Here is a 280,865-nt window from a genome sequence, read left to right as displayed (position 1 = left end):
GACCGCTGTCCATCTGGCACGTGATTCCTGGCCGGACGATATCGACTCAACACCTGGCTTTACAATAAGACAAAGGGTTACAGCTAGTGCTGTCAACATGTGGCCTTGGATGAACTCTCCCTCGGCCTATACAGGAGTCCAGCTTGCGTCCCAGAGACAGTGATATTACTGTTGCTGTGGCTCAGAGCTTAACCTCCGGGTCGCCCTGTTAAATTTCAGATCTTTTTGAGGTAGGGAGGGTTTTACAAGGACCTACGCGTTTTCCATGTCCATCGGATCATGTAACGGACGGCCCCGATCGCGGAACCCCCGCCGCGTCAGTTCCGCGTCCCCGCAGGCCGCAGCCAACAACGAAAGCAAGCGGAGAAAGTGCATGCGACAGCTACCCTTCCCCAGTCACACGGCGGCGGAGGCGGCGCCCGCGCGGTTTCCGCCTCGCCTCCGCTCCGCTCCGCTCCTTTCCTTCCTCCACAGCAACAACGCGTCTTCCCTTCCCTTCCCTTCCATTCTCTTCTCTTCCCACCCAACGACCCATCCCAAGTACCCAACCATGAGCCGTCCTCCCTCGTCCGGCGCCCGACCAAGTAAACAACCAACCCCCAACCCGGCCAGGTCAAACGTACGCCACGCGACGCGACGCAGCCCAGCTCAACGATAAGCTCAACCCATCGATTCCGCTAAGTCAATCCTACCGCCTCGCCTCATCTCCGTCACTTTCCATTTCGCCGCAGCGATGGCTCTGGCTCCGTCTCCGTCTCCGACTCCTCTCCCCCTATTCCTCCTCCTCCTCCTCCTCCTCGTCGGCGTCGCCCCGCTCGCCGCGGCGCAGGGGCAGAACATCCAGACGAGGTTCCCGTCCACCCGGACGCCGGCCTTCGCCACGCCGCCGCCGATCACCTCGCCGTCTCCGTCCCCCGGCACGCCTACGGCCACCCCGTCGTCGTCGCCGCCTTCGTCGTCGGGGAAGCGGAGCGACATCGCCGTGGCCGTGGTGAGCACGGCGCTGAGCAGCTTCGCGGTGTCGGGCCTCGCCTTCTTCCTGTTCCTCCGGCACGGGAAGAAGAGGGAGCTCACCGAAGCGGGCGGGGCCGGGCAGCATTATGGTGGAGCGCAGGGCGGCGCGCTCACCGGGAAGCGGCCGGAGAGGGAGCCGAAGCGGCCGGCGCGGGGCAACATGGTGGACGAGAACGGCCTCGACGCGATATACTGGCGGGAGTTCGAGAAGGAGGGCGACGGCGGGAGGGGGAGGAAGCCCCCGGCGAGCCGGCGTCCACCGCAGCCGCCGCCGCCCCGGCCGTACCGCGCGGAGAGGAGGCAGGATGCCCACGAGTCGTCGGCTCCGTCGCCGCCGCGGTCGAGGAAGAACAGGATAGATCAGGAGCCGCTCATACCGAGGGGCTCCCTCGACTCCGCGTCCGCGGAGTTTGACGAGTCGCTGTACGCGCCCAGCGCCGGCTCCACCTCGTCCTTCTCTGTGGCCGCCGCCGAGGCGTACGCGCGGCCACCGTCGACGCCGGCGATCACCGCCGTCAGCTCGGTACCCCGTCCGTCCCCATCTCCGGCACCAGCCCCTGCCGCCCGACCAGCCTCACCATCTCCATCGCTGCCACTGCCGCCTGGAAGGGAAAGCCCATCACGACCGCAATCTATCGCCGCCGCCGCCGTCGCGTCACCCGCGCCGCCGCCACCGCCACCGCCCAAACCAGCAGCCGCGGCGCCACCCCCACCGCCGCCGCCTAAAGCCGCACCTCCGCCACCACCTCCCAAAGGCCCGCCTCCGCCGCCACCTGCCAAAGGCCCACCTCCGCCGCCACCGCCCAAAGGCCCGTCCCCGCCGCCGCCGCCTCCTCCGGGAGGAAAGAAAGGTGGGCCGCCTCCACCGCCGCCGAAGGGAGGCTCGTCGAGGCCGCCGGCGGCGCCGGGCGTCCCAACCGGTTCCGCGGATCAGCAGGCGAAGCTGAAGCCGCTGCATTGGGACAAGGTCAATGTGGCGGCCACCGATCACTCCATGGTGTGGGACAATATCACCGGCGGCTCATTCAAGTAAGCTCCTCTTCTCATTTTCATTTCTGTGTACTTTTTAGTACTCCTGAACTGAAAGAATACGGTAGTATAGTACTATCGCCGTAGGTACAGATGTTTATTATCTTTAGGTGCTTCTTGTGCATACTGCTAGTGTGAATGTTTATTACTCCTAGTTGGTAGGAGCAGAGTACTCTACTATTCAGCTGAACATACAGAGTACAAAGTTGCACTTCAGATAGGAATGTCATACAGATCAACCAAGGCATAAACCTAGGATATTTCACTTGCATTTTTAGTTGTCACTGTGCAGAATGGCGCAGTTGGCATGAAAAGGTATGATCTCAGATCGTGCAAAGCAGGTGGACATTCTTAGATGGGATCACAGACTAGTATAGCGTAGTTTCATGTCGCTTTTTCGGTGGAATCACGTCGCAGCATCATCGGAAGGGCGCCCAAATCCTGCTGCCTTTTCTGTGCGCGTATGCTCTTTCTGGAGGCGCTTTACATTTTCTGTTGATTTTCTGTTGATTAAGGGCGCTTTACATACAAAGCCACGAGCCCGCGACAGGGACGGATGGCTGCTTTTGGTTTTATCTGATGGGCGTGACTTCTTTTGGCTTACATGGGCAAGGGGAATGGGTACACGGGATTTCGTGGAACAAGTATACGAGTTGGCGTAGCAGTGTAGCATGCTTTCTCATTGAACAGGAAAAGGAACATTTCTAAGCTTGACATACTCAAATATAGTTGTTTGGTACTACAAGATTAGCTTTTTAAATCATAGTACTCCTTTCTTTTGAACTACTATGTCTTCTTAGGTAAAATTGCTCTAGTAGACACTTTCTAGTCGGAATCATGGTGCATGCTGGGAAATTATGGTTTAGTCATTCCATGAGGTGAACAAGGTCAGTCTATAATAAATCTTGATGGGGACGGGAATTCACTTTGGCCTCATTAGAAAACAATGATAGGAATTCAGTAAAAGGATGTGAACGCAGGACACATTCAACTTAGGCAAGACAGGCACCCTTTGTCTTTGTCCGCTTGCGCCACTGGACAATCACCTGCCAATTGCCATGAGAGTCCCTCCGAAAGATAAGGGATTCATAGCCAAATGAATATAGGCGTGGCCCATATTGATAATGGATACTACAGTATGTAAATTTACTTTTTTTTATATGGCTTGAATGTGATGCTATTGCTTGAAAAAACTGATTACCGGTGTTTCTCAATCTTTTTACTCATCTGAACAATTCTAACTAAGTTATTTTGTTCTGTTTCTAGCTTGGATGAAGGCATCATCGAGGCACTGTTTGGCACCGCCGCGGTAAACCGCAAGACAAAGCCTGCAGACTCCAAGGATGCCTCTGGTGGCAGCACCTCAGCTGGCCTCGGACGCTCGAACTCGCCAGAGCAAATATTCTTGCTTGAGCCACGCAAGTCGCACAACATTTCCATCATCCTCCGGTCCCTCACTGTGGGGCGAGAGGAAATCATTGACGCCCTCCTAAACGGCCATACCGAGCTCAGCACGGAGGTCCTTGAGAAGCTGTCTCGGCTCAACATCTCCAAGGAAGAGGAGAACACACTTCTGAAGTTCTCTGGGAACCCCGACAGGCTTGCTCCAGCGGAGTTCTTCCTACTCCGGCTCCTCCTTGATGTGCCCAGCCCATTTGCACGCGTCAATGCACTGCTTTTCAAGGCAAACTATGCTGCTGAGGTTGCACAGCTCAAGCAGTCACTCCGGACTCTTGAGATGGCAAGCCAGGAGCTGAGGACAAAGGGGCTGTTCTTCAAACTGCTCGAGGCTGTGCTCAAGGCAGGCAATCGGATGAATGCTGGGACAGCACGCGGTAATGCACAGGCCTTCAACCTTACTGCACTCCGCAAGCTTTCTGATGTGAAGAGCACAGACGGGAGCACCACCTTGCTCCACTTTGTCATTGAGGAGGTTGTGCGTTCAGAGGGGAAGCGTCTAGCCATCAACCGCAACTACAGTCTTCGACGCTCTGGCAGCCTTGCCAAGAGCACCGATGGTGGCAACCCAGCAGCAAGCTCCACAAGTCAGGGTCCATCACGGGAGGAGAGGCAAAATGAATACCTGAACCTCGGGCTACCGATTGTTGGAGGTCTCAGCACTGAGTTTGCCAATGTGAAGAAGGCGGCACTGGTGGACTATGACACTGTTGTCAACGAGTGCGCAATTCTGGGCAACCGGCTGGCAGGTACCAAGAAGCTCTTGGAGACCTATGGGGACGATGGATTCGCAAGAGGGTTGCGAGGATTTGTGAAGGCTGCAGAACAAGAACTGAATGAACTAAAAGGAAACCAGGAGAAAGTGCTTGAACTGGTGCAGCGGACAACGGAGTACTACCATACTGGTGCCACCAAGGACAAGAATTCACATCCCCTCCAGCTGTTCATCATAGTTAGGGACTTCCTGGGGATGGTTGATCAGGCATGTGTAGACATCAAGAGGAAATTGCAGCAGCAAAAGAAGCCAACACCACCACCGTCATCATCACAACCGGCGGCCCCAGCGGCCACAACCAAGGGGGCAGCTGATGACGCACCAGCACCGGCTCAGAAACCACCGGAAGAGGTAGATAGCAAAAGGAAGAGGGTCATGCCAAGATTCCCCAACTTGCCGGCACATTTTATGAAGGACAATGCAGACTCTGATTCAAGTAGTGACGAGGAATAGAATGAATGGAGACGTGTAACTGTAAATGATGATTGTTTACATTGGTTGTTTTTTGGAGGTATAGGTTAGAAGCAGACTGTACATAATACATTATTTGTGTTGATTATTTTCTCCATTGCTTCATATAAGTAGTATAAGAACGTGGATAGATTTTTGTTTAGAAACTTGTACAAAATTTGATACAAGGATATCAAGAATCGCTTGGAAAATGATCTCTGTCAATTTGATAACTGCATGTGCATGATACAACAAAGAATTGCCTACCTAAAACAAATGGTCAATGTGGTACTTACAGATTTCACATTCAATGTGGTACTTACAGACTTCACATACTTTCAGCCAGCAAGCTCACTTATCGGTACCCGGTCCATGATGTTGCAAGCAATTTGTGCGTTCTTTTGGAGAACCGGATCTATATCTGGCAATTTTGGAATCTGGAACAATACTAACGAGTGTTATGTATTGTCATGCTAATCATAATAGTGCCATCAAGCTGATAGTACACTGGAAATATCAGGTCAAGATAATATACCTGGGCTAGTAAATCAATCGTGCGTCTGAGCAGACGGGCTAAATCTCCATCATCCATTGCCGAGTCCATCATTATCTCCCTCCAGGTCAACCCTGATGCCCAGGCTTCAACCATCCCAGCAAACTGGGCATCTATTTCGCAGGGTATCTGTATGTGGAGGGACCGGTGATAACTAAGAAGGGGATTGAATTTATTGATTAGAGAACACAGAACAGGAACATCGTCTTCCAAACCTTTACACTGTGCTTCTCTTGGAGATCGACGAGTGAGTTTCTCTGCTCTTCTAAGTAGTTTATAACACCAGTAACAACAGAAGATGGTTCATATACATAACTTCAAGGCAACAAATAGTTAGCATGGAGTCTATGACATGTAGGGAAAGGTGCTAAGAAAGTGTGGCAAGCCATAACTATGACAATAAACCAAACACAAGACTAAGAAGGTGTGGGCGTGTGGCAACCTAAAGTGCGGTGTGGCAAGTTGAAGCATTGAACAAAACAACCCCTAAGAAAACGACACCATGGAGTTCATATTCATTATTCCAAATCTTAGTGTTTCCCCATGGAAATATATTCATAAATCGAGAATTCAGTAAATATTATTCATTGGCACTATAGGCATGTTTGATTTGGTAACAAAATCAACCTTACCAAATTTTTGTGATGCTAAGTTTTGACACAATAATTTTTTATTAGGGAGAAGTATGTTGAAGCATGTTTGGTTTGCCGTCTTAAATTTTTAGAGTGGTGAAAGTCTGAATGTTTCCGGAGCTAACAAATTTATGTGGTTGGAATGTTTATAGTCTATTGATTTGTTGTCTCACCAAAATTCAGACACGCCAAAATTTGGTAAGGCTATGGCACGGAACCAAAGTACCAAACATACCCTATGTATACATGCTCAATATGCCACAGTGCATGTCACCAAATGATTGGATATAGATTTTTATTGGTGAAGCAGATTGATTATTATTCAGAGTTCAATTTACAAACTAATCATGATTGACGTTAATATAAAGTATATCTGAGACAGCCAATGCACTGGTCTGTCCAGCACAGCACATGGGATATATGGTCCAAATGATTTATAGTTACTATATGTGAGTGCATTTCACCAATTTGGGCTGCACTAAGGGTAAGTATAAAGATCTAAACACAATGAAAGTAATTTGAAAGCAGATAAACATAGCAAGCTATAAAAAATGAAGAAACGGGTGGTGCTGTGGAGTAGCATACCTGCTGTTTTTCCAGGGACGAAGTTTGATCCCTTCTGACACTAAACTTCCACATATTGCTGCAAGTTGAGAAGGCTTCAGATCCAAAAGGACCTTGTTCCTAAGAACCATGGCAAGCCAGAGCTCGTTTTCCCCTCGTATGGCTGCTGCCGTCTCACCCAACGGATAGATTACCTGAGTATTGATATCTAATGCTCTAGCCTCTTGTATGACTTTGCTAATCTGCATGCCCATTTAGAGAACCACAACTCAATGTTGGAAAATGTTCAATAATGGCAGGCATAATTAATAGCATAACAATCTGGAATTGTACCCATAACCCATCTATTCAAAAGACTGCGAACACCCGTCTAACCACGATATGTTTTCTGAAGAAATATCGAAATATTATATCAAAACTTACACATGGTAAACCCAGCAAAAAAATTACACATAGTAGGTGCCACTTGTGTTGTAAGATAGATTACTTAGGTTGTGTGCACTGGGCTGGTGAGAGGATTTTAGGAAACCAAGGCACCATAAGTCAGACCAAAGGGACATGGTTGAGAGAAAAGGGAAAGGAGGAGCACCAACAGAGGAGACATCACATTATAAAATGCCTAAATTTGTTGTTTATTCATATGGCTTAGCTAGAGGAAAAATCAACAAAACTACATTTAGGTAAGGAACATGATGTCTGGAACAAATAAAGGCAAATTAACTCATTTTCATTCAAGAGCAATGAATACCACGCTGTTTCATCAACGATGTAACTACAAAAGTTCATCGAACATATAAAGAAGTTGCATGCTCACCTGCAAAAATTCCTTCCAACCAGTTGGTTCAATTTGTCTTATCCGCCGAGTCAAACGACGAGATCTAGCTTCCAAACGCTCGATCTTTTCTTTTGTAAAGTTTCTCATGTCGATGATATTTTGAAATTCTTTGAAACCCTTAGTACTCCTGATTGTTTTCTTCAATTGTGAAACTTTCTTTCTCTGTTGCTTATGACATTCTACAGCATCTTGATGTTCCTGGGAGAATCGTTCTACCTGTGAAATGTAATTAAAAGAAGTTACAAGCACTAATCCCTAACTTCAGATTTGGAGACAATTTCAATTGTATTAAACAATATACACAGTGGGGAACAAATGGCGCCACATGAAATTCTTACAGGAAATCGTCATTCTTCTGCAGATAACCATATAGAATCTAGAGATAATTCTCAGGAGAACAAGAACGACAGAAAGAAAAGTTCACCTTGTGTTTTTCCTTTTCGGGAGAGAGAAATGGGAACCCAACGTTGGGTATTAGTTAAAAAGATTGATTCTTTGGAATAACGCAAGCAGATAAAACTCCATTGAAGTATCAAATCTAGTTTACATTAACCCTACCAAGTATCAACTATAATTTACATCACCCCTAGCAAAAGACAAATTCACAGGGAAAACAAGGAACAAGTTCAAACCTCATCATCTTCTGAAAGGCTATTAAGCACGGGAACATTGAGACTCCACGACCATGTGTCCAGAGATCCATCCATGCATAACAAAGAACCATATTCTGATTTTGCAATTTTATCCCACATCATATCTTCACGCAAAAGGAGCTGCTTCAGGGTTTCTCTAGGGAGAGGGCCTCCCTCTGCTGAAGGAACAGCAGGTAGACCTGTCTTGTAAACAGCTTTAATCCATTTTTCAGTGAATAGATACCATGAGTTGTCTGAACTCAAGGCTACATAATAAGATGGGTAATATTGCTGTCCTTCATTGTCAACTTTCTGCTTGCCAGCAACAGGAGAATCATTTTCCACCTGCAATAGTATCTAAAATAAGAACAAGAAAAAGGAACAGTACTACAAAAAGAGAGATGAAAACTTGTGTGGTTCTGTTCTTAGGGTATATGCAGCAAAAATTTGTAGACAGAAATAGCAAAGACTCAGTACTAGTCCCTTATCATATCTAATAATCAATTAACAGTTACCACCATATTGAAGAGAATAAAAATAATAAGGAAGTAACTGTGTAGCTTTTCCCTTCTGCATTGCTCATGCAAGAGTATACAGCTGATTCACTCACCAAGCTCACAATCTTTTGATCTGCAAATGAACTGAGGCTTCCAATGAAAACAGCAGGAATAGTATGCTGAACTGAATCTTTGTCTTTGTACTGCAAGCACATGAAAGGAAGGTGACCACTTTCAAATTCTTCCAACCGAGTTTTCCATGCCACCATTCTCTCTAGTTCCATCTTTTTTTTCAGTTCATTTCTCATCTGCTTCTCTTCCTAATGAGTAGCCATAATATAAGTGTGTAAAAATACATAATAAGCAACACATTCATCAACATATTAGGAAAACCATTTCTATTATGCACATGATTTTTAGTCCAATTCCCAGAAGCTTTCACGAGCTAAAAATACAAGGGTCTTTAGTATTACCAACTCCGCATACTGGCTTTTTATTAAGTTCATAATAAGAAAAACCTTACACCAGTGTTAGCATGTTAAAAAATCGCATGTCACAATGGAGGCTATTTTTCAAAACTGAAATAAGAATTATCTTTAAAACAAGGACAATAAGTTGAGAATGTATGTCTGCTCAAAGTTACTGTTTAGAGTATGTTTGAAATGCCATGAATTCCAAGGGAAAGTTCTCTATAAAATGCTCAATGAAGCAATGAAACAGTGGGAGTTGATAGCCCATGTGGTTATACATTGATGGAATAAATAAGAAAAAAACAAAAGATGCATTCAAGGAGTGTTTCCTTGTCATAACATTCAGTGACACGTATCTTTGTGCATTATTAAGTGAGAAAGTTATAATCTAAGACCCATTATATGGGTTATTATAACCAGATAAAGCGATCAGTATTACCTTCAATTTCTTTTGAAGAAGGGAAATCTCAGCATAGTCTTCCTCAGATAATTCTTCCCTACACTTTCGGTCAATGGATTCATCTGTAATTTCTGAAGAGAGATATTGTATTTCACTCTGTATTCTTTCAAGCTCTTCTTTAGCAGCAACCATTACATTGCTCCCAACATAGTTACCAAAGCTTTGCTCAACTAACTTTCGAGCTTCCTCTAAAGTTCTTCCAGAACGCTTAACCTTAATATCATCCGATTCTTTCTGATTATGAGTAACTTTTGAGCCCTGCATAGTATATTTTAATGCATGAGATAAAGGGATAATGAACAAAACAGGAAAAATATGATGAAGCATTAAAGTAAGATACATACAGCAAGGAGATTCAAAACCATCCCATATGATGCAGTAAATTGTGAAACAAGTGGCTCAAGTCCAGCAAAGATAACATCGCAACATTCTTCAGGCCCTTCATAAGTAGTCTGAACAAGAACAGAATGCCCAACTGTATCAATCCCTCTTCGTCCAGCACGACCTGCCATCTGGAATAATTCATTTGGGGTTAAGAGCTGGCGCCCAGCGTCAATTCTTTTGCTGAGAGAAGAAATCACAGATGTTCTAGCAGGCATGTTAATCCCTGCTGCAAGGGTTTCTGTTGCAAAGACTACTTTAACAAGGCCACGCTGAAATAATTCTTCAATGAAAGATTTCCACAGTGGCAAGCAACCAGCATGATGGGCAGCAACTCCTCGTAAGAGTCCTTTCACAGCACTTTCCCGGATAGCATCAGGGTATTGCATCCTGAACCTCTTAAGTTCCAGCTCAACTTCACTAGCCTCGCAATCATGCAGAAGTCTACAATCTTCAAGATATTCAACAGCTGCATCACACCCTCTTCTACTAAAAATAAACCAAATAGCTGGAAGCATGTCATTTTCCCAAAGTTGTGATAAAGTATCACGTATTAATGGAACCTGCATTGCAAAAGGCAAACAAGAAATGACAATCATTAGTCCTAACAAAAAAATATATATGACCACGTGAAAATTTAAAGTTATTGTGCAAGGATACACATCTTAAAGAGTTTAAAAGAGATTGTGGTTCATACTTGAGACCGGCGCATATTGGTGAGCTCATGCTTTGACAACTGAACCTGTTTTGAGATGTCCAAGGGGCTTCTGTTACCTTGTTCATTTTTAGTTGTTCTAAGCTTCCTCTTTCCTTTCACATAATAGAATTCACTTTTTGGAGAAGATAGGTTCTGGAAGTGAGACATTCGCAATTTCCTGTATGGATTGAATGCAAAAGATATATATGATTTGGCCCAAGTACACCAGAACCAATGTGCATGGACACAAAAACAATTGCACCATCATGGAAAATAAGTAATGAATATTTCTATGCACATAAATTAACAAATGATCTGAAGTATATAATGCCAAGTTGCCAACAAGAACAAGGAAAAACCTATTCATTTTCTTTCCTTTCCCATCAAGAAGTGGTACAAGTGCAAACTTCTTTGAGAAGTGCCAAGTAAGTGGAACTGGTCGTTTGTGTGATGTCACCAACTCTGTTTTACCGTGGATCTGTGAAGGAACAGACTTCATAATAGTTCCGCACATACAAAATAGCACCAATACTTAAAAGAAATAAAGGGATTCCAAAATGTATGGGTACACAACTTTGAATATGGATGAGCACACAGATGGTCATAACATATGCATGAATATGGGTATGTGCATGTTTGAGCATGTTTTCTTATACCAATCGCCATAATTTATTTTAATCATTTTAATCCTATTTCATTGTATAAGAAAATCCAAACAACAATTCTAAAGTAGGAAGAGAGAAATTCTTACACCTGTCAATCTGTCATACTGCTGGAAGTCCAAAAGAAATGCAATACAGTTTATTAACATAGTTGCAGAAAGCATAACTGCAAAGAAAATTAAGATGATGCAAAAGAGACGTCAAAAGTACAATTACCTGACCAATCCAGCCAGCTAATTCGTCAGGATTTGCAACAGTGGCTGATAAGCATATAAGCTGGACTTCCTTTGGACAATATATCACCTAAAGATATAAAAAAATGTTTATTTAATTAAAATGACCAATATGACACACATGATGAATTAGAGAGTAATGAGATAGCATACAGTTTCTTCCCAAACAGTGCCACGTGAAATGTCACTTAAGTAATGGACTTCGTCCAAAACAATAACATCAACTTGAAATAATCTACCTTCTGATGCTGCCATACCGACACTGCAGTCCAAATACAAGACATCATTTTTCTTTCAATAGAAACAGGACAGGCAACATCAGTTGCGATCTGTAATTAACTACCATTATAGGCTGAATCTCAGAGAAAAAACTTCCTTGGGAAACTATATAGGTGGCTGTAATAAAAATCATAGATATTCTTAAACACGCATGCATGACTTGGGAGACATTGCCCATGGATATACATAGTGTTGAATTATAGTATACTGTGAACAGTCCCTGTCACTGAATGCATCACTAGCGACAGTGGAAGAGGCAGACTGCCAAATTCTGCAGGGTGAATTACTCGTAGCAGTACACACAAATCACACTATATATCCTTCTTCTGTGAAATACCTTTGATACAGCATGTTACGCAGAATCTCTGTTGTCATTATCAGGATCTGAGCATCTTTGTTAATAGCAGAATCTCCTGTAAGAAGACCAACATTATGATCACCAAACGTATTCCTGAAATAATTTACAGCAGCGATGTGTCAAAATAAATCTACTAATCAGAAACTGGCCACCTAGGAAAAATATCTAATAATACAACAGCACAACTGATCTGAAGTTCTCCAACTTGCCACAAGTTCAACAGAAATCAATCATGTGGATGCTAAAGTGAACCAGCATTGCATAAACTTTCAGCTTTCAACTGTGCAGCACGTAACTTTGAAAGAGAAAAGGTAAGTACATTTACCTGTTTTTTGCTTCTTATGACAGTCAAGGAATATGGTAAAATTTAAGTTGGCCATTTCAGTATTTGCCACAATGTTGCTAAGTATAAAGGAGAGCAACTTCCAAGGTTGTGTATTGATTGGGGGCATGGGCATGCTATTTAAGATAAAAACAACTAATGTGACATGAAAAGTATATCTTACAGATTTTACTCGTTAACTGAAAAGAGGGGCATACAAAAGTAGCATTTTACCGGAAATCACGGAACTTCTGATTAGATAAGGCCTTTAACGGTGTTGTGTAGAAGAGGCGTCTTCCTCTAGCGACTGTTGCAACAGCTGCAGCTTCTGCAATTAGTGTCTTCCCACTACTTGTAGGTGCAGAAACTACGACAGATGAGCCTCTCAAAAATGCTTGTATAGCCAAGCGCTGAGAGAAGACAGGAAACAGGTAAGAAAATGAAAAGTAGTGGGTTGTACAACATGAGGTGACACTCAGGACAACAAGTAGCAAGTTGCTAGAATTTGGAAAAAACTGTTCAATATCCGGTGACCTCGTGCAACATAAAAGATTAGCATCAATTTTCCAAATGTCTTCCTGTTACCAATGGTGAAGAGGTAGATTTGTTGGCAGAAAACCAAAGCTACCCTTTTATCCCTTCCTGTTTTAGTACCCAATGGATATTCTAACATTTTTAAAATCAATTTTAACACAAACATTTCAACAGCAGTAGAATACTACAAGTAGAGAGCACTAGAGCGTCGCTAATAATCAAGACATGGAAATCTTTGTTTTATCTGTTGTGCAAAACAGCTTTACAAGTAGCTCATAAATAATATCATCAAACCAGACCAATGATAAGACACAATGTATAACAGGAATCGACCACAATCCTTTTGCGTATTCCCGAAAAAAGGAATCGACCACAATCCTACCATCTAAATAAACGCACAAACAAGGACTCAGATAAACCTCAATTGCATACGACAGTGGATTACTAGCCAGTACAGAAAATTTATTTACAACGAATCATGACTTTACTTGTTAGTTCCACGATACCATATACACCAGAACTACTTATACCAATCATCACTCAAACGAGACAGCCCCCCCCCCCCCCCCCCCCCCCCCCCCCCGGGGAAATGGCCAGAATCCGATTTCACCGTTTCAGAGTCGTCAGATATCTCCAATGTAGCCTCAAACAGGAGAAACCTACACGGAACTTAACATATACAGAGCAACATATCGCTGCTAGCTCAAATCCCAACCGTTTCAGCGCCCCAAGCAATCAAACGCACCACGTAAAATCCAGAGCCATTACCCACTCTATACGCTCATAATTAGTTCATCAGGATTAGAAACTACTCCACCTGAAACTTGTCAATGGGGAAGTCGTAGATCCCCGCGAGCTCGTTGTAGTCGATGATATCCTCCCCGAACTCCCGCACCTCGGCGACCAGCTTCCCCACCCGCTGCGACTTGTACTCCTCCGACCGCCGCCTCCGCGCAGCGGTCCCCTCCCGCCCACCCTCCTCCTCCTCCAACTCCTCCACCCCATCATCCCCTTCCTCCTCCTCCTCCTCCTCACCGCCGCTCTCCTCGTCCAGCTCCTCGTCGTCGTCGTCTTCGTACTCCTCGTCCACGTCCGCGTCGTCGCGGATGTCTATCTCTTCGTCATCCTCCTCGTCCTCGTCGTCGTCGGAGACGGGGGCGGCGGCGCGGGAAGGGGAGCGCGCGGATGGGAGGCGGAGCGGGCCGGCGCGGGCTTGGGCTTGGGCTTGCGCTGGGTGGGAGGGGAGGAGGAGAGGAGCGGGTGGGGTGTGGGGGAGCGCGTGGCGGGAGGCGGAGGAGAGTGGGAGGAAGAGGAGGAAGTGGGGGGCGAGGCAGTGCATGGCGGGAGGGTGTGGTGGTTCTCGCGCGGGGGGGGAGAGGCGGGGAGGAAGACGAGATAATGGCATAAATGCTCGGATTTTTGTTTTCGTAATTCCGTATGGTGGGGCGGGAATTTGGAATACGCCAACGCAGTGGGTTTACGCCTTTACAGTCTAGCAGGACTGTAGGAGGCGGTATCCATAGTATTTTTTATTATAAAAATTAAAAGTGTTTTTGTCAGTACTTTGGTATGTCATCTATGTATAAATCGGTTTTTAAGCTCGTTCGCTTTTATAAATACATATCTATATTTGAGTCGGGTTTTAAATTCGTTCGCTCTTGGAAATACATATATGTATTTGTGTCGGGTTTTAAGTTCGCTCGTTTTTGGAAATACAAAATGAGTCGCATAAGGAATATTTTTAAAAAAATTAGCATGCTAACTTGAGCTGATCAGACTCCTAATTGCAACTCATGTTTTTCTAGAAAAATATATATCCAAGCGAATTCTCATGGTGAATTTCACATTAGCTAAACTATATAATAATAAGATTAAAATAAATTTCACCCATTGCAACGCACGGGTATTTTTTCTAGTTTTTTAAAAAATAAAACTTGCTCACAACACATGTATCATCACCCCCATGAATGGACATACTATCCCTATGAGCTCCTCCGAAATACCATGGTCATCTTATTGTCGACGGATGCATTGCTTATCACTGAAAAAATAATTAGTCGTTAATGCAATTACATTTTGAACTTGAACTCGAGTAAACATGTTCCACCATAAGTTACTCAATTAGTTGAGTTACACTTGATTTGTATCATAGGAATAAAAATATATTATATATATTTAAAAAATATTTTTAGAGATATGAAATACGTAAACAACAATCAAATAAAAACAATATCTCAGTAGTTGATGAGGTTAAGAATTCATCACCGGCCTTTGTCGCTTCGAAAGCAAATGTTAAAAGAGACATATTCGTAGGTATTTATATGTAGTTTGATGCGTCTGTTTCTTCTATATAGCTTATGCTTCGAAATTCTTCCATAAAGTTGGAGTTATATCAAACACTTCTGAAATCCTCAGGATAAGAGTGAGACTACCACTCTACTTTAAAAAACTAAACTACAAGGATAAAGTGGTGTTTAATAAAAATTAAACACCGACTCTAGTTTGAGCGCTAATCGCTTTATTTTAAATTGTGCTAGCTTAAAAAGAAGTTCTCCTGGGCCAAGTGCTCGAGTAGTAGTAAACTGGGCTCCACCAACAAATGGACAGCTTACACCTAGCCCAAGGCCCCAAGCTAAGGCCCAAGATGACTGAACATTCTCAGGCCCACCCACTCCCATACCCGCAGTCGCAGCGGCAGCACTGCAGCCTGCAGCAGAAGCCAGATCTGAATTGGAGGCAGCCAAACCCGACGTGGACGAACCGAACAAACGTTCGCACCCCCCACCGCACCGGATGACTGGTCCCGTCACTTGAAAAGCACGGAGGCAACGACCGACTCCCTCCTCCCCCCTCCCCGTCTCAAATTTGCACCACCCCCAAGGCCAACACCCACACACCCCCCCGACTCGCCTCGCGGATTCCAAAAGTCCGCCTCCAATTTCCCCGCACTCCCCGAATCCCCCCAACCACATCACATCACACCAGACGCCACCACGCCCCCCGAGATCTCTCCCACCCCCGACCAGCCTCGAGATCCCAGCGCCCATGTCGTCGTCGGCCATGGAGGCCATGGACGAGCTCGTCCAGCTCGCCGAGTCCATGCGCCAGGCCGCCTCCCTCCTGGCCGACGACGACCCCTCCGACGAGGCCAGCCCGCGCCGCCCCTCCACCTTCCTCAACGCCGTCGCGCTCGGCAACGTCGTAAGTGTTTTGCTTCCACCGGAGCCGCCGCCCGCGGCAGCTCCCCCTCTCTCCTCCGCCCGATCTGACTCGATCCGGCTTGTTGTTGTTCCGTGCAGGGCGCCGGCAAGTCGGCCGTGCTCAACAGCCTCATCGGCCACCCCGTGCTGGTGAGTGTGCTTCGGGTTTAGCTCGCTTCTCTCTCTTCTGCTTTTGTGGCATTCGGTTTTTGTGAAGCTTTGGGTGGTGGTTGCTGTGTGGTGATGCAGCCGACGGGTGAGAACGGGGCGACGCGGGCGCCGATAGTGGTCGACCTGCAGAGGGATCCGGGGCTGAGCAGCAAATCCATCGTCCTGCAGATCGACAGCAAGTCGCAGCAGGTGTCGGCAAGTGAGTGAGATCTTCCCTTGGCTAGCTGGATCTGGCAATGGGCGCCGGCTGGTTGGTGTGCTGAGTTTGGTGGCCCTTTCTGGTGGCGTTGTGGCGTGCAGGTGCTCTCCGCCATTCGCTGCAGGACAGGCTGAGCAAGGGGGCGTCCGGTGGATCAGGGAAAGGCCGAAACGATGAGATTTACCTCAAGCTGCGGACAAGTACAGGTTTGTTGCTGGGCTTCACTTTTACTCTTACATTGCACAATGTTGGTAAGCCAGATGTATAGTGAGCATGTGCCATGTGCTGAGTCGTGCTAATGTTTGCGCCACTGCCCATACTGCCCCTGTAATTGTCGGACATTGATGCCTTGTGTATTTTATGTGTTATAGAAAGCTGAAATAGTAAGACAATAAGTGGTTGTAGAAAAACGGTATCAAGAGTGTCTTCTGATACAGTTGTTAGAATGTGCTCTCAGGTTTTTGCAACACTACAACGATTGAGTACCATACTTAGAATAAGCACAATTTTGGATATTGTACTGCTACATGTACAATAATTTCTTCCGTTTGCTTCCCTTTGTTTATATTGGTAATTTTTAGATGATGGAAATGGTTTACATCTCTGGCCTTGGCCGTTAGGCTCACAAGTTTATATTGGTAATGAATTCTCACTTCAGCATCTTTTGTTTTTTTCCAGCTCCTCCAATAAAATTGGTCGATTTGCCTGGCATAGACCAACGAGTTATGGATGATTCAACTGTGAGTATTTGCAGTTTCTTGCTCAATTACACAACGATGATTGAACCGCATGTAGAATAATCCAGACTCCTCATAATTAACATATGAATGTGTTTATGAATTGGATAAACTTATTATCTAATCAATGTATTGGTGGAAAATATTCCCTTTAGAAAAGGTTGGAAGCATCATAGTAATGACATTGTGCATGCACTTTGACTGAGAAGCATTGAATGCCCTCCATGGATATATTAGTTGCTTGCACTTATTACATAAAAGAGCACGAATATCTTAAGTATCTGAACCATGTTTGTTGCATCTTCTCACAAGTGTTGGATATTGACTTTTCTCCACATTTCAGATCAGTGAATATGCTGGACATAATGATGCAATATTGATTGTTGTGATACCAGCAATGCAAGCTGCTGATGTTGCATCATCTCGAGCTCTCAGACTAGCGAAGGATATTGATCCAGATGGTCTGTTATAAAATTCTTATAATCCTGCCCAATAGGCAATGCATACCATTCTCTCCGTAGCAAGTAGAAACTGATGTTTATCCTTGTTCATCTTGTTGTAGGAACCAGAACAATAGGTGTTTTAAGTAAAATTGATCAAGCATCTGCAGATGCAAAAACTGTATCTTGTGTTCAGGCTATCTTGTCTAACAAGGGTGCACCACGAGCAGCAGCTGAAATTGAGTGGGTTGCTCTAATAGGGCAATCTGTCTCAATTGCATCGGCCCAAGCTGGATCAGTTGGTTCTGAGAACTCACTGGAAACTGCCTGGCAGGCTGAAGCGGAGACACTCAAATCCATCCTAACTGGAGCTCCTCGAAGTAAGCTAGGGAGAATTGCTCTCGTGGATACCATTGCTAAGCAGATACGTAAAAGGATGAAAATTCGGCTACCTAACCTTTTGTCCGGGTAAGTGCATTGCCCTTTTTTATTATTTTTATTTTCCTAAATAATTGAACTTTATTTTATTTTTAAAGTAAACTAAGCACAACCCCAACTTTTAAGAAAACTGAAACTTAGATGGTCTTGGAATTTGGATGTCAAAACATCTTTCACATGGAATTTGGATGTCAAAACATCTTTCACATTTCATTTCACTAAGATTTCCCTTCTACAGTATCGTTGTAGTTAAAAGTAAACAATATGCATGTAGCACAAATTGTCCAGGTTCTATGTCGCAATCATATTTCATGTATCTAGATATCCCCTCCGCAGTACCATTATTGGAGCTTGTACCTTCTCTTGTGTTTATGCACCTGTGGAATCAAGTTGTTTTTTTGTCAGCACTTCCAAGCTCCAATTTCCTATTTGACCTAGCTTGGTACATTTAGATGATGTCAAACATGGTTATCTACTCATTTCTTCTGAACTTCTGTGCATTTGGCCAATCTTTTTGCATCTGCAACTACATACTTACAACACACATGCGTCCATGACAAGAGAAATGCCAAGTATAAAAGATGTGTGAACAGTTTCTACTTGGCTACAAAATGTCAAGCTTAAACTACCTTTTAAACTCCAAATTTAAATTTATGTAGTTCATGAACTTTTCCGCGGCATAAATGACCCTTATTTGATCTATCAATGTAATGTTATCATCACACAATGGATCATGGACACTCTGGCCTTCTGTAAAATAAGTTGATTTTAATTTCTTGTTAAATTGCTGATATATGTACCTTGCTACAATTGCAGGCTTCAGGGGAAGTCTCAGATAGTGCAAAATGAACTTGCAAGGTTGGGAGAACAGATGGTATCAAGCGCTGAAGGAACCAGGGCTGTTGCTTTGGAGCTTTGCCGTGAATTCGAAGACAAGTTTCTTGCCCATGTTACTTCTGGTGAGGTTAGTGATAAGCTCAAGTATGGTCTTTATATATACCTTAATTAGTATGTGCCAAATGAAATACCTGATTACAAGGCTGTTATTCAATCAAAAGGGGTCTGGTTGGAAAATTGTTGCAAGCTTCGAGGGGAAGTTTCCAGATAGGATCAAACAGCTTCCTTTGGACAGGCATTTTGATATTAACAATGTCAAAAGGGTAAATTCAAAAGCCCTTCTAGAATTAATTTTAGAGTGGGTACACTTTGCTTATGATGATTACTGTTATCTTTATATTCTAGATTGTCCTGGAAGCCGATGGTTATCAACCATATTTGATATCTCCAGAGAAAGGTTTAAAATCCTTAATAAAAGGAGTACTTGAAATGGCAAAGGAGCCATCACGGCTGTGTGTTGAAGAGGTATGTCTTTTTTGATCCCCTATATGTATAATTTACTAACCCACTTAAAAAGGTAAAATATGAATAGTTGAGATGCAATTTCATTTTTACCCTTTGGATGAATGTCAGAAGTGGATTTTGGTGGCTATATTTATCCTGCTAATTTTAAACTTTGTAACTTCCAATGAAGTTTATGATGCATTAATTAATCATTTTGTTACTGTGCATGGGTAGGCACTTGCCAGCATAGTTATTAAGACCGGATCGATGATTGAACATCTGATGGGCTCGGTTCAGTGGTTTACTGGTCTAACCGGTTAGACCGCCGCTTTGATCTGGTTTAAATAGACATATGCTGCACTATAATCACAACAGCTGTCGTAGCCCAACGGTGGAGTATTTTTGGTGTTGTAGCTTGGTCACGGGTTCGAATCCCAGTCTTCACCCTTTTTTCCCTCAATTTTTGTGTTACTCGCATGCATGGCTGACGAGTCCACTCCACTTGACAAGCCCACGTGGGCAGTCACCGGTTTATAGCCGACCCAAAAGATAGAGAACCGTTCAGTTTGATCAGGTGTTTACCGGTCCGATTGCGCACTGGTCTTTTAATCGAACCAGGCCGCTAAGAGTGTTGGTTCCGGTTTATTCCGGGTGAACCGCCGGTCCGGTCTGCTTCTAATAACTATGCTTGCCAGTGTAGTGTCAATATGTAAACTAAATACATTTTGTCAATATACTAGGTACACCGTGTATTATTGGACATAGTAAATGCTTCTGCAAATGCTACACCAGGACTTGGAAGATATCCTCCATTCAAACGCGAGGTACCACTTTGTTCTATTTCACCAACTTACAATGCATTCTACTTCCCTTTCACCTGCTTCCTGAGCACAACATTCCATCATCTCTTTTCTGAAGGTCGTTGAAATTGCAACCAATGCATTGGATGTCTTCAAAAGTGATGCAAAAAAGATGGTAGTTGCACTTGTTGATATGGAGCGTGCCTTTGTCCCACCACAACACTTCATCCGTTTAGTACAAAGAAGGTATGTCAGGCTCTTAATTGAATAACTTTACAGTTGGTTTGGTTTCAATCTGCTCTAATGTAACTTCAGTAAATAATTTCCACCAAAAAGCTGATAGGGAAGAATAACATTGACTTGTAGTCTTATAGAAATAGCATCAACTGCCTAAATCCAAATGGAAAAAAGGCCGGCATATTTTCTGTACAGAGTGATGTGCCCACGAAGTATACCACTTCATTACAACTTCTTTGTTAGAGAAATATAGTTTCATCCCTTAGTTGAAGTGGATAATGTTTCCATACTAGTGTCTGTCTATGAGCTGAAAGACCTTTACGATGTTTTCATGATTTATAATAGCATTGTTCAATCCTTATATTTGGTTTGATATGACATTGCAGAATGGAAAGGCAACGTCGTGAGGATGAGGTGAAAAACAGGTCATCTAAGAAAGCCCAAGATGCAGAACAGTCCAACAAGGTATGATTTCTGCCTCTTGCACCTTGCACAAATGTGCTTACTGAAAGGTCATGCTAAAAGTAATGACTGCAAGATTCCTTTTTCTTGCGTTTGTTTGGCCCTGAACATTGGTTGCCTTCGTATTAGGGCTCAGGCACAGGATCTGAGCAATCTGGTGGTGCCTTGAAATCGTTGAAAGAAAAATTCAGTCAGCAAGACAAAGATAAAGATGCAAAAGAGGGACCAAATTTGCAGGTTGCTGGGCCTGGTGGTGAAATAACTGCAGGTATAATGATGCGCTGATGCACCATAGGTTATCATTCCTGTAGTTTTTTTTTATTTACTCTGGCTCTTCACAGCTAGTGTAATCTTTCATTTGTAGTTACAAGTAACTGCAGATGGTTTTGGTTAATTCTGTATCCTGGTTTGGCTTTTTTGCATATAAGATGATTTCTTCTTTTCTACTCAGGCTACCTTTTGAAGAAAAGTGCAAAAAATAATGAATGGAGCAAAAGGTGGTTTGTCCTAAATGAGAAGAGTGGAAAGGTTAATATATCTCGTACACTGATGTACTGGTGTTCCCCATATTTGATTTTTCTGAATAATAACTTATGATAATCTTGTCATTTGCTGCCGATTTTCAAATGTCCTTTATTTATTTAAGAATTTGGTGTCATTTACTGTTTTTTTTTTTCATGTCCAGCTTGGGTACACCAAGAAACAAGAGGAGAGACATTTTCGAGGTGTTATTGTCCTGGAGGTGTGCACTTCACTTTTTATACTTCTGTGTTCATGCTCAACAGTGATCTACGATACTTTAGTTTACACCTTAGTCTTGTAATTTTACAGTCCTTGTGGTTCCAGTTCACATTCGATGATTCAAACTAAAAAAGTTGTGTGCACAACTATGAGAGATGAGATATGAACTTAATAACACAATTTGCTGCGTGATTCAGGAATGTAATCTGGAAGAGATAGAAGAGGAAGAGCTTTCCAAGAGTTTGAAGGATTCAAAGAAGGCCAATGGGGCAGAGAAAGGCCCAAGTCTTGTATTTAAGATTACTAACAGAGTTGCCTACAAAACTGTGCTGAAATGTTAGTGTCTCTAAACGTTATATGCTGAGGTTTTAAATGCTAATTATGTTGCTTAAAGTGTGAATTTCATGTTGCAGCTCATAGTGCTGTTATACTGAAGGCCGAGACTATTGCTGACAAGGTTGAATGGATGAAGAAGATAAGAGGTGTCATTCAAAGCAAAGGGGGTTCTGTGAAGGGTTTAAATACTCCTGAGGGTGGTTCCATGAGGCAAAGCCATTCTGATGGTTCCCTTGTATGTTCCTTATTTGACATTTTTTATGCTATTGTCATTGTAAAGCTTTTAACATCTACAATTCTGAGTTATTGCCTAAGCTATTTTTACCCTCTCTTCAGTGGATGCTTGTGGCAAGTTTTCTACTTTACCAGTGACCGTGTTTATCATTTGAATTTCTCTAAGAAATTAAAGCCACTTGTTTTGTGCAACTATCTTAACTGAACACTCATATCAACCTGTTCCACTTTCCCACGGCCATGATTATTTTTTGAATGTGTCAAACACAAATTTTGAATTGCCTGTGACACAATTACTCTCCCTTAAGGATACGATGGCCCGGAAGCCTGCTGATCCTGAAGAAGAACTTCGGTGGATGTCTCAAGAAGTTCGTGGTTATGTAGAGGCTGTTTTGAACAGTTTGGCAGCAAATGTTCCAAAGGTTTACATTTGAACCTCACAATTGTTTCAACAGTCATACTATTTTTTAAACTCAATTTAACATGGTCATAGTTGCAATTGTTATTATTGTCTTTTTCATGATCAGGCAATCGTACTTTGCCAAGTGGAGAAAGCAAAGGAAGATATGCTAAATCAGCTCTACAGCAAAATAAGGTTTGATGCGTATTCTTTCTTTGTATTTGTGCATTGCATAATTCTTTCTTTTTCTCCACTAAATGGACATACCCCTAGATGGAACTGCATTGACCTTAAGTATAGATATTGTCTTTTTTTTTCCTTTTCAACTCAGTTTTCTCTTGTTAACACGCCACTGTTAACACTTGGATCAGTTGTTAACAAGAGAAAACTGCCAACACAAAGACTTTGGTGAGCACCTGCAGATATTTCACTAAATGGATATACCCTTAGTTTTCCTTTTTCAACTTAAAGGACTTACTGCAATGTCTGCAGGCGCTACTGAACATTGTTCGCATAACTCATATTTTATTTATTATTTTTATTTCTATTCATGACATTCCTTCACATAGCATATCACAAGTAGATACATGACATATGGTGCACTAAATGGTAGAAATTCCATTAAGTAAAGCACACCTGAAAAAATAAAACTGTTACACGCTCCACATACATGTTAAGTGTTTATTTCATAGTCATTCCGTTCCTTTTGTAACTTGCTGCTAATCTTGTTACAACTCTCATCATTAGTGCCCAAACCAATGCAAAGATTGAAGAACTTCTCCAAGAGGACCACAATGCTAAACGTAGACGGGAGAAGTACCAAAAACAATCATCTCTATTGTCAAAGCTTACTCGTCAGCTTAGTATCCATGACAATAGAGCTTCTGTTGCATCGTATACCAATGATAGTTCTGGAGCTGGTAAGTTGGCTACATTTCAAATACTTAGTTGATAGTAGCAAATGCAATAGTTTTGTGTGCTTGCAAATTTGTCCATTTCTTTTGTAGGTGTGTTTTCTTTTCTTCTGAACTTTAATTGGTTGTTTTCCCATCATAATATTGAGTTTTCCTAGTCTATTTTCTGCAAGGCAATGGAATTTACTACGATGGCCATGTTTGAAACCTTGTTGAATTACAACTCATCTGATCATGACCATAATTGTTCTGCCACATGAACAAGCACTTCAGGACAGCACGAGTACATATGATGGTTCAACTTTAGCAGAATTTGTGTGATGACAACTTAGCATGAAAATTAATATAACTAAAACTTAGCAAGTTTGCTTTGCTGCCTCTTAATCTAGGGAAGTATTAAGTAGAACAACACCAATTTAGTGCAATCACTGAAACCATCACCAAACAAATTGTGTACAAATTTGCTCAAAATCATATGCAGGGGAAGTGATACTATATTATACAACCTAAATTTCGATATCTCAATATCATAATTAATTTCGTTTGGAAGATCAAAATTTGAAATTTAGAGATAGTATGCTAAGGGTATTAGCACGCATCTTCATGTTTTGCATGATCATGACTGTCAGCTTCAAAACTTCAGATCTCATTAGTTCACAAACAAGCCTGAATACTGCAATATGATAGGTTCTCATACTAGGTGAGGGTTTTATCTAACTATTCTGTTGCCATTAAGGTTGGGTCGATGATGACATTGCATGCATCATTTTGCCAAAACATAAGAGGGTAATGCTGGCCTAGGTTCATGGGTAACAACATCATCTTGGTAATCTGGTTTATATTCATGGCCCATGTTTGCCAGCTATTCTTGTCATAGTTTGGGCATTGCAATTATTGGAAATTTTAATGGCACAAGTCTGCAACCATGATTTGTAAATTTTAACAGAAATGACGATAACTGAACAAGATAAATGACCTAGCTGATATCTAGCTAATAACAACTGAGCAAGACAGAACACTTGCTGTTCACATTTAAATTTTCCTGCATATTCTAGAAGTGTCTACTATCTGTGACTCTGTATATGGATTGAGACTGCGTAGATATAATGGTGAATGATTTTGTATTTTCGTTCATATTTCTTTGGCTACCTGGTAGGAAATATCAAGCACTTAACCCTGACTAAACAAAACAAATCATTTGCAGAGAGTAGCCCACGGACCTCTGGCCAGTCAGGTGAGGACTGGAGGTCTGCGTTCGATTCTGCATCAAATGGCTCTGTTGATCGATCCAGTTCACACAATGAAACAAGGTCAAGAAGTGCTGACAGCCGTGGCAAACGCTATGAAAATGGGGACGTGAATGGTGGTAACTCTGGCAGCCGACGCACACCAAACCGTTTGCCACCAGCACCTCCAGGGCAAAAATATTAAGCATGTTGATCATCATCCGCCAACATCATATTTTCATGCTAGGTATGAAGTACAACGGAATTGATGCATCGAGAACCATTTGATTCAGGGGGATGGCATGCATGGGCTCGAAGAATAGAGCTGACGAGAGATTTGCATGAATGGTGTGTATCCAGAGGATCTCAGTTGTTCATAGAAATATACTCCTATAGTTTATCTACAGTTGTTTCACGATCATTTTGTCATATTGATCTGTCTGAGGCTCGCTCAGCCTGTGGGTGTGGGATTTTGTTACCACAGATCGGTTGATCTTGGTCTTGTACTCTGCTGTTGTAATTCTTCCATCAACTTGGCAATGTATTATTTCTTCCATTCTTTTTAACACGAGTCATTCTTTATTTGTGGGGCACACCGGATCACTAATATGTGTTTATACTGCGCAATTCTTTGATGACTGGCTTCCTTTGAAGAACCACGGGAAAAATGTACTACATGGTAACCCTTGTGTTCGTGTGACCACATAGTGCGCCATTTCTTACCAAAATGAAGGCCCATTGTCAAGATTAATTTCCTTGAATACCTCTTGAATTCTACATGTTTTCGTCGTGTTTCCAGTGATTCGTAAATCTTATGATACTGAATGCATTTTACGAGCTCTATCCTCTAGGATGTGTGAGATTCAGTCATGAATCTTGATCAGAGCACAAATTAAAAGGAAGAGATAAATACAGTATTTGCCTTCGGCCTTAAATCTTCATCGTTGGACTTGCTTGGCATAGCTCTAGCTTCATCTCTTCTAGAGCTGGGCCTAACCAAACAGTTTGAGCTCCACCTATAATAGGAACGGAGGTGGGTGGAACGTTCTCACAGAATGAACTAGAGAGGTGAATGTGGGTTTAGACTGCTTTACAATTTTATTCAAGACTGAACTCTTGAAGCTAAAGTTAGAAGTTGGAGGTTTTGAGCTCTACCATTACCAAACAGACCCGATGAAAAGGATGAGCTGCTAACTTATCGCTGTAGTCACAGCCTCATTGTTGTGACCTACTGACCCAAGTCCACAAACAAAGACGAGAATAGACGGAGAAATATTTCCTTGCCTATCCTTATCAGAGAGTGAACTCGACGTATGCAAAATGACTCGTACGACCACTGCTGTTCTAGTAAAAAGGTCCTCTGTCCTGATACAGTATCAAGCCGGCTTTTATAGCCAAAAGTAATCCACATGAAGTTACATTGATGTTTTTGCGAGACTAAAAACTGGCATATAATTGGACGGCTTTCTATACCGCTTGTTCTTTTTTTTTAACGAGTCGCACGAGACGGTGCGAAGTTCTATTGATAGAGCAGGAAAAAAAATTACAAGATTACAACCCTGGAGGGTCGTAACCAGGAAAAAGAAAAAAATATACCACTACCCACACCCCAACAGCGCCAACACACAACCCGGGAGAAGACTAGCACCGGACCGGCCGCCGCTAAGCGTGACCGACCGCCGCTAGACCAACAAAGGTACACAGGTGAGATCGCCCCATAGGGGATACCAAAACGGCGTCTTCAAGAAGAGAAGCGACGAAAAAACCGCCGCCGCCGTTCGTCGGAGCTCAAAGGAGCCAAAGACTAGGCTTTCGCCCGGCAACCAACCTTGGGGGGTGAGACAGCACGACAACGCCCTCAGGGAATCGTTGTCGGCCCGGGCAAGGCCGGGCTGGGTTTCACCCGCCGCTCACCACCTGCGAATCCACGTCTGACGCACCGATGCTCCACCACCACTCAAGCTCTGCTGACATGTGGGACCCCTGCACCAACGTCCCCCGCCGGCCAGCCTTCAAGCGCTGAAGACTGCGCCACACCCACCGGCAGCTCCTTCTCACACTGAGGTCGCCTCCTCCACCGCCGGCCGCGCCTCTCGCGCCAAGCCGGCCTCCTCCACCGGACGCGCCTCTCGCGCCAATCCGGCCTCCCTCCATCAGCTGCGCCTCTCACGCCAAGCCGGCCTCCATCTCCGCCGCTCGCGCCTCTCGCGCCGAGCCGGCCTCTACTGCCATCGGCTGCGCCACTCTGCGCCAAGCCGGTCTCCGACCCCTCCTCCAAACGATGCCGCGCTGACCAGATGCAGCCGTCTGCCACGCCCTCGGCTAGCTGTCCGAGACCGCCATGCCTCCAGTGACCGCAGTCACCGCCATCGTAGCCGCTGCTGCCGAAACACCACCGTGCCTCCTCCCACCGTGCCACAGCAGTCGCCGGTCAGCCGCTGACGCCACCTGCGCCGAGCTCCGAGGCCTTAGGCTCCACACCGCCAGCCACCACCACTGCCACCACGGGTGTTGCCCCGGCTGCCTCGGGCCACAGCCGCAGCAGCCACCGGCACCGCCACCGTCGAGCCTCGCGCCGCCATCGCCGCCGTGCTGCCGCCGTTGCTCGCCCCGCTGCCGCCCGGCCCGGCGGCGCGAGCTCCGCCGCCCGCGCGCATCTCCTCGCCGTGGCAGCCACCGCCAGCAGCCGTGCAAGCATCGTCGCCGCCGCCTCCTCTGCCAACGTCGCACCGTTGCCACCGCCTCGTCGCGCCGGTGCTGCCGCCCTTGACGCGCCGCAGCGCCACGGCCTCGTCCGCCACCAACCACACACCTTCCGGCCGGATCCAGCCAAGGGATGGCTAGATCCGGCGAAGGCGGAGTCGGATCCGCCGCCTCCTTGCCGGGATGGGCCGCCGCCGTCGCTCCCCCAACCGCTGCTGTTCGCCGCCTCTCCGCGCCTGAGAGGGGTCGCCGCCCTGGAGGGAGCCCCGCCGCCGCCATCATGGCCCGCCCGCCGGCTTTCCGGCGGCGAGCTCCGGCGGCGGCGAGGTGGGGGAGGGGGAGAGGGAAGGCGGCGGCGGTGCTAGGGCTTTCAACCCCACCCCCCCCCCCCCCCGGGTCGCCAGCGTGGGGGCGGCGCGGGTGGTGGGGGGGAGAGAGCCTTCTAGCTTGTAAGAGTGATGGAATTATCTTCATCACCTTCTAGAAGAATATTGCCTTTTGGGTAGCGAGGCACTAAGCTTCATCTTCATCATTCTCGCGCCATCCTATCTTCTCTGTTAGCATGCACGAACATTGCCGTTCCTGCTTGAAATGTTCCATACGGGGATAGCTCGGTTTCTTTCTGATCACCTGCTTGAAAGCTCGAAATGTATGAACCTTAACTCGGGTAACGGTGGCCAAGAGTCTAAGCCGTGTCATGGTCGAATAGAAGAGTGGATTTTTGAACTCTCAAAAGAATATACTCTTATTGCTTGCATGTTACTCAAATACTTATGAAAAAAATTTAGAATATATGCTAACATGTGATATATATCACTTTACAAACATACAACTTAAAATTCAATTTCTACATATAAAAAAAATTGACTGTGAATATACATTAATTAGCTGTAGGTTAATTTTTTTCGTTGCAACGTGTCAAAGTTGAATTTTAAGTTATATGTTTGTGGAGTGATATATCACATATTAATATATCTTCTTAAATTCTTTTATAACTATTTAAGTAGGCAATATATCCTATGCACACAGTCCCTCACGTGTACACACGTGCACACCAACTAAAAAATGTCACCAAAAAATCTAGAAAAAATCATACACATACTTTAAATTGTATTACACCTAGGGTTAAAATCTTAACGTCAAATTCATTATATTTTAGCCGTAACAAAAAAAACAAAAAATCTGACAGTTTTAAGGTTGCAATTTTGTCAGAATTTTATCTTTTTTGTTATTCTCTATGTAGAATGAATTTGAAGATGCGACTTTGCACGTAGATGTAATACTATTGAAAGTATATGTATGAATTTTCCTAGAATTTTTTGTGATAATTTTTAGTTGGTGTACACGGTGTGTACACGTGAGGGCCTGTGTGCATAGGATACGCTCCCATTTAAGTAACATGTATTGTAAATAACGGAAGGATATCCCATCGAGAATTTAGAATAGTTTCCCATCCAATAGGAGGTGTGGCGTCCGGTCCGTGGCACAACACTCACGATGGCTGGCAATCTGAAAATGTAGCGATCGCTTGAAGTCCAGGAAATCTGTTAAATATATGATCCGAATTTTGGGCTCACAATATATTCAGATTAGTTTTCTAGTAGGAGTTCCTATTAGGTGTCTTTCTTTTATCCTCTATATATACTCTTATATATACTCTTGTAAGCCGTACGGGAAGGGGAGACGTTCCCATTGTAATTCCCTTACGTTTATAATCAACTCTTCTATAGTGATCATTGCCGGTCGGCGTCCGTGGTTTTTCCCGCAAGGGTTTTCCACGTAAAATTTATGTCTCCGTTGTGCATCTATTTTCATAACAAGTGGTATCAGAGCTTTGGAGATCGATCTACTATTCCTGGCCACCGGCGTGTTTTTTCGAATCGAAGAAATCGATCTCATCTATCGGCGACGGTGGCACGTCGTCGGCACACGGCGCAGAGGAGAAAAGCCGCAGCAGCCGCGCATCGTCTCATCGTCTCGTCGCGCATCAAAGCAGCAGTACAGAAGCCGCGCGGGAGGAGCAAGCCAGCAGCGCACGCGGATCAAGGAAGAAAAAGTAGGGCAGCCACAGCCGAAGCCCCCGTGTGGCTTTGTCCTTGGTGATTTTTCCAGAGAAAATTGCTAAGCGCACCAAAGCTTGTGTACCAGAAAATCTACATACTTCGCTTTGTGCACACAGGAAGTGCACCCAGGTTTCACGTCTTTGCTAGTTTACCCTAATTTCTTACTAGCAAATTCAGGATTAATTCCCATGGCGAGTTTGAAGTATGATCTACCGCTCCTGGACCGAGACACAAGATTCTCACTTTGGCAAGTGAAGATGCGAGCCGTTCTTGCACAACAAAACCTCGATGATGCGCTTTCTGGATTTGACAAGAGGACACAGGATTGGTCCGGTGATGAGAAGAAAAGGGATCGTAAGGCTATGTCATATATTCATCTTCATCTATCTAACAATATTTTGCAGGAGGTGCTTAAGGAGGAGACAGCCGCTGGGATGTGATTGAAGCTGGAACAGATATGCATGACTAACGATCTGACCAGTAAGATGCACTTGAAGTAAAAGTTATTTTTGCACAGGTTACAAGATGATGGGTCTGTGATGGACCATCTCTCCGCTTTCAAGGAAATTGTTGCTGACCTTGAGTCTATGGAGGTAAAGTATGATGAAGAGGATTTAGGCCTTATTTTATTGTATTCATTGCCTAGCTCATATGCAAACTTCAGGGATACTATACTTTATAGCCGTGATACTCTAACTTTGAAAGAAGTTTATGATGCTTTGCATGCCAAAGAAAAGATGAAGAAGATGGTACCCTCTGAAGGTTCAAATTCACAAGCAGAAGGCTTGGTTGTTCGGGGCAGGCAACATGAGAAGAACACAAACAATAAATCAAGAGACAAAAGTTCAAGTAGCTACCGTGGGAGATCAAAATCCAGAGGCAGGTATAAGTCATGCAAATACTACAAGAGAGATGGACATGATATCTCTGAGTGTTGGAAGCTACAGGACAAAGACAAGAGAACCAGAAAGTATATACCAAAAGGTAAGAAAGAAGAGGAAGGTAAAGCCGCAGTTGTTACTGATGAGAAGTCTGATGCAGAACTGCTTGTTGCTTATGCTGGCTGTGCACAAACTAGTGACCAGTGGATTCTTGATACTGCATACACCTATCACATGTGTCCGAGTAGGGATTGGTTTGCCACCTATGAAGCTATTCAAGGTGGTACTATTTTGATGGGTGATGATGCACCATGCGAGGTTGCAGGTATTGGAACAATTCAGATCAAGATGTTTGATGGCTGTATCAGAACATTTGTCAGATGTGCGGCATATTCCAAATTTAAAGAGAAGTCTCATCTCTTTATGTACTCTTGATAGTAAAGGGTACAAATATTCCGGTGGAGACGGAATTTTGAAGGTAACTAAATGCTCTCTTGTTGTGATGAAAGCTGATATTAAATCTGCCAACCTGTACCATTTGCGAGGTACAACTATATTAGGTAATGTTGCTGCAGTTTCTGATTCATTATCTAATTCCGATGCTACTAATCTTTGGCATATGCGTCTTGGGCATATGAGTGAAATTGGTTTGGCAGAATTGAGCAAGCGAGGATTGCTAGATGGACAAAGCATCGGGAAGCTCAAATTTTGTGAGCATTGCATCTTTGGCAAGCATAAGAGGGTGAAGTTCAACACATCTACACATACTACTGAAGGTATTCTTGATTATGTGCATTCTGATTTATGGGGGCCTGCTCGTAAGACATCTTTTGGAGGTGCTCGTTACATGATGGCTATCGTTGATGATTATTCGCGAAAAGTTTGGCCTTATTTCTTGAAGCGCAAATATCAAGCTTTTGATGTGTTTAAAGAGTGGAAAACTATGGTTGAAAGACAAACTGAAAGAAAGGTGAAAATCCTTCGTACTGACAGTGGGATGGAGTTCTGTTCTAAGATATTTAAATCATATTGCAAGTTTGAAGGCATTGTGCGTCACTACACTGTTCCTCACACACCTCAACAAAACGGCGTAGCTGAGCGTATGAACAGGACAATTATATCAAAGGCCCGTTGTATGTTGTCTAATGCAGGTTTGCCTAAACAGTTTTGGGCGGAAGCCGTTTCCACTGCTTGTTATCTTATCAATCGATCACCCAGTTATGCCATTGATAAGAAGACTCCAATTGAGGTATGATCTGGTTCCCTAGCAAATTATTCAGACTTAAAAGTATTTGGTTGTATTGCTTATGCTCATGTTGATAATGGTAAATTGGAGCCTAGAGCTATTAAGTGCATTTTTCTTGGTTATCCGTCTGGTGTGAAAAGCTATAAGTTATGGTGTCCTGAAACCAAAAAGGTTGTGATTAGTAGAAATGTTGTCTTCCATGAATCGGTTATGTTACATGACAAACCTTCTACTAATGTTCCTGTTGAGAGTCAGGAGAAAGCAAGTGTGTAGGTGGAGCACTTGATCAGTTCAGGGCATGCACCAGAAAAAGAAGATGTTGCTATTAATCAAGATGCACCTGTTATTGAAGATACAAATTCTTCTAATGTTCAGCAGTCTCCAAAACGTTCTATTGCAAAAGATAAGCCCAAAAGAAATACTAAACCTCCTCAAAGATATATTGAAGAAGCGAACATAGCTGCTTATGCTTTGAGTGTAGCAGAAGAAATTGAAGGTAATGTCGAACATTCTACATATTCTGAGGCTATTGTTTCTGATGATTGCAATAAATGGATAACTGCTATGCATGATGAGATGGAATCACTTGAAAAAAATCATACTTGGGAATTGGTGAAATTGCCAAAGGAGAAGAAACCTATCCGTTGCAAGTGGATCTTCAAAAGAGAGGAAGGTATGTCTCCAAGTGGTGAGGCAAGATACAAAGCAAGGTTAGTTGCAAAAGGTTATAGCCAGATTCCAGGTATTGATTTTAATGATGTCTTTTCCCCTGTTGTGAAGCATAGTTCAATTCGCACTTTACTCAGTATTGTTGCAATGCATGATTATGAACTAGAGCAAATGGATGTTAAAACTGCATTTTTACATGGGGAGTTAGAAGAGGACATTTATATGGAGCAACCTGAAGGTTTTATTGTTCCCGGAAAAGAGAACCTAGTTTGTAGGTTAAAGAAATCTCTTTATGGGTTGAAGCAATCACCTAGACAATGGTATAAGAGATTTGACTCTTTCATGCTTTCTCAGAAGTTTAGAAGATCCAATTATGATAGCTGTGTTTATCTCAAAGTTGTTGATGGTTCAGCTATATATTTGCTACTTTATGTCGATGATATGTTGATTGATGCAAAAGACAAATCAGAGATAGCAAAGTTGAAGGCACAATTGAGTAGTGAATTTGAGATGAAGGATTTGGGTACAGCGAAGAAAATTCTCGGTATGGAAATTACTAGAGAAAGACATTATGGCAAGTTATATCTTAGTCAGAAAGGTTATATTGAAAAAGTTCTTCGTCGTTTCAATATGCATGATGCAAAACTAGTGAGTACTCCTTTAGCTGCACATTTCAGATTTATGTCCACAATCATATTATGATATTGAGTACATGTCTAGAGTTCCTTATTCAAGTGCAGTTGGTTCACTTATGTATGCCATGGTATGTTTTCGTCCTGACTTATTACATGCATTGAGTGTTGTCAGTAGATACATGGCTAATCCTAGCAAAGAGCATTGGAAAGCCGTTCAATGGATTTTCAGATACCTACGTGGTACATCTAGTGCTTGTTTGCAGTTTGGGAGATCTAGAGATGAACTTGTTGGTTATGTGGATTCAGATTTTGCTGGAGATTTGGATAGGAGAAGATCGCTCGCAGGTTATGTTTTCACTATTGGAGGATGTGCTGTTATTTGGAAGGCAAGTTTGCAAGCAACTGTTGCCTTATCTACTACTGAAGCAAAGTATATGGCTATTTCTGAAGCTTGTAAAGAAGCTATTTGGCTTAGAGGTTTGTACACTGAGCTTTGTGGAGTTATGTCTTGCATTAATATATTTTGTGATAGTCAAAGTGCAATATGCCTTACAAAGGATCAGATGTTCCATGAGAGAACAAAGCACATTGATGTGAGATATCACTTTATTCGAGATGTGATTGCTGAAGGTGATGTCAAGGTATGCAAGATAAGTACTCATGATAACCCAGCTGATATGATGACAAAGCCAGTTCCTGCTACTAAGTTTGAGCTTTGCTCAAGCTTGGTAGGTGTTACAGTATAGTCCTAGAGACTATTTGGCGCGCGGTGATTTTACCTATATGAGGTATTTTTTTTGGTGATTGATGTTTTTATGCTACGAGAGGAAATTCGTCTCAAGGTGGAGATTGTTAAATATGTGATTCGAATTTTGGGCCCACAATATATTCGGATTAGTTTCCTAGTAGGAGTTCATATTATGTCACCCTATATATACTCTTGTAAGCCGTACAGAAAGGGGAGACGTTCCCATTGTGATTCCCCTACGTTTGTAATCAACTCTTCTATAGTGATCATTGCCGGTCGGCGCCCGTAGTTTTTTCCCGTAAGGGTTTTCCACGTAAAATTCGTGTCTCCGTTGTACATAACAAAATCACCGATGGAACACACGTACAGGGAAGCCAAATGATAAAATTCTTTTTCTTCGTATGTACCGGTGGCGAATTTACATTTGCATGCGAATGCGTCCACCCGTCCCTCTCTCTTTTTGTATACAAAATGAATTTTTCCAATCTGTGTGAAAAGAAGATCTCCAAAGAAGGAGAAGAAAAATGAACAAAAGAATGGGGAAAATTGTACAGCCCCCCCTCTATAACCTAATCTATTTACACATCGGCCGCCGTACTCCTCGCCGGAGCCGCCACCTCCTCCTGCTCCCTCTCCTGCCGGGCCATCCTGTTCAGCTTGGCGAACATGCCGACCATGGGCGCCGTGTTGTACGTGCACGCCTCCGTCTGCATGTAGTTCTCCCGGTTGTCCCTGAACCTGTCCCGCCGGTCCGGCCCACCGACGATGGCGCCGACGAGGACGTTCGGGTTGGAGCTCCGGCGACCGAACCAGTGGTCGAACCCCTGCGTGCACCCGATGAACTCCTTGCTGTGCTTGTACGGCACGATGGACGCGGCGCGGTGGTGCACCCTGTTCGGGTACTTGGCGCCGTACCCGACCAGGTAGCTGATCCCCCTCGGGTTGGTGCCCAGCACGTAGTCCACCTGCGCCCTCGCGAGCGCCGCCACCTCGCCCGCGCCCGCCGTCTCGCCGCCCGCGCACGACACGGCGCCGTCCGCGTCGTCGCCCAGGTAGTCCGCGTACGCCGCGAGGAGGAACGCCGCGTTGGTCACGTACTGCATGTTGTTCCACTGCCTCACGTACAGCATCCCGCCCGGGCTCCGCTCCACGTTCGCGTCCGCGCCGCCGTCCGCGTTCCGCCCCAGGCACCCGCACACGTAGTGCTCCGCCTTCGCCCTGTACTGCTCCAGCGTGCTCCTGTGCCGCTCCTCGTGCTCTCCTCTCAGCAGCAGCTGTCACCAAACACACAATACACCGTTAGAACGTGTGTCGAATATGTGTACAAAGTCTGGACAAGTTCATCAGTAATAAGGTTTTTCTGTGTTTGGGCTTACTCTTGCGGCGAGGATCTGGACGCCGGCGTACTTGACGTCCCAGCTGAACTCGGTGATGGCCCAGCCGGTGCCACCGAAGCAGTCGGCGTTGTCCACGACGTAGTCGAGGTAATGGGCCTTGCCGGTGGCCCGGTGCAGCCACAATGCGGCCCAAAGGAGCTCGTCCTTGTACCCGCTCACCGACGCGTAGTAGCTCTTCACCTCGGCGATACTGCTGTCATACTTCCCTCTGTACTTGTCGGCAAACTCGAACAGCTGCACACACGTACACAAACGTATTCAGCAAAATTCATTTAATCATGAGGAGTACGTATATTAATAAGACCTTTTTTTTGTTGTCATAGCTGACGCTGGAAAAAAGTCATGCATACGGAGCTACGGACTAGTTCAATTCGCGCATGACGACACGACATTTCTTGGTTTCTAAGGAGTAGTTTATGCGATTGAACTGGCGACCTAATCATGGACCAAAACGAGTTAGCAAATGGAAAGTTTCTCATCTACCAGATGCTAACTATCTTTTTTTTTTTCTTTTCTCCTCGTTAGGTTGCGTGCCGGCTCCTTGGCCCCGCATGCCAGCCACCAGCTTGCCAGCAGCTATCTACGAACCGACACAGACTTCTCACCTCAAAAAAAATGTTCTTTTTTTTGGAAAAAATTTAAAATTTTCTCCTGCCGTCGTCGTGTTGACAAGTTGGCATGTGCCGCACAAGGCACAAGAAAGAACACACATCCAAAACACTAACACTAATACTATAATGATGTTTCTCAGAAAATACTATAATACTGATACGCATCCAAAGAAAAAGTCCGGCACATCTTGACTAAAGTTGCAAGTACACGCAACGGTCCAAAATTCGGTACGCGTACTGGTAAACAATACCCCCCAAAATTTCAAAATTTGAATTTTCGCCATTTTAATTTCTTCGTCGCCGAAATAATAATTGATCCAGAAAGATCCAATTAATCCACGAGACTTTGTTGCACGTTGGTGAGCTGGATTATGTGTGTAGTTAGTACCTGCTGGGCGTGGTGCAGGAGGAGGCTCGCGTAGTGCGGGTTGGACTTGCGGAAGACGATGGACGCGGCGGCCATCGCCGCCGCCGTCTCGCCGGCGACGTCGGAGCCCGGCCGCTCCCGGTCCACCTTGTACGCCTGCCTCGACGTCGTCATGTCCTCCGGCCGCTGCCAGCAGTAGTGATCCGTGTCGCCGTCCCCGACCTGCAAATTAATCACGGTTTTCTTTTCTTAGAAAGAAAATTCAGCGTTTTAATTTTGGCAGAAGTGAGCAAAAATTTCGAAATCTTGGCACTACTACGCCATGTGGAAACGCATAGTTTAATGTTCGTAATCGTACGCTACATCAAACTGGCCACCTAACACGGTTGTTGCTATTCACCAGAAAGAACACCTTTTCTTCGTAACAAGAATATAATTTGGCTACGTTCAGAATGTTAGGAGGGAAAAGAAAAGAAAAAAGAAAAAAGAAAAAGAAAAGAACTAGTAAAGTACAAGTAGTAGTAGTGATAATTGAACTGGTCTCTTGATCTCTATATGTTGTAGCTTGTGTTCAACAGCTAGGACAATTTCGTCATGCATGAGAGAGAGAGATCAGAAATGGTCTCACGCATGATCGTGCCGTCATCAGATGGAAGCAGTTTAGGTGAAGGATTTGATTAAGTACGTACCTCAGCCCAGAGCTCGTTGGGCTTGGTGTGCGCCTTGATGAAGTAGTCAGTGCCCCACTTGATGGCCTCGAGCGCGTGGCCGAGCTCGCCGGCGGCCTCGACGTCGTCGCCGTACTCGATCATGCTCCACGACAGCATCGTCACCGTGAACGCCATGGGCAGCCCGAACTTGACATGGTCGCCGGCGTCGTAGTAGCCTCCCACCAAATCCACCTAATTAACCACCATCCAAGTTAGTAACAATCTAGCCATCGAATTCTCGCTGCGCAATGGAGTAGTGTTCGTCCATGTACCCCTTGCTCGAGGCCGTCGGTGAGGCCGGAGTGGTCGCGCCACGCGACGCGCTGGTTGTGCGGGAGCCGCCCCGACCGCTGCGCCTCGAAGTAGAGCAGGCTCTTCCGCAGCGCGTCCTCGTAGTTGTGCGCCTTCCTCTCCGTCGCCGCCGCGCCCGCGCCACCGGCAGCGGCGAGGAGAAGCAGCTGCAGCAGCAGCGCGGCCACGAGGACCAGCGCCCGGCCTCTCATCGCGCCCGGCGGTGTCGTCGTCGTCGTCGTCCACGCATGTGCCCGCCCCTGCACCGCCGCGCGCATGTGATTGGCGGCGCGTTGCTTGTGCGCTGTGGCTATCGATCTCTCTGCGCGAGTGATGGTGGATGAGATGAGCTCTTCTCGGTTCTTTGCGCGATCTCCCGCGCTGCGTGATCGACGCCGAGCAGTTGAACAACGAGGCAGGGAGCTTATATCCTTCACAGGAAGCTGGGCCGGCCGGTGTCCAACCCCGAGACGCTCCCGCGCGCGCGCGAGCGAGCACTGCGCGTTGAATCGGCTCGGCCCCGCGAAGAATATAATACTCCTCCTCCGCCTCCTCTGCTTGCTCGGTGTGTGGCGTGTGCAAAGAAAGGCTGGGAGCGCGAGGAAACGCACGAAAAATATAAGCCGCCGCACCCGCGTCGCGGTTGCCTCTGGAGTTGGAGGGGTTGTGTGATGATGTGTCGTGTGGTGGACTCGTTCGATCGGGGGGGTTTGGTGAGGAGCAAAGCGAGCAAAAGCTACAATAGCGGAGCAGATTTTGACCGGCGCGCGCTCGCGCACGCGCGTGCGCCGAATCGGTTTGCGTCCGTGGACGCGTGGTTGGCTGATGGTTGCTGCTGCTGCTGCGAACGCATGGGACGGACGCGATCAACCCTGCGCTGCACCGCAACGCAAACGCAAGCACACGTACCAACCCGTGTGCACATTGGACGGTGTAACTAATTTTACAGTGTCTTGAATTGAGCACTTTTGGACAGGGGAGTTAGTGAACTGGGTCAGATGTTTAATTTAGAGAACTTCGGCCTTGTTTAGTTAAAAAAAATTCACTCATCATATCGAATGTTTAGATACATGCATAAAATATTAAATATAGACAAAATAAAAAACCAATTATACAGTTTGTGTGTAAATTACGAGACGAATCTTTTACACCATGATTTGACAATGTGGTGCTATATTAAACATTTGCTAATGATGGATTAATTATGCTTAATAAATTCGTCTCGCAGTTTCTAACGGAATCTATAATTTATTTTGTTATTAGAATATGTTTAATACTTTAAATGTGTATCCGTATATTTGATGGGATAATCAAACCCAAAATAGAGGGTGTTAATTAATTTGCGCATGTTACTATGCAGTAGTAGTACGAGTGGTTACGAGCGGTTGATTTACGTTTGACTATTGGCGAGGCTTGCTGTCCCGACATATATGATTCTGGCGGATTTTGTCGGGGAACGAGCATGTTTCGCCAAGATTGCATTTGGTTGGTTACGCGCACTGTAGGATCGGAGGACATTTGGTCAAATCAAAATGGTTGGGTTCGAGATGATAGCTGCAGCGTCCGACTTTCTCCCAAATGATAATACAGATGATCGCATCTAGTACCAGACTGCTACTCATTAATTACAATTATCATGTTCGTATACAGTATCAACCAGCATAGCACGAGCTTAGCTACCTAGCGAGAGCCGAGAGCATTAACTAGAACCAGGTCAAGCATGGTTTTTTTTTCAAATTTGTTGAATTTTCCTCTTGTGCTGTGTCATCCAGCGAAGATTAATTGTCTTGAGTTAAAAATCTGATCAAGCGTTCGTTAAAAAAAAATCTGATCAGGCTACTATGTACAATCATACGTCTTTTTTCTCTAGTATATGATCTACAGGTGTATTCTCTGCGTGCGTGTATATACATGAAACTACCTATAGTGATATCCATATGATCCCTTTCCCGCCATGATAGGGACTCCCCGGCGGCAACGATTTGGACGGCTCCGATCAACCGATCCATCGATTGAGCCCGTCTTCCTCCGTCGCTCTCTCCACCGGCTGCTTGCTGCTACTCCACCCATCGTTCGACTGACAGACATTGTACACTGTACATGCAATTATGCAATTAACCTCTCTTTCTCTCTCTAAAAAGAGATGTAGAGTGAGAAGCGTACCTCCAAACATCTCTCTAGAAAATGAGATTTAGGGTGAGAAACGTCACTCCAAACATTCTTTTAAAAAAATATAAATGTGTTGGGAATTAAATACAGGATTTTAGAGTTAAAACCACACACCCTTACCACTACATCTTTATGTCTCTGATAGTGTCACGCTTGGTGCACATCAGGTACTCTCTCCATCCTATAAAAAATGAATTTAAAACCGGATATGATATATTTTAGTACTATATAAATCTGGACATATATATATATATATGTCTAGATTCGTAGTTTCAGTATGTGTTACATCCGATATTAGGTTGGTTTTTTATAGGACGGAGGGAGCATGTAGGTAGGTAGGATAGGCAAGGGACAGGGGATTCATACGTTGATAGTAGCTTCACCGAGTTATGCCAATTGAAACTTCTTGCCTGCCTCTGTCCGGCTGTCTCTGTCGCTCTCTTCTCTTTCTTAGCTTAATCACTCACTGTTCCTTGGCCAATAAAAATCCCATTTTTTGACCGTGCTAATTAAGTAGCACGCGCGCAGCGTACGTACTGGTCTTGCTAGCTGCTAATACGTTCGTCCTTTTGTATTGTACAGCTGCTTGATTACATTGATGAAACGATTGTGATCGATCTTCTTAGTGCAGTACTATATATGCATGTTGCTGTTGCATACGTGTGCTAATTTAGTGGGTCGCAGGAGAGAGATATATGCATATATGTTACTCTCCCTATCTCAAAATATAAGAACCAGTAGTACTGGATGGAACGTTTTCTAATACTCCCTCTGTTTCACGATGCAAGTCATTTTAGCATTTCTCACATTCATATTAATGCTAATGAATCTAGACATATGCATTTTCCACATTCATATTGATGCTAATGAATCTAGACATATGTATTTTTCACATTCATATTGATGCTAATGAATCTAGACATATATATATATGTCTAGATTCATTAGCATCAATATCAATGTGGGAAATGCTAAAATGACTCACATTGTAAAACGAAGGGAGTACAACATATTCGGACAGGCTCCCTATCCGAACACATTGTACTACTCGCTCCGTTTCAAATTGTAAGACTTTCTAGTATTGCTCATATTCATTTAGAAGTTAATGATTATATATGTGTCTAGATTCATTAACATCTATATGGACGTGGACAATGCTAGAAAGTCTTACATTGTGAAACGGAGGAAGTAGGAAATATCCTATCTAGTTTTAGGTTTTATATTTTGGGATGAAGGTAGTAGCAATATACTCGCTCCATACTCATAAATGAAGTCATTTTGGATAGCGACATGGTTTCCAAAACACAACTTTGACTTCTTATTTCTATAAAAATATTTATTGAAAAGTGATATATGTATACTTTTATGAAAGTATTTTTTAAGGCAAATTTATTCATATAATTTTTATATTTTTAAACTCAACAACTTAATAACAACTTAATAGTTATTCATAATTTATATTTTCAATGTTTGACTTAAATATTATCCTAAACGATTTTTTTATGAGTATGGAAGGAGTATATGCATCAATGCACGATTCATTCATATGTTAGCTTCACTTGGTTGGCTTGGTTTAACCAAACGTTTGGTTTGCTCTGGTTTTTTCTCCTGCGGTTGGGACGTCTCGATATCCCTTTCTCCGTAAACTGTTTTCTCAAGCAATGAGAGGAAATTAAAGTGAAGCTAGTTAGAGCCACCTCTTATAGCCTTCTTAAACTTTTTTTTTCATCCAGTAAGGTCACTGAATAATGGGTTTTGGTGGCTAATGACGCCGAATTCTATTTGTGACCCGATAATTTTGTGCATGCACTAATTAATTGGTTTTTAATTATTGTTTGTGGGGATTTCTCTCTGTATTAGCCGGGCCTTTTTTTTTTCCTTTTGTAGAGAGCGATAGAGTGTCGGGGGCTTGATTGGACAAACGAACTACCTCTCGTTGAAGTTGTGGTAGCCATGATAATTAATTAATGTGTGTTTTCTGCAGCTTTTAAAATACTTTTCACTAGACAACTTTTTTCCTTATCTCGTTTTTAATATGATACTACCAGGTGTACACAAGGTCCACCTCAGGTATACAGGAAACAGTATATATATATAACTTCTTTTAAGGGTTATGGTTTATGTTATCTTCATTATCATGGCCACATTTACAAGTAAGCTTATAATGCATATTGTTCACTAATTTTGTGGCACTGACTCGTGCACCAAGCCATTTTTTTACATATCCTAATTCTAGCTATATTTTTATACTAGTAGAGGTGATTTGTACGAGTAGTAGGCTTGCATACACATATGTGTACATGTATATAATCTCATATACGTGTCTTCTTTTCTAAGTAACGTAACCATTACATTAGCTCTTTTATAGAAAAAAGTTTTTATATATGAATTTCTTAATATATATATATATATATATATATATATATATATATATATATTAAATCTATTTTTAAACTATATAATAGTTCATTCATTCATTTCTATATCGAATAGTTATCCCAAAATCATTCAGCAATTTAGTGAAAAAGATAGCCTAGAAATGCATTTAATGTTTTCTTTTGTTTGTAACTACTGCCTTAATTAGTGTACATTACTCAGCAAGTCATCATTCCCTTTTTAATTAGGACGGTCCCATTTCAAATATTTTCAGATTACGCGGTTGGGCAACAAAGTCCTAAATAAACCCGTGCTCAGTTTTGATTAAACATCAGTTCAGCACCCACATATACCCCCCCAAATGTCTGTCCTGTTGCCCCATAATCCGGAAACATTTGTTTGCATATGCAATGCATCAATCAGCAAAACGACAAGGCTGATACATGATGATACACGACAAGCTACAAAGCATCACAATTTCTTTCTTGCTTGCATAATACTATATACTACTAATGTATATATATGACTACAGTTTATATATGGTTTCTAGTGGTGCCTAATTAACCACTAATTGTCTGTCTGGCCGAGGCAATGGACGCATGCATGCATTGGATAGTTGGATGTTTCCCTCCTCTCTTGGTATAACTCTACTGGTATAAGTCGGTCTGGCTTAATACGTTGTGTAACGAATATTCTTATCTTTTAATATATTGACGTGCAATCCTTTTACGCGTTCCAGAAAAAAAATTGGATAGTTAAATCATTTGGACATATACTACTATACTACTACTAATCCTCCTCCATACTGCCACATAAACGTGTGAGAAAGAAGCACTGAAAATGACCAAATGAGAAGGCTTAATTGATCGGTCAGTTCAAAGCGCGTTAACAAGTGATCCTATTCGATTTGTTGTCCCTTCTACGTTGGTTTGGTAGCATGCATCCATATGGTGCCATACACTGTACAAAAAAAAAATACTATACTACAATCTTGTGAGACGATGCTCTCACATCTTCAGTCTCATGGCCACGCAGCAACTGTGATATCTATACCTGCTTTGTGACATTGTCAATGGGTGATTAGACGGTGTGCGTTTGTCGTGTACTCGCGTGGGCCATGCAATTCGAGATGTGTATGTGCAGATGAGTCAAAATGGAAGATAGGATGACACTATGTCTAGGCATTGTCAGGACCTGAAGGTTGACCACACCCTAACAAACTTTCTGACGTTTCTTATGGGGATGTCTTCTCCTTTTGTGGCTGCTGTTCGCTGAACCTTCTGCACATCTCGTACGTTTTCTTTCTTTCAGGAAGATTCACTGGATACACCACGGCCGGGCGAATCGTCGGTGTAATGTACTAGCCACATAATTTCTTCAAAATCGCCTAACATTTGGCCATGATTCATTTCCACCGAAATTCACGGCAACCGGCTGACATTTAGTTCGTTCTAGTCTGGTTGCTTCTGAAAATCATACTCTGAGTCTGATGGTCGTTAAGATTGGAGCAAATAACTCTAGAAAACTTGGGAGTGAATAGCTCTAGAGAAGCTACACAAAGACAGTAACATCACCTTAAGTGTGCAGCTAAGTGCAGTGAGCTACACTACTGAAAATCATTTGAAATTGCTGGCCCGTCTACTTCCATAACGTCACATTTCAAGGGAAATGTACTGCACATGAAACTTTTGTTTTTGTGCAGTGTTTTGCAGAAGGTGCACATGGAACATTTGCTGCAACGTGTTTTCCTCGCCAGTCACAAAACCCTCCAATTTCGTGTCACTCACATCACCTTCATAACCATCTAATACTAGTTTATTCTAGTCAATCTAAATTAAATTATCAGCTACCTGCAACCCCAAATTTATCAGACAACATGCTGCCCTTCGTATTAGAGAGGCAGGAGGCCCCACCATGCAGTCGGTTTCAGTTCTCAACTGCCGCTGCCTCTGGGCCCCATTTCGCCATGTGCCAAGTCTCACCATCACTGAACACCAGCCTGTACATTGGGCGGACATCGGGACATGTTGATGTCTTGCTGACCTTGTGATGACGTATGCGAGCGTACGTGGACCCCACCTGCCAGTCGGATGCCACGCTGTCATGGTGACTCACATGAGGAGAGGAACAACCCCCCCCCCCCCCCCCCCTCCCAAAAAAAAAAAAAACTGCAGAAAGTTTCATTCACGTAAGGCAAAAGCTTAACAGCAACATGCTGCCAACATGCAATCGCCAGATTATCTGTGTCATAAACGACTCTATCTTTCCTTTTTGACGACTTGATAATGAGATGCGGAAATTGACGTCAAGCGGGTGGTACAGAAAGGCATTGCACGAGAGATTTGGAAACCTTTGCAAATTGCAATGGATTTGACATAGTTTTGCAGTTAAGGTGTTTCATGAAAAGATTGAGGACAGAAAGATCACCTTAGATGATTTGGCATTTTCAGCTGATCAGTTACCAATCGCAAACCAATTTTGCTTCACATCTCAGACCATGGAACTAACCTACAACTCTGCAAGTCTAATCTTTAAAAGGAAAAAATTCACAATCTGCAAGTCTGAAACTCAGTTGCGTAGTTGTGAGGGATGTGATATCATATCACTTGAGAAAAAAGTGTCCTGACGGCGATCGATCGATGCATGGTTTGTGATCGTCCTTAATAAGGAAGAAAGAAAAGTTAAGAAAGATGTGTTTGATCTAACTAAAACGTACACAATGCGTGCTTGTAAAAGCGACAGAATAGCTAGAGATGTCCATAAGGGACACGAGAGCAACAAAAATGTGTCGCTAGAATCGATCGATCTTGTGCATCAAAACAAGTTGCAAGAGGCTGCAAAATTTGCAGTTTGACTTGGAGAAATGACCTGTCAGATTCAACCATAAGTCTCGATGGAGAGGTTGTTAGTTCATTCTCTTCACCACAGATGGACAGAGTTCGAATGGACACCTTACTGCAATACTGCGTACGCCGGAATTACTAATTATTTTGGCAAAATTTTCAGTTTGCCGTACAAATTGTTCATTCGTCTGAAGAGATGTAGACAAACTTTTCTTTAGACGGACAGTTCATTAAGTTTTTTGATTGGTTTTAAGCTGAAGCTGAAGCTTAGTACCTGGACGGACTGAGCTTGATCCGTATGAACATATCTTCAGCCAACCGTATCTTTGTGGTACGATTAGTACAATAATTTTCGCCAAAATTCGTTTCTTGGGCTCACGGAGCATAAATTCCATTAAATCGCATCAGTGTAAACGAAACCTATTCGAATTCTCTCTGCTTGTCCCACTCGAATATATTTCATCTCCTCTTCCTAACCTCTCTTTCTCGATCGTGATCAAGAACTAATAAAAGAAAGCAGAGTGTGTTGGGTAATGCTAATGTTAAGCCAGGATCTTGTTCTGGTTAGCGTCGCAGTCGTCGTCGTCGTCGTCGTCGCAGTTGTTCTCGCGTTGTACTGCTACTGCTACTATCTCTCGATCTGCTCCGTATTGGCGTAGGTCTGAAGATAATTGTGTGGTGAGTTGCTGCTATCCCACCAACCATCGTCGGATGGACTGCAAGTGCAGAAGTTTGTATCTTGGATGATGGCATTCAGCTTTGGGGTTTAGGTGATGTGGCGCATTCTATGCTCTCTTTACTCTTTAAGGATCTTAATGTGGCTGAATTATAATCAGCCAGTGGTTTGTATGATCCAACGCTTTAATTTCGCAGGACAGTTTTGTCATACTGATTGAAGAGTCGTTGGACTGATCAGTACGGCTAAACCTACAATGATTTATGGGATAGTACAAGTATAAGTAGTTTAATTTAAACCTGCTGTGTGTTAGTGTGTTCTTTCTGGATGTGCTCTTGTGTTTTAGTGTTGGTGGAACAGGGTCTATGTGTTCTGAAGAGAATAAGAAGTACAGGGATAACCATGAACTGATTTGATATGGTTGGGACTTGGGAGCACTCTGTTCTCTCTACTCATCGTGATCTTAATGTAGCAATTAATTAGTTTAATTGAACCAGTTGTGTACGTTTAGTGTAACAGTGTAAGTATGTTCTGAAGAGAATAAAAGGTGCTCCTACCAGGATTGCGCATGAGCTGATTTTCATATGGTTGGGACTTGGGAGTACTTTGCCAAGCTGACATGGAGTAATAGTTTGGGCCAAAATATCTTGGACCCAGGAATGAACAATTCAGCATAATAATGAACTACCAGTATTATAACCTTCAGCCTTTGTGCCTTTGCCTGCTCTGCATACAGTGGAATGGAATTGTACTAGTATAAAACAGATGTAAAATTGTAAAAATAGTGATTGGTGTAGCCCCGAGACGACTGTTCTTGATGTATGCGTTACCGTGGACGGCGTGGAGTCGTGCGTGGACTCATGTCTATGATACAGCATCTAGAACATACGCTGCGGACTACGGAATTTTCAGGACTTGGGTGGAAACCCAGCTGAAAATTCAGCGTACCGTACCGTATGCTCCGGTTAAATTCGGCCACCGGAAGAGAGCCCAAGACTTGCCTATGCATCCGAGTTGGGTTTTCCATCTCAGGAGCAGTGTGCATATGATTGGGCTGGGAGAACGCAAGAGGATCGCGCGCTCTCCGATTCGACGGATGGTTGAATGGCCGTTTGGGCGCGCGGTAGCGGCCGCGGCGTCGCGTTCGCGTATACGTGGTCGCGTCGGCGTGATGGTGTCGCGTCCACGGAAATGCCTCGCCTCTCTCCTCGGCGCGTCGCGCGGGTCGTCAACCCGGCACGCCGCGCCACGCCGGGGGCAGCGCGATAGCCGGCCACCTCGCGCCCGCGCGTCCCACTCGCACAGCCCAAGGTCGGCGTGACGGGCGTGCGCGACTGGGCGTTGCGCTGATTGCCGTCTCGTCTCACCTCTGCTGACCAAGTGGAATAGTAGAATGGCTTCGCGATAGCGTCACTCTCAGTCTCACACCACCGCTCGCTGCCCGGCTATGCAACTGAGAGCAGCTTCGAAAGTCGAAACTCAAAATAGGCGATGATGAGTTGATGACAACCAGCTTGCCCATGTATGATCAGGTTCACAATTCCGATGAAAACTGATCGAATTCCATAAAAAACCGAGGTTTCTACATCAATTCCGATGAAAACTGATCGAATTCCGTAAAAAACTGAGGTTTCTACGTGGCTCAAAAGTAGAAGCTGTATTCCATATAGTAGGCCCTCTTTGTACAAGCCCAAGTAGAATAGAGACGGGTCGTGGTCCTGCACTTGATTTCGCTCGGAATTTGCCGAAGCCAACCGGTTTTTACAAGCATATCGGTAAACTCACAGAATTTGTATTCAAAATTTTATTTATAAAATTTGTTCAAAATCTACCGGCTTTTCACCAGATTTCTCGAAAACAGTCGTACCGTCAAAGCCCGGAACATAAGGACATCTCGCAATCATAAACCCTGTGTATGATAAGTGAAACAACGCAGTCATCTCAAAAGGCAATTTAACAGCAACGGCGGCAGCCAAAATTTCCATCCTATTGGCGGAGGAAGGGAAACATTTCATCGAATCTTCCATGGGCATATGCAAACAGGAGTCAGGAGACAGCTCAAATGGTGGTCGAGCACTTTTTTTTTTCCTCCCAGGGGTTTCTGGAACTTGACAGTATGGCACAAAGACGAGATATTTCCAAAGAATGAACATACAACACCTCTACCTATCAACAGCAAAGGAAAAACAAAACTACAGGGATCTATCTACTATCACTCACTCCACTCCCTTGAGCTGCACCAGAAACCTCAACTGTCATGCACCTGCCTTGGTTGAACGAAGTTCACTAGCTCAAAGTGCTTGCAACCTTTCATCTACTCTCGGTGAAAAATTCTCATGTCAGATGTATGTATGAGTTAGAGTCAGCTTGACAGCAGCGAGATGGCAATGCTTTCAACTGATGGCACATCAGATCTGTTCCACTAGCCAGACCATCATCATACCGCTGATTCCTTCGTTCCCACCACTAATCTGGAGACAGCTTGGTATAACTGCTCCTCGTCGAAAGGTTTGGACACATAACCATCCATTCCCGATTTTATACATTCTTCATATGTCGCCTGAATGACATCTGCGGTCATTGCCAGAACAGGCAAATGGGACTCGACGAATGTTGAACCCTCCATTAAATCCAACGCCTTCCTTTCCTCGTTTGCTTTTACCTCCATTTGCCTTATTTGTCTAGTTGCCTCAAACCTATACAATATTTCATCAACAGTCAGTGACTAGCATTCATAAAATGGAGATTATAATTAGTAATTACTTTGACACATAAAAAAAACAGTAAAATGAGAAAGCAACTTCCTCTAAAGATTTGGTATTTTAAAAGACAATCAATAAAAAAAAAGAATTGACTAATGCAGCTGTTTGTTTATTGGATCCATACCCATCCATCTCTGGCATCTGAACATCCATAAAGCATGCATCAAAGCAGTGTGGTTGTTGAAGTAAGGAGACTGCATCTTTGCCGCTTTCAACACAATGAACTTTGGCACCATATTTCTTGAGCGCAGCTGCAGCAACCCTGAGATTGACTTTATTATCATCTACAATCAATATATTCTTCCCAATCAGCAAGCTGCGGAGAAATGAGGGCCTATTTTGATTGTCTTTCCTTTCAGGCATCACTACTTTTAGCAACTGTTGAAGGCAAGAAGCAATTGTGCTTGCCCTTATAGGTTTATACATCACAATATCAAATGCGGATCCATATCTGTCCTTGTCAGCTTCTGATGTTACCAAAAGAACTAGCTTCGGCAACTCATGCACCTGACCATTATTCTTTAGCTCATGCAGACGATTCAATAATAGGATATCTGTCTCAGGCCTCCAGATGTCATTCTCTATAAAAAGCATAGACAGTTTCTCCCTGCAAAATGACAATGTAGGTAAACAAAGGAGAATTAGCATGCATTCAAAAAGAATGTGCAGTATATGAATTATTTTGTTATTATTATCACTGAGGTGTACAATCTGGTTCTTTGTGGTTTTAAGTTCTACTTTAAAAATGCACTATGGGTTTGGACCTTTCATTAACTTCATTTAGATAAGGAAGACGACTACATCCCCAGCCCCTGCATCACATAATACTGTCTCTTGTTTCTAATTTGGTCCCTCTTGCATCACACAACTGGAGCCAGTGTTTTATAGAGGCCTTGTTAGGAATTGGAAATGAGTTGTTAGAGGACTCACCTGGACTCTTTCACACCATTTTGTCCAGCTAAAGTCTGAAGCCCCATACTCAAATTATTCACAACTTTAGCAACTATTCCCAACCTGTTAAGGTGATATCGTGTGACAGCTCCACGTACAGGTCTCCCATCTACTAAAATAGCCTTCATTCCCTTAAAGGCAGTTGGTAGTGCCTCAGATAAGCTCCTCTTTGAATCACTTGAAGTATCTTTGCATGAGCGCTTGAGGACAGCTGAGAATGTAAATGTACTCCCAACAAATGGACGGCTAGTGAAACTTATTTGACCGCCCATAAGTTCAGCTAAACATTTGCTGATGCTTAAACCAATGCCAGTTCCACCATAGTTCCTTGAAGTTGAACTATCAGCCTGCATGAAAGGCGTAAAAACACGATCTTGTGCATGTAATGGGATCCCAACACCTGTATCCTCAATACTTATCATCAAGGTCACACAGTCACAATCATTTTGATAAGATCTGTCGCACTCAAGCTCATCCATATGGGGCTCTTTATCAGATAGCAGCAGCTTAAAATAATCCCAGTTATTGCGCTCATCTGCGGCTTGAAAACCACTCAAAGTATTGAAGGCGCCATTAGCTGTAGTCTCAACTTTGCCGTCTTTCCCATTCATGGTTCCATTAAGGACTTGATTAGCTTCCACTTTTGAGTTCTCAGCCAGGCAGACTCGCACAAATACATGGCCCCGTTCTGTGAACTGAGATAATACATGGTAAACTTAGTATATTTTCTATATCAGAATTTAAATATAGGAATTGTGTGCAAAGAAATTATTTCAGGAGGTGAAAGAATTAAATAATTCAAACAATCTCAGCTTCATTAAATGGCACATAAAAGTCGCTATAGCAAAAAACTTGACAGCTTAGTGCTTACTTTGACTGCGTTTCCCACCAAATTTGTCAGTATTTGTCGATATCTCCATGGATCTCCAATAACAACTTTTGGAACATCATCACATACAAACACTGCAAGCTGCAGCAATAGGGAAATGTAGGGAAAGAATAAGGTAGCGGAGCGTAAATAGATAAATAATCGGCATGTTTGGAACTGCATGATCTGCCAGTCACTCAACCACAATGGAAGGGTTACTTGGAAGTAGTCCATATCATGACTATAAGAGTGCAGTAACTATCCTCATAAATGAAGCCAAGTAAAAGAAAGATACCTCAATGCACTTCTCTCTTGATTTTGAAGAAAATAAGGAGATCACATCATCCATGAGAGACCGCAGGTCAAATGGCACTGCCTCAAGCTCCAATTTCCCTGCTTCAATCTTAGCCCGATCAAGTACATCATTTATCAGTGTTATCAATGCTCTGCCACACATCTGGGCTGTCTGAGCATAATCCTTTTGAGTCATACTCAGATCTGTCCCCAAGAGCATGTCGAGCATTCCTACATCAAAAGGTAGAATTTTAGATCGCTGGACGACTGGATTGGACAATATTCAAGTTTTACACAGAACAAATTTATACCAAGGACGCCATTCATAGGTGTTCTGATCTCATGGGATACAGTTGCCAGAAACTGCAAGTGGAAAATACAAATATAAATACATCTATACATATACTAGAAATCATAGTCAGAGAGAGCACTGAAACATGTGTCAAACCTGGGACTTAGCAACATCAGCAGCTTCTGCTTGAGTTTTGAGCTCTTCCATCTTTCTACAATCCTCTGAAACTTTATCATAGCGAGACCATGCGGCACAAATTATATACCCCACAAGCATCCATATAACAAAAGTTCCCAAAGGATTAGTGATAGCAGACCATGGCAGAGGAGGCTTTTGCCTATACCTGCTCAGGTTGCCAGAATTAGTGCAAGAGCCAAGTAAGAAGCAACCAACAAATTTATGCCATGAGAAAGAAGCTACCAACCTGCACCTCATTTCATGCGCCCTGAAAGGATCACCAAAGTCAAGCGTGCTCACATGGAAGAGGGACACTTTACCATCTGGACTTTGAGGACCATACATGGCCATAGGTTCAGAAGCATTTGTGACATCATACACATTCACTACAATATCCTGATTGCCAGCAAGTTTACTAAGCAAATTTTCCACGAGTGACTCCACATCAAAAGCTCCACCAAGATATCTGTTAGTAGGGATTTGATTTGATGAGACCACAACAACCAAACAACTGTTCAGGTAAAAAAGAAAACAACCAAACAACTGTGTGCATATGGCTAACAAATGACGAAAATTCGCTTTCACTTGGGATGTTATTTACTTTTTCAAATCACAATGGGTAATAAGTAATCCAAAACTTTGGGGAAGGCCGGCCCTGAATAATATGATGTTGCCCAATGCATTCTTGCCTACTTACCCTCTCTTTTACTGTTTTATACTGAGTTTTTAAGTTTGACACACAAAAAAGGGTTAGAAACAAGTGAAAAACAGCACGAGCTTACTACATATTCCAGATCAATTGATCAGGCAAGAGCCTTTTGCTGAAGTATGGACAATAAGGTACACAATAATCAATCACTATTCACTATGAATTCAAGTTCATGTGTTACAGAAGGTTTTGAGATTATGAGGTACTAGATGGCCTCATGGCCAAATTATCCCATGCTTTGTGTGTTTTGGTGAATTTCAGTACTATATATGCATAGGATTGCAACACAAATAATGGACATTTGATGCAACCCTACTCATCATAGAATATAAAAGATACTTCAATCTCCTCACCCAGCAGTTGCTTCCACACGCTCCTCAACTGATGCATCAGCAGCTAGACCAGGGCGATACACAGCAAAAGTGAGAACTACCCCCAAGTGGTTTGACCCAAGCAACCTGAATGGGTTTGTCAACACAGCTTTGCCGGTAGCCCTTGCACGTAAGATGTTTTCCCGGTCCTCCTGTATTGGGAATTAAACGATCAGCTTATCAAAACAGAAATTAAGAGGGTACAAGAAACCATCAATAAATGTTAAACAAAAGAAACATCAAGCAACAAGAAATCGCACCTCCCCAGACATCATGTCGATACGTGCAAGGTAGGAAACCGTATCCTGTGAAAAAATCACCGGGGCATACTCATCCTGTGGAGGTGCAGCCTGTCGCTTCATCGTCTTCATAATCCATCCCTGCTGGTTCTCAAACATTTCCCTCTCGTGATGGAAGATACGCTGCGCATATGCCACTCCATTCAGCAGTGGGCGCTCAAACGATGTCCTTGCCGTGTACTTTGCAAATGTATCCTGCAGCAAACATTGCACAAAATGCAAAATGAAACACAGTAGAAGGAAGGAAAATGCTAGATTCTGTAAGAACCAAGATGAAATAGCCTAGGCATAAAAAAGGAATGTCGTGATGAAATTAACAGTCCCCCGAATCGGTCCGGTTCTAATTATGTCAAGAGTCTTAATTCATCAACAATTTGTAAATGCAGATACACAACTACGGCTAAGGATCAGATTTGTTCGTTACTGTTTGCTGCCAGTTACTACAGGCAGAATGTGTCCAAAACAGCACAGTTCCACACCATAATACTCCTAAAATTACAGTTACAAAAGCAGAGGGCCTAACTCGAAAAGAATATAAGAATTGGGTCAAGATCCCAGAACTGAACAGCTGCAGCGGTTCTCTCCTGATAAACAAAAGGAATCAAAACGTCGTATTACCAACTATTAAACCAGTGCATAAACAAAATAACGAGCTACCAGCCTAGTTAGTTCAGAGGCGTCTGTGAGCATAAAAAAACCCCAACTGCTCAAAGAATGCCACATATTCAAACATCAAGAGCCCCACATGGGAACCAACTACAGCAATAATGTACCGCTAAACGACTAAGCCGCATGCCTGGAAGCATCAAGAACCAGCAAACCCATCTTTAAACAAACCAATCCTTAGAGGGATCCCAGGATTCCGCCATTGCCGCAGCATTACAAGCAGACAGCAGCAACAGCAACAACGATGCATCATCAAAAGGGGAAAAAAACAATCTTTACGCGTCGTCGGCTCACCTGGTCGATGGCGGACGGGAACTTCTCGAAATGGAAGGTGGAGATGAGGATGGCGAGGGCGTGGACGTGGTTGACGGTGACGCCGAACTGCTCCTGCAGCATCCTCGCCCGCTCCTCGCACATGCTGACGAGCCGCTCCTCGGCGCGGTCCATGGTCTCCCGCAGCAGGTGCCAGTGCATGTACGCCGCGCACGCCACGGCCACCAGCACCCACGCCGCCGCCGCCGCGTTCCTCCACCCACTCCTCGCCTCCGGCTTCCCCATATCCCCCCTCCCTCTCAGAAATCTACTCCTCCTCCTTCTTCCCCCTCCCACCACCCAATGCCCACCATGTGCTCGCGGAAATGCGCGACGGCCCGGCCCGTGCCACGCAGCAAAGCACCCACTACTACACGCCCCCTAGGAGCGCGAGCAGACCAGCGCACAAGCGCAGCGGAGGCGAGGCGAGGCGCGAGACACCGCGAGAGTGGCTGCCTCCTCTCTTCTTCTCAAAAGAACCGAAGCTTTCGCGAGTTCCCAACAAGAGCAAGCAAGAGAGCAAAGCCAGCAGCCGCGCCTCCCTAAAAATAATAATTAGCCCGCGCACCACACCACTAAACCCGCATTAATTAATCCCCGCCCCGTAACACGAGCCCCCTCCCTCTTTTCTTTACTCCTCGCCCCAGCGCCCGCCGCGACGGAGCGAGGCGTGGGAATTCGCGACACCACACAGCTTACGCCGCCGTCGGTACGCGGCGAGCCTCTCCCTGGCCGCGCTCTCCGGCGGCGAGGCGGTGGGGTAGTGGTAGTAGTAGTAGTAGTAGTATTGGGGGAATTTTTGTGGGGGGGTGGGTGGGTGGGGTGGGGGCGGTCCGCGGCGGCGGGCGCGGCAGCGGTGGGGGGTGGTCTCGTAGAAATACTGTGGTGATACGGCGACAGCGATGGTGGCGGGGAGCGGGGGAAGGAGGGGGAGCTAGCGGGGCGGGGGGGAGGCGTCACGTGCAGAGGGGAGACGGGTGGGGCCCACCAAGCTGCGGGAATTTACCACCTGCTCCTTCTCGTCATCTCGTGTGCAATAGGTTAATAGTATAGACAACTACTTACTCTAAATTATCTATAGCCAATGTAATAGCTAATTTATATAATAATTGTTTACTATACTATTAATATCTAGTCTCATCTATTATACACACATTACGTCTTGGAGTCTGTGCTACAGCTGGCTACAGATCTGTAGTCCGCTGCTCTTCTCTCTCTTCCTTTATCTCTTTCAAATATGTTTATAGCTGGCTTATAGCCTGCTATTATATCTATTGTATCTGCTCTAAGTTCATTCCCAACCTAAGATACTAGAGATAGTTTCTATAAACTCCACATAATAAAAAAAAATTAGTACTGGACACTACTCTTTCAATACGAACACCACTATTTCATACTTAAATTTAATGCTAATATTTTCTCGCCAACACTTCATTCCCAACCGGTCATAATCCTTCACTATTTGTTTATTTTGTTATATATCTTCACTTTTAAACCAATTACAATCTTTTTTTAATAATCATATTTAATTTTGTAACTTATAGTATTTTAGAATGGAGATAGTACTACTCCTATGGCGGTCGGGAGGTTTGTTATGCATTTTCCCTCACCGCGTGCATATGGTGGATTTTTCTTAGGCGTAAAACAACACGGGTTCGACGGTTTTGGCTGGGTTAGGCAGACCAATACCGAACTCTGAGAAAGATGGTTCTTTTCTCCGAGAAAACTCCAACGTGCATGCTTTATTGGACTGATGTAACATCTGAAACACAAATTAACGTTATAATTTTTTTTCTTCCGCAAGATAGCAAAATAGTACTTATTTCGATCCAAAATAAATTATTTTCTCCCATAGTACATATACCAATAAAAAATAGAACGCATCTACTTTATCAAATCACAGTGTAATTATTTCAATATTTATTTATTCCAAACAAATTTATCTTCTATTTTCATAAATCTTGATATAATGATTGTTTAACAATGAACTTATTTTAGGATAAACGGGAGAGGTCAAAATGATAAATAGTAATAAGCAGATGAGGAGATACTGAATTTCTCATGGTGGGAAGAACATGTTCATTTGCCTCCAATCATCCTTAACATTCAACCATTTGTGACGTAGGCATAATTTAGCGATCATCATTTCATGAATGACGGCGACATGTATCAATTGTTTAAACTGCATTTCAGCCGGTGACATCTTTTCACTGTTATGTAAAGCAAGAGCTTTCTTGAGCTCTTTCAAAAAATTCTAAAACGATGCTGCCTGAACTTTCAACTTTGTCCATGGAGGGGCATTTTGGGCAATAAAGAGGAACACAAGTACAACAGGAGAGCATCTGAAGTGTTGATGAAAAAAAACATTAGCTGTTCTGTGGACCCGGTCTTTGAGGCCAGCGCTGCCTAGAGAGACATTCCATGAACCGGTTCCACCAGGACATTCTTATAGCCCGCTGCCAAACAAGTGGAGTCTTCCATTTGTCCCTTGTAATCTTGTTGGGACAATTGTATCCATGCCCCCACTTTCAAAGTCAATTGTTGTTTTATCCCTACTTTTTAGGGTTTACATTTTTACCCTCACTTTTTGAATTTGAAGCAACCGTCTACCCTCAGTTGTAATAGCCGTTTCGTGGGTCCCACGATGTTGTGTTAAAAAATACAAAAGAAAATAAAAAAAGGTTTTAGGAAATATGATATTACGTTTAAACCCCTAAGGGAATGGATAGGATGAGTGAGTCTCCTCCCACCACCGTGCGTCGGTTTCCTGGAACCGTAGCATCGACTGAGACCGGGTGGTGGCGGCGTACGCGCGGCGCGGAGGCTGCGGATCAAGGGGGCGAAGGCGGCGGCGGCGGGCGCGAGGCTGCGGCGTCGGCCCCGGGCGGGCGCGCGCCAGCTACTATGCATGAGGCAGCGGCGGCCGTAGGCGTGGTCGAGGCGGCGGCGGCCACGGGTCGCGTCGAGGGCCAGCTGCGCGGTCGCGTCGAGGGCCAGCCAACGTGGTCGAGGCTACTACCTTTTTTATTTTGGAACAATTCACAACTGTGTTGTATTTTTTTTTTTAATAAGAACAACCTTGTTGTATTATCTATGTACTACTAAATGTGGTATCAATTGTGCATACTAACATCGTAGTCTCGGTTAACTGACAGGCATTGACCTGTAGTTTAGGGGTTCAGAGTGAATGCACGAGCTTTGCCCGATCAAAGCCTCACATTATAGCACTCACACAAGCTGAAAAAAGTGGGGGCAAAATCATACAAAACTGAAAAAAGGAGGGCAAAACTGCAATAACCACCAAGAGTATATATGTCATTTTCTCTACAACTAACACCGTTAGTTGTGACTGTTAAAAATGGGGTACATGGCTGCTTCGGATTCAAAAAGTGGGGGTAAAAGTGCAAACCCTAAAAAATAGGGGTAAAACAGTAATTGGCTTTGAAAGTGGGGGCATGGATGTAATTGCCCCAATCTTGTTCGCTTTGCCGCGCAGTTGGGGTATGCAATCAGCTAAATGCATGAATCCTCTTGTCACTTTGTACAGCAAAAAATTATATTTATTTAAGTGATTTATTAGCAATTGTAATGCTTATGTGTTCTAGCACCGTACACATGCTTATACAGCACAATAATAAGAGACAACCAGGTGAAGAGAAAATGAATTACTTCCTTCGTTTCAGGTTATAAAACGTTTTGACTTTGGTAAAAGTCAAACTGTTTTAAGTTTGACTAAGTTTATAAACAAATATAGTAATATTTATAATACTAAATTAGTTTTATCAAATCAATAATTGAATATATTTTCATAATAAATTTGTCTTGGGTTGAAAATGTTACTACTTTTTTATATAAACTTAGTAAAACTTAAAGCAGTTTGATTTTGACCAAAGTCAAAACGTCTTATAACCTGAATAGATGTAGTAATAACGATTGAAAAGTGTGTCATGGTATTTTGGAATGTCAAAAATGATACATAATAGATATAGGGGTTGTTCGGTTTGTTATCACTTTCGGTCCTATCAAAAATTGTTATTATCAAAACTTGGTAAGATAACAAACTAAATATTCTATTGCCATTGACACCCTATCAAATTTTGGTATATCTGGAAACTTCCTCTCATGAAAACACTACCAAATTTTGGTAATGTTACAAACTAAACGTATCCAACACTACCAATTTTTGTAACGTCAAAATATGCCAATGTTTAGCAATGCCAAATTTTAGTAAAGTTGATTTAGCACCATACCGAATAAGCCCATAATAAATGAGATATCACACAATATAAAATGTCAAGACTTTTAGATATAGGGATATTAATTTATAAGAGACAGACAACAATTGGTGGCGGTTATTTGCAGAAATGCGAAAATAGGCACAACCTTTTAAAAGAAAATAGAAATGAAGACTCGTGTTGTTTGAAATGCATGAATTTTATAGGAAACTGGAGTAGACCACAAGAAAATATTGCCAGCATAAACAGGATAATGGGCATACTAAAGGAATTCATATACTGTATAATATATATTCCTTTAATCCCTTCTAAAGGGTATGATAGGGGATAAATTAAACGTATGGAAAAAAAAACTGAAAATCTATCCAATCTCAATGAACCTTATAAAGGTGAAGCGGTGGGTTGAATGTTGCAGTCTTGCGGATTGATAGAAGGCAACAATCCATAGCCACCGATTTTGAAGGGATCTATGTACCAGTAGTAACATTTACTAGTTTTCAAACAGAAAATCCATGTTCAAATTATAGCAGACCCCATAGAGATCTATGTGTTGTACCCGGTGCACAGGCCAAGGAAAATAACGGGACACCTTACGAAATCAAGACAAACGCGGCAACAGACAGACAGCCAACACAATTGATCGAATAAATTCCATGGACCATTTTCATCATGTATGTACTCGCTCTACCTCCTTTGCTCCAGCAAGATGGACGCCATTTCGGAGCTTGCTGATCCTACAATAATGGCATGCCAATGTACACCAGTGCAGAAGAACCAAAGCTTCTTCTCGACGGTCTGTGCCCTGTACTCTACTCTTAGGCTGACAGCCGAGGACTCTGCCAATCTCTACCCTCCGTGGCTTCGATTCAGAGAGTCAACTGTGTTGCATTAACTACGTATGCCAGCATAATCCTCTCTTAATTGAAATCCTGTACTCCAATAAAACTTTGTTGATACTGCTGAATTTCTGATGCCAACATTGCTATATTTCTATACCTGGGAACAAGCTGATATCCCCTTTTCATGATAGTGTCGCTAACGACTGATAAGACTGTAATTGATTAGTGCATAACAACACATAAGCACATGCGATGCTTTTGGGAGATAGGAAAAGGATGGGGATATACTACTAGCAGAGAGTGCTATAGCGTAGAATAAACAAAGAACATAATGCCAGCTTCTCACTCTGACAAAGCAGTGTTTCTGAGGTCCTGACAGGCTGCTGGTGCTGGCTGCCGCTGCCACACAGTTTTAAAATTTCTCATCAAGAACCAAAGCTCACATTCAGGCTAGCCATAATTCATTCAGGCTTGTTGCTTTTCTCTCCCTCACATCAGCCTTCGTCCTGCCTTTCTTTTCCCCTCTCTCTCTCTCTCTCTTTCACCTCCCTTTTGATTTCTGTTTCTCCCACGTCTGCTCGAATATTTCTTTCGTTGTTTTGGACATGAACAGGGAAAGGTGAGCCCCATGGCCATGATGATTAAACAAGCCTTCTCCTATCTCTCTCTCTCTCTCTCTCTCTCTCTCTGCACCTGTGCATGCCATGCCATGCCAATGTGCCAAGGTGCCATTGCCAATGTGTGACCCAGAGACGGGGTTGCTTTTCTGTTGGTGCAAAAAGCTCCTTCCTGTTCAGGCTGATGCCCATCTGTACTGTACTCCTTCTACTCACCGAGAGCTCACAAGAAGCCAGCGGCTAGGGGAAGGGAGAGCTTGGTCAGGTCAGCCACTTCGTAGTACTATTCTGTAGCCACTGCCCATTGCCCAGTGGTCAGGCAGGCGCCATGAGAAAAGCTTTCATGTGATGCCATTGCCGTGCCCTGACCTCTTTTTTCTCTTCACCATCTCTCCCTTCTTTTTTTTCCTTTCTCCTGTAAAATGCAGTAGTGAGATAGTGCTAGTACAGTTTTTTTTTTTGCTTTCTGTTTCTTTTTCTCTCACTATATTATTATTGCTTTGTCATAAAATCGAATCATGCATGTATGTAATGCTGAAGAAACAGAGTTCTACACTGCACTGTTCTGCATTTACCTTAAAAGCTATAGTAGCTCCACAAAGACACGAGGGTGCCATGAACACCCTTTGCTGTAGTAAGAATTTTCTCTATGTACCATGTACTCCCCGTTGGACAGGGATCTTCTGCAGCGTATTGATGAACGCAAGATGGTAAGGTACTAGCAGTAATCAGTAAATTAATACTCTAAGTAACAGCTGCTGTAATAATGTGCAGCACAGTGTTATTTCCAGGCCAAATTCGTACGGTCCATAAGTGAGAACTTCAATCAAGCATGCTTTAGACCTTGTCTGAAAACAGGTAGCCATGCTTTGCACCTTCACTCTCCATTTAATTCCTTACTATTTATTACTACAGGATTTAGTATAAGACACGAGAGCAGTACGAGAAATTTACTCTTCTCTGCCTAGCATACATGGCAATACGTGCACGTACACTGCGTACGTATACGACTGTACTATGAGGTTGCAGCATTAAGGCCGCGTTTGATAAAGCGGCAGTCGAGGATTAAGTGTCGGCGCACGAAACGAGAAATTCATTAGTCGGTGATTAATAAAGTTTTAATTATTTAAAAATTTAAAAACTTACTTTTAAGCGGCTTTTGCATACTACGTACCGTACCATTTACTAGTTTAAAACATATGATAACAAAAATTTAGGTAAAATCTTAATCATAAAAAAAGTTTAATAGCTTGACTATATACTCCCTTCGTAAAAAAAACATTTCTAATATCCAAAGATAAATTAATGAATAGTAAAAATAACCAAAATATCCTTAGATATCGAAAAAAAGTAGTAATGGTAATAGGTACTAAAAAATATTCAAGAGATAAAAACTTCTTTGTTTTATGTGTTTTTTTCTCCTAAAGATAAAGATAAAGATAGAGATTAAGTGTTTTACGTAAAACGAGGTGGTATTAACGTATGATTAATTGAGTTTTAATTATTACAAACTTGAAAAATAGATTAATCTGATATTTTATAGCAGTTTTTTTATATAGAAAATTTTCGCACGAAACATATCGTTTAGTAGTTTGAAAATCATATCACGGGTATCCAGATTTTCATCTAATTTTTTTTAGCAGTTGAGTCTTTTGAACGGAGGGAGTATTTCTAAATATATTTACGTGGTCAGCAATCCAACGGCCGTAGGTGACATGGGATTATGTGGTCGGATGATGGGTCACACGACAGCAGCTCTGTGACGTGCCTGCTCTGCTAACTGCGCGCGCCCATTGCATATGCATTGACTAGACCCTGAAAAACTACTGCTGCTGCGTCAAATGCAGCTCCTGCTGGAGTAGCTACTGTACCTGCGCCCATTGCATATGCTCATGTCTTTTCTCTTCTCCCCATTGTTGCACATCTACTACTCCTACAGATTAAACTCTGATGGATGATGCTGCCGTGACGCCCAAACTCGCCAAAGAAGGAGATGCAATCCAAGATTGCAAAGCAATCTCTTTCACTAGTGATGCACACATGATCAAATAGCATTGGCAACAGTAAGTAGACTGGGTTGAACGTGGAGTGAATCCTGGATTGAGTGAACTGCAAGCTGGGAGGGTTGCATTCAGATGATCTGATCATATCAAACGCAATCAGGGCATTCCCCTCGTCAAGCTCTGTCAGGGGCATGCAACTTGGAAATTAAATGGCATGATTAGATCAGGTGAAAAGTTGGGCAAAGTAAACTGCAATACTAGCAAAGTATAAACTGTAATGGTCAAGCAAAGCAGCAACGTTATGGTCACCATGATAAATGAGAAGAAACATGGAGCTTTGATTGGGTATTGTAGTTACCTGCTGCAGGCCTGCAGCTGTAGACGGGGCCAAAGGAAATGGCCAGTAGATTTTTCCCATTACTATATAAAATAAGTTATCTCATTTGGAGTGCATTGACTAAGCTCAATTTTCTGTTACTTTTGTTTAGTATTTCCAATTAATTTACACGAGTGGTCCAGAAAACCTATTGACCCCATCACGGCCTAAGTAAATTCAGCAACACCAAGCATGCTTACAAGTGGAGAAACAAGGTTGGAAATTGCAACAACCAACCTCCTTTAATTTCGCTGGGCCGGCGAAGAAAAAGAACTGGTGGTCTAGAAAAAAAGCCCATAAGAAACTGAAAAACCAGTAGCATTACCAGTTTACCACTTATTCAGCGAATGGCTGAAACGTCTCCCTCAACCTCGTCTCTTGTGAATGGTTAGTGAGTCGACTACGATCAACATGCGTAGAAACCATTCAAAAACCATCGAGGCAGTCAATTTACACCTGATTTTGAAGATAGAGGAAGTGTTATACCGGATTTTACGGCTGGGGGAGACGATTTAATCCGGAGCAAGATATGAAAAACAAACTTATTCCTCTCGCCGGTGTCTCATCGCCGGCGAGGAAAGCCTGAATATGGAAGTGTCGCCGGTGGATAGGGCTCCTCCTACGAGCGGAAAGGCATTTCGGGCTTTTGAGGCTTCGGTGTTGGTCACGTAACCTGTACTTAATAGTCCCAAGTGGGCTTTACTCAACAAGCCCAATTTGAAATTCCAGCCATCCTTTTGTGATGGACCTCCTTTGAAGGAATAAGTTCACTTTGGGTCCCTTTATTTGTTACCCAGTTCGATTTTCATCCCTTAACCGCAAAACCGGGTACGACCCGTCCCCCAACTTACAAAAACCGGGCAAACGTGATCCCTCAGCGGTTTTGAAGGTGGTTTTGGATGACGTGGCGCCTATGTGGCTTGTTTGACTAGGTCTCTGTCCCACGTGACATTGACGTGGCGCTTACGTGACAATTATATCTTAAAAAACAATAAAAACTATGGCCCCACCTGTCAGCAGCACACAAAAGAATAATTTTAAAATAGGGGGCCCACATGGGCCTATATGTCAGCGACAAAAAATAAATATGGTGGGCCCACGTGGGCCCCACATATCATTCCCTTTCTCCCTCTTCTTCCTCGTTGCGTCTTCTGACTCCGCGGGCGCGCCGCGCCGCTCAACCACCAGCACGCGGCCGCCGCCGCCCAAGGCCGTGCTGCCCTTCGTCTTCGTTGACGGCGACCAAACCGTCGACCTCGGCACCGTCACCGTCCAGCCCTTCCTCGGCGTCCGCAAGCTGCGGGTCGTCGTCGCCGACCGGGTGGGCCTCGTGCGGCAGCAGATCTTGGCCTCGCTCGCGCGCCCATGCGGTGCGCGCCGCGTCCCCCTCTAGGAGGGGACCGACCTCACCGCCGCCGTCCGCACGAGGGTTCCGGCTTCTATGTCCTCGCCGTCCTCCACCGCAAGCGCCGCGGCGGCCGCTACCTCCGTCCTCGTCGTCCTCCGCTGCTCCCGCTCCCGCCGTCCTCATCGCCATCTTCCAGGGCGCCGCCGCGCTGCTCGCCTTCACGCGGACCGGCGACTTCCTCGCCGAGCTGCAGTCCTACGTCCGGGAGGAGGACGGCGTGCATGCCGTTGCCCGTGCGTTCCGGTTTGCCTCCTGGAGGGCTGAGGAACACGGCGCGCATGCCGGCCGCGGACGACGCCTGCTGGTGGGACTTCTGCAGCGGCGGCCAGCCGGACGAGTTCAGACCAAGCGGCGGGCCGACGCCGGCGCGGTGCGTGCCCCACGTCGCCGCTGTTGCCGCGGCGAGCTGCTGCTCCCGTTGTTGCTTCAACAGCTGCCTCTGCTTCAGGAGGTGGAACTGGAAACAGAAGAAGACGAACAAAACATCAGAACAGTCACAAAAATCAATCAAACAGCATGCCATGGACCAGGTGATTCATGGCGGAGAAACTTACATGAGCGACTTGAACCTGGTGTTGGGTGAGTATACTCCGCTGCTCCCGCTCCCGCCGTAGTCACCGCCATCTTCCAGGGCGCCACCGCGCTGCTCGCCTTCACGCAGGCCGGCGACTTCCTCGCCGAGCTGCGGTCCTACGTCCGGGAGGAGGACGGCGAGGTCATCCTCAAGCTCGTCGGCGGCCTCGGCGCCGCCATCTTCGTGCTCGAATGGGCCGCGCTCCGCCGTCCTCCCGCCATCCAACGCTGCTCCCGCTCCGCCGCGAGGACCACTGGTGCGTGCGCGACGCTGTAAAAAAGAGAGGAGAAACGTGGTCAGCGCACCACGTAGGATGGTTAATGTGCCACGTAGGCCGATACCGCCCTCCGTACTGCCATAGGACTACATTTGCCCGGTTTTATAAGTTAGGGGACGGTTTGTACCCGGTTTTACGGTCGAGGGACGAAAATCGAATTGGGCGACAAATAGAGGGACCCAATGTGAACTTATTCCTTCCTTTGAACGAGACACACGATTTACTTGGCGGCCCAGAACAGCACAATAATAAAGCCCTAACTAAACACGGAAAGAAAAAAAAACTTCTACTCCCTCCGTCCCAAAATAAGTGCAATTTTACACTATTTACGTTCAACGTTTGACCGTTCGTCTTATTTAAAAATTTTCGCTTGCATCCTCTGTTTTACCGTGGCTGCTGGCACATTATGATTAGTACTTTTATTGCTATTAGATGTTAAAACATAGATAATACTTTATGTGTGACTAAATATTTTTAAAATTTTTAAATAAGACGGACGATCAAACGTTGGATACGGATATTCAGGCTATATTTATTTTGGGACGGAGGTAGTAATTACCTACAACAACTAGCATCTCCACATCACGTTTTGTAGACTAGGCCGGATCAGCCGGCGTAGAGTGACCTGATGACGACCGGCGACGACGCTGATCGATTGATTGTTCAATGGCGAGCCATGCACGTTGCATGGTTACGATTCAATCTTTTTTCCATTTTTATTTTCTCTAACTAGTGGAGAGCTACAGTTCGATCTAGCCCAACCACATGCACATCGTCTGGTCGTCGGGTTCATTTAATTGTTTATTCGACCATTAATATATCGGTCGTCAGTGCCAAAGCAATGGTTCGGAAGTATACACAACATACGTAAGAGATCGGGGAGTAGCTATATAACATACGGAAGTCTTTTTGGTGAAAAAAAATTCAGATATATTGTACTATATGATATTAGTTATAATATAACTATAGGAGTATCAGTTATACTATGTAACTACATACTCCATCCGTCCCATTTTAAATGCAATCGTGGATTTCAGTGTCCAACGTTTGACCGTTCGTCTAATTTAAAATTTTTTTATGATTAGTATTTTTATTGTTATTAGGTGATAAAACATTAATAATACTTTATGTGTGGCTTATTTTTAAAATATTTTTTAAATAAGATGGACGGTCAAACGTTAGACACTGAAATCCACAACTGCACTTGATTAAAATGGACCAGAGGAAGTAGCTTGTAACCCACGACCGCAGATATACTTCACATAGCAATTCCGTTACCAATATTTGTTTTTTTTCCCCTAAGTCGTGTATTATGTAGCTGTAAATTTCTGCGCATGTTAACGTTGTGTATGTATATACGTACTCCACGTCATACCGTTGATCATAAGCCTTAATACAACATAAGGTCGCTCTCAGCTTGCTTTCAAATTTTGCGGTATGATCTCACGATTGGCCGGACTAGCTAGCAAGCTAACCAAGATCTAACCTAGATAACTCCATTAATTAGTTTACTGCGATTAATCATATTCTGGTAGCTGCTAGCTAACCCACGGGCCACGGGTCTAACAAAGACTCGCGACTAGCTCGTGAGTCCTGAGTCCTTAGTCGTGCTAATAAAGCTCAGAGTCGATGCAGCATGATGCACATCACATTACACACCAGACTTTGATGCATGGCGTGTTATCGTGGCAACGTACGAGTCCGAGAGTCCACCGAAAAACTTTAGAAAAATGGACCGAACAAATCGGAAAACGAAGAAACAAATCGCCAGATGACAAGAAAGCAGTTTGATCATTAGGCCTTCTTTTTTTTTTTCTGTCGACAAAAAGGAAAGATGAGTTTGATGATTAGGCTTCTTCATTTTTGCAATTTAAAAAGTGGCGGATAAATTAAATGGAAATTAAACGAATATATTCGTCGTGTGGTTCAAACTTCAAACTGCTTAGCTGTGACTCGTGACTTGGATCGAGGCTAGCTGGCGGGTCGGTCGAGCCGGAACAGTCTCACACACACTGACGTACCCGCGCGGCGCGTCAAAGTCGCCGCCAGTCGTCGCCTCGCGTCGGCACATGCCCATCGGTAACGAGCTTGTTAAATGACTTGACTTTTTGCACTAATGACACTAGACGGTGTTGAAAAGATTCCTTTATATAAACACGTACTCCATTGGTATCAAAATATAACAATTTAGCTCTCAAGATTTATCCTAAAATATAATAACTTCTTCAACAATATTATATCTACTTAACTAATCACAACTCTCTGCCATCCAATTTTCTCACCTAACTGCACTTTTCAACCAATCACAACATTCTCCCATTTAATTCCACCTATTTCTTAATACTTGTATCCAACCCTAAAAATCATTATATTCTGAAATGGAGGAAGTACATTATTAATAATTAAACCGATCCATATCTATACTTCTTTAAAAAATCCTTAATGATAATACTGAGAGATGAATCTACCATCACCAATGATAATGTTTGAGGCTTTAAATCTTTTTTGACCGCTACAACTAGTATAATTACATATGTTAAATTATAATTAAGATTTGACCGCTACAACTTACCTTAGAATCCTTGGTTCACCTAAAAAATTCATACTTAGGACAATGCCAATGTATAACGTATATATACATCTTAAGGTGGGATAAAAAATAGTTAGCCTTTGTTAGTTTATCATGGTATGATGTACAATATATATAGTCCCAACTAGTACCTTATAACATGGGCCCACTACAAAATAAAAATATGATTTGGCTGCCAACTTCTTTGATATGGTGGGGAGAGAGAGAGAGAGAGAGCAAAGGAGAGACAAAAAAAAAAACTTGTTTGTTCACTATGGGTGAGTTTGAGGGGAAGGATTGAGAAGATACGCAAAACGAGGTGAGCTATTAGCGCATGATTAATTGAGTATTAAATATTTCAAATTTCAAAAATGGATTAATATGATTTTTTAAAGCAACTTTCTTATAGAAATTTTTTACAAAAAATACACTGTTTAGTAGTTTGGGAAGCGTGCGCGTGAAATACGATGGGCTTTCTCACCCAATCCCCCAGGAACGAACGCAGCACCCTATGGCTAGTTGTAAGGGCATCACTAATGTATACAAGTAAAAATGATTCACCCACATAAATAAACTTTAACTATAGCAATCCCCACAATATATATAGATACAAGGTAGCATTAGGAGAAGAGGGAGAAGTAGAAATAGATAATATTATTTATTTTATATGGTAGTCCATATGCATATGGTATCTTTTGTTATTCTTTGTGTACTAATTGCACAATGTACTAGGTAGTTAAATGAAATATTATATTACTTATAGTTTACTTTTGTATCATATATTGTAAATGCCATAAGCTTGAGGTGCACCACAAAAAATTTTTTCTATTGCTAAATTGCACAATTTATAAGGCACTCCTTAAGAATATATTTATTCTTTAAGGCTACCTTTTTGGCACATTGTGGTCGCACTTAGGTTTTGAAACTATTTAGTTATAGAATTCAGAAAATTAAGTAAAAATATGGCAAAACCGGCTTTCTAAACTTTCACAAGCTAATTTTAAGAATCTCGAGCTCTTACAAACATAGCTTTAGTATACATTGTATGAGAGAAAAAATGGGGAAGTGGATTACTTGGTAGTAGTAGAGTCAATAATTTGAAGTAGTGAAGTTCTGATTTGATGATGTGGAGTCATTGCTTGAGCGAGCTAAAGGATTGAACTCTTGCCCTAATAATTTCAATCTGCTACCTTACGAGTATCTATTACTCTTGTCAGTTGTTACTGAGCGAATTTTGTTTTAATTTTTGAGTGAATTTTAGTTTGGTCCCTTATTGTTTTTAAAGTTTCACGTTGAATCTTATTTAGCACATATTTTTCACTTTGAAACCTGTTTTCTTACTTTTCATGCACTTTGGATCCCTTTTACCCTTCTTCTCAAGGACAGGCTCTGTGTGCCGTCAAGGTCACCTCCTGTCGTCCTCTACTTGTCAAAGTACACCCCCCTCCACACCCCAAAAAAAGAAAATAAAATTTAAAGTGAAATTACGGACTAAAGGGGATCTAAAGTAAATATCTGGTAAGAGGATAGACCAAGTTGAAATCCACTAATTTATTTTAACTAGCGGGGTTTTACCTCACAATTTTACATAGAAATAGTTTAAAATAGAACTGAATTTTACATGGAACTTTTATGTATTACCCCTATATACAAATCTCGTTTGTTTACACAAAAACTATACCAATCAATCTACATATACCATCATAATCTGGACCAGCCACAATCCAATGGTGCATATTTTCATCTTTTTCTCCAATTAATTAACGTGGTAATCCTCTAGGCATAAAAAACATTTATTGTATAGTTGTTATTCACAATCTCTTATAATAATAATATAAGAGGAGTAGGCTAAATGGATGAATGAAAACAAGGGATTATTCTATTGAATTTACACTTTAGAGACTATGGGTCTAATGTTTGCCAGACCATTTTAAGGACTTGTTTGCAAAAGTACTGATGTTTATAATTTGTTGGGCATCCTTTCGAAATGAGAGAAGAAAATGAAATTTTCTTTTGAAAATGGAAAATCTGGACTAACATGTTGATCTATCCAAACTAACCCGAGGGATCTCGTCAAACAAACAAATCCTAATAGCAAACTAAATTTACTTGAAAATTAAGAAATTAAATCCAAACAAAAGCGAGTCAATAGAATTCTGCCTTTTTTTTTCTCCATGTGTAGATGGATTCTTGATTTGAAATCAATATGCACATCTTCCTGGGTAAATCGCTCAATATCATATATTCTTTCTGTTCGAAAATAAAAGCATTTTTAGCACCCCAAGAGAAAAAAATATAGTAGAGAAAAAACACACAAGTACCCCTTATTAATTAGTGGGAAGATGGTATTGGTGGGTGGGTAGATAACATGTATTGAATGAATAAAGAATAAATTTCATACAACTACAATTATTTTGTCAAAGCTATCACTTTACTAGAACTTTAGATGGGTGTTTAAAAAAAACTACTGCCACAAATGATTTATTACAAAACTACAACTTTACCTCCTATAAGTGTATGACATGTGAGCCTGACTTACACCGACATAAGTATTGTATGTGTGTATGATATATGGGCTCAAAACTTGTGAACTGATGAACCTTAGGTTTTTGATAAAGTCATCATACACAATTGTTACAAATTGTTAAAATATTTATCTAAAGTTGTAGTAAACTAATATTTTTGACAAAATAATTGTAGTTTGTTCTGAGCAGCAAATTTAGACCATGCTGAAGCAAACATCACATACACCATGAACCATAAACAATAACGAAAATTTCGAACGACGACTACCCGGAAACAAAAACAAATTACTCCCTGCGGTCCCATTTTAAGTGCACGTTTGAACGTCCGTCTTATTTCAAAGTTTTTGTGATTAATACTTTTATTTTTATTAGATGATAAAACATGAATAATACTTTAAGCATGGCCTTTTTATTTTTTTATAAATTTTTTAAATAAGATATACGATCAAATGTTGAACTGTACTTAATTGGATGGAGGGAGTAAAGAAAGAGCAGCTGAGCTAGCTAGGTAGCCCAAGCCAACTAAACCCAGCCAAATACCATTCGCCGTGTACAATTCAAACGTTCAACGGTCAACATTCAAAACCAGTCCCCCAACGAACAAAATGAACAAACAATAGTACGCTCCGCCTCCGCCGCGGTCCCCTTCACCCCTCCAACCCCACGTTCCCCGTTCCACCTTGCCGGCCGCAACCTATATATCCCCGCATTTTACCCCTCGCCGACCAAACCCCAACTATCCCACTCGCCCCCGCGCGCGCACGCCGCACTTGAAAAAACAACAATAACAACACGTCAAATCGGCGCACGAAATGGTCACTCCGATGACTCGCGCCCGCGCCCGCGCCCGCGCCGTGCGGCTGGCCGTGTCGGAGATCCCTCTCGCCGTGCGGCGATCGGCGAGGCAGCAGCAGCAGCCGCCTGAGCCAGCCGCAGACGTGCCGGACCATTTCTTGTGCCCGATCTCGCTGGACATGATGAGGGACCCCGTGACGGCGCCGACGGGGATCACGTACGACCGGGACGGGGTGGAGGTGTGGCTGGAGCGCGGGCGGCCGACGTGCCCCGTCACCGGCCGCCCGCTGCGGCCGGAGGAGCTGGTGCCGAACCATGCCACGCGGAGGATGATCCAGGAGTGGTGCGTCGCGAACCGGGCCCTCGGGGTGGAGCGCGTGCCCACGCCGCGGGTGCCCGTTTCCGCCGCCGACGCGCGCGAGATCCTCGAGGGCGTCGCCGCGGCGGCGCGGCGAGGGGACGCGGCGGCGTGCGGGAGGATGGTGGCCAGGGCTAGGGCGCTCGGGAAGGAGAGCGAGCGGAATCGCCGGTGCTTGGCGTCCGCCGGCGCCGAGCGCGCGCTCGCGCTCGCGTTCTCTCGTCTCGCCGCGGCGTCCACCGACCAGCAGGCGGAGGCGCGCGCCTGCGCCCTCGAGGAGATCTTGGCCGCGCTGGTCGTCTTCTTCCCGCTCGACGAGGAGTCCAGGCGCTGCATTGCCTCCCCGCCGTCGCTGGACGCCCTCGTCTCGATCCTCTCTCACGGCGAGCAGGTCACGCGTGTCAGCGCCGTCGTTGTGCTCCGGGAGATCGCCTCGTCGTGCGACAACCAGTGCCTCGAGGCAATGTCCAAGGCGAACGCCATGTACGACGCGCTCGTCAACCTCGTCGCGAAGCCGGTCTCGCCGCAGGCCACGAAGGCCGCGCTGGTCACCGCCTACTACCTCGTCAAGAACGACATCGAGCACGCCGCCTCCCGCCTCGTCGACCTCGGCACGGTGGAGCTCCTCGTCGAGCTCCTGGCCGACGCCGACAAGGGCACGACGGAGAAGGCGCTCGCGGTGCTCGACACCGTCCTCGTCGCGGCCAAGGCCCGCGACAGGGCGTACGCGCACGCGCTGGCCGTGCCGGTGCTCGCCAAGAAGACGATGCACGTGTCCGACATGGCGACGGAGTTCGCCGTGTCGGCGCTGTGGCGGCTGTGCAAGAACTCGCCGGCGGACGGCGGGTGCAAGGCCGAGGCGCTGCAGGTCGGCGCGTTCCAGAAGCTTCTGCTGCTGCTCCAGCTCGGCTGCGACGGCGTCACCAAGGAGCGCGCCAGCGAGCTGCTCAGGCTTCTCAACGCGTCGCGAGACAGCACCGAGTGCATCGAGACGGCAGATTTCAAGGGGCTCAAGAGACCCTTCATTTGAGTGTGCAGAGAGATCGATTAATTAGCTAGGTCAAGAACACAATCAAAGATGTGGATACTAAGATGCACATACAATTAGGTTTAGATATCATCCTTCATTTGAAAATGAGTACAGACCGTATTTGGCAGTGGTACAAATACATGCCAGAATTAACTGAGAAAATTATGGCTCCATCTCCAAGATGATGAAAATCTTGCATGCGACTCCTGAATCTTCCTGGTTCATCTAGAATAGAGTAAAGATGCCATTTTTCCCTTTGGTAGTCTGCTGCACGGCCGTAAAGTTTCAAAGCTGCGTACACAAATTTTGACCCAACGATGAGTAAACGCCTACACCCTCCGTTCCACATTTTCGGTCGGTCTTACGTCGAATTATTTTTAAGTATGATCAAATTTATAGAGAACTAGTAATGATCAAATTTACATCAGATTACAGTTAAAAAGGCATGATCAAGTTTGTAGAAAAATATTGTAACAACTATAATCAAATTAGTTTAATTAAATTCATTATTAAATATATTTTAAGTATATTTTTTGTGTAAAGTAATTCTATATTTTTCTATAAATTTATATGAATTCGAAGAAGTCTGGCGTGATATAAACTCAAAACGTCTTATAATATAAACCGAGAAACCGGAGTGTTCTTTTCTCCTGAAAATAAAAATAAAAATGAAGATGAAGATTAAGTTTTTTTACGCAAAACGAGGTGGTATTAACGTATGATTGATTGAGTTTTAATTATTACAAACTTGAAAAATAGATCAAGATGATATTTTAGAGCAACTTTCATATAGAAAGTTTTCGCACGAAACACATCGTTTAGCAGTTTGAAAAGCGTGTCACGAAAATCTTAATCTTCATCTAATTTTTGTTGGAGAAAAGAACGGACTCGTCTCCACTCTCCATTATACTAGCTTGCCAGGCAAGGACAGTATTCGGTAGAGGTGGATGTGAATCAGTTGTACACTGCAATTGAAAACTTTTTTTTTTCTCGAAGGCAACATTTGCTGCAGAAAAGCAGAATGATCTTAAGCAAAGACAATGGCTTGGAGTCAGCATATCCCGTCTAAAAGTTTCGTGCCCTCTTATCACTATTCCTGCCCTCGATGCAGATCGGATCACCGCTTTCTCTTTAGATTATACTGATCGAACATGGGAAAACATGCACAATTTGATATGGACACACACGCACAGTTGATGTTGCATTTCGTTAAGGTTATTAAAATCGTAGATTCTAACTATATAGAATCGTAAACTGGGATCGTAAAATGGTAAAGTCATAGGACAAAACCGAGATATTAACAACTGCTTTGTTTCCTTACATTAATTGGCTGTGATCTCAAACGTTAACCATGTACACTATTTGATTGGTTCTCTCATTCTAATTTGTTCACATAGACTAAGGTGGTGTTTGGGAACAGGGACAAAGTTTAGCCCCTCTCTCAAAATCATAAGTCCCTAGGGAGAGGGACTAAAGTTTAGTCCCTCCTTTCCAAACACCCCCTAACATCCTCTTTTAACTTTTTGGTCTTCTTCTGAACTTTTTTGTCCCTCTGAACTCACTTTCGCTAAGCTTTAACCCTTTTATTAGGCAAGAAACACGAACTCATCATGCCAATCTAATAATCAATGTTCTGCAAGAGATGCACTGAAGAAACAAAAAGTTCAGGACTCGATCAGGAGACGCCGAAAAGAAGGTCATTCTTGTTCACTTGCATCATGTCTTCGTGATTCATGAGCTGATAGGTGGTGCCACACTAGCTAGTAAGTACATTCCAGGCTCGCGTCACTTTCACCTGAACAGCCTAATTTTCACCGTCAAAGTTACTAATTTTCACAAGCTAATTACGACTGACCAACAATATTTTCACAAGCTAATTTTCAGTTCTTTTTTTCACATTCTGCAGCTTACCAGTTCAACCTAAGAGGACACACGCACGCATTTTATTCTAGGATAACTGTACCAATCTAGACTAGACTAAGCAGAATCCTAGTCATACAAGTGACATTTGCGCACCATTCAGCACTGACTGGTCTCATTCTTTGATCAATTACTACACAATAGTAGTAAAGAACAAGGACAATGCATAAAACCGATATATCTTGACGGCTGAATCGTCACGGCACGGCACCGATCGATCTACCGTCGCCATCCTAGCGACATGACTTATAAAATTCTATTGCAAACTCAGAAGCAATTAGAACAACACACTGCACACACAGAGGACAAGCAGGTGAGGTTAGAAAAAAGGGCCGGACACTTCACTTACTCCAACCGCGAGCAGCTACTAGCATAATTCTATGGCGTTCAACACCACCCAAAACGATACTGAGGTAATCGGACAGTGACATTTTACTGGAACTACCGATCGATCGATCGATCGAGCAGAGACCAGAGACCTGGTCACATCTCATACTTTTCTGAAAACCAAAGACTGTTCTAACAGGTCGCCGTAGTGGTAATGCATAGCAGAGAGAGCCATAGATATGGCCGGTCCTGCCATTAGTCGGTGTCGCTGTTCAAAACGTCGCTTGATTTTTTGCTCGGTCTTGAGCTAAAGCTCTGATTTTGCTGATTTTGATTGATGGTAACACACTTGATCGATTCTTTGGATGACATATCAGTGGTGGACTTGTAGTAGGCCTGCATTGTTACTTGGCACTATGAATTGTCTGGTTGAATTTTGTGAATTCATTATAACCTTCATGGAACTCACTGTGGAATTGGGAGTTTCTTTTTGCTGATTGGCTGAAGGAAACGGAATTTGGCAGGACAGCATTTTAGCAGCATTTGTTCTGATGATGGGGAAGACCATGCTATGCTGAGTAGATAAGTTAAAGTGCATGATGATATTGATGTGCAACTAAGCTAGAAAACTATACATAACGGATCGACATGACAAAAAAAAAAGGGTGATGGATTGGATTCACAGGGAACAAGATAGGGGGTTTGGATAAAATCAGAACCGAATTCTTGATCAAAATTTGAACTGTCCATTCCAAGTCAAAGTCAACGTTGCCTGGATCGGGGTCTCATCGGAGGTCTTCGTCACTTGGGTCTATGCTTCTGTCGGTTTGGGCTTTCCATTTGCAGAATTCTTCTAGCCCAGCGTAAATCCCGCTACAGTTTCAGTCACTACTTGGCCAATAGATAGTTCAACTTGGCCAGTTGCCTATCGCAGAATGAGATGTTATGCTCTTGATTCCTCGCAAAATTGAATTGGTTCCTGCAAAAGTCAAGTGGAACTTCTACGTTAAATAAGAGGCCCTATGTTTGATCTCCTTTGGAGCGAATGATTTTTGACGATTTTTGGCTGTAAATTCTTACGTGACAAAAGAGACCAAAATGAAGGAATTTTGTAGAGATTTTTCAGAAGGGGAGGGAAGATTGAAGTGGAGAAGGGGAAAGATTGTGTGGCACGTGTGATTCACTGCTTTTCAATTTATTTTTTTTTAAAAAAGAAACTGAACTGCCATGCATGTAGTTAAACAAAAGTTTAATTCAGGTTGAGGGGTTTATAAACTAACTGTTTGAAAAGTCGAAGATTGAATAATGATGATTTTTGGACTTTCAAGTTTAGGGGCTGGGCAGTAGAGGTAAATTTAACAATTTACTACTAGGTCTGGTGATATGGTCTTAGGTGATGTTGATCCATGGTGGCGCAATCGATCGATTATTTGAGGCGACATGAGTATAGAGCTGGGACTTGGGCCGTGCTTTCTTGGGCCGGCCCAAGGCACGATGGCCCAGCACGAGGGAAAGCACGCCGAACACGGCACGACTATGGGCCGGGCCGGCACGGCCCGTAGTTGGGCCGTGCCTGGGCCGTAAGTTGAGGCACGCTGGGCGGCACGGCACGGCACGGCCATTGGGCCGTGCCTGGGTCAGCCCAGCACGAAAAATGCCCTAAGGCCCAAGGCTGGCCCAGCACGATAAATGGCCGAAAGTCAGGAGCGCAGGAGTCAGCCCGTAAGTCGCCGCGAGCGCGAGGAGATCAGGAGACCGCAGGAGCGCCGAGCGCGTGCGTGCGAGTGGCGACGCGGTGATTAATTTCTTACTCTTCTGTTTTGAATGGAATTTAACTCATGTAGATGCGGTGATTAATTTCTCAAGGGAATAGTGCCATGCAGATGTGCATGGTCGCCTCGCCTGTTGCTGTGCCGCATGCGGCATGCCCAGAACTAAGTGCGTGGTCAGACTGATACTCAGACTTCAGCCGTTCAGACTTCAGTAGTTCAGTGTACGTGCGTGCGTGGCCCGAGTAATTTCAGCTCTTGCACAGGTAATTCTGGGCGTGCTTGGGCCGGCACGGCCCGACATGTATTTGGGCCGTGCTTGGGCTCTCTCTTCTCCACCTCGGCCTGGCACGGCCCGGCACGATTAGCAGACCGTGCTGGGCCGGAACGGCCCGTTCTAGCACGAAGCACGACAGGCCGGGCCGTGCTAGCCCGGCACGGCCCAAGTCCCAGCTCTACATGAGTACATCAGTGGTCAGTGCATGCTTTACCTCACACTAGCTAGCCACTGTCTGGTTGAATTACGTTGCAGCCTTCATGGAAATCTACGTGGCTGATTGGCTCCCAGAAAAATGGAATTTCGGCATGATTATAGCTAATGGATGAACGAATTTGCGACGGTTATTCCGAGAACACAAATGAATAGATTTGCTCCGGTGTCCAAATTGTTTCTGATCGTTGAATTTAACAATGTGTCCATCCTTGCCAGCTAGAACCAACGATGAAAAGGATTTGGTACCGAGGTACCGGTACCTCGAGATAATTTTTCTGGACCAGGGCAAATCTCATCAATCAAATATTTAAGTTAAAACGACAATTAATTTTTTTAGTTACCGTTGAGAAAAGTTTTTGAAAAAAAATTGCCATTTAAATGTCTACAATAATTCATAATCCTTTTGCAGAAAAAAACGAGGCTTATGTGTTTTTACGCAATTATTACATTTTACTGCTGCTTATGCCTCGTTGTTAGACGATTTGGGTAAGAAGAAGGAACCAAAATCCAACTAGCGAATTTCCTTGTGTAATTTTACGCAGGGCAAATGAAAATATAATTAGATTTGATATACAAACCTTATCTTCTATTTCTATAAATACAATTGCATTTTTCATGTAAAACTGAAAATATAGTTCGACTTTACGTACAACTCTTACTTAATGTGCATAAAGTTGTAACGTATAAATCATATACATACAGTTTTACTTTACATACAACAATATCGGTCGGCCTATATTATAATTTAGAGCTAATTATGATCGTATGGTCATTTTTTTTTCTTCTATTAATATGTTGATATATTCTTGATTAAGACCTGAGCTGTAGTGTATTTTATTTTAAAAGAAGAACTCTAGTGTTATGTGGATCCTCTGCTTTGAGTGGGTGAACCACTGCACATGCAACCAGCGGTCTTCATGGACTTTTCCCGTTGTATTACGCATGCAACTGTGAACAAAGACTTGTACAGTTGTACTTTCCATTTTAGGGTCAACGCTTAGTCCTACTGCCTCATTGGAGGCCTTTATCGCTTGGGTGTTTGGGCCTTTTCAAGGCCGTGCTATATGTAGTTCACAATACGGCCGTTGTAGAAATTTAGCCCAACAAAGTTAAATAGCTCGTGCAGGAGTAAGCACTAAGCAGTAATCGCACTGTTTTTTAATATAGGATGCCATTGGCATTTTAACATATGTTAATTAATTATTCATCTTATTTTAAAAATATATGTAATTATTATTTATTTTAATGTGAATTGTTTTATTGTTAAGAGCATAATCTATATTTCTACAAATTTATTTTTTTTATTTGAAATAATATGAACGGCCAAATGTATATGTCCAATCTGGAAACCGGCAATAATAAAAGGGGTAGCGCACGAGACCTAAAAGTGGATGGATGCATAGACAATAATTTAGACAGGTTCATACCCTCTCGATGAGAGATAATACCGTACTTCTGTTTGGGGATTGTATTCGTCGGGTGTGTATCGATCTGACGATCTAGTTGTGGAGTTATGCCCTTGGAGGGCTTTTGCCCACCTTATATAGGTTGGGGACTTGGGGGACATGATTACAAAGAGAGAACCTGGCCGGATACGACATCAGTTTCCTTAATCTACTTTACAATATTACCGAATCAAAACTTTAGGTTGTTCCATAATACATAAGAAAACGCAATATCTAAGTCATGGCTCGTTACATATTCCATAAACATAATCTATCCCCTATATCTGGTCGGATAAAAAAGTTGTGTGCGCATATGGTACTCATAATCTCCATAGTATATTTAGAAGTTAATTGTGTCATATATTAGAAAAACACATGGGAACATTAAGCAGTTACAATATATACAGTTTATTCTTCTCAATTGGACACGAACCACAAGTACACTTGTTGGAGGATGACCATTTTGGGAAGACTTTAAAAACCATATGTGATGAACAAACCGTGATAGAGGGAGTATATTATAATTAAAGAACTACTTATGTTATGAATGAATATTGACAAGGAATTTTTCAAAAGTAAAATTGCTTAATTACGGGTACTGATTACTGACACAAATAGACCTTTGACACGGCAATGCTAGAACTGATGAAGTCATGAAGGTATACGATCTCACGCCATATCTGTCTATCAACAGTGGTTGTTAGGATCGTTGCTTATAGGGCACGATCGGCTATACTTTTGCTCCAACGGTGGTAGCCTGTGGCCTCCTGTCCAGTGCGGCGACGGCGGCGGTGGCAGCGCTATGTTGCCCGAGCCACCGGCGCCGGAGGCTTGATCGGCGTACGGCCTCGCCATGGCCGGCGACCATGAGGCCGACATGACCATCGGCACGAAGAACATGGCCACTGCAACCTTCCTCATCGTTGGCATGGCGATTATGTATACTGTAACTCCTGTACTAGCTAGATCGAAGATACTCGCTCACAGTTGTGTTATCTGATCTGCTCTGTTTTCTCCACAAAAATTATAATTAACTCTGCAGTGTTTTGAGCTGTGACACGAAGAATGGTCGATGTTACGATCGGTTATTTATAGGTTGGGAGAAGCTCGTGAGTCATGAGACATGGCCTGATGCCAAGGCCAAACCCTGAAAGTTCATGGCTTTTTACGTGTGTGACTGTCTGTCTGACTGATCAACTAATTAATTTGACGAGTTTGTGAATGAAATTGCAAAGCAGCTACGAGGTTTTCTTGGTCTACAGGCATGCAACTTTGCAAAGTTATATCGAGTGAGGTCTGTCGGTCGATCGGTCAGTGCATGCTTTCTTACGAACTTGCAAAACCAAGACTGTAATAACTGTCTTCTTCAGATGTAGCTTTCTGCCACTGATCTCTCTTTTTGCCGTAAGTAGTCTGACTGTCCGGATAGACCAGGCCAGCTAGCATGAATGGAAGACGAACTGAAAGTGTCCGGAATTCGTACTGGGCACATCGTTCCAACTTCGACGTGAATTGCTGAAAGGAATGGCAAGATTGCGAGGCTAGTGCTTAATTAAGAGAGATTGCCTTGTGAACACGCCATCAGCTGTATTAGGGTTCATGTAGTGTTCTTCATATTCAAAAAGAAGAAACTCCCTATAACAGAGCTTGAAGCACTACTAGTTCTACTTAACCGGTAATTTCGTGTTCTTAACTAGAGCAGTGATTTTCCATGCATCCCAAAATGCAGTTCGATATGATAAGAGATTAAGAGCTCGAAATGCTAGTGTTTCGAGCAGTTTTACCAGTTCTTAGATGTACCAAAAGATACCACTATTTCACAAAACTGTATACACCTCTACAAAACTATATATGTATCGTGAAATTAAACTATATACTAAACCATAATATTGTAAATTCGCTTAATTAGCACAATTTCTATACTCCTTTTAAAAGAGAACAATGGTGGTCACCAAATATATAGTATTTCTTTAATTTATCATCTACTCCGGCCATCATGTTTTCTATCAATTCCCCATGCATGTGCTTTAATGTTATAAAATAATCTCTCTGCATGTATGATTCTATCATATTCACCTGTACAATATGACATTTATAGGTACAAAATTATTCAAAAAACCTCACTAATAATTTGTTTTAATCCGTAACAAAGCACGGTTATTCGGCTTTTATCATATAACAACATAAGCAATCGTATCGTTCATAATAACATATAGTAAAACTACATATTTATTTAAGATGTTAATTAGTTCAATAACCAATCTTGATCAGGGTACATTACAATAGTTAATTAAGTAGTCATCACAGGTTAGTGGACTAAATTTCTTGTTATTAAACACAACAATTCTGATAGGTTGATAACCACTTAGGTTGTTTTCTTTTTCTAAGTTCCAAACTTCCTCTCCTTTATTTTTCGCATGCACAGTACGCTTTCCGAACTGCTAAACGATATGTTTTTTTTTAAAAAAATCTACAGGAATGTTACTTTTAAAAAAACATGTTAATCTATTTTTAAGTTTTTTAACTAATACATAATTAATTATGCACTAATCTGTCCTCTTGTTTTGCGCGTTGGGAGGTGTGGGTTTGGTCATACCTCCGAACACAACCTTAATACATAATGATGGCCAAACATTAGTATGATTAGTGGACAGAATTTCAGATTTTCTAGACACCCTTATGAAATACTAATATGTAATCCTTTAATAAAATTGGTACTAAATCTAGAGTTTTACAAGACATCAAAATATAATTGTTGTCATGATTATGGATACCACATACCTAATAGTAGTTGACTAAATCTCGGCAGGATCCACCACATACAATGTCTTATACGGAAATTGACTTCGGATATGGAGGGAGTTCCGATAAGGAAAGACAACCAGAGTTCTACATGGAAACGACAAGGACTACTCGGATTGTATCCATATTGGTTTCCTTAGTTCTACTTGGACAAGAGGACACCTATGGGTATAAATACAGGACCCCCTAGGAGGAGAGGAGAGAACAACCATCCACGATGAGAAGATCAACACCCACCAGAAGCCACAACATATAAGCCTACATACGCCAAGACAAGCCGCCGGATATCGACATCAGAGATACGCCTGGATCGACCCTATCCGGTACCTTCAGAGGCCGGCCGTAGGGATCTAGCACTGTCTCTGATTCCGTCGAGCGCGAGCTCGAGGAGGAAGGCTACCCTGTTGTCGACTACGAGTCAGACCTTCAGACCGCCATGTCGACAACAGTTAGATAGGCTACCCCACATATTGTACTGGTGTGATTATGGTGAATAAAAAGCAACATCGGCTCCGGCCAACAGGATGTAGGGCTATTACCTGACAGCTCAGGGGCCCGAACCTGTATAAAAATCCTCGTCTCCATCTCTTTTACCTCAGTCTCGCGTATATCCTAGCACCAACGATCCCCATACTGTCCAAATACCGTAGTCGAGACATCAAATGTCGACAGTGGCGCGCCAGGTAGGGGGATTTTGGTGCTCTAGTATTTTGACGAGATGGGTTCAAAGGATGGATTCTCCAACAACAAGCTACTCGATGACTTCGGCTGTAAGGAGATCTAACCCGACCGAAGTACATCTTCCGACCAGATCGGAACCATCAATGTCAACAATTTTGATATGTTGAGATAATCCAACCTTCAAAGATGACGCCACCGCCGCGGAGGGCATTTGTACGGTATTTTCGACCATTGACGATCTTGAGGATGATGCCGGAAGGGTACAAGACGCCGATACCTCTAGAGACCGAAACCGACTACTACACTCATCGGGTTTAAGTGCGGTTTTGGTTAGACTCGGAGTAACAGGCCGGATATACCACTGTCCGACATCGCCACGTACTGATCGCTTCTGACATGTGCACATGCATATGCACAGACTCAATACATGCCCAGGCATGCATTGGTTTGCCGTCATATACATGCACCGAAGACAATTCAACGGCTACTAAGGCTAGTTAAGGTAATTAGTAGATTAATTAATTTAATCAATCTACTAATTCCGTAGATATATCCGGCATATATCTACACAGGTACGCAATATTTTATATACAATTTATCGTACCTATCCAGATCATGCAGCATTGTCAGATCAATAATTTATTATGTTTACCTAGAGCATGTTTTTTATACAATGTCCATTGTGCGAGTACTTCCGACGATAGGCCAACTACGGTCTAACGCTGGGGGCTCGCTCTATTTTCTTCTGTATAAATCATGCTTGTTTACGGTTTACATAATGCATGATATTTAATCTGCTCGTTATATCCTGATAATACTAGAAGATCCATGCAGTTTTTTGAGTATATACTCGATATTATCTGCTATATATCTTGCCTTCTAGAAAATATTTGTCAGGAACAATTGAGCACTTAAGTAGGTTATGGTCGAGTACACTCCATTATCGAGAACATTCTCGACAAATGCGGAGTTATCGCACCCAACCTATCAACAAAGACCGACGACCTATCTCATAGCACCGGCCATGGCTGGACTACTCGAGAAAAGGTTGTTAACGGATAATTCCTCGCGAACGCCGTCGGCTTGATCACCCGACATGATTGCGAATGGACATCCGTATATGCTATAAGTTGGGTACGTGAGTCATGCTGGCCACATGAAATACACTTGCAATAAACCAACTCTAGCACTTCCATTGGTGTTCGAGAGATAATTCCGCTCGCTCACTGGTTCTCGCACCAGTACGCAGCAATCTCTCACACCGCAACTTCCCGTTGGTGTTCGAGAGATAATTCCGCTCGCTTATTGGTTCTCGCACCAGTACGCAGCAATCTCTCACACCGCAACTCCCATTGGTGTTCGAGAGATAATTCCGCTCGCTCACTGGTTCTCGCACCAGTACGCAGCAATCTCTCGCACCTTAACTTCAGATGGTCAAGGTACGACTACGGCAGCATAGCGGTCCTCGTACCACGACTCCAAATGATCGAGGGACACCTATTCACCGGTTCTCAATCAGTTGATCGTAGTGATCTCTCGTACATTTGCTTCAAGTGGTCGAGTTACGACTACTGCCTAGTCCTCGACCAGCGATGTAGCATCTCTCCCACCACTTCCACTTTCAGTGGTCGAGTTATGACTACTGCCTGGTCCTCGACCAGCGATGTAGCGTTTCTCCGGCTACTTCCACTTTCAGTGGTCGAGTTATGACTACTGCCTGGTCCTCGACCAGCGATGTAGCGTTTCTCCGGCTACTTCCACTTTCAGTGGTCGAGTTACGACTACCGCTTGGTTCTCGACTAGCAATGTAGCGTCTCTCCGGCTACTTCCACTTTAAGTGGTCGAGTTACGACTACCGCCTGGTTCTCGACCAGCGATATAGCGTCTCTCCGGCTACTTCCACTTTAAGTGGTCGAGTTACGACTACTGCCTGGTTCTCGACTAGCGGTGTAGCATTTCTCCCCCTATTTCCACTTCAAGTGGTCGAGTTACGACTACTCCCTGGTCCTCGACCAGCGATGTAGCATTTCTCCCACTATTTCCACTTCTAGTGGTCGAGTTACGACTACTGCCTGGTCCTCGACCAGCGGTGTAGTGATTTCTCCCACTACCTCTACTTCAACAAAGTTGGTAGCAGGTACACAATATCGCCAAGTGTTTTACCCAGAGATCCCTTGCCATGACGACATCTAGCGTTGAAACCTATCCTACTGTCCTTTTACGCCGTCCTGACAAGGCCTCTGAGGAACCTAAGGGATCTTCAGCTGGGGACGCCCAGAGCCGATAAGGCCTTGTTGGATCCTGTAGAGACGAAATACCATGTAAGATCTGGTCGTGTAAGAGTTCTCGCCGTGCGTATTAACCAAGCCGTGTAATCGAAAATTAACTTTCCAACTTCACGACTGGGGGCTAGGATCAGTGCTTATTCAACCAAGGCAGGTCAAGGGTCCAAGAGCCTTATCCTCTGAGAACGATTCTCCGACGACAAGACTGGGGGCTAGAGAGAGTGTATGACTCTACAAACTGACTGATCGAAGTCGGTAAGACGCTCATACACAAAACATTGGTCGGTAAATTTAATTCATTTTCAATTTACCATACATATTATAACATGTCACCCTTTAAGCATTCGCTCGGGGGCTCTTTCTATTTGATATACTTTTCTGAGTATTGATTTCAGGAAAATTCTATTCGACATTTATGAAGACTCCATGTCTCTATGGTTCTACACCAAGATCGACTAAAGGCGAGTACGACAAATGTTGACAAAGCTCCGTCGCAGACTCTATGCCTTCTCGATCACTCGAGAACGATTGCTGGATCTCGACAAGGAATACGGAATGAAAAGATGGTGTACCCTCCGAGATAGAATTTCTTGACTTCAATACAAATTCTCGATTACGGCAAGATGGGAAACTTAGTCGTACGCTATGTACTTCCTTGGTTGACATCGGAGATTGACTCAGACAAACCCTTTAGGTGCCCGCACGAGGCTAATAAAGGAAGTCTAACGTTATCTCTAAACTCACCGAGAACAGTCACATGAGCTCGATAACAGTTACTCCAAGGTCTGCGTGCGGTTGAGAATATGAATTCGTTCATTTGCATTGAAGTCGAGGACTACTGTCATGGTTATGGATACCACATACCTAATAGTAGTTGACTAAATCTCGGCAGGATCCACCACATACAATGTCTTATACGGAAACTGACTTCGGATATGGAGGGAGTTCCGATAAGGAAAGACAACCAGAGTTCTACATGGAAACGACAATGACTACTCGGATTGTATCCATATTGGTTTCCCTAGTTCTACTTGGACAAGGGGACACCTATGGGTATAAATACAGGGCCCCTAGGAGGAGAGGAGAGAACAACCACCCACGATGAGAAGATCAACACCCACCAGAAGCCACAACATACAACCCTACATACGCCAAGACAAGCCGCCAGATATCGACATCAGAGATACGCCTAGATCGACCCTATCCGGTACCTTCAGAGGCCTGCCGTAGGGGTCTAGCACTGTCTCTGATTCCGCCAGGCGTGAGCTCGAGGAGGAAGGCTACCCTGTTGTCGACTACGAGTCAGACCTTCAGACCGCCATGTCGACAACAGTTAGATAGGCTACCCCACATATTGTACTGGTGTGATTATGGTGAATAAAAAGCAACATCGGCTCCGGCCAACAGGATGTAGGGCTATTACCTGACAGCTCAGGGGCCCGAACCTGTATAAAAATCCTCGTCTCCATCTCTTTTACCTCAGTCTCGCGTATATCCTAGCACCAACGATCCCCATACTGTCCAAATACCGTAGTCGAGACATCAAACGTCGACAATTGTGTGTTAAATTCTTTGCAAATTTTTATTCTGTATGATATTGTGAATTAAATATGGACTCCCTCCATATCAAAATATACATAACTACCTCTAACTAAAAAATATCTTGAAATATGGCTACTTCGCATATGAGTGCTTGCCCAGTTGGTATATGGTAAGCTGTTAAGCAAGCTAGTACTTGTACATTGAGAATAAAAGTTACCACCAAAGACTTCCACTTTACATTATCATTTCTGAGGTGAAAAATGGTCCTTGTCGATTTGCCAATGGCCGAGTGAATACTGTAAAAACTGACGACTTTTAATAGAGGTGGCACTGGCAGTAGAAGTAAATTTACTACGTTTCATTTTTACTATGTGTTTATGTCTGATCTTGTGAAGCTATGATGTTGATCGATTGTGGCACAATTGATCCATTTTTGGGGGCGACATGAGTAATATGCAGTGGTCAGTGAACTTGTCGCACATACGCATGCTAGTTTTATCCAGTTTTGTAGTCAGAATTAGGTCTCGTTCTTTTCTCCAATAAAAATTGGATGAAGATTAAGAGTTTCGTGGCACGCTTTTCAAACTGCTAAACGGTGTGTTTCGTATGAAAACTTTCTATATGAAAGTTGCTCTAAAATATCATATTAATTTATTTTCAAGTTTATAATAATTAAAACTCAATCAATCATACGTTAATACCGCCTCGTTTTGCGTAAAAAACTTTATCTTCATCTCTATCTTTATCTTCATCTTCAATTACATTTTAGGATGGGGGAATACTCACACTAGCAATTATCTGGTTGAGTTATCTTACAACCTTCGTGGAAATCTACGTGGCTGATTGGCTACAGATTAGCACTTGTTTTGTGCAAGGGGAAATTTATAGCCCCATCGGTCAGCCTAATAAACCAAAATAAAAGTCAAAATTAGAATTTTCGAGCTTGATTTTAAAGTTTATTTTAAGATATTTTCAACTTAATTTTTTTTTAGTATTGACTTTTATATCGCTACGAACAATTATATAAAAGTTTTACCTATAAATTAATTTTTATTTTCTAATAAACTATTTTAACTTATTAGAGGATATGGGCAACCAATAAGACTCTTAAATCGTATGATGCTGAGTAAGCTAGTGTAAATAGGCTAGTAGTACTAGACTAGCTACGCGTAATGGATATTAGATGGTTTCATCAGGAATGGAAGAGTTTGGCGAGAAGATGAAATCAAAATCCAATTCTTGTTTAAGATCTGAACTCCGGTCTGCTTTGAATACCCTTTAGCTACCCCTAAATATTCACCATCAATACTGCTTTCCTATTAATGAGAGGTATTTTGTTTTTTTTCTCTACTATCTAAAGCTAAATATTAAGTTATATTGGAAAGTAGAGAGTAGATTCCCCGGCTGTACAATAGGCATGTATGATATTCCACCCATGTTTTAGGCATGCAAACAAGCAAGCCTCCGCATAAAACCCACTTGCTTGTTTATTTCTTATATGGTAGTATAGTTTTTAGAAGAAAAAAAAATTAGAAGTGCGATTCACTTTATTTGTCTCGCTTGCATCCCGACGCCTGTTCTTGTACCCCACTTATGAGGTCAGCAAGTTGATGAAACCTTTGTTTGGTGTAACAAGCTAGCTCAGTCAAAGTTTTATGTTCAAGTCAAAGTCAACCGGCCAGTTCGTTTGATACACATTCTCAGAGATAGACGCCTCAGCTCGCAAAATAGAGACGGGAAGAACAGAGTAATGATGCAATCTGCTTGACTCTCGGGTGTTCCATAGGTGAGATATTTCTGACCATCGATGCAATTTATGTAGACATTTCTGTGGACATGCATGGCTGCTTTTCCATCGCTACCTAGTCCATCAATTCCCTTTATATACATATACAGTACAGGTCCATGGAATTGGACGATACATACGTACATACAGTACTTGCAAGGTTTGTGAGAGCAAATAATCCATACATTTCTGATTCAACACGAAATAAAATAATATTATATTAAGTAAGGAAGAAAACTAGTGGAGGAGCCACGCACAAACTATGGGTTTGGCTGACCCCACAATTTTTGTACTATCACCCTTTGTGTGTCTTGATTTTTTTTTTCATCTAAATCTATTAAGTTTTGCACAAATAACCCCACTACAATACCAAACAATAAAAATTGTTTTCACGGGGTAAAATTACTGGCTTCGCCACTTACGACAACCAGACCATACAATTTGGTATCTACCATGTTAGTTGTGGCAATCTGGCGGCGGTTTATTATTTTGGTCATTGCTGCGGCACGAGGGACCTGGTTGTGCAAGCTGTTGCAGATACAGATTTTGGAGGAACTGTATGAGAGGATGATCGCCGGAGGTGACCATGCCAACCCATTTGTCGCCTCCCATCGGCCGCGCTGATCCTGACACGGCCGACAGCAGAAGCACCACCATCATCAGTGGCAAAACAAACCTCTTCGCCACGGCCATAATACGAGCTCTTCCTACTCTCTCGATCTGTGTCTAACACAAGCTTTAAACTTGCGCACTCTTCTCTCGCTCGCAGCTAGCTAGTTTGTCCTCTCCTGTACGCGTCTCTTGCAGCTCACTGTCTCAGGCAAGTCACAAGCGAGTTCAGTTAACTCGTTAGCTAGCTAGCTACCGCTGCGAGCTCTCTGCACAAGACTATGTCGAGTGTGGTTGATTTGCATGCATATATATAGACTACTGCTTCGTGTGAACCCCGTGTTGGCTCCGCTATTACGTGCGTGACTCGTTTGCTGAGTAAAACTGAAAAAACTGGGCACGCCCGGACTCCGATTCTACGGTCTCCACAAGGGAAAAATTCACGCGGCCTTACCCGTGCATGAGCCGTGTGTAACATATACACCAACACACATCGATCACGGCCACTAGCAAATTACTCCCTCCGTATTTTAATGTGTGACACCGTTGACTTTTTAACAACATTTGACCATTCGTCTTATTTAAAATTTTTGTAAAATTATAAAAATATTTGTGTTATGCTTAAAGAATATTTGATGATAAATCAAGTCACAATAAAATAAATGATAATTACATAAATTTTTTAAATAAGATGAATGGTCAAACATTGGTTAAAAAGTTAATGACGTCATATATTAAAATACGAAGGTAGTAAATCTATAGTGAAATTTGCATGAGTACAAGAGAAGCTAGCTAGCTTTGTCTACGTAAAAATTCCATGCTTGTGCTCAGCTCTATTCCCTCCATCCTATAAAAAATCCAATCATATATTTAAATCTGGAAGATTCAAACCCAGAATTGAGTTTTTTTATGGATGGAAGGAGTACGTGCGTGACTCGATAGTAGACGGTGTGCCGTGTGCTTCTCACTGCACTTATAAGAGAGGGGACAACTTTTTCGATTGGAGGAATATGCTTTCAAATTAGAGAAAATCTACACAACAGTATCCCGTCACAACGGGATAAGGTCTCATCAACCTTATCTCCTTCGATCCCTTCCCCTCCACAATCTCTCTCTCTAGCTCACTCAGGAGTCAGGAGAAGTCCAAGAGCATGGAGATGAAGCCAGCTAGGAGGAAGGGGTCGTCGTCGTCGTCTCCGGCGGCCGAGGTGGACGACGATGGCACGGCGTCGGCGAGGTCGGGGCGGCGTCGAGGGTGATCTCGTCGCGCCTCCTCGACGCCGTCCTCCGCCCGCTGCGGCGCCACTTCTTCTACTGGCGCTCCCCGTTGCTGCTGGCGCCGAGGCCTCTCCTCTCCTCCCTCGCACTCCTCGCCAAGGTCTCCGTCGCCCTCGCGATCCACCAGCGCCATCGTCCTTGCCCGCTGCTCCCGCCGCGTCCTTGCCGGTGAGTGCAAATGGCTCCTCCTCCGCCACCGCAGAAGAAGAAGAAGCCGGCGGTCTCGATGCCTCTGTCACCGCAACGCCGGCGACAACCTGCTCTAGAACCTCTACCTCCTCTCTTTCGCCATCAACTTCAAGATGAAGTTGCTGAAGCGCATGTTCTTGGAGATGGTCGTCGCCGACTTCCGGCCGGACCTCACCATCTTATGCGTCCGTGCCACGGCCTTCTCTATTAGGTATTAATCGCGATACCTCAGTATCAAGCCTGGTACCCACAAGTATCAGGTCTGGTACCCAGGTACCCACAAGTATCAGGCCATAGTTAAGATGGTTACGTTGACTTTTTAACATATATTTATTTTTTTTTTGAAAAATGTAATTAGAAGTATTATTTATATTGTTGTGACTTATTTTAATGCTAGGGTATTTAAGCATGACCTATATTTTTACATATTTAAATAAAATTTTAAATGATAGGAATGGTCATAGGTACATTGGTACATATCCCCATGCCATATATTAAAAAAACAAAAGGCCAGTATTAAACAGTTACAGTATACGCACTTTATTCATCGTAATTGGCCACGAAAATCACGAGTACATAATCTACTACTAAAATATATTAAAGAACTACTTACGTTATGAATGAACACCGAAAAATAAAATTAATTATGGGTACTGACACAAATAGACCCTGACACGGTCAATGCTAGAACTGATTAAGGTAACGATCTGTCTATCAACAATTCAACAGTGGGTATTACTTATTAGGATCGTTGGTATAATGGCACGGTGGGCGCCATTGCTTTTGCTCCAACGGCAGTAGCTTGTAACCTCCAATGCGTCGGTGGCGGCAACGCGGTGTTGGCGGAGCCACCGGCGGAGGGTTGCTCGGCATACGGCCTCGCCGTGGCCGGCGACCATGAGGCCGACATGGCCATCACCACGAAGAACATGGCCACTGCAACCTTCCTCATCGTTGGCGTACGTGGCGCTGCTTTTTTAGAAAAAAAAAAAAAAGAGAACTCTGCAGTGTTTTGAGCTGTGACACGATGATGAAATGCTCGATATTACGATCAGTTAGTTATAAGCTGGGAGAAGCTCGTAAGTCGTAACATGGCATAATGCCAAGACCAAACCCTGAAAGTTCATGGTTTTTACGTGCATGTGTGATTGTCTGACTGATCAACTAATTTGACGGGTTTGTGAATGAAATTGCAAAAGCAGGTACACGGTTTTCTTGGTTACATGCAACGACTTTGCAAAGTTATACGGAGTGAGGTCGGTCTCGGTCGGTGCATTCGTTACGAGCTTGCAAACCAAGACTGCAATAACTCTCTTCTTGAGATGTAGCTTTCTGCCACTGATCTCTCTTTTCGCCGTAAGCAGTGTGACTGTCCGGATAGACCAGCATGCATGGAAGACGAACTGAAAGTGTCCGGAATACGTTCTTGATGCAATGTTCCAAGTGAACTTGTTGAAAGGAATGGCAATATTTCAAGACTAGCTTTTTTTTTCTTTAGATAATGGATTAAAAATCCGGTTATTCACAAGGATCGATGTACACAGCCAAAGATTTGCAAAGCTAACTAGTGTTTAAGATCGATTGCCTTATGAACACGCCACGTACAGTGATGAAGGTTGATGTAACATTCTTCGTATTCAGGGAAAAATGAACTCAACAAAAGGAGAAAGTACCGAGAGTGTATATTTGTGTTTTATAAATTCAATTTTTTGGTTAACATAATGTAATAATCTAATTGCTGAATTTTTTTACCTCTACCAAAATTTAAATTTTTGAAACTTAATTTTAAGAGTAATTTTACGGTTCTTAAGGAGGTATCATGAGATACCAAAAATTTAGTGGTACCTAGGTACCAAGAGGTACCAAATATATAATAGAAAAAGTGGAACCTCAGAGTATCTTCTCAAGTACTGTAAAATTGCTCTAATTTTAAAGTTGATTATATTTTTTTCTCATCTTGGTATATTTTCTAGAATTGGGTTTTAAATCACAAATAATGCATACATAAAAATTATATCCATAAATCATTTCTGATTTTTTTTGTTTATTTTGTATGGCTTGTGAGCTGTAACTCAACCAACCAGAGCCGTGCGATCGGCCACATGTAGCTTCCTTGAAAAGAAAAAAAATGAAGAAGTTGTAGCTTCTGCCCCACTTATGAGGTCAGCAAGTTGATGAAACTTTTGTGCGTAGCTAGCTCAGTCAAAGTTTTCTGTTCAAGTCAAAGTCATTCCATTTGATACACATTAAGAGATAGAGACATCGCAAAATAGAGACAAAAAGAAAAGAGATAGAGACTTCATTAGAGGAGCCATAATGCTCGATCTTGCTCCTAGCGAGGATCCTTTGATGTTCCATATGTGGTATTTTATTTTTTAAAAAAGAGTATGTGGTATTTATTCTTACCGTCTACGCAAAACATTATATCTCGAGGGCTGCTATACAACGGAATCCCGTTTTCGAACGGGATGATACCGATTAGGTATCAGGTCCCGATACCTCTGAGGTATCATGTCCTAAAACATAACCGGTATCAAGTGATACCTATCAAGTATTAGACGATTCATATTACGTATCAGGTGATACTCATAAGGTATCATGTGGTACCTATCAGGTATCAGATGATTTCTACCACGCATCGGGTGATACTTGTGAGGTATCAGATGATACCAACCAGATATCAGGTGATTCCTACTAGGTATCAAGAGCTGAGCATCGAGGCGTCGTCGTCGGTGGCCCCACCCTCTACACCCCATGTCGAAGGTCGTCGCTGGTGGCCATGTTCTCTGTCGTCCACGCCTCACGTCGGAGGTCGTCGCCGGCGGCCGCGTTCTCCGTCATTCACGCCCCATGTCGGAGGTCGTCACCGGCAGCCTCGTCCTTCACTGCCACGCCCCACACTAGGCTTGTTGCTGGTGGTCGCGGCCTCCGCCGCCACGCCCCACACCACGTCCTTCGCTATCCATGCTCCGCACCACGCCGGAGCTTGTCCCGGAGGCTGCATCCTCCGTCGTCCATAGCCATGCCATGCCGGGAACTCGTCACCGGCGACCGCGTCCTCCACCATCCACACCCCATGCCACACCGGAGCTTGTGCAGCAATATGCATGCTTTGAGAGAGATGTGGTAGAATGGATAAGGTAGAAGGAGATAGAATCGGTGGATTGGTTGGTTGCTGCCCTATCATGTCTATCACGATTGGGACGGGATCCCGTCAGATACTCAGATAGCATTTCTGTTATATCTCTACTGGTCTACCGCGTGGGATATATATTCAGGCTAGCTTCCAGTTTCACCCATATATATCAAATCCATTATATATCTCACATAACACTGGATGGATTCATCGAATTAATTGGACAACATTTACATTAACACTTGGGCAAGGTAGTACGAAGAACAGAAGTTACAAACAAAAAACTGCCATTTTATTAATTCATATACTTGCAGTTTATCACAATCTAACAAGAAACAGAGCAATCCAAAAAGACTAAATTGCATTTTTTTTTCAAAGATCATATACAGTACATTGTCTTTTCTTGAAAGATCTTATATATATACACTACATTGTCTCCTATAGAGAAATATCACAACCAAACTTTAGAATTTGGTGTTAGCATGCAAGTGATGGCAATATATATACATGGTGGGATATTTAATTTGGCGTCTACCCTGTTTTTTAGTGGTGGTTGGCCGAGGCACATGATGGGTTATTTGGGTCATTGGTTTGGCACGAGTGACCTGGACCTGCTAGCTGTGCAGGTACAGATGTTTGAGGAACTGTATGACAGGATGATCGCCGGAGGTGGCCACTCCAACCCGTTTGTCGCCGCCCAACTGCCGCGCCGATCCTGACACGACCAACACCAGAAGCACCGCCATCATTAGTGGCAAAACAAACCTCTTCACCAAGGCCATTATATGAGCTCTTCCTCTCTCTGTGTGTGTGTCTAACACAAGTTCTACGATTGCACACTGGTGTTTCTCTCGCTCAGAGCTTGTACAAGTATCTACTTCCTTGCAGCTCACTGCTTAGTTAAGCCAAAGGCGAGTTCAGAGCTAACTCGTTAGCTAATAGCTACCTGCGAGCTCTCTGCACAAGACGAGGTGTCGAGTGTGGTCGATCTGCATGCATATATATAGCCTCCCCTGCTTCGTGGGAACTCCGTGTTGGCTCCGCTATTACGTGCGTGACTCGTTTGGTGTGGGTTAAACTGAAAAAACCCGGCACGGGCCGGACTCTGATTCTACGGTCTTTCACAAGGGAAAACTCACGCGGCCTTCGCCGTGCATGGGCCGTGTAACAGATACACCACACCAACACATCGATCACGGCTACTGCTAGCTAGCTAGCAAAGCTTGTGTATGTAGTATGTGAAAAATTCCATGCTCATGCTCAGCTCAAGTTACGTGCGTGACTCGACAGAAGACGGTGTGCATTGAATTAGCCGTGTGCTTCTCACTACGTACTACTACGCGGCGGGTTTCCCATTATTCCACGGTCGTCGCTCCGAAAGGAAAGAGAAAACGACTGGTTTGTCGCGCGCCGACGTGACCAATTAACCAAACCGGTGCCGGTGACCTGTGCCGTGGGTCGTAAATCGTAATGCGCATGTCAACCTGTGGCCGTACGTGGTGCGTGCATGGCGTGTGCGCGCGGCGTCAGCGACCCGCGCGCCAGCAGCCGCGCGCCGGCCACTGCACGCACCGGCGTACGTACGTAAGCTAGCTTTGCTCTCTTCCCACTTGCTTTCGCTTTTGAGGTAGGCATGTGCACAGCAGCACAGCGGATGTTTGGCGCAAAGCTAGCTAACCTCTCCTTGGTTGGTCGGGAACTCGCCGACACGCTTTCCCGTCTGCGCGAGAGAGAGAGAGAGGTCGATCCACCGAGTCCGAATCAACCCCACCATCTGATCGATCTCCCGTGCGAATCGTGCGTGCGCCGCGGAGACGCGGACTCAAGTAGGCTAACACCCGAGAGATCGAACCGAACGGCCGGGTCATGCGTGCCCCTGCGCGTTTCGTTCACCTTCACCACGAGTCTTGTCACGAAACAGCACGCAACGCCGCCGGCCGCGGGCGGTCAACATGCATTCTACAGTACTCCTACGTTGTTTGCGTTGCAGGTTGAGAAATTAACGGAGAAAGCAAGCTGCGCAGGTTCATGCTCTTCGGCCTTAATTTGGATCTCTCCTCCTTGATCAGTAAACAATGTGCTATTTCTTCATCAGGTCGTCTTTTATCGACGATCGATAGGTTCAGATAGAGACCAGTGTACTTGGGCAAAGTGGGGAGGGGGACAGAAAGAAGGAAAAGACAGAGATCCTGGGTGTTGGCACGAGGGTGCTTTTCGGTTTCATTTGACACGTAAATCAAATCATAGGTTTACGTGTCAACGTTTGAATGTCTGTTTTATTTGAAATTTTTTTATAATTAGTATTTTCATTGTTGTTAGATGATAAAACATGATTAATACTTTATGCGTGACTTATATTTTTAATTTTTTTTCATAATTTTTTTAAATAAGACGGATGGTCAAACGTTGGACACGGAAACCAGCGTTTGTCTTTTTTTTGGGATGGAGGGAGTACGACTTTACGGCAGCATCTCATGGTCTTAAATTTTGTAATTTCCTTTTTAAGTACAAATCAAAATGCTCATAGCGTCGGTCAGATGTGCTAGCTGCCAGCACGAGGAAGCCGAATAGTATTTACCTAGGACTGAATTTATCTTTTTTTTTAATCAGGCAATTTTCATTACCCAGCTTGAAAACCAAGCCAAACACAAACAGGAACAGAGTCAAATGAATTTATCTTTTTTCGCCGGGCCAGTAGCGAAGAAGTGCCCCTGCGGATTTTATTATATATTTGACCCTCGGTGGAAACTAGCAAAACTGAAGAGAATTTCTGTTCGATCCCATCAATAGAAGTGAAAAATATCAAAATGATACCCTCCATATTTTAATGTATGACGCCGTTGACTTTTTGTCCAACGATTGACCATTCGTCTTATTCAAAAATTTATGTAATTATCATTTATTTTAATGTGACTTGATTCATCATCAAATGTTCTTTAAGCATGACATAAATATTTTTATATTTACATAAAATTTTTTTAATAAAACGATGATCAAACGTTGTTCGAAAAGTCAACGGCGTCATACATTAAAATACGGAGGGAGTATATAGGAAGTACAGAAGTAGGCAAGGTGTATGCAAACAAAACGGTATTAATCACTGTCTTTTTCTATTTTATATAAGCTTTTCTATACACAGCTGCAGGGTTATCCACTGAAATTTCTACACCACAAAGATCGTTTCAACAAGAAAATTTCAATCCCTATCGAAACAACAACACGATATAATCTACTTAGCCGGAAAAAATCACCGGGGAAAAATAATATCTCTAGTTTACAACCGAATAAATCTACAAATTGAACTGTTGTATATATTAGCAAAAAGAAAAAAAAAGAATTGCTGTATATATGTCTGTGTCACAAATTAGCTAGCTAGCTTCCAAGCCATCTTCACCATCGATCCTATCAGCATCCGCCGTTAGGGCTGTAGGTCTTGCAGGAGTGACCTGGACCAGCAAGCTTGTGCAGATACAGCTGCCGGAGAAACCTGACGACGACGGAGTCGTCGCCGGCGGTGTCTTCTCCAGCCCATTCCTGTCCCGCCAATGGCCGCGCCGCCGCCGTGCCAGACACGACCAAGAACACCATCACCATCACGATCAGTGACAGAACAAGCTTCCTGATCAACACGGCCATGATCTTTTACTTCCCTTTCGCCGTTCTTCTCCCTGATCTCCTTCTGTCTTTTCTACTCACTTTCACTAAGAAAAAAGCTAAGAAACTTTACTGAACTTTACTATGTTCTTCTCAAAATTCTGATATGTTCATCACTGAATTGGAGCAAGACTATAGAGTGGCAGGCGGCGGTTGCTTGCTCGGTACGATGGCCACTTGAATCGGCGTTAGTATTTGGAATTAATTTAAGGGATTTTTTTTTGCGGGGAATTAATTTAAGGGATTGACGCCGTCAGTGGGAAATTTAGACTGAAATGAAGAACTAGGAACCAAGTCTAAGCTCCTGAATTTTCAACACATCAGATGCAATATTGCAATGCCTAATGTTAGGCTGCTGGTACGTACTGGGGAAATCTGAAATTCGCGCTATCGCGTTTTCCCCTGGCACGCGTAACAGAAACCTAGCAAAGATTCCTCAGTCAAGGAAACATTTTAATTTGGCCAATTTGCCGTGATCTCGCTGCCTGAACAGGAAGAAGGATGTAATGCAGAAATAAGTCCATTACGTGTTCTGAATGCGTTGCTGTAAGGGAGGGGGTGGCGGTGGTGCGGTGCCGGAGCCAGAGGAGGGAGTGGCAGCGGACCGGCGTTGGCCGAAGCTAGGGAGGAAGGGTCGCTGGGGCGGCAGTGGTCGTCGGCGTCGATGTCAGGGTATGTATAGTGTGATACTTGGCAGGTATCGCACGATACCTTTATCACCTGATACATTGCATGTATCACCTAGTAGGTATCGCGTGATACCTGATAGGTATCACCTGATACCTCGTAAGTGTCATCTTCTATGTGGCAAGAATCGCATGATACCTGATATGTATCACACCTGATACCTCGCAGGTACCACCTATCACCTGAAACGTGGTAGAATCGCTTGATACCTGATAGGTATCACCCGATACCGGACCTGATACCTAACTGGTGTCATCCCATTCGAAAACGGGATTCTGTTATATAGTAGCCCTCATATTTAAACCGGCACATTTATAGGGATAAAAGTGCTCCTTTTTCAATTTTTTTTTAGAAAGGAACTTTCGGATGAGCTAGCGGAGCCGAACACATGAGCCTGTGGTCTTTTAGTTCTCGGCCTTATCTCCTCCTCCTCCTCCTCCTCCTCCTCTCCTCTCTCTTGTGTTTTCTCAATTCGTCCTCTCCCCAAATTAATTGAGCGGCGCCCCTCTCTCCCCTCCAACAACGATGGCAGCCTCTTCGATCCGCGCCTCTCCATCCAACGGAAACGGTGACCTACTCCCCTTGGCCCGTTGTTGACGCGAAAAACATGAAGGCCTGAAAGATCTACTTAGGTTCAGTGCAGGTCATAGATCTTGATGAGGTGCGGGCATGCGAGTCAGTTTAATTCTACAACTGACAAGATGTCAATGTAGCAACAATTAGCCGATAGGTTGAACAATTGGCTGCTGGAGAATTGGATCGACTGGAAGTCTGATACAAATAGACTTAAATAGTTGGATAAACAATGAAGTGTTTTCTACATTCGGTTATAACCAACTTGTATATAATCCTTATAAGCCGATACAACACTTAAACAATATATATCCAGATAACGCATTGGTTGAAACCCCTGATGATATAATTATTGATGCCTACTTACTTAAATAAATCTAATTTACAACCACAACCCCCATAGGTCGAAACCAACCGACGCAGCATAAGGTTGATAATTGCCTGATAGATTTAAACAAGCTAATATGACAGTGATCAAAATGGTTATGTATTGAATTTAACCAAGCCAGGAAAACCATCAAAGAGAAATTTAACACATTGGATAAGGTCGGCTAACCCTCCGACGAACCTATCGACTTAACATGACTTTGATTATCAATATTAATCTAGAAGATCGAACCTAACCGAGAGTTCAAGATTGTGTTTAATATCTGATCCCAATGAGTTGATAAATCTGTCTAATGTGATGGATATATATAACAAATCGATCTAGAGTAACATTATGTTTAAAGAAACATCAACTTGATCAGAATATCGGACCTGACCGAGGAAGTCCTAACTAAGTCAATATAACTATAAACAATAATGGAACTAAAAATAGATATGATATACCTGATAGGCAACACTTGCATCAGCTCGATTGGAATATCATACTCAACTGAGGAAGTCCTAGCCACACCAGCATAAGCGAAGATGACTAAACTCACTTCTTGCCAGAGGTCAAACTCAATCGATGCAGCCCATGAGCCAAAACTAGAACTCATCAAGATAAAATCTCGTGGGAGGGTGGCGATGTGCCGAAATTTAATATATTGATATGTGGAGATAGATTATAGGGACACCGGGTGTACATATTTATACTCATAGGTCGATAAGAGTCCTAATTGGACACGACTCAAACTTTCTAATGATAAAAGAAAAAATATAAGTCTTGATCGGATAATAAACACACTTTCCTAAAACTAAAAAGGAAACCAACTGACTCTATCTAATTAATAGATAAATTGTCATATCGCATCATTCTTGAACTCGACCTCTTCTGGATAAACTTTTTTTAATTGATTAATTTCCTTAACCGAATCCATCAAGAATCTAACTGTTGGTGAATAATAGTTAGCATCGGTCTATTCTAGGACTCTGAAACCGATACTACCTCTAGGCCGATGACAACTTTGAAGTATACCAAACACCCGTCCAACAACGATGGCGGTGCACCAACACCACTTACGAGTTACGACTTGGAGAACGTCGGATCTATCAATGCCTCGGTCTCCAATGAGCAACGGCAGTGATGGTTTTTGTTAAAATTTTTATTCAGTTTTTGTATGTGTTCTTGGATCGAAGCATCGACTCGATTTGAACCGATGCGAGCAGTTTTTTTTTTATTCCTGGAGCCTCAAAGGTGCCGGTTTGTTCGTATCACCTGAGGGGTGCCGGCTAGAAAATCCGGCACCTATGAGGGTTTTTCAACCGATACCATTGACGTTTTCTTGTGGCAATGTATCTTGCACGATTGCACCGACCAATTCCGTTTTACGTATCATTCGTCCATCATCGAATGGACGATACCACATACAGTACTTGCAGGATTGTGAGAACAAAAGTTTACAAACAAAGACTGGCACTTTATTAATTCATACATTTGTGACTAATTGCAATTGAACAAGAAGTAAACTATATTGCATTCATCTCTACCCTTCTAGGAAGTACACGGCGAGAAATACCATAAACCAGACTATAGAGTTTGCCAATTTGGTGCCTAACATGTTAGTGGGGGTGGGAAGGGCAACCTGGTGGCGGTGGAATATTTGGGTCATTGCTCGTGCACGAGGGCCTTGATGGTAGCTGCTGCAGGTACAGCTGTTTGAGGAACTGTATGAGAGGATGATCGCCGGAGGTGGCCGCTCCAACCCATTTGTCGCCGCCCAGCGGCCGCGCCGATCCCGACACGACCAACAGCATAAGCACCGCCATCATCAGCGGCAAAACAAACCTCTTCATCATGGCCATACTATGAGCTCGATCGGACTTGCGCGCGTGCTGGTGTTTCTCTCGCTCAGAGCTTCTCTCCTCTCCTGTACGTGCAGTGTGTCTGCTCTCTTGCAGCTCACTGTCCCGGGCAAGTCACGACTCACAACTCACAAGCGCGAGTTCAGTGTCTGATCAGTTAACTCGTTCAGTGTCTGATCTGTGCGAGCTCTGTGCATGCACAAGATGATGTCTTTTTTTTTTAAACTAACTGCACAAGACGATGTCGAGTTGGTCGATTTGCATGCATATATATAGCCCCCCTGCTTCGTGGGAACTCCGTGTTGGCTCCGCTATTACGTGCGTGACTCGTCGGTGAGCTAAACTGAAAAAAACTCGGCACGGGCTGAACGCCGATTCTACGGTCTTCAGAAGGGAAAATTCACGCGGCCTTCGCGTGCATGGGCCGTGTACAGATACACCCACACACATCGATCACGGCCACTAGCAAAACTGTAGTGAAATCTGCATGGGCACAAGAGAAGCCTACCTTTATTTGCCTATGTAAAAATTCCATGCTCATGCTCAGCTCGAGTTACGTGCGTGACTCGACAGAAGACGCTGTGCCGTGCGCTTCTCCCTACTACATACGCCGATACGCGGGTTCCAATTCCACGGTCATCGCTTCGGAAGGAAAAAATTGCAGGGTGCGGAGCTAAAGAAAACGACCGGTTTGTCGCGCGCCGAGGTGACCAACGCGCGCGCCGGTGCCCTGTGCCGCGGGTCGTAAATCGTAATGCGCATGTCAACCTGTTACGTAGGTGACACTGGGACCCGGGGCCTGGTGTGCGTGCATGGCATGTGCGCGCGGCGTCAGCGACCCGGCCGCGCGCCGCCGGCAACTGCACGCACCGGCGTACGTATAAGCTCGGCTTACATAGCTCTTGCTTTTGCTTTGAGCTAGAGGTAGGCATGCAGAGAGATGTGTTTGGCGCAAAGCTAGCAAAGCGAGATTGACCGAGTTGCCTCTCGTTGGTCGGCAACTCCCCGACACGCGCTCCCGTCTGCCGGTCTGCGCGCGCGAGAGAGGTCGATCCACCGTGTTCGAATCAACATGTGATCGATCTTCCCGTGCGAATCGTGCGCGCGCGCCGCGGAGTTCGTAGCCTAACATCCGAGAGATCGAACGGCCGGTCACATGCGTGTCTACGCGTTTCATTCTCGCCACGAGTCGCGTCATGAAACAGGCACGCCGCAACGCCGCCGGCGCGGGCGGTCAACATGCATGCTACAGTACGCTTCTGTTTGTAGATTGAGAAATTAACGGAGAAATCAGTAAGGGTTCATGCTCTTTGGGCCACTTCTTCTTTTCGGTAAACAATGTGCTATTTTTTTCAGGAATCAGGTATTCTTTATTTTATCAGCGATCGATCGATAGGTTCAGATAGAGCAGTGTACTTGGGCAAAGTGGGACAGAAAGAAGGAAAAGAAGACAGATCCTGGATGTTGGCACGAGGGAGCTTTTCGGTTTCATTTGACTTGCAGCTCTGCTCCGTGAAATATGCAGTTTCTGGTCAGGCATTGCGGTCTACGACTTTACGGCAGCATCTCATGGTCTTAAACTTTGCATTTTCTTTTTTTCTTTAGTACAAATCAAAACGTTCATAGCGTCGGTCAGATGTGCTATATAGTTGCCAACACGAGGAAGCCGCATAGTATTTACCGAGGACTGAATTAGTCTTTTTTCGCCGGGCCAGTAGCGAAGAATTGCCTCTGCGGATTTTATTATCTATGACTGAATTTTACCCTCGGTTGTAAGCTCAAGCCAAGGAACTAGCAAAACTCAAGAGAATTTCTGTTCGATCCCATCATTAGAAGTGAAAAATATCAAAAGGATCGAACAGAAATTCTTCATTAGAAGTAGGCAAGGTGTATGCAAACAAAACGGTATTAATCAATGTCTTTTTCTATTTGATATAAGCTTTTCTATACACAGCTGCAGGGTTATCCATTGAAATTTCTACACCACAAGATCGTTTCAACAAGAAAATTTCAATCCCTATCGAAACAACAACACGTTATAATCTACTTAGCCGGAAAAAAAATCACCGGGGAAAAATAATATCTCTAGTTTACAAGCGAAATAAATCTACAAATTGAACTGTTGTATATATTAGCAAAAAGAAAAAAAGAATTGCTGTATATATGTCTGTGTTACAAATTAGCTACTAGCTAGCTTCCAAGCCATCTTCACCAAATCACCATCGATCCTATCAGCATCCACCGTTTGGGCTGTAGGTCTTGCAGGAGTGACCTGGACCAGCAAGCTTGTGCAGATACAGCTGCCGGAGAAACCTGACGACGACGGAGTCGTCGCCGGCGGTGTCTTCTCCGGCCCATTCCTGTCCCACCAATGGCCGCGCCGCCGCGGTGCCAGACACGACCAAGAACACCATCACCATCACGATCAGTGACAAAACAAGCTTCCTGATCAACACGGCCATGATCTTTTACTTCCCTTTCGCCGCTCTTCTCCCTGATCTCCTTCTGTCTTTTCTACTCGCTTTCACTAAGAAAAAAGCTAAGAAACTTTACTGAACTTTACAATGTTCTTCTCAAAATTCTGATATGTTCATCACTGAATTGGAGCAAGCCTATATATAGATATTAGAGTGGCAGGCGGCGGTTGCTTGCTCGGTACGGTGGCCACTTGAATCGGCGTTAGTAATTGGAATTAATTTAAGGGATTGACGCCGTCAGTGGGAAATTCAGACTGAAAATGAAGAACTAGGTACCAAGTCTAAGCTCCTGAATTTTCAACTCATCAGATGCAATGTCTCATGTTAGGCTGCTGGTACGTACTGGGGAAATCTGAAATTCGCGCTACCGCGTTTTCCCCTGGCACGCGTAACAGAAACCTAGCAGAGATTCCTCAGTCAAGGAAACATTTTAATTTGGCCAATTTGCAGTGATCTCGCTGCCTGAACAGGAAGAAGAATGTAATGTACTAATGCAGAAATAAGTGCATTACGTGTTCTGAATGCGTTGCTGTAAGCGAGACCTAGCTTGTTGGGTCTTCCCTGACTTAGGACCTCATGGCAACTTGGCAAGTGTTTGGTATGATAATGCAGTGTATGTATGTACTCTATTTGACAACTCGGTGTTGTATGGTCAAAACTTGATTTCTTGTGAACTACGACAGTGTACTTGCCTGAGATGTTGCTCAGTCAGACCTCCTATTGTTCAAATATATTATTCAAGTCAAAGTCCTGCAAATTTTCCAAGAAAATGCCCCCAATATTGTGTGTTTATCTGCATTCTGTGGGAAGAATGATCAGAATTACATTTTCCTAGCTCAATATGGTCCACATTCTGAAATATTGGTTATTTTGTTTTCCTATGCTATGTTGAGATAGATTACAGAAATCCCGTTCTAATCCCAAAGGCATAATTTTGGAATTAAGGCTTGGCATATAAATTTTGTAGGATTCAACTTCCTAACGAATCTTTCCTACTCCCTCTATTTCAAATTATATCATTATAATTTTGTCCTAAGTCAATTATTATTATAAATATTTCACCATTTTTTAAATTCATATAGTTTAACAACATGCAAACCGTATATTATAAAAGTATTCCCCATGGTAAAACAAGAAACATAAATCTTATGATGATAAACTTTTTCTTTTTGAAATTAATTGTCAAAGATACTAATATTTGACTTATAGAAAAACTAGAACGAGGAAAATAAGCAAGAGGTATAATATTTTGAACACTTTAATTTGCTTTCACCATGTTTGGACTGAAGCCAATTCTACCATTTTTTTGGCAACTTTAGTGCCATATGGATGTTTGTTTTGCTACCTTTTCTTCACATAGTACAAGTTAATGGCATCAGATTTGAGCGTGCCAAAACTTGTCTATATTTTTTTTTGCGGGGAAAATTTGTTTATATTTTGGCACTACCAAAATAATGGTACAGTAAAAAATGTCTCCAATTCCCACAAACCGCTAGTTTTTTAAGTGTTATTAAAGGGTTTATCTTATCTTTTCCTCTTTTTTTCTATAGAATTAAACAAACATGTCATTTCAATTTTTTTACACTTTTTTCTTCCCTACACATTCTAAAAGAATAAATTTATTATTATTGAGAAGGTATCGAGAAATACCACATCATGTATGCAAGTTCTAATGTAAAATTTGGTATCTTCATGGTACTAAATATTTAGAGCTACCAAAATTTTTAGTGTAAATTTGGAGCTACCAAAATTTTTAGTGTAAATTTATATATATACTAGTATACTTTCTTAAGAGACATAAAATTTCTCTTCTAAAAGGGTCTGGTTATGCAATTTATTCCTACAACATTTTTCCAAACAAATTCAATTTTGCTTGAGCACATTGTGCACGCAAGTGTTCCTAATTTCCTACTGTTCCACTGCACGAGACAGGACATTTCTCACTTTTCTAACAGTCTCGCGATCATGGTGTCCATTTCTAGTTTGAAAACACGACAGGATATCTGAACTTAGTTCCAGCATGAAACTTGACCTGCTAGTCACTACTCGCGACTGCAAACTAAAAGCAGGTTCATTCATTCTTCCATTGCTGACATGGTAACTCGTAAGGCGTAAGAGACACATATAGCAAGTTTCTTGATTACGAGTACCGCACGGTATAGGTAACTTGACTTGTGACTCGGTAGTTAAGGTAAGAGTATTTACTGAGTCAATACTCAAGATTATGCTCATCTGATACAGAACTCACTGTGAAGTCAGTATGAAAATCTTGCGATTGACGTCTAGCGGATCTGTCCCTGTTATACTCGACCGGGATCATTCCAAATTTCAGCGACGACGGACACTTTGGGTTATAAATTCAGTGATCTTTTCACTTTAATTAATTTCCAAGGACCGAGGTTAATCATGATGGACTAAATTAAGAATGTTGTTTGGTTTTGCTGGCTTAGCTTTAAAATTCTTGGAGTAACTCACTTCAGTGTGATTTGTGAAGTACTATCTACTATTCTCTTTGTCCCTAAAAGATCTTTATTTTTTTAACTATGTAACTGGACAAGTATTCCTACGCCACATACAATTTTGTTTTAAAGATTTGCGTTCGCGAAAAGCAGGACTAGAAAAGGGCATCACTACTGCAATAGCAACTAGCATGCAGCAACACGTCAACACCTAATGCACATCTCTCTTCTTTTATTTCCGTGTTTGATTGATTGGTTCGTCTACGAAATAACCAAATTAAGCTGCTACAGCGTGAGATTGAAGTAGTATACACTGAAACCTTCGGTACCGGGCCGTGACCAGGCGAATTTAACGGGCCGCAGGTTCGTCTGTATCCCGTTCAGAGCCCACTACTCGAATCTGCGGAGATGGCGCTCTCGTAACAGGGCCGTGAAGATCTCGGCCCATAGGAGGCCTGCTGTTTTGCACAAACTGGAGGCGATAACGTCGTCAGGCCATCCCGCACGTACTTGGGAATCCTGTTCCGAGCCCACGTTACAAATTGGCGGAATGGGCGCGCTCCAAGAAGGCCATGAAGTTTCCGGCCTATATGAAGTCCTTCCTTTCCCCTTTTGCGGAATAAGTTCACTTTGGATCCCTCTATTTGTCGCCCATTCCGATTTTGATCCCTTGACCGCAAAATCAGGTATGACCCGTCCCCCAACTTATGAAAACCGGGCAAACGTGGTCCCTCGGCGGTTTTGAAGGTGGTTTTGGCTGACGTGACGCATACGTGGCTTGTTTGACTAGGTCTCCGTCCTACGTGGCATTGACGTGGCGCTTACGTGGCAACTATATCTCGGAAAAATAATAAAAAGTGTGGCCCACATGTCAGCTGAAAAAAAAATGGTGGGGCCCATGTGGGCCCCACATGTCAGCCTTATTCCTCTCTTCTTCCCTCTCCCTTCTCTCTCTTCTTCCCTTTCTCCCCCTCTCTCTCCTTCCCGGGCAGAGGACGGCATGGGTGGGCGACGAAGCAGGCGAGCTCCGGCGGCGGCAGCGGGCGTGGTTGGCGCCGCCCCCCGACCGGAGCGCCGCCGATCCGCGTGAAGGCGAGCAACGCGGCGGCGCCCTAAAAGACGCCATCGACGTCGCCACCCGTATCACCGCCACCGACCACCCAGACGCCCTCCGCGCGCACCGGGACAGCATCACCGAGCACCTCTACACCGCGCTCATCCTCCCGCCGCCGCTCCACAAGCCGCCTACGCCGCGCTCTCCCCTCCCTCCTCTCTCGTCGTCCTCCCTCCTCTCTCGCCGCTGACGCCGCCGCGCGCCGCTCCCTCTTCTCCCGCCGGCGGCCATCGAGGAGAAGGGCGGCGGACGGCTAGGCGAGCGGCGCAAGAGAGAGATGGCCGCCGCCGCCCCACGCCGCCATGGGGCTAGCAGCCGACGCTGCAATCCTCCTTTCCCCGCTCCAAGAAACGCTCCTCCTCCTCCTCCCACAGGCTACGCTCCCTCGCGCTGGCCGTCCTTGCTACCGACGCCTCGGCGAGGTGGGGAGGAGGCGGAGGGGAGCGCGGTAAACGATGACGGACAGCCTCATCCATTGCGCCGCCCTTGTCGCCAACGCCACCGATGGCTCGCTTGCTCGCATGCGGGGAGGGAGAGGAGGCGGAGAGGCCGACGGCGAGCACGCGGAGAGAGGGAGGAGGCGGCGCGAGAGCACGCCAGGGCTCTAAGTCTGCCATGTCCACCTCCGCGGCCAGCGGGGGGGGGGGGGGGGGCCGAAGAGTAGTGGCAGCTCGCCAGCCGCCACCGCTCCACTTCCACCTGCGGCCCCTCTGCTCCGCCCGCCGACCGCCGTCCTTCCGCCCACCACCCGCCGCCCCTCTGCCCGCCGTCCTTGCGCCCACCGCCCACTGCCCGCCGCCCGCCGCCGCTCCGCCTGCCACCCCCTATGCGCCAGCAACGCCACTGCTCGCCCTTCTGCTTGCCATGTGTCACGCCCAGAAATTCCCGAATAGAATTCCAAGCAAAATGTGCATTAAAACCCCCGTCCAGGACCGGCCGGGGTACACAAACGATAAAGTTGACGTACAGATCCACGTCTTACAAACATTATAAAAGTCTTGCATAAATGCAGCGGAAAATTAAAAGATAAATGGAGCTAAGCCTTGACTTGGACTGCAGCGGGAACGCCACTCCACAGGCATCCTCGACGGCACGGACGAAGCCTACTCCTCGGAGAAGCCACCATCTGACACGTACTCAAACTCTGGGGTTTGGGGGAAAATAGAGCAAGACTGAGTACAACCACCGTACTCAGCAAGTCATACCGGAATAGGGGGTATGATGTAGGATATAACCAAAAGATAGCTAGAGCGGTTCATTTGCATAAAGCGAGCATTTAAAGGCAGTAGTTAAAAGCAGTAAAACAGTTGTAATAATTCATCAATATTAACCATCCACTGTTCAACGCTACCCCACGTTGCAACAGGCCCAACCATCCACCTGAACTAATCGATTCCATTAGACTAAGCTAGGGTGAGACTAATCACGGTGAATCTGGTTGACCGCCCGTAACCGCGGGCACGGCTATTCGAATAGTTTTACTCTGATCAGAGGTGTACAACTGTACCCACAAGACACAGCCCCACGACACGTTTCCGTGCGCCGACATGCCACCACGACATACCGGATAGAGGCCGTGACAGGACCTTTCGCATAACCCCCTCTAACCAAGCACACCACACCTCAGGTTTCACCCCCACTACTCGCAAGGCAGCGGGCAGTCCCCTCTCGTGCCTAGGTGAATCCGGAAGCCGCATAGGCCGTCGCAGGGCCCATCCAAACTCCATCACACCCACCCTTGCCTGGATGCGTCAGCTAGAGGAAAGCTACCCTACAAGCCCAGCCGTTGCGCACGCTAGCTTGTGGTAAGTACGATAAGTTCTTCCAGGGCATACCGCAAACCGGTCCTTATGTGCCATGGGCGCGACCATCAAAACCATGCACCCACAGCCCACCATTTAATATATTTTAATTAACCAACACCGGAGCGGTGGCATTAACCAACATCATTACTAGAATCTGATATTTATGCATTAATGTAATTCCCCCATTGTGTGCTAGTTGAACTAAGCATGGCTAAGCAATCCCTAGTCCAATATCTCGTCATGTTATATCCTAAGCTAACAAAGGAGCATGGTACAAAAATAGCATGGCTGTAACAGTAGGTAAATATCCCATAGTAACATTATAAAATAATGCAGTATTTAAGGGAAAACGATAGAACATTTGCAATATAAGATCAACATGTTCAAGTGAAAAGCATGACTTGCCTTGCTCTGCTGCTGGAGGAACCTCGGCGACTATTTCAAAGTACACCGGAGCGTCGGGAGAGCCGGAATCTAAGCGACATACAAAGCAAACAATACAAACAGGCCATAAGACTACTGAAACAGAGAATAAAACCATTTTTAATGGATTCTTTGCATTTTTCTTGATTTACTAAGACTTGAATGGGCTTAAACGGAGCTCGGATGAATTTTCTATGAATTTTAGAAGATTCATTGTGTTTTTACTATAAACAGAAAAACCCTTAAATGATTTATTGCGCAATAATTAAAACCCTGGGAGAGAGAGAGAGGGGGCGGCACCGACATGCGGGCCCCACATGGCAGTGACTCGGGTGGCGGTCCGCGGTGGACCGGGTCCACGGACCGGGGAAGGGGCGGCGCACCACGTGGCGCTGACGTGGTGCCGACACCGCGGCCACGCGGCACCCACGTGGGCGGCCGAACCGACGGCCCCGATCTACCCGCGGGTAGATCGGACGGCGGCGGGAGCGCGCGGCCGGCGCGCACGGGCGGCTCAAGCCGGCCCGGCAGCCATGGCGTACGGCGACGCTACCGCGGGCGGCGGTGGCAAACGGCGGCGACCGACGGCGAGCGGCGGCGCACGGCGGGCGACTGCGGCGCGATGCGACGACTAGGCGGCGGCGCTACCGGAGGAAAAGAGAGGGGGAAGAAGGAGGGGGTGTCCTCACCGAGGAGGTTCGACTGGCGTGGAGGGAGACGACGGTGAACAGCGGCGAGACTCGACGGAGAGAAGTCGACGAGCGGCGGACGGGGTCCGGGACAACGTAGGAAACAAAGTGGGAGAAGTTAGAGGGGAAGAGAAAGATCACCGAGGGCGGGAACGCCGGCCGAAGGCGGCGGCCATGGCCGAACTCACCGGTGCACGGTGCGGAGTGGGTTCCGGCGGCGGAATCCGACGGGAGAGGGGTGGACGGGGTGGCCCGCTCGACGGCGAACGCGACGGCGTCAACGGTGCGGCTCGGCACGGCGGCTAGCGGCGGCCGGAGCAACGGCGGAGGCGGCGGAGAGGTAGGCGACGGCGCTAGGGCTAAAGAGAGCACGGGAGCGGGTGATTGCAAAACGAAAAAGAGAGAGGGGAGAATGGGAGTGCTTTATATAGGCTCGCAAGGGTCGACCGTGGCCGGGATGGCCGCGATTTCGCCGGCGGAGTGGGGAGAGGTGGAGAGGAGAGAGAGGCGGGATTCAAAAATTAAATCCCGGCCGTCTCGAGCGCGGACGCGGGCGGGAGAGAGAGGGAGTGGGCGCGGGGAACGCGGGGGAAAGCGGCGACGTGGGCGACGTGGCCCGGGAGGTGCGGGAGCGAGCGGGGCGGCGGTTGCGGGATGCGGCGCGGCGACCGGAGGTTAGGGACGGGCCCGACAGGTGGGGCCCACCTGTCGGTGACCCTAGGGGAGAGGGGCGTGGGCGGCCGGCTTGGCTGGGCCGTGGCCTTCGGCCGGCCCAGCGGGCAGGGGGAGGGGAAGAGAATGTGCCGGCGGCCCATTCGAAAATAAAAAGGAGGGAAAAAGAAAAGAAAAGGAAAGAAAGGATTTTCCAGGGATTAAATAATGCTTGTGCTCATTTTTAAATGGTTAAAATTATTTCTAGAGCTCTGAAAATTCCACTAAAAATCTTGTTAGCATATTTCGACATGTAGAACTCATGAAAATCCTACATGCAATTCCGATTATTATTTACATTAATTTATTAGGGTTTCACTCCTGCTCTTACACCGGTATTTTTTTGAGACCATTTATAAATTCAATTTAGACTTGGGAGAAGAACTTCAGGGTGTGACACCATGTAGGGGAGAGAGAGGGGCATAGAGAGAAGAGGGAGCCTAACATATGGGACCACATGGGTCCCACCCTTTTTATATTTTTTTAGCTGACATGTGGGTCCCACTGTTTTTTATTATTTTCCCGGGATCCAAATGCCACGTAAGCGCTACGTAAATGCCACGTGGGTCGACGACCTAGTCAAAGGGAGCCACGTAGGCGCTACGTCATCTAAAACCAGGCACAATACTGCCGAGAGATCTCTTTTACACGGTTTTGAAAGTTGGGGGACCCGTTGTATCCGGTTTTGTGATCAAGGGACGAAAATTGGACTGGGCGACAAATAGAGGGACCCAGAGTGAACTTATTCTCCATTTTGCGCATACTCAATTGTGGGCCCTAAATGCGTAGGCCCATTCAGCACGTAGGCGGCAATCCTGTTCTGGGCCCACGACATCACGCCTGTCTAGTTACGCTGGTTTCTAACGTGGGCTCGGAACGGGATTGGCCCAAAATGGTCTACGCTGAATTCGGATTAGTCCATCCGCAGCAAGAATGCCACGCTTGGTATTTTTCAGATGGAATAAGTGTATTTACATCCCTAAACTCATCCTTGATTGAATAGCATCCCTCAACCATATAATACCTCTTCAATTTTTAAAAACCGGTTCAAATCGATCAACTCCATGGGTGGTTTGGAAAGCGGTTTACCGTAGGACCCACATGTAAGCGCCTACTCTAGTTAACACTTTTTTTTTCAAAGTACATCGTCGTTCAATCTGGTGCACTCTCGCCGCTTGACCGACTGGTGACCACGACGGTGGCAAAGATGGCTTCGTCGACCTAGGAGGCCGAGTACAAGGCTTCCTCGGCCACAACTGGTATTTATGCTCATTCATTATCATTACTTTCGCTATTGCATATTTATCTGCATCAATCGACTGTCTGTCCATCAAAACAAATTGGATACATGTTAATTGACGTACGGTAGACATGGGAGCTTCTCTGACAGCGCGATGCTCAACAACATCATCGGGCTCCTCCTGCATAGCACGAAGCCACTGGCACGCCTATCCGTCCACGCGACATCCTATGCCTCGCAATGCGCATTGACGGCTCGTGCTTACCATCGTCGTGCCTTGCTACCTCAGTGGGAACCTCCGCATGTCCTGCATCCTCCTGGCGCTCTTCCCCTCTCTCGCCGCACATGGCCGCCACGCCTGTTCGCCTCCACACCCGCGAGGCCGTGCTAGACGTGAGTTCGCTGAGTAGTGAGTACTAGTCCACCTATGCGATGAAGTTGCCCCGGGTCAGGCCAGGCATCCACCGCTACTGTCGTGATTTGCTCGCTGCAATTTCGCCCACCGACCGGGAGCGGGATGAGACAAAGAGCAAGAGGGAGGTAGGAGAGGAAGGAGTGGGCCCTACTATGTTCTTTTTAATTTTTTTACTATAATGCCACACATGCAACACGTCAGTACCAAAGTAAGTCAGCCTGCTAAGTAGGCACCACATAGAATGAAACCATTATCTAAACCGTTGAAGGATGCGATTCAATCAGGTGTAAGATAAGAGGGAGATTCTCAAATAGGCTTAAATAAATGTGTTCTCCTTATTTTGACTTTTTCTATTTAAATGTTTGGTGTGCTCTATTTTATTTGAACTACACTCTTATCTCGAGTGTTACTTTGTAATAATTGGTTGTAGCTTTTCTTGAGCAAAGGTTGGGATATTATATTCCATTATTAAAAAAGAGAGAGAGAGAGAAAAATAGACTTATTCCTTTTTAGATTCTTAAGCCGAACTATCATCCGTTCATGTTTGCATTGGACTTTTCTCTATATAAGCCGCGTAACATGAGGCCCAGTAACCGAAAGTTGGCTGATGTTGTTTCGTTGAACAGCTCAGCCCACTCCAACCTAAACGGCCGCTCCCTCCACTGCTGTTGAAAGCGCCACGACGCGCCGCGCCGCGCCCCGCCCCGCCGGCGACTGCTTCTGTCGCGCTCGCGCGCAGAGTCGCCTCCCCGGAGCAAGCGTTGATCGGCTCAAACCTCCGCCGAGGCGAGAGGGCAGCAAAGCGAAACCCCGAACATTTTCAAACGCGGCGCCAAAGCGAGGACCGTTTCGGATCCCGACCCGATGCGGTGCACGCGCCGTGGTCACCGGTACAATCGTACTGTAGTACAGCCGGTCCACCGATCCCGATGCTCTCAGCCTCACCAGTCACCACCACCAACCCTTCCACGGCTAGAAATTTTGCAGTCTACTACTGCCACCACCAGCTGTCCAGTTCACCACCACGACCCGGTCGCCTCCTCCCGCCCGTTTAAATACGCAGCAGCTCAAGCTGCCTCCCCCGCACGCTTCATCCACAGATCCCTCTCTGTCTCTCAACTCCCAAGCAGCAGAGAGAGCAGCAGCTAAAGCTAAGCCGAGTTCTGTCGCCGACGCCGTCCCGATCAAGAGGAGGATACACTCGTACAAGGAGCGGAGGAGGCATCACCAGCTTACAATGCGGAGCTCGTTCGGCGGCAAAGCTCGCGGCGCTGCAGCACCGGCACCGGCGACGCACCCGCGCTACGTGCCGCAGAGAGGAGTCGTGCTGAAGAGCGTGCTGGGCTGGTTCTTCGGCTGCTTCCGCCCCGCCAAGACCCGGCCTCTTCCGGCCGGCCGGTGAAAGCCCGTGCGTGGCTGAGGCCCGGTGTACCGACCGAACTGCCAATGTCGGTTAGCGCCTCGCTTTCCCGTCCCTTGGTTCTTGCTGGGCGAGCTTCATCACACGAGACACGGCAACCGATCACGATGGACCGCGCGTCTGTTTCATTAGGATTGTTTGTACTTAGCTTTGTGAATTGTATGTTGCCTTCTTGGCAACCCGTGATTTCATTTGTGTTCCTCAGGGCCTTATCGCATTCTGAAATCTGGATTCAGCTTCAGCCTTTTCAGGTGTTCTTTTTTTTAAACGACTTGCACGAGACGGTGCGAAGTTCTATTGATAGAGCAGGACTTTTCAGGTGTTCTGTTTCAGATGTTTAGTTATCATTCGATGCTGCGTCTCTGAATAATCGTAGACTCCTAAATTAAACAGCAGAAAGCGCAGAACCAGTCAGGTGCAAAGAATTGTTTGCCAGTTGTGATTTCTTTATAACAGAAAAAGACTACGTAGGACAAAAATAAATAATGGGGAAAAGTCAGAAGTCCAAGTCAGCTTTTAGACTTTGACTTTTTCTTGCTTTGTTTAGTTCTTGCTCTGTTGCAATGGTTGGTTGGTGGTCGGATCTGCAGCCATGTTGGGCTCTTGGCTGCATCCAGTGGCTTCAACCAGATTGATTACCTTTTTGTTTCTGGAAAGGAATCATTAGTATTTGGTAATAATTCCATTAGCCCAATTGTACAGCGTTGCATCAAATGCATCATCAATAAACTTGATTACTTCTGCTCAACGCATCTCAACATTGACCAGAGTCCACATTTCCTACACTTGTCCTACTATACATCAACATCATCTTACTTACTGTAAACAGAAGGAAAGGATTTGTTCCGAAGCAGAACGGTGACATCGTATTCCATTTCCTTTATTCAGAAGTGATTTTGATGGATATGTATGAACTATGAACTAGGGGACCTGTATTACATTTTTTTGAAGGGAAAATAGCGCATAATTGTGACTTTTCATTGAATATAGCGTGAGAGAACACAGCATCACATTAACTTATTCTGTACTTCGAGCTATTACCCATTTACTCATATGAAAGTTCATCCAAACTAGTACTAAGACTTAAGCACGTACTCCATCCGTTCCAAAATAAAGAAATTTAATATGGGATGTGATATATAATATTACTACGATGAATCTGAATAAGTCTATTTTGGAATGGAGTACTAGCTTGTGGCTAAACACATTTCTGAAATTCAAATATCCGTTCAGTACTTCAGTAGTATAGTACATTCTCCAACAATTTGGTACGATCCATGCCTTTTATAGTCAGTACATTCAGAACGAAGAAAACCTGCCACTGGGATGAACATGGGCAAGAACTAATGTTGCCTGCACAAGACAGAATTCGCCAGCTCAAATTTTGTGAGAGAAGTCAGAAGTCAAGGTCAGGTTTTCAGACTGACCTTTTACACTTCCTCTTCTCTCATTAGTTGGCTCGATCAGAGTCATTCATTAAATCCGATCACTGGACGCGACCAGTTTCTCTCCGGGACACTGACCCTGACCCGAAGTCAATCTTTCAATGTTTCTTCACTTGGTCACTGCCCTCATCTTCAGTGTACCTACTGGACATAGAATCACCGCTAAATTTTGCACACCGAAAAAAATGCTTTGGTAACTAAATTTCCAAAGAACATAGAGTAAGGATAATCTTTTTTTTTCCTCTCTCCTTCTTTTTCCAGGATTCCAGTGCTGTTCTTGCCCAGTTGCCCTCCCTTTCTCATAGTTCCAGTGTTATTTTTATTCTCTCCATCCTGCCGTCTGCACTATCGTTTCCATGTAAAATCTGCCCCCCAGTTCGCCACTTGCGGTTTGCCGATGTGAAACGAACAGAAAGCCATCACCTGGTAGAACAAAGTGACCAGCGTCCCTTTCATGCCAGCTACAAACAAGCTCGCCAATCAACTGTAGCACTCTTGAGTCTTGCCTGACCGTGTTTGCGGCGAGAGTTGAGTTGAGGCATCATTGTATTCGGTTTTCACCGACCTCCACACACGGCCACACACACTGCTCCTGCAGATGCTTCCTTCGTCCCACAGTGCACGAAGAGGAAGAAAAGATGATGAATTTGATGGCGAGTGCAGCAGAAAGGCGACGTCTTGAACGGTTTAGCCGCAAATCGGAGGGGCCCGTTGAGCTTTTCCCACGGCCATGGGCGACGGCCATGGCGCCACATGGCCGATGGCTACTCGCTAACTTCCACCTGCGGAAACCGCCCCCAAAAAAGTTCAGACGTAGTCGTGCGCTCATCATCTCGCTTACGCTCTCACGCTGTCGCCATCTCGCGCCACTTCCGCTCCAGTTCCCGCCATCTTCCCCAGCCTTTCCTTCGCTGCTCTTCTGTGGAGTGGCACCATGAGTTCATAAATACGAGGTTGGTATGGTATGGCCGTTTGCTCACTGTCACCACGAATCCGGTGTAAAGCTCACCTCACCTCTCGTTATGCTCGGCGGCGGCGGAGTAGGAGGAGGGGGGAAGAAGCCGCCTCCGCGGGGAGTCCACCCTCGCTACGTCCCGAAGAGGGGCTCGGTGCTGAAGGGGATCGTGCGCCGCATGCTCGGCCTCTTCGTCTTCCTCCTCCCGCAGCAGGGCGGGGGCGGAGCGGCGAATGGCGGCGGCCGCGTGCGCCCGGCGGCGCCTCCGGTGGATGATGGCGGCGAGCAGGGGAAGTAGGTCACCCACGGTATATATCGATCGTTAGACCGGGTTATCATGTCCCATCCTTTTATCTGGGCCGTTCGTTAATGGTTTGAATAGTAGCTGTTATGTTTTTCCTCCTATTATTGCAGGGATTCATGTCACAGATTAATACGGTCTTACATATTCGTACTACTACTATGCTTTCCCTCGTATTATTGCAGGGATTATGTAACACGTGCTTGATATTTCTACAGTTTGGAAAAGTTCAGTTTTTCTTTTTCATTCTGTTGTGTTTGTTTCTGCAGAAGTGCAGATGATTTTTACAGGAATACTCAATTCTTCATCTTCAGGTGCTGTGAACAAACAAACAATCGCACCCTTTGCCTCAACAAGGGAAAATGGGGCAACTTCTGCCACCATAATTACCATTGATATTCTTGCAGTTGCTTACAAAAATTACTGTGCCATAATTATCATTAATATTCTAGCAGTTGCTTACAAAAATTACTGTAGAACAATCATGCTGTGGTAACTGGTTACTGCCATCTGTATCTGCAACTGCTAGAGAGAAAACTGCACATGGTCAAAGAGACTCGTTCATATGGTGAGGTAAAATGAACCATTACCCATCCGACGAATGTCTACAATATCCTTCCACGGCACTATCTATCAAAGATTACATGCTATCCCTGTTTCTTTGTTTCTGCTACTGAAATATTAGTGGTCAATCCCATGATTGCATATTTGCAGTCAATGCCAATATGTCATGGCTGCACTGATACCAGTTGGAGAACTTGGCGAAGCCATCATCTATTTCTCAGGTTTCCAGGATTTGGGCACAGCGGTTCTCAGCTTAAGGGGATGCTGCAGTGGAGAAGGCAAGATCAGAAACAACTTTCCACACAGGCTGCATTATATTGGCAGTGACCAAGAATACTACAGCGATGATGAAACGAATGAAATTCCAGTTTACATCAACATCTACACGAGCCAGAGCTTCTTGATATCACTATATTACTACCCAATTGTACTCATCACTATGAGCTATTTTAACCTTACTGAATTGATATATACATCTACTTCAATATAGAGGTTCCACAATGTCAGATGAGTCATTTGCAAAGGTTACCTGTCAAAGATGTCTCCACCTAGTAAGAAGCTTCTGTCAAGCAATTGCACTGTAATCTTCTAGAATTGATTACCTTTAACTTTCTTGTACCTCTTTGCGAAAAGTTCATCGCCCTCAAGAACTACTTCTTTATGCATTTGTTCCCATATTGCTCCAAACTGGCTATGAAATTTATCTTGAATCCATGCTTTTATCTCAGGATAAAGAAAATCTGGATTAAAATTCCACACATCTCTTAATGCTGCCCGGCTATCTATTAACTTTGAACCAATCTTCATCCTGTCAAGAAGATCACCAACTCTTCTTTGGCTAACAGGCCCTAGGAGAACAGATGGTGACAGTGCCAGGAACTTCTGAATAACCTTAAGACATGGCAAGACATCTCCTTTAAGCAAAGCACATGCAAATACCTGCAACCGATTGGTGCCATCCTGTATAGGTAAACTATGCAATGGAAGCTGCCAATTATGCCGAGAAAAGATGGGGCTAACATAACAGTAGACTTGGTCCTTTTGAGGTTCGTAATAAGGTTTTGGATCTTCCAATGGTGCAGAGAATGTACAAAGAGAACTAGCATATTTCAAAATCCATCCTGGCTTTACACTGGTTACACCATGCATATATGATCTCTTTGTATGAAGTAGTTCTGAGTAAACTACAAATTCTGGTGCAATTCGTGCAACAGAAGATGATCGGTGTAGATATATTGTATCATTGAAAGCACAAGATTGATAATGAACAGCCTGAACCTTTTTATCATCTTTTGATGGTCCAGGAAAGGCACGAATCCTCTTTGCAACCCTATCAGCCCACCCAGCACATATTCCTTGTCCTAGAAGCTCCTCTTCATTTAATTGCATTGGTTTTTTATCAGACTCATGCCTCCAGGCCTCTTCTACATCTTCAGAAACCCCAAATTTCCAAGAAAATTCTTCACAAAATTTGCTATGGTGAAATATTAATCGAAGAAGTTGCTTCCTCAATTTTGACATCTCTTCCATTGTTTTGAGATGAAGTGAGTTGACTCTGCAAAATTCCACTGGGTTTTCTGACAACTCAAACAACTGCAAGGCACGAGAGATGGATAAAGCATCACTGCTAGGATTGGAAAATTTTGTGTGGGCCTCTCTAACCATTGCCTTGAGCTTCTTCTGTCTCTTCCTTTCCTGCCTATCCTTATCTTCTGAATCAGGGTTATCTTGTTTTGATTCGCCACTAAATTCATTCTGCGTGAGAAAAGGATTCGTAAAGCTCAATGCTGATGCAGCAGCTGCTGCATATCCCAATATGAAGTTAGGTCTGGAAAAGCACCGCTGACTGTTCAAAATTTTAACTATTGTCAGAAGAAGTCGAGAATGTCGGGGGCTCATGGGGTATTGTGCCATAGCCTTCCCCATCGATGTAGGTTCACCCTTGCTATCAAGCGCTTCCAATACTTTTAAGCAACGCTCAGCTTCAACCAAACTTTCCTTGTCAGGAGGTGTAGGGAAAGGAAAGTTTTCAACCTTTAATTATCATGAATTGCATGAAACAACAGAGAAAAGAAAGATAATAAGTCAAAAGAACCTATAATCTCATAAGGATGAGTAACTTGCAAGCACATTACCTTATTAATATTCATAAACTTGAGCATAAGCACAACACCATCGACTGGAATATTCTTGATCTCAGGCTCAGAGAACTCAGGGAATAATTCATCTTTACCATATGCTGCAGCCGAGTAGAGACGGTAACAGTGCCCAGGCCCCGTTCTTCCAGCTCTCCCAGAACGCTGGGATGCAGATGCCTTGCTTATCCACTGGATTTCATAACTTGCCGTCCCAGTAGCATGGTTGTAGTTCTTAACTTTTTGTTTCCCAGTATCAACTACATACTTTATGCCAGGAATTGTTAAAGAGGTTTCTGCAACATTTGTTGCAACAACAACTAATCTTTCACCGTCAGGAATATCCTGAAACACTCGAAGCTGCTGTGAAGCTGGTAACATAGCATAAAGTGGTAACACACGAAGTTTACCATGCGAAACAGACCTAGGTTCTGTGCATTTACTGGTACAAGGAACATGACTTGACTCTTCTAAAATTGTAGCATTGCTTGGTACATCAGTGCTTTCCGGTTCTCCTGACACTCTTGATATAGCCTTAAATGATGCCTTCAATCCAGATGAACCCTCAGCACCTTTCAAAAATGCTAATACTGGTCCATCCTCTTCTGTGGTTTCATAAACAACAGAATCATCATCCTCACTGTCGGTATCCATCTCAGGTTCCATTTCAATGTCTGAAGAATCTACACTTGGGCCAGCATTACTCTCATCCTCATCATATTGGGAAAACATGTCATCTTGGTGCTCAGACTCATCTCTATCAATATCATATGCTTCACTGATTTCCCTCTCGACCACTTCTTGGCTCGAGCCATTCTCATCACCCTCAACTTTTTCAGTCTTCTTGTCAGTTTGCTGCTTTGATGCTCTTTGCAGTTTCTTACATAAGTAATCGACTTCTCGTTGTCCAGTAACAAAGACAAGGATTCCACCTTGTGGAAGTTTCTTGTGGATGGACATAACCTTTTTATAAGCTTGCCCCAAATAATCGTCATGTGTACTCTTTGAGAAGTGAACTGTTACTGGGAATTGTCGTACAGGTACCTTTATAGCTGGTGGGATCACATCAAACAATCTTCTGTTTGAAATGAAGTCCTTCAATTGCAAGGTAGCACTCATTAGCACCACTTTCAACTGACTAATCTTATCTTCTGGATTAATGCTCAGACCACAACGTATTTTTTCCTGTTGCTCTATGTACAATGACTGTCATGCATAAATGTTAACAATGGTTATATATATATTTTTTCTTTCATTCTAATGAAAACGATGAAAAGTATTTAGTTTCAACCTTGCGAATCTTTATAATTCTAGATAGCATCCCGATAAGTATATCTGTGTTCAAGCTCCTTTCGTGCGCCTCATCCAAGATGATTACAGAATAGCGTTTCAGCAGAAAGTCACTCTGCGGATGATTAGTAAACCATGTGATTAGCAGGATTCTGATATACGTCTAAAAAGAACTTCAAACTAAAAGGAAAATAAATACATAGACATTTCAGGATGATCAATCACATGCTGTACCATTTTATAAAGCAATTATGGAAGCCATGATTGAGTGGTTATAGAAAAATATGGATGGCGATTAATCAAGTGTCAAACCGAATAGCTGGTAGGAAAACTAAACCTTATTAGGGCAGTTATGCTGTCCAGGGAACAAGGGAGACTTGCAGTATCGACAGTTATGACCTTGAATGTTTTCCCTTAGGTGCATTTTCTAATCATGCTTAACTGTTAACCTTTTTCTTTCACAAGTTAATCATGGTAACTAATAAGTAGAGTGAAGAAAACATGTCTCTTCAATAAATAGACAATATAGAAGTAGCCAAGACAAGTAATCAGATTGTTACCTGGACCTCTCGAAGCAAAATGCCGTCTGTCATAAACTTTATCGAGCATTTACTTCCTACCATTTTATCATGCCTAACTTGAAAACCGACCTCCTTTCCTAGCTTAAGACCTAGCTCATAGGACACCCTCCTAGCTGTGGCAAGTACGGCAACACGTCGTGGTTGAGTGATACCAATTATTCCTTTTCTGTCAGACCGGTTACTTGTGCCAAAGCCAGCTTCATACAAGAACTGCAGACAACAAGAAGCATATAATGAGCAATGAATACAAGCAGATGGTATCTGAAGGTGCACACACTTACCTGTGGAACTTGAGTAGTTTTACCACAGCCTGTTTCTCCACATAGAATTACCACAGAATTTTCATAAATAGCTTCCATTATTTCCTGCTCCATCATTATTATTGGAAGATCCCTCCTTGTTTTCTCAACCTCATGTGGCCTTGACACAGGTACAACAATTGGAGGATTGAAACACTCTTGTACAGTACGTTCTTCTTGTCCTGGCTCTTTATCCTAACAAAAACAGGATTACAATAACTCTGAAATGAATCAAACAGCTTCTGACTGCAATACCACTAAAGCAACAGGTGAATCCAACATTTTTTACAAAAAAAAAAAACATGTAGAAATTGATGAACAGGTGAAAAAATACACAGTACAGCTGTAGACTGATCACCTGTAATATCTCTTCACCAGAACAACTAGGAACACATGATTGAATTGCCTGATTTGCTGAAATGTTCGGAACACCATCACTACCTTCAGTTTTTGGTTCTTGATCGCTCAGTCCAACATCTATAACCAGTTTGCATTCCACAGGTTTCATTGCAACATTATTTATGTGATTGTTACATTTTCTTTGAGGATCCTCGTTTTTTGCTGAATCGACAATCTTGTCCAGGTAATCTTCCTCTGCAGCCTCGCTGTTTTCAGAAGCTTTCTGATCGCCGTCTTTCTTTAATAGTGAGAGTTCTTCAGGGACGTTCAAACCAGCCTTGGAGAACTGCACAGCACGCCTACGTTTTTCTTTCAAGGTCTCAGCCTGCAGTAGAATAAAAGTCTATTGAAGCTTTGTTTTGTACATTGAGAAAACAGTGAATCCAAGAATTATGGCTATATCTACTATACTTGACCGATAGTCCCAGAAGCATGGAGCAGAGAATACGCATCATCTGAAATCTTGTGCTTCCTGTCATGCAGGACAACCATCAGAATACACTATACTATCAGTCCAGACAGAGTAAGTAAAGACTAACATACCGCAAAATCTCAATACTTTGAGCTAGCAGTAACTTCTTTTGCTTTTCCTCCTGGAGATAAGAAAAAAAATGATTGGCATTAACATAAACACTATGACCAATGATCAACAAAAGGAATGTCAAGAAGGGAGGCGCACCTCCAATTTCTGCAGCTTTTTCAGCTTACTCTTGCTCATCTTCGGGTCTTCCTTGATTTTCTTACCATCCTGGCAATTCAGGTAGCATAAGTCACACATCACACCCCCAAACAGTAGGTGGAAATAAAAATGGCAGCACCTTGTCTTTCCCTTGTCCTTTGTTCTTCCTCTTGCACGGCAGAATCAGCGCGTTGCTGTCCTCCATGCTCGAACTACAAGCAGAGCAAAGCAGAAAAATCTCACAACCGATGCAGACGAGGGACATCCGAGCCAGTGAGCCCGGGAAGGAACTCACCCTGTAAGCTGGTGCTCACCGACGTCGGCAGCGTCCGCGAGGGGGCAAGCCGGCGGTGCTGGCCCGCGTGGTGAAATTGGACACCTCCCTCCCTCAAGGGACAACTCGCTGGAGCGAGCTGATGCTCCGGCAGAGAGAAGCCGGTGCGCCGCCGCCGCCGCCGCCGCCGAGCCTGCAGCCCTCGGAGGTGGAAGCGATGGGAGAGGCGGCGGCGGCGGCGATGGACCTAATCGAAGAGTAGAGGGGATCCAGTTTGGGCCGGGCTTGTTTGTGACGCCTAATGGGCCGAAGGAGAAAGGCCCATAAAAGCCCAACGACATTTCGTCATTTCCCCTGCTTGTTCATCCGGCTACCGGGTCGCGGCCGTCGACGAGACACGAGAAAGGCGACGACCACTGCCTCCTCCACTCCTCCAGATCGCCGCCGCCGCCGCCATGGGGGGCGGCTCCACGGCGCCCCTCCTCGCGGCCTTCGCCTGCGTCTTCCTCGCCGTATTCCCTCCCGTCGCCTCCGGTGAGTTGGTCCTCTACTGACCATCGCCGAGTCTATATCGCTTTGTTTGCTCTGGACTCTGGGGGTGTAACAAATTCTACCGAATCGAGATGGTCTCATGCTTCGTTGGGTATCTTCTGTTATGTGGTGCGTTTCTAGGGTGAAATTGTGTAGGGGGTAGGTCTCAGCGTAGCCTTGAGGTGAATTAGGTAGTGGACTGCTAAACCTAGTTAGTTCTGAAGCTTGGGCGAACACCTCCGTTGTTGTGCTGATAGGCCTCTAGTTGTGCTCATGGAGCTTTGACATGCGACTATAATTTTTTTTCTAGTATCTCATTCTAGGAAGTTTTGTGATTGCTAAAGTATTGTGATGTCTTAGGTGTAGGTTTGTTTAGGTTCATTTGAATTATAAAATCGTGATACTGCTTACTGTCTTAATATATTTATATATGGGACACAGGTTTGCAAAGCAACGTAAGATATCCCAACTTATGACTGCTGTAACATTGATGTACCATAACTTAAGGATCCTCTTACCTTTCTTTTTAGGAGATGCTGCAACGTTGGAGTCAGTTCCGGATCTTGTGAAGGCAATGTACATAAACGTTGAAAGCTTCCCTTGTGTGAGGCTGTTGAATCACTCTGGTCAAGTCGGTTGTTCTAGTGAGTATTCGGTTTACTCTTATTCTGTATGCTTAAATTAAGATGGCTGTCATTTTCTATCATCATTGTCAAAGGCTAGCCAACTCTGCCTTGTTAAGAGTACATGGTTATTGGGGTCTCTATTATGTAATCAGATCCTGGGCATGACAAGGTTATTGCACCGATTGTAAGATTTGGAAACAGAAATGATCAGTTGGTTCAGCCGTCAGCGGTTCTTCTTCCCTTAAATCAGATGACAGATTTCTTTCTGAGGTATAATTGCTTAGATAGTCTAAATCTCACAAATGATGTTACATATGATCGTCTTTCAAAGTTATGTTTCCTTGAGGTGCTAAGAGATGAGAATATTTGCTACATTGTTTGCTCTTGTGCAGGGTATCCAATGATCCAGAACTTTATCGTAAGATAGCTGGCGTACTAGTTGAGGCAAATGGCGTTGATAACATGCTAGGTTTGTGGATTTGTTTTTTTTATGTATTTTATTGCCTTTTAATTCCAAAAATAATGTACTGTTCTGACTTTGTAGAGTTTTCACCGGATAGAAAATTTCCACAACAGGCTTTTGCACCATACTCAAATCTCAGCCATCATTGGAATCCCACGGTAAGTTATGCGGTTGATTAAAATGGTACCACCCTGTTGAGAGACAAACGTGATCAGCTGATCACATGCATTGAATATCACTCTGTTACCCTGACATTTACTTTTGTAGGGATCAGGTATTATGTGGAACAAATATGACTTTCCTGTGTTTCTTCTCTCAGAGGAGAGCACACAGACTCTGCAAAACGTAATCTGCCTGCTCTTATATATTTATTATAGTTCTCATTTCCTCTTTACAAACTCCAGCTACACAATGCAATGACTCTAAAAAGAGATTATCAATAACAGCTTGCGGACAAGAATGAGAAGAGTGCCAATGGATATCTAGCAAATGTTGCAGAATTTGACCTCGTTATGCAGGTTTTGATTTTTCACATGAAATGTTCTCCCTATGTTTCTTGCACATCTTTATCTGTATGTTTTGATCGCATGGATAATGGATTATGTTTCTCCTAATTGACATGAACTTTTAGACAACAAAAGCTGGGACGCATGATTCAGAGTCCTGCCTCAGAGAGCAGTCATGCTTGCCTTTAGGAGGACAGAGGTGACCACTTTTTTTTTCTTGCATAGGCATTTGCACCTCTGTTTTGGAAAGTTATGGATATATTTAAGTTCCACAATGTGTTGTGGTAGTTGCTACCTTGCCAACTGAGTATTATCGTCTTCTGTTAGCTAGTTTTTGTTTCAACTTTTGGTTCTCATGTTTGAAGGGCAGTGTATGGACTTCGTTACCACCAATCAGCAATTCATCTACAAAGCATCAGAAACCAATAATAATGGTCACTGCATCCCAAGACTCTGTATCATTCTTTCGGGACCGTAGTCTTGGTGCTGATTCTCCCATCTCTGTAAGTTCCTACTAATTTGTGGGTATGATAACTGCATCTTACATTATAGTTCTATGAAATAACTATGGAGTTATGCACAGGGATTGATTGCCTTGCTCACTGCTGTTGATGCTCTCTCTCACCTTCATGATATAAGTAATCTTAAGAAACAGGTAAGATTATTACTACTAGAAATTATTCTGTAAGTTGTGTGCATGTTATTGCATTGGGTTCTTTTGCATCTGTCATCTGCTAGAGCAGTATTGCAGGTCTACTCTAGCTACTTTGTGTTTCTTTTGTGAATTATGATACTCATTTTGAACTTGCAGCCCTTGACATCTCAATCATTGTCCTTTATCTAAGCATGGCGTGGTAGATTTAATATGGCTATTCATATCTGGTTTAGTATGGATTTGTGGTGATTGATTCCTAAATTGTTGTGTTCTTATTCTCACATCATACCACATGATATGCAGCTTGTTTTTGCTGTTTTCAATGGTGAAGCCTGGGGTTATCTTGGTAGCCGGAAATTCTTACAGGAATTAGATCAAGGGGCTGACTCTGTTAATGGCATTAGCAGCTTATTGATTGACCAGGTGAGTGCTTGATAGGATAACGCTTGCAATTGCAGCACCAAATCATTTGCAAATGCTTTCAAACATATAGTTTTCCTTGGATGTCCCTTGCTTCAGGGTATTGTCCTTCTGCAGTTTTTTAGGTTGTGGACTTAATGAATTTAAACCTGTGAAATTTACCATATAGTCCTGAGTCTTCAGGCGATACATATATCTGTCTCTACACAGTTCCATAACCTAATTATATGATTATTTAGGCAAGTATCTGTCTCTACATTGTTCCATAACTTAATTATATGATTATTTAAGCAAGTGCTTTGGACACGATTCAGGTCTTGGAGATTGGTTCCGTTGGCAAGGCCATAAGTCAGGGATATCCACTATTTTATGCGCATGCTGCAGGGGTAAGCCTTTTTTGTGGTTATTTCCCCTGCCTGTTCTTGGTGAATGTAATTGCTTATTCAAAATGTTTTTTTTTTCAGTTCCTGTTAGTGTCATAGTGGTTGGTACCCCACTCTGTACAGGCTATTTTAGTTATTGGAGATGGATAAACAGAAAGAATTTAGGCACAGTAGATGGGGGCCTGTGGACATCCATATGTATAGTTTAGGTTTCAGTGTTGCATCAGAATATTCCTTTTTGTCGAATATCTCAGTGAACTATTTTTTATCATGACTTTATATGAAGATATTTTATTCTGGAGAGATTTATCAAAATATTTGTTCTCAAATTCTTGAGTAAAGCACACTGGGTGTCCAAAAAATAGCTGTACATTGGAATTTAAAACACCATAGGCATTGTTCCATATTGTTCATATTTATCTTCTGCTTTGACAGAATTCGTCAATTTCGATGAAAATGGTAGATGCACTCCAAAGTGCCAGTGAATCACTTGGTTCTGATAATGTTAAAGTAAAACCAGCAGCTTCATCAAATCCTGGTGTTCCACCATCTTCATTAATGTCGTTCCTAGGAAAGGTAAAACCTCAAATATCCATAAACATAACCATTTGCTTGATAGTATTGCACTCAATATGCAACACATTAATTTAGTGATGTTCCATCTTTTTTTTTCTTTTTGCATTAGAAACATTGATTTTTCCAAACAAATATTTCTCTTTGAAATCTGAGTGCCATGACCTGTTCACTGTTAACCCATCAATAATGCAGAATTCATCAACTCCTGGACTTGTCTTGGAGGATTTTGATTCCCAATTTTCTAATAGATTTTACCACAGCACTTTGGATGGCCCTGGTAAGTTCACCATGCAGAGATCTGATGATTTCTTTTGTAGAAACCCAGGATTAAACCTGTAATGTCTTTTTTTTACAGCAAACGTCAATTCTTCGTCAATAGCAGCTGCTGCTGCTTTGATTGCCAGATCATTATACATTCTTGCTAGCGCAGACTTGCCCATTGATCTCATCACACTGAACACTATTAAAGTGAATGTTTCACTGGTAGAAGAATTGATTGGATGTCTACTGAAATGTGATCCTGGTCTTTCTTGCGGAATTGTGAAGAGCTTCATTTCTCCAAGCAACTCATGTCCAAGTCACTATGTTGGTGTTTTTCAGGATTTGCCTGCTGGCACACAGTTTCCTTCATATGCAGATGATATCTCTCGGTTTATATGGAACTTTTTGGCAGACAGAACTTCTAGTTTGGCAGGTAACAGTAGCTCTTGTACTGGACAGTGCCATGATGAAGGCGAAATATGTGTAGGGGCAGAAGTGGAAGGTGGAGGCAGATGTGTTGTATCTACAACTAGGTATCTTCTTTTCTTGAGACACATACTCCCTTCTAGAACTAGGTAACATTTTTCTATGGGCCCTTTTAGAACGTTGAAATCAAATCCCTACTGTGCGTTACTTATTTGGGTGACAGGCATTAGCGGTTTAATTATGAACTAGGCAATTATAAGTGTATGCTTAGGGATGCAAGTGGGCAATCCCTCTACTCATATAAAAACCCGCTTAATAGTTCATTTTCTTGCTTCTAGTACAAAATTTGGAAGAAAAAATTAACTAGAATTGTGATAAGGGCACACTTGCATCCCTATGTATGCTGGAGCATCCATAATCCAGTTAGTTTTTGTATATAGAAAGAAATAAAATTTGCTGACACTAAAGTAATTTTGACTCCACTCTTTTTTGTGTTGATTAACTAACATGTACTGAATTTTGTTATCATGCTTGTATTTTTGTGGTGATTGGTTGCTGTTGTACTCTCTATTTCTACTTGGAGATTTACTGATTGCTTTATTAACTTTCTTGACAACTTAGATATGTCCCTGCCTATTCAACGCGGCTGAAGTTTGAGGACAATGTATGGCATGTTCTTCCAGTAAACTCTTCAGACCCTTTTAGTGCTGCAGATCCTGTGTGGACCGAAAGCTTCTGGAATACAATTGGCCTCAGGGTGTATGCAGTGCAAGCTACATCTTATGATTGGCTTGTTCTTCTGATCGGGATCATTATTACGGCGGCATCATACTTTGCAGTGATCGTTGGCAGATCATACATTTCAAAGATCATAAAGCGGGACTGAAACATCATCCATTCCCTCCATTATTTCTGAGACCTTGGGCCATCAGATCCTACCACCAAAGCCATCTCTGTAAGGTGCTCTGGGAATTTTGAGAGTTGGAACAGAACTAATAGTCTAACACATGAATTAAGTCGGCAAATCTTAGATGCAATGTGGCACATGGCGATAGGGAGAGGATTTGTAAAACTACAAAAGCCATGTGGAGCCTTCCAGCTAGAAGGAGATGTGATCCTACTACATGATACATGACACCGACCTACAGGCTGTTGTGATTTGTACTGATGTTCCTGGATCTGCTTGGCTGATTGGCTCTGCATTGGTAGGTATAGGTAGATGGATGATGCCCCTCTGGGAGGATGTATGCTGTGGATTAGTGCTGGTTATGCACGTATCATCTTTGAGTTTTGGCTGTGTACGTCTCTCCAGTCCTATTTTCCTACTGTGTTGGGACCAGTTGAGTATTGTGCTGGTTTACGGAACCTTATCGATATCAAGTCAAGAACTGTCCCTATACAATTTTAAATAACTGAAAAGCTCAGATTCGCCATGTGCAACATGCTGTTCGTACACTCTATCCAACTCGATCCTCTATCCATTTGGTCCGTCACCTAGAGTTTTTTTTCCCCAGTTTTCGACGATTAGTTTTTCATCAAATACGACAGAATTCCAGTGTATAGGTATTACTGTATTAGTGGCTGAAAGGTTAAAATTCTCCAGTTAATAAGGCTGTGTTTAGTTCACACTTCCATGGATGAACCAACGTCAACTGACGAACAAAAAGAAGGGACGGATGGGAGATTCCGCCATGTGCGCCAGGTCGGGACAACGGAACCACCAGTGACCGGGCGTGACGTGTTGGCAGCTAAAACTATTCCAAAATCAAGGATTAGGACTACCGAATGGCACAAGCTGCCGTGGAGAATCTCTGTGCATTGTTTCTCCAGTGTTAACATCGTTTCTCCTTGGCACGCTAAGCTTTCCAATTCCTGCTAAAATTTTATTACCTTTTTGGACGAAAGGTGGTGATTACCCCAAGTACAAGGAACTAAAAACAAATTGTCATACTCCAATATAGCAATAATAGTCTGAAACAACTTGTAGTGTTTGTTTCCATGTTGCTTCTTGTTAATGTAGGGTGACAGCTAGGATAATTGAGAGTTGACACGTAAGGCAGCTTCGTTACGATGCTTGCTTTTAGATGCCTTATAAAACAATTTACGATTTGCTAAAAATCCGATCTAATTATGATAACATTTGCCATTTTTTCCTTAAATCAAGCGATGTTTATCTTCCCATAAATGGTTGAATGAGCAAGGTGTGGGAAAAAAAAGGAAGCTTTGATCAGTTTTTTTTTTATCGAGCTATCTTTAAAATTATTTTTCATAATTTATTATATTTTCTCCATCATTTGAGACTATTTCCCTTAACGAGCTGGGAAGCCGAACCGAGGCAGGACGAAAACAACTTCCATTCAAAATTAAATAGTAAATTTTATTTTGCAAGAAAAAATAGATTAATGAGAGCAAGTTTGTACCAAGCTAACTAAACGAGCTTTTATTTTTTTTCTCCAAATCCAGAATGCTGCAATCCAATTGATAATCACATTTACCACCGGATAACCTCATGTTTTAGATAACTCAAATGGCGAAGCATGCGTGCGATTAAAAAAGTTCGTTAAAAACGCTATAAAAGGCGGCGGTGCCTTTCTCCTTCATCCGTGATACTCCCAAAGATTCTTATCGATTGAAGAAAAAAAAAAGCCGGAGAAAAGGATAGAGAGGGAAAGCAACCAGCCATGGAGTCGCTGACTCTCCGGGCATCGCCGTCGACGGCCGCGCCGTTGCGCCGCGTCCCCGGGCGGCGGCACGCGGCGGTGTCCGTCCGCGCCTCCGCCGGCGCCGGCGAGCCGGACCTCTCCGTGCGCGTGAACGGGCTGAAGATGCCCAACCCGTTCGTGATCGGGTCGGGGCCCCCGGGCACCAACTACACCGTCATGAAGCGCGCGTTCGACGAGGGGTGGGGCGGCGTCATCGCCAAAACCGTAATCCTCTCAACCCTCGCAACCGCAATTCTCCTGGATGGATGACTTTTCCTGCTCTAATTTTCCGTTGAAACAGCGCACAAGGATAGGATCTATGTGATGTAGTTAGCATTTCAGTGTTTGAGATAAGTTCGCGTATTAACGAGAGTGCCTTTTGGCTGTATGATTTGATTCCGATCTGGGTTGGGTTTGGAGTGGGAGTGGGAGTGGGAGTGGAGGTGGGGGCCAATTCAAGCTCACTTGAAAACAGGTAGCTGCTAACATGATGTCAGGAAAGGTGGCGGTGTGAGTTTGCTATTTTGGTTGCGGCAAAATCGAATCATGGAGTCGTGGCTACGTTAGATTTGGTGGTGGATCTTATGATAGGTTTTGATGGGTGGCCATATGAGAATTGATAGATTGATGGGTGCCGGATGAGAATTCAGTTAGTTATATATATGGCTGGTTAGAGTTAGGATCTTTGCATATTCTAGGAGAATTTGGTCTGTATGTACTACTTGTGTTCACTATGACTGACTACTGACAAACGTCTTGCTTGAAGATGAGATGGCCTAATTTTTGTGAGATGAGCATTGCATCCTCAGTATTAAACATGAGAAATTAGTTTCAATTTCTTTTGTTCTGCATTAACCCTTTGCAATCATCATTTCCACCTTTTTCACATACACATTGTTGTTTCCATTGTGCATAGTGCCTTTGCAGTCATCACTTTCACCTATCACTTCCAACGGTTGAATCATCAACTTTGTGGCTAATTGTTGGTATGATTATGAATGGTAGGTATCCTTGGATGCTGAGAAAGTTATCAACGTAACCCCTCGCTATGCCCGGCTCAGGGCGGACCCCAATGGATCTACTAAGAGTCCTATCATCGGATGGCAGAACATTGAACTTATCAGTGATCGGCCTCTAGAAACTATGCTGAATGAATTCAAGCAACTGAAGAAAGAGTATCCTGACAGGATACTCATTGGCTCAATAATGGAGGAGTACAACAAAGCTGCATGGCATGAGCTTATTGAACGCGTTGAAGAGAGCGGAGTGGTAACCTTCCCTTATGTGCATTTTGGTGCATTCTTGGTCGAACTTATCATGTTGGAATGTTAATGATCTGTTTCTATCAGGATGCTCTTGAGATTAATTTCTCATGCCCACATGGCATGCCAGAGCGAAAAATGGGTGCTGCCGTGGGACAAGACTGTGACTTGTTAGAGGAGGTCTGCGGTTGGATAAATGAGAAGGCTACAGTGCCTGTTTGGGCAAAGATGACTCCTAACATTACAGATATTACAAAGGTTAGTCAAACATATACATCTTCGCAGCACTTAAATGAGATCCTAAATTAGTTTTTATCCCACCCGGTTTTCACATTGTTTTGGACATCGTGTTCGCGAATTATTATTTAGCGTTCGCGAAACATTGTTTTGGACATCTCTTGAAGCCCTAGCATCACCATCTATGGAATTACCACTACATTAGAATACCAAGATTTAGGTGCTTTTTAAGATCTACCAAGAATTAGTTTTTTTTATGGGTCAATGTTTTCATTCCTTACTTGCATTGTGCAGCCTGCAAGAATTTCTCTTAAGTCAGGATGTGAAGGAGTTTCTGCTATTAACACAATCATGAGTGTGATGGGAATTAACCTCAAAACTTTGCGACCAGAACCTTGTGTGGAGGGGTTAGATTCAATTCCCTGAGTTCTTTTTTTCCCTATGGAACATATTCCTTTACTGTTACCATTTTTTTTCTTATAAAAACCACTTGATTCCACAGTTATTCCACGCCTGGAGGCTATTCTGCGAGAGCCGTGCACCCTATAGCACTTGCAAAAGTCATGCAGATAGCAAGGATGATGAAAGAAGAATTTGCTGATGGACAGTCACTCTCTGCTATTGGAGGCGTGGAGACTGGCAATGATGCTGCTGAGTTTATTCTACTTGGCGCAGATACAGTACAGGTAAGCTCTAACATGGTACTAATGTTAGTATTATGCATGTTTATATTCTACTTGATGCTGCTGAGTTTATTACACATGTTTCCAATCTGGCAACCTATGTGGCTCCCTTTACTATGGATTTTGAAGATCATAATGTGTGCTGCTCGTGTACAGTTGATGTTGAATTATATTCTAGATTTTTTCAGGCATCATTTTTGCAATTAATTGATTAGCTCCATGCTTATCTTGAACAGCATAATAATAAGACTTGACTAATGGCCATTCATTGTAGGTATGTACGGGCGTAATGATGCATGGTTATGGCCTTGTAAAGAAGCTTTGTGCAGAGCTGCAGGATTTTATGAGACAACACAACTTTTCCTCAATAGAAGATTTCCGGGGGTATGTTGTCACCACTTCCCTTCTTCTGACTCTTGTTGATTTGTTGTTGGAAATCATCTGGAGAAATCACCTTAGTTTAGAGTACTGTACTATGATATGTTGCCTACGAATGAACTTAGGAAGAAATGGAAAATCACCAACATGAGTGTTCATGAAACTTTTCTTGTAAAAGAACATGCTCAGGGGGGTTACACATCTTTTCTTGCAGTTTTATTTTCCACATTTCTAAGTAGAAGCAAGGACGGGACACTCTATTGTTAAAAACAGACTTGAGGTAATGATTGAAGGCAGACTTATAGGTTTTTAGCGGTAGTCATTATGGGCTTGAACCTTCATTATGACATGTTTAGGCAAGCCTTCCAATGGCTCTGCCTTGCACGCCTGATCCTACTATGTGTGAATGGTGTAGATTAAAGTCTTGTGTACCTTGTGATGATTAATTCTGTGTCACTTTGGCCTTGTTTTACTCATTCTCAAGGAAGCCTTTCAGAGCTATTGTTTAGTTCGGTACTTTTTCCACTCGCAGAGGACACTAGGACCGTCTCTTTTCAAATTGTCGAAAAGCATAATGTTGTTTTATTGAACTAAAATATGGTTTATTTTTCTCCTTTGTTAACAAATTATCACTAATCCAAGCTCTTCACATCATCTCAGGGCCTCTCTCCCGTATTTCACCACGCACACCGATTTGGTACATCGGCAACGGGAGGCGATCAACCAGAGGAAGGCTATTAGGAAGGGCCTGGAATCAGACAAGGACTGGACCGGTGATGGATTCGTCAAGGAGACAGAAAGCATGGTGTCCAACTGATTCGACTCTGAACTCACACCCCCTTCCACCATACTTCCAACTTGTGATTAAACAGGGACCATGTTCAGCCCAAAACAGCAGAAACTTTTGCATCATCTCGTTCAAATAAAAAGCATACCAAATTACTTCCATCATGTTGTCCTGTGCTTGTCCATTGCGATCCTAATCTGTGCATTTTTGAGTCATAAACTTCGGGTCCTGAATCTGGACCAGGTCAGTAGTTCAGAAGTCGTTTTCTACACTTGATGATTTGTAGCAAACATGCCGTGCTCATAAACTGTTCCATGTGAACATAAAGTCAGGGTCACTGAGCTTTGGGATATCTGGACTTGACCTTGTAAAGCCTCAAGACTTCAAGTCTCTGCTGGACCGTGTGCCTGAGTAAAGTGTGAGCAAACGATGGCATCAGCATCTGGTCAGATTGAGCCGTACATGTCTCTAATCCTTCACACCTGCCGTTTTGTACCTGAGATTCATGCTACAATTATCTGTGGCGCACACTGTCAGAAATTTCAGCATCGATCAATCAGAAATCCGCTGATGAAGGACTTTTTCTTATTACTTCTTCTATCCTAAAATATAAAGAAATTTCAGCATCGATCAATCAGAAATCCGCTGATGGAGGACTTTTTCTTATTACTTCTTCTGTCCTAAAATATAAAGTTTCTAGATAAACATATCAAAATATAAGCATTTTTAACTACTACTATGAATCTAAACATAAACATGTTTATATAAGTATGTCTAGGTAAATAAACCAGAAGTTATATTTTAAAACAAAGTGAGTATTACAAGAAAAACATTTTAGTATGTCTGACGGGGGAAGTTGGAAGTTTAGACCATGGTATTCATGGGAGAACATGAACTCAATTTTTCTCCGTTTACATAAAACTGCATTGAAGTGGTAAGTAGTAGCATAATTCGGATACATGTTAAATTGTAATCGCATGGTTTCAATTTCACAAATTTTAATAGTATTTTTCAAAACGGACAAATTTATAGTGGCATGGATCCAATTAACCTATATATATATATATATACAAGAAAGGCTTGTCTTCTGCCTAGTACTGTTAAGGTATGAATTAGTCGATCTAGGTTCGAGTTTCGCCCCTTTCTCAATAAATTTTGATACGAGAGCCCCCTAACATGCACACCGAAGATAAAAGGATCTTGTACCTTATAAATTTCTATTAAAATCGCACACCTATAATCTTGACTACGACAAGATGGTCTATCATTTTCGCACATGACACATGTATACTAATGAGTTCACATTAAGTCGAGATAATTTTGGGGTGCCAAAAACAATGGATGAAACTATTCAAATTACCTCCGAGGGATCCAAAATAAGGTAACTTTTTTTCCCCTGGAAGAGCCCAGAGTAAAAAAATACAAGAAGAAAAACTACGAGTCAACCACTGAAACGTTGGTTGCCACCACCATTCCACTGAGTCCGTTCCCATGCCCATTTCTCCCTGCATATTATATATACAATCAACTACCCGCTGATCTGATGAAGTCGCCATTCAAACATCAAGAAGCAGCCTTGTTATCTCAACTAAAAAAATACAGATTCATTCTTGTTTGATTTCATGATTGATAGCTACATATCTTAGTTTCACACCAGGAAACCAAAAAAAAAAAAGATCCTTGACATCCTTATTATATATAGCCTCTGCCTAACACCATCATGCTCCTTCAGTTTCCTGGACATGAAGCTGCAATGGCAGCATGTCTGGTCGTAGTCAACTAGCCAGCCACCAAAGAGAGAGCTATCATCCATGGCCGCCGTGGCGGCGGCCGAGAAGGCGGTGAGGTGCCTCGGCCGCGGCTTCGACATGGCCGGCGACCTGAGGCTCAAGTACTGCAAGGGCGGCGGCGCCGGCTGCCTGGTCGAGAGGCGCGACGAGACGACGCCGCTCACCGTGCCGGGAGTCGGGGTGATCGCCGACGTGCCGGCCGACGTGAGGTGCGACAAGGGCGACCGCGTCCGGTTCAAGTCCGACGTGCTCGAGTTCAACAAGGTTAGCACCTTACCTTGGATTGAGATCATCTACTTTGTGTCACTGGTATGGGTTCATGGTTTATTAAGCCCACATATCATTGAAAAAGTCACGTGATTTCAAGGGTAGAGGATTTTCATCCAGTGCCGCTATGCCACCATTAATTCACCCTGCATGATGATAATATATATGGGTATGGCTATGAATATATATATCATACGTTGGTTTTATTCTATATTTGCGCAGTTTTTTAAAGATAGTTCAAAGTTTTAGATAATTTTGAGTTTTTAAATATGAGATAGAAAATGGGCAAAGCTGAAGATAACTTGCTCGAAGCTGCTCTATTTAGGTTTTTGAACAAAAGGTTGCATTAATTGAGGAAGATATTCGGGTTATTCATAATTTCAGTTGTCAGTATTCACCAAACTGCAGAAGCACCGTATTAACAGAAAATTACTGTTCCAAGAAAAAGGAAAATTACTGTGGTTGGTTATTGGATGCTAACAGAGTTTTCGCTTATTAATATTTTTAGATATTGACACGACATTTCCGGTTCTACGTGTTTCTCACGAACTGTACTTATCATCAACCATATCGGCACTGCCAACATTTTTGCGACAGAAAATAAACACTTGTCCTAATTTTGGTGTCCCATCAGTGTCAAATATTCAGTATCTCAATAAAAGCCGATAAAATCAACTTTACAGGAAAAAAATCCTCTTTTTTTTTCTGAAAGAAGACTTTACAGAAAATCTGAAAAAAGTGATTATGTTTGCTTGGTTCGTTGGTATTAAGTTGCATGCACCTAAAAGCCTAAGCTGATAGGGAAAGGCGGGCAATTCACTTTATACACTCCAACACTCCCTCTCAAGTCTCAAGCGTGGAATATTGGAGTGGGCTGTAATTATTTTATTTAATTGCGCGCCAGCCAGGATTCGAACTCAAGACCTCTGACTCTAATACCATATTAAGTTGCATGCACCAGCCAGTTGCATCTAAAAATCTAAGCTAATAGGAAAGGCGGACAATTCACTTTATACACTCCAACAATTGGGAGTAGTGGTCCTGCTCTAAGTTCAAGTCAAATTTGCCTCATTATCTAGTTTTTTAAAAAACAAGAGAGTCAAATTTGCCTGTAAAATAGCTACACTTGTACTCGTAAAAAACAGGACAGTGGCACACCTTGAACTGCGACAGGGCCTTTGTTTGACTTTCACCAAAAGAGATCCGTCAAATGTACATCACTGAACAGAATCTTGCCAAAATTTCAGCCTTCCTGAATGTGATCAGTTCAACAATAATCAAAATCAAATAGCATTGTTTCTTTTAAAAAAAGTTTAACCAAATTTGACGCATTCACGCATGCACGCAGATGTCGGAGCTGTTCAACCAGAGGAGTTCGGTGGAAGGGAAGATCCCGTCGGGGCAGTTCAACGCGTCATTCGACCTGGACAGCGGGTCGTGGGCCCATGACGCGCCGCACACCAGGTGCCTCGCTATGGACGGGTACTTCATCTCCCTCTTTGACCTCCGTCTCGACCACCGCCACCTCGCCCTCGCTGCAGGTGTCCTCGCCGACGTGCCACCCGCCTGGGACCCCTCTGCCATCGCAAGGTTAGTGGCTAGCTTGTGAGTACTCCTTTCTTTAAAAAAAAAGTCTAATTCTAGCTATTACTTTGAACACGCATGATTTATAGTTAGAATTAAGCTTTTTATGTGACGAATGGTGTAGCTAGCTTGTTGCACGTACACAAATAATTGCATTGCAACTTTACAAGCGCATGCATGCATCTGAAAGCTACCTGCAAATTGCTCCCTTTTCTGAATCCTGAGTGGTCTTGACTGTCCCTTTTCTGAATTCTGAGTGGCCTTGACTGACCCAAGAGTGGTCGATTGGCCCTGCTGCGATTTGAGTGCTGCAAATGCACGCTCGTGTTAGGATCATGATCTTGATAGGCAGCAACAACGCAACACTCGCTAGAAATGTCAGGTCCCAACCAGAGACAAGTAGACAAAAACAATGGGCAGCTGAAAAATCAAAGCGTCGCAGGCATGCACCAGCCTTATTCAGTTGAACCCAAAAGTTTAAGCTGATCAGTAAGGACGGACAATTCACAAGGGTGGCTGTTCGAAGCCACACCTCTGACCATTTCATATCGAAAGGTACAAATATAGAGTATGCCATTTGGCATGGCTGCGACATGTGGATGGAGATTGAAAATTCTGGATTCCTGTGGGAGTTGGGACAACAACGACGGGGACTTTCTGTCGCACGATCCAGAAGGATTTAAATTAACCTGCAAATTGCAGCCATGAAGATGTACGGAAAATCACTTGCAGATTTGAGAGTTGCAGTTGCTGGACTTGGACTAATTCCAGGTCTGGGGATCTCGAGTCGGTGGCTGAAGAAAGCAGCTCGATTAGATGTCCAAGTTTGCTGCAAAAAAAACTGGGTACTGACTGAATCTATGACAAGACAATGCGTTACCCAGAGAAACGAATAATTCAGTCATGTCCAAATCAGGGTGCTTCATTTCAGATGATTAAATATGATCCAATAATGCATTGACATATACTTCTACACACATACATATTCTATCTTTTTTTCGTATTATATATTTGTCCGTCTTCGTTGAACCGATTACAGATGGTATGAACTCTGCACATGCCGTCATTTGACTAGCGTACACATGATTTGTATTATTAGGCAGAGCCGTAGCTTTCAGAGAGAGTTCTGAACTGACGATGCTGCCGACACCATGTCACAATGTAGTCGATCATGTAGCAATCAATCGTTAGAACGCTAATGACTTGTTCACGCAACACATCCAAGATTAACCTGATCCTGATTGATTGATGCATAATTGCGTATGCAGATTCATCGAGAAGTATGGGACGCATGTGATCGTGGGGCTGAGCATGGGCGGCCAGGACGTCGTCTACGTGAAGCAGGATAAGTCGTCTTCTCTGTCGCCGTCGGAGATCAAGGAGCATCTTGACAGGCTCGGCGATCAGCTCTTCACCGGGACATGCGCCATGCCACCTCTGCACTGCAGGTCCAAGGACAAGTTCAAGGTTAAACATGTCAAGTATTGTTAATGTACAGTAATTACTCTAGAAATTCAGTTGTCATTCTCATCAGAAGTTGAAGGTTTTTGTGCTGAAATTCAGTGTCTGTGTGGTGAATTGTGATAGATACCGGAGGCCTTCAACGTGTTCGATGCACAAGTAGCTCAGCAGAGGCTTCACGGGATCACCACTCTTGTATCAAGCAAGGAGGTAATTAACTGAATCACTGTACTCTATTTTCTAGAACAAAAATGGCTAAGGGTTCTGGCATTCTCAACTCTTGAATCTTACGATCAATTATGAGATAAACTTTGCATTGCTTGTGACATAAATTTCTACTATATCTGTTTCTTTTTCTTCGTTGGTTTGGACAACGAGTCAATGGCACAGTCTTCAATACATATATCTCATCTTTACTTTTTTTTTCCAACACCGTGGCTGTGTTTAGTGTATAGTTCCCTTTAAATTTCTAAAAATTCCGTCACATCAAATGTTTAGACACATGCATGAAGTATTAAATATGGACGAAAAAAATCAATTACACAGTTTGCATGTAAATTACGAGACGAATCTTTTAAGCCTAATTACGCCATGATTTGATAATGTGGTGCTACAGTAAACATTTGCTAATGAAGAATTAATTAGGCTTAATAAATTCGTTTTGTAGTTTACATGCGAATCTGTAATTTGTTTTGGTATTAGTCTACGTTTAATACTTCAAATGTGTGTCCGTATACTTAAAAAAAATTGGACAGGGAACTAAACACGGCCTGTATTTATGAAACTTATAAAAAAATTGACCATATGAAATGTTTTTCATGAAAATATCTTTTAATATCAATTTTCACATATTAAATCCTACTCCCTCTAGTTTTTTTACCGATAATACCATTAACTTTTAAACATACGTATGACCAATAGTCTTATTGAAAAATAAGTAATTATATTTATTTTATTGTGACTTAATCTATTATTAAAGTTACTCTAAGTATGACTTTCATTTTGGCATATTTGTACAATATTTTCAAGACAAATGATTAAATATATATTCAAAAGTCAGTATCGTTATTTATTAAAACCCAACGGGAGTAATACTTTTTTATTTTTAATAATAATCGAAGATGTCACGACTTGACTGTGTGTATTTGAGGATAATATTTTCTTCTTGATAACGGAGGTTTGACCATATCTTATATTATAGAATAGAGGGAGGACTAGCTAATTATATGAGTTTGCTCATCGTGTGCAGGGTGTGACGGTGATATACTCCAAGAGGGGAGGGAACACGACGGTGAGCAGCCACTCGGAGTGGCTCCTGACCGTGCCGGCGATGCCCGACGTGATCAACGTCAAGCTCGTCCCCATCACCTCCCTCATCAGGGGCGTGCCTGGCACTGGCTTCCTCTCTCACGCCATCAACCTCTACCTCAGATGTAACAACAGAACAGAGCTTAATGATTTTTCTTTTTTAGACGAGTTTATTTACTGTTGATTAGTTTAAAATAACAAATTAAGCATGTGATTGGATTGTTACAGATAAGCCTCCTGTCGCTGACCTGAGGTACTTCCTGGATTTCCAGCATCACTGCGTGTGGGCCCCGGTGCTCGGCGAGCTGCCTCTGGGCCCTTGCTCACACCGGCAAGGCTCCAGCCCGGCGCTGCATTTCAGCCTGCTGGGCTCCAAGCTCTATGTCAGCTCAACTGAGGTCAGACTCTGAAACAGCCTCTCACTCTGTCACTGAACCAGATAAATTCCATTCTGTGGTTCACTTTCCATGGCGTGTGTGATCCTTCAAAATAAAAAAATTGCAGGTGGTTGTTCCGAAGCTGCCGGTTACTGGCATGAGGCTGCATCTGGAGGGCAAGAAAAACAACCGGTAAGATTTCACAGGTTTATTTAAATATAATTAAATACACATGAAAACTTGAAAATAGGTTTTTCTTTTTTATAGATGCACACCCACGCACTGAGACACACATACTACTACACATGCACACCTCACAAAATGTGGCTCCCCACGCGCTCAATGAAATTAGTTTGGGGGAGCTTATGTCAGATCTGCAGCTGCAAGAAACTCCTCGAAACAAACTAGATCTTCATTCAGATACCGAGAAGTTTTAGTTGTAGAATCCAGAAAATAAACTAAAAGCTAGAAGCTGGATTTCCCAGCTTCTTTAAATTCTCACTAGCTAGCTTTTCACCAGCTGCTTCTCAGAATTTTAAGCTTCCAAAACAAAACATAAAACCAGCGACAACTCAGTTATCAGTCCATCATGACATAGGCATCTCTGCATTATCTACAAACATTTTATTATTGTCCAAGGCATCAAACATCTTCCAGGAAAAAACATTTTATTATTTGTCACCCTTATCTCAATGACACGTGGATCCATATGTGTCTATAATATTTGGGCCCACTGGTAAATAGTTAATTGCCACATTTAATAGTGGCGAATAGTTAAATTTCTAAAAAAAACAAAGACTACGATGAAAAAGAAAACCTTAAAACTAACTTTTAAGTAAGTTTTAAACTTTGATTGGGGCCGATCAGAAAGAGCATAGAATGAAATTGCATGTTAACAAGTTTAGGTATGCACAGTACATATGTTTTGCGTCGGATGGTGTGTGACTAAAGTGAATTTCATTGTGTCGTGCGTCAGGCTGGGCATCCACCTGCAGCACCTGTCGACGACGCCGACGTTCGTCGCCGCCGCCAGGGCCGACAAGCCGCCGGTGTGGCGTGGCACGGAGGCGGTCACCGACGACCGGTACTACGAGCCGGTGCAGTGGCGGATGCTGGCGCGCGTCTGCACCGCGCCGGTGAAGTACGACCCGCGGTGGTGCGCCGGCGACCGCCGCCGCCGCCCCGCCGCCTGCGTCGTCGCCGGCGCGCAGCTCCACGTCGTGGCGCACGACGCCGCCAACAACGTGCTCCACCTCAGGCTGCTCTACTCCCAGCTCCCCGGCTACGCCGTCGTGCAGTCCAAGTGGGCGCGCGGCGCGGCGCGGCCGCCGTCGGGGAGGTCGTCGAGCTTCCTGTCCATACCCTTCTCGGGGTCGCCGTCGACATCCGGTGGCGCCGCCGAGAAGGGAGGCCGACCGGAGCAGGGCGCCTCGCCGGTGGGCGTCGCCAACGTCAACTCCGGCGTGTTCGCCGGCGGGCCGCCGGTGCCCGTCGGCGCGCAGAAGCTGCTCAAGTTCGTGGACACGTCGCAGGTGACCATGGGACCGCAGGATAGCCCCGGTTACTGGCTCGTCACCGGCGCAAGGCTGGACGTCGACAAGGGGAAGATCATGCTGCATGTCAAGTTCTCACTGCTAGCCCAAGTTTCTTGACGACGAGTCGACGAGGGTGTCAAGATGTTCATGACCATCCCGTGATCCAGAGTTTGTACAGTTTTCAGCTGCCAAATGCAGATATGCTAACAACTGAAAAAACAGAATATTCCAAAAAATTTTGATTCTTGATTATTTTTTTTTTGGTTTGGACCCTGAAGATGTTGCAACGATCTGTAAATGAAAAAAGATAGTAGGAACCAGAGGTATCATTCTAACACTGCAAGAAAAAAAGGATTCGTTGATCTCAGATCACACATTCATATATGGGACTCGCATACGATTCACAGCAACTTGTCTTACATTACTACTACTGCAGTTCGTCTTACGCAAAAGGCGGGAACAATACCAAATTTCATTACAATAAACCTAAGGCACCAAGTGAACGACTGAATCCAAAGGTTTGTGGAAACACATATATACATCACAAGCTAGATAGCAGTTCGCCCGCATTCAGTAAGCATTCAAGCACCAGAATAGACATGTTCAATGCAAAAGTTCAGATATATGTATAAGAGCAAACATGCTGGCCACACTCAAATTCTCAAGTTGTGGAGAGAGAACAACTCGGGCTGCATCTTCCTGACGAACTTCCTCCTTTGCTTAATGCGCAAAAGCTTCTCATAGATACACCATGGAAAGCTGATAAAGTGTGGTCGCTCATATCCTTCATTGTAGCAACCCCAGAATTCAGGGTGGTAAGTGACATGGTACCAGGCGGATGCCTTGGCTTCCGAGGCATCATGGCCATGCCCATTATCATCTAAGCTCATCTCACTGAACCTTGACCTTGCTTCTTTACGCAAAGATCTCACCGCCAATCTGATAGCATCAGCATCGCTTTTCTTTGTGAAATTCTTTGCCATCTTAAGAATGCATCCACTTATTATCTCGGCCTCACTTTTTATTCCATAGTGATCCATAAGATTACCCAATTTGAAGTCGTACTCGTCCTTCAATGCCATAGCTTCAGTGATGTAATCTTCATAGCCATCAACAATCATATCGGTGTCATAAGACCGCCTTGCCACCTCCCTTGTGAAGTGCTTTATGTGAGGGGTGTGCTTCTTTATTTCCCTGTAGAGCTTCCCGATTACTCCTTTTGATTCATAGGTGACTTTGTCAAGCTTCTCCATGAAATCAGGATACTCCTTCACATGTAGTTCAGGAGGAATCAGGGCTGGCACTCCAGTTTTGGGAAAGTCAACAGCAATGGAGAAGAGCTTGGCCAGCTCAATGCATGGTGAACTCTCTGCCTTGAGGTCTTCCTTATCCGCAAATACTACATGTGCATTGGCAATCATTCCTAAACTCTCATTGACTATGTAATTTGTGAAGTACTCTTCTACTTCCTGCATGGTGCAATAATGAAGTTACAGGGCAGTGTATAAGATTTGCTAAAACTCAGTTCTAACAAAGATATATTTATGACATTTATTTTCTTAATTATGTGATTTCCGTGCTGTTTTATTGCAAGAAAAACAAGTGACTGCTATGTAGACAAATTCAGAAACATGAAGCTGGTAATAATTTTATTCCAACAGGCAACATAATAGTATTATCAATTTGAACAGCAACTGTCCAACCAAATGCAGACTGCCCCTAGACTTGAATCAGACTGCATGGTTTCCAAATACATTTTTTTTTTCAAAAAAAAAAAAGAACACAGAATTTGCTACTCTTATAAGTGAGCACAGTACGTGTTTACACAAGATAACCAGGGAAACAAAAAAAACAACTAGCTTAAGACAAATTCTCTCAGTTGACAGTAGTATCCTCATTACGAGGCACCAATTACAAACGTATCTCTAGAAGTTAAATATTCTAACAAGAAAGAGGCAGCATATCTTCCTACTAATATTCAAGATTTATTACAGAAAATAGGGAAATACATGTGTAATATTATTAAATGAAGGATTTTGAATAAAAACCATATATGCTGTGCACTAGGATTAGTTTGTTTCCTCCTGCAAATAAATATACCCAAATCTTGCAGGGCCAGAAAATAGGAGTAAATGATAATCTTAAAAAATACAAGAGCTGGACTCGTGAGTCCAAAGAACAGCATAACACTAGCCAGCCAACAATTGAATAAAATTGCTAGCATGAGTGGCAAGAAAGAGTGGACAATTCTGGTTAAAAACTGAGCTTACCTCAATTGTAACATCATGGTCTAATGTTTCTGTTGGTGCTGGAGTATAGTCCATAGGTGTCACCATACGAGGCGGAATGAGAGATGGGTCCCAAGAAACAAAATATATGTCCCCGTCAAGATCACTCCCTGAACACTCATTAGGATGCGGCCTGCACAAACAATCATGTTCAAAATAATTACTGCCTCATGTTTTAAATATGGCACCATTGACTTTTTATTTCATTTGACTATTCGTCTTCTCTATAAATATTTGTACAACAGACAAATATGACAAATCTAGTGGTACTCTTTGCACTTTACTTAATAAAGTCAATGGTGGCATATATTTAAAACCAAATGTAGACAACAAAATCGAACAGACAAGAACATGCATGCATGGGAATTTAACAAGAAAAAAAAAGGATCAAATATCGCATATCCATGAAATCGCAGGTGGCTAAGCTTCACAAACAACGAAGTTCTTCAACCTAAAATATATGAAATTGGAGAATAAGCTTTTCTCCAATGAATATGTGGTTTCATTAAAAAGTGAAACCCAGACAGAATTTGTTTCCAGAAAAGTGGGGTTTTGCAGAAAAAAGCATACTACTAGAAAACATAGGAGTATGTAATACTTGCCTTGGTCCTTGCTGTGGAAAGACGACACAGTTAACCATGTGGTGCAAAACAGGAACATCAACAGCATGGAGAATCCGTATATCACCTGGGTGGAGGCAAGGGTTTTTGGCAATCACAACTTTTCCTGTCACGGTGAACCTGTCATTGTCATTTACACCCGAAGTAGCTCGAATGAACACTTGCCCATACTTCAGCGTACGTGTTTCATCCAAGCATCCCATCATTGCTCGTCCTTTTGGGATTAATATCCTTGACTTGGTTTTCAGCTCTAGTAATTTGGATGCCCTAAAAGTTTGTAGCAGCATAGAAAGATATGGTTCATCATCAGGCTGGTAGCCACACAACAACAGCTCTTTAACTGCATTTGTTATTTCTCCCATGGGCATAAGTTCAATTGCTTCGATAGCAGCTTGAGGATCAGTAACCATTTTGTTCAACTGATTCACTGCTTCTTCTTGCTTCTGTTCAAAGACACTATCTCTAACTCCAAGTGTCGAAAGAAGAGTAATTAGCTGCCGATTAAGGAAGCCTGGCTGGTACTTGCTGTATGCAAGGACATCTACTGTGATATTGTCTGACTGAAACTTTAGCATGCTTTTTCTTAAGGAAAGCTTCCAGCGTGATGTAGGGTCAACAGCAACAACACCTTTATAACCACCATACCTTATTTGAAAAGCAGAAGGAGCAAAGCGTTTCAGGTTGCACTTCATGGCCACTTCATTAGCAAAAGCAGATGATATCTTTCCAATCCCATCAGAGAACACATGCTGTGTACCATTTTTTATATCTGAGATTTCTTCCACCTCATACTTCTGAACCTTTAATGTTTCGGTTGAGGAACTAAAAGACTGACCAAGTCTTGCAGCATATTTTGCTACATTTCTGATGTTACGGAAATCCCCCATCCATGTCCTAATGTCGCTAGCAGCTAATCCCTGGCGAGAAGCAAACATCCATGCAGAGTTATCTCGGAGCTGGCTTGAAGAAAAAGCAAGAAACTCAAAGTTCTTGCCACCAATAGTGATGCCATCTGAAAGGACTGACAGAACTCTCTTATACAGAGCAGTTCTGTTTGCATCATGTCCTGAAGCAGAACGGGGGGATAAATCAGTTGCACGGAGCTTCTCGCAGTCCTCGTCAACAAATGAAATGCGAAGGAAATTCTCTATGTCAGAAGAAAAATTCCGCACCACACGATTGGAGACATTAATCTCAGGTCCATAAAAATACACTTTAGCAGGTGTAACTTGCACCCTGTAGACATAAACCAATCCATCATCCAGAGATATGTTAGGTGATGGTTGGACGTAGCGTGATCTCCGGAATTTTGAGTATTGTTCAGATAGCCAACTTGTTGGATTCAAGCAGGTCTTTTTCAAATATGACATCATTTCAAGTGCACGCTTTATATGGTCAATAGGTACAAAAGCTGGGCTGACCAGACGAAAGAAGCTGTCATCAACTGTCGGTCCGCTAAGTGTCCCATTCTGAACCAAATGGTTGATCTTGAAGAGTATCTCATAGGGGACATAACCACGAGATTTCACAATCGGAACAAAGCGAGTATCACTTGAATATGGATATCCCCCACTCCGGCACTCGAAGTCATGATTGTACTCATGATAGTAAAAGAAGTGGTCACGAATGTTTGGGAGATCACATCGACGTGGTACCTCAAGACATAAAATATATGATTGCCCAATGCTAGAAGATGAAGTAAAATCCGTTGTCCTGGTCCATTGATCATCTGTATGATCCCTAAAATAGTTGAATAATGGATCTTCGTACATAACACCAGAACGGCGTGGTGTCTGTTCATAAATCTTAGGTGCAGCTTGAACCTGAAACATGAAACGATTTATAAATTTAAGGTTATCTAAACTTTAAATCAAGAGATAACAACTAGAATTGGTGACTGGGGTGGATCAACATTTTGAAGTGGAAATATAAAGGAAATTACTGGATAAAAGAATTCAGTGCTTCAGCATGATCATATTTTTTTTTTACATAAGAACACGATCATATTTTCACTCCAGATAAGTAATACTCAAGTAGCATATCTTTATACAACTTCATTGCCGCATATTTTGAAATGAAAGGGACAGGCGAGTTAGAGAGCACTCATAAATTCATTAGCATGAAGAATTAAAGAAACACAAAGATTAGAAATGCAATTTCATTATCCAGTAATTTATGATTGAACAGTATAATGTCGTTCAACCATGCTAAAGTGCAGGTTGTGAGCCACAGCAAAGCAGGTAGGGGAACAAGAATACTAACAGAAGAAATTCAAATGATTCTTTTAAACCATCACAGTAAGCTCCTAAACACATTAACATTGTCCATTTGTATATCAAATAAGGACCATATGATACATACATTCTAACAGAACTCCCATGTAACTTTCACCTTCCGAAAACAGCAAAATCACCATTGACCAAAATTCCAAAAGTCATCACCATGAACTGTTGTGACTAAACTGTTCTTCGTCAAGCCTTAATAGCAGAACAAAACACAGTACAGGCGAACCACTTTAATATTTACTAAAGAAACTATCTCAACAGCAAGATTAGTCAATGTGAACATGTGGTCATACAATAATTGTACAATTTACTGAAAAGAAATCAGCAAGTGCTGTAGAGCTCAAGATACCTGGATCAAAAGAAACTTCGTTTGTGACTTGGGTGGGCGTTGAAGCTGGATCTCCCATATGCTCTCATAGGAAAGTTCAAGTTTATATTCGATTGAGCTGTTGGGTAGCTGCAGGTAAAAGTAAATCTTTTTCAGATTGAAACCAAACTCAACAGAAACTCCTGTTCGACTCCACAGAGCAGATAAAATTGTTTCCTTAAGCAGGCAACCAAAATGCAGTGTTACATCCTCTAGCTTGAACATTGAAACTCTTGGTCTTGGAACAATGTCACGATCTGAAGGATGGACTTTCAGATAATAATGCCCACGGCGGAGTATCTTTCTTTGAGCCGCATTTTTTACAAGTGAAGCATGTTCCTCGGTCTGAAACTGAACTATAGCATATGCTCTTGAGGTAGCAGTGACGTTCTTTGGATGCCTGAGCTTTACTGCATACACATTCCCACAGCCAACAATTCGCTCCAACAAATCCTTGACGTAATCAGCACTGTCATCTAGAGCAAACCCTGATACCTGTAAAGTCTTGACACCCATGGCGCATATCACAACTGCAGGAACTCATCAATATAAACAATTATTGTTAAGAATTACGCACAGCTCTTTAGATTTACGGCAGAATGGTAAGTATCGTCTACAGAAAGAACTTAAAAGCTAAATTTTATCCTGTTTCTATCATAATCTTAAAGTAGTGAAGTAAACAAGGTACTGTAATGTATCAAAGAATACAAGCAAAACAATGATCATGCGAACCATCTCCATGCTTCCTTTGTAAACTATTCCCTGATACTAACTATTGCACATGCCAGATTCCTTTTTGTAAATCAGGTATCCCCAAGGGCGGAGCTGCAGTAATATCGTCAGGGTCAGGTGACCCCGATGGTATTCAATCGATCAAGTGAATCGTGCAGGATTTTGCAGCTAATGACCCCAGCAGCAAAAGCTTCATGACCCTGATCAGCTCGCTAAACTACTGGAGCTCATGAAAGCTGAAATAGTACAGCTTCTTCTTCGGAAGCACAATTTGTTAGTTAGGTTATGCTACTGTCAACCCACTACTAATGCGGCAATTAGATCTATTTCATCCATTAACCAACTCTTTGTTTTAGCTATGTGTTGTGTATATCAATGCATTAGGCCTGTAGTTTTGCTAATCAACTACTAGATGTTAGCTGTGTTTTTTAAGCTACTAACTCCATCTCAAAATATGTTACATTTAATGTTCAAAATTATCTTAAAATACAACTAATTTTCTATGTACCGTTCCATCTCAACCAATCACAATTTTCCCAATTCAATTTTTTCACCTACTTTCTTTTTTCAACCAATCATAACTATTTCACACCCTAACATTAATCTTTTAAAAAAGAGAGTAGGTAGTTGTATTTTGAGAGGAAGTAATAAACAACTTTCAGAACAAACTTTTATGTCTGAAAAAACGCATGGTTGTTATGCCTGGTTTTATAGTCTTAACTTTTAAATTTTTGGACCTTAAAAAACCTCCTGCATTCTTATAAAATAATTATAAAATATAGAGTTTAAACATTTATTTTTAACAAAATGAAACGATCCCAACTTCCTCATTGCTCTAGCTCCAAAATAATTTTGATCTAAAGATATCTAGCTTCGAGAACAATTAGAGTTTTAAACATGACATTAGTACAAGTAAAAGCCATGACCCAGTGGCTCAAAATCCTGGCTCCGCCCTGGGTATCCCTATCATCTATCCATTTCTATACTCTGGACTATACATATTTACCACATGTTCTTGATTCCCCAAAATTAGAGCATTCCTTTTTCCCCCCTTTCAAAAGCCAAATTATCATGCAATGCAGTGACAGAAGCATGGAGAAAAAAACGAAAAGGATCGATCAAATTAGACGAGCACAATTTCCACAAAAACACATCATGAACGTACATTACCAGACTTCCTCATCTTCTCCACCACCTGCCATTCTCCACGCTTGCCAATTCCACCCCCCAACCACCAAAAAGTGTAAAAGAGCAGGACAACAACCGAATCGATCTCAAATTCACATCCTCCACTAAAACCCCCCTCAAAACCCTTCATATTCCCCCCACCAACGAACACCACCGAAAAACCCAAGAGTATAAAAAAAAACCCGACACATCAACACTAAATCGCCCGCACATAATACGCATCCGATCGAACACACAGGTTCGCCGAGCACCGACGCCAAACTGGGGAAAGCACAGCACTCTAGAGCGCTAGTACAGCTAGTAAAGCGAACGATCGCACGCACCGAGCAGTGGCGGAGATGGGGCTCGGCGGCGACTGCGTGGGTGGCGAGTCGACGGCGGCTGGATCGCGGCTTCCCTTCCCTTCCCTTCGCTCCGCCGCTGCTGCGCCGACGAGTGCTCGGTGGTTTTCGTCGCCGACTCCCGCAATATAAGCGAGCGCGACGGTAGTGAGCAGAGGGATTCGAGGACGAGGAGTCGCCCGGTCAATGTGCACGTAGCATTTAAAGGAATTAAAGCGAAGACGGATAAATGAAGGGGCGCAGGAGGCCAGGGCCGGAGGTGTCCCGTACCGTTGATGTTGCTTCGAGATTCGTGCAAAGCATGGAAAAGAATGGAACGTGAAGGCCTATATATATGTGTGGCTTTTATTATCATAGCAGCAGTATTGCACAAGATCTATTGCCACGGATAAGGTTATATTTTTATTTCTTCTTTAAAAGATATACTACTATATAAGTGGCTTTTACTAGGATCCGGTTGCCAAAAAAAAATGAAATGCCCCTCTTGGTAAATGTTTATCCCAAAACAAGCCCAACACATTACTACTAGTACACATGATGATACGGTAGAATTGATATTGTGTTGACCAATTTTAGAAGGGGTTGTTTTGTCATTCTGATCATTTTCAAAATTCCTTTTGAAAGAAATCATTTTAAATTTCAAGTGTACATGTGTGTGTATATAAGTTGTCCCAATATTGTGAGTATAGCATGTAAGGGTGTGCGTGCTCGATTATACCAAATGCTCATCCGAGAATGAAGATACTTTAACTATAGTTAGAAGGAAAGATTGTCACATAATTTCCAACGGAGCCTCACATAGTCACATTGGTCTCATTTGAAAATGGCAAAAAAAAAAAAACAACGTGAACTGTACCAGTTCAACTCGAATATAGGAAATGCACATGGTTTGAACTTATGTTTCATAATATATAAAGACTTCTAGCCTCATCGGTTACCCACATTTCTTAGTAAACCAAAACAGCTTATTAGAAAATAAAATTTAATTTGTAGGTAAAACTTTTATATATTTATCCTTAACGACTTGAAAACCAATGCTAAAAAAGAAACTACGTTGAAAATACCTTAAAACGAACTTTAAAATTAAATTAAAAAATCAAATTTTAGCTTTGGTTAATTAGGGCACATCGGCCATTCTTTGCTCTTGGCTTTCTTGCAAAGCTGAATCAATGCAATTTGATCCCATTATTTTTTTTTAAAAAAAAAAGCTACAGTTAGAATGGAGCCTTACCGATGAAGCTAAATCGTGTACGACTCTGAAGATGCATACTCCCTCCGTCCAAAAAAAAAAAAGACAAACCCTAGTTTCCGTGCCTAATGTTTGACCGTCCGTCTTATTTAAAAAAATTATGAAAAAAATTAAAAAGACAAGTCACGTATAAAATATTAATCATGTTTTATCATCTAATAACAATAAAAATACGAATTATAAAAAAAATTTCATATAAGACGGACAGTCAAAATTGGACACGGAAACCCATGGTTTGCCTTTTTTGGGACGGAGGGAGTAGTCTGGTCTGTAAAAATAATGATGCAATGGGCAATGGCAATGCCCCCATACTAGTACTCCCTCCGTCCCAAAATATAGCTATTTCTAGCACAGTGTCGTCCCAAAATGAAGTTATTTCTTCACCTACCTCCTCCTCTCAATCAATCACAACATTCTTCTTCACATACTTTCTCTTTTCAACCAATCACACACTTCCTTCAATCATTCTCACCTACTTTCTTAATACCCATGCCAACCTCAGGAATGGCTTCATTTTGGGACGGAGGAAGTAGCAAGATAACACAGGCTGGGAAGAAAACGCACCATCTTTTGCATCTCCTTTTTTTTTTCTTACGGCCCCAGTTCTACGGTTACTGAACCTCCTTTTCTAGTTTTTTCCCCCAAATAATCAGTTGATGATCAGCCCAAGAACCGAATGAACAGTCGTTGCCAATGTTTACTCAGTACATTCAGCGAATAGAAGATCGACAGCGAAAAAAGGAAGTGGATAAAAGCAAAAGAGAATATATATTTTTAGAGGAAAACTAAATGAGAACTATAGACCATATAGATAACACCCTAGGCCCATGTAAGCAAAGTGACGCAACCGAGTACATAGCCCCATGGCCATAGCATCGCTTTGCAGATTCCTTCCTCCACTCGCGGCCACGGAGAGAGGAAAGGAAAGTCTCACTGGCTGGGTCATTGACTTGACTCACACTCACAGAGTCACAGGGCCACAGCCTCACGGCGAAGCAACCGCGGCCTATTGGCTTCGTATACTGTTGCGAAGTAGTATGTCCACAACTCCATCGGGAGAAAAGGATGTGAAACCGTCGTGGAACGCGGATCCTGCGAGAGAAAATTGGCCGGCGAGACAGAGAAATGCAACGCAGAAAGATGCTTCCTGCTCCCCTGCCTCAGTCCCACGCAGGATAAAAATATACACTACCACGAATGCTGCATGTTTACGAATTTTACATAAACGAGTAGCGTCATATTGCAGTTTGCAAAGTAGCAAAAGGTACCAGTGAGGCCAAAAAGAAAAGCATAGACATTTTCCAAGACGTAAAGAACACAACAGCACAACACATTCACCCGGAGGGAAGTGAAACCGAATGGGAAGTAGTAGTTGCAGACTTGCAGTTCCGTGGCATATCATACAGCCCATTCCAAACAAGATCCAAAACATGGACCGCCGGCCCAGACAACCATACTACCTTGCTCGTTGGCAAGTGGCTAGTAGCCTAGTAGGCTAGTACTAGTTAGTTCATTGCAAGCAAGAAACCACCATTCTGATTCAGCTCGAGGTTGAAACAAAATATCAAGAGTTAATTGTGCTACATCAGTTAAACACGAGAAATCAATTACAGCCCAACCAAGCTCAAATAGAGCGGGAGAGGGTGACCCTAATATATTGCGATAATAATATATTCACAACCCTGACAAGCAAAAGCAAACACACTATCTAAATTACAGAAGGGAAGAAGACAAGGTCCTCCAGCCTATACAACCACAACGTGCACTGCCTTGACAAAATGGGAGCGTGCCGCAAGGTTAAACCTTACCGAAGGATTACCTTCACTACATTACAGCAAAGTCGATGTCAGATGCAAGCCTACTCTTTCCCCAATCTAGGTGTCGCAGGGTCATCTGTGCTATCTCAATCACAAAATTAATACGAACAGAGGAACAAATACAAAGGGAAATCCGAAACTATCGAAGAAATTCATGCTGACTGGTGTTAGAGGTATGTTATTGAAGGTTCCGAGTCAACCCACCCCGTGGTGCATTTCTGCTGCAAAAGAAGACAGTTCAAGATGATTTAGCCAGGCATTAATTAATAAATAGAGGCTCAATATCAAACAGATAGTACAAATTCAAGAACTACTGATGCCAAAAAGAGAATAAAATCTTAATTATATGGATGTGTCATGTATCATCTAACGCCTAAAGTAACTACTATTGCTACTCAGGAATCTGTAAACTCAATCCAAGGGAAAAGTCAAAAGGTTGATGTAATGCTGTGTCTAAGAAAAGCAACTCGCAGCCAATCTAATGAGATCAGGCAGAGGGAAATGAAGTAGGGAAAGTCAGCAGTCTTATAAGTAGTTAAGCACAACTGTGATAAAATATCTCAAGGGCAAATGAAGTATGAATCTCGAGAATTGAAATGGATGACAACATGGCATATTTAAGTTTACAAAACTTTCCGGTATCAGAGGTATATGCATTTGAATATCCCTATAGCTGAAATATCAGCTTCTCAAAATATAGAAGGCATTCATAGATATACCTTCCATGAGGCGCCTGAGAAGTGGTTCCAGGTCCTTTGAAATTTCCAGGCCGCTTAGCCTTGTTTTCTTGATCCTTGTCAAGACGCATAGCAGCAACTTCCTTCTCCATAGCAGCTACCTCTCGCCTCATCTTTTTAGCCTCCACTTCCATAGCCTTGGTTAATGTATCTACCTTTTTTGCCAACATCTGTAAACAAGAGGCAGTTAGCAAAGGCATGACCCACAGCATTGGTCCCATTAAATCCATAATAAACAGGAACTCCAGTGCCATACCTCAATTGCATCATCCTTGTCTTTTAGACTTTGATCTTTCTCATGGCATGCCTTTCTCAATGAAATGACCTCCTTTTGCAGCATGTCATAGAGTACACCAGATACTGTGTCAGTTGAACTACTATTTGTGGCCTCGCTACCTTTTTCTTCTGTGTTAGCCGCCTTCCAATCATCAGTTGTCTCACAATCTCTAACAGCATCCGTAGATCTATTGAGCAAATGAGGTCCATTCCCAAGGACTTTTCCACGGTCTAATGACCTGGTACCACCATCAAATGACCTTGAAGTTCCCTTTGCATGCTTGATGACCAAGCTGCTGCTAGTAGAAAGAGAGGATCTTGAATTAAATGATGGAGATCTCCTTGCCAACATGCCATTCGGGGAGATTTTTGACATATTATCTGCTCCACCTAGAGACAACCGACGGGATGGTCCATTACCGATACTCTTTCCTTCTGTAGGACGACTAGAACCACTAGGTGGCCCCCTCAATCCATCTTCTAGAACTTTTAGGCGCAGCTGGTACTTTTCCTGAGTAGAAGGATTTTGAAACAGTGCACAATTAAGTAACTTGCTTCCATAAAAGTTTAGCTTAAGATGAATGCCAGCTTTCTCACCTTTAGTTGAGCTTCAGATCGAGCTGTTCGTTCTGCAATAGCAAGTTTATCACGAAGTTGCTGCATCTCACCCTGAAGAAACATTTGTCATGTCATAAAAATTGAATATATGATGTGAAGTGTGACTTTGCATGGACAACCGTAGATGAGCTTCAAAAAACAAACAGAAGTATATCATCTTTACCTGCAGAAACCTGCGCTCTTCAAGCCACTGTTTGACAGGCATTACTTTGTCATTAGCATCTTTCCACTCATTTGCAACTACAACAGCAACTCTGTTTGCTGTAACTTTTGCCCGCGCAAGCTCACGGTCAAGAATTTTTCTTTCCTCCTAAGTGTGCCATGGTTAGAGATTAGCATGGGTCAACTTTTTTGCGTACAGAACAGTGAAGATTATCCGAAAGCAACAGTAAAGGATGTTACATTCATTTCTTGAACTTTCCGCTGGTAATCTCTGACAGCATTAGCAGCTGCACCACCAGCAAGAACAGCCTCTTCCAGCTCTCTTACAGTTTGACTAAGCTTTTCTACTTCAGCAACTTTTTGGCGGTGCAGCCTGTCCAAGATCTTATTTTCTTCCTTTGATCCAGAAAGATAATCAATTCAGTTTGAGAAAAATTGAAAAATGCCATCAAGGAGATACAGGAGTTACAAAATACAGACGTACGGGAGAATGACATGAGGTGCCTAGACCCACATGTCAATGACACGTACAATGGTATTCTCCAACTCCGAGATTTTTGAGATGGTACCAAGCAAATTGGCCCCATTCAGTTTTATCAGAGTGATCTAACGGTTATTTCTTACAACACTGTGAAATACTAGACATGTACCTGGCAGATCTCAATTTGTTTCATTAACTCTTGGTTCTTGTTTTGCATGTCATCAACCATGGCAGCTTTTGCTAATGCAATTTCTACAGTCCTTTCTGCTTCCAGCAGCGCTGCCTCCTTTTGTTTTGTTAGACGATCTAAAGCTCTGTTGTCATCCTGGAGTTTTGCAATCTGAAGAAAAAAAGCAAATCTTATTCTTTAGACAATTATAGTGAACATGCATGTGGTGGAATGGAGAAGTTGAATTAGGACTATGGAAGCAAGAGGCAAAATCTAAATAAGTGTGAGAAAATATTGTAATATCAACACCAAACAAAATGAACAATAAAATATGGCCATGCCTGGCCATTTGAGTAACACAGTATTACCTCTTGACGAGCAAGCTTTAGTTCAGCTTCAAGTGGAGCAAGAATAGCTTCAATAGGTGGCATATCATCATCTTTTTGGGCTGCATGCACTCTTCGCAGAGTTGCTTCTGCTGCAAACTGAGCAGCCATAGCCGCCTTTTTCTCATCATTTGTTTTCTTGAGTTCTAGATTCTGCAAAATGTTCTCCATCAGGGAGCAATCAAAAAGAGGGGGGCAGAAACAACTTTAAAAAGTATAAAGATAGATACTTTGCTTTCAAGGAGAGACTCTGTTAGCTTGAGTTTCTCATCCAGCTTCTCATATTCCGCTGTGAGCTGTTGACACAAGATTAAAAAAAATAGCAATAATATCAATAGCTGTGAAGAAACAAGCATGAATGCACAATATATAATGCAGATACCCCATATGCCTAGTATACCCAATAATGAAAACTCTGAAGAAACAAAGTCTACTAATTGACCAAATGCAGGAATAACACAACAAAGAGCACTAGCCTGAAAAGAGTTACAAGAAAATCCAGAAAAACCTTTGGACACAGCAAAGTTAGTACCAAGTTCCCAACAGAACAAAAAATAAAAACTTGGACAACCCTCCTTTTTTTACTTTTAAGGAGTGACTTGTTTGGTTTGCCCATTATCAAACATGATTTAAGACCAGGACACTGGCGGATCCACCGCCCAGCGATCCCAAGAGGCCGCCTGGGCTCATCGACGGGCAATCCATTAAAATTCTATGTATCTAGTAAAGCCAAAATATGAATTTTCGAGTAAATTCTAGCTATAGTTAAGTTTGCTCAGGCTCAAACTTTTTTCTAGATCCACCACTGGGACAGGATATATTCAACTGTCAGAAGACATGAAATGTGAGCCACAAAAGGACATGAGGAAACTAAAGAAAACTATAGCAATAATAAGATCAAGATGAATGCCATTAGAGTATCAGGCAAGATAATTTGTACTACAGAAGCACATAAAAAAATGAAAAAAAAAAAAGATTTACCTTGCTCTAAATAAAATGGAGATTACACACCCTCAGATCAAGAGCAAATGTGGGCAACAGTGCTTGTGCATATTGTTCTTAATTGAACTAAGTTTATTTACTTGTTTAGTTGCTTGCAAACCAAAGTTACATGAAAAACAAAATAAGATATCCATCCTAGTCCAGAAGTGCTCCAAGAAACATTGAAATCAACGCTTGTGAGCATCGATCCAGAAGGTTGGAAATGAATATCTCTCTTGTAAAAATGAGAAAAGGAAAGACAAAATCAAGGAAGGTGAATCATTCCGCTCAAGCTAATTGTATCCAACATGTCTGGAAAAACTACTGTGGGCACCTGAACAAATAACCGAAGTATGGTATAGAAAAACATGAAACAAAATAACAAAATAATAAGTAATATACTAGTGTAGAGGTGCACATTGATATCTAGGCCCAAAAGAATAAGGAGTTCCCCAGAGGAAAAAAAAACTTAAACTATGTGAGAAAAATATAGCAGCCTTTCTAAACCTAACATACTTGAAGCAAAAGGCAAACTTACAGTAAACAAATCAAAACCACAATGATACATCACTTGGAGTGAGCTATAAAACTATCTGAGACTCTTGAGTCCCATTAAACCTAATCAAACATTATCTACAGGACTACAGCAGAATACACAAGATATCAGATCTCGTTCCTAACATTCCCGCCATAACCACCTGGTATCTAAACCTGTCAGTGTTTTCTTCCCCCCAAACACATCAAATTTGTCGCTGAAGTCTCCTGAACTTCTCGTACACCGACACTACTCCAGACTCCAGAACGAATTTACTGATGAAATAAAACAAAAGCGACAACAACAAAACTTGTATGCAAATCCGAAGCACGGTTAGGCCGTTTACCTCCTCGACGGCCTTCTCCCGCGCTCTTTCTGACAGCCTTAGCGCCTTAATCTCCGCATGCGCATCTCCGAGCTCCCTATCCTTATCTAAAACCAAACGAGAAAAATACATAAGCATTAGCCCGTAAGATCCCCAGAAGGCGATAGATGGAATTGAAGCTGTACCAGCCAGGAATCATCAACTCACCCCTCACTTCGTTCTCCAGGCGGTTGAGCTCGACCTTGACGGGATCCGACCCGTGCATCAGCGTGAGGAGCTCGTCGGCGTCCAGCCCCGCCGGCTGCACCGCCCCGCGCCGTCGCACGGAGCCCCTGAGCGCCGACGCGCTCCCCTCCTCCCCGCCGCCGCCGTCCGCCATCTCAGATCTGAGCCCCGGCGCCGCAATCCACCATCCAAATCACGCGCGTCTCTCCCTCTCGCTCTCTCGAGCCCCCGCCGCGCCCGCCGCGCCGAGTGGGGGGCCTCCGCAATGCCGGATCGAGGGGAACCCTAACCCTAGCCTCGCACCCCGGCCGCCGGCGCGTCGAGCTCGAGTTGATGGCTCCCCCCTCCTCTCGGTGGTGGGGCGCCTCGCCTCGCCTCGCCTCGTCTCGCTTCGCCGCCGCGAGCAGCTGCTGCTGTTGTCTTGCTCGGAACAGTGGGTTTAAAAACCGGAGGAGAGAGAGAGAGATGGGGAAGGGGGGGACGCTTCGCGAATATTTAAAGCGTCGGGTTTCGGGGGTGATTAGCTGAGATGGTAATTACGACGAGCTTAATCGTGGTGATTAGACGCTGTTTAGTTCCTTTCAGGCTCAAAGCTAATTATTCTGGAATTTGACGGTGGCTGTTCGATCGACATGGACTCGTTGATTTGTCGGTTCAACTTGTATTCACCGAAAACTCGTATTTTGTGTCATTTGTGGTGAGTATTAATTTTGGCACGTTTTGAAATATTCTTTTGGGGGTATTGGGTTGCTACGATATCGCTCTCGTTTTGGAAGAAATGACATCTCTTCATGATATTTCTTTTTCACGGATGCTAAATTGCTAATTGATGTCAGTGTTATTACTAGCTAGCGCATATACGGTTACTATTTCATGGTCGTCTCAGACAGTCAGATCATCAATTGATGACGGTCGTTGATATGAACGTTTACGCTGAAAGCAGCAAGCATAAAAGGCGCCACTGTTAGTCATTGGTTTGGTTTAAATTGCATTCACCAAAAAAAGAAAAAGTGTCAAATTTTCAAACTGTTTTTTAAAACACCCTTTTTCATATATTGAGATAAGGTTTCAGCAACACAACTTCTTTAGAGATTTAATTACATGCTTTGCCGGTAGGGAACATGCGAGTTTGTTTCTAGTACTACTATGTAGACTCCCTTTCAAGCGTAGATTTGCCTATGCATGCAGACAAAACGCAAGTGTTACCATCACGGGTACTGTTGATGATATACAGTATAAATTAAGCTTTGAACGGTGTAAGATTAGTGTGCAACGGAAGCAAGATCTTCAAGTGCACTGTATTGTACGCTTTCTGCCTTTTCTCTATGCGTGTTGCTGTCAGTTTAGCCACGTAACATATGTGGAGGTTGTCTTCTCCACAAGGCACGTCTGCATGTCATGTGCTGCGTGATGAGAGAAGAATTATTAGGTCAAACTCAGTGGTGCTGCGTTAATGATTTGTCCACTTCATTACAGTCATCTCATGAAACTTTAATTTTGCTCCCCATCGGAGGAAGCTTTGCCGTCCCCAATAATAAAACCATCATGGCTACAATGAAACTTTTTTTAAGTGGATGAGCTGATGGATATGCACTGCAAATCTACTAATGAATTGGTACCCTATTGGACCACATATTGGGGTGGCAAGAACAACAGTACTTCAAGCAATAGTTAAGCAGTAAGGCTCTCCTTGAGGCCTTATTTGAAACGGAGGAATTTTGCGGGAGTATTAAAGAAAATGAACTGTTTTTTACATACATAGAAAACCTTGTAATATTTTTGTATTCTAAAGGGGGCCGGAATATTTTTGTGTAACTGTACTACCTCCGTCTCCATGGTGCTAACAGTCGGACAAAATACGAATACCAAAACCATATTACAAAAGACTGGAAAACATAAGCATAAACTGAACCAAAACACATACATAGTGTAGGAGGAAAAAAAGCGGATGGTACAGTATAGTAAATTTTTTTATCCCTTTTTTTCAGTGACAGGGACACCTTGTATTAGCTTGACAGAGTGGAGGGGAAAAAAATAACTCCAGTTTGACAGTATGAAGTTCACAAGCTGCAAAAACGTTTGACGGCCATTGTTGATCGATCATCGTAGAGCAGGTACAATAGCAAACTATTAACCAGCTACAAACATATTTTATTGAGACACGGTAAAAGATAAGAGAGAAGAGCAGCGGGCTATAGAGATCTGTAGTCAGTTGCAGCACGGACTCCAAGACGTAGGGGGTGTTTAGATGGGGCTAAAACTTTTTAGCCTATATCACATCGGATGTTTGGACGCCAATTTCGAATAGTAAACATAGACTAATTAAAAAATAATAATTTCATAAATGAGAGCTAATCCGCGAGACGAATTTTTTAAGCTTAATTAATCCATAATTATTAAAAGTTTACTGTAGCATCACATTGTCAAAATCATGGCGTAATTAGACTCAAAAGATTCGTCTCGCGAATTAGTTCAAGGTTATAGAATGGGTTTTGTAATTAGGTGGTGGTTGGGAAGGAGGGACTAAAGTTTAGTCCCTCTCACAAAACCATAAGTCCCTATGAGAGGGACTAAAATTTTTGTGAAGTCCCTCCTTCCCAAACACCCCCTTAGTGTATCTTTAATACTCCAAATTAATGTCCAAACATCCGATGTGACAGGGACTTGGAATAAGTCCCTGGAAACCAAACAGGCCCGTAGTATGTGTATGATAGGTAGGACCATATATATATAGTATAGTAATCAACTATTGTATGAATTGACTATTAGATTGGCTATAGATGAATTAGAGCTAGTAGTGAACTATACTGTTAAGGGGGTGTTTGGGAGAGAGGGGCTAAACTTGGTTTAGCCCCTCTCTCCCAAACACCCCTATTAACAACCAAATTTGGTAATATCGGTATCGAAAAAGAAGATTAGATCGAAGCGAAGTCGGAGGCGGAGATCGAGTTCAAAAACAGAGCAGGAATCGGCTGGAGTCCAGATCGGCTACGATAAGATCGGCTGAGTCTGAGTCGGACTAGGTAAGCCGATGTAGCCGATCCCGGCAATACAACTTGATGTGTGATGTCGGGTTGGATTGAGATGCTTCAAGGTGATTGCCGCACATGGATAGAGCCCTGAGGAGGCAATTGTATCTATTAATTGGGATGTTTTATATAATTTCCTTAAAGATATGTTTGGGCAAAAGTCTACCGCAAAGACTTATGGTATTTTAGAGTTTGTTAGAGATAATAGTCGTGTCCGTTATGGACATATATTGGGTATAAATAGACCCGAGCCCTATGTAACTTTTAACACACACGTTCAATACAATTTCGGCGCATCGCCACCCTTTTACTTTAGTTTTGTTTCGACGAGTTCTTGCTTTCGGGTTGAGCTGCATCGGTTTCGATCTTCAACAAGAGGTAAAACTTGTTATGACGGCTTGCGTTCTTAAGATTAGTGCTTCCATCTTTATGATACTCTAATCTTGTTTATGTGATTCGTCGAGTTATCATATATCTTACATAATCCCTGGCAATATCGCTATCTAACCTACAATCAGCTAACATCTATTGAAGAAGGCAGCCGATTAGGTTAGATTCTGACGTTGACTCAGATTATATAAAATATCTACCACTTTATGAAACTTCCAGCGGCTTGATTGTCTAGATATTGTTCTTCTTTTCATACTTAATGTTGTATCAGTTGAGTTTGATCTATCAAGTCGTACTTAGAATATCAACCTCTAGCCTGCCTTCTGGTTGCCGATTAGAGTAGCCTCGGAGTTTCAACCGATCTTATCTGATTTAACCACATTTGTTCTATATGCTTCATTGACATGTTAAATCTGCCCTTTATGTCAAGATATTACTGTATTCAAGCGTATTAGGCCTTTGTTTGATACTTTATACCTATTTTAAATATCCTGATATAAAGTAGTATCGGAGTATTAGCCGATACATGCTAGATCAATCTGATCGGCTATGCTATAAACATATATAGTCCTGTTATTAATATATATTTCGATCTAAGTGATTTATACTGTCTCGGCATGATGATCGATTTATCCCAATCACTTGATTAAGTATATATCGATATAAGGAGTATATATTGTTAATATCTATAGCCGATCGAGTAGATTTAGTTCCTTCTTACTTATTCATGACTGTCGATCGATTCACATATGACATCGGCTCAAAAATAAATGATATGTCATCGGCACCTAGCCGATCGGCTATCATTTATAGATTTAACCGCAGTTTCTCTGCTTTTATTTCTTGTTAATTACAGGATCAAATCAACTGGCACGCTAGCACACCCGAAGACGAGCTTTGGACCTACACTGGAGTTAAACAGATCTCCCAGGCCTCGTGTTTTTTTTTGTCAACGACCCCCTAAACTTTCTCATAGGATGCTCAACTTTGGTCCACACTCCATGCTTCAAAGTACACATCACATTGGCACGCATGGGTACGAAAATCTCATGACGAACTGACGATCCTGAACAAACCCCCAGCAATTCTGCACTGCCCGAGACGAGAAAAAAGGCCCAGGCCACGTGGGAGAAAAAGCGGCGCCTCGGCCGGATCCATCCGCGGTGAGTCAGTCGATGGCCGGTTAAAAAAAAAAAGAAGGCTGCGTTTGTCCAGCAAAAACCATGTTGCGACAAGCAGACACGGATTATCTTTTCCGGGTGTTTTGGTTAATCTGTCTAGCTCTTCCTGGTAATAAAACCACCCGTATTGCGTCCTACGACCTGTACGTGATGCCAAGGCGATCCAGTCATCCAGACGTTGGCAGTTTGGCACTGTACCACGCGTCTTTCCTATTCGCGGTAGACCGCGATACGACGACACGGTTGGTAGCGTAGCGCGGATCCTACCGGACGGGCTGTGAGAAAAACCGACGCCACGACGAGCGCGCACCCGGCACCCGTGACCGCGCGCACGCACGTACGTACGTGGTCCATATGTCACGGCGCGGCGGTTTTCTCCTCGCCCGTGTGCGGGTTAGCCCGTACTCCCGTAGCCAGCTGCCTCTGCCCGCGTCGCCGGTGGAGCGTGTTTACCCTCCTCCTGCATGTGCCCGGTAACGCAGTACGCAGCCGCGCTGTATCGAACTGGCTCTCGCGTGATGCCATCTTGACTTCCTGTCGCGCACCACCAGCGCGAGCGTCCATCCGCGCGCGCGGTTGTTTGTTCGTTCGCCTCGTTCGATCGGTCGCGTGTATTGGTAGATCGATCTGACCACTGACGAGATACGGCTGTTCTTCGCTGGCGTGAAGACCGACTCCGCCGGACCATGTGTAACTACTGTGTGCGCGTATATACGACGTGTTCGACTCCGACCGACGCGTTGTTTACCCTGCAACGAAGCAAAGCCGGCGAGCCACGGCGCGTTGCTTCTTCTACCTGCTGCAGCCCGCAACCGTGACGTGAAGTCCAGGACCCTGAAGTATACATTAATAATGATATAACTGAAATGCTAAACCTCAAAAGATTAGAACTAAGACCCTGAACTAGACACAGCAGGTCTAATGCATAAAACGAAATGTAATATCATTCTATGAATCATATTGTGACGATCACAGTAACAAAAGACCTTGGATATTTGGCTATCAAATTGTAAGGCCCTATTATACATTTTTGCATCGGGGCCTCCAATTGTTAGCTAGACCCTGCCGTCAACGGATGATGTCACGGTGGTTGTTAACGGTGTAGGACCACAGTTTGCACCGGTGCATGTCGATGCTACTGATAGATGCACAGACATTTGAGGGTTCACATCCTTTACTATAATAACATTACAATTATAGATATAACGTGTGTGATAATAGAAAGATGTAACTCATATGTCAATGACTGTAATGATGGTATTATTACGGTAAAAGATTAGGCAAGAGAGGCTCAAACGTAGGTTTGATTGTCGATCGGGCACAAATGAAGGTATCTTTATCAATTATCAGGACTTGTTTGGCATTAACACTGACAAGTTTTAACAAGTTTTAGTAATCCCTACAAAAGGAATTTGCCTTTTATTTTTTAGCCAAATCGGGATTACGAGGACACGCATAAATAAACAGGCTAAGCTAAAGACGAAGAAAAGTCTTCTTGTTGCTTCAAGTCACAACTTTCAACTCAAGGTCCCAAAAAACAGAATCTAACTGCTCAATGCATGCAGTGGACCCTGTGTAACGATCAGTGTTATGGTTGGGTTGGTACTGTGGATTGGAGAGGATCCGAGGTGGTAAAAGCTGGCGTCACATCATAAGAAGAGTACCGACTAATCATCTCGTAGCTTTGCCAGGTCGGTCCCTAAACTCCTCAAGTGAGATGCTGTGCTTAGTGCTCAGTAGATCCTTTAAGGTCCACGTGTTATCATATTAGGTGACGTCCACTTCAGCTATTTTATCATATTATTTATGATGGATTGTTTATTTTATCGTATTATGATGGAGTATTTTATTAAAAGAATTTAACTGCGTTATTGAACCATTTGTTCTAAGCTATTTACTGAGTTTACTTTTTTCTGAAAAATATATATTTTACCTATGCAAACAAGTAGATTGTTAATCAGTTTTAATAATCCTCTGAATAATTTGTTTTAAGCTAGGCTAGAAAGATGGATAGTTACATGCTAGTGTAGAGTGTAGTGTTTGTTGCTGATTTTTTTTTTGAGGGAAGTGTTTGTTGATGATGATCCTGTTTGTTAGGTGCGACTGAGCGCATAAGTAAAAAAAGAAAAGAAGTACTAGGTATGTTTGAGTGTTTGACAGATAATAAATTGTTCCGTAGACTACAATTATCTCCTACGTACGGTATATATAATCAGTGGAATAATGAAGTAAGTTAGTTGGTGAACAGCCTTTTTCCTTTTGCGATTTATAAGCATGTTTTCCCTTTGCATTATATTGCATATTGCTTGCTTAGATTGCATGGGCCCATTGAGATGGTGCAACCTAGCCACATGGAGAAGTCAAAGCCAAGAGGACAGATGGCACCACATTCCAGTCATTAGTGATTTAGTGACATCACAAACCACATAATTCCCCCCCCCCCCCCCCCCCCCCTAATAAAATAAATCGGATGCTTGGGGTCCAAAGCAGGGGATAATTTACACAAAAGAACAGATGATGGAGACACCACACATGATATGCTTGTGTTTGAAGGCCACAATGACGCCGGATGCCCATGTTGTATTACTCACATATAAGCTCATTACCAAGCAACATGAAGTGTTTTCTGAAGCTTTGCTTGTCTGCATACTGAGGAGTGACCAGCTGGAGAAAGTTACTACTGAGGAGTGACCACTTCGCCATCAAAAGGCACCGGCTAGTGGCCAGCCAACTCCTCCATATGATGGATGGAGGAAAGAAAACCCCACTTTTGTTCATGCCACTAGCTGCTAAAAATCATGTGAACTTGTGCTTGCACCCGGTCCCTACTCTCATCTGAGAACGAATCATGATTTCAGCCAATAGACAGTAAAAACATATACACGCCCCACGACCCATAATTGTTCCATACTTAAGTTTTTGCAAGCATAGATGTTTTTTTTTTATCAGCACTAACAAAACGACCTAAGATGTGTGCTTTGTGCTTGAGTACTATAACGAAGACAGAATCCTTTGACTTCGATATTGTGACGGATTCGTGGGTGTATGATCGTGCTTAAATGCCGATGTTCATAAATATAGTTATGTGTATCTTTGGTTGATATAGACATCGAAAGTTATGCTTATTTTTTATGATAAAAGAATAGAAAAATAGGCCAATAAAGAAAACCGGCATTGTGAAAGAAATCCATGTCAGTTGAATAATAGGTGTCTTTTACAAATGATAAACGTCAATTGTTACCTTCGGAGGGTCGTCTCTCTTTTGTATTATCTTCTTTGTACTCCCCGTGTATCTTCTGCTACTATCTTCTAGGATTCCTGCGCTTGTGCGGGTGAAACCTGCCATGTGTATTTTCGTTTGATGTAATATATTTAGGTGGGGAAACTCTTCCCCTGGTGAATTAGTAAAAAAAAATAGATGTATGGATAGATTTCTATACAACTTTCAGAAACAGCGACCAACAAGGCAACAGAGCAAGAAAAATAATCCACCAGTCTGAGCTGAGCATGGTTACCGGGAAGATCACCACAAAAGTTTTGTTGGTACGCGAGGCCTGTCAGCGCCGCAGGTGAGTCCCACTGCAATGCAAATGTCGGCGGTCAAGAGTCAAAGCCTGTGAGCTTTCACGCTGCGAGCCTGCAACCGTCCACATGTACAGTCTACCTGACAAATCTTTAACTTTGCACCCAGCTCATCAGCCTCTGAACAGCCAGCGTGCATGCACTTCTTAATTGTTGATTGTTGCTTGCTTCGCTGCCCGGTTTAGGATTCCAAGCTTGATGCAAGGGCCTCTCTCTTCTTGGAGTAGCAGAAACTGCAACAGCGACAGCCAAGCACGAACGAGCTATCGAGAAAAAGGTGTACGTCGCCATGAACCCGCAGCAGTTGGAGTTGTTCGCCATGAACCGAGAGCTTTGCTTGCAACCGCACGCCGCCGTCGCCGAGGAATCCTATGCGAGCTAGGAGTAGTAGGCAGTAGCACAGTGCGAGCCGGCTATCGAGATAGCCACTTGTCAGAGGCTGTGTCGAGTTGGTGAGGCACCAGAAAGGCATGGGCAAGTAGTGAAGGCTGGCTGGATCGATACGCACACGACGTACGCGCGTCGTGGCTTGAAGCCACTCGCTCTCGATCGTAGGCAATGCAAACAGAAACGGCCGAGCCTATGGCGAAGCCAAGGCAAAGTCGCCATCCATCGCAAGTGCACACCCACGCACCAGATCGGGCAGATCGCGCGCGTGTGCGCGTGGAGGAGGCGTCGTCACCAAGCTTGCCGACGGGATGGCGAGCCGCGAATCCGCCGATGTATATGCGATGCGGGCCATCGCGCGGCGGGCCGCGCGCGCGGGTGCATGCATGCGCCGTCGCACCGCGCTCGCTGGCTTTTGCCCTTTTTTTTTTCCTGTCAACTCTCTTTGGCCGATCACGACTAGACGGAGACATGCACGATTGCGCGGTGTGTGGAGGTGCACAGGTGTTGCAGTGCAGGTGAGACCGTAGTGGCATCGTATCAGGATTGGGCATGTGGATCGATATGGCGAGCCGTCGACGCGTTGCTTTCGGATCAGTTGTTGTCCTGTCGAGTTGGGCCGTCGTCTTGCACTTGAAGATGGTTAGGACGGCCTAATCTGACCAATGTTGGTGTACGATCGATGTCCTTGGACAAGTTAGCTTATGTGATGTTTCCACGACTCGTCTAGGTCCTGTTTGGAAGATTAGCACAGGGCTAATTTTGAGAGCTAATGTTTAGTCATAAATTATTAGGCTAAACATTAGTCTAGGGTGGCATGTTTGGATCCATGGGCTAATTCAAGGCTAAAAGGTGGAGAGAGAGAGAGTAGAAAGAGAGGAGAGAGAAGGAGAAAGAGAGAGAGAGAGCTGCTTTTTGATGGTCCCACACAAAATTAGCCCCATTAGCACCTCTTGGAGGGGCTAATGTTTTGAGGGGGGCTAAATTCACTTTAGCAAAAAATTAGCCCACCCTTTTGGATCATTGAGGGCTAATTCAGATCTAAAAGGTAGGGGCTAATGTTTAGCCCATGGAACCAAACAGGACCTAGGATTTACTCATTCCCTCCCAAAAAAAATTCTATTCTTAGCATCCCAAGATAAAACTAGTGAAGATTGAAAATGGCTAAAATACTTTTATTATTAAAAAATAGTAATGATAATAGATAGATAAATGATATTGAAAGAATAAAATTTCTCGTTTTATGTGCTGATGATAAGTATAATGGTAAATTTTGGTTTTTTATGGGATATAATTTAAACTTCAGAAGTTAAATTTTTTTAGACGATGGAATATAGCTTGTGTTTGTTTACCACCTTCTGTCTCCCTCTAGGAATCTTCACGGTAGTGAACTAGTGCTTGTTAATTCTAAGTTCATGTTACTTTCAGTTTATTCATCGGATTGTTGGATATTTGTTCCATAGTTCCATGTATGAAAAAATGTTTTAAAAGTTTCTTACTGCACTATTTAGACGACATGGTTTGATTATTTGTTAAATTTATTTTCAACAGTACTTAACTTATCTCTATAATAAAATAGATGATCTGCAATTCTGCATCGATGATACCAAGCTTCTTGTAAAGTTTTTCCTCTCCGCTTTCCTGTGTTTTTTATTGCGACAGACAGTAGTGAAAACTTATCATTTTTACTAATAGAATATATGTGGACTTGATAAAAGATAATCTACATCAATAATCTAAATCAAAATGGTGTTATTTATTTTTTCAATGGTAGGTGACATACCTGTTGATAATGAGAGGTTCAATCTCAAAATCTATGTTGATCCATTTTTTCGGGAGTACTTAATGGTTACGACGTGTGTTAGTAGGGGTGAGCGTGTGCATGTTATATGATTTTGTTTTTTTACCGTGTTTCTTTTTTAAAAAAATCTAAATCAATCTGGCTCTAATTGCAGTACTTCTCCGTGCATAAACTTATGGCCGAGGATGCTTAATTGGGCTGGTCTCAGTGCAACCGTTGGGAACTTGGGCTCCAGAAGAAACGGCGTGGGCTTCCTTCGCTATATCATGTCGATATTCTAGCCCAGTCGTGACAGTGCAAGCTATACTTTAGGAGGGTTTGCGAGAAAACAAAAAAAAAATGTAGAGTGGAGACTGGAGAGAATGATAGTGTTTAGTAGTTGTTGGTGTTAGTAGAGCTGAAATATTTATACAGGACGATGCGTCTATGTGTGTACGTAAACCGCAGGCTCCATAATTCTGCCTCCACTACACTATACATTAATCAAATGCACGTTGTGTGCTTGGAATTAATTAACCGGCAAATTAAGACCAGCTGTGCGCGCGTATTACACCTCTATGGCTCTATCTATCATGAACACAAGCAGGTACGTGCGGACGGAGCGGTAATGGTACGAGGTCCGGACCAATCAGTGCTGTTGTTACACGGTACGAATATAAACTTTGACACTTTGTTGGTTTCTTTTTTCAGTCAAGTTGCTATCGATTATACTCATCATCACTGCCTTTTCGAATTGTGACCTTGAGAAAATTATGAGCGAAACACGAAATTAAGCACCACCGACAGCTAGCAAAACCGATCGACGTAGCTCGCGAGCAATTGAGACTAAACATTCCCGGTGATTACCTGTCTGCACGTTCCAAGGCCATAAACAACCCAAATTAAGAGCTGTTAACGGTCCACGGATTGATCTTCCTGATCACGTACTCCTCTCTGCGTTTCCAGCTTAGCCAACTTCCCGTGGGCCGTACGTGGCCAATCGCCACGCTACTCTAGCAACTAACCTCATCGTTGACCGACTCTCGTATGAGTATATGGCCATATGGGAATTTTTAATCCTCACTTCCAGCTACACTAGCCGTGCTACTTAACTTTCGGACGTCGAGTGTAACATATGCTGTGTTGACGTGTTGTATGTTGGTTACTCCTATTTTTCGAGTGGTAAAAGTGTCCGAGAGAAAATGTCGCTGTTTCGTACTACTACTCCACCTGTTTTATAATATAAATCAATTTAAATTTTTTCTAAGTTAATTTTTGTTAAGTTTAAAAGTTAAACAACATCTACGACACCAAATAATTTTTATTAAATCTAAATTAAATATGTTTTGATAATATATTTATTTATATTCAAAATGCTATCATATTTTTATGTAAATTTAAAGAAGTTTGATTATTAGAACGAAAATAAACGACTTATGGCATTGAGACGGATGGATTATGTACTAGCAGCTGTAGCAACGTGTTGCCTCGCCATGGCACGGCTCACCCGCGGGAACCAATAGTAGGGTTGACCACGCGTGATACCACCAAGTGCACCAACTCGCGCGGCATAAATGTTGCTGCGCCCAGCCGCCCACACACTGACAGCCTCTGCACCATATCCCACCTCGACCCGATTTTGAGTACTTGACTCGCCTCCTCGGCTCTCCTCCCATCTCACACTCTCGCCTCCGGCACTCAGGCTCTACCATCTCCATGGATCCACCGGCGAAGGCGGCGGTGGTGGCGGAGGAGGAGGAGGAGGCAACCGTGGGAGCGCAGCCGCCACTACCGGCGCGGTCGCCGGGGAAGGGGACGACGCTGCTGGACGTGTACGAGGTGGAGTGGATCACGCGGGAGCTGGAGAGGCTGCTCTTGAGGGAGAGTGGGTGCCGCGGCGGCGGCGGTGGCGGACGAGCGGGTGGTGATGGGCCCCGTCGACGGAAGGGGACGACGACGAAGGCGGCGGCCGGTTCATACACGAGGCCGGCGACCGACAAGGGCGGCTTCCTGACCGAGCTCCTAGGGAGGCACGCCGTCTCGGTATGCGGCGACACCGCCGCAGTGGTCAGCGGCGGCCGCGCGCGGCGAGGGCGAGGAAGCTTCCGGGAGGTGGAGAAGGTGTAGAGTCTCGAGGTGTTCAAGTGTGGATTACTGCATAGGTTTGGTCGTGGATGTAGGTCTATACAGCTCTCTCTCATTTGGCAGTCAAATCTTCTGAAATCTGAGTGGTTAGTACTGGACTTGCTAATGGCACCGTTAATCTATAATTTCATGTACATTCGTTTCGCGTTTTTTGTTAGGATCCTTTTCCATTGACCCATCACCCATGTAAATATATATGGATGTGAAAATATTGTCGTGCCGGCTTGATATTGATCTATAAACATTTTTTTCTGAATGAGGCGTGTGCTTGAAGCAAGGTTATTTCTTAATTTGGATTAATCTGCATGAAATGTGGACTAATATGGAGAAATTTGCGTGGTGTTTGGCAAAAAGATTATGATATTTGTGGATTAATCTACAAAACTTCGGACATGGGCTATTTACGTGCAACACGGTGGATCGGCCCAGCCCAAATTGAAAATCAGAACGGCCTGGCCCAAAATGAAGGGAGCGGAGAGAGAGAGAGAGAGAGAGAGAGAGAGAGTCCGAGAGGCCTGTGTGGTGGAGTCGGGAAAGCAGCAGAGCGAAGACAACGGAAGGACGCGCACGGAAGCTCCCCCACATCTCCCGAGATGGAGGCGGCCGCCGCCTCGTCGCCGTCGCCGGAGCAGCCGCTGCTGCGGCCGTCGGCCGCACGCGCCGGGTCGGGGTCCGGGAACCTGTCGTCGTCGCCGCCGCCGCCCGCGGCGAGGCCGAGCCGGCTCGCGGCGCTCATCGGGCGCGCGGCGGGGCGGCGCGGGCCGTCGATGCTGGTGCGGGAGACGGCGGCGATGCAGCTGGAGAGGCGGCGCGCGGACTGGGCCCACTCCCGCCCCGTCGTCGCGCTCGACATCGCGTGGAACGTCGCCTTCGCCGCCGCCGCCGCGGCCGTGCTCGTCGCCTCCACGGAGGAGAGCCCCGTCACGCCGCTCCGCCTGTGGCTGGTCGGGTACGCCCTCCAGTGCCTCGTGCACGTCGGCCTCGTCTGCTCCGACTCCCGCCGCCGCCCGGCCCATGCTCGGAGCTCCGACGTCGAGTCCGCCGACGGTGACGCCGCGGGCGCTGGGACCGACAGCTCGGACAGCGACGACGACGACGACGAGGGTAGGGAGCAGAGGAGCAGGTAACGCAAGAGGGTGAAACCCCGAATTCCGGTTTCGCCGTGTGGTGGAACTTGGGATTAGGGTTCGTGCTACGAATTTATGCCCGTGTAGTGAGTGCTGACTCACCAACTAACTCAACCACGTCTGATGATTTGGGCTACTCATGCAGTTTTGCGAAGCGTTGTGAGTCGATAAACACGATGGTGTCATTTCTGTGGTGGATAATTGGGTTCTACTGGGTGGTGTCTGGCGGGGATGTGCTCGAGCACGATGCTCCAAGGCTGTATTGGTATTGTGGCCCTAAACCTGTACCCATCACTGACTACTTTATGATCGTACAATCAAATGTTCACATGTAAATTGATTTTCATACTGGTGCCATGGTCAGTGTAATAATGCCATGATTGGAAATTGCAACATCCGAATTACAGTAAATCCTGTGTTCTTGGGGGTTGGGGACAGGCCTCTACTTGAACAAGTGCACTAAGGCACCTATTTGATTAAGGTGTCACACTTGTTTACATAAGCAATTTTAAAAATCATTAGTTGTGAATTGTGATGTGTATTGTCTAGGTAATGGCATGAAGCTGCTAATTTTTCTATCAAAATATTGCATGCGATTGATTTATATGTCTCCACTACTAATTAGTTAGAGCTATTCTGTCTGTTATGCCTGACATAGTTACCTGCTTTGGAATATTTTGTGCAGGCTAAGTGTTGTTTTTCTAGCATTTGATGTCTTCTTCGCTGTGTTTTGCGTTGCTATGGCCTGCTTCATCGGGATCGCATTGTGCTGCTGCTTGCCTTGTGTCATTGCAATTCTATATGCACTGGCTGGCCAGGTAAATAAGAAGAACTCTGCATTTGAGAAATTTTCTTCTTCTCTACCTTGGTACTACCAACATTGTTGATACATATTGCTTACTTCGTTCTCTTCGAAATATGTAGGAGGGTGCATCAGATGCGGATATTGGCTTTCTTCCCAGATATAGATATTCTGATCCCAGTGAAGATGGACAAAAAGGAACTGATGAGGGAGTTATGATCCCTGTTCTGAATAATAGCGGAACATCAACCAGTGAACGTATTCTCCTTCATGAGGATGCTGTAAGAACTTTGCTCTTTTTCTTACAACATTCTGCAGTTGGACCTTATTGTTTCCACATGAAATTGTTCATTAGAGTATTGATAAAAATGATCAGAGATTTCTTGGCATTGGCCCTCCATAGCGCAGATAAGTTCCTTAGAGATGTCATTGGTTGCTTGAATTGCTTTGCCCATTAATCCAGAAATGAATCTGAACATGTCAGTGCAAAGGTTGCAGACAACCTATTATTGTGAGTTGGATATCCCATTCTACGCTTATAGCTTCTTTCGCTCTTTGTTCTGTCAGGAATGCTGTATCTGCCTCTCATCATATGAGGATGGAGCGGAGCTATCTGCCCTCCCTTGCAACCATCACTTCCATTGGACATGTATTACCAAATGGCTACGCATGCATGCAACCTGTCCACTTTGCAAGTACAACATTCTTAAAGGCAGTGAAAGTGCATGACCAACTTACACTGACACAATTTCCATACTCAAAGGCTGTATGATTGGAGATCCTACTTGACCACTTGTAGAGAAAGCAGCAAGTGATGCTTTGTGATTCCGATCTGTTTGTAAGCTGATGATAAGAGTTTTTCCCCCCTTCTAAGTGAGAATTGGTCGTGTGCCTTCCTGTTTAGGATGTGGTGACGGCCTGTACATGAGTAAACTCACTATACCGTGCTAATATCAGTTGTAAAGATCTTTTCAAGTTGTGCTGTCTTTTTTTCCTTTTGTACATAATGGGCTTTGAAATTGATGAAAAGTCCTGGTTATGAACTCGTCAGACTTTACAACATTGTCTGGTGGAAGCTGGTGAATTTCTATTTGAATAGAAGCATTATAGATGGACATCCACGCAGTTTATTTGTGGTTTGCACTGCATCATTCTACAGAAACTAAAACCCACTGTCTTCCAGAATGAACCTGCCTACTTTCCCTTATGATCATATGACTGTTGGAATCTAGTAGTAGTAGCTAAAATTTGATCTTTGAAACCCTTGCGATTCACGGACAAATGTAATGCTACGGCTGAAAAAAGGCAGTCCACAATCTTGATTTCATGAAAAAATGAACCTTGTATACAGCTATCAATCAGCTGTTCAATAGAACATATACAGTACAGGTCCACATGCATAAACATATCATCAAACCAGACTGAAGGCAGAGAATGTATACTCTATTTGACTTGACAACAACTCTTCTCTACTATTACCCTCTTTTTAGGATATGAGGCACTTCCTTTTCCTTGAACAATCACAGAACTAGAATCCAAGTTAGTGACGAAAAACTACTATAGTCCTTAGTATACAGGAAATACAAATTTTGCATCTAAGATTTGTATCCACAAGGAAGACAAAAGTATTCCCATACATTCTAACTCCAGTGTAAAATGAGATATTTTCTTTTCTTCAGATCAAGTAGTCATCTCCATAGACCTTTGAAAATGCATCAAGCACATATGAATTCCTTTCTTCGATCATTATACAAACATTTTCAGCATCCTGCTGACGCATGCACTTGATATACATATGAACAAGTATAGTTTGCATTACCACGTTCATTTCAGAACCCATCTTGATGAGATGAGCGTGTATCTGCCTTCCATAATGCAATAGTCCTTGGTACCGGCAAAGGCTTAAAAGCCCTGCCAAAGTGTATTTGTCAGGCCTAATGCATGCCAGCTCCATTTGGCGGTAAATATTTATCGTTGCAACTGGCTGTCCATCTGCTGCATAACCTGAAAGTAGGGCATTCCAGGAAATAAGGTTTCTCTCATTCATCCGAAGAAATAGTAGCCGAGCGACCTCAATGCAGCCACACTTTGCGTACATGTCAATAAGCTCCGTTTCCAAAACCACATTCATCTTGTTTATGGTCTTAATGGCATGCCCGTGAATTTGCCTTCCATACTCTTTATACCTCTGACTGCCACAGAGCTTAAGAAGGTTAGCAAAATTATGCTGGTTATACTTTATATTTGCACAACCCATTTGCCGGAAAATCTCAAGTGCTAAATCAACCTGCTCATTCTCAACATACCCAGACAAGAGTGCATCCCATGATACATAATTCCTCTCATCCATCCTGTCGAATACAATGTGTGCAAGTTCCATGTTGTGGCATTTACCATACATGTCAACAAGCGCGCTGCCCTGGATGACATCAGTATCCAACAATCTTCTAACCAAATAACCATGGAATGCACGGCCGCTATCTATATCAGCCAAACGGGCACAAGCTGTAACTCCGCTGCCAAGGGTGAAGCGATCGACAATGTAACCAGACTCTTGCATCTGCACAATCATGTCGAGTGCCTCTTCACAAAGACCAACACGGGCATAACTTGAGATTAGCGTGTTCCAACTCACTTGATCCCTGCCGATCATCGTCTCAAAAACCATCTTGCAACTGTCAATGTCACCACACTTCCCATACATGTCCATCAGGCAGTTCCAAACAGTAGCATTCCTATCAAATCCAAGGACAACTGCTAAGCCATGCAGCTGCTTCCCATGTACCAGGCGTCCCAATGCACCGCACGCCTGAATCGCCATTACAAGAACAGAATCATTTGGAAGCACCCCAGCACGCCGCATTGCGGAGAAAGCATCCAATGTTTCTTCCCACCGAGAAGAACGGGCATAGCCACCAATGAGCACACTCCAAGAAACTATATTGGCGTCTGTTATCTCATCGAACGCCTTCCTCGCATCATCCACCAATCCAAAATCAGTATACCCGTCAACCAATGCAGTGCCCACGATGACATGCTGGCACAGGCCGCACTTGATGACCAAGGCGTGCACGGCTCGGAGCATCCCGATGTCCCGCAGGCCGGCGCAAGCCGCGAGCACGCTCGGGAGCACGAACCTGCTTACGGGGACGCCGCCCCTCCGCATCCGGCAGAAGAGCTCGACGACCTCCGCGTGCCGGCCGGCATGCGCCAGCGCCACGATCGCGGCGCTCGCGCTCTTCCCGCCGCCGTCCCGAGGAGGCGCCTCCACAGGCCGACCACGCTGGCCCGCGCCGCACGTCCGAGACATTTCGTCGAGCAGGTTACTCGCAGCGGAAACCGTCGCGACGCTCCTCTCGGGCATTCTGTCGAACAGCGTAGGCGGGTTCACTGGACCGGGGCTCTGCGTGGCTGTTGGGGTGCGCGGCACCGTGAGTTCCTTCTGCAGGGTGGCCGCGGAGGCGGCGACGCACCGGAGGAAGTGGTGGCGGCGGCGGCGGCGGAGGGCACCCCATTGGAGGTGGGTAGGTCGAGGAGTAGAGGTCGGGGGAGGGGGAGGGAGAGGGAGCGGCTGTGGATAAGGGTGCAGGAGGCGGCAAGAATCCATCCGTTTGGTGGCCGGCTCGGAAGCCGCTCAAAAGGAGCTCTCATTTCACCGAGTGCTAGTGGCCAAATGACCAAATCTACTGACTTTGGAATGAAAATTTTGCCCGCTGTAGCAAATCACATTATTACCGAGATGAAATAAATAAGATAAATAAAACACACTCCTCCATTTTAAAATATATAGCACACTAGTATTAGATTGAACATAACCTTATCCTTATCCAGTTTCAAAATAGTAGGTTGTGTCCAGTTAGGTTGCTAATATTTTGTAACAAAGAGAGTACGAAGTTAGAACTGTTTGGAATAGCGATGTTTTTGCAAGAAATTCATGGGAGTGATGAAGTTCAGTTCCGATATACTACCTTTGATTTTAAATATATGACACCGTCGATTTTTAAGTTTATGTGACTATTCATTTCTTTTAGGATATTTGTGCAAATGGACAAAAATATAAGGAACATTTAAAATACTTTTGATGCCAAATCTAGTTAATACTCTTTTCACTTTACTTGAATAAGTAATTGAAGAAATATTATTGGTCAGAGTTTGAGGTGAAAAATCACTGGTACTATTATACATAAAAACAGGAGAGTAATAATTACTTGAAAACAACCTCTCTGTTTTTTTCTAGAGTAACAACAACAAAGTTTCACTTCAGTTGGGAAGGATTCATTGGGTGGGGGGGGGGGGGGGGGTCAAAAGATTTCCAGCACATGTGATCCTCAATAGATGGATGGAATTGTAACCATAGCTTCAAACTGCATAGGTGCTCTTCATTGTTAAGTGCTAATACTAGTACACATTAGCAGGTACCAAGTATCCAAGTACACAAACCATCAAGATGGTGCAGAAAAAGGTCTGCTTGGGGCACCTCACCACAGACCTAAAACAGCTGAGCAACTATATACAGGGATGATTGTTTTCATCCAATTACATGTTCTTAAGTGTTACATGCAGCTAAAGCAAGACCTTTTACAATCTACAGGGCATAAATTCTCTTCTCATGATCAGAGAATGCTTCCAGGTCTGATATTCCCTCATGGATAGACCAGGAGAAGGACTTGCTGCCACTTGCCCTTTTGATGCGCCGCTGTCTATCTTCACCAAACTTGAAGCGAGGGCGCAACAACAGATAGGCCAGGAACAAGAGAGTACCAATCATGATTGGCCCTCCGATGGCTGATATGGTGAAAGCCATCCAGGCATTCTGGGGGCCAACTACCACATAGGCCAATGAGATAAAAGCCGCACATGTGCTAAGGCATGCTGACCACATCAGCTTATTTACAATCTTGATAACCCGCTTTTGAGCACCGGTTTCCCAGGCAACCAAGGTGATCTGAACTACGACCACTGCAAGGGAAATGAAAAGGGCGGTAGCATTCAGCAGACAAAAAACTCGGAAACCAGTAAGGTTGGCTATGTGGGCTTCACCAATGTCTCCCCCACTATCCCTATCAACATAGTACTGGCCCGGCAAATTGAATATGGCTACGAATGCGATGGAGGCAATCAGGGTTGCTACCATAGTAACTGAATTGATGGTGTTCTGAACAGCTTCTCTGTGTAGTTTCCGGAGCTCTTTGGCTATTCCTGTCACTCTTTTATTTGTCTTGGCATTCTCATTGAGCTGTGCTTGAACATTGTGCTTGATATCACTCACGGTTCTCCTAAGCTCTGATGCCTCATCAATTTTCCCCACATTCCGTGCATTCTTTGCGCCAGCTTCTGTCAGCCACTCAATTATTTCCATTTTAGACTCACCATAAGGAACTTTCTCAGCCAAATCCATAGCTGTTTCATTCTGATTATTGATAGCATTGACTTCAAGCGCCTCGTAGCTAAGCAGAAGTTGTACCATCTGGAGGAAAAAAAGGGAACATATATATAAAAAATGTTGGTACATGATTGAGACAAGAAAAATGCTGGGATATAAGCACCACATTTCCATGAGTCCACAAGAAAAAAGTGCACTTAAGATGCAAACTAAGCTTCAGATCAACAACTCTAAAAAACACTTTAGTCTTTGCTGTCTTAATGGACACATAGTAATGTGATATCCTCCAACATACTAAACACTCTGTTGTTACCTCATTGCTGATCTTGTACTAATATCATCCTAATGGTCCACCAGTCTGAATCCAAATGTCTACGAACAATTATTTAGTGCATAAACCAGCTAGACCACAAAGCCAAATATTCATGAATAGATGGAACTTCTGAAGTTTTGGTGATAATGCAATCACTGAATGAGCTGTAACTAGGAGGATATTGTGATCTTAATACGGAGTAAGTTAGTTGTGTTCCAGTAACGAAGCATCAACTAAGGGGCAAAGCTATTGAAAAGCAAGGACACACATGGTATAAATAAATCAACTAATACGCTGAAAATTTGAGAACGCATGAAAGAAACGACACTGCTATACATTCTCCAGGCATGGTATACATCAAACGAACAGACAAGGTAACAGACTAACAGTGCATGGTTTTAGCAAAGAATTATACCTGGGGCCTCCATTTTCGTGTAGCTATGTGCAAAGCTGTATTTGCCTTCTTGTCACGCACATTGAGTATGGAAACATCAGCCATCAGTAACTCTTCAACTACATCTGTATTTTTACCTTTTACAGCCATGTGAAGTGCAGTCTGTCCCTTCCTATCTCTGATTGGAACAATCCCCGGATCCCTTTCTATAAGTGCTTTGACAATACGATGGTAACCGATTCTTGCAGCAGTGTGTAGTGATGTCTTCCCATTTTTCCGCACAATCCTTATGCAGCTGTCATCAGTGTCCAGTATGGCGTTAACTACATCCAAGTGATCTTTTACTGCTGCAGAGTAAAGAGGGCTAGTATTGGAAGAGTCACAGATTGAACATAGCTCCGGCCACCGCCCCAAGAACTCCTTCACAGCCCCTGTCAGCATTTTGCAGTTATGTATTATGCATTTGTTCAACAGTAACTTTTCGAGCAAAAAAAAGATGAACATGACAAACAGAGTTCCATATGAACTGTGGCTATCCACATATCAATCTCTCTGTAATTAATATGAGAACAAATAACCACTATGTCAACACTCCCACAACCACAAATTTTGAGAGCTCCTCTATCATAAGCTTAGTGTCATACACATAGCCAATCAATCGGAGTGATGTTCAGATCATCAAACAACTAAACTATCTAGATCAAATCAATTAACAGAGGATCCCGATTTTCCAGCTTAATACACCACGAACTGCCACGCTCAGCTAGAATTAGTACTACCGAGCTCAAAACATCAGGTAATCGCAGGAAAGCTTTCCGCCTCCCAATCAATTGCAAGACAGATCGAATCATACGGGGAGCAGGCAGAGAGAGAGCGCGCGCTCACCGGTGTGGCCTTGCTTGGCGGCGACGTGGAAGGCGTCGAGGTCGAGGCGGGAGCGGACGGTGGCGGCCTCGAGGTCGTAGAGCGGGATGAGGAGGCGGACGATCTCCTCGGAGCCGGCCTCCGCCGCGACGTACAGCGCCGTCTCCCCGGCGTCCGTCTGCGCGGCGGCGAGCGCCTGGGTGGTGGGCCCGGACGCCCCGGCGTCGGCCAGGAGGCCGGCGACGGCGGCGGCGTCCGCGGATCGGACGGCGGCGAAGAGCGCCTGGTGGGAGAGCGGCGGGAGATCCATCGTCGCCGGCGGCGGCCGCGGCCTCGCGGCGGCGTCGGGATGCGTGTGCGAGCTCGCCGTCGTGCTACTCCTGTCGCTGCTCACTGATTGATCGATGCGGGGGTGGACTCGATTAAAGCTAAGCTGCAGCTGCTGCTAGTTTTTTTTTTTTTCTGTAGCTTCTTCTTTTCTCTTTCTTTGTTTTTTTTTTGGGGGGCGTGGGAAAGCGAAAGGAGAGACAGGGGCCAAAGCACCAACCAACCGGCACGATAGCACGAGCCTTTTGGACGGTCGCGCTACGGCGCTACGCGCATCGGGTTAGCATCGTCGCGTCACCCACTCACTTGTGTTGAGTCGGGCTTCCTGCCTGGTTCGAGTAATTATATTCCCTGGATCCGTCATCGGATGCTACGTTTAGATGAGTAAGCGTGTGTGTCCATTAAGGCTGTGTTCGTTTGGAGAAAAAGGGAGTTTGTGTGTTTCGTTTTCTGCGGGTATGTTTCCTAAACTACTAAACGGTGTGTTTTTTTACAAAAATTTTCTATATGAAAGTTGCTTTAAAAAATCATATTAATCCATTTTTGAAGTTTAAAATAGTTAATACTTAATTAATTATGCGCTAATGGCTCATCTCGTTTTACGTATCTTTCTAATTTTCTCAATCCCCTCTCCCTCTAACACACCCTAAGACTAGGGAGCCTCTCCCATCCTAGTAGAGATAGCTTCATGCTGACTGCAGTTACTTCAAAACGTGACCCTCTCATTCTGCAATCCACAATGACTTGATCTTTTGAGCTGCATTTCAAAACCAAAATTAACCAAAGGATCTTAACACCTGAAGAAAAAAAAAACTGCAGAAGCGAGGATCACCCAACAACATTCTCAGCTACTTTCCAGTCTTTGAACGTGCATCCCTAGTTTTCCAGCTTTGTGTGTTTTATCCGATAACAATAAATTGATATAGCAAGAACAGCCACGCTATCAATCACCTTTAGAAAAATGATCTATAGAAAAAAATATATTTATGTACTGTGTACCTCCATATCAGGAGAATCTTTGATTGGATTTAAAAGAAATAGCAAGTTTTATGTACAGGGGGTTCAGATGTAAACATCTTACAAAATATAATTTTCGATGCAGCCAGTTGTACAAATACTGCTAGGAATTAATGGCATTCAAGTGAATCACATATTTTAGGGAACAAAGGTGCAAAGCAATCGCAGAATTTCAGTATAATAATCTTCAACATAAGATATTATCCCCCAAAGATCAGATCTTATAGTTGATTTATTTCACCGTCTTCAGAAAACACCTAATACATACAAAGCCACACGTGAACTAAACTGTGAAGAAACACTCAGCAGTGACGGTGAGCAGCGGCTCAGCCCAGCAGCTCAGATATTCAAATTTATCCAATGGAAAATCACATCATTTTTTCAGTATTTGTAGCCAAACCTAAATATAGGAAATAGCATCCTCAATCTGCTAAGGGGAAAATCAGCACGAAATGACTCAACACTGAATGAACGTGCGCTTGAATTTCTTTTAGAATTATTCGTGTACATAAGTTGAATGTGAAAAATACCTCGAAGCTACTGTTACCATGTGCCTGCTTCACTTCCAAAACTTCCAATAAGCTGACACATGGGCTGTACAATAACGTGGAATATATTACTCCCTATCATGTAAGTAGAGAGCTTGAAAATTCACTTCTTGACTCAACCAAACATATTGGCTGAAAATAATGTGAATCAAATTCACCATACTGAGTGCTACTAAAGAAAGTAGCAATACTGGTGTTGGTGCATGATTTAAAAGAGAAAAATGCTGTTAATAAATGATTTCTACTGATATTACAAGTCACAGGGAATTGAGGTGGCATTGTATAACGAGTAATTCACACAAATCATGATTAACAGCAACTTACCGGGGATGGCTGCAGGCACGCGATGCGAAGGCTTCGCTTGGCTGCACAAGATCTCGTGCGAAGCTGCGCTGCCAGGGCGCTCGACCAGCCGGGGCTTTCCTCGCTGCTACGCCGGCTAAGCCACCGGCCTCCCTCGCCGGTTCGTTGGCTCGTCGCTAACAATGCGGGTCAGTGGTTCTAGGGTTTGGGGTGGGAGGTTGAGGGGTCTGCGGGGGTGGAGGACGCTGAGGTTTGGGGATAGGGCTCGGGCGTGGGGCGGGGGGAGTGGCAGCGATTCGTGTCCTGAGACATGGCGGCGTTGAGGGAGTGGGGTGAAGAATAGATCAGCCGATCAGGCGGCCGGGAGGGGTCACGACATCATCAACGTCTGGTGTGCGGCGATGCGAGGTGACGATGGCGGCGTCTGGTGTGCGAGAGAGATTAGAGGAGAGGGAGCGTGCGGGTCCAAGGTGCGCAGAGGGCTGCCTCTTGTGATGCGCAAGGCGGGCGGCAATTACGGGATGAGAGATGCGCGGAAGAGAGGGCGGCAATCCAAACCGTTTGATCGGATGTAGATGAATACAGAGCGTTAGATTTGATGAATGAAATATGAAGGATGTAAGTGGTAGTTGGTAAATTATAGGGTAGAAAAAGGGGAAAGAAAGTAAGCGCGTGTAGACGTGTAGTTATCATTTATCAAAGAAAACCCTCTGGTTTTTTTAAAGAAATGGTACTAAAATATATTATCTATGTTTTAAAATATAGAAAAATTTAGAGTTGTACATCGGTAGTGGGAAGTTTTGAAATTATGCGTTGTGATTAAAGTGGATTAAATTAAATGAAGTTTGTTGTACTAAGGGTGTGTTTAGTTCACGCTAAAATTAGAAGTTTGGTTGAAATTACGATGTGATGAAAAAGTTGAAAGTTTATGTGCGTAGGAAAGTTTTCATGTGATAAAAAAGTTGGAAGTTTAAAGAAAAAATTAGAACTAAGCAAGGTCTAAGTTGAGATGAGAAAATTTGTGGAGAAATTAAATAAGAGATGATTGTTATTTGTCGAAATAATGGGTAGGTGCAGAAGGCCCTGTTCGATTGCTTGCATATGTTGCTGTGCTGCAGTAGCAAAGCAAACACAAATACTCCATCCGTCCCATGCTTTGTGCCTGTGCTCGTTGCAGTGTACAACGTAGCCGCAGCACTGCTGTATCCCGGCCTCTAGAGCATTCCCGAAGTTACCATATTTCAAGATAACTTTAGAACATTTTAACTTATATATAAGTAAATATATTATAAGTACTATATAACTTATATATAAGTGTATTAAAAATATATAACTTTATACCTAAGTTAGTTAGGGTGCTACACTGATATTATATGTTGTAATTATCATCTTTTTTCAAAGTCGCCACTGCGGCGGCCGCTGTGGAAGCCAGCACCCGTAGCTGCCATCGCTACAGAAACCCCGTCACCCCTACCTTCTCACCTCCTAGTGCTCTAATTCTCGTTATTAGAGTGCGCAGCCCAGCCCACTATCCATGAGCCTCTCAGGTCATAATTGGGTTTGCTCTACCATAGATCCAACCGGAGCCACAATTTTAGGTTCTAGGCCTACACAACCCAAAAGACTAGTCCGATGAAGGAGGACCACCTCCACCTTTTAAGTCGTGCTCCTCCATCACCAATTACTGATGTGGGACTAAACCCAACAATCTCTCCCGTCACATCAATCCATGTGACTCCGAAGACTTGTTACCTGGCCTCCCCACCATGTGACCCATGAAAATTGTTCCGGGTTCCAAAACTGGGCTCTGATACCTCTTGTTATAAAAGTTAGTCGATATAGCGGAACGACGACTAACCTTCTAGATCGCTTCAATCAATGATCACCCAAGACACGCCAGATGACGACATAGAAACGCACGATATTTGTTAACGAGGTTTAGCTGAGGCCTATATCCCCGGGGCTCTGATTATGGACGTTCCTCCCTAACCAATATAGCTTCTAGCTGCTACAAGTACATGGCCTTGCTGCCATCCTCTGTCTACGCTACATTGTAGTCGACATGCTTATATTGTGGTGCCCTCCTTTATTTAAAAGAGATGCCGGTTTACAGAGTTTGACTCTAACTTCACCTCCTACCACCTATTACAACTCTAAGTTCAACTGTAACCAAATATGACTGGTATATTCGACACATATTCTACCACTCGTATAGTCGTATGGTCCCTCTTTCAGTTCAGTTGGAATGAGGCTCCACGCTATCTCGATCCTTCTCATTGATGCCATGAGAAGAGAGGCCGCGCGGATGGACACCACGACGACGCACGCGATCGGACGGCTGCTAGCCGCACCGCGCGAGGGCAAAACCGTGTGAAATAGGTTTTGCGAATTATAATTGGCTTATGGAAGTCTTGGATCGGATCACACTGTAGTTGTGAATGTTTGGGCTGCCGAGGTTAAGACATTGCCGAGGTTGATGGCAACATCAGACAGTAATTCCGCAGAGCATACGTACAGATTGACACGATGTCAATCACCGGCATTGCCTGTCGGTGGTGCCTGACGCGGTCATGCTGGCCGCCGGCGGGTGACGCGGATGTGAGCGTGGGATGAAGGTCGTGCGAGGTAGTAGGCAACTTTACTACAGTCCCAACAAATGTCGCTCGCTCACCACCAGCAGCCGGATTGTCACGCTCTGGTACCGCGCATCGGCATCCGACCTTTAGGCCGTCGGCTGCCTCCTTGCAGAGATGTTCTCCAGCAAAGCCGCGCTCATCGCTTGCTTCAGATGTCCGAGCACAGAGCTTCTCTCATATAGTTCCAGATTTTCAAGTCAACTGCAACCTGAGCCACCTGAATTTTGAATGCAGATCGAGCAGTTGCGCATGATGTTTTTTTTTAAACGACTCTCACTAGTGCAAAGTTCATATTGATAGAATAGGAAAAAAATATAAGATTACCTGAGAAGCTATAACCAGGAAAACGAAAAAAAAACCACCCACACATCGACAGTGCTAACATACTTATCCAGCAGAATGTTAGCATTCAGATAGACGACTACTACTGGACGTATGGCCATGTCATGTCAACTCCACTCCACTACGGGGAAGTCTACCATGCATCCGTTGTTGATCCTGCTGCTTCTCATGGTGGAAGGGAAGTGAGAATATATGATATGCTTTCGTATCAATATATACCGTTCAGTTTCAGTGCCAAATTTTTCCGGCTCATTTTTCTGTTTATGTGTACAGGCCCAAAAGGAACGAGCGCTCTCAGAAGTGAAGGGACATCATCACTCAGAGGGTCAACATCTCAATTGTAAAATTCTCCTAACAAAGAGGTAGAACACGTACAAATACCATCTTTTTTTCTCAATGGTAATTCTCCTAAGCTCGATAATTAAAAAAAGATTAATAAGCTAGTCTTGTACACCACTGTCCAACGTGCGGCGCCTCTGTCGCGGCGGCGGCGCTGCAAGATCGTCCTCCGTCTCCGGCGACGGCCGCTTGTGCACTCGAGTTGCTGTTGGGTTGCTGTTAGCGTCTGCAGATAAAGCCCTGAAGCGGCGCAAGGCTCCGGCGAACGCTCGGGCTGCCGCAAGCTGTGCCTCCCCGGCCGCGGCGTGCCCGCGCAGCGCCTGCGCCAGCGCCTCCTCGCCGGGCCTCCCCGCGAACGCGGCCGCGCCCCGCGTGAGCTTCACCTTCAACAGGATGGCCCTGACCGAGGCGACGGCGACGCGGCCCTCGAGCCTCTCTACCTCGGCCAACTGCGCGGGCGAAGGGACGTGGCCGTGCCGGACGTCGGACTCCATGGCGTCGCTTACGGAGGCGATCAGCTCCGCCATCCTCGGATTGACGAGGCCGCCTCTAGCCGCGAGGCTCCTGAGGTCCTTCTCCCGCAGGCGGCGCGCGTCGGTCCACGCGGCGTGCTTCCGGAGCACCGCCTCCTCGGGCCGACCGGTCCCGGCGAACACGGACAGGCCCCTCCTGAGGTTCTCGACACGGGACGCCAAGCCATCCGCCACCTTCTGGGCGCCGGACTCTGCGGCGGCTGCCCAGTCCGCCAGCTCCGGCGAGGGAGGGTCGGGGTCGTCGAGATAGTCGGTGACCATAGATAAAACTGTCGCCATGGATTCCTCGAAATCTCGGTTGTCGGCCTCGTCCTCCGGGCCCGTGTTCATCAGCTCGTCGATGAGCTCGCGGAGGTCGTCGTCGACGACGGCCGGCGTGCCCATGAGCGATGCACGCACCGCACGGCAAGCAGACGCAGAGGAGACGTGTGTAGTGTAGATCCCTCTCCCTGATGGCTTCGTCAATAAATAGACGAGAGGTCAGCGGGAATCCGAGTCGGAGTCCGTGTGTGGGCCTTGACAAAACGGAGTCCGCTACGCGCACGGGTGCGTGGCCCACGCGACGTTCCACCTGGGCCTCGATCTGTATGTGTGGGCCATCATATCTTGAGCCCATTAATTAGTTTTTGCTCGGGCTCGGTTGTCTGGTGGGCAATCGGGGCCCACTGTAGTTAAAACAGGAATAAGTGTATTTCTCATCCCTCACTTCTTGCTCTTTGATTGAATCATCTCCCTCAACTGCAAAACATTTACAATTACATATTACAGTACAATTACACTGCATTTGTATTTGACAATGATAGTAAATATATAGTGAAAAGATGGAAAAGAAAAACAGCGTGCCTAACGTGGCATGGGTCTTTTTTTTTTTTTGCGAACGTGCAAAAGGATTACACGTCAATATATTATAAGAAATAGAGTTTTAGTTATACTGTATTTGTATTTGACAACGATAGTAAATATATAGAAAAAAATTGAAAAGAAAAACAGCGTGCCTAACGTGGCGTGTGTCTCGTAGGCCTAATGTGCGCAGCAGCGTGAAATTAACCGGACCGGCGGGGCAGAGCCCACTTCCCAACCTGCAAACCTCGCGACCCATGTGACACGCGGCCCCAACCCCAACCGCGTAGGCGCGCGCGTACGTTTTTTCCGCCATGCCGCCCGTTCGACCTGCGCGAGACGGCGAGAGCTGCTGCAAATGCAAGCGCAGTCAAGCAGGTTGGACTTTCCGCGGCTGCCGATCGATTCAAACGGGGGATAGTTACGTGGAAATCGTTCGTAGCCGCCACCCGCCGGACGAATTTCAATCAATCCACGAGTTGGTTGTTGGATGGGGCCTTGGAGGGAGCGATAAGGCCTCCGTAACCTCTTGTTTAGCCGAGTGATCCACCGAGGCCAGAGTCATTATCACAAACCTAATCAAAGATCCATTATTTAAGCCCACCCACTATATTCTTGATTCCTACGTGAATTTTAACCGCACGTACGCCCCAAAGATTCTTGGATCGCTGAAAGTCTCCCAAGTTTGTAGCCGGAAATGCAGGTGGTAGAATACGGGTCAAGCGATAACGAACGATCTGCAAACGGTATGCATTACCGATGCTAAGCATAAGTGGATCCAAGCCGTAATTCACACGAACTGCAACCATCAAGTCGATTGCTTAATTTCCCACTAGAATCTGAGGACTTGAGCCTACAATCGTCAGTGCTAAGTACCGACGACCTGAAGACTTTGAGGCAAATACACAGGTCAGTCGTCAGACGAAAAGCAAGACTTCCTGTGAAACAAAGGTACAAGCGACTTTAAACATTCACAAGACTGTGCCACAACCTTGCACTAGTTGGACACTCTGAACCCAAGTTGTCAATCACCCACAATTTGTCTCGGATCAAGTAGTCCAATGCCGTAGCTTTCGACAGCGTGGACGACGACGAAGCGTATCGGATCACTGCTGCACAAGACGGCGACGGCGGCAAGGAGTCGTCGTTGATAGGCTCGCTGGTTCGGTGAAAGGGATCGGAATCTGGATCTACACGTACGTATGTTGCGTTACTCTTCGGATCTTTGATCTCTTCTCCCTGCCAAGAAACAAAAAAATGTTCAGAGGAAATGCGAAAGGAGCGTCTTACTGGCTGAGCAAGTTGACATTAGGTGGCACCTATGAACTCCTTGCTTGCTGGTACTATCATAATGCAGTCAGTATGTTGGATTTATTCAGGTCAACTGTTAAAAACATAAGTTTTTCCGGTCAGTTTTTTTTAGGGGTATTCTGGAGGAACAATCCATCGTATCCTGATCTAGAACATGGCACGCAGACGCAGCACGCAGCGTTCTCTGGTGCGCGAATAATATGCGGCGACAACGCTGATGAAAAGCAACTGAAAGTTCAATGTCTCGAAGCAAATTTGGTAGCTGACTCCAAAGTATGATTAATACTAGAAAAAAGAACAACAATTCCACTGATGATAATATTGACAAGGGTTATGATATGCAGGACATTATAGCTGGCTTGCACATGAGTCAATCGCCTGTTGCGCTAGAGAGATGGTGCTGCCAAATTACATTGCTTTCATTCTGTTTTCCAGCTATTTTTGCTGGTATATTAGCCACTGTTGTTTATATTTGTATATACATGCATTCTAGCAGTGTCCTACCGTCATTTCCTGACTAATGATTCAGGAATAGTTTAGTGCCAGAATTTCAGAATCTTTAGGTTTTCTTTATTAAAGTCAGATGTCGGAAGTTTTTTTTTGTGGACTAAACCATTCAGTGATCGAGTAAGTGCACGGACAAAACAAAAAGTTTTCCATGTGACCTGTACGATAATATAGTTAAGAACTTCAGATGCATTATTTTTTAGAACAACTTCAGATGCATTGCCTTTGGTATATATAGCGTGTAGGCGACTACTGATACACCACGTCCACAAGTGCGACTGTCGCCGTCCTGAAAATTGCAAATACCCAACCTGTAGACTGAACCCACAGTTTTTTTTTCCACTGAATTTCTGAGGTCTCCTTCGCTTATCTGAAAGCTCATTTTTATGAACTTTTACTGAAGTGATGATCCAGGGCAACAAAGTTGTATATATAGTATTTTTTTTTTAAAATACAGCTTCATTATCCAAAACTGATATGGAGCAATAGCCCCCTCCCGCTGTTTGGAGTTGCGTTTTTAACCGTCGCAGTAGTTTCTAGCTTCAAGTCCCTCCCCCCTTAAGGCATAAGCCAATCTGGCTGATTACTTTGTGTAACAAAAACTTTTTTCCTGCTAATATATTGACGTGCAATTCTTTTGCGCGTTCGAAAAAAAAGGCAGAAACTACAGCATATTTGATTTGTCGAAGTGCACTGTCAGAGACTCAGAGCATACCTAACGCGAAGAGAATGTGCATCTCTTTTAACCTGAAATCGTCAACAGCTACTACGCAAGCAGCAAGCTTTTGCCTTGTTGCAGGCACGAAGCTAGGGCTGCATTGGCCAGCAGGTTCAACACCATGGATCGTGATTTAAACAAGGGGAGGAAAAAAAAGGGCCATAACCTGGTCGATCCTGACAAGAAAAGCTCAGACCAAATCTTTCTGCGTATATCTGTGAGTAGTGAGTGACGCTGCGAACAAGAAGGATGAAGGATTCAAGAATCGATGCAAGTCGTCACGGCCTAATTAATTGAAAACAATCCAAGGCAAGTTGGAACCGCAAGCTCATCTAGTCAGGCCGCATTGCTGCGATATTGGAGCAGAGATAGATCCAGCACTTGAGGAATTAAAGAGGGTGATTCTTTTTTCTTTTTGAGAGGAAAAGAGGGTGATTCTGATGCAACTAAACCGTGTATACATCGATTCTAAAATATAAACATTTCTAGATTTTTTTTTATGGATACTAAGGAAACTAAATGGATATATAGGATCTGTTTCGCTGCCTAGGCTGCAGCTGCACAGCAGCCACCAGAAACAGTGTACACCGCAGCCCACCTAACTGGCTACCGAATAGGCTTATAATTGTACTTGGGGTGTGTTTAACTACACGCTAAAATTAGAAGTTTGATTAAAATTGAAAGTTTGAAGAAAAAAATTAGAAGTTTATGTGTGTAGGAAAGTTTCAATGTGATGAAAAAGTTAAAAGTTTGAAGAAAAAGTTAAGAACTAAACAATGGTTTGGTTGAAATAACAAAGTAGGTGAAAAAAATAAATATTTTTTTTATAATTGATTGAGATAAATAAAAAAGCTGCTATATTTTAAGATGAATTTTAAGCATTATAAAAAGGATTGGAAGATTGCTGTAGCTCTTGAGTTGTGAGTTGTGAGACAACCAGGGTTTACGATTCCAACGGAATCTGGTCGGATTTCGCGAAATTTTGAGGTTTCGACGAGACTTGAAAGTAGAAACAGTTTGAGATTTCGAGGAGTTTCATCCAAATTCAAATTTGAATTGATAAAAAAAGAAAAATAAAATAAAATCTTATAAATACTATGATATTCATATAACCTATTGGGACATAAATTTTCGAAAAAAATGATGTATTGCGTGTGTTTACTGAAACTTATATCATGAAAGAAAAGAATAAAGAATTAAAAAAAAGAAAACACTTATATGGGCCAGATTGCATGTACTAGGCCCAATACTGATCGAAATTTCGATGATTTTGATCGGAATTTCGCCAAAACCGACCGGTTTTCGAGAACTTATTGGCAAACTCAGTGAATTTGTATTCAAATTTTAGTTTATGAATTTTGTTCGGAATTTACCAGTTTTCCACCGGATTTCGTGAAATTCTGAATTCCGCCAGTACCCGAAACGGAAGAGCCTGTCGGAATCGTAAACCTGGAGACAACAATCCATGGGAAAAAGCGGCACTGTGCACAAGAGATTGTACTGCCTATTTGCAGCTCCAGTTGCAAAAAAAGACGAATGCAACCTGCAGGCATCTTCCTGGATGAGATCACAGAATCGAATGCCCATGTGACCCAGGAATATTGTTGCTCCCACATCCTGCAATATGCAGATTTACACACGAGCTACAGTAGCATACTAGCATCAACTCACCCTGATGCATATGCGGACTATCTTTTCGCTTATACTTATCAGCCAAAATTTAAATTTCCAACCTTACACTTAAAGTTGATTTTGAGGTTTTTTTTCATCAAAGTTTATTTTTCAGCTTTTACTTTTAGAACACTAAGAACACATATATAAAAAAATATTCACATATTATTATTCATTTGCAAATATGCATGAAACGATAGGGCCAAATGATCTGTAATTCTGTATTAATAATATCCCAGCTGAAAATTCTCCTTTAAAAGTTCCAATTTTCAGTACTCGCCAATTTTTCCCCCCAGTTTTCAAACGCTTTTGCATTAAAAACAACAAACAATTCGTGCGAATTACGCAAAAACGAGGGGACGAGATTAGAAGTCTCTTTGTACTTATTTTTCAACTATGGACAGCGCGCATGCGAAGTCGTTGAGCTGATTCTGTGCGCGTGGGTACCAAATGGACCACGGAAACACGATTGGTACTAGCATTTAAAGTTTGTGTTTATCATATTTTATCACCTCCGGTTGGATAAATTCGCGCTAAAATAAACTTTTTTGACCAAGTTTGCCGAGTACTACATACAGGGAATCAGCAATTAATTACTTTTCAGAAAAAGATTCAGCAATTAATGGGCCCAAGATTCAGAAATCAAACGTGGAAAGGAGAGATTCACCGCACCCGTGTAGGGAAAGCTGTGGCCGCCGTACGACTGCGCGTCGGTGTGCTGGCCTTCCATCGATCCGTGGCGCCTTTTGTTCCGTGCCCTCACGTGCGCTTCCAGCTTGTGATTTCTACGGTGCCTTGTGAGGGTTTTTACCTTTCTGGTTCGTTTGGTACGATTTTAACTTTTAAATTTAACTTAAGAAATTAAGTTTAAAGTAAAGTTCTGAAGCTGGCTAAACCTAATTCCACATCACAATTCATCTTGTGGAGCTGAAACCGTTTGATTGAGCTTCAACTTCAGAAGAGATAGAGATAGAGCTGTATCAAACGGGTTCTTATTGAATGTAAGACATCGACCCTTAATAATATGATAGTTTTCAATGAATTCTAATCAATTGTATTGTTTTAAATTCAAATTCTTAAAAACTGTTCAAATTTTCCTCGCAATATGCTTTCCTCCCGCGTAGAAACCTCAAGTTTTTTCTTTTTTAAATAAAATAAAATTAAAAAAAAATGTGAACCTTGCTTGTCACCCGGTAATTATACTAGATTGTGTCCAATCATATCTTGGGTTACTCTATTTTAGAATGAAGAGAGTGCTATTCTATTCATCACATACAAGGTGCACATATACAATTTTGAAAATACTACTTGTAACACACGCTCTATGGAACGGAGGCGGATAATAATCATTTTCTCAGTAAATTCACATACACAACATGTCTCATAGGCATCATGACTTGAGTATGGTAGATGGTGTCATGATCTCACGCCGTGTCTATCACCTTTGCATTTTGGTTAGCATTCTCTCAAAATATTATCTCAAGACAGTTACCAATGTTTTGATAGAAAAAAGACGATTACTACGTTAAAGACCTCTCTAATTAGAGCATCCGTGTTACTCCTATTTTCCCCATGTGACAGAAGATCCGGGGCCCATGACGATACTACGAATCTACGACCCCATTGGCACGACAAAGAACAGGGAGTGGGGTCTTTTTGGTAGGATGATTGAATCCAACAAAATTTTTCTATTCAATTCTTTTCGTTTTTGGACCTCTCCAAAGCATCGGTAAAGTTTAACAATTTTTTTCCTTTTACCTCTATGCTTGGAACTCATAATAAATCACCCACTACTGCTGATAAAGCTGCCGCTCGGGATAAATAATTTTTCCCGCAACAAACATCATCAAGCTCACCCACCCACTGACATCTGGGACCCACACCTCCTGGCCCCACAAGTCAGCCAATACTGACCCACCCTCATGTGCAAAAAAATTACGTAACAGCAACGCACCTACCGCGGCTGATCAGACTAACCGAATATATTATCCCCGGAACTCGAAAAGCGGGATGTTGTTGCTAGGGTTCAACCGTATAATCGTACGTATACTGTACAGGTACAGATATACGCGAAGAATCATTTTCTTTTTCTGAAAAAAATACAGATATACTCGAGTATACTGTGCGTGCCAACTTGTTTCTTCCTTCCGGTCGTCGTCGCCATTATATAGCCGCCTTCCCCGATCTCCAAGCCCTCGCACCACCCTCCTTGTTACAGCTGTGCCGCCTCTTGCTTCCTCCTCCTCATCGTCCGCCATGGCTTCTCTCACCGATCTCGTCAACCTCAACCTCTCCGACACCACGGAGAAGATCATCGCCGAGTACATATGGTACTATGATATTATTGTTATCTTCTTCTTCCTTTCGGATCTCTTCTTGGCTCTTGGTTTTGATGGTTCTTTTCATGGCGACGAACGGGTTATTGTTTTCTTGGTTTTGATGGGTAGGGATATTTCGGGGGATTTCGGGAGGGGTGCTCCTCATAGTTTGTGCGGATTCGTAGAAGGTTTCGTTTCTTTTCGCTTTTCCACTCGATGACTGAAGCTGCGGCGGCGGCGGTGGTGATCTTGTTGTTCTTCTCTTCCTCTCCTCTGCTTTCTCCTGTTCATGTCACCACCGAGTAAAAATCGTTCTTTCCCGTTTCTTTTTTTTTTTTCGCCGTGGATTACTGTTCAACCCCGGTTTTCTTGATACGCTTGACGAGAGATGGAGATTACGAGTACGAGCAGTACTCTCTTAGTTTTTGTCCTTTTGGGGGAGGATGATCTCTGAAGTGGCAGCCTCTGTCTGCCACCTGGTCCTCTCTGCGCCACCATTTGGCCACGGCGAGATGCTCTCTTGTTCGGTTGGTGCATGGATTTAAATCTCATCCCCTAATCACGCGTACTTTTGGTCAAAGATGCAAAGCTTTCGATCTTAACCACCTTCAGATCGCAAGATTACTGTTTTTTGGTGCTCATTAAGCCATGGTGATAACTGATAAGTGGTGTTAATCTTTTTCTCCTTGTTTTTAATGCAGGATCGGTGGATCTGGCATGGATCTCAGGAGCAAGGCTAGGGTAAGATAAGATTCCCAGAACAAGGACCCCATGATCCTGTTTGTTACTACTCATATGTCTTATCACCTTTTCTGCCAAGTTATCCACTGGCTGAGCTGTTCTTGCGCTTATATTATCATCCAGAGCCTTGCTACTCCTAAACAGATTAGATTCTCTTTTTTTTTTAATCAATCATATTAAATTTTGGTTGGTTGGTGGTGCAGACTCTCTCCGGCCCTGTGACTGATCCCATCAAGCTGCCCAAGTGGAACTACGATGGCTCCAGCACCGGCCAGGCCCCCGGCGAGGACAGTGAGGTCATCCTGTAGTAAGTATCTTTTCATGGCAAATCAGAGTGAAAAAAATAAACTCTGTTTTTTTAATTATGTTTTTACTTTGGATGCAAGCAGTAATTTTTTGTTCTTCCATCTTGCAGCCCACAGGCTATCTTCAAGGACCCATTCAGGAAGGGAAACAACATCCTTGTAAGTGGTGACCACTTTTTCAGTTTGTCATGGATGTGATTTATATTCTGCAGTGTACATCCATCTCTGTTCATCCAGATCAGCACATGTCTATAAAAACTGTGTGCTGATTTATTCGGTTCAAACTACATATGGGATGTACTAGTAGATGCACCACTGAAGGGGGGAACTTAATTTAATCACTTCAGGTGTAAAAGATGAACTATTTTTTGCACTGTTGAACATTAAATTTTCTTTTTTTACCTGTTTCTGATGTCATGGGATGTGATCTTGATTAGCGCTTTCACTGTATTTTTGACTCCTGCGATCATCTGTTCTACCTAACCTTATGGCTAGTTGAGGAATGAATCCAATGGGTTGTTTTGTCACCATCTCGAATAATTGGCACTTTATTTTCTAAATTATCGTAATTCACAGGTCATGTGCGATTGCTACACGCCAGCCGGAGAACCGATCCCCACCAACAAGAGGCACAATGCTGCCAAGATCTTCAGCTCCCCTGAGGTTGCTTCTGAGGAGCCCTGGTATGCCCACTAATCTTTTTTGCCGAATGATTATCGCAACGTGTCACAGCCATCTCAGCATAATTCCCTTTCTCATAATGGTTAGTTGATCTTCTTTGTTCTTGCAAATTATAGGTACGGTATTGAGCAAGAGTACACCCTCCTCCAGAAGGACATCAACTGGCCCCTTGGCTGGCCTGTTGGTGGCTTCCCTGGTCCTCAGGTACAATCATTTGTCTGTTTGATTGTGGCTTAATTACTAAACTGATATGGTCAAACCAATCTTCAAGTGTGACCTAACTAATACTGATCTTACTCTTTTTGCGTGTGCGTATTCAGGGTCCTTACTACTGTGGTATCGGTGCTGACAAGTCTTTTGGGCGTGATATTGTTGACTCCCACTACAAGGCTTGCCTCTATGCCGGCATCAACATCAGTGGAATCAACGGCGAGGTCATGCCAGGACAGGTGAACACTACTCTCAAACCTTGCACTACTCTCAAACCTTGCCATTTCTATCGTCTTGAATTAGTGGAGTACATTTCTGACCATGCTAATATCGTGATCAGATCTATAATTGGTAATGTTATTAACATTGTGATCGGTTTTTCAGTGGGAGTTCCAAGTTGGCCCGTCTGTCGGCATTTCTGCCGGTGATCAGGTGTGGGTTGCTCGCTACATTCTTGAGGTATGGATAATGACATTCTTCTATCAATATCTCAAATTGTGATTCAGAACGGTCTGATCGAATGCCACTGCCTCTAATTTTTTTCAGAGGATCACCGAGATCGCCGGAGTCGTCGTCTCATTTGACCCCAAGCCCATCCCGGGAGACTGGAACGGTGCTGGTGCTCACACCAACTACAGGTGAGGGATGCTTGAACATGAACAGATTGATATGGTTTGTGTTACTCTTTCATATTATGCTACTCTGCTGATCACGATCACGTCGGCTTTCAGCACCAAGTCGATGAGGAACGATGGTGGCTACGAGATCATCAAGTCCGCCATTGAGAAGCTCAAGCTCAGGCACAAGGAGCACATCTCCGCCTACGGCGAGGGCAACGAGCGCCGGCTCACCGGCAGGCACGAGACCGCCGACATCAACACCTTCAGCTGGGTACGCGCCTCCGTCTTCTTCTTCCTCCTCTGAAACACCTGAAATTCATGTCAAATTACAAGTCCCGATCATGAAAAACACCTGAAATTCATGTCAATTACAAGTCCTGTTCATGAAAAACACCTGAAATTCATGTCAAATTACAAGTCCTGTTCATGAAAAACAGCTGAATTTCATGTCGAAATAAGTCCTGATCATGAAAACACAAACAAATTTTTGCAGGGAGTTGCCAACCGCGGCGCCTCGGTCCGCGTCGGCCGGGAGACGGAGCAGAACGGCAAGGGCTACTTCGAGGATCGCCGGCCGGCGTCCAACATGGACCCTTACGTCGTCACCTCCATGATCGCCGAGACCACCATCATCTGGAAGCCCTGAAGCGGCTTCTTGACACCACGACATCCTCGTCATCGTCCTCCCCAGCTCGCCGTGTCGCTCCATTGATCGGACGATCTGGTGAATTGCATTTGTGCTGGGAGAAGTAAAAAAAAAAGGAAAGAGAAAAAAAAGAAAATCACGCCAAAAAAAATTCTCATTCCATTTCGATTTGGTTGCATGCTACTACTACTACTACATTGCTCATCTGCCATTTAGATTAGCTTTTTCTTCGTCTTTTGGGTGAGTGCGTTTGGGTGCTCTTGTGTAATCCTCCAATAATGGCCGTACCTACGGTACTTGTCCCATCCTGTGGATCATCGTCCTCCTTTCCACATGTGGTTTTATCATCATTGTTATTAGTGATCACCTTTATATAAAGTTCTTGCTGGGCTTGCTGGGCTTCCAATAGCCGTGGCTTTTGCGTTACTGCTCCCTCCGTTTTTTAATAGATGACGCCGTTGATTTTTTATATGTTTGACCATTCGTCTTATTAAAAAAATTACATAATTATAATTTATTTTGTTATTAGTTGTTTTATCACTTATAGTACATTAAGTGTGATTTATATCAAATACATTTGCATAAAACTTTTAAATAAGACGAATTATCAAACATGTGAGAAAAAGGTCAACGGCGTCATCTATTAAAAAAAACGGAGGTAGGACTACACTTTTTGCTGCTGGTGCGAGACAGCATTTTAGATGGATGAGAATTTTTATCAATGGTTGCAAAGCTATTAGGATTTTTTTTCTGTTCTGTTTTTGAAACGAACAAGTGCTCGTGATGACCAAAATGTCCAACGAACGAGAGAGAGTCACGGAACAGATTCCACAGAATGCTTGTCCTTTAGCGGAGGGAATCAATCGGAGATTGCGATGAGCGGCTGAGCGCGATTACGCGACTGTTTAGCCACCTATCACTCCATCGCCAATCATTTGTATCGCTAGCCATTGATGTAGTGTCAATAGTGACAGTCTGACACTGACCACCCTTCTTCTTACAGAAGTACTCCCTCCGCCTAAAAAAAAAAACTACTCCCTCCGTCTAAAAAAATAAATATATTAGGATGCGTCATATTCAATACTAATTTATTTTTTTGAGAGTAGGTCCATAAATGAGATCATTAGTAGTATTATTATTGTATAATATAATATATTATGTGCAACAACCAACAGTGCAATTTTGCCATATAATTTCAATGCTTTCAACAATCCAACTACTCCTGGGGATGCCATTGTTATGGCCTTCTTTTGTTGACGTTGATTCACAATGTTGACCTGCAGCTAGCTTTCAGCTTCAGCATCTCCACCAACTCCTGCAGCTCTGTTATGCAGATCACTTATGTAATCATCGCTTCATCACTTCATCAGTTCACATGAATGTTCTTAAGCTTAGCTGGTCAACCTTTTAGTGTCTTGGTCTCACACGGCTAAGCTCGCATGGTTAAGCCGTCACCTAAGCTTATCAGGTACTAACACGCTTCCCTGAACTTCATTGCTTCCAACGCTGAAACTGGATCATCAAGTAAAAAAACACACAGCATGGATGTGACATTGTGACCCAAGCAGCAACCTGAAGGGCACTAGCCTTTAATCGCCGAAAGGGCTGATTAATCCAGGTCCAACCCTGCAGCATCAAGATCACAATAGATCTGTACGAAAGCAACAAATCAGCAAGTGACACTTCGTGCTGCGAAAAGCTAAATGGCACCTTGGTATTAGTAGTGGCACTATCTTGTATAATGCTAGGAGCTTAATTAGCTCCCAGGTTATGATAAACTACTCTGGTTTCGAGGGAGGTCTTCGTATTCGATACAAGAACAGCTATTTGCAAGCTCCATGGGAGACACCAACGGAAGAGACAGAAATGGGGAGTAGGATAACAAGATAGAGAAAGCCTTGGATTGATCAAGACGACACCAAAATGCCGATCAATCCAACACAATATTCGGTTGCTGCTGATGAAAGCAAGACGTGTTGGCGTGTCTGATATGAGCTGGTACTACTACAGAAAGATGAGCGGTGGATGGGTGCATACCACTCGTCATGTCAGGACTCACGACAGGTGCCGCTGCAATTTGGACTCCTGACCAGATCATGGTACTACTACCACACATGAAATTATTGATCGGTTGCATAGTACTTTACATATGGAATTATTGATAGGCTGTCGTTTATGGATTGAATGAACAGCACAAGCACATCAAAGGTTCCAGTTTCTGAAGTCTAACCAGCCATGATGCAATTATCCACGATTTGGTAGACTAGATTGGTAATAACAAGAGCTACTGGACTGATCACCAACATCGACGAACCGAAGGGCAATGGGGGCAAAAAAAGTGCTGTAAATCAACAATTATTGACACAAAAAAAAATGTAGTACTAGTATTTACTCTTTCCTAGTCACAGATGACGCAGCTGACTTCCTGCTTCGGTAACGAGGGTACACATTTACCCTCAGAATTCAGAACTGGCGATACCAAGCACTCAGACGCAGAAAGAAACAACCAAAAAATTATAGGATGACGCAGTGCAGCTGGTAAGAGCGTGTTCTTTTGTTAGGGCACTAGTAAGAAACCAGCTCGAGAGTTTTGAGATCTGAATCTGAAGCCATAGAACCTACAGGAAACCTTCAGTGCCTTGGCCAGAGCTAACTTCTCTGTATAATCTCAGTGCTTCATCCATGACCTTGGCTTGCCTCAAAAGCTGTGCTCTTTTCTTACTCGAAGGATGAGTGGAGAGGTAATTACTCAACGTTGAATCTCCTGCGATCTTTCCTAGTTTCTCGTAGACTGAGGGAGCTACGCGTGGATCGTAACCAGCAGCACCAAGTACCAGCAGCCCAATATGATCTGCCTCTATCTCCATCCTGCATAGGTAACAACATCGAATGAGATCCAGACAAACAATAACAACACTGACAACTGCATGACGCACAAGTAAATTCAGGCAAGATCCTTATTGAGAGATTATGTTGAATTTCATCAATCATCATATCAAAGACAGTCATGATTCACCACTGACTTCCAATTATGCACAAAAACAATGACAAGATCAAACAACCGTAATTGTTCCGGATACACAATTATGGCCAAAAACTGTTTAAAACAATCAATAAAGGGCATAGCATCACGAATCTAACAACAGAAGATGAACAAATATGAAATATCCATTGCTAATAGACGAATGGTGTACATGTCGTGCTATTGTGAGATTGCCATGCTCCGTGGCTTCTTGGTAACGTCTGGGAACAGCTTTGTAGGCCATGACCCCCACCGTTTCCTCTATTCAGCATCAGACAATGCCAAAATTTAAATTTTAAAACTCAATTTTGAAGTTTTTTCATCAAAGTTTATTTTGCAGCATTGACGTTTAAGTCGCTAAGAACATATATATAAAAGCTTAACCTACAAATTATTATTATTTTGCTAATACGCCATATGGCGTATATCCATATTTGACCAAACGATGGGGGCTCATGTCAAAAAGCAACTATTGAGAATTTGGGGAGAGGGTAAACTGATGTGTGATGGGATAATGTACTGCTCAACTGAAGCAACACTCGTCCCATTTTAATATGGTTCAGAGCGTTGCGCCCCCCTCAACAAGCCCCCACCCCACCTCCCAAAAAAATAATTTCAAATGATTCTGGCATATCCAATGCTTTCAATTTTTAAACATGTAACAGATGAAATAAACAGGGAAGGTATGAATTCCAAAACAGCTCATCGCAAAGCAAAAGGTTCTATGCAGCCAAATGTAGGCAACAGCTGTTTCGACAAATTTTACATAAATGTGAAGGGCAATCATTGGTTTCAAATTTTACTCCTGCAAAACCACTCAATTATCCTTTTTTGTATATATTAATCCACCTCATTGAACATTATAACTGACTGATGCTTCGAACTGGAGTAAAATGGACTTGACATAGTGACTGACATTACCCTAATTCAACAGCGTAAACATGCCTTTTATTATTAAAACCACTGTCTCAACTATAGATTGGCTCATCTTCTCAATAATCGATAAATGAAAATTCAAGGTGTAGTACACTGTAAACAATAATTTCTTTCTAAAGGAGTTATAATAGTTGCACAGTTACATGTAGCAACTTATGGTATTATGGAGTAGGTGTCATACAATCCACGCTATGTGCTATTTGAATCTTATCTAATTCTAAAACAAAAGAAGCAGCTACACATGACATTGTAACCTACCATTCCAAAAAGTAGTGTGGAAACAAAAGAATTTGATGTCTTTTGTGAAGTCTTGCTTGGGACAAGGACTGAATAAAAACATTTTTCTACTTCAACTTTCATGCGGAAGGAGTTCTTTTAGTTTAAATATAAGATTTCTGTTAGTTTCAAGACAACTTACTGTTAGCACGTAAACCCTGAATTGCAGGAATATACATCTTCAAATTATGAGCCTAATCAAGTAGCAGTTGATACTAGTCTATCTAGCTGAATCAACACAATTACAGTTTTGATAATGATGATTCAAACCTATTTGAGGTCTAGCAGAGGATATAAGTACTATCTTTGACCTAGATGAGAGCTCATTGACCAGACCTCTAGTTTAATGTGACTTAGGGAGTCGGAGCTTGAACCCAAATGCTTATAAGCTTATAACAATGCTTCTTATCTCATTCCCATGAAATGCAACTTACCACATGCAGACTGTAAACCACCACGAAAGACATCAAAAGGAAGAAGTGAATACCTCCGTGAGAAGGGAAGCTTCAGGAGTAGCGTCGACATTGCATTAATCATGTCTGGCATGTAAATGAACTGCATGATCACAATCTGCAGGATCCAAAACCACAAGTTCTTCGTAATCATCTCAGCAGCGTGCCTTGCAATAGCATGCCCAACCTACAACAAAAGGCACAACTGTCAGTTCCAAATCTCCAATCCACCGCAACTAACCAAAATCACACATGAACCCGGAAATCCCAAGTCCACCTCGTGCCCAAGCACAGTAGCAATCTCAGCATCAGTCTTGAAATGGTTGAGCAGTCCAGTAAAGACTACAATCTTGCCACCGGGCAAGCACATTGCATTGATGAGGTCATCTCTGACAACGATCACCTCCCAATTGAGCCCATCAAGATGCCTCGTCTCCGGCTGTGCTCCCCGTGCCTTCCCACGGTCGCGGCTCTCGGTGACCCATCTGTCATCCAGAACCTCCTCGTCTCGCTGGGCCGCGGCAGCCACGCTCGCGTTCTTGTTGCCACGGGACCGGCCGAGCATCACGTCTTCCGCGCCGGCCTCGTGGTTCTTGATGACGACGTCGGTGGAGATGTCGCCGTAGGAGGCGTCATCCGCGGCGAAGGCGTCGTGGTGCCTTCCAGCGAGGCCGCGGTGGACGGCGCGGACGACCTCCGAGGCGATGAGGCGAACGCGGATGCTGTCGGGGTGTAGCGGGGGGAGGATCTTGGGGCCCAGCTCCTTCTTGAGATTGTTGAACTGGGACTCCCCGAGCTGGCGCTCGAGCGGGGGCGAGAGGAGGATGAGGTGGGTGCGATTGGTGTAAGGCACGGTCTCGAGGTTGCCGAAGTAGACGGCCGCCGCGGCGCCGCCCGAGACGACGACCACCGTGGTGAGCTTCCGCGGGTCGTGGTACCACCGGGACCCGCGCCGGCGGTTGAAGTGGACTACCTTCTGCCGCTGCGGGGAGGTGTAGAAGTACCGAGACGGCGGCGCCTGCGCAGGCCGCGGCGGCGGCGGCGGGCTTCGGAGGAGCACTCGGCCGAAGCGGACGGCCTCCGGGCGACTAGGGGAGGTGAAGTAGTACCCAGGGGGAGGCGCCTGCGGCAACGGCGGCGACGGTGGCAGCCGCGGGCAGCCGGTGGGCTTGTGGCGGAGGAGCCTGGAGAGGACGGAGCGCGAGTTCTTCAAGTAATTCATGTTCTTGTTCTATTTTTGCCCCGTATTTTGGGGATTTTTCGGGGGCGGCGTTTGATCGCTGCGGGGAATGGGTGAGGGGGTTTCAAGAGGTTTGCCAGGTGGCATATGGCGGTGAGTCGCTGGGCCCGGGAGAAACTTCTAGGCGCGCCGCCCAAATCGCTCATTTCGGGCCGACCGCTCATGGGCCCAACAATGCAATTTCCGGCCCAATTTGGGGTAGCGCTCAATCCAGTCATTCGAATTGTTGCACCTCTATTAATTGCTTAAGCTCGAGCTAGCTCGTTATCTCTAACGAGCTTTGAAGCCAGTTTGGCTCGTTAGGAAATTCAAACGAGTTGAGCTAAGTTGAGCCTAGATTGTCATGAGCCGAGCGAGCTAACGAGCCACAAGCTTCCTGTCCACTCCTAAGCCTACCTCATGGCTGAGCACCGTGGCTGCTAGATCGGCATCCTTCCGGCAGAATCTCCAGAGGTACCAACCGAATACCACGATCAGCGTCGATCACACGCACCCTCCAGTTGAGGCCGCGGACGGCGCTGTACATGCCCGGTCCTCTCCGACAGCCGATCCGCTGCTCGAAAACCTCGTCCTCGCACGCCGCCGCGATGATGTTGGCGGCCACACGCCGCACTCGGACTCGTGTCGGGGTGGCCGTCTGGGAGGGCATGGGCTAGGAGCCTAGGAGCGCCTTGTCGCACAATGTCAAGCTCGACCTACTCGCGGAGACTTTGCTGATCTCCTTGCGCAACCAGACGACCGCGCGGAGCCGATCGACACGACCGCCGCCGCGGCTGCAACGCGTGGAAGGAGACGACAAGCCAAGCACCTGGGGCTGCAGTGCTCGTGTTGTTGTGACTCAAAAAACACACGGAGAAAAAGCGGACTCAAAAAACACACGGAGACGACAAGCCAAGCACCTGGGCCTCGCTCGCTCGCTCACATCGTGCTCTGCTCCTCCGCCCATCGTGCTCGCTCGCTCGATGACGACGGTGCGCTCAAGCGACGGCCGCGGCGGATCTGGTGGTGGGGAGGGCGGCGGTAGCAATGGCAAATCCGGCGGTGGCGGCAACGAATCCGGAGGCGGTCTCGGGCGACGGCAGCGAATCCGGCGGTGGTGGCGGCGAATCCGAAGGAGGGGAGGGCGGGGATGGCTCGGTGGCAGCGGCGGAGAATCCGGATGCGGGCTCGGGCGACGGCGGCGAATCCGGCAGTGGCGGCGGCGAATCCGAAGGCGGGGAGGGCGGGGATGGCTTGGTGGCGGCGGCAGTGGCAAATCCCCGGCGGTGGCAGCGGTGAATCCGAAGGCGGGGAGGACGGGGATGGCTCAGTGGCAGCGGCAAATCCACATCGCCGTTGTCTCTGATGTCGGCGCTGCTCCTCCTTCCTCCCGCGCCACTGGTCACCGCTCCTCCTTCCGCCCACGCCGCCGGTCGCCGCGCCGCTCCGCTCCTTCTGCCGTGGTGCTAACGTCACTCCAAACGGCATTCATCCCATCCCTACCCATCCCTTCTACCAAATAAAAAAACTAAATTATTCCATCCAATAAACCAAACAAAGTAAATGGGATCAATCCATCTCTAAAATCAGTTAGGTATCATTCCATCCCACATAGTCTCCTAACCAAACACTACCAGGCTAGCGATCGAGCCTCTGTCGGGCCGGTCTCGGCATCCTGTTTGGAACTTTTGATTCGAACACGTTCTGCGGTGCTTTGTCCATCTTTCCGATGTTTTGGTTCCTTCACAAATTTGCAAGTGCACGGTCTGTGATTAATTACTGACCTTAAAAATAGAGGCTACGTTACATGATCTGACAGAAGAGTGCTCCGAATCTGCTGGCACTTGCTCTTCCAGTCCTACACAACTACAAGAGAACAAAACATACATGCTTGAGAGCCTAAGATTATGGTTGACATTTCATAAAGCTATGTTCGGCATAGAGGCTTAGCGACTAACGGCCTTATCTTTCCAGTTATGTTTATAATTATCAGTCAAAATTTAAATTTTTAACATTAAATTCGAAGTTGATTTTGGGGTCTTTTCACTGTTGTTTATTTATTAGCATATGCTTTTAGATCGTTAATAACACGTGCATAAAAATTTTATTCAAAAATAATTTTTCGTTAGATAAGTATTAGCTTTAAAAAACATTGAAAAATAGATTAATATGATTTTTTTTAAAACAACTTTTGCATAAAATTTTTTCGACAAAAACACTCAGTTCGTTAAGCGTGTACACAAAAAAATCTATAGGTGGAAGTTAGGAAAGTGGAGCGCCGAACACACTCTAAATGATCAATAGCTCGCGGCGATCAGAGATGTACGAAAACATAATCAGCATAGCCCGTACCGATAAAAAATTGTATATGTACAATAATATCAGGGAACAATATCCCTAGTGGTTTGGTTGAGTGCTCGCCTTGATGACCAGCTATGTCAGAGGATGACCTCCTCGAGCGGAGGACCGTGAGGCCCCTCCTTTATTAGTTCGGCCGAGGGCAGCAAGTGAAAATTAAGGAACTAGGAGGATTGGGAGAGATCGAGGGCCGGGAGTCGGGCCCCCGATGAAGATGAGACACTAGGGAGTTATCCAGGTTCGGGCCGCTAAAAAGCATAATACCCTACTCCTGTGTATGATGATTTTTCTGAGTTTACAAAGTCTCCGAATTTTTGGTGTACAAGCTAGGGCTAAGCGTTCCACCTCTTTTTTCTTCTATCCCCCTCTTCACTGGACATGGACCTCCTTTTATACTCCAAGGGGTTCCCACATGCACCGGATGTGCTTCCCAGTGAAGAGGGAAAATATTCTCTATATTAAATGTTTGTCTCGTGCCACAATCTGGAAGTCATCTGAGCACCGGCTGCTGTGCGGGGCCCATCAAATCATGCCGGCTGACGTAGGCCGACACAGGGAGGATCCCCGTCATTCACCATTTAATGGATGTAGACTTCCGGTGCGCACGCACTGGAACACGATCCCCAGTGTGTCCAAAGCGGTCAAGCCGACTTCGGATGGTTGAGAGGCGTTGTGCCTCTTATCATCGCGACGAGACAGGGCATACCTGCCGCACGCCGCCTAACACCAGGCTAACGCGCACGTGGCTTGCCGCTGTCCTGTCTGTCATTCGACCGGCCACGCACCGGTCACAATTTGGTCAAGCGCGCAGCACGCCGCATTCAATGCGGCGTGGTGCGCTTGCTCTGCCCGCACTAAAAGCGGTTAGGTGGACGTAGAGGGGCGTCCACCTAACCTCACTTGCATGACGGCCACGTGGTGACCGTCCCGATGGGTCGGGGCAGCCCGGGGTCGGGCTAGGGAGGGGTGGCTACCACCTATCCACGGGCCCGACCCCTCGGGGGAAAACGCCACGTGGACGTTGGGGGGGGGGGGTAATCTTCTAAAGTTGACTCTTCTGCTAGCTTTTGATTGGGTCCACATGGCACCCCTCCCTTTGACAAAAAAAAATCATGAATTCATACTAGAGAAAATAATCTGAGAATCACCGGTGAGAAAAAAAATAAATTCATCAAATATACTATGCCTACTCCAAAACTATCTTCCCCTTACAAATCACACAAACTTCCATTCATTTGCCTTCTTCAAATATACTATGCCTACTCCATAGTAGGCCTAAAAATCTTGTGGAACAAAAGGAAATAAAAAGAGGTCTTGCAGATGCAAAGAGGAAACTTGATTGTGGATTTTATGTTACAGATTGCGTTGCAAAAAAAAAAAAAAGAACTCTTAATATACTAAATGTTTGCTCTTTCAAATATTCAAACCTACAAGTGTACATGTTGGAACCAATTAATTTAATTGAATCTTAAATTTGACTTGCATATATTTTCTCAAAATTGACGTTTACTATAAACATGGCATTAAATTCTATCCTTTTGCTTAACATTGCATACGAGTTTATATTTATTTATGATAAAAATATTTTTATTTCTATGCATAATAAATAAATTATTTATACATACATATTTTTTTCAATACCATATGTACCAATTTGTCAAAACCAAAATAACAGTTCACAATTTCATTTATAAAATATTTGATGAAAAATATCAAAATTCCAAAAAAGAAACTGAAGTATATATATGTTTCAAATTAGTAAGCGCACCCCTAGCGTGTTTATTTTACAAAAGATAAAAAATAAAATTGTCGCCCATTTTAATCATGTAGTATTTGTTAGGTGATAGAATCATCTTGGATTTTTGGTTCTAGTTATACTTTTACACCCAAAAGGCATACCAGCATTCTGGTTGTCTAAGATAAAAAAAAGTTCACTATAATATTATTACATGCTACACTAAAAATTAGAATATCACTAAGAGGCCTTATAAAAAATAGAGTGTATATTTTTAAAGGTATTAATGTGTGACTTTTACAACAAGGCTAACAAGCGGGTCAAGGGCACGCTGATTTTTAGTCTATGTTAAGGAGGAATAAATGTACAAATAATTCACTGGTCCTGCAGTTGAACCGGTCGGTTCAACGGTTCAACCAACTAATAACCCGTGAAAAACGAAGAGGTCCAGTGTCTAATATTTTCTACTATGTTCATGATTGCGATGTTGGCCTTGGGTGAAGCCTAGTTATTTACATCTTCATCATCACGTTTAAAATTTTGTTTCATCCGAGGATGTTTTATTTTTTTACCTTTTTTAAGTGTAAGGCGCGTGGTCTAAAAACAAAGAAAAAAGGGAAAGTCAATAATTCGCCTTATGTTGTATAAGCACAAACTCACTAAATATGAAAACATAGATCAATATGTGATAAACATACAAATTTTAAATTTAATTAACATTGAAATAATAAACATCCATATGCCATGAGATAACCATTCATGATGTCGGCTATCGCATTAGTAATTTCTCGTTAAAGACTCTCTTAGAAAAGAAAAAGAAATATCTTTGAAGGGAGCTTAAGCCTTAAAGGCTATGCATGCACATGTCGTTGTACGGCTTCACGGAACACCTCCAATGCCTCCCCCATCACTTTCTCCTGCCTAACTTCCGCCGCGCGCCTCTGCAACGGTGGATGTGTGGTACCCTCCCCATTTCCAAACTTCATGAGTGCCTCCCAGAAGTTCGGGTTTGCACGTGGGTCATATCCTGCCGCAGCCTGCAGCATGAGGCCGATGCGGTCTGCCTCTAGTTCCGTTCTACGATGATCACAAGGCAAAACACAGTAGGCGTTAGGCTTATTAAGTAATCTGTGTTATACATATGTACATGCATATACGAGGTGTCACCTGTGGAGGAAATTCCGCATAAAAAGGGACACCCACTCAGCGTGCGGGATCCTATCGACCGGAACATAGAGGAGCTCCTCAACAAAGTTGGCAAGGACGGAGACCCAAAATTTGTTCCGCTTCCTCTCCACATGGTGCCTTGCGATGACATGCCCGACCTGCCAAGAAAGTTTAATGTATGTAAGCATCTACCCCTGTGTTTCATATTATAAATCTTTTAACTTTTTTCTAGTCAAACTTTGTTATGTTAGATCGAATTTATAGAAAAATTTAGCAATATATAAAATATTAAATTAGTTTAACTAAATCTAACATTGAATATATTTTCATAATATGTTTGTTTTGTGTTAAAAAATACTGCTATATTTTTCTGTAAACTAAAGTTTGAGTAGAAAAAAGTCAAACAACTTACAATATAAACGGAAGGAGTAGTAGAGATTCCTTCGACCATATAAAAACAATGTATACACACTAATCTTGTGTAATAGTACTACATCTATAATTAGAGGAAAAAGTACGAATTACCCCCCTGAACCATAAAACCGGATATTCTTAACTCCAAACTATACAAACCAGACAAATTACCCCCCTCGACCCAATCCGCGGTGGTTTTGGTCTACGTGACGTACGCGTGCAGTCCAGTTAGCATTTTATTTATAAAAAGATGTGGGACCCACCTGCCATACTCTTCCTCTCTCTTCTCTCTCTCACGGACGGTGGCGCGAGCGGCAGCGGCGGGCATGGCTGGTGGAGGGTGGCGGCGGACGGGCAAATGACGCGCGGGGTTGGACGGTGATCTCATGGGGGCAGTGCCTTGACGTCTCACTTGGGGGAGGTCGCAACGGCGGCGGGCGGCGTGCTCGTAGTACCCAATCCTCCTCTCCCACCGCCGCCCCTTCTCCTCCTCGCCGGAGGAGTTGGCCTCGGATCCCTCCTCCTCATCCTCATCGTCGTCGGTGCCGTCGGAGTCGGAGTCATGCTAGTGCTGCCGCTCACCGCCAGGAGGCGCTCGATGTGATACTGCGCATCCGCATCCCGCGCGCAGCCGCCGCCGCCTCCGCGTTCCCGCCTCTGAGTCCCGCGCGCAGTCGTCGCCGCCTCCACGTCCCGCGCGTAGCCGCCGTCGCCGCTGCGTCCTGCGCGCAGCCGCCGCCGCCGCTGCCTCCGAGTCCTGCGCGCAGCCGCTGCCGCCTCCGAGTCTCGTGCGCAGCTGGCACCGCCTCCCAGTCCCGCGCGCAGCCACCTCCGCCTCCGCATCCCGCGCCGCCGCGTCCGCCGCGGGCTCCGCGTCCCGCCCACCGCCACCTTCGCATCCCAGGTGCCGTGCTCGCCGGGAGAGAGAGATAGCATATATGGCAGGTGGGCCCCACCATGTTTTTTTAAAAGAAAATGTTGACTGGGTTGCCATGCATGCGTCGCGTAGGATAAAACCGCTTTGGATTACGTTGAGGGGGGGGGGTAATTCGTCTGATATTAAAAGTTCGGGGTGAGTCATATCTAGTTTTCGGGTTTAGGGGGAATTCGGCCGACCGTGATAGTTCGGTGGGGGTAATTCGTACTTTTTCCATAACTAAATAAAGCAACTTTTAACATGTATATGGAGGGAACATATCCTATGCAAACAAGCTTTCCGTGCGCACTAATTAGCAAATGTCACGAAAAATTCTATAAAAGATTGTACACTTACTTCAAATAGTATTGCACCTACATGTGAAATTTTATCTTCAAATTCATTATATTTTAGCCATAATAAAAAAGACAATTCTGACAGATTTTTTCCCTTAAAATTATGAGATTTTTCACTTTTTTTATTACGGTAAAATATAGTGCATTTGAAGTGAGACTTTCTAGATATGTGTAATATTAATAGGAGTAAATGATTTTTTTTTAGAATTTTTCGTAACACTTGCTAGTTGGTGTACACGGAATGTGCACGAGAAGTTTGTGTGCGTAGGATATGTTCCCGTACATGGACAAATATATGTTTAGATGAAAGTTAAACGACCGAACGCCCCGGGGGAGGGGGGGGGGGGGGGGGCGTGGCCGAGCGTCGTGGCTAAATCGTCGTCCTTCTGACAGTACGCGTTGAGGAACCCAGTGAAGACCAAGATCTCACCGCTCTCCAAACAACCCGCAAGGCTCTTGTCGTCGTTGATGACGTGCACCCTCCAGTTGATGCCGGGGACGAAGCGGTGCCCGATCCTCTCCGACAGCCTCCGCTGCCCGAACACCGCATCCTCCAGCGTCGTCGAAACGATGTTGGCGGCCACCCGGCGCACCCGAACCGTGTCGGGGTGGCTTTCCGGGAGGGCCGATCGAGCTAGGAACGCTTCGCTGCAGTATGTCAAGCTCGGATTGGGTCTCGGGGAGGCGTTGGTTTGATGGCCGAATAACCAGACGGCCGCAGAGGCGACGACGGACGCGGCCGCCGCCGCGCGTGGAAGCGGCCTCTTGTACCAGCGAGCGGCATGAGGAGGAGTGGTGGATCTCCCGAGAGCAGGATGGGGAGAAGGCGTCGATCTCCAGAGGAAACGGCATGCCAAGCACCTGACAGTGCTCATGTTTTGACGTGTTGCTCTCAATGGCGAACCAGAACAAAAATTATCGGGGGTTCTTGATATGCTTATAGGCTAATTTTTAAGTGATATAATGCTTAATATGACCCTAAAACACCTACAAATAGACAAGCTACCTGGTGTCCGGAGACACCGGGTAGATACACGTATGTACGCCCCTGGTTGCTCTCACGTGTAGAAAAGCAGAACAAGCAAACAGCAAACTTTGTAGTTTTGCGGCTTTGTCGCGGAGGCCAAGCGGGCCTTGAAACAATGGCCTATAAAACAAGGGTTAACAATGGCCAGGCGGGGCACGGAGGCCAGCGAGCCTTTTCGAGTCGGTCTCGGCATCCTGTTTCGATCTTCTACGGTGCCACGTTTGTATGTTTGCAGTGTTAGGGCTTTCTTTACCAAAACCTAGTCATGTTTATGTCTTGCCACTACGAATAATTTGATATGATAGAATTCTTGGTAATGTGTTTAGGTTGATACTTCCTCCGTTTCCCTCCGTTTCACAATGTAAGTCATTTTAGCATTTTTCACATTTATATTGATATTAATGAATATAGATAGATATATATGTTTAGATTTATTAACATCAATATAAATAGAGAAATGCTATAATGATTTACATTGTGAAACAGAGGAAGTACCAATTAGAAACCAAATTTTATGTTACGATGACGAAAATTCTAGAATTATACCAGATTAAGTATGGGAATTACCATCCATTTCGCTTCAAACCAAACCATCATATTACCTATTCAAACTATAAAAAAAATAGCACAGCACATTTTGGCATCTATCAAGTGGCCCTTAATCTCTTGTCGTAAAATTAAGGCCCCGTTCGTTCTAAAGATTTCCCTCGGTCTCCATTACCAAATATATTTCAACCTGTTTAAAACCGTGCAAAAACTTTCTTACATAAAAGGATAAATATCATCTTGAAGTTTAATTATGGCTTTTCTTCCGTTTTCCTATTCGAACTAGGGCCTAAGTATACGATACATGAGCTGGTACTGACCTGAAACATGTACATTACACGATCCGACAGAAGAAGTCAGTTTGTTTCCACTCCGAACGAGATCTTCCAAGAAACCAGCATAAATCCATAATCTAGAAAGGATACCTTTCAAGGAACATGTCAATAGACTCCAATGAATGTTCCCAATAACAATGTACAGTAGATACTGGCTGGAGTACCACATAAAAATGTGCTTCAGTTAACAAGAACATCAAAGAACATGCATATAACCCTTTGCATAAAAGGGGAGCGTGCTCAAGTTGTTGAACTTCGATTAACTACTTCAAGTTGTGCTCTAAGTTCATGCACTCGATAACACTTTCACAAACTTTGGTGTAAAGTATAACAGCTAATCCTAAAAAAAATAAGTTGCAAACAGCTTATTCGTTTGCATTGCATCTTTTACCAATGCTTGCACCAAACAAGTTGCAATTCCCTTGTTCACAAGCTTGATCCAACCCTACCCGCATCGACCTTCGTGATAAAACAGGTAAAAGCTATTATTCCCACTAATCCAAAAATAACCTAGTCTCACATTTGCAACAACCTTTTTCTGGAGAAATTGATGTATCATGTCCTTCATAGGATAAATCAAGAGCAAATATAACGAGGGATGTGCTCCAACTTACTTTGTAAATAGTGATAATCACCACAGTGGAAGAGTTATAAAGGAAAAACAACATCATCACGGCTTTGGACTCTACCAAATGATTTACAGAGAGAATCACTACTAATAAGATGAATTTACCTGTAGCAGCTAGTTTTTATCAGTTTTGGCCCAGCCTACCATTTCATCGCCTACCGTGAACAAATGCAGTGAAAATTGCTCAAGTATGTGGCAAATTAGCAATTGCAATCAACTTGCGGCAAAGTGGAAGGGGCACTATGTGGTAATGGCACAATTTCCCCCTGAAGAATTTTCTCACAATCAGACAAACTTCTAATGTCTAACATCACAAAAACAATCGCCTCACTGATCAACATCTCAGAAGTACATGCCCTAACTCACTGAAAACCAGAAGTGGAGCTTTCCTCCAAGATATAGAGAGTTTGCATTGCATCATTTACCAATGTTTGCACCAAAACCCAACCCACATCGACCTTCGTGATAAAACAGGTAAAAACTATTATTCCCACTAATCCAAAAATAACCTAGAGTCTCACATTTGCAACTTTTTTTTTTTGGAGAAATTGATGTATCATGTCCTTCGTAGCATAAAAGACCAGAATTTACTCAAACTAGATCTGAAGCAAATAATAGAACGCTCAAATCCGCATCACGATCTCAAGCATCCATATCCATACTACAAAAAAACACAGCAACACGCATCACATGATACATCTAAGAACACAAACGAGTAGGGAAGAAACAGCGAAGCCACCGGTCAGGTCAGTCGACGCGCTGAATCAGGGAGGGGTAGCAGGATCAGATCAGTCGTCCCGCTTCTTGAGCTTGTCGACGCGCTGCTGGAGCTGGTCGAGCCTGACGACGAGGGAGGTGACGGAGAAGAGGATCCAGTAGAGGAGCAGCGCGGCGGCGATGAGGAGCGCGTTGCGCTGCGACTTCATGATGGACTTCTGGTGGCGGAGGTGCTCGGACGGGGTGCAGTGGTGCTCGTCGTCGCAGGTGGGCCGCGTCTCGTACTTCCAGTAGATGTCCATCAGCAGGAAGAGGCAGAAGGGCACCACCGACATCATCGGCTTCAGCGCGCTCCGCACCACGGAGATCATCCCCCGCCGGAGCCCGTCCAGCCCCGGCAGCGTCAGCAGCAGCAGCATGATCGCCTCCGCTCCCGCCGCGTACCCAAGCACCACCCACTCCAGCGCCATCGCTGCCGAATCGGAGGCTCTCGGACTCGAGCTCGGGGAGGAGGAGGAAGAGGAGGCGAGGGATTTGTGGGGGGGGGGGGGGGGGGGGGGGGGGGGATGGGGGATCGGATCGACGAGTCGAGGAGGGTTTCGCCTTTAGCGAGAAGAGGGCGGTGGATCGGAGGGCTCCTGGGTGGAATGGGTCCACGGGATGCGAGGGATGGAGAGAGGGGGAGGTTCTCGTGCGGTTCTCGTGGACGCGGTGCAGGCAAGTGCACCAGATTTAGCCGGACGACACGTTCGAGGAACCCGATGGCTGAGTCATGGCTGTACGGGAAGGGCCGGATGGGAATGCGTGTGGAGCCACGTGGACGACTCAGATGGAAGAAACGGGCGGTGGAGATCAAGCGAGTCATGGATATTCGAAGATGACGGCAGAAAGAAATCCAAAAGAGAAAAAAAGTGAGATGTTTTGCTTCGCTGTTAAGGCTGGAACTTGACACGACCGCACGTTCCGTTTTGTTGGATCCTTCTGGAACTCGACATCAGGTGGATGGAAGTGCAGTTGGGCCAGGCCAGTACGGGCTAAAACTGTCAATGGCCAAGCTGGGCCAGGCCGTGGGCCCGTTACCACTGTCTGAACTGCTGCACTGCACTGAAAGAGTGAAAGGAGCAAGTTCATTTGAATCTCTCAAATATAAGTTCAATCTGATTTGTATCTCTCAACTCTAATACTGAATATTTGATCTCCTAACCGTTAATGTAATTTGATTTTCAGAACACTATTTACAGCAATATTTGTTGACATGACTCATTGATCTGGTCGAACCGATTAACTCAACAGTTAGCATATAGGGCTCACATATCAGCGTCCCCACCTCTCTATCTCCCCCTTATCTCTGGTCCAAATGGCATGTCCAAGCTGAAAGCCTGAAACAGCTAGTGAACTAGCTTCCTTGAACAAGTATGGAGAACTATCTCCCGGCGAAAGTAAGGAGAAGAACTATCCTAACAAAGTTAAAGTGTATTGCTTGCAAACAAATTTTCTCCACTACCGATGCAGGGGTGGCATCGCCGGCTAGAAAGCTATGTGATCTAGCTGGATCTTCTCTCCACATGAAGCACAGTGGAGTGGAGTCCTTTCTCTAGCTTGTTCCATCCAGCCCTAGTGCTTGGTGTTCATTCCTTTGACCCATTGCATACCAAAAGAGAAGGCATGTATGGTAATAAGAACAAGGACAGCAAAAGGAAAGGCGGCGTTCCAGCAAAAAGCCACCGGTATGATCCAATCATAGCATGCAAGCTGGCGACCTTGCAACAAGCTTATACTGGAGAGGTGACAATAATGTACGGTGAAACTTAAACAGATACGGCATTCAGCGGGATAGTAGTAGTACTGATTAACTTAATCCAAAGTAGTAGCTAACAGGCCTAGTAACTAGTGAAAGGGCTGGCAGCTTAACCTCCTAAAGCTTACAAAAAGCAAACCACACTACGCTGCTCGCAATGTGATGGATACCAGCGATATCCCTCCATTTCAATGCTAATCAAGCGAAAAGCTGAATCATTTGAATCCCCTTTGAGATATTCTACTAAAACTTCATAGTGATCACAACGATAAAGCAAGTCCATGTCAAAAGTTTCCTAGCAAGAAAAGCTCAGAGCAAAGATAAAGGCGAGGAGAATTAAAGCACTTTTGGTCTTCTTGCCAGTAGCATGCCTTTGAGCACTGCATTATCAGTTCAGACACCAGACGATCAGACCAGGTATTCAGGGTCTATGTGGAGGAGGGTATGCTGCAGTGTTCTAATTGGTGTACAGCACGTTCGAATTGTTAGATACTGGTGATTAGTCGATTAAACAACTGAAGGTATGATATCTGAGCTGGCCAGTGAAATTTCAACAAGACTAGACTTAGCGCGGTAGAGTTATGGTTTTGTCATTTGTGGACACGCTCAGACAGAGAGGGAGATGCTGCATGTCAATTTGTGAGTTTCTGTTTGTGCACGAGGTGGAACTTTAACAGCACCACCGAATTAAAGGAACTCTACTGCAAATGCAGATCAACATGATTGATCATTTTAGAACGAGGAGCTACACATAACTGCAATTTTAGAATATCAAATTTACAGTTACAAACTTGATAAGAAGTCCATTTAAGTTAGAAAGCATCAAGTTTAATTTGTTCAAGCACAAGGAGTAAACCTGCATCGCATCACATATGCAGATATGCTGATTAGTGGTTACATACCACGCATAAAGCACACAGACACAGGCACTCTAGTAGTCTAGTTCACGATCATTGATCATACTGCAACTGTAATTCAGTAACTACATGAGTACAAATATATAGGCCAAGGAAGTGAAGAAACCGCCGGCGACGGCGAGAACGAACCGGTTGCCGGACACGCGATGCCCAGATCCGTACGCGTCCCCGGCGGCGCCGCTGCTGAATCCACCGCCCCCGTTCCCCCAGAAGCGCGCGTAGCACTTGCCGAGGTACACCTCGCCGGCCGTGGCGTAGCCGCAGCCGGCCTTGAGCTGGCCGGCGGCGGCCGAGACGCAGTCGGAGCAGGCCTTGGCGCCGAGGTCCCCCACGCACTGCGACATGGCCTGCACGCCCCCGGACCCGCCGGCGCGGTAGCCTCCCCCGGCGGGCGCCGCGGCGGCCACGAGCGCGCCGAGCGCCGAGTCCCGCATGGCGGCGCCGCCGGCGTCCCCCGGCGAGCCGCCGCACTTCTTGAACAGCACGGCCGTGTCCTGCTTCCCGAGGAACGTGTCGTTGCCGTAGCGCACGAAGCAGGCCCGCAGCTGCACGGCGCCGCCGGTGGCCCAGGCGCAGAGCGAGGAGAGCCTGGAGATGGCGGAGCGGACGCAGCCGGTGCAAACGGAGGCCGGGAGGTCGGAGCGGCACTGGTAGACGCCGACCACCGAGTTCGACGTCGGCGAGGTGAAGTTGGCGTAGGGGGAGTAGGGCGCGCTGTTGGCGACGGAGGTGAGCACGGAGTCGACGTCCGACGCGTACTGCGTGCCGGAGGCGTAGCGCCCCTGCGAGCACCCGGCGTACACGAACCCCGAGTAGTCGTCGTCGCCCCGCGCGCGCGCCAGGAGGAGCGAGAGGAGGAGCGCCGCCGCCACGCTCGTCGCCGTCGCCGTGGCCGTAGCCATGCTGCTCCCGCTTGGTTGGCTTGGCTCTACGGGAGGAGAAAGCTGTGAAGCCTCTGGAGCGGAAGAGTTTTTAGAGCAGCATGTGCGCGTGCGGGAATTTACGTCGGTTGAGGCGAGCCAGGTAGGCCGGATCGCGTGAGATGGGCCTGATATCAGGCGAGATTCCGTGTGCAGGCCCACGCGTCCGGCGGTTTTGCGTCTCGCGATGTCGCGGTTGGGCTGAGCGCAACAATTGTGGGCCTGACTGGTCCGAGTCCATGGAAATTCCATTCGTTTCGTGGACCATATGGACATTATCCGAGTCCATGGACCATATGTACTGTATTAGCTGGCCTGCACAGTTCAACCTGGACCACTTTCTTCGGCTTCACCTGCACAACAGAACAAGTAGGATTTTGCATACTGTTTTTTTTTTTTGGGTTAAATGTACTTTGTTTAATTTGCCTCATCATCTCTAAGCGCCATTTAACAGTAGAAAACCCACCTAATTCGCTGAATAAACAACTATTTTGCATAGAAGCTCCACCTGATGAGATGATTGACAACTAATGTGTTCCCCTTGTGCGTGACTTGCCAGCATAGAAACACTGCGATTTGTTAACAGTACCAGGCGATCACGATCTGCAAGTAGAGAAAGGAACGGAAGCTCTTCGACCTGCCAAGCACACACGAAGATAATGCTGCTAACTGATTCAGACTTTCAGAGTTCAGATAAGACAAGCATCACGGCATCACGGGCAACTACGGGTTAAGGGGCGCCAAATGTATAAATAGTGTGCCATTGCTTGCAGCCTTGCACTGCCAACCATTTGCAGGTATAATAATATAAACATTCAATATCCCCAAGAAACCAACAAAAAAGGACAGAACTAAACGATCCATCCCCATCTGCAGATTCTGTCCACACTTGTTCATACTTCTATCTTGCATGACTATCTTTTTGTGTTCAGACATCATCTCAATCGTTCTCATATCACAGTGGCACATGATTTGAGATGCTTAATCAGGAGAATCAATGGAGATGATCCCATCAGCTGTCACCAATCATGCTTGGTTTTCGTCGTTTATCCTTGCCGCCGCCAGCTTGGTAAACAGGCTTCCATCGTAGAGTTCTCGCACGGCCTCCTTGCGAAGAAGGCCGTCCTTGTCCTTGCCGATCTTGTACAGAATCTTCCATTCTGACGATGCTGCAACCCTGCATTTCAATTCGAGCAAGAACAGCAGCATATACAGTAGTAAGATCACATGAAAGTTCATTAATATTTTGAGTGGTAATAGCCAGAAAATTAATTACTACCATCCAGTGTAGTCACCGGGCTTGCGGTTCGCTTGAAGCAGCTCGTCTATCTCGTCCGATGTCAGAGCATCAGGCACGGTCTTGGCGTGCTTGGCGAATATCTCCTCAAACTTTTCAGCAACGAACCTGAAAACTTGAAATATTAGCAATCATACTGAAATAGATACACCGGAGTGAAAATAGTCTGTGAAATGAATCGAATGATCTTTGGATGAGAAGGGTCAAATTGAAGAGCCAAGGTGAAAGCAGAAAGTAGTCTGCAACCGCAGCTTAATTACCTTCCTTCAGAATCATAGGCGCCTGAATCGCTTCCATGAATCCCCTTGTAGATGTTCTCTATGTAGATAGATAAGCGTGGTGCTGTTCCATTGTCCTGCGTGAATTCAACATGATCCAACGATTAATTGAACATCTCTTTTCGTATGCCATAGGAAATGGATCACTTATATCGATATACGTACAAAGACGTTCTAACAATCTTAGAGAAAAAATAGCTATAGATCACAGTAAAAAGAAGGATAGTAGCAGCTAATCCTAATCAATATGTCACGCCTACATCACAATTCACACCCTACTGTCTATACCGAACTTATCCAGAATTGAGGCCTGATTACGACAGTAGTGGTGAAGTACAAGGAAGGGTTAGATTTTCAATACTTCTGAAGTTGATAGCCTAATACAGAATTATGTGATCAGATAGTTAAGCGCTGATGACAACTTTCAAAACAGCATGTCATTGTAGTGATGTAAACAAGCAAGAATTCTCTGCAAGTAATTACAGGCTAATAAAGCACCTTAAATTCAGTAATAAAAACATAAAGACTTTCAGATAGTAACATTTTAGCCAGAGTGAGAGAAAGAGAGAGAGAGGGAAGCGTACAGGTCTGGTCTTTGGGGAAAGGACGCCATTGATGAAGGCGGCGCTCAAGCTGGAGAGGCCAGACCCGAGTCCGAGTGCTCGTAACCCTGCGGTGCATCCGAGATGAGGATAAAAAATGAGGCGAAAATTCGGAAGGACGACACGTCATGAACAGACCAAATCGTGTTCAGTTCACAAATAAAATCACAAGTGAAACGAGATGGGGAGCTCACCGTCGTATGTCTCGGATAGGGAGACGATGCCGTCGCCGTCCTTGTCGAAGAACGCCGCGTGCTTCTGCAGCGCCGTCACGCCGGCGTCGCCTGAAGCCTCTCCGTACGCCGCCGCCGCCGCCGGCGTATGGCTCCCTTTCAGGATTCAGAAGCGAGCGAGCAAAATCAAACAGCGCCGCAACAAAACAAAACTGAAAAAACGAAACAAAAAAAAAAAAGAGACGGAAATCGCAGCCTCACCGAAGAACATGGGGAAGAAAAGAAGAGCCGCCGCCACGGCCACCGCCGGGGACAACCGCCGCCGCCGAGCGTCCATCGCGCGTGCGTCGCCGGCGGTTTCTTCTCGGCCCTGCCTCGCGCGTTGACTGCTACGAACTCTCTCGGCGGTTTCTGTTCCTGAATCTCTCGAGTCTCGACGGCGTGTGGCCTGTGTCCAGATATCCGCGCTATATATAGCGAGCAACATGATAGATATGTCAGGTCCCTAACTCGCCAGCTTAGGCCGGGTTTACTTCGTGTACCAAAATATATATATGGACATATATTTAAAGTATTAAACATAGACTAATAATAAAATAAATTACAGATTTCGTCTATAAACCACGAGACGAATTTATTAAGCCTAATTAATCTATTATTAGCAAATATTTATCATACCATCACATTGTCAAATCATGGCGTAATTAGGCTTAAAAGATTCGTCTCGTAATTTACATGCAAACTGTGTAATTAGTTTTTTATTCGTTCACATTTAATATTTCATGTATATGTCCAAATATTTGATTTGACGGAATTTTTTGAAGTTCGAAGGAACTAAACACTGCCTTAACCTCGATTTTTTTTTGACACCAGGCCTTAACCACGATTTGGAAGAGGATAATGCCCACACTCTTAAACAACATTGCTGCGTGCCGTGTACTCTCGAGTCAGTGCTCAATTTTTTTTTTCAACGAATCGACGAGCGCCAATTTTATTGAATAGAGAAGGGGAACTTTATAAAGTAAAAGAAAAAAAGAAAGGAGCTAGCACCTTTGGTCCGAGCTAATTAAAAGAAAGCCAGCTATTAAAACTTCTCGCTCCTGCTAAGGCCCAAGTTTTGGCCTCTTCCTTTGTTCTTGGCTAAAAGGGAGGTAGCTGAAAGCTTCTGTTGGAAGGTTCTACGATTCCTTTCGTTCCATATCTCCCAGGCGACCAACAACATCAAAGTGCGGAGTGCCTTTTTAGGTGTCTTCTTAGGTGTCTCTTGTATGTTTACGGTAGCCTTCCACCAATCTAGCCATTCATCTATCCATTAATCTTAGGAATGGAATCAATTGGCGAGAATCGCTGTCATTCTGTATCTGTCACAGATTTCTCGTCAGATTGTTATGTTTCAATTGATGAACCTGTCTATCAGATGACTGGGTTTTTCTCGCTGAATAGGAAACCTGTAAAATTTGTATAGTGTGCATGACTGGCTACGCGAAATTAAATGGTTGGAAAAAGGTTTACTATTTTGACTGGCTGTTTGAGGAGAGTAACAATTACTGATTGGGCTCCGTGACAGCGAGAAAACAACAACGGCTTAAATACAAATGAGCCAGGTTGTTCGTGTGAGGAAGCCAGAAAAGGCCATAACCACGTTGTTCTTACGTGCCGCTGCTTTTCCACCGTTTGGTGAACGGTTTCTAAGTTTCTGTCCCCACGCAAATGCATATGACTTCCGAGGATTTCCTTGGTAAATATGGATCATTCATTTCAGCCCTGTTTTTCCTTGCTTCTCAAACAGACAAACACTCTAGCAGGATAGGGACCTTTATACCCTTGTAATCCAAATATAAGTTTAACTTTGTGTTACTCATAATTACCGGTAAAGTAAAAGAACCCCTCGTATATACCGTTTGGGTGGATAATATCAAGCATCTGGAAATCAAGAACATTGGTAATCGAAAATCAAGAACATCTCATCGAATTGCAGACCAAAAATCAAAGCTACTGCCAATTTCATTCTTAGAGCCATACATCAGCATGCCACCGTGTATCCTGGGCGTGGGCAGCTTCCAGTCTTGCCGCCGATGCTGTCCAGCCATGCCGCCGATGCCGACCAGCGACCATCCTCTGTGGTCATCACACCGATGCCATTATCACAGATGAGACGGGGGCGGGAGACCTCGTTTGAACATTGCAGATCAAGGCCGTCTATACGGCGGTGGCATGGACTGAAGCCGCCTCGACAGTGGCGAGGGCAGTTGAGGCTGCCGCGACGGGGATGTCGAGAGGAGCCGAGCAGCCTTAGGCCAGAGCGAACTACCGGAGCATGGTGGCGGCGACGGGATGATGGTGTATTGGTGTGGGGAGGTGTGTAGGCGGCGGCGGTGGGGAGAGGCGGCGCGCTGCACGGAGACACGAGCCCAAGGCGGAGGAGACTGCCAGACTGGGAGGTTTTTATTACCTGTATACCATTAAGAAAGATAGTGTCTGTCTCTGTGCTACTAAAAAGTTCGAGCCTCTCCTATGTCATCATCGAACTTTATCGCGCCATCCACACCATTTCGTCCGTTTTTGTCCCAACGGCGGGTAACAGCGCAACCAAATGACTTTGTTGCCCTTAGGGTTGAGAGAGAGAGAGAGAGCGCGCGCGCTAGCCTACCTCCTTGAAGCGCGGGACGAGATGGCCACTGAGGTGGAGGCCCATGAGACCGTCGATCCCGCCGACGGGGGCGCCACCGACAAAGAGCGCCAGGACGGCGGCGGCGGCGGCCGCGGACGCCGCGGCCTCCTCGGCGGCCCCCATGGTGGTGAGGAGCCGACGCATCCCCAACAACGACCCTCCTACCAGCGTCAGCCCTAGCCTGCGCCACGACGATGGGATCGACGGTCGACGACGAGGCGCATCCCCGACGATGACGAGCTCCGGCTGAGCCGGCCGTACTGGATCAGGATGGCATTCACCTCTTCCTTTGTGTAGATCGAGGTCTGCACCAGCACCCTACTTACGATGACGGGCTTCGCCTTCTCCTCCGGGACGGGCCTCTTCACCTCCTCATCCACCGCCTCGCTGCTTGCCTCGGTTGGCCGCCACACCACCCCGTCCCTCGGCTGGCTGCCGCCCGCCACGCCGGTCGCTTGCCTCAACGCCACGCTTGGCTGCTTGTCCGCCACGCCGCCTGGCCTCTCTCTGAAACGAAGCAGACACTAAAAGGGCAAGAGCGACATTTCCTGCCCGGGCCCACATGTCAGAGCTGCCAAACGGTTAAACTCACACAGAATAGCGACGGAATGGTGTGGAGGGCGTGATAAAGTTCGACGATGGCATAGAGGAAGGTTCAAACTTTTTAGTGGCACAGAGGCAGACACCATCTTTCTTAGGGCTTATTCGGATTAGAGGAACTTCACAGGATTTTTGTAGGAATACTGTATATAGAATTATGTTCCTTTCCTGTCATTCGGATCATGAAAACTGGTTGTAGGAAATCCAAAGGAAAGTTTCCTTTGATGCTAATTTCACAGGAAAAGTACAGGAAAATCCATCCACCTCGAGCTCTTTTTTTTCGCTTCCTGCATGCAAATCCTAGGCAATCAATTTCCTGTGATCTGAATGCTCTCAACTTTTGTATTCCTTTGTTTTTCATTCCTCTATTTTACACTTAAATTCCTTTCCTATTCCTATAAATTTCCTATCCTAAGTTTTTCCTATCCTATAATCCGAACGAGCCCTTAATGGTATACAGGTAAAGACCTCCCAGACAGGTATCAGAGGGGTAGAGGCGCAGAGCGGATGAAGCGAGGAAGAGTGGAAGACTAGGAGCACAGTGTGGGTTGGATTTCTGTCGTAATTTTTGCGTGGGCTCCGAGGTAGTTTTCCCGGTGGTAATGGGCCTTTTCCAACGGATTGTAATCCGATAACAGCCCATCCAAGCGTATATTTGCTGAATAAGTCTATTTAGCATCCCTGATTTCTATCTGCTGGTTGAATAACCTCATCAAGCATCAATCACACAACCAAGTATAGGGCCTCCCTCATCTTTAAAATCCGGTACAAATCGTCTCCTCGTATTCTCGGAAAGAAAAAAAAGGACATAATCTCAATTGTTCTCTTCTTTTTAAAGGAAGGCAAAAGCTTTGTCTCGTATATTGGTAGAGAGGGAGTAAAAGAATACACAGTCAGCCGTTCACATAGCATAGTGGCACATAATCTGAGATGCTTAATTAGGAGGATCAATGCAGAAGCTCTCGTCAGCTGTCAACAATCATGCCTGGTTTTGCTCCTATCTCCTCACCTTCACCAGCTTGGCAAACAGGCTTCCATCATAAGCAGTCTGCAATCTATAGATTGCAGGCTTAATCGCCTTCTTTCAAAATCATAAGCTCCTGAATCACTTCCATGAATCGCCTTATGGATGTTCTCTATGTAGATAGATAAAGTCAGGTAATGATGTTAATGGTTCATTTTTGTCTTTGTCTTGTCCTTCTATTATTGATAACCTATGCAACATAGGTATTAATCTTGGTAGCTCTAGTGCTGAAATTTTAGGTTCAATAGTTAGTTTGAAAAATGTTGAAGAGACTAGACTTAGAAATTATGTTGCACCTAAAGCTGATTTAGTTGGAAACATAGAAGGAGAACTTGAGTCAGAGGAGGATGAGATAGTGGATAACTTAGTCCTTGGTCACTTATGTGGTGGCTTAGTGGACGAAGTTATGGACGAAGAACCCGATCACCTAAGTTGTGACTTAAAAAAGGGTTTCAAGGTTTATAAGTCTAAGTCATCCTTCAAAAGAAACAAGGGACAAAAAGTGAAAGTGATCTTGAAAAATAAGAAAAGTATGTCATGAAAGGAATTTTTTGGAATAGCAGAGATCTAGGTGACTTGGCTAAATTTAGATTCCTTTCAGAGACTTCCAAGGAGTGGAAGCTAGACTTCATTACTCTTTTGGAAACTGGAAAACATGATTTTTCATATTCTAGTCTAAAAAATATTTGTGGTGGTAAAGATTTTATGTGGCATTGGACAAGACCGAAGGGGAGATCTGGGGGTATTCTTTTGGGGGTTAATTTGGAATTCTTTGAGGTTGCAAGTATAGATGAGGGAGATTTCTATGTAAAGTTCCATGTGCAAAATAAGGTAGATGGCTTCCAATGGTGCGTTCTGGCAGTGTATGGGGCAACACAAGAAGAATATAAGGAGGCTTTCCTTGTAGAGCTTGTTAATGCTTGTAATAAAGAGTCTATACCTATTCTTATGGGAGGAGACTTCAATATCATAAGGAAGGCTAGTGAAAAGAATAATAATAACTTTGATGGAAAGTGGCCTTTTTTGTTCAACGCTGTCATAGACAGCCTGGATTTGAGAGAACTAGAACTCTCTGGTCGAAAATGTACATGGGCCAACTTGTTGCACAATCCAACTTTTGAGAAGTTGGATAGAGTACTGAATGGGAACAAAAGTATCCGTTAGCAACTGTCAGGGCTCTTAATAGAGAACTCTCTGACCATACTCCTTTGTTGCTGGATACGGGGGCTGGGACACATGCTAATAAACAACTGTTGTTCAAGTTTGAGCTTGGATGGTTGCTAAGAGATGGCTTTGTGGATCTAGTAGCAGACATTTGGAGAAAGGAAAGTAGAGGGTCTAATATGTTGGAAAAATGGCAATTTAAGATTCGTAGGCTCCGATAGTTTTTGAGAGGGTGGGCGAAGAATGTTAGCGGGGCGATCAAGAGGGAGAAGGTTCTTTTGATAGCAAAAGCAGACGAGCTAGAAAAGAAGGCTGAAGTCCAACTGTTGTCTAATCAGGAGTTAGATTTGAAACTCTTTGTAAAAAATAGATTGGCCTAATTGTTGAGGGAAGAAGAAATAAAATGGTACCAAAGGGAAAAAACTAAGCACATAATAGAAGGAGACAGTAACATGAAATATTATCATTTAGTGGCCAATGGCAAGCATAGGAAGATGAGAATCTTTCAATTAGAGCAAGAGGAGGGTGTGATTAAGGGTGATGTGCAATTAAAGAAATACATATCCAAGTATTATAAAAATCTTTTTGGAGCGCCGAAGGAAAATAATTTTTCTATGGTGGAATCCCAAAGAGATGATATTACACAAGTCATGGATGTTGAGAATGAGTTGTTGAGTGAAAGCTTCAAGGAGTTGGAAGTTAAAGAAGCAAATTTTCAAATGGAACACAACAAAGCTCCGGGACCTGATGGTTTCCCAGCAAAGTTTTACCAAGTGTTCTGGGATGTAATCAAGGATGATCTTATGGCCCTCTTTCACGATTTTCATGAAGGAACTTTGCCACTGCACAGATTAAATTTTGGAATCATTACTCTCCTTCCCAAACAAAAGGACGCTAGTAGAATTCAACAGTATAGGCCCATTTATCTGTTGAATGTTAGTTTTAAAATTTTTACGAAGATAATGGCCAATCGAATAGCCCTAGTGGCTCAGAAGGTCATTAAACCTTCGCAGACAGCTTTCCTGCCAGGAAGGAACATTATGGAAGGAGTGGTAATTTTGCATGAAACACTTCATGAATTGCACAAGAAAAAGAAGAATGGGTGATTCTAAAGCTAGACTTTGAGAAAGCATATGACAAAGTTGATTGGAAGTTTCTACAACAGTCATTGTGAATGAAAGGTTTCTCTTCTAAGTGGTGCGATTGGATTGACTCGATTGTTAGGGGTAGGAGTGTGGCAGTCAAAGTAAATGATGAGATTGGGAGTTATTTTCAAACAAGGAAAGGTTTGAGGCAAGGTGATCCTTTGTCACCTATTCTGTTCAAACTTGTTGCAAATATGTTAGCCATTTTAATACAAAGAGCGAAAGATCAAGGCAGATTCAAAGGAGTGGTACCTCATTTAGTTGATAATGGTCTTTCTATTTTACAATACGCTGATGATACTATTCTTTTTATGGATCATGATCTTGATGAAGCCAGAGATCTCAAGCTTGTACTAAGTGCATTTGAGAAATTATCTGGCTTAAAGATTAATTTCCATAAGAGTGAGTTATTTTGCTATGGCAAGGCAAAAGATGTGGAGCATGAGTACGTCAAATTATTTGGGTGTGATACCGGGGATTACCCTTTTAAATACTTAGGGATTCGAATGCATCACAAGAGAATCAACAATAAGGATTGGCAGGGTGTGGAGGAGAGGATTCAAAAGAAACTGAGTAGTTGGAAAGGAAATTTTCTCTTGGTAGGAAGAAGGTTGGTCCTTATCAATTCAATGTTAAGTAGTTTAGCGATGTTCATGTTGTCCTTCTTTGAGATCCCTAAGGGTATTCTCAAAAAGCTAGACTATTATAGATCTAGATTTTTCTGGCAATGTGATGAACATAAGAAGAAGTATAGGTTAGCAAGATGGAGTGTATTGTGCAAACCAAAGGAATGTGGTGGCTTGAGTATACGGAACTTAGAGAAACAAAACAAATGCTTGCTTAGCAAATGGTTGTACAAACTCATCAATGAAGAAGGGGTTTGGCAGGACATTCTTAGGAATAAATACTTGACTAAAAAAACCATCACACAAGTCGAGAAACGCCCTGGAGATTCACATTTCTGGGCTGGGCTAATGGGGATAAGGGATGTCTTTTTTAAAGGCGGTGCCTTTAAGGTGGGGGATGGTTCTCAGATAAGATTCTAGGAGGATTGCTGGATTGGTGATTTACCTTTTGAAAAGTTGTACCCTAATTTATACAATCTTGTAAGGAATAAGAATGCTATTGTTGCGGATGTTATAGATAAAGTGCCGTTAAATATTGAGTTCAGAAGGGCTTTGGTGGGGGAGAATTTGGTTGCATGGTTTAACCTAGTGGCTAAAGTGGTTCTTGTTAAGCTCTCAAACCATAGAGACAAGCTTATTTGGAAAGTTAACAAAACCAGAATATTTTTGGTTAGTTCCATGTATAAAATGATTATGTATGAGAATGTAGTGCCAAGGAAGGATTTAATTTGGAAGCTTAGAATTCCTTCGAAAAACAAAATCTTCCTCTGGTATTTAAAGAAGGGAGTGATTCTCACGAAGGACAATCTAGCAAAAGAAATTGGAAGGGCATCACTAAGTGTTGTTTTTGTAACCACAATGAAACGATACAACATCTCTTCTTTGATTGTCATGTGGCTAGATTTGTTTGGAGTACCCTTTTTATAACATTTAGGATAAATCCGCCTAACAGTGTTGCTAATATGTTTGGGATTTGGCTAAAGGGTTTACAATCTAGGCTAAAGCACCAAATCTTTACAGGGATTGCGGCGTTGTTGTGAGCAATGTGGATTTGTAGAAATGATGTGGTCTTCAATGGCTACAATTTTAACTCTTACTTGCAGGTTATTTTCAGGGGGACGTATTGGGCTCGACAATGGTCCTTGCTGCTTAAAGAAGATGAGCGCGATGTGATGAAGGAAGGATGCAAACTGTTAGAGACATCTGTCATGTACTTCTTTGGTAAAGATGGATGGAACATGAGAAAGCGGTTAAAGGAGTAATATGGTCATTAGTTTATTTGGAAGGTCTTTTCACTTTGAAAGGCGTTGGAAATTTTTGTGCTCTTTTAGTTTTATGTAAGGTGTGCTTGAGCCTTTGTGCTCCTTTTGTTTGTGAACATGTGTGTATGAACTGAGCTTGTTTGGTCGGATTTTCTGTGGCTGTATACACCCCCGTTGGTGTAGAAGCCGGGTTTTATAAATTCCCATTATCTAAGCGTGGTGATGTTGCATTGTCCTGCGTGAATTCAACATGATCCAACGATTAATTTGACGCCCTTTTTTTGGTATGTAATGTGTCATTCATTGGAAATGGTTCCTAAAATAGGTTATAAGATATTTTGACTTTGGTCAAAATCAAACTTCTTTAAGTTTGACTAAGTTTATATACAAACATAGTAATTTACATTACTAAATTAGTTTTATTAAATTAACAATTAAATATATTTTTATAATAAATTTATCTTTGGTCAAAAATATTACTATTTTTTTCTATAAACTTGGTAAAACTTAAAGCAGTTTGACTTTAACCAAAGTCAAAATATCTTATAACCTAAAACGAAGAGAGTACATGGAGAGACGTTCTAACGATCTTAGAGAAAAAAAATAATAATTATAGAACATTACTGTAGAAGAAAAGCGGCTGTCCAGAATTGAGGTCTGATCAGGACAGTAGCAGTGAAGTACATGGAAGGGTTGGATTTTCAATAATGGCTGTGTTTAGATTCTAACATTTTCCTTCAAATTTTCAACTTTTTCATCAGATCAAATATTTAGACACATGTATAGAGCATCAAATATGGATGAAAAAAAAACAATTGCACAGTCCGACTGTAAATTGCGAGACGAATCTTTTGAGCCTAATTACGCTATGATTTTACAATGTGATGCTATAATAAACATTTACTAATGATGGATTAATTAGGCTTAATAAATTCATTTCGCAGTTTATAGGCGGAATCTGTAATTTGTTTTGTTATTAATCTACGTTTAATACTTCAAATGTGTATCCGTATACTTAAAAAAAATTGGCACACGAACTATACACAGCCACTACTGAAGTTGATAGCCTAACACTACACAACTACCCCTCCGTCCCATAAAAAACCAACTTAGTACCGAATATGATAAATCCTAATACTATGAATCTGGATATATGTGGACATACATATGTCCAAATTTATATTACTAAAATATGTCATATTCGGTTTTAGATTATTTTTTAGGGACAGAGGGAGTATTTGTCATCAGTAGTTAAGCGATGATAACAACTCTCAAAACGGCACGTCATTGTAGTGACTAGTGAGGCACCTTAAATTCAGTAAATAAAACGATAAAAACTTCAGATAGTTTTTTGAGCCGGAGAGAGAGAGAGAGAGAGAGAGAGATACTGATCGTACAGGTCTGGTCTTGAGTGAAAGTACGCCATTGATCAACGCAGCGCTTAAGCTGGAGAAGCCAGCTCCAAGTCCGAGGGCGCGTAACCCTGCGATGCATGCAACCATGAGAGGATAAAATGAGGCGAAAATACGCGCAGACCAAGACCAACCAAATCGTGTTCAGTTCACAAGCGAAACGAGAAAGTACTAGAAATTTAGAAGGCCTTTGAAGCTCACCGTCGTATGTCTCGGTCGGGGAGACGAAGCCGTCATTGTCCTTGTCGAAGAACGCCGCGAGCTTCTGCAGTGCCGTCATGCCGCCGGCGCCTGAAGCCTCGCCGTACGCCGCCGCCGGCTGGCTCCCTTTCAGGACATAACCAAACAAAAAATGTAAAAAAAGGAAAAAGAAAAGAAGAAGAGAGAGATGGAAATCGCAGCTTTACCGAAGAACAGGGGGAAGAAAAGAAAAGCCGCTACGACCACCACCGGGGACAGCCGCCGCCGTCGAGCGTCCATCGTCACGCTTCGCCGGCTGTTTCTACTCTCAAACATATTTTTATAATATGTTTATTTTATGTTAAAATACTAATATATTTTTCTATAAACATAGGCTTTAACAAGTTTAACTTAAAAAAAGTCAAATAATTTAAAATATGAAACGAAGGGAGTATTTTACGAGTTGACTGTTAGATCTCTTCTCCCGAGTCTTTTGGAGACGTGTGGCCACTATGGATGTCCGCCTTATATATATAGGAGCAACATGGTAGGCAGAAGAAGATAATACCTACACACTTAGTTCAGCACCATGTGCGTGTCGTGTGCTGTCGAGAGTCGATCGAGACCGTGCTCATCTATCAATCTTAGGAATCAGTTGATTAGAATCGCTAACATATAGTTAAAGTGTGGCTTTAATTTTATTAGCCATATATTAGGCCTGGTAGCTTAAAAAGTATGATGAAGTAATATGTTAGGTTGGCATACTCAAATTGCCAAATATGAAATGAAATGTTTGGCATACTCAAATTGGCAATACTAGTGTATTGAGTTGGCCTACTCAAATTGCCAAATACGAAATGAAATGTTTGGTATACTCAAAATGATAATACTAGTATGTTGAGTTGGTATACTTAAAATTGCCAAATACGAAATAGGATGGTTGGCATACTCAAACTGGTAATACTCGTATGTTTTAAGTTGGCATATACTCAAATTGCCAAATACGACATGAAATGAAATGGTTGGCATACTCAAACTAGCATACTACTACTACTACGGAGTAGTATGATTAGTTGGCATACTATTATGTATAGTTTAATCAATGAAGGGGCCTATCAGATGACAGTTTTTTTTTAAAGCTGAAAACATGTAAGATTGTAAATGACTGCCTACACGAAATGAAATGGTAGTTGGCAGAAGGTTACTACTATTTGCGTGTGAAAACTGAAAGTTGAAGACAATCCCACCGTGGATTTATTTTGCCTGGCCATTGAGGAGAGTAACACCTGCTGATTGAGCTCCGTGACAGGGATAAACAAACGACAGCTTAAAGCAAAGCTAGGTAGTTCGTGGCTTCGTGCGAGAATCCAGAAAAGGTCATTAGACTCATTACCGTTGTTAAGACGATGTTCTAACGTGCCGCTACTTTCCACCATTTGGTGAACCGATTTCCACGTTTTTGTCCCTACGCAAATGCATATGACTTCCGGGCATTTCCTAGGTTTTCTTTTTTAGGACTATTTCCTAGGTAAATATGGATCATTCGTTTCATGGCGCCCTGGCTCTGTTTTTTCTTGTTCAGACTTCAGACAGACAACCACTTTTGCAGGGTGCTCTTTGATTTGCAGGCATCGACCGATATATCACAAACTTATGGGGTTGTTTACTTTATTGACACTTTCAATCTATCAAAATTGTTTGTTGTTTTTTTTAGGTCTTTATTTTTTTCTCTCTGCCAATATAAAACCCCACACTATCTTATACGATTCGTTAAAGGAGAACATCAAATTTTGCTAGGCTAACGAACTAAACATGGTTTTATCAAATGCTATATATCCTACCAAAATTTAATAGTTTTGGAATTATTCCTCTCATAAAAATGCTGCCAAATCATACAGAAGTATTAAGCTAAATATTTATACAACAGTACCTTGGGTAACGTCAAAACTTATCAAAATTTAATAAGACTGATTTTAACAACAAAGTGATGAAGCCCTTGGTACTCCGATCATAAAGAGAGGTAACCATCACAACCAGCCATGCTTGCTTCGCGGCGCAGAAGGACCCTTAGTCGTCATTCTCCTTCGCCAGTTTACTGAAGAAGCTCCCGTCGTAGACGGCTCTGAAGGATGTCGTCCTTGTCCTTGGCGGCCTCGAATGTCGCCCGCCACTCTGTTGCAGCCTGGAGCCTGCATTTTCTCGATCTTTAGGCCGAGTTTAGTTTCAAAATTTTTCTCTAAACTTTAAACTTTTCTATCACATAAAAACTATCCTACACATACAAACTTTTAACTTTTCCATCACATCATTCCAATTACAACCAAACTTCTAATTTTAGCGTGAACTAAAGACACCCTTTACTCCAACAACCACAGGTGAATAAATATATATAGTTATACCATTTATGATTCTTGAAGCACTAAGTTTTCTATTTGATAGGCTAAGTTCCTAATTAAAATGGCTGTATATATCCGATTGGATATAGATGCCGGGTAAAAAAATACCCTTCTCTAAAAAAAGATGATTCTTGAAGCAACAAGCTAGCAAAAGATTACCATCCTGAGCTGTCTTTGTGCTCTGTATGATCTGCGTATGCATGAAGCATCTCGTCCAGCTCGTCTGATGTCAGGCCGTCGGGTACAGTTTTTGCATGCCTGGTGAATATCTCATTGAATTTTTCACTAACAAACCTGCATAGGAGAGGCCTGGTTTAGTTCCCAACTTTTTCTTTAAATTTTCAACTTTTTCATCACATCAAAATTTTTCTACACACATAAACTTTCAACTTTTCCGTCACATCGTTCTAATTTCAATCAAATTTTCAATTTTAGCTTGAACTAAACACACCCAAGTTGAGTATAGCCGTATTTACGGATTTTTTTGTGGGGCTTCCTCGGAATACATGAATTTTGCATGATTCTCACATGAAAAAGTTCAAATCCTTAAAAATTCCAAACCAGATAAGCCTTTACTAGTTTAATAATCACAAAATGCATGTGGCATCTAGTACTCGTTTATAATCTAGACACGTTCCTAAATGGATGAGGAGAGCAAGGTGTACCTTCCTTCAGAATCGAATGCACCCGTATCACTTCCATGGATCCCTTTATGAATGTTCTGTACATAGATAGAAAACCATGACCCATCTGCGTCTTCCTGCATGCATTTGGAAAAGTTCAACTCTTGAGGTTGTCATCTTAAATATTAGGTGAATTATGCGTTGAATGAGAACATATATATATATATATATATATATATATATATATATATATATATATATATATATATATATATATATATATATATATATATATATATATATATATATATATATATATATATATAAATTATACAAAAGCGTCATGCGCTGTGTATACGGAAAAAAATATGTGGTACAAACTGTATATTGTGCAAAGCTGAAAACTATCGTAGGATAGGAAAATGGACGTATGAGATTTATCTGTCTCCACGAATAAACTATTTACTCTATGTATGTATGTATATATGTAGAGGTTGCACTACATATTTTTTTTATATACGTTCACAGGGCATAAGAGAGATCATACAGATCTAGTTTTGGGGCCGATGTCGCCATTGATGAAGGTAGCACTCACGGTGGCGCCGAAAATCCCAAATCCGAGGGTGCGGAGCCCTGGCACCATATAAAGTCCAAAATGCAGCCTAAATCACATCCCTTTATCAATTGAAAAGGCATACTACCCTCATTTCAAAATATATGATACCATTGGCTTTTCGCATATCGTGTGATAATTCGTTTTATTAAAAGAACTAGTATAAATATATTAAAAAATTAGTATAAATATGTAAAAGTGTAAGTTAATATTATAGTTTCTTTGATGATAAAACATATCACAATAAAATAAATAATATTTATATAATTTTTTAAATAAGATAAATAATTAAATATTATATAAAAATTAACGGTATCATATATTTTAAAATAGAAGAGTACAAGGCCAAGTAGAAATTATCGAATACTCTAGCAGAGAAAATCATGGCCACCTCTGTACGTCTCGCCAAAGGTGATGATGCCGTCGTGGTCGCTGTCGAAGAACGCCACGTGCTTCTGTAGCTCCGTTGCCGGGGCGTCGCCGCCCACCGCCGCCGGCTGGCTCCCTTCCTCGATCGTAAACATAATTGGAAACGAAACGCGCGTGCCACGATCGTAAACATAATTGGAAACGAAACGCGCGTGCCAGAGGATGACTAGTACTCCCTCCATTCCTAAATATTTAACGCCGTTAAATTTTTTAAACATGTTTGACCGTTTGTCTTATTTAAAAAATTTAAATAATTATTAATTTTTTTCTACTATTTAATTTATTGTTAAATATACTTTTATATATACATATAGTTTTACATATTTCACAAAAGTTTTTAAATAAGACGAACTGTTAAACATGTTTAAAAAAGTTAACTGCGTCAAAATTTAGCGAAGGAGGGAGTATTAATTACAGGGGCCTTACGTACAGAAGCATGCGGTGGACAGCAGGAGGAGAGGCACGGCCGCGACCGCCGCCATATCGTTGTCGCCGGCCAGGGACGACAGCCGCCGTCGTCGAGCCTCCGCTGCCGTTTCCGGCTGTTCCGAGCCACCTCTGCTTCTTGATCCCTCGCTCACTCGCTGAAGGCTGTATATGTGCTCCTCTCCCTCTGGCGCCACGTGCTTCGCGTGTTTCTACGATCGGCTAAAATTTTCCATGCAAACCTATCGCTTGCAGGCGATACTCACCCAAATAGTCAAATACCTAAACTTAGCCAATTCAGTATCTATAATAATGGTGCCACAAATCTAAGCTCCACACAGTCGGATTTTAGTTCGCATGATTAAAATAACATTAGTAAGTTACGGTTATAATCAAAGGGAACACAAATCATTAATATGCTAAGGTGAACTTTAAAAATAAAAGCAATTTGGTTAAAATACACAACATAAATTAACTTTTATCTAGAAAAACTATCAACGAATATTTACAATAAAAATATATAAAAGTTATTGTGTAATTATAAACTAATTACACATGTAACTATACTATAGTGTAATTTGTAGTTACATATGTAATTACCGTGTAAATAATGTAGTTACATTCACTGACTAGCACGTGTCATGCAGAGAAAAAGGACTCGCCACCTTGGGAACAAGTTGTTCGATCGGCTTGTCTAGATGCACTTTGAAGTTTGCACGAATAGTGAAGAAGATTAGATGGCATACAAGGTTACTTTATTTAGCCAAAAAATATGTCGACCTAATTTTAGTAAAGCCGAAGTTATATGTGAAATATATTCCGATTTTTAAGATCTATTTTATACAAAATGGGGAAGTATTTCCCATGTTTTTTTCATGTCACCTAGATAGTAAAAAAAATGCAAGATATATTACTATGAGATATATAACTTCACAAATATGTAAGTTGAAATTCAACTTCTACAAATTTTAGTAAAAATAAAAAATACAGCTGTGAATCCTTGTCCATACGAAATAGAATATATGCATGAAATTAGAGAGGTTGTGAGTTTAATCCCTAGGTCCTGGCGCACTTGTAAATTTTTTTCCTCCTCCACCAGCACGAATCATGAGGCGATCTGACAGCTACAAATTCGAAAATTTTAGGGTAGAAAATCTATCGCAAGTTTTTTTTAGCAGTTATGTTACTATTTGCGTCATTGCGTGTGAGAAATAAGAAATATTTCCCACTAAAGCAGTGCTCTCCACTGACCACGTAGCAGCAATCTTAACTATTAATTGATTCATTGATTTATGAGTCCTATCAGTAAAAAAAAGATCATTCTATTATCGATAGTTAATTATATATGGTAGTGTATATTATAGTTAACCATTGATTCATCGATTTATGAGCCCTACAATCAGTAAAAAAAAGTCATTCTATTATCACTATTTAATTAATTAATATGGTAGTATTACTTATGTAGTATTCTTTTCTCCCGTAGATGAAGATTAAGTGGTTTACGCAAAGTGAGGTGGTATTAACGTATGATTAATTGAGTTTTAATTATTACAAACTTGAAAAATAGATTTATCTGATATTTTAGAGCAACTTTCATATAGAAAGTTTTTGCACGAAACGCGATGTTTAGCAGTTTGAAAAGCATGACACAAGTATCGAAATTTTCATCCATTTCTCATCGTAAAAACTACTCATAAGGAGCATTGTAAAAACTACATCTTTCCACTATGCAGAGGGGATGAAATTTTGGATACTCGTGGTACGTTTTTCAAACTGCTAAATGATGTGTTTCGTACGAAAACTTTCTATATGAAAGTTGCACTAAAATATCATATTAATCTATTTTTTAAATTTGTAATAATTAAAACTCGATCAATCATACGTTAATGCCATCTCGTTTTACGTAAAAAACTTAATCTTCATCTTTCGGCTGTGTTTAGTTCACACCAAAATTGAAAGTTTGGTTGAAATTGAAACGATGTGATGAAAAAGTTAAAAGTTTGTGTGTGTAGAAAAGTTTTGATGTGATGAAAAAGTTGAAAGTTTGAAGAATAACTTTGGAACTAAACACGACGTTCATCTTCGTCTTCAGGAAAAAAGAACACCAAACATTAATAGGTGGATTGAATCGAGAGGCCGTTTGTGGATTTAAATCATTATACTAGTGCTTGATCTCCCAGTCAGGGAGAAACAACAAACGGCTTAATCCAAAGCCCAGACTGTTCGTGTGAGGAAGCCAGAAAAGGCCATCACCGTTACTGAAACGTTGTTCTTATATGCCACTGCTTTTCCGCCATTTGGCGAACGTTTACAACGTTTCTGCCCCTACGCAAATGCAAGCCACTTTGGAACATTTCCTGGGTAAATATATATGGACCATTCATTTTAGGGATGCCTTGACATGTTCTATCAATTTAGTACATTTTTCCTTCCAAAATCCCAATCATGCTTGGTTTGCAGAGGGACCCTTCTTCTTCGACGCCACTTTACTGAAGAAGCTCCCATCGTAGACAGTTCTGACAGTGTCCTTGCGAAGGAAACCATCCTTGTCCTTCCCGAGCTTGAACGTCGTCTCCCACTCCGTCGATGCTCCGACCCTGCATTTTCTCGTGGTACAAAAGTAGTGCAAGCGAATACAGTGAGCAGACCATTTGAACAGATATACATGCATATGGTTTCTGAAGCTATCAGCTAGCAAGAGATTACCATCCTTTGTAGTCCTTGGGTTCTCTGTTTGCACGAAGCATCTCGTCCAGTTCGGCTGCTGTCAGGCCATCGGGTACAGTTTTTGCATGCTTGGTAAATATCTCATCGAACTTTTCATTGACAAACCTGCAGCAGAGGAGTTGAATATACTACTAGCATATCAAAAAGATGATTGTGAATTATATGTGTGGAAGAACGTAAAAGAATAATCTATGTTGCAAACAGTTCAGACAATCCAAGGCAATTTGCTGAACTCGCTTGTATCATTACTGTTTGGAGAGTCTACGAAATGACTACCTTCCTTCTGAATCGAATGCGCCAGTATCACTTCCATGGACCCCTTTGTGGATGTTCTCTATATAGATAGAAAACCGTGATGCTGTTGCATTTTCCTGCGTGCATTTGGAAATTTGGAAAAAGCACAAACTGTCAGTTTTTTTCTTTATATCACGCATAACCAGGGGAATTATGCGCCAAACGAAACATATATAAAGATGTGACAGATCATACAGGTCTGGTCTTGGTACCGAGGGCGCCATTGATTACGGTCGCGCTGAATCTGGAGGTAACAACTCCAAATCCGAGCGCACGGAACCCTGCAGGCACCATTAAAAAATGTCAAAATGCAGTCTTAGATCTCCCTTGAATTGAAACAACATATTAAAAGAAATTATGCTGTAACAATTTAAGAGAGATATAAGGCTGCGTTTGACATTTAGCCATCAGAAAACGGAGGATGGGACAGGCATGGCCACCCACCTTCGTACGTCTCGGAGAAGGAGATGATGCCGTCGTGGTTGCTGTCGAAGAACGCCACGTGCTTCTGCAGTTCCGTCGCAGCGCCAACCGCCGCCGCCGGGCTCCCTTTCCTCGGATCGATCGCAAATTCGTAATGGAAAACGTAGCGATCGAGTAAGCAAATTAACGAGACACGAGAACAACAAATCAGACGCGCACGCGCGCGCGCGCGCCACAGAGGATATTGTGTGTTACAGGGCGTTTACAGGAGGACGACGAGGCGAACAGGACGAGAGCCATGGCCGCAGCCGTCGCCGGAGACGACCATCGTCGACGAACCTCCATTTGTTGTTGGGTCACTCGCCTCTGGTGCTGCATGCGCGCGCCTCGTTTGTACTCTCCGACGATCGGCAAAAATTTCCTATGCAAAGCTTTGGTCGATTCGTTTGCGGGCCAAATAAACTCGCCCAAATACAACCTATAATTAGCCAATTCCGTCTCCAACAGCCTATCTATGAGTCTATCTATCTATACATCTACTTAGCTAGTATATATCTATCTTTAATTTTGGCGTCTAGTATTTACATTGATTGCTTTGTGTATAATCGTGTATGAAATATATTTATATTTTAAAATATGTTTTGTATTTAAAAGATAAACTATATGAAATTAGAAACTAAAAGATATATATCAAAACTAATTTATAGAAAAAATATGCATTAAATTTGATTATTCCTTATCTCAATTGGGTATGAAACTCCACAAAATTAGGTGTAACTAGTAATATATGCCCGTGTATTGCAATGGGCCTATATGGTTAGAGTAAGTTCCACAAGTTTATATATGAGATGCGAGCATGTGGTGGGAGGACAGAATAAAAGTAGGACGGCTCTTCTTCTTTTATACCGTTGTAAAATAAAGATAATCCGCTAACTTGCTTCTTTGTCATTTCTAGTTTAGTGAGCCCAACCTAATTTACTACTAGTAGTATTTTGTAGGGAAAAAAATGTCTATTTTGTCTCTCATTTGTATGAGGCAGAAACTTGTCCCATGTATGGTTCAGAGGCCGAGCCCCACCCTTGTAATAATGTCTCTTGCCTCTGTTTAAATCACTTCCCTTAACTTAAAAACCGGACATAACGTTTCTCCCATCTTTAAAACCACTGTAAATCGACTCATTCGTGGTTTCAAAAGCGGTTTTATCGTGGTGCTTGTGGGACCCACATGTCAATAAAAATTAAAAAAATAATCACACATGTCAATCATCATTATTGCCTTTTTCTTTTCATCTCTACTCCCCTATCTCTTTCCGTTCTCTCTCTCCAGTCGGCGGTAGCGACACGCCAAGTCCTTGGGGCCCACACCCTATAGCCGGCCGACAAGCTTCTCCCCTACGCACCACCCATCTTGCCACCGCCTTCAACACCTCTTGGCGATGATGCCATATAGACAAGCCCAGCAGCAGAGAGGGACGTCACGACGGCAACCGCGTCATCTCGTCCGTCAGTCCCTACCCTACCCTTCGTCACACTCGCATGGCTTCGCGTCCTTCTCCCCGGAAGCTGTCGGCATCTTTGCATCACATCTTCCTCTTCCATCTCCTGACGTCTTTTTTGCCCCGTGCACCGTCGCCACCCCCGGCGATGCTAGCCTTTGCTGCCGCCTGGAGAGAGAGAGAACGGCAGAGAGAGGGGTGAGGTGAGGAAATAGAAAAGGAGATTAGGATAATATGTGGGGCAGTAATTTTTTTTTTATTGATATGTGGGTATCACGAGCGCCACGTAAGATAGAACTGATCCTGAAACTATAAGGAGTCTATTTACACCGGTTTTCAAGAGATGTATGGTAGAGGAAGGCGATTCAACCAGGGCTAAGAGTTGAGACGGAAAATAGACCAATTCCTTTACGGGCTAAACTTAGCCCAAACAGAGCAAATTCCTACCCATGAAGCCCATCTGTAGAAACAGAAGGATCCAGTGCAGGCCAACTCCACAGCCGCCAGCCCAACAACCGCTAATGGTTCACGGACCAACTCGACGCCAGGTCGGTCTCGGTCCAGCCGGCGCACCTCCCTCGTGCTCGCGCCTGCTGCACACTTGCGCACTGCACCAACCGCGCCGCCGTCGGGCTCGGGCCGCCAACCCGGCCGTCGTACGCTGCGACTCCGTGACTTGATCGTGTCAAGTTGCCACTTGCCCCCCCCCCCCCCCCCGCGGTCCGGTCGAGCTGCCCCCGCTTGAACGAGCCCGTCCGTTCGCTCGGCCGGACCGGAGACGATTCTTCGCTGTTTCTGCCCGTAATTTTGACAAATTGACCCTTCGAAAAAACTTATTTTAAGAATAAATCGTGCCAAAAACTTATGAAAAATAGGCCGTCGTCTCAGCGCCAAACTTATTGGCGCTGAGGTATAATGCTTTAGCGCCATGTATATTAGCACTGGCATTTCATGTGAGGTGGTAAAAAAAATTGCCAAGTCTCTGGGGGTAGCGCCATAGCTTATGGCGCTGAGCTATTGACGTTGAAAATAACCTTCTGGAATTTTTGGTTTGCGTGTTCTCGTGTAGTGTGGTGGCAGGAGACTTTGCCTCTCATCTCATTGACCACGGTTCGAGCCCTATGTTTTACATCCTTTGGATGTTTTTTTTTATTTTTATAGCATATTTTTTATTAGTCTTATAAATTAGGAACAACTAAATTTGAGAACATAAATTTTATAGCATTAATACTTATATTCATAAAATTTTGAAAGTACGCAGCATTTAACATTTCATATGTTTTATGTTTAAAACAAGATCATTACACATAAATGTAAGAAATGTAATTTTAAAATAAAAAATAGGAGGTAAGTGTTAACATAAATTACATAGTATTTATTTTTATAGTTATGAGTCAAAAGAACCATAATAAAAATATGAGAACATGAAGTATATAGCATTTCATACTTACAATTGATAAAAAAAAAGTACTAGTATATAGCATTGAATGCAAGCAAAATGTGTAGTTTGCAAAGAAAATATAAATTAATAAAAAAATAATTATAAAGATGTGCATGCCTGGGTTCGAACCGTGGTCTGTGCACTGAGAGCAAAAGGACAGGACCATCCCACTAGCATCGCGCACGCATGACACAATGTTCCAGAGAGTTTTTAATACTGCTAATAGGTCAGCGCCAAAATCTGTGGCGCTAACCCCTACTGAGCTGGTAATTTTTTTTTGCCACCTCGGATGAAATGTTAGCGCTAATATATACGGCGCTAAAGCGTTATACCTCAGCGTCAATATCTATGACGCTGAGCCGACGGTCTATTTTTGCAATAAGTTTTTAACACGGTTTATTTTTGAAATAAGTTTTCTAAAAAGGTCAATTTGTCAAAATTAGTGTGTTTCTGCGGCGTGAACTGCAACTACTATACGGCGAGCGTCGTTCCATGCAAACATGGCACACGCAGCTCACGAACAGTTAAGAAACCAGGCGGAAGTGAGAGTTACCAGCATTAACGACGCCTCCATCAAAAAGAGAAAAGAAAAAAAGAAGCACCAAAAAATAAAATCTTTGTCTAGTGGTTTTGTCTTCGTTGACATGTCACAGCGTCGGTGACGCAAGTTTATCGTCGTCTCCCTCTCACATACTTACGTCTCTACACGGTAAAAAGCGGATTCCACTTCCACCGCGAGGAAGGAAATAAAGCGCACACCGAATCACCGGCACCAAAATTTCCACCGATGGTTACAAGCCCGAAACGACAGATTAATTAACACGATTAGTTAAACTTTCACGCCCGGTGTGGAGGGGTCCAAACAAAACAGAGGGCGCCAAGTTGTTTTTATCATCTACTAGTCCTACTTGGCTCGCGTAAGCGAGAGCCGGGACTTGTCACTAGTTTATCTCGCAGCACCTAACGCCTTGACAGCGAGGTCGCGTTGCATACGTGGACCAGAGCAACACAAGGTGCCCAGATTGATTAATCATCTCGTCTCATCTCTTTCTAAGCACTGTATTATTATTATGATTATGATTATTATTATTATTGCCCCGTCACCGTGCCGACCAGCCCCAATAATTTTACGGCCCCAGACAAATCTTATTGCCCTCCCTAAGTCAAGTCAGTCTACGCATTAATCCGAGCCGATCGGGGTCGCCGTCCGGCACGTCGCCGTCGATCGGCAGAGCGGCGAGGCAGCAAGGCACCGGTTGGCTTTTCTTCTTGTTTTTTTTTTTTACTCATTGGAGCAGAGAAAATACAGGGGTGCACATGGCCCCATCCGTTCTTATCTGCAGGCCACGCTTTTGAAAAATCGGGGGAGCCTAGTGACAGCCCATAGGGCGCGGCCCGTGGGGCCCAGATGCAGTCGCCGTCGAGGGAAATTTCGGTTTTTTGGCAGGGCCCGGTTGTTCCAGATGAGATCCTCCCCGTAGTAATTAATTGGTTATTACTGCTCCAGAAAGGGAGAAGTGTGCGGTGTCATCTCTCTTTCCGCTCTGGAAATGCTGTTTAATTTGAAAACGATGCGTTTAAAGTTTGTGTATCAAGATGTGAGATTGAGAGTGAGAGTTCGGTCCACTACGTGTCGTGATCTTGCACACTTGTTTCAATCGAGCAATGTAGTAGAGAGGGATACTTCTTCTGCAAAGCGAAGGAATCTCATTTAATTTCCAGCCACGGGTAAGAACCAAGATAATCGCGGTACACACGCTGAGATAAGGAAGAGCGTGTCCACATGTAGCTGTCGATGAGCTTACCAGCAGGTTTATGAGCTGTCTGGTGTTAGTAGGGTGAGTAATTGTTTGATTTTCTTTTTGCTGAACACTTCAATTACCATCAATCAGCTCATTAATTGTACCGACACGAAATGGCACTGGTAATTACTGCGGTCCATTTTGACACTTTTTGTTGCTTCAAAGAAAGAATCTCGAATTGCTTTCGCAATGTGGTGTTTTAAATTAATTGGCTTGTTCCAGCTTCGATCTTTTTTTACAAGATGCCGAATCTTCAAACTTTCTAAAATTCTCGCGCCGTTATTTCGCCGCGACGTACGTATACACGACGACGACCCCTGCAACCCCAAATGAAGAGTCGTCGTCGTCGGCGTGCTCCGATCTCCGCGCGGGGCATTCGTCCGCCGTCGTCTCGCTCTCCGGTGAGGGCGGCCAAAATATATGGTGCTCGATCGAGATGTGATCGAGCCCGGCCGGCCTGCCGCTTCACCGGGAGAGCGAACACGACGCCGGCGACTTCGCGCCGCCGCCCGTGCTGTGCTCGTAGCCCGCCCGTTTCCCTTCTCGCGCGACTCAGCTCGCTTTGATTTTGGTTGGGTTTACAGCGCAGACTGCAGCTTGTTGGTGGCGTGCCGGGAGACGAGCCGCTCGAGCGCCTCACGCATCCAACCGTGCTGGCATCCATCCATCGCCTGCTGCACCGTGGCCTGCACAAAATCGAATCGGCATTTAGACGCCCGTGTTCGTTCTTTGGTCGATCGAATTCGATCGTTCTCGCCGTAGAATGGCGAATTTCCGTGTATCAAAGTGCGATGGGGGGGTCATGTACTACTACTCACCCAGGTGCGCTTGCGGGAGGACATCTCGGGCCACTGGAGGAGCTCGTCGGTGACGCGGAGAGGGAACATGAAGCCCTCGTAGGTGGTGTCGTAGCGGCGGCTCTTGTAGTACCAGCAGCCGAGGGACGTCTCGGTGTCGCCGCGGACGCCGGCCTCCTCGAGCGCCTCGCGGCGGGCGGCCTCGTCCATGGACTCGTCGAGCTCCCACCCGCCCTTGGGGAACATCATGCCGTGCCCCTTCTGCGACGTGATCACCAGCACCTCCATCTCGCCGCCGCTGCGCACCCGGTACGGGATGCAACCCACCACGATGCGGCCCCCGGCGCTCGTGTACCGCTGCAGCTCCCGCCCCTGCCTCGCCACCAGCACGGCCATCGAATCTTTGATTGTTGGAGAGAGAGAGTAGGGTAGTCGTTAGGGTTAGAATTGGTGATGCGAGAGGATGGTGCTTTGCGGCCATGGAGGTGGAGCTCGCGGGTATTAATAGCGGGAAGCGCGTCAGGTCAATGGAACGCTGTCGCTGTCGCGGCCGAGTGAGCGATGGGGTAACATGGGGTATGGCGCATGGACGAGCCCAACTGGTGCAAGGTTGGTGGACGCAGCGTACTGATCTTCTGTGGCTCAGCTTAAGTTCGAGGAGCCAGATTCCGCTTGGCCTCATCATGGCCTGGTCCTAGAGTACCTGTTTCTCTTTTTCCTTATAAAAAACCGGGATAACATCTACTCTAAGAAGACCCTGTTTAGTTCTCACACATAAACTTTTCATCATATCACATCGAATGTTTGGACACATATATAGAGTATTAAATATAGACAAAAAAAAATTAATTATACAGATTGCGTGTAAATTGCTAGACGAATCTTTTAAGCCTAATTTCTTCATGATTTGACAATGTGGTGCTACATTAAACATTTGATAATGATGGATTAATTAGGCTTAATAAATTCGTCTCGCAGTTTATACGCAGAATATGTAATTTGTTTTATTATTAGTCTACATTGTATACTTTAAATGTATGTCCATATATCCGATGTGACACGCTAAAACTTTTCACCCCTGCAACTAAAAAGAGCCTAACATAGAGATAACCTGGTCTTTCTTGTGCGTCTTGTGCAGATAAGTAAAGAAGAAAGAATGTGTAAAATTCTTCTGGGACTGATTGGTTTCCTACTATTTTTCTTGACCACTTTAGTGTATGTCTTTATTAAAGCTAAAAAAAGATGATGATTTCTTTGCAACTCTAGGTATTTGATGTTATAGGTCTTGTGGTTAACCATAGATGTAATTTATTAGCATGAATGCAAATTAAGTGGTGTATTTCACCTTATGTCCGTTGTCCAAGAGAATATTCAGAATTAAGTGGTCGTTCTCATGAAACATGTCATGAGGAGACTCCCTGTCCTAAAACAGATTAAATCCTGCGTATAAATTTAGGCCGAGTTTAGTTCTAAAGATTTTTTTTTCAAACTTCCAACTTTTCTATCACATCAAAACTTTTCTACACACACAAACTTCCAACTTTTCCATCACATCATTTTAATTAACCAAAATTTTAATTAACCAAAATTTTAATTTTAGCGTGAACTAAATACACCCTAATACATATGTTTCTTCATATTCGTAGTCAGAATTTATTTTTTTATGGAAAGTAGGAAGTACCTACACGTACATTTCAGACATCATTGCTATGTACTTCTCCTGTGCATATCTAGAATCGATTATATTTGTGGATAGATGTAATACTATATACACGTGTGAATGGGTTTAGTGATAAAGCGTGTAGCCTGATCAGCGGGTATGCATGTGTCCAAATAAAAGAATATTCAGATTTGTTTTCAAGCTAATATATCTCTAAGACATTGGTCATTTGTAATCCCTTTCATTTTGGGTACACCAAATGAAGGAGTACTCCTTTTCTTTCTTTTATTTTTTTATTATAGCACATTTAACTTAGCTATTGTAATCACTAAATCAAATGTCATCAACTTTTGTTAGATGATTGATTAAGACCCTCCTCTTATCCTTTTCCTTTTAATAAAAGGGAGTACCGTTCATTAGAAACTTCCACAAGAAATTTGCACCCCGGTTGCATCAGCTGTACTGAAAAGAGTATATGTACAAAGAGTAAAGTACTATCAGTAACTTGCAAGTAATGAATTTTTACCATGGTTTTCAACTTTGGAGGCTAAAGTTTTAAAGTAAGCACTAGATGAATCCTTGCTTCCACATGTACTGGACCACAATGTGAAGGATAAGACCACCCAGAGAACAATAAATAGGTTATTTGGATTAAATTCGTCAGATTTAGCTATCAAGATAGACTGTTCCATGGAAAACAATTTCATATCCAGAAGATATCAACGTGGCAACAATGTTCTTTATTCTATGTTTCTACTCCCTACATCCCATAATATGGGAGATAATGGATGGATGTAACATATTATAGTACAATAAATCTGGACAGACGGTTTGTTCAGACTTATTGTACTAGAATGTGTTACATCCACACATTATCCCTTGTATAATAGGATGGAGGGAGTATGTTATTGAGAATCCGTTTGTTGATCGTGTATATGTCTATGTTATTTCATATTGTAGAAAGGAAAATATATTTGAACTTGAAACAATAGAAATATAACGTTGAAGTGACAACGAATTTTTTTAGGAGAAATATTTCTTTTTGAAAAAAAAACAGAAGTATATTTAACTCTGTATGTTAAAAAAGAATAAATTAAATGACCACTTATGACAAAACAAGATATATGCAACGAGGTGTCTATTATTCTAACGCTACGTTTCACAGTATTTTTTACTGCATGCTCAACACATCAGATTAGCAGATCCACCCATAGTAAATGTAAGGATATGAGACTGCATATATACTTAGTCACATCAAGAAAATCGTAGTGCTCTCTGTTAAGCATGGTCGACAACAAATTAACATACTACAACTATCTCTCTCCTCAATCTCTCATTTTTCATGTAAGTGAAAATTCAACTTGGATAAAATTTTACTACTTACATACGGCTGATACACCAATTGTACATACCCTTAATTAATACTCTCCCGTTCCTAACCGCTTTTATAAAATGGCCAGCAAACTTACTTCAAAGAATAGTCAATAACCATACCCGGTTGTGAATTGGCTGCTAATAAAGTAACCTTTTCTTAAACTAAAGAAACCCTACTGGAACATGCACCCTTCCTACTACTACTTCCTACTCCTTCCATTTTATATTTCATTTTATATTACAAGTCATTTGATTTTTTTTCCTTAACTAAAGTTTTTCAAATTTAATCAAATTGATAGAATAATATGCTAGTATTTTCAATACAAAATAAACATATTATCAAAATATATTAATGTTAAATTTAGTGAAACTAATTTGATGTTGTAGATGTTGCTATTTTTTTCTATAAACTTGATCAAACAGCACGGTACAAACGTATATGTCCACGTGTACACTCACCTACTGCGAACACATATATAGACTCTGTGTATATCTGTATGATAATTTCCGAAAGGCTAGGCCGAAATAAAGGAAGTACTTCCTACTCAAGTAGAAAGTGGAGTGCCCTGTCCATGGACTGCGTCCACGCAAGTAGGCCGGGGAAACGGCGTCCGTGTTGCCGATAGAGAGCCCGAGAGGTGGAGATGAAGCGGACAAAGCGCGTACCTACGGGCTACGGCTGAGTGGCCGCGCCCGCTCCCGCGCTTCGCAGTCGCTTCTCTCGTTTTCATCTGAACCCATGGATGGATTGGCCTATCTCCTCCTCCCTCTCCGGCCAGTCACCTGCGCGTCCCTAGTGTACACATCCATCGCTATAAGTTTTAGCCGAAAATCCCGTCGATGGCCAAGTCCATCTTCTTCTCCATCAATTTAATTCCCGCGCTTAATTAATTACCCCAGCTTGCTCTAGCTAGCACCTTGTTTTATCGTATCCGACTATCCGTCGGTGTCGCCACTGACGTCGCTACGTTGTCTCCCTCCTCCCGTTGAGTTAAATTAATTGCTTCTTTTTGTTTTGTGCCTCGATCGACGAAGTAAACCAATCTGAGCTATTGTGATCGTAGTACAAGTTGCGTGACAGGGCTGTTTTGCGGCGACGTTCACACACGCACACTGCGTCGTCGTGCCCGTCTCTGCCTCTCCTCCTCGTCCTTTTCTTGTTTTTTTTTCCCTTTTTTGAATCAGTGGCCATCTTTGATCTCTTCCATTATGGAAGGCGACGACGACGTGGTTTAAATACGGTTCGTTCTCTTGTTAACAATCTGGACAAACGTACATACATACGAGTAAAGTACGTAGCAATGGCGCAAGAAATACATGGCGACCGATCGTATCACGCTAATTTGGCCACATGAGAAACGCCGTACATATATACTGTAAATCGCCACGTTTCCAGGAGAATGTGAAAATTACGTGCGTACCCGTGTGTTTTCACACGGATATACCGGTGCGACGGTCTAATTCTGCTGCTTTGGATATTTTGCTATTAGTGATTATTACACCATCGTCATCCACGATCCCGTCGGTCCTGCCATTGTCGCCGACGCGAAATTAAGAAGCAGCAACGACGACGACAGAAGGGGCCGGGCCGGGGTTAAGCTTTCCGGCTATGTTGCAACCAGGTTTTGTTAAAGGCGAATAAAAGGTAGTATTATTTCTAGCTCTGGTTGGTGGACAGTGTGAGTCGCCAGGACTACCAACCAACCTACGGTTAGTTGTAGTTGGTTCTTCCAACCGATATCGTCACCATCCCGCGGCGTGGTGATTCGCACGGAAGTTTCACCCAATCATGCTGCCCATACTGCGCAAGATGGACGTACGGATACTTGTCCCGCCGAAAAGTCGAAAAATGCAACTATAGTTTGATGCATCGAATCAGGAAAACAACTTGGTTTCTGTACCGATCAATTCAGGTTTCTTTTTACGAAATCGGATCTGACTCTATGTCAGCACGTACTACTATTCCTACGTGCAATGAACCCACTTACTTTTCGTCGAACAGGCCAGTTTTATTTTTTTTCCTGTAGTGACAGGTAGCACGTTTGCTCGCTGTTCGGGACCAATCCGGTCACACCGCCACGGCCGTGTCCAGCCGCTGTAACCCAACGCCGCGACCGAGCTTGACGCCCCCGCGGCCCGCGCGCGCGCTCACCAACCGATACAAATCGCTCGCCACCGCGCCGCCGAGGGGAGCGTGGTGGTGACCACCGCGCCGAACCGCCGAGCTCGACAGGCCATGGCCCCGCGCGCCGTCCCGCCGCGCGCGCGCGTCAGTCCAGCGATGCGTGCGGTGCGCATCTGCCGTGCCGCGCACTTGCCTCGTGCACTGTCTCCACCAACACGGGCACACGCATTGATGGCTCGCGCGTGGCCATATCTCCGTTCGCTCGCTGCGCTGCGCTGCTCCGGCCTGTTTGGTCGAATAACGCCTCGAGAACGTCCTCATCGTCGGGCGATCGATCGGTTTGATGATCAGGTTTCGTCGGTTTGCGACTCGCGAGCGGTCGATCGACCGAATGCGATTTCGTGATGGCGACAGAGGTGGGTCGTCGTGTCGCTACTAATCGGGTGGTTGGGGCGTCGATGCCGGCCGTGTGTATGCAGTTGCGGCGAGCATGCCTGCATGTGTGTACGTTTATGTCTATCTTGCTGGGGATAATGTTATTATGGGTTCAGATCGACCATACTGGTTGTTAGCTAGTATGGGTGCAAGCTTAATTTGCAGCTGATGCAACTGCATTTTGATATGGCACAAAACTGTGTTCATTTCGTGGGCAGCGTTCAGACTTCAGACGTGCATGGAGGCATGGAGAGCCAATCGATCGATCAAGTGCATGCATGCAGCATGCCTCAAAGTCTTCCATGGAATTGCTTAGCAATTCATGTGCAGCCAAGCCCTTAAGTTGTTCACTGGTCCATCACCTGCATGCTGACGTGAAACGCATTGCTCCAAAATAATTTTGTTGCCATGCGCATTTTTATCGCCCTCTTTTCGTTTCTCTCTGTTTTCCGGAAGTTTCATCGTCAAGAACATTCTCCGGACGGTTTGGTGAAGTTTGGTCTCAGTTCCATGCTGAATCTTCTTTACTGATCGGTCCTACTTAGTACTGAAATTGTACTGCTCCATCAGTGTAGTTGGTCAGGATGCTTAAAGTGCTCAACTTTCCTGCGTTTGAATCTATGTTACGACTACGAAATGACTACATAGCGAATCAGAATTTCGCAAATTTGATGCGTGTTTGTCAGTTAAAATCAATGGCGTCTTCTACGTGAAACTGAAAGCTTTAGTTTCACGCGTCTCTGTCCAGTTAGAATCTCAGCCAACCCGTCGTTCAGTTAGATGCCACCAAAAATGCCTTTCTTTCAAACTAGTTTATGCAGATAATCGTCCATTATTTGTACGAATTTATGATCATCAATAATGCATCAACCGTCAGCCCGTATTAGTGAGATTCGGTCAGACCATCGACTAAAGAAATTTTCTAATCGATGATAGATGCCCTCGAATATTTCTGCTGCAATGCATGTTCCATGCATATTATGAACAACTAAGTGCTTAATTAATCTCTACATCAAATTCCCCCTGTATGATTAAATTGAACAGTGACACCATGCTTACTAATATCTTAATCAGCAGGTCGATTTAAAGTGCACGTGAGCTACGAAATTATCATGTAATTTGGCATAAAACCACTTGAACTGCAGCAGAGAAGCTCTGTAAGTCTGCATATGGTCAATAGTTTCTTGCCTGCTTCTGATCAGAAACCTGCTACCTCTAGCTCGTGATTTTCTAAGAAACTGCAGCATATATTAGCCTAACAAACACTAATTAATGGAGAATCAAGGAGTATAGTGTACACTAATTAATCAAAGTCGATGGAGTTGTTTGGCGACGAAACAGAATCAATAGATAAATAATCGACGACAGGACGTGATTTACTATTCGGTCGATCAACCGATGGAGCAATATATATTTTTGACAAATTTGGTTGATTGCATCCGCGGTCGACGTGGACATGTGCAATTAATATTGTAAGATCCGGGGAGTAACATGCACTGCCGATCGTCGACTGACCGATTGGCCGGTTTGTCAAATGATTTGCTTGGGGGTCTCAAGATAGTCAGACTCCGATCTGATATCTTAACTGAGCATGTGCAGTACTTGGAAGGTGAGGCTTGATTATTCTTCTCTGACGACTTCAGAGTCCGGTAGAATGTGTATCATATAGCTAAGAGGAGTACCCTGCAGAAAAAAGTATAGTTAAGGGGAGTAAGTACGCAATGCATGTGATGGATCATGCTTGATGATATATATATAAACACTAATCAAATCATATATCGTTTTGACTAGCCTCACCTGACGTTTAGCTCTTCGAATATTTCAGCATTGCTGATTATTTCAACATTGCTAAATCTAAACCACTGATTCGAGTTAAAGTACTATCTCAATCTCAAAATATATTAATATATTAACTTGTACTCTATTATATTTAAAATATAATTTTTAGAGTTAAACAGATGTACTACGAAAATAGCTATAATTAAATAGAAGATTGTTGTGAATGAGAAAAGAGAAAAGACGGAGGATTAAACATGGAAGATATTGTGATTAGTTTAGATAAGAAGGTATATGGAGAAATAACTATAGTTCAAGACATAATTGGGACACTATCGATAACTATATTTTAGAATGTAGGGAGTAGCATTCGAAATTATCCTATAATATAGTACTCCACCTACTCTATCATCTCTTTTTTTAAGACCCTACTCTATCATCTCAATCAACCACAACCATTTCTCCTTTTCACTTATTTTTTTATCTCAACCAATCAAAAATTTTCTATATTTAACACATATTTCTTAATCGCCGTGCAAAAATTTAAAAACCTTCGTATTTTGGGTTAGAGAGAGCAAGAGCATGCTCAAAAGTAGTGTATGCACGCGTGCGCGCACACACACCACTCCATTAATAACTGGCCTATCACACATACACACAAAAAGAACACGAATATTAAGGAAGGACCTAATATAATCTCAAATAAATAGAACGGGTGAGACTTTAAACCTAGGCCGGTTAGCCCACCATCTTAATTGTGGAGCTAGCCGGAAGACTCCTGAGCGTTTCTCTATCACACATACACACCACTCCACTAATAACTGGCCTATCTCTATATCTCACATAGTTTATTATAGCCTGTGCTACCGGTGCATGATTATAAATTTGTAGCACATTCTTCTTTCTTCTGTCCTCTCTCTCCTCCATCTAAACATAAATTTAATATGTACTCCCTCCGTCCCATAAAAAATCAATCTAGTACTGGATGTGACACATCCTCACATCCTAGTACTATGAATCTAGACATACCTCTGTACAGATTCGTTGTACTATAATGTGTCACATCTAGTTTTAGATGTAACTTTTTTTTTGACGGAGGGAGTAACTCTTTCAGCTCTTTTATATTATCTTTAATATCCCCTCTAAGGGAGTACTAGATGCTACGAGCCTGCTGGTAGCCTTGGTAGAAGGTGGTTCTTGATTACTTGTTACTGGTTAGAGCATCTCGGTTGGAGAATATTTCCGGCGATGACAATGTGACCTATTCTTTGGAGCCGTTTGGTAGCTAGAAACGGTGTGGTATTATTATCATGCATTGCAAAAGTCATGACGGTGTACTACTAAAATAAATCCATAAAAATCAGCACTATAGGTACGGGAACAACTAAAACATGTACCTATAGTAATTTTACCTCCTCCACAGGCTGAAAACACATAAAACCGACACCTTTAAACAACTATAGGTGTCGGTTCTTAAAAAAAAACCGACATCTATAGTATAGGTGCCGGTTTTTTAAAAACCTAGCACCTTTAATATATTATAGGCGTCGGTTAATTAAAAAGGGCACCTATAACAAATTATAGGTATCGGTTATTTTAAAAAACCGGCACCTATCCAAACTGAGCCGAGCTGCCGAGCCAATCTAGGCCGACGCATCGGCCTTATCCCCTATATGAGTGAACCTTATCCCCTCTCCATCTCTCTCGTCTCTCTCTCTCTCTCTCTCTTGCCCCCCGCCTCTCTCTCGGCTCTCTCACATCTCTCAGCGTGCGGCTGTGGCTGGAGGAGCGGCGGCGGCCTCCCCTCTGCTGGATCCGGCGGGAGGGGAGGCGGCAGGCGGCGGCGGTGCCCTCCCCTCCGCCGGATCTAGCGGGAGGGGAGGCGGCAGGCGGCAGCCGATGGGTTGCGGCGGCGCCCTCCCCTCCGCTGGATCCGGCGGGAGAGGAGGCGACAGGTGGCGGGCAGCGGTAGCGCCCTCCCCTCTACGCCTCTCCCCAGTCTATTGTAGATTTTTTGTTGATGTCTGTGTGAATTTGTTGTTGAATATGTTCATTATGTGATTCAATTTATTTTGTTGATGATTTGTGGATGATTTTGGGGTTTGGGGCGCATGCCCGGTGACGGCGCTTGGTGAGTTCTTCTCGAATTCGAGCCGGCTCTCTCTCTTTTTTTTTTTGGCTCGAGCAATGGTAAAGGTGCCGGTTCTATTTTCGTTATAGATGTCGGTTGTTATTATTGGTGCCGACTAATTGATGTCGGATGAAAATCCGGACCTATGGGCCATTAGGAACCGGCACCTATGGTAGCAGTGTTGTTTGTTCAACAGTTGTGTGTTGCTACATGTCTATTTTTTTTTGTATGTGTGTTTCAGCTTATAAGTTGCCATCAAAATTTAAATTTGAAACTTAATTCTTTATTTTGATTTGAGATTTTTTTAATCATAGTCTATTCTTAGTATCTGTTTTTAAATCGATAAGGATACATGGTGAGTGTTTGGCACCCATTGCCTGCGGCAGTTGAAAATCGCTGCAAGCTGCATCCATTCTGCAGCCGCAACGCTGCTGCAAAACTCTCATCCGAACACACCAATATATAAAACATTTATGTATAGATTAATTTTTTAGTTGTTGATAAACCGTTTACGGCTTATATCAGTTATGAGAGACAAAGCATAGGATATAAGAAGCTCAGCCGCGCCTCTATTCAGTTCCCTCTAGATGAAGGTCATACCGAGTGGACATTGGGTTGCTGAAGTACTCTACCGTGCAGTAGCACCGGGCGGATGGACATTGATCGTTTGATTGTGTAGCTGAACAACATTCTATGGCAGACAATTCTAGAGGGTAGGGTAAAATGGGAGTAATGTTTTTCATTTCAGAACTACTCCCTTCCGTCCCTAAATATTTGGTGCAATTGACTTTTTTTAAACATGTTTGACCGTTTGTCTTATTTAAAAACTTGAGTAATAGTAGTATATTGAATAATGAATCAAATGATAGGAAAAGAATTAATAATTACTTAAATTTTTTAATAAGACGAACGGTCAAACATGTTTAAAAAAGTCAACGGCGCCAAATATTTCGAGACGGAGGGAGTAAAATATAATCTTGTTGATCATTATCGGGGGAGGACCGGAGGAGTCGAGAGAGATCGGGATGATTTCGTTGTCATCACCAGCATGCCTGGGATGAACGGGTCCTCGCAATGTGGACAAGGCCTTCTTCTATAGCCACGTACTACAAAGTACTTTATACGTTCTAAAATATAAAGAATTTTAAATGAATATAATGCATCTTCCAATACAGACTCGTAGTAAATTCATGATATTTTAAGGCGGAGGAAGTATACAAACTTCTACTGCAGTAGTAAATGAATGCATCCGAACGATCAAGAATATGGATCGATGTTACAGGTAAGTGTGCAAGCGAATAAATCTATAAACTTACTTATAGTACAAATAAACGGATAATCGATGAGTTACCCATTTATTTATATTAGAAATGGGTTCGTAAACCTACCCACTTACACCCTTACGTACAAGGTTGCCAAGCAGGACCGGTCACCAATCAAATATTGGCGACGGCGTCGACGACGACGTACGGTCAGCCTCTGGAGAAATGTCTTGACCAGTGCGGCCCGCTTTTGTGTGCCACTAGCTAGGCCGGCCTATATGCCGAGCAGAGAGCTGTAGCCAATCGCTGATTCGCTCGCCAGTGTGGCCAGTAGCTTGCCGTGGACCTGTGCTTTGGGCTTTGGCTATCCAGTTTCAGAATAGTTGAACCCTGAAAGCTCTGCCTGATCAGACATTGTGAGTACTCTAATACGCCGTTCTTTTGTCTGCTACTAGTACGTCGGAAGCAGTCTTCCACTCTTTCTACGTAGCCTGAAAAGGCGTATATGAGCTGCGAGTCAAAATTCGGCTGGGAAAAGGCGACCAGAAAAAGGTTCCAATTAAGCGAGCTCTTATGAATTAGGACACCATATTTGCAGTGATTCGTGTTTCCGTGTTTGGTAACTCGGCAGTTCGGCTGTTTGATATCTCGTCGTGTCACTGGGCTATACGCTTGGCTGTCACATACTCGCATGGCTGGCCGGGGCTCGTGGATTCCGCGGTGTTTTTTGCACAATCGCCGCGCGCAGCCTGCTGGTGGAGGTGCCGATCCGTCTGTCCGATGCGATCCCTTGGGCTTGGGGGTCGGACAATAAAACTCCCAACCCCCTTGCATCAGCTTGAAACAATGAAAAACGCAACGACAAAATGTTCTGGACGCCTATGAATGCCTCTTCCCTTAAAGAAATAGCAAACGAAATTCCGCTCCTGAGGATCCGAGATTAAAACTCACATCCCCTTGTCTCGCTTGCCAAAATTTATACTCCTAACGGCAAAAAAAATTTCGATCAGCCTTTGTGGGTCGGAGTTTTAATCTCAACTCCTGCAGTCCTGCTGTTCGTACAACTGTGTTGTATACAACATGTGTCCAACCATGCTACGTCCACCAATCACCATGATCGGTTTCTCTCTATGTAGGACCACGCAAGCAAAAGTTATGCTTGTGCAAGAGCTATGAAAATAGTAGATCTCACTATTCATCTTAAAATCAACATATATTATAATAGATTAGCTATAAGGTTGGCTACAATTTACTTCTTCTATCTCTATCCCTCACTTGTACATTTATTATTTTTGTTTTGGAGCTTGTTTTAAGCTAGCTCTTGCATGAGAGCCAACACCTTTGATTTTTGTTACCTCTCTCCACATAAGATTATAGTAAGCTTATAGCTCACTATTATACTTGCTCTTAGTCAAATGCAGGTTGTACACATGGCACGGGTAACATGTATAGCCATTTCCTTTAATCTCGGTATGCAAACCATGCATAGTTAGACCCTGTTTAGATAGGACTAAAACTTTTAAGTCCCTATCACATCGGATGTTTGGACACTAATTATAAATATTAAATGTAGACTATTAATAAAACCCATTCATAATCTTAGACTAATTCGCGAGACGAATCTATTGAACCTAATTAATCCATGATTAGCCTATGTGATGCTACATTAAACATTCTCTAATTATAGATTAATTAGGCTTAAAAAATTTGTCTCGCAAATTAGCTTTTATTTATATAATTAGTTTTGTAAATAGTCTATATTTAATACTCTAAATTAGTGTCTAGATACAGAGACTAAAGTTAAGTCCCTGCATCCAAACACCACCTTAGATACTCCCTCCATTCCAAATTGATTTACATATTTTATAGGTACACCAAGACCAAAAAAAGCTAATAACTCTCTCATACTATATTTACTCTAGCAATAAACTCGATGCATGCACCATCCCCACTATTTCCTAGCCAATGACAAATCAAGATATAGCATGTGGGTTATAAATACTTGTGTACATGGATGTATGCATCAATGTCCGTTTACTCTAATGCACAAATATCGAATAGACTTAATGAATAAACACAAATATGTAATCATATAGTAATAACCTCAAAAAATTATATATAGATTAATTTGGAATGGTGGGAGTACGTGCTACGATTAGCTGCGCAGAGGGAGATTAAAAAAAATCTCGTGTTAGGTACAGTAGTTCGGCAGTTCGGCTGCTTGATATTGATGATATCGTCTCACCGTGTCACGAGCGTGTGCGTGCATCAGTGCATGTTATACGTCTGGCGATTGAACGGTATTTTTTTTTTTACTTTTGCACGTTCGCCGCTCGCGGCGCGCGTGCGCTTGTGTGCCGCGCGGCCGTCCAGTGACTCCAGTCCATGTCACCGCCACGAGGTAGCGGCAACCGGCAGCAAATCCTCTCCGAAAAGCTAAGAGATTCGGTGAGTGTTTGTTTTAAAACTTTGATTCGGTGAGTATTGGTAGTAGAACAAGCACGTTTTGCACACAATTTGAGTTGAGTATTGCGCTGTGCGCCTTCTCTGTACACGTCATTCGATCACAAACTTGCAGCGCTAGTAGCCTGGTAGGCTTTATGCCTGTATCATTGTCGGCCAAGCATCGAAAATATACCTCCGCCAGTGCACGACATGGTCAGCGACTTGTGTGTTGAGTGCGCGTAGAATCCTCTCCAGAAGGGTGGGGGATCCAATCCGATCGGGTCGCAGGGATGATTCTGCGAAAGGCGTCGATTCAATCATCCGTCGGTTCGGAGTTTTTGGGCTTGTGTTGGATATGCTAAACTCTAGACAAGTTTTGCCACTACCAATATTTTGATAGGGTAGAATTGTAAATGAGTGTCTTTGGATTTATACCAATTGAGAGCCAATTTCAAATTGTGGTGAAGAATATTCTACAATTGTGTATAGGCATTACCAAACATTTGGCTTCAGAACAAATAATCATATTTACTATTTAAACAACAAAAAAAAGGGTGTAGCTATATTTATAGCGCCATATGATATCAAACCAAAACGCCCCTTTTATCTCCGAACCCCCTTGGCCTCGATCGTATGGGCGAGTTATAGTCCTGTAGACCGCTGGATCAGTATGTTTCACGTATGTATTCTGCGTGGCTCGCCTGGTTCCGTGTGAGGCTTCGATCCGATGACCAGATCCAGATGTGATCGATGGGGACTCCATCTCGGGGGGGTCGGAGATGAAAACTCTGACCTTGTGCCCTCTCTCGAAGATGTACGTAATTGATAAACCATGCCCAACTCCAACCGCCTTTCTCTAGATCGAAAATTAACAGTAGAAATTCTAGCTTTCGCGGAGTGGAGATTAAGGGCCTGTTCCAATTGTAGCCAAAATAAAACATTACAAAATTTGACATGATTTCTTATGTATTTATCAAAGTTTGACAACAAACTAAACGTAGACATATTTTTGACAATTATACCAAAAATAGTACTCCCTCCATCCCAAAATGTTTGATGCCGTTGACTTTTTTAAAAATGTTTGACCGTTTGTCTTATTTAAAAAATTTAAGTAATTATTAATTCTTTTCGTATCATTTGATTTATTGTTAAATATACTTTCATGTTACATATAGTTTTACACATTTCATAAAAGTTTTTGAATAAGACGAACGGTCAAACATGTTTAAAAAAATCAACGGTGTCAAACATTTAGAGAATGAGGGAATATGGTTGAAAATGGCATCAATCTGAACCGCCATAAACCACCGTACCCTCGTTTGTAAAAATAACTAAAACCTTAGCTCGATGGAGACTCGGCTCTGTGAATGGTAGTAGTCGCAACGTAGCATTCAGCCGGGCCGCCGCCTATCGGCCTTAAAGCCCGTCCGTTTCTGCTCGTGGTGCTCTAAACGAGCTAAGCCCATGGGCTTTAATTTCGTGATTTACCGGAAATTGCAATTAGAGATCGATCCAGCTTGCCATGGCTCCCTGCGTGTCTCTGTCCCAATTCCACACGTTTCTCTCGTGCGGTTGCCACTTGCCATTGGTTCGTTTCTTCAAGAGTCCCTGTCGGCCACATATCACATACGAGTACTAAGTAATTAAGTTGACGCGTTTATCCCGTGTAAAAACCGGCACGACACGTTTTCCTTGCGTAGAAATGAATGCCACGCACATATATATTCATAGCTTATCAAACATCGCTACCAAATCATGCACAGTTATGCTAATCCATAGCTTATCAAACATCGCTACCAAATGCGCAAAAAATGCCAAATCGTATCTGCAAGCCGCAAACACACGTCCATCCCGTCCAGAGACAATGGACAAATGCACGACGCAGCTGCCTCGCGAGCTCTTCTGAACTCTGAAGCACACCGTACATACGATACGATCGAACGTCGCGTTTGCAGGGATTCGTATTGCCGTACCCATACGTGTTAGGTATTTGCGGCAGTTCGGCTGGTTTGATATCTCGTACTCGTAGTGTCACGAATGGGCTATACACACCGAGTACTCGCATGGCCGGGCACGTCGATTCCACGGTCTTTTCTTTTTTTTTTTTTTTGCACATTCGCCGCTCGTGTCAGTCGTGTGTGAGCACGGCTGGCTGGTGAAGGAGTGGCCATCCGATACGCTCGCTGGTTAAGGAGTGGCGTGGGGTGAAGCCGTCAAGTGGTGATTCCGCGCGCGGTAGGTGCGACCGTGCGAGGTGTCAATCCGACCATCCGATGCGATCCATGGAGTTCGGGGAACAATACTCCGAAGTCCGAACCCCCTCGCCTCCCTACAAAAAATTCTGGCCTCTCCTTTTGCCCTCGCTTGAAAAAAGTGACAAACGAAATTCCGCTCCCGAGGATCCGAGATTAAAACTCACATCCCATTGCATCCCTTACCAAAATACTCCTAATTACAATTTACAAAAGAGAACTTCGGCCACACATACCGGGGGTCGGAGTTTTTTAATCTCGGTATGCAAACGATTAGCGGAGCGGGGAGAGATTGAAATCATCTCGTGTTGGAGTACGGTATTTTGGCAGTTCGGCCGCTTGATATGATGATATCTCGCGCTGTCACGAGCGTGTGCGTGTCATACGCCTGGCCATCGCGTGGCCGGGCGCATCGATTGAACGGTGTTTTCTGCACGTTCGCCGCTCGCGCAGCGTGCGCTCGTGTCAGCCGTGTGCCGCGCGGCCGTCCTGCAGCGAATCCTGACCAAATGGAGTATTTGCTTGCAGTACGTAAATATGATGAATCAAAGCTTGCACATTCGCTGGCCAAAAGCGAATCCTAAACATGCACGTTTTGCACACACTTTGAGTGAATGTGCGGTCTGCGGCTTCTCTGTGCGTGTGAGTATTGATCGCCAGTCGATCATAAACTTGCAGTCGTAGTAGCAGGCCAGCTTCTGTTTTAATTACACCGAGAGTGCTAGTTGGATAGTGCTAAGGAGTGACACCCTCCTTTCCAAAAAAAAAAAGCTAGTACACTCAATATCTATGTATTTTTTTTCTTCTTAGAGAAGTTTCTCTTAATTTACTTATCCGATTTATAACCCGATTACGTCGTTGTGTTCGTTGCAATTAAATATTTACAATAAGATTTCACATGATTATATTTTGATGAAAAATCACAAATTACTTTTATGATATGTTTAAATTACTTTTAGATTTCATTAAGTTACTTCTTAAACTATAAAAGTAAATTCACTAAGTCTAAAAGTAATTTATATATATTATAGAAGTAACTTAGAACAAAATGAAGGTAACTTTGGCATGTCATTTGAAGTAAATCTGTTGTAGAGATAAAAACATGACTCTATCTATAAATTAAATTAATCAGCACAAATTATGGAATTAACTAAAAAGTCATATTTTATCCCCTACAACGAATTTACTTCTAATGTCGTGACAAAGTTACTTCTGTTTTATTTTAAGTTACTTTTAGAATATATGTAAATTACTTTTAGATTTTATTTAATTTACTTTTATATGTCTAAGAAGTAATTTAGTCAAATCTAAAAATAACTTATATATATATGATAAAACTAACTTATATATATAATAAAAGTAATTTATAAATATAAATATTTTTTCAGCGTAACATAATCATGTAAGATCTTGTTGTGAAGATTTAATTGTAACGAACACAATGGTGTAATCGGATTGTACATCGGATAAGTAATTTGAGAGGAAACTTTATTTGAATAGGAAAAAGATACCCACGTGAACTTTATTTGAAAAGAAAAAGACACCCACATGGGTGGACATCATGACGACGTGCACAGTTAGACGGCTATGAGATGTGTCACGATATAGAGCTAAACCGAGAGCGCTCTCGAAATAGATTTCACGTTTTATTTTCTTCCTTTTTGAAACCCCGTAGCCGGCTTCTGGTTCTACCAGGTAGTTGGTATATATCACTGTGACCCAAGCAACGAGAAAATCGAAAATCTACCTGCGCCAGTGCACGACATGGTTAGCGACTTGTCTCTGAGCGTAGAATCCTCTCTAGAAGGAGGATTGGTGCATCCGTTGGTAATTCCGCCGCAAGACGTCGATTCAATCATCTTATCTTTCCTGGTGGTTCGGAAACCGGAGTTTTAATCTCCGAATCCCCTTGCCCTCGATTGAGGCTCGGCCGAAAAGCCTCGGCGACTCGGCTAGGCGAGCTGTAGACCGATGGACGGTATGTTTTGCACCGTTACGTAGGCGCCTGGTTTCGCGCGAGATTTCGATCCGATCACCAGATGCGATCGATAGGGACTCGATCTCCAGGGAGGTCGGAGATGAAAACTCTGACCGTTGCACTCGATCGCTTTGCAGTACGTAAATATGACTATACGATCGATGAATATCGGAGATCAAAACTCCAACCGCCTTACTCTCCATTGAAATAAATAAATAAATAAATAAATAAAGATATCCCGGCTTTCGGGGATCTGAGATTAACTCAGATCACCTTTACCCTCATTTGAGAAAAATAACAAATAACAGAATTAAATGCATCCTCTCGATGGGCCGGGGACTCGGCGAAGTGAGCTGTAGACGACGATGTTCAATCGCGTTGCAACGTACTCCCTCCATCCTCGTAAAGGAAGTCGTTTAGAATAGTGACACAGTTTTTAAAACATAACTTTAACTTCTTGTTTCTATAAAAATATTTATTGAAAAGTGATATATGTATACTTTTATGAAAGAATTTTTCAAGACAAATCTATACATATAATTTTTATATTTTCAAATTTTATAATTTATATTTCTAATGTTTGACTTAAACATTATTCTAAACGTACTGCCGGATATCGACCCAGCTTGCCATAGGCTCTGACTCTCTGTTCCAATTCCCACACGTTTCTCTCGCGCGGTTGCCACTTGCGATCGCTTCGTTGTGCGACGAGTCCCTATCGGCTCCATATCACGTAATTAAACCGACGCGTTTATATATCTTTTGCAACAACTGGCACGACGCGTTTACCTCGGATAGAAAAGGATATGACACGCATAGTTTATCAAACATCGTTACAAATCATGCAGAAAAAAGAAAGAAAATGTCAAAATCGTATCGGCAAACGTCCATCCCGTCCGGAAACTCTGGATAATGGACAGACCGGCACGACTCGGCGGCCTCGCGACGTCAACCCCGTACACATGGAAGATCGGCGTACGTGGTCGTACGTGGTGAATTGGCGCCGAGACGGCGACCAATCGATCGGGTAAACGTCTAAACCGCTCGGGATAGCAGGACACGTGTGTATAGCTGCTGCGCCTGCCTCCGCAATAACGGCGCGGATGAGAGGGGGGAACCGGTCAGTCCCCTGATCCCATCCATCCATCCACACCCGCGACGCGGCCGCTATTTATACGCCCCTCTCATGCAACGCACCGTTCGAATGGTCTGGATTCGCCTCGTCGCGTGATCGCCATCGTCTCTGTAGACAGAATAAAAAAAAATCAAGAGGGGGAGGAAGCCGAGGTTTTCGCTGAGATGGAGATGGGTAGGGACGTGGATGCTGGGCAGCAGCAGAGGCGGCTGGTGGTGGTGCACAGCCAGGTGAGGCGGATCAAGCAGGAGGAGGGGGAGAAGGTGAAGGTGGACGAGACGTACCAGCACCAGGTGTCGGAGATGCGGCGGATGGTGGTGCTCCGGGACATGGAAGCGAGGCAGCGCTCCCGCTCGCCGCTCGGGAGGGCCGCCCGCCCGGCGATCTCCATCGGCGGCGACTCGTGAGGCATACGTACGTGCGCCACCCCATTGCCGGATTGGATGGAGACGTACGGGCGCCGCCGCGATCTCCTTGAGTTTTCTTCTCTCGTCATGGTTAGACCCGATTGATTGAGCAGCCGAACATGAGCAGATGTTTTTTTAGGATCATTCTTTGGCTGTACTGCGTACATTAATCTTTTATTTTATTGTCGTCGTCGTCGTCGTTGAGACAAGGAAATTTCAGTTCTTAGGATTAATGGAAAGTTATATCTTGGTTCTGTAAATACTAAAGTTATGTAGCCTAGCTATTTTGAATTGTGCATCTGTGATGCATTCATTCTTGATGATCTTCCTCTCTCCGATGAACCGGTTTGTCTAAAGAAATATACTTTTACAGTGAAAAACATATAATTTAGATTTTAGAGCACATGCAACTGGCAACGAATACTTGATTACAATTTGCGATCAATTCAATCTGATTGTTAACCATCCGTGCCATATTGGACTCTGGCATCTGGACAATGAAGAAAACAGGACAAAATTTGGGGCTTTATTGTCATCTCCAGAATCAGTACAATAGGGTAATTGATTGTCCGAGAAAGCAATTCCAAAACGTGAAAAATCCTACACGGTGGATTTGTCTAGAGCTAGCATCTTGATTCTGCGACTAAGATTCTGTATCACATCCAGGAGAAGCAGCTTCTTCTGCAATCTAAACTGCACGGCTAGTTCAGTAGTAAGAGGTGGTTCTCCTTTTAGTATGGCCTCGTCTTCCATTATCTTCGTGTGGAAGTGTTGTAGAGCGAAGGTGCAAAGTGCAAGGACAGTTCGGAGTGCTGAAGCTTCAACAGCTGGGCCTAATGGAGCTTTCTCCTTAAGAGACATCAAAGTCTTGAGGTCATGGCCACTCACAGCGTCCGGATCAGCTGCAATAATAACCCTTAAAGCAGCCAATAAGCGCCCATCTACTATTTCTGGACCTCCTATGCTGACCTGAAAAGAAATTACAAGTGATACCCACAGAAAACCAAGAAGGTTCAGATTGCTGCATGGATACTGGACGACATGAATTCAACAATAGATTGCAAAAAATAAATAGGATCAGTAAGAATGTGTGCAAAACCTTTAGAATAGCACCCTCTCCATACAGATTTAGCTGTGACAAGATATCCTGTTGCCACTTGGCTGGAGCTGAAAAGTTAGGTGAAGAAACTCCTGCTGCCATGCTAGCAGCATCTAGGAGAGTTCCATCATAGCTCAGTTCCACTTGATCATACGAATTTGATGTTATTACAAATCCATAATCAAGAAGGAAGAAATCATTAGGGTAGCAACCATAGTTCAGTGTTACCGCAGCATTTTGATCAATTTTTGTCTCAGCAACAACCTATAAGCAAGGTCAAGGTGGTCAGAGTTACTTGCATCTATGGTAAGATAACATAAAAGGCTACATTTATCCATGAATTCAGTTAAATAAATGCATTCACATGTCACTTATGCTGTTATGCATAAACAAAGCTACTAACAGAGGGCATTCAATTAACAAAAATTGTCTTAAGGAAATACAAAATTTCATGGGCTCAGAAGTACACAAACAATTCAGGATACTTGCCTTAACTGACATATCAGGGCTATCCACATTTCCTTCCTGGACAATCCTAGCATTTGGGTTAAAACTATGGTTACACATATCAATAAGAGGCAACAGCATTGGGATTTCACCATGCAAACGGAATGCCCGAGTAGATGCTGCTGACATAGCCCATCCAAGGGAAGATGAGTTTACATCTTGTCCACAAAAAGGATGATCTTCCAAGGGCACTCTACCAAGCTTATGTTTCACTTCTTTTTCAAACTCGAGAAGGAAGCGACACCTTTTATTCACCTGAAATATAATAAGTCAAAAAAGAAGAGGGGAAATGCAATAAGAACTACAATAATTTATAACAACCTGGTGGAGAAGAGGGGCATACTGCAAGTTTTTTATGTCTTCCCCTGGAAAAAATATCGGTACAGTAAAAGTCTCTGGCAGATTTGCGATATATGGCCACCAGAAAGAATCAGATTTTGCCCTTTCTTGAAGCAGCCTCAAGCCCAGTCGCATAGCCCATAGTTCCTCTGTCACATGCTTCCCGCAGGATTGAATTTGTTAGTCACTGAAGGGTACTTAGCCTAATTTTCTAGAATGTAAAGTCCCTCATACACTAAAAGAGGGCAGGATAATGGAGTGCACATGTAAAATAGTTCCATCGTGCAGCAATTATGTCAAAATACAACATTAACTACACAAAGGATTAGGTTGTGTAGCATAAATTATAGGAAAACCTGACTCAATCTTACTCAATTTAACACGAGAAAACAGCATTCGCCATTAGACATTAGGTGTTCAGGACAACCGCATTTCTCAAAATTGTAAAACCCAACTGCTACTGAACTCTAATATATTGGCGTGCAAAGCTTTTGCGCGCTGGCGAAAAAATTGCTACTGAACTAAAACGCAATACTAGGAGGATGTCAGTTCAATTGATCCGACGTCAACAGCAGAATCAATACCAATTATGCTCCTGATTCTTATATAGAAATAGATCTTACTTTTGATGCATTAGCAACTCTTCACAAACATGAATCTACCACACTGGTTTCCACAACGTGACTAACAGAGGTAATTGAAAATCTGAGCCAGGACTAGGAGAGCCATTACCAGGTACTTGCTCCGCTAGCTGCACGAGGACCGCGTCCGCAGCGCCGGCGGGGCGGCGGAGTCGTAGAGGGAGGCGGCCGGGTAGCGCGATGAGGACGTCGCCAGGGGGAATGTCTCCCTCGGCCGCGGCGGCGGAGACCCCGAGGCCGTGCTCAGGATGGTCGACCACGCGGAGGGCGGGGTGCACGAACCCTCCCTCCCGCTGCACCCATCGGAGCAGGTCCGGCGGCTGAGGCGCGATGCGCGGGGCGGCGGAGGCAGCGGCCGCGGAGCAGGAGAGGCTGCGCCGGCTGCGCGCGAGCGAGGAGGAGAGGAGGGTGGCGGTTGTTGTGAGCAGGGCCTTCCTCGCCGTCGCCGGCGTCGCCCCCGCGGCGGCGGCGGCGGCCATGGGGTTCGGCGGTGGAGGCGCGCGAAGAGCAGAGCAGTGGGGTTGGTTGGGGGTGGAGATGGCTTGAAGCCTGGAAGAGACGACGGGCTCTCGGATAAAGTGAGGTTTGGGCCGGGTTTGGCTGGCCCTGACCTATTCAAGGCATGTTTTTACTGGAAATCTTCGGCCGTCCAACTCGAGATCAAGCGTTCAGGTGTGCCAATTAGGCCACGCACAGAACAGAAGCACGTATTTCTCCAATCAAAAATTTTCGTTGTAAAATTGTGCCACACCTCAATTTCTTTGTCGGGGTATTTACTATGTTTTGGTTTATACCATAAAAGAAATCAGTTCTTCTTTTTCTCGACTTATATAATTTCTTAATTTCTTCGTTTAAAAGAAGCATGTATGTCTATGCTCCTTCGAGAGTTCTACAATTTCTTAAAAGAAGCATGTGTATCTATACTCCTTTAGAAGAAGGAATAATGTAGTGATGGTGATAGTGAATCAGCTGCCCCAGTCACTGTATTAGAAATTTTGCAGTTACCCCATCAAATCTAAATAGATAGCCATATACAACAATTTCTAACGTGGACCGGTCAAAGGAGGGGAAAAAGGACAAAGGGATGGGTAGAAGGCTGGTCGGGCGGAGCTGTGGCGGCACAGGGGATGGGTAGAAGGCTGGTCAGGCGGAGCTGCGGCGGCACGTTGATGCCTTTTGGCTCCGACAAGCCAGGTGGTGGCAACGAAGAAGGCGAGGAATCAAAGCTGATTTGGATTTGGACCTCGCGCAAAAGGGAGAGCAGAGGGAGTTCACCAAAGAGAGGCCATTGTCGATGTCATTGCCATACGTCCTGATCCTACTCTACCGCCAAAGCCGAAAGGTCACTCCTGGCATATTTCATAATCAACATAAGAAGAAGACTTTCTTTATTGGCACAATGGGAAGACTAAAAGGTGGCGAGAGAGTAGGAGATTTGGGGCTAATAGGTTGCTAGGTTGTTGGGACACGTTCACAGGCTCACAGCCCGCAAACGCTAGCCAATTAGCCCCACCCGTTTTGTTTGGACCCGCTGAAGACCACCTTTAATACTCTCGTTGGTGCTAAATTAATATAGGGACTAACTATATACTCCCTCCGTCCCATAATATAAGAGATTTTTAGTTGACGTGTCATGTGACATATCCTGTCTAGATTTATATTAATATGAGTGTCATATACACCCTAAATCTCTTATATTATGAAACGGAGAGAGTAGATCACAGGATAAATTTGTTCACCTAAATACATAGTGCCCGGGTTTAATTAAAAAGCGTACCCGCGACTTATACATAGCACGGATCTCAATGCACATTGTACGGTTAGCTTCTTTTTCAGATTACGAGGATTTGTAGTTGTATAATCCAAAAAATAAATTAGAAGCCATAAACAAATTTTTAAAAGCTAGCTACTAATCAACTGCTTCTCAGAATTTTAAGCTCTCTAAACATACCCATAATATAGAGATTTGATAATTTAACACTTCTTAAAATGGATTTTTATTATTTGACATCATGGCACACTTACATTCGCTTATATGGTCACACATGTCATTCACACAAGTGTCCATTAAAGCAATTGAGCAACGAAAAAAGTGTTAAATCATCAATTTTTTTCACATAATCTGGTTGTGACGTCATGACGTGGTTAACCCAAAAAAATCGTGTGATTTTGAGGATAAAATCTGTTAAACAAATTTATAGGAAAACCGTTAAAGAGCACCTAAACCCTGAAGCCAATGGCCGATCGGCCAAGAGCCCCCAAAACCCCCACGCACTGATCATTACGGAAACGCGCGGCGCACGATCCGTCTCGCCATGGGTCTCGTCCTCTCCTGCGGTTGCCTCTGCCGCAGCCGTAGCCGTAGCCGTAGCCTGTCGCCGCCACCGCCCTCGGATAGGCTGGATGTTCATCCATCGTTCTGGAAATGGGAGACCGAGCCGGAGCGCGGCCGCGTCTTCCGCTGCTTCGACACCGACGGCGACGGACGACACCTCTCGGCCGCGGAGATAAGGGAATTCTACGGGTGCGGGAAGGCCAAGGAGACGGTCGCCGCGGCGGATAGGCAGAACGGGGACGGGTTCCTCAGCATCGAGGAGCTCCGCGCGGTGATGGAGGACGGGGATTCGGAGGCGCTGCATGCGGTGTTCGACGAGTACGACGAGGACAGCATCGAGGAGCTCCGCGCAGTGATGGAGGACGGGGATTCGGAGGCGCTGCAGGCGGTGTTCAACTAGTACGACGAGGACGGGGACGGTGTGGTCACGGCGGAGGAGCTGCGGCGCGCGATGCATAGGCTCGGCGGGGTGGATCTGACGGCCGAGGAGTGCGCGGAGATCGTCGCGGCCGCGGACAGCGACGGCGACGGTGTCATCTCCTTCGACGAGTTCAAGGCCATGGTGGCCAAGTACGCGGAGACGGCGTCATCCCCTTCGACGAGTTCAAGTCCATGATGGACAAGCGGGCGTGATCCACCCGATCGGCCATCGTCTCGTCACTCGCCGCGCATCGGCGTATGTACCTGCTACTACTGAACTTATCCCCAATTTAACCAGGATTCGTTTGTGTGGCGTTTTCAGTGGTTAGATCGAACATCGAAACTAGTTGGGACCTTTTTGGTGCAACCGTAGTTAATCGGACGAATACTGATATGGATGACTCAAAATGTGTATTGGAAAATTTCAACGAAGACGGACAGTTCTTTTGGTGAAAGGGTAATTAGTTACGTGAATACTGATGATATGCATGATCCCAAATGCATGGGGAATTTTCAACGAAATAGATATGCAAACTCGAATCGATCGATCAAGAGATATTGCTTTTTTTAGAGAGAGAGAGAGAGAGAGAGAGAGAGAGAGGAGATATTGTTTTTCTACTTGATAGATTGGTCTTGTTTTCTGCCTAGTCATACGATTTTCGAGTTTCCAGTTTCAAATGCGTGTACAGAATCGTCGAAATCAGGGCTTGGTTGCTGATGATCGTCATGTGGATATCATCGTCCTTCAGCACACTACTAGCACTGTCATAGAACAAGTCATTCGCGTCTCTCCTTGCACTAAAAGTGTAATTAATTTGATGCCAAAATGAACTCATCTAAATTTTAGCAAAACCAAAACATGGTAAGTTTGATAACACCATATCGTTCCACCTTCCGCATAAAAGCAAAATCGTAAATTTAAATTCTAAAACTGAATTTAAGACTTAATTTTGGGGTTTTTCAACGTAATTATTTTTTCCAACATTTGTTTTTAAATATCTAATAACAAATACTCCCTCCGTTTCAAAATGTTTGACACCGTTGACTTTTTAGCACATGTTTGACCGTTCGTCTTATTCAAAAAAAATTTGTGAAATATGTAAAACTATATGTATACATGAAAGTATATTTAACAATGAATCAAATGATATAAAAAGAATAAATAATTACTTAATTTTTTTGAATAAGACGAATGGTCAAACACGTACTAAAAAGTTAACGGTGTCAAACATTTTAAAACGGAGGGAGTATATAAAAAAATACTCTTAAAATTATTTTTGCAATCTCTAATAAGTCGTATTACGACGAGGTTGATATTTGATACATGTTTAGATTGTCGTCGTTGGAAAAAAAAATTTGAAACCCCGCAAGGTGTCTTTGTATTGAAGAAGAAGAGAATTGACCCACTTTATAAGAAAAACCGGGCCCGAAAACCAAACAATTGCACGGTTAATTGTGGGAAACTGGCTAAAACCCACCACGCAGAGAAGATCAAGGGACCTAGCTACAAAACTAACAACGACGGCGGAGCCCAACCGCAGGACATCGTTGCCAAGCTAATCACAAAAGCGACTCAACGGTTTCGACATCGCAGAAGAGGTGTTATCGTTGCCGAGCTAATCGCGCAAGCAATCTAGCAGCGCCAACTTCACAACCGCAGTGACACTAAGCCACGAAAGTTGCCAAAGCGGAAAACAGCTCCGATATCTAACGATGGACATCAGCCAAGCCACCAAGGAGCCACTTCCTTCACACGGCTAGCACCAACTCCATAGAAGAGACTGCAGCATGTCATCGTTGCCGAGCATCGCCGCACCCCATCAGCGAGCAGCTCCGACTTCATCAGTAGAAACAACCGAAGAGCGTGTTGCCCACCACAAGAACTAAGTGGACCCAAGAAGACAAAGGCCTCGCCGAACACCAAGGTATGAAAGCTTTTGAACCGAGAAAGACCATCAACAGTCATCGATTCATAGGAACTTCTCTGAAGCGACGCCGCCAAGAAGGACATGATGCATAACATCGGCGCCGCTCGTCCGAAACCGGAACAAGGTTTTCACCTAGAGATTTGTGGGCGATATAGAAGAAAAACGCCACGACAACACCTCCAAGAAGGGAAACGGCGCCTACGGGCGTCGTCGTCGTCAAACCGGCCAAAGGCACGGAAAGGCTTTCGCCAGCGTCTTCATATCACCCACACAAGCACCCCCATCGACGGCCATAGAAGGTCTCGCATAATGACTCGCAAGTACCATACCTCGTAAACAATGGCAAAGACGGGCTCTTGGTCGAGCCGCCAGCCGCGCCTCCACCACGCCGGCCCCCCGCATGCCGCCCTCCGCCGAGGGCGTGGCCTCCTGCCCCTCCACGGCCATCACGGCCTCCAGCGCCGCCGCGCCGACGCTCCCTCCACCGCCAGCCGCAGCCATCGACGCCCGCAACTTGCCCCGACGCCGGCCACCGCATCCACAGATGCAGCCGCCGCCGCCGCCGCTAGTCAACCACCGGGGCGCCGCCGGATGCCTGCCCGCCAGATCAAGGCGCGGATTTGCCGGCCTCTTCCTCCACCGCCAGCGTGGCTAGGGGGAAGCCACAGCGCAACACCTCCTCCAACGTCCCGTCGCTGCCGCCGCCTCCTCTACCCCGCCACCGTCGTCTCCCCCTCTCCGTTGCCTGTCGGGCTACACGCCGACCGGCGCTGGCGCCACAGCCACCAGCGCCGTCTCCTCCGCCCCGTCGCCAGCCGGGCTTCTCACTACCTCCACCCACCCCGTCGCCTGCTCTCGGTCGCAAGCCGCCGTCTCCACCCGCTGCCGAAACGGTGCCGCCAACCTCCGTCTCGAGATCTTCCCGCGCTGGATCTGGAGAAACGGGAGTTGTGAACCCCGCCGCTGCCGTCCTCGCGAGCCGCTGGCTTTGCCGGCACCTCGCTCGGGCGGCGGCGAGGTAGGGGGCGACGGCGCTGGGTTGCGACGGCGTCTCGGGTTGTCGCCGCCCGTGCCGCCCTCACGAGGAGGCGACGCGGGGGCCTTGTCGGGAAAATACAAATTATCCTTACACTTTAGACGGAGAACGGCGGGGTGAGGAGGGGATCGAATAGGGCGGAGGAGTGCCGTTGTTGGAAATTGAACTACTCTAGCGAGAAATGGATGACCCCACCCCACCCCCTCTCGTCGCAGCTAAGTTCAGCCCAAGAAACAGGAGTTCATGATTAGGAGTAATCATGGTGTAAATGCAAGCGAGAGCAAAGAAATTATATTGGTTTAGGTAACTGAGAAGCATAACACCCTAGTGTGGTTTTCCTTTTTTTTGGATTTGTGGTAGTAGTCAAGAGTTAAGAGTTGCTTTTCCTTTTTTTTTTCTTGGTTTAGATCTGGGGTCCCCTTTCTACGTGGTCATGCCTCTCTTCTTAGGGCATCCACAATGTGCCATAAAAATGAGCCATAAGGCCTTATGACTCGCCATATACATTATGAGCATTAGCCATGAGACATTAAATGCTAAAAATAGCCATAAGTTTATGGCTCAACCTTAAAAAATAAAATAATGAGATAAATCACATATGCACACTAAAGAGGATGAGAATAGATTATGGTATGGTGGGACCCACATTAATGTAAAATTTGTTTACATAAACGCGGGACCCATCTTAACATCTATTCTTATCTTAAACATTGTCGTCATAAACATAGGGTATGGTGGGACCTACCTTATTTCCTCTAGGACCTGAAACATTGCTATTACCGTTACAGTTCACGGCGATACCACATTGGCCATCTCCTTACAAATGAATTCTTACACACAGGGGGTTAGGTATGATTATTCTTGTACCTTATTGACAAGTGAACCCAATTCTTGAGTCCACATAGGCCCCTTTTCAAGCCAGCTGAGTTGGAGGCGTGTTGCACGTCCTCTGCGCACGTGTGGGATATGGAAAAGGCAACCGGTGTACTTGCGGATGTTTGTGGTGCCCACTTTGTCGGCCTTAAGTAAAAGGACGTGCAAGGGAGTCATTGGCTTGGTCGGACAACATGGCAATCAACTATTCCACCTAACACCCCACACCTCTTCCTAGAAGCAGTCATGATAGTGCGAGTGGCGACCACGCCAGCACCATTGCATCACCCGTCTCCCTGGTCATACATCGGGTGGATATATGTTACTTCACATTTTTTTTAAAAAAAAAAGCTTTTCACATTTAATGTAAAGCTCTATTCGTCGATGGCAACAATAGCATACCACATATGAAACTAAGAGAGCCTTAAGAGTTATTAAGATCGGTGGTATAGTTAATACGTACCAAATCTAATAATTAACATATTTTGTCAATCTTATAGTCTAGTTATATAATAGCTCGGTATAGATATACTCATACAACTGTTTGTTATGGATATATATACTAAATTATTAATATCTAACCCACGAGTCCGTGATACGGTTGAACTACAAATTTATAGACCATATTTTTCTCTTTTATCTTATATCTCCTTCGCCTCAACGCAAATTTGATATAGTAATTTCTATCTACTTATGTCACCCACTCTTAGCCAATATCATTCGCTTCAACAATGTTTGTGGTCGATTTACCAGATTCAAGATTCAAGCTGGCCGTAATCTAGGTTTGGTTTGAGGCCCTACCAAAATATTGGTACTAAGTTTTGGCACTACTAAATTTGATAGAGTAGATTTATTATTAGCTATGCAAAAATTAGTCAAAATCCAAATACTACCAAAATGATATTTCAAACTTCCAAAATATTAGCATGGCACAGATTGGCACTACCCTTGTCGCCAGCCAAACACACAGCGGCAAGTTTTGTGGGCCCCGTTGAAGACCATCTCTGGTCAAGCGCTAAATAAAAGAGGACCAAAACCAACCCCATCGCCCGAGAGCCCCAAACCCCCAAACCTACACACCGATCAAAACGGAAACGCGCGCCGCACCATCTGTCTCGCCATGGGTCTCGTCGTTTCCGCCGCCGCCTCATGTGGTCGCCTCCGCCGCAGCCGCAGCCGCTCGCCGCCCCCGGCTGTCCTGGATCCCTCCCAGTCCCCGTTGTCCTTGGAGCGGGAGGCCGAGCCGGAGCTGATCCGCGTCTTCCGCTGCTTCGACACCGACGGCGACGGCCTCATCTCGGCCGCGGAGATGAGGGAGTTCTACGGGTGCTCGGTGGACGAGGCCGAGGAGATGGTCGCCGCCGCGGACAGGGACGGGGACGGGTTCGTCAGCATCGAGGAGCTCCGCGCGGTGATGGAGGGCGGGGGATTGGACGCGCTGCGCGCCGCGTTCGACGAGTACGACGAGGACGGGAACGGTGTGATCACGGCGGAGGAGCTGCGCCGCGCGCTGCGTAGGCTGAACCTCGACGGGATGGATCTGACGGCTGAGCAGTGCGCGGAGATCGTCGCGGCCGTGGACAGCGACGGCGACGGGGTCATCTCCTTCGACGAGTTCAAGGCCATGATGAGCAAGCAGGCGTGATCCACCCGACCGGCCATCGTCTCGTCACTCGCCGCGCATCGTCGTATGTACCTACTACTACTGAACTTAGCCCCAGTTGTTAATCAGGATTCGCTTTAGGATTTCGCATTCTAATTGCTTCGATCTATTAGCCTCACCCAACTAAGTTTGTGTGGCGTTTTTAGTGGTCAGATTGAAACTAGTTGGGACTTTTTTGGTAGTTCGTGTGGCGTTTTTAGTGGTCAGATCGAAACTACTTGGGACTTTTTTTTGGTGAAAGCATAGTTAATTTGACGAATACTGATATGGATGAGTCCAAATGTATTGGAAAATCTCAATGAAACGAGCGGGTTTTTTTTTTTTGGCTGAAAGGGTTGTTAGATGAATACTGATATGGTGATATGCCAATGCATGATCCCAAATGCATGGGAGATTTCAATGAAATAGGTATGCAAACTTGAGTATTGCTTTTCGGCTTGATAAATGTTTTTTTTGATTCATTCTGCTTGATATATTGATCGTTTCAAGGACCTATCTGGTGCAGAATAACAGAATAACCATACTTGTCAGTTGATTTTTAAAAACTTTTAACTGCTTAGTTGATTTCCTCTCGCTGCTTAAACAGCCACCACATAACGAGGAGTATCTATCTACTCCAAATTACCGCGTTTATGTTTTGTTTGCATGAGCCGAAGTTAAAGGTGAGCAACTAATTTTTGTTTTTACTGCACGACTGTTCCTCTTTTTTTACTACTGCCTATTGACTTTGGGATTCCCACACGGTTATTATATTTTGCACGGCTCCGCGCACCGGAAGGAACGGACGCGTGACGCTCCGCCCATGCGTGCCCGCCCGTGAGAAATCCATCATACGTGAGGCCATTGCAGGTCGACTCCATGTGTGCATCGTGCGCACTGGCACGGCACCGCTGATGATTTGATTCTTCGGGCTGAAAAATACCGATACGTTCCATCCTTGCGTAGCGGTGTAGTGGTGGCATGTATTCCTGTATAGTACCCGCTTGCAGGTCTTTTCTCAGTATCCACGTGCTTAGAGCAGCAGGTATAATAGAATACTATTAGCCAACTATAAATATATTTTAGTGAGATAGTAAAAGATGAGAGAGAAAAGCAGCGGACTGCGGATCTGTAACCAGTTGCAGCACGAACTCTAAGATGCAATATGTGTATGATAGGTGAGACCATATATTAACAGTACAGTAAGCAACTATTTGCATGAATTGACTATTAGATTGACTATAAATGAATTGGAGGTAGTAGTGAGCTATACTATTAAACTTGCTCTTAAACGTTTGGGAATTGGGACCCACGCCCATGTATCAGTTCTTCGTATAATAGCAGGCTATTAGCCAGCTGTAAACATATTTTAATGAGATAAAGAATGAGAGAGAAGAGCAGCGGGCTACAGATCTGTAGCCAGCTACAGTACAGACTATAAGACGCAATGTATGTATGACAAGTGGGTCCATATATTAATAGTATAGTAAACAACTATTATATAAATTGCTATTAGATTGTCTATATATGAATTGGAGTTATTAGTGGGCTATACTATTAAATTTGCTCTAATCCAACGAGTCTGATTAGAAGGTGTCTTAATTAATATAATCGGCAGGAGCTCACTGTTTGTTAACAGTTCAGTCAAACACCGCCTTGAAAGTCGCTTATTGTAGGGAACCTACTCTCTTCGCCTGATTGCCTCTACCCCACATTCAGTCAGACTGTCAGAGGCTCAAAGCTCAAGCTGGAGTATTCATTCATTCATTTCCCTTGACCGTTGTTGCCTTGCGCCACTGCCGCAGCCGCAGTCGCAGCCCGCATAGAAAACACCACTACCCTCGATTCGACGGGAGAAGCAGATAAGTTTTTCTAGAGCACATCACGATCACACTTCACCCATTGAGCCGCCGGCCGGAAGGAGAGGATATGGACGGCGACGCTGGCATGATACCGACCTCGTCCTCCGCCGAGACGTCACCCTCTTCCTCCGATGTCGACACCGAGGTACACAAAGAATCATTAGCCGTGCCATTTCATTTGTTTTGGAGATCTTGATATGGGTGTGGATGTTGCTCTGTTGTAGTCCACGGGGTCGTCGTTCTTTCGGGACCGGAGCACGACGCTGGGGACGCTCATGGGCGTTTCCTTCGACGACGACGAGGAGCAGCAGCAGCAGCAGGGGGAGGCGGCGCGGGACGGAGGGGAGGAGAGTGAGAGGCCCCGCGCCGCCGCGGCAGAGGAGGAGGAGGACGGGCGGCGGTGGCGCAGGAGGTGGAGGCGTAGGCGCTGGCGCGGCGCCGGCGGCAGCTGGTGGCGCCTTTGCAGGGACGACGCCGGCGGCACGACGTCGCTGGGCCACTTCTTGCACATGGAGAGGCAGCTCGCGGGCACCGGGCTGCTCTCCGGCGACGGCGTGGAGGAGAGGAAGTCGTCGACGCCGCTGTTCGACAACGGGAGAGCGCTGCCTGCGCGGGAGGAGAGGGCCAAGTGGCAGCTGCGGAGGTCGGCGCAGGCGACGTCGTCGTCGCTAGTGAGGCTGCCGGTGCTGCTCACCGCCATCTGCAGCGGCGGAGCCTGATTTGTCATTACACTTGTTCTGCTTTTAAGTTTACCCCTTCCACATGCAAGCAAGCATTACTGATGAACAATGATTTCCTGCGTATTCGTGATTGAAATTACTACCAAGAATTTGGAAATTTGCACCTGATGTAGTTGAAAATAGGCATGACGATTGAGAGAGATCGAGACCCACCGACCACACCGTTCTAGTGATGCCCGCCAGGTGCCAGCACAAGTACGCAGCGGAGAGATTCACGGATTTCACCCGTGAACAGAAGCTCGACATGTGATCCCCGCCTCTGCTGCCTTTGCTGGTCCATTGGATTGTCACTAGTCGCCTGAGTCAGCGTCTGACAGGGTGAATTCAGTACACAGGGTGCAGCATTTGTTCAGAGGAAACGTCGGTGGTGCACTTTATATATAATCCACTCGCTGAACCATAGCAGTACAAGTGTAACTATGTCTACAGTACTGTTACAACATTGCTAGTAGGAGTAGCAGCCTAATAAAGCCTATGCATTCCTCCTGGCCGATATTTTTCGCATGAAAGGAGGTGGCTGCAGTTAACTATACTTTGTTGGGGTTTTGTAGAGGAAGTTAACTATATTTGGTTACACAAGTAGTATCATTCAACCAGGCAATAATCACCCGATTCGGCCCTGACAAAACAAACAATAGCCCAGGCCCGTATAGCTGATATACTTTGGCGGGTTGTTCTAGTCGTCGGCCCACTCGGCTGGGTTTGGGTGGGCGGAGAAGTAGGCGAGGAGGCCCATGAGCGGCGCGTTGATGTACGTGGTGGGCTCCGACTGCTGGAACACGGCGCGCGCGTCGGGGAACGCGTCCGTGGCGTCGCTGGGCCCGCCCACGACGGCGCCCACCAGCAGGTTGGGGTTGGGCGCCGCGCTGGCGTAGTAGGCGGCGCCGCCCTTGCACCCGATCCGCGCCGGGTGCGCGGCGACGGACGGGAGGGAGCTCCCGCGGTGGTGGATCCGCCGCGGGAACCTGGCGCCGTAGCCCACCATGTACGACATCCGCAGCGGGTTGTCGCCGAGGATGTAGTCCACCTGGCGCTTGGCCACGCGGCGGAGCTGCGTCGGCGACGCCGAGCCGCCCGCGCCGCACGACACCCGCGCGCCGGCGTGGCTCAGGTAGTTGGAGTAGGCGAGCAGCAGGAACGACAGCGATGTCACGTGCTGCATGTTGCTGCCCCCAACCTTGAACAGCAGCCCACCTGCATTGCAATGCCAACACAACAAATTTAAGAGCTGCGGTTCTAGCTGAGAGAGAGAGAGAGAGAGAGAGAGAGAGAGAGATGGTGATAGAGAGATTGATTAACCTGGGGAGTACTGGATCTGGGGGTGATTAGAGATGCCCGGGAGGAGGCTGCACATGAAGTTGTCGGCGTTGACACGGAACGACTGGAAGTACTCGTCCTTCCCCATCAGAACCTCCTGGAGTAACGCAAGATTAATTAACGTAAGCAGTACAGTGATACTCCTACTGGTAGTACAGTTGTTTGTAGTACTGGCCCCTAGAAGGCTAGAACTCAGGGTGTTTTGGACATTGCACGAGAGAATCGATCGACCCGTGACCGTGAGCACTGAAAAGCGTTCTTCCCTGCTACTTCTACAGTAGACTGCAGCACGGGCAGCAACCGGAGCACAAGGACCTAGGAGGCTATCATAGGAGGAGCGCAGTGCAACGGACAAGCATGCTCATACAGTAGTCGTACACTACTACTCTACTAGTACTCCCTCCATTCCAAAATATAAGAGCAAGGATAATAGTATACTAGCTCAGTTCCTACTATAAGGTTGGCTATATTTTTCTTCTCTTCTCTCTATCTCTCACTTATATATTTGTCTTGGATCTTGTGATAAGCTAGCTCTTGCATAAGAGCCCACAACTTTGATTTTTTAGTATCTCTCTTATCCACCTAAGCTTATAGTAGGCTTATAGCTCACTATTATACTTGCTCTAAGGCATAACCACCCTTAACCCAAATACCAAAAAATAATTATTATCATATTGTAGTTTGGATCATCCTAATAAATACATTGCATGTATTCATTAGGGCACCCACAATGATTATCTATAAGCTCTCTACACGATCCATGTCAGTATATTTTTCTATTTGGAAGATATTAAATGAATAGAAAGAGCAAAGCTATCTACTAACTTAGAGATAATCTATAGAGAAAAACGAGGCAATGCATGAGAGAGGTATAGATACCCATGTAGATATACTATTGAGGTGGTTTACTATTAATCTAGTCTATTGCTGAGATGTACATGTTTTATAGAGAGCAACTTACTTTACCATTACGGGTGCTCTTAGAATTAGAGAACATGAGAGAGAGGATTAAAAAATAATTAATAGAGAATGAGTCATAGTTAATTGCTTATATACATGCATGTTTTATATTATGGAACGGAGGAAATACGATGGATTAGGCTGTTAGTCAAAGGACGCTATTACTAGCAGTTCTCCTGTCACGGCCGTCAGGGTGTACTGGCTTACTTTGACTCTTTGAGTATTCAAAGACAAGCATCAGAAGTTCAGAACAAACCTGATTGAGCCCACATGTAAAGCTAAAAGGGTTAAAACTTAAAAGGTTCAATTCCGTACGCAGTCAGTTATGCAGTCATTAGTAGATCTTTATTATTAACAGTGAAAAGAGGTTTCAAGAGTACTACCGGATAACTTGCGGTTTGGGCAACTCTTTGTGAAAGACGAAGGCATAATGAAGCTGCCAAAAATGACGAGGCTTCTTTGAAAAGCGCGTCAGCATCGGCACACAGTAGTAAAATCATGGAGGAATGGTGCATTTACCTTGGAGATGAGGACGTTGATGCCGGCGTGCTTGTTGTCCCAGCCGAACTCGTTGATGGACTCGCTGGCGCCGAGCACCACCTCGTTCTTCTTGATGTACTCGCGGTACTCGCGGCGGCGCGACGCCTTGTGCAGCCACGCCGCGCCCCAGAGCAGCTCGTCCTTGTACCCGGAGAAGTCGCAGTAGCAGGGGCACACCGCGTCGTGGAGGCTGCTGCTGTAGGGGCCCCGGTACTTGTCCGCGAACTCGAACACCTAGGAGTACACGAAGCAGATAACGTGGACATGAGGAAACAATCGAAATCAATGCTGCTGCGGTGGCGCGCACTGGTGTACTTACGGCGATGGCGCGGTCGAGGAGGCGCTTGGAGTAGGCGGGGTCGGCGTCGCGGAAGACGATGGAGCCGGCGGCGAGGGCGGCGGCGGTCTCGGCGGCGACGTCGGAGCCGGGGTGGGAGGGGTCGACCTTGTAGACGGTGCGGGGCGTGTCCATGTCCTCGGGCCGCTCCCAGCACGAGTGGTCGCGGAAGGCGTCGCCGACCTGCACGTACACGGTGTTGGGCTTCGCCGTCGCCTTCATCAGGTAGTCCGTCGCCCACCGCACCGCCTTCCTCGCCTCCTCCTTGTGCGGCCCGAAGCTCCGCCCGAAGTCGATCAGCCCCCACGACATCAGCGTCGCCGTGAACGCCATCGGGAACCCGAACTTCACGTTGTCGCCGGCGTCGTAGTACCCTCCGGTCAAGTCCACCTACACGCGGCCACAGCAGGTTACTCACAAATCACAATGCTGCTTCACCAGTAGTACATTCTTAACGCCAAGTTATAGGACGAGAATACGTACGCCGGCGGCGGCGCCGTCGTGGAGGCCGGAGTCGCGGCGCCAGCGGAGACGCTGGTCGGGAGGAAGCCTGCCGGAGCGCTGTCCCTCAAAGAACAGTATGCTCTTATGGAGCGCGTCGCCGTAATCATGCTGCCCGGCCACCACCACCACCGCAGCCGGCGAGAGCAGCAGCACCAGCACAGCCGCAGCAACCACCGCCACCGCCTCGACTCTCAACGACGCCGCCAGCATTGCCGATGGAAGAAATGAACCCAACGCAATGGCAAATCGGCAATGCACACCACAAACTGCTTTCTGTTGCCCGCGAAGAACTTTCGAAATGTGCGATACACTTCGGTCGACGCTTCGCGGCGGCCGGGTGATCGAGCGAGCGTGCGAGTGACTGAACGAGGCGTGGTGGTTTTTTTTTGCTGCTCTTGCTCTGCTACCGCACGGTGTTGCACAGAGTGATCGGCTTGGCAACGAGGCGGGGTTTAATAATGCCAGGGAGGCGAGTGAGGTGGATGCCAGTGAGCCGGAGCCGAACGGGTCGGCGGATAAATACTGCACGTGACGGCCGCAGACATGTTCGGACGGAATGACGGGTGGGACCGTTGGACCATGGGGAGAAAAAACAGCCTAGGATGCTGGGGCAAGGGCCAGTGAGGCGCCGACGCGTGGATGCGGCGAACGTTGCGGCGGAGGAGGCGTACTGTGCTGTGAAAGGTTGGTTGGTTAGTTTGGTTCGTTTCGGCCGTTGGACCTCTGGAAAGACTGCAGCTGGAGTATAATGGTGCGGTTTAGTACCTGGGAATGTATTTTACTCCTACGAAGTCTGACCTTTTGGGAAACCTTGGATTGTTCTATCCGAAGTTGTAATTGCCAGATTTGGGCGTACGGGCAGCCAGTGATCACTGATCAGTAGTATACTCCAGCAAACAGGCTCTTTGAAACGAGTAGTACTACAAGCGACAGCTAGAGTTTCGACTTTTACATTTCATTCCATTAGTTATACAGCTCTGCGTGGTGTGTTGTTTTTCAATGCCGGGTCATTGCTCCTCCCCGTGATCAATCGTGTTTTCACTTTTCACCTTGCTCGTCCTTCAGTATTTTTACCCACTGAGATAAAATCTGCTCAGCGTCTCCGTTGAAAGTTTGTTACTCTAATGCCACTATTTTTTTGTTCTACGCTAATGCCGCTATTTCTGCCCATAATCTGGAACATGCATACTGTCCTTATAACAAGCGTAGTTCTAGGCTTTAATCGCGTGCCAAACATCCATAAGCACAGTAGACCTTTAGATCGATCCGTGCATTGCAATCTATGACACCATCAATCACGGCAGAGACAGAGGAGCTGACGACCCGGTCCCACGGCATTTCGGCCATCGCCGTCATGAGATCCGGCGGTTTTTGTTAAATGTGACCGTTGGGCCGGGGCATGCAAAGGGCACCGTAGCATGGGTCCCCCGGCACAGTGAGAGTGCAGTTACTAGGTTGCTGTGGCGAAGGACGGAGAGCCGTTAAAGCAGACCTGGAGAAGAAGATGACGAAGGAAGGAGAATGCCTGCCGGCCTGCCCTTGCAAAACCCGTTTTCTTGGAATTTTGCAGGCATTGACGGACGGGCGATGGCAAGTGTCCGCGTATATCTGACCGGCTGATCGATCGATCCAACGGCTAGAGAAGTAAAGAGACGAGTTCCCGTCCACTTCGCGTCCAGCCAGTTCGGTGAGGCTACCGCCACTTGGCTTGCACGCTCTGATGCAGCTTGGCTAGCTAAAGCTAGGCAAGGTTCTTGCCGGGAAAAGACGGAAAGATCGTCGCTGCACGCTTCGACGCTTTTGACGGATACAGCGCGCGGCGGTGGAGCGGTGGGGGAGCCTGGCAGCCTGCGGCTCGCGCAGTGATATCACTAGTGGCAACGGCAGTTTTGGTGCGTGCGTTTAAGAACGTCCGAGACAGCTCGTGAGTCGTGACCGAGTCTATAAGATTGGAAAGTTGCCCGTACTTTCTAGTAGGTGAAATGGCATGTTGAGTGCCAACCAACGGCCGGAACTGTATGTTCTCGAGTTGCTTTTGGCCATGCCGAGACCATTCGTACGTGTTTCACGGAAAACACCACAATACGCAAATGGCTCAAGAAAGATTACCATGCTGCACATTATCGCTGGACCATGTACTCAGGGCTTTCACAATGCGAGTAGGTATCATTCTGCACCAACAAGCCACGCCAAAGATTCTATGCCACGTCTGCGGATCCTAGTCTGAGCATACGTTCCTCGTTAGAATGTGTCAGGATTCGTCAGGTTTGACCCATAGTTCACATCCCGCACCGCAAGGGGAAGGGAGAGGGAGGCCGGAGAGAGAGCTTGTCTTGGTGGCTGGTGAGGGAGCTCGTCTCGACGGCTTGGGAGGGAGCCTGTCGTCCCTCGAACTGCACCACCGTGTCGTCCCTCGAACTGCACCACCGCGTCAAGGAGCTCGCCATTGTCCACCTCTCTATGCTACCCGAGATTGATCTGCCACACCGCTCAGTCTCGATCCACCGTTAGTGCTCGATTAGCACTGTTGGAGATTGCTTCGCCCCGCCCGAGCTCAATTCACACTGCCGAAGAACGATTCGCGCCGTCTAAACTCAATTTGGTAACAATGAACATGGATCCATGCACGGAGGAAGAAGGGAAGACTTGGCGGCAAGAGAAAAGAAGGGAAGGCACAACGGCCGGAGATGGAGGAGGGGATGCACGGTGGTCGGAGATGGAGGAGGGGAGGCGCGTGACCAGCGAAGAGGATCACAGCAACGGCGATGCACAAGAGGGAGGCGGATAGGGGAACGTACGAGAGGGAGATGGAGAGGAAAATAGAAATATCTAGTTGATCTCCATTGTGAACTGAGTTTCTTAGTAGTAGCGTCATCCCACATGGCACACCTTTTAGGCACAAGGTCCCTCTTACGAGGAGCTTGTATTGCTCTTGCCCTCGTGGAACGACCAGTCTAGTTAAGATGCTTAGGTGCAACATTCTCTGCATATTGAGAACGGCACCTAGCTCGGCTGGCAAGGAGCTGCCAGGAGCAACGTGTTGGCCTAGGTTCGAATCCCTTCGAACGCAGGTTTTCTCACCAATTTCTTTTCTATCAATATTGAATGCTAAATTCCTTCTTAGTATTCCAATTTTTTTCCTTCAAAAAAAAACATTCTCTGCATGTTAGAAATACAGCAAGGTTAAAGGCTAAATAAAGCACATTGCAAGGAGATTGGCCACAGAGCCATGTGTGCATATTAGAAACTAGTCAGTGGCCCCGCGCATTGCTGCGGATAATGCTTGTAACCACATTAGTTATTTGAACTATACAAAAATAAATTTGAAATTACAAAGAGACATTGCAACGGAGTAAGATATATCTATGCACATATTAGAATAATATAGCATATACTGATAGGTAAAAGAAAACTTAAATGTTTTGTGGACTTGGAAAGCTCCACACATATAGTTGTGAAGCACAAGACACAGTTGATGTATATAGATTCTACGTTGTATATACATGTTGTGATGTCACCTTGTCAACATATGTCCATACTGGCAATTCGTTGATAAGTAGTAATCAACATAGATCCATATTGCAAAGCTATTTGAATATATTGCTAGCACCAAGATAAGGATATAAAGTAGATTGGATTGACAGGGCAGTTTAAATAAATAGATTACATGTGTGTAATAAAATATGGATAGTGATCCCACCATGTAAGGTGCAGCTCAACCTAACTGTTCATAATGGGATAACCTAATATGTTGTCTCGTTCTTTTGCCTTGAAGCAATATTCCTGCATAGTGCATGTCAAGAATGAACAATTATAATTGCACCGTCACAGATGCTCTAAAAAATACAGTAGATATTCAAAAAAATACAGGTAATGTGAGTAATATGGTACATGAAGATCAACGCTCATGAGGGGCTAAGCGCATATAAAGCAAGCAAAGATAGCATTTTATTTTGAAATCTAGCACTCCCTCCCCAGCATTTGCATTGAAATCAAGTTTCATTTCATTTTTAACAGAACAAACTTAAGCTGACATATGAAAGACTGAAAATTGATCTCCATTTGCATCTTGAAATTAACATTCAATCTTCCTAATCAAAGTAACAAAAGGTACATTTTCCCTACAGTTCATATCTCTGTTGACTTCAGCCTTCATCCCCATTTAGTGAACTGGAAGCTAAGGTGTGAATGACAAAATGAAATATAATTGTAGTTCCTATTGATCTGTAGCTGGTGAAAAAAAAGCACTGACAAAACATAAAACATTTTTGTACTCAAAGCAAGCATTGGACCTGCTACAATTGAACTTCAAACATTGGTCAATGCTGGGACAGTATTATCTATCATGTACATACAACCGATAAATTTGGAAAATAAGTGCAAAAGAAAGTATATAAAAGGGAAGTTATATGGCCCAAACCTTGTAGATTATTCCCTAATGGTGTGTTGTATGCCTGTTTAAAAGCATTCTACAGATCATGGTTGGTGCAGGCAAACATGATTCCAGCTTGATTTATGGCAGTAAAACTGAATAATGAATGGTTCAGGAAAAGAGAATGATAAGTCAGACAAAAAAAGCAATTACTATATAATATATATATGCCGTGATTAATCAGCAGCAGACCATGTAAAGTAGACACCATAAAAATTCTTAAAGCTAGGAAGTACCACAACTTGACAAATATATTGAATTGGATGGTTGATTTTTGTTTAGCAGGACATGAAGGGAATAGCCATAGACAGGTTGTAAATTCCCAAACTTTTCATTAGTAACCATGTTTGGTTATCTCGGGAATATTTTTCGATGTGTATATGCAATACCATACCTTAACATGTTATAATAAAGTTATCAGGTCAAAGCAGAGATTCTATCCAGAAAAAGGGAAGTGTTCTCAATTTTCCATCAGTGATAAGTACAAAAGTCAAAGTGTCCTCTGAATACCGGTAATTAAATTATTAGCTATTTAATTTTGTTTGAAGGGATCGTGTACTGCAGAAAACTGAACTCAAGGTTGAAAATGGATAGATTTAGAAACATTACCAAATAGTACAACTTTTAAGACATATACTTCTACAGAAATAGCTTACAGCACAAAGATGTCATCATCTGCTTGCAGAGATGCTCTATTGCTAGGAATAAATGCTGCAGTAATTGTATGGTTTTCAGGTTGGATGCTACATGCAGAATATGTAATTAACCATGACATATTGCCATAAAAGATTGTGAATGCACCTAAATGCAATCTGAGAATACAATTTGAGCATTCAGAAAGGCAAAGTCCTAAACTCCCAATCTACTGATTAAAGAAGTAAGCACTATAGGCTAGGTAAAACACTTCCCATTTTACGCACTAATTTTTCCTGTCATTGGGGCACACGATATAATAATCTTGCCGTGTAAATAAGCAAACATATGTTGTAACCACATATTCATGACTGTGGAATGGACCACAAAAAATGCATATTCACTAATCACAAATCGGCAATGACATTATGATAGTAGTCTAATAGACAATCACAAATCGACAATCAAAAATAACAAATTGATAGCACAGAGCAAGTTTCAATTAAAAATCAGTATAGAGCAAATTAGGTAAAGGAGCAGACCTGTAAAGTACCTGCAGGGGAAGGCCGGAATCGAAGGGCGAAGGCCGAAGGTGGCACCGGCGCACTGCTACTGCCTGCTGTGCTACACGCCACGACCTCCCTGGCTCTCGGTATCGGCGGCCGGTGGCTGGCTAGGCGGTAGCGGCGCGACGGATAGCGGGAGTTGGAGCAGAGATTTATGCGGGCGAGGAGAGGCAGAGTGGGAGCGGAGACGGCTGCGACCGGCGAGGCACAACGACACGCGAGGAGAGGCGGAGTTGCCGCCTCGTCCGAGTGGCGGACAGGCGGAGTCGCGGAGAGCCGGACTGCCGCCGGCCGCCCGGCCAGAGAGCGGAGAGAGTTGGCCACCGTCGCTGGCTCCCCGCGAGGCGCTGAGGCGATGCGAGGAACGGCGTCCCACGTCCGTGACGGCGCGACGTGCACCCACGGGCGCCGGGTGTTGGTGGCGGCGTGGCGCCGCCACCGCTTCCTCAGTAGGACGAGCAGTGGCGTGGTAGAGGTCGTCGGGGAGCAAGGTCAAGGTGGCATGGTGGAGAGGGGAAAGGCGAGCACAGTGGAGCGGCGATGGCAGATACGCGAAGGAACTCGCAGGAGCAGATATGGAGAATCGTCCCAAGCCGCGGCGGCGGCGTCGATGCGTACACTCGTGGGAATACCTAGAAGCTGGTAGAACGCAATGGAAAAAACAAACGGCTGGATGGAGGCTGACAATGGATCGAGCGGCTCCTATCGTCATGCGACAGTAAAACAGTGGCACACAGTGATGGACGATTGTGGTTGGCACGGCAAAAGCTATAGATTTTATATGATACAGCAAGGTTAAAGGCTAATAAATAAAGCACATTGCAAGGAGATTGGCCACAGAGCCATGGGGTGCACATTGCTGCCTAATCATCCTAGGTTACCCCCATCAGAACGAACTGTCCCCCTTAAGTACACATTAGTACTTCCAAAACTAGTTAAGAACCCGAAGAGCTTCCTTCCCACTTTCCATTCTCACCACATTTCTAACTTTGTTGGTGCAACGAGAGTATGGGTTATATTGTCATTTTCAAAAATATCGCGGGTTATACAACGGCGGATCTA

The 280,865-nt window shown here is 44.1% G+C and overlaps 29 protein-coding genes, 2 long non-coding RNA genes and 2 pseudogenes across 37 annotated transcripts; 13 read left to right on the top strand and 20 right to left on the bottom strand.

Moving 5' to 3' along the window:
* The first annotated feature begins 391 nt into the window (after nt 1-391).
* Nucleotides 392-4,839, top strand: LOC127761406 (formin-like protein 16). The gene is made up of 2 exons (XM_052285693.1): nt 392-2,043; nt 3,310-4,839. The coding sequence occupies exons 1-2, from the start codon at nt 734-736 to the stop codon at nt 4,727-4,729; spliced, it is 2,730 nt and encodes a 909-aa protein (XP_052141653.1). The 5' UTR covers nt 392-733; the 3' UTR covers nt 4,730-4,839.
* Nucleotides 4,840-4,919: 80 nt separating this feature from the next.
* Nucleotides 4,920-14,206, bottom strand: LOC127761405 (DExH-box ATP-dependent RNA helicase DExH15 chloroplastic). Its single transcript, XM_052285692.1, has 16 exons — nt 13,653-14,206; nt 12,536-12,711; nt 11,959-12,072; nt 11,496-11,604; nt 11,326-11,412; nt 10,807-10,925; nt 10,448-10,625; nt 9,714-10,313; nt 9,349-9,627; nt 8,553-8,759; nt 7,943-8,287; nt 7,290-7,526; nt 6,497-6,717; nt 5,495-5,594; nt 5,262-5,408; nt 4,920-5,163 (listed from the first exon to the last, which is right to left on the bottom strand). The coding sequence occupies exons 1-16, from the start codon at nt 14,172-14,174 to the stop codon at nt 5,065-5,067; spliced, it is 3,540 nt and encodes a 1,179-aa protein (XP_052141652.1). The 5' UTR covers nt 14,175-14,206; the 3' UTR covers nt 4,920-5,064.
* A 1,518-nt stretch (nt 14,207-15,724) lies between these two features.
* Nucleotides 15,725-25,304, top strand: LOC127762338 (dynamin-2A-like). Its single transcript, XM_052286816.1, has 22 exons — nt 15,725-16,036; nt 16,135-16,185; nt 16,285-16,405; nt 16,507-16,611; nt 17,084-17,145; nt 17,486-17,603; nt 17,705-18,050; nt 18,837-18,984; nt 19,079-19,180; nt 19,263-19,382; nt 20,102-20,185; nt 20,280-20,407; nt 20,785-20,863; nt 20,990-21,128; nt 21,312-21,388; nt 21,546-21,602; nt 21,799-21,937; nt 22,015-22,172; nt 22,480-22,593; nt 22,699-22,766; nt 23,319-23,491; nt 24,690-25,304. The coding sequence occupies exons 1-22, from the start codon at nt 15,881-15,883 to the stop codon at nt 24,914-24,916; spliced, it is 2,772 nt and encodes a 923-aa protein (XP_052142776.1). The 5' UTR covers nt 15,725-15,880; the 3' UTR covers nt 24,917-25,304.
* An 8,733-nt stretch (nt 25,305-34,037) lies between these two features.
* On the bottom strand, nt 34,038-37,676 carry LOC127764601 (endoglucanase 7). Its single transcript, XM_052289499.1, has 5 exons — nt 37,014-37,676; nt 36,721-36,933; nt 36,053-36,253; nt 35,033-35,287; nt 34,038-34,930 (listed from the first exon to the last, which is right to left on the bottom strand). The coding sequence occupies exons 1-5, from the start codon at nt 37,308-37,310 to the stop codon at nt 34,235-34,237; spliced, it is 1,662 nt and encodes a 553-aa protein (XP_052145459.1). The 5' UTR covers nt 37,311-37,676; the 3' UTR covers nt 34,038-34,234.
* Nucleotides 37,677-47,048: 9,372 nt separating this feature from the next.
* On the bottom strand, nt 47,049-53,588 carry LOC127762943 (probable histidine kinase 6). Its single transcript, XM_052287488.1, has 11 exons — nt 52,780-53,588; nt 51,781-52,014; nt 51,503-51,672; nt 50,688-50,906; nt 50,420-50,606; nt 50,283-50,334; nt 49,973-50,202; nt 49,681-49,779; nt 48,789-49,504; nt 47,983-48,465; nt 47,049-47,792 (listed from the first exon to the last, which is right to left on the bottom strand). Exons 1-11 carry the CDS (start codon nt 53,041-53,043, stop codon nt 47,534-47,536), a joined length of 2,913 nt encoding a protein of 970 aa, XP_052143448.1. The 5' UTR covers nt 53,044-53,588; the 3' UTR covers nt 47,049-47,533.
* Nucleotides 53,589-62,496: 8,908 nt separating this feature from the next.
* Nucleotides 62,497-63,330, top strand: LOC127762651 (uncharacterized). Its single transcript, XM_052287125.1, has 2 exons — nt 62,497-62,692; nt 62,860-63,330. The coding sequence occupies exons 1-2, from the start codon at nt 62,497-62,499 to the stop codon at nt 63,123-63,125; spliced, it is 462 nt and encodes a 153-aa protein (XP_052143085.1). The 3' UTR covers nt 63,126-63,330.
* Nucleotides 63,331-68,964: 5,634 nt separating this feature from the next.
* On the top strand, nt 68,965-70,733 carry LOC127763966 (U-box domain-containing protein 21-like). The gene has a single exon (XM_052288770.1). It carries the CDS (start codon nt 69,033-69,035, stop codon nt 70,401-70,403), a length of 1,371 nt encoding a protein of 456 aa, XP_052144730.1. The 5' UTR covers nt 68,965-69,032; the 3' UTR covers nt 70,404-70,733.
* A 41,013-nt stretch (nt 70,734-111,746) lies between these two features.
* LOC127762395 (uncharacterized) lies at nt 111,747-113,130 on the bottom strand. Its single transcript, XR_008015523.1, has 2 exons — nt 113,021-113,130; nt 111,747-112,925 (listed from the first exon to the last, which is right to left on the bottom strand). It is a non-coding gene; the product is annotated as an uncharacterized LOC127762395 (long non-coding RNA).
* A 495-nt stretch (nt 113,131-113,625) lies between these two features.
* Nucleotides 113,626-119,824, bottom strand: LOC127762394 (ATP-dependent RNA helicase DEAH13). Of its 2 annotated transcripts, none has more exons than XM_052286899.1 (12): nt 119,505-119,824; nt 119,349-119,421; nt 119,210-119,278; nt 119,074-119,123; nt 118,942-119,002; nt 118,490-118,855; nt 118,114-118,326; nt 117,812-118,042; nt 117,253-117,366; nt 115,962-117,167; nt 114,356-115,860; nt 113,626-114,090 (listed from the first exon to the last, which is right to left on the bottom strand). In XM_052286899.1, exons 1-11 carry the CDS (start codon nt 119,822-119,824, stop codon nt 114,415-114,417), a joined length of 4,149 nt encoding a protein of 1,382 aa, XP_052142859.1. In that variant the 3' UTR covers nt 113,626-114,090; nt 114,356-114,414. The 2 variants fall into 2 exon arrangements, with proteins under 2 accessions (XP_052142859.1, XP_052142860.1); XM_052286900.1 differs by having other exon boundaries at nt 119,524-119,668.
* A 31-nt stretch (nt 119,825-119,855) lies between these two features.
* On the top strand, nt 119,856-125,770 carry LOC127764139 (nicastrin). Its single transcript, XM_052288972.1, has 16 exons — nt 119,856-120,017; nt 120,545-120,658; nt 120,793-120,910; nt 121,033-121,109; nt 121,185-121,261; nt 121,371-121,448; nt 121,550-121,621; nt 121,735-121,808; nt 121,980-122,112; nt 122,193-122,264; nt 122,568-122,687; nt 122,999-123,070; nt 123,503-123,643; nt 123,836-123,920; nt 123,999-124,437; nt 124,952-125,770. Exons 1-16 carry the CDS (start codon nt 119,939-119,941, stop codon nt 125,214-125,216), a joined length of 2,016 nt encoding a protein of 671 aa, XP_052144932.1. The 5' UTR covers nt 119,856-119,938; the 3' UTR covers nt 125,217-125,770.
* Nucleotides 125,771-126,941: 1,171 nt separating this feature from the next.
* Nucleotides 126,942-130,543, top strand: LOC127764436 (dihydropyrimidine dehydrogenase (NADP(+)), chloroplastic). The gene is made up of 7 exons (XM_052289315.1): nt 126,942-127,257; nt 128,038-128,301; nt 128,382-128,552; nt 128,826-128,938; nt 129,034-129,217; nt 129,489-129,598; nt 130,253-130,543. The coding sequence occupies exons 1-7, from the start codon at nt 127,012-127,014 to the stop codon at nt 130,407-130,409; spliced, it is 1,245 nt and encodes a 414-aa protein (XP_052145275.1). The 5' UTR covers nt 126,942-127,011; the 3' UTR covers nt 130,410-130,543.
* A 1,382-nt stretch (nt 130,544-131,925) lies between these two features.
* Nucleotides 131,926-139,067, top strand: LOC127762289 (MACPF domain-containing protein At1g14780). Its single transcript, XM_052286733.1, has 8 exons — nt 131,926-132,433; nt 133,785-134,026; nt 135,289-135,487; nt 135,608-135,691; nt 136,731-136,914; nt 137,018-137,187; nt 137,294-137,358; nt 138,143-139,067. Exons 1-8 carry the CDS (start codon nt 132,191-132,193, stop codon nt 138,816-138,818), a joined length of 1,863 nt encoding a protein of 620 aa, XP_052142693.1. The 5' UTR covers nt 131,926-132,190; the 3' UTR covers nt 138,819-139,067.
* Nucleotides 139,068-139,200: 133 nt separating this feature from the next.
* Nucleotides 139,201-146,701, bottom strand: LOC127762288 (probable RNA-dependent RNA polymerase 1). The gene is made up of 5 exons (XM_052286732.1): nt 146,505-146,701; nt 144,244-144,791; nt 141,592-143,432; nt 140,972-141,122; nt 139,201-140,170 (listed from the first exon to the last, which is right to left on the bottom strand). The coding sequence occupies exons 2-5, from the start codon at nt 144,775-144,777 to the stop codon at nt 139,355-139,357; spliced, it is 3,342 nt and encodes a 1,113-aa protein (XP_052142692.1). The 5' UTR covers nt 144,778-144,791; nt 146,505-146,701; the 3' UTR covers nt 139,201-139,354.
* A 2,677-nt stretch (nt 146,702-149,378) lies between these two features.
* Nucleotides 149,379-154,934, bottom strand: LOC127763235 (microtubule-associated protein 70-2). 2 transcript variants are annotated; one of them, XM_052287878.1, is made up of 11 exons: nt 154,466-154,934; nt 154,280-154,365; nt 152,648-152,713; nt 152,400-152,570; nt 152,032-152,202; nt 151,622-151,777; nt 151,383-151,529; nt 151,199-151,270; nt 150,582-151,112; nt 150,308-150,495; nt 149,379-149,809 (listed from the first exon to the last, which is right to left on the bottom strand). In XM_052287878.1, exons 1-11 carry the CDS (start codon nt 154,635-154,637, stop codon nt 149,767-149,769), a joined length of 1,803 nt encoding a protein of 600 aa, XP_052143838.1. In that variant the 5' UTR covers nt 154,638-154,934; the 3' UTR covers nt 149,379-149,766. The 2 variants fall into 2 exon arrangements, with proteins under 2 accessions (XP_052143838.1, XP_052143839.1); XM_052287879.1 differs by having other exon boundaries at nt 149,379-149,806.
* A 12,567-nt stretch (nt 154,935-167,501) lies between these two features.
* LOC127763211 (E3 ubiquitin protein ligase RIE1-like) lies at nt 167,502-170,021 on the top strand. The gene is made up of 5 exons (XM_052287851.1): nt 167,502-168,100; nt 168,250-168,369; nt 168,790-168,922; nt 169,029-169,187; nt 169,474-170,021. The coding sequence occupies exons 1-5, from the start codon at nt 167,571-167,573 to the stop codon at nt 169,633-169,635; spliced, it is 1,104 nt and encodes a 367-aa protein (XP_052143811.1). The 5' UTR covers nt 167,502-167,570; the 3' UTR covers nt 169,636-170,021.
* A 457-nt stretch (nt 170,022-170,478) lies between these two features.
* LOC127763209 (pentatricopeptide repeat-containing protein At2g13600-like) lies at nt 170,479-172,518 on the bottom strand. The gene has a single exon (XM_052287850.1). It carries the CDS (start codon nt 172,511-172,513, stop codon nt 170,582-170,584), a length of 1,932 nt encoding a protein of 643 aa, XP_052143810.1. The 5' UTR covers nt 172,514-172,518; the 3' UTR covers nt 170,479-170,581.
* A 742-nt stretch (nt 172,519-173,260) lies between these two features.
* On the bottom strand, nt 173,261-176,344 carry LOC127764244 (ankyrin repeat-containing protein At2g01680). The gene is made up of 3 exons (XM_052289097.1): nt 175,882-176,344; nt 175,018-175,427; nt 173,261-174,373 (listed from the first exon to the last, which is right to left on the bottom strand). The coding sequence occupies exons 1-3, from the start codon at nt 176,168-176,170 to the stop codon at nt 173,492-173,494; spliced, it is 1,581 nt and encodes a 526-aa protein (XP_052145057.1). The 5' UTR covers nt 176,171-176,344; the 3' UTR covers nt 173,261-173,491.
* Nucleotides 176,345-189,116: 12,772 nt separating this feature from the next.
* On the top strand, nt 189,117-192,879 carry LOC127762232 (glutamine synthetase cytosolic isozyme 1-1). Its single transcript, XM_052286663.1, has 11 exons — nt 189,117-189,282; nt 189,972-190,011; nt 190,215-190,318; nt 190,427-190,475; nt 190,893-190,999; nt 191,114-191,201; nt 191,318-191,446; nt 191,592-191,666; nt 191,754-191,845; nt 191,939-192,098; nt 192,321-192,879. The coding sequence occupies exons 1-11, from the start codon at nt 189,209-189,211 to the stop codon at nt 192,471-192,473; spliced, it is 1,071 nt and encodes a 356-aa protein (XP_052142623.1). The 5' UTR covers nt 189,117-189,208; the 3' UTR covers nt 192,474-192,879.
* A 1,968-nt stretch (nt 192,880-194,847) lies between these two features.
* LOC127761093 (mitochondrial metalloendopeptidase OMA1-like) lies at nt 194,848-198,465 on the bottom strand. The gene is made up of 3 exons (XM_052285310.1): nt 197,437-198,465; nt 197,195-197,346; nt 194,848-195,341 (listed from the first exon to the last, which is right to left on the bottom strand). The coding sequence occupies exons 1-3, from the start codon at nt 198,379-198,381 to the stop codon at nt 195,092-195,094; spliced, it is 1,347 nt and encodes a 448-aa protein (XP_052141270.1). The 5' UTR covers nt 198,382-198,465; the 3' UTR covers nt 194,848-195,091.
* Nucleotides 198,466-203,322: 4,857 nt separating this feature from the next.
* LOC127761127 (uncharacterized) lies at nt 203,323-208,141 on the bottom strand. Its single transcript, XM_052285355.1, has 3 exons — nt 207,218-208,141; nt 203,639-203,796; nt 203,323-203,548 (listed from the first exon to the last, which is right to left on the bottom strand). Exons 1-3 carry the CDS (start codon nt 207,230-207,232, stop codon nt 203,323-203,325), a joined length of 399 nt encoding a protein of 132 aa, XP_052141315.1. The 5' UTR covers nt 207,233-208,141.
* A 283-nt stretch (nt 208,142-208,424) lies between these two features.
* On the bottom strand, nt 208,425-209,120 carry LOC127761126 (uncharacterized). The gene has a single exon (XM_052285354.1). It carries the CDS (start codon nt 209,045-209,047, stop codon nt 208,649-208,651), a length of 399 nt encoding a protein of 132 aa, XP_052141314.1. The 5' UTR covers nt 209,048-209,120; the 3' UTR covers nt 208,425-208,648.
* A 2,021-nt stretch (nt 209,121-211,141) lies between these two features.
* Nucleotides 211,142-212,862, bottom strand: LOC127763681 (plasmodesmata-located protein 6-like). Its single transcript, XM_052288459.1, has 2 exons — nt 212,679-212,862; nt 211,142-212,565 (listed from the first exon to the last, which is right to left on the bottom strand). The coding sequence occupies exon 2, from the start codon at nt 212,486-212,488 to the stop codon at nt 211,358-211,360; it is 1,131 nt and encodes a 376-aa protein (XP_052144419.1). The 5' UTR covers nt 212,489-212,565; nt 212,679-212,862; the 3' UTR covers nt 211,142-211,357.
* Nucleotides 212,863-212,957: 95 nt separating this feature from the next.
* LOC127763682 (uncharacterized) lies at nt 212,958-224,997 on the bottom strand (annotated as a pseudogene).
* Nucleotides 224,998-226,478: 1,481 nt separating this feature from the next.
* On the bottom strand, nt 226,479-229,268 carry LOC127763683 (probable peroxygenase 4; annotated as a pseudogene).
* A 1,995-nt stretch (nt 229,269-231,263) lies between these two features.
* On the bottom strand, nt 231,264-233,024 carry LOC127763920 (probable peroxygenase 5). Of its 2 annotated transcripts, none has more exons than XM_052288727.1 (6): nt 232,844-233,024; nt 232,599-232,708; nt 232,350-232,435; nt 232,137-232,231; nt 231,840-231,965; nt 231,264-231,730 (listed from the first exon to the last, which is right to left on the bottom strand). In XM_052288727.1, the coding sequence occupies exons 1-6, from the start codon at nt 232,903-232,905 to the stop codon at nt 231,577-231,579; spliced, it is 633 nt and encodes a 210-aa protein (XP_052144687.1). In that variant the 5' UTR covers nt 232,906-233,024; the 3' UTR covers nt 231,264-231,576. The 2 variants fall into 2 exon arrangements, with proteins under 2 accessions (XP_052144687.1, XP_052144686.1); XM_052288726.1 differs by having other exon boundaries at nt 232,599-232,703; nt 232,844-233,021.
* A 4,405-nt stretch (nt 233,025-237,429) lies between these two features.
* LOC127761350 (nudix hydrolase 21, chloroplastic-like) lies at nt 237,430-238,601 on the bottom strand. The gene is made up of 2 exons (XM_052285629.1): nt 238,134-238,601; nt 237,430-238,001 (listed from the first exon to the last, which is right to left on the bottom strand). Exons 1-2 carry the CDS (start codon nt 238,506-238,508, stop codon nt 237,894-237,896), a joined length of 483 nt encoding a protein of 160 aa, XP_052141589.1. The 5' UTR covers nt 238,509-238,601; the 3' UTR covers nt 237,430-237,893.
* Nucleotides 238,602-256,660: 18,059 nt separating this feature from the next.
* LOC127762350 (uncharacterized) lies at nt 256,661-257,363 on the top strand. Its single transcript, XM_052286836.1, has one exon. The coding sequence runs from the start codon at nt 256,850-256,852 to the stop codon at nt 257,090-257,092; it is 243 nt and encodes an 80-aa protein (XP_052142796.1). The 5' UTR covers nt 256,661-256,849; the 3' UTR covers nt 257,093-257,363.
* Nucleotides 257,364-257,601: 238 nt separating this feature from the next.
* Nucleotides 257,602-265,615, bottom strand: LOC127762347 (uncharacterized). 3 transcript variants are annotated; one of them, XM_052286834.1, is made up of 5 exons: nt 264,691-265,615; nt 259,020-259,186; nt 258,681-258,953; nt 258,192-258,455; nt 257,602-258,061 (listed from the first exon to the last, which is right to left on the bottom strand). In XM_052286834.1, the coding sequence occupies exons 1-5, from the start codon at nt 264,860-264,862 to the stop codon at nt 257,693-257,695; spliced, it is 1,245 nt and encodes a 414-aa protein (XP_052142794.1). In that variant the 5' UTR covers nt 264,863-265,615; the 3' UTR covers nt 257,602-257,692. The 3 variants fall into 3 exon arrangements, with proteins under 3 accessions (XP_052142794.1, XP_052142793.1, XP_052142792.1); XM_052286833.1 differs by lacking the exon at nt 264,691-265,615 and adding an exon at nt 259,770-263,598 and having other exon boundaries at nt 258,681-258,942; nt 259,042-259,186; XM_052286832.1 differs by lacking the exon at nt 264,691-265,615 and adding an exon at nt 259,770-263,595.
* LOC127762348 (probable calcium-binding protein CML20) lies at nt 261,994-262,420 on the top strand. The gene has a single exon (XM_052286835.1). The coding sequence runs from the start codon at nt 261,994-261,996 to the stop codon at nt 262,411-262,413; it is 420 nt and encodes a 139-aa protein (XP_052142795.1). The 3' UTR covers nt 262,414-262,420.
* Nucleotides 265,616-267,333: 1,718 nt separating the features above from the next.
* Nucleotides 267,334-268,038, top strand: LOC127762868 (probable calcium-binding protein CML20). Its single transcript, XM_052287392.1, has one exon. It carries the CDS (start codon nt 267,391-267,393, stop codon nt 267,913-267,915), a length of 525 nt encoding a protein of 174 aa, XP_052143352.1. The 5' UTR covers nt 267,334-267,390; the 3' UTR covers nt 267,916-268,038.
* Nucleotides 268,039-268,501: 463 nt separating this feature from the next.
* LOC127762867 (uncharacterized protein At3g17950-like) lies at nt 268,502-271,151 on the top strand. Its single transcript, XM_052287391.1, has 2 exons — nt 268,502-269,919; nt 269,999-271,151. The coding sequence occupies exons 1-2, from the start codon at nt 269,842-269,844 to the stop codon at nt 270,491-270,493; spliced, it is 573 nt and encodes a 190-aa protein (XP_052143351.1). The 5' UTR covers nt 268,502-269,841; the 3' UTR covers nt 270,494-271,151.
* Nucleotides 270,859-274,669, bottom strand: LOC127762866 (endoglucanase 6). The gene is made up of 5 exons (XM_052287390.1): nt 274,152-274,669; nt 273,651-274,058; nt 273,311-273,565; nt 271,814-271,928; nt 270,859-271,708 (listed from the first exon to the last, which is right to left on the bottom strand). The coding sequence occupies exons 1-5, from the start codon at nt 274,380-274,382 to the stop codon at nt 271,191-271,193; spliced, it is 1,527 nt and encodes a 508-aa protein (XP_052143350.1). The 5' UTR covers nt 274,383-274,669; the 3' UTR covers nt 270,859-271,190.
* Nucleotides 274,670-277,419: 2,750 nt separating this feature from the next.
* On the bottom strand, nt 277,420-280,421 carry LOC127761324 (uncharacterized). Of its 2 annotated transcripts, none has more exons than XR_008015236.1 (3): nt 279,780-280,421; nt 278,593-278,699; nt 277,420-277,955 (listed from the first exon to the last, which is right to left on the bottom strand). It is a non-coding gene; the product is annotated as an uncharacterized LOC127761324 (long non-coding RNA). The 2 variants fall into 2 exon arrangements; XR_008015237.1 differs by having other exon boundaries at nt 277,422-277,955; nt 279,791-280,418.
* Nucleotides 280,422-280,865: the final 444 nt, after the last annotated feature.

Source organism: Oryza glaberrima, chromosome 2, assembly GCF_000147395.1.
Source record: "Oryza glaberrima chromosome 2, OglaRS2, whole genome shotgun sequence".
NCBI classification, from domain to species: Eukaryota; Viridiplantae; Streptophyta; class Magnoliopsida; order Poales; family Poaceae; genus Oryza; species Oryza glaberrima.
This window is presented reverse-complemented; position numbering and strand designations above follow the sequence as displayed.

Excerpts from the sequence above, each read along its gene's own strand:
- LOC127762288 (XM_052286732.1), bottom strand. The coding sequence starts at position 144,777 with ATGGGTGTCAAGACTTTACAGGTATCAGGGTTTGCTCTAGATGACAGT. Across the intron at positions 143,433-144,243 it reads CGAAGTTTCTTTTGATCCAG|GTTCAAGCTGCACCTAAGAT; the intron begins GTATCTTGAGCT and ends TTCATGTTTCAG. Across the intron at positions 141,123-141,591 it reads TTTCCACAGCAAGGACCAAG|GCCGCATCCTAATGAGTGTT; the intron begins GCAAGTATTACA and ends TTGTTTGTGCAG.
- LOC127764139 (XM_052288972.1), top strand. The coding sequence starts at position 119,939 with ATGGGGGGCGGCTCCACGGCGCCCCTCCTCGCGGCCTTCGCCTGCGTC. Across the intron at positions 122,265-122,567 it reads TAAGTAATCTTAAGAAACAG|CTTGTTTTTGCTGTTTTCAA; the intron begins GTAAGATTATTA and ends CATGATATGCAG. Across the intron at positions 123,644-123,835 it reads TAATGTCGTTCCTAGGAAAG|AATTCATCAACTCCTGGACT; the intron begins GTAAAACCTCAA and ends TCAATAATGCAG.
- LOC127761093 (XM_052285310.1), bottom strand. The coding sequence starts at position 198,381 with ATGAATTACTTGAAGAACTCGCGCTCCGTCCTCTCCAGGCTCCTCCGC. Across the intron at positions 197,347-197,436 it reads CTACTGTGCTTGGGCACGAG|GTTGGGCATGCTATTGCAAG; the intron begins GTGGACTTGGGA and ends CTTTTGTTGTAG. Across the intron at positions 195,342-197,194 it reads AAGCTTCCCTTCTCACGGAG|GATGGAGATAGAGGCAGATC; the intron begins GTATTCACTTCT and ends TTACCTATGCAG.
- LOC127764244 (XM_052289097.1), bottom strand. The coding sequence starts at position 176,170 with ATGGATCTCCCGCCGCTCTCCCACCAGGCGCTCTTCGCCGCCGTCCGA. Across the intron at positions 175,428-175,881 it reads CGCCAAGCAAGGCCACACCG|GGGCTGTGAAGGAGTTCTTG; the intron begins GTGAGCGCGCGC and ends AAATGCTGACAG. Across the intron at positions 174,374-175,017 it reads CACGAAAATGGAGGCCCCAG|ATGGTACAACTTCTGCTTAG; the intron begins GTATAATTCTTT and ends TTTTTCCTCCAG.
- LOC127762348 (XM_052286835.1), top strand. The coding sequence starts at position 261,994 with ATGGGTCTCGTCCTCTCCTGCGGTTGCCTCTGCCGCAGCCGTAGCCGT.
- LOC127763920 (XM_052288726.1), bottom strand. The coding sequence starts at position 232,955 with ATGCAGCACCAGAGGCGAGTGACCCAACAACAAATGGAGGTTCGTCGA. Across the intron at positions 232,436-232,598 it reads CTTCTCCGAGACGTACGAAG|GGTTCCGTGCGCTCGGATTT; the intron begins GTGGGTGGCCAT and ends TGGTGCCTGCAG. Across the intron at positions 231,966-232,136 it reads GCATTCGATTCAGAAGGAAG|GTTTGTCAATGAAAAGTTCG; the intron begins GTAGTCATTTCG and ends CCTCTGCTGCAG.
- LOC127762943 (XM_052287488.1), bottom strand. The coding sequence starts at position 53,043 with ATGGGGAAGCCGGAGGCGAGGAGTGGGTGGAGGAACGCGGCGGCGGCG. Across the intron at positions 52,015-52,779 it reads TCCCGTCCGCCATCGACCAG|GATACATTTGCAAAGTACAC; the intron begins GTGAGCCGACGA and ends TGTTTGCTGCAG. Across the intron at positions 50,203-50,282 it reads ACCTATGAATGGCGTCCTTG|GAATGCTCGACATGCTCTTG; the intron begins GTATAAATTTGT and ends CTTTTGATGTAG.
- LOC127764601 (XM_052289499.1), bottom strand. The coding sequence starts at position 37,310 with ATGCGCGCGGCGGTGCAGGGGCGGGCACATGCGTGGACGACGACGACG. Across the intron at positions 35,288-36,052 it reads TCCTGCACCACGCCCAGCAG|CTGTTCGAGTTTGCCGACAA; the intron begins GTACTAACTACA and ends ACGTGTGTGCAG. Across the intron at positions 34,931-35,032 it reads TCCAGATCCTCGCCGCAAGA|CTGCTGCTGAGAGGAGAGCA; the intron begins GTAAGCCCAAAC and ends GTTTGGTGACAG.
- LOC127762394 (XM_052286899.1), bottom strand. The coding sequence starts at position 119,824 with ATGTCGTTGGGCTTTTATGGGCCTTTCTCCTTCGGCCCATTAGGCGTC. Across the intron at positions 118,856-118,941 it reads CTTCTGGGACTATCGGTCAA|GCTGAGACCTTGAAAGAAAA; the intron begins GTATAGTAGATA and ends ATTCTACTGCAG. Across the intron at positions 115,861-115,961 it reads AGTTTATGAATATTAATAAG|GTTGAAAACTTTCCTTTCCC; the intron begins GTAATGTGCTTG and ends TGATAATTAAAG.
- LOC127761405 (XM_052285692.1), bottom strand. The coding sequence starts at position 14,174 with ATGCACTGCCTCGCCCCCCACTTCCTCCTCTTCCTCCCACTCTCCTCC. Across the intron at positions 10,926-11,325 it reads TAGCTGGCTGGATTGGTCAG|ATCCACGGTAAAACAGAGTT; the intron begins GTAATTGTACTT and ends GTTCCTTCACAG. Across the intron at positions 9,628-9,713 it reads TGGTTTTGAATCTCCTTGCT|GGCTCAAAAGTTACTCATAA; the intron begins GTATGTATCTTA and ends TATACTATGCAG.
- LOC127762867 (XM_052287391.1), top strand. The coding sequence starts at position 269,842 with ATGGACGGCGACGCTGGCATGATACCGACCTCGTCCTCCGCCGAGACG. Across the intron at positions 269,920-269,998 it reads CCTCCGATGTCGACACCGAG|TCCACGGGGTCGTCGTTCTT; the intron begins GTACACAAAGAA and ends GCTCTGTTGTAG.
- LOC127762338 (XM_052286816.1), top strand. The coding sequence starts at position 15,881 with ATGTCGTCGTCGGCCATGGAGGCCATGGACGAGCTCGTCCAGCTCGCC. Across the intron at positions 19,181-19,262 it reads ATATTAACAATGTCAAAAGG|ATTGTCCTGGAAGCCGATGG; the intron begins GTAAATTCAAAA and ends TTTATATTCTAG. Across the intron at positions 22,767-23,318 it reads CAGCTCTACAGCAAAATAAG|TGCCCAAACCAATGCAAAGA; the intron begins GTTTGATGCGTA and ends TCTCATCATTAG.
- LOC127761406 (XM_052285693.1), top strand. The coding sequence starts at position 734 with ATGGCTCTGGCTCCGTCTCCGTCTCCGACTCCTCTCCCCCTATTCCTC. Across the intron at positions 2,044-3,309 it reads ATCACCGGCGGCTCATTCAA|CTTGGATGAAGGCATCATCG; the intron begins GTAAGCTCCTCT and ends TTCTGTTTCTAG.
- LOC127763966 (XM_052288770.1), top strand. The coding sequence starts at position 69,033 with ATGGTCACTCCGATGACTCGCGCCCGCGCCCGCGCCCGCGCCGTGCGG.
- LOC127763209 (XM_052287850.1), bottom strand. The coding sequence starts at position 172,513 with ATGGATTCTTGCCGCCTCCTGCACCCTTATCCACAGCCGCTCCCTCTC.
- LOC127761350 (XM_052285629.1), bottom strand. The coding sequence starts at position 238,508 with ATGGCCGTGCTGGTGGCGAGGCAGGGGCGGGAGCTGCAGCGGTACACG. Across the intron at positions 238,002-238,133 it reads CCTCCCGCAAGCGCACCTGG|GCCACGGTGCAGCAGGCGAT; the intron begins GTGAGTAGTAGT and ends GATTTTGTGCAG.
- LOC127762866 (XM_052287390.1), bottom strand. The coding sequence starts at position 274,382 with ATGCTGGCGGCGTCGTTGAGAGTCGAGGCGGTGGCGGTGGTTGCTGCG. Across the intron at positions 273,566-273,650 it reads TCCTCGACCGCGCCATCGCC|GTGTTCGAGTTCGCGGACAA; the intron begins GTAAGTACACCA and ends GTGTACTCCTAG. Across the intron at positions 271,709-271,813 it reads CCAGATCCAGTACTCCCCAG|GTGGGCTGCTGTTCAAGGTT; the intron begins GTTAATCAATCT and ends ATTGCAATGCAG.
- LOC127762868 (XM_052287392.1), top strand. The coding sequence starts at position 267,391 with ATGGGTCTCGTCGTTTCCGCCGCCGCCTCATGTGGTCGCCTCCGCCGC.
- LOC127762350 (XM_052286836.1), top strand. The coding sequence starts at position 256,850 with ATGGAGATGGGTAGGGACGTGGATGCTGGGCAGCAGCAGAGGCGGCTG.
- LOC127764436 (XM_052289315.1), top strand. The coding sequence starts at position 127,012 with ATGGAGTCGCTGACTCTCCGGGCATCGCCGTCGACGGCCGCGCCGTTG. Across the intron at positions 127,258-128,037 it reads GCGGCGTCATCGCCAAAACC|GTATCCTTGGATGCTGAGAA; the intron begins GTAATCCTCTCA and ends TATGAATGGTAG. Across the intron at positions 129,599-130,252 it reads TCAATAGAAGATTTCCGGGG|GGCCTCTCTCCCGTATTTCA; the intron begins GTATGTTGTCAC and ends ACATCATCTCAG.
- LOC127761126 (XM_052285354.1), bottom strand. The coding sequence starts at position 209,047 with ATGGCGCTGGAGTGGGTGGTGCTTGGGTACGCGGCGGGAGCGGAGGCG.
- LOC127763235 (XM_052287878.1), bottom strand. The coding sequence starts at position 154,637 with ATGGCGGACGGCGGCGGCGGGGAGGAGGGGAGCGCGTCGGCGCTCAGG. Across the intron at positions 151,113-151,198 it reads GATCTGAAGCTCAACTAAAG|GAAAAGTACCAGCTGCGCCT; the intron begins GTGAGAAAGCTG and ends CCTTCTACTCAG. Across the intron at positions 150,496-150,581 it reads ACAAGGATGATGCAATTGAG|ATGTTGGCAAAAAAGGTAGA; the intron begins GTATGGCACTGG and ends TCTTGTTTACAG.
- LOC127762347 (XM_052286832.1), bottom strand. The coding sequence starts at position 260,157 with ATGGCCGCCGCCGCCGCCGCGGGGGCGACGCCGGCGACGGCGAGGAAG. Across the intron at positions 259,187-259,769 it reads GCTAGCGGAGCAAGTACCTG|AGGAACTATGGGCTATGCGA; the intron begins GTAATGGCTCTC and ends AGCATGTGACAG. Across the intron at positions 258,062-258,191 it reads GAGAGGGTGCTATTCTAAAG|GTCAGCATAGGAGGTCCAGA; the intron begins GTTTTGCACACA and ends ATTTCTTTTCAG.
- LOC127763681 (XM_052288459.1), bottom strand. The coding sequence starts at position 212,488 with ATGTCCATATGGTCCACGAAACGAATGGAATTTCCATGGACTCGGACC.
- LOC127762232 (XM_052286663.1), top strand. The coding sequence starts at position 189,209 with ATGGCTTCTCTCACCGATCTCGTCAACCTCAACCTCTCCGACACCACG. Across the intron at positions 191,000-191,113 it reads GTTGCTTCTGAGGAGCCCTG|GTACGGTATTGAGCAAGAGT; the intron begins GTATGCCCACTA and ends TGCAAATTATAG. Across the intron at positions 191,846-191,938 it reads GGTGCTCACACCAACTACAG|CACCAAGTCGATGAGGAACG; the intron begins GTGAGGGATGCT and ends GTCGGCTTTCAG.
- LOC127761127 (XM_052285355.1), bottom strand. Across the intron at positions 203,549-203,638 it reads ATGCGGAATTTCCTCCACAG|AACGGAACTAGAGGCAGACC; the intron begins GTGACACCTCGT and ends TGATCATCGTAG.
- LOC127763211 (XM_052287851.1), top strand. The coding sequence starts at position 167,571 with ATGGAGGCGGCCGCCGCCTCGTCGCCGTCGCCGGAGCAGCCGCTGCTG. Across the intron at positions 168,101-168,249 it reads GGTAGGGAGCAGAGGAGCAG|TTTTGCGAAGCGTTGTGAGT; the intron begins GTAACGCAAGAG and ends CTACTCATGCAG. Across the intron at positions 169,188-169,473 it reads TTCTCCTTCATGAGGATGCT|GAATGCTGTATCTGCCTCTC; the intron begins GTAAGAACTTTG and ends TTGTTCTGTCAG.
- LOC127762289 (XM_052286733.1), top strand. The coding sequence starts at position 132,191 with ATGGCCGCCGTGGCGGCGGCCGAGAAGGCGGTGAGGTGCCTCGGCCGC. Across the intron at positions 132,434-133,784 it reads ACGTGCTCGAGTTCAACAAG|ATGTCGGAGCTGTTCAACCA; the intron begins GTTAGCACCTTA and ends GCATGCACGCAG. Across the intron at positions 136,915-137,017 it reads CATCAACCTCTACCTCAGAT|ATAAGCCTCCTGTCGCTGAC; the intron begins GTAACAACAGAA and ends GGATTGTTACAG.
- LOC127762651 (XM_052287125.1), top strand. The coding sequence starts at position 62,497 with ATGCCGTTGCCCGTGCGTTCCGGTTTGCCTCCTGGAGGGCTGAGGAAC. Across the intron at positions 62,693-62,859 it reads CGCGGCGAGCTGCTGCTCCC|TATACTCCGCTGCTCCCGCT; the intron begins GTTGTTGCTTCA and ends GTGTTGGGTGAG.